This window comes from Rutilus rutilus, assembly GCF_951802725.1.
Source record: "Rutilus rutilus genome assembly, chromosome: 22".
In the NCBI taxonomy this organism is placed as follows: Eukaryota; Metazoa; Chordata; class Actinopteri; order Cypriniformes; family Leuciscidae; genus Rutilus; species Rutilus rutilus.
In genome coordinates this window covers 25778327-26022119 of record NC_140227.1, presented here as the reverse complement: position 1 = coordinate 26022119, position 243793 = coordinate 25778327, and the positions used below count along the sequence as shown (strand labels likewise).

The 243793-nt window shown below is 37.3% G+C and overlaps 9 protein-coding genes and 1 long non-coding RNA gene across 17 annotated transcripts in view; 8 read left to right on the top strand and 2 right to left on the bottom strand.

Moving 5' to 3' along the window:
* Nucleotides 1–2306: 2306 nt before the first annotated feature.
* Nucleotides 2307–36725, top strand: dnah1 (dynein, axonemal, heavy chain 1; the record flags this gene model as incomplete). The annotated part of the gene is made up of 76 exons (XM_084395836.1): nt 2307–2468; nt 3311–3383; nt 3471–3642; nt 4547–4691; nt 4865–4997; nt 5174–5332; nt 5647–5899; nt 6639–6793; nt 6904–7115; nt 7195–7493; nt 7840–7990; nt 8207–8397; nt 8538–8763; nt 8854–8973; nt 9538–9620; nt 9713–9854; nt 10052–10207; nt 10367–10565; nt 10877–11130; nt 12210–12422; nt 12551–12715; nt 12806–12927; nt 13132–13237; nt 13399–13578; nt 13958–14098; nt 14229–14392; nt 14977–15087; nt 15202–15496; nt 15950–16063; nt 16154–16303; nt 16420–16506; nt 16627–16813; nt 17055–17146; nt 17246–17400; nt 17476–17653; nt 17749–17943; nt 18447–18566; nt 18651–18809; nt 18989–19090; nt 19215–19355; nt 19446–19606; nt 19724–19881; nt 20524–20697; nt 21152–21330; nt 21421–21648; nt 21900–22096; nt 22766–22901; nt 23404–23612; nt 23836–24007; nt 24079–24270; nt 24358–24468; nt 24569–24754; nt 24856–25047; nt 25610–25777; nt 26046–26237; nt 26444–26575; nt 26843–26968; nt 27110–27229; nt 27678–27827; nt 28004–28164; nt 28267–28492; nt 28607–28802; nt 29275–29426; nt 29825–30021; nt 30125–30269; nt 30556–30714; nt 31580–31711; nt 31841–32011; nt 32536–32715; nt 33469–33645; nt 33818–33988; nt 34309–34439; nt 34919–35063; nt 35258–35464; nt 35714–35948; nt 36103–36725. 76 exons carry the CDS (start codon nt 2307–2309, stop codon nt 36222–36224), a joined length of 12552 nt encoding a protein of 4183 aa, XP_084251962.1. The 3' UTR covers nt 36225–36725.
* A 122-nt stretch (nt 36726–36847) lies between these two features.
* mapkapk3 (MAPK activated protein kinase 3) lies at nt 36848–61643 on the top strand. Its single transcript, XM_084394705.1, has 10 exons — nt 36848–37641; nt 52390–52529; nt 54052–54116; nt 55421–55500; nt 55635–55761; nt 55886–55961; nt 56082–56206; nt 56934–57019; nt 57101–57181; nt 60081–61643. Exons 1-10 carry the CDS (start codon nt 37360–37362, stop codon nt 60234–60236), a joined length of 1218 nt encoding a protein of 405 aa, XP_084250831.1. The 5' UTR covers nt 36848–37359; the 3' UTR covers nt 60237–61643.
* Nucleotides 61644–63549: 1906 nt separating this feature from the next.
* pfkfb4a (6-phosphofructo-2-kinase/fructose-2,6-biphosphatase 4a) lies at nt 63550–78084 on the top strand. Of its 3 annotated transcripts, none has more exons than XM_084394703.1 (14): nt 63550–63704; nt 67889–68005; nt 68104–68200; nt 68312–68378; nt 69224–69298; nt 69386–69442; nt 69533–69654; nt 69743–69950; nt 70354–70500; nt 70610–70714; nt 72322–72451; nt 72594–72656; nt 74007–74071; nt 75399–76484. In XM_084394703.1, exons 1-14 carry the CDS (start codon nt 63656–63658, stop codon nt 75456–75458), a joined length of 1362 nt encoding a protein of 453 aa, XP_084250829.1. In that variant the 5' UTR covers nt 63550–63655; the 3' UTR covers nt 75459–76484. The 3 variants fall into 3 exon arrangements, with proteins under 3 accessions (XP_084250829.1, XP_084250828.1, XP_084250827.1); XM_084394702.1 differs by lacking the exons at nt 63550–63704; nt 75399–76484 and adding exons at nt 66697–67017; nt 76572–78084; XM_084394701.1 differs by lacking the exon at nt 63550–63704 and adding an exon at nt 66697–67017 and having other exon boundaries at nt 75399–76485.
* A 6953-nt stretch (nt 78085–85037) lies between these two features.
* On the bottom strand, nt 85038–95505 carry zmat3 (zinc finger, matrin-type 3). Its single transcript, XM_084394994.1, has 6 exons — nt 95324–95505; nt 90733–91088; nt 90344–90490; nt 88760–88926; nt 87704–87798; nt 85038–86647 (listed from the first exon to the last, which is right to left on the bottom strand). Exons 1-6 carry the CDS (start codon nt 95439–95441, stop codon nt 86439–86441), a joined length of 1092 nt encoding a protein of 363 aa, XP_084251120.1. The 5' UTR covers nt 95442–95505; the 3' UTR covers nt 85038–86438.
* Nucleotides 95506–95790: 285 nt separating this feature from the next.
* Nucleotides 95791–118325, top strand: pik3ca (phosphatidylinositol-4,5-bisphosphate 3-kinase, catalytic subunit alpha). Of its 5 annotated transcripts, XM_084394695.1 has the most exons (22): nt 95791–95818; nt 96732–97044; nt 97900–98000; nt 99211–99626; nt 100046–100255; nt 102590–102840; nt 103297–103542; nt 103756–103841; nt 104874–104979; nt 105369–105521; nt 105738–105872; nt 107425–107549; nt 107641–107887; nt 107993–108096; nt 108223–108394; nt 111002–111108; nt 111700–111821; nt 111912–111990; nt 112265–112435; nt 112511–112628; nt 112706–112860; nt 113730–118325. In XM_084394695.1, exons 4-22 carry the CDS (start codon nt 99275–99277, stop codon nt 113998–114000), a joined length of 3210 nt encoding a protein of 1069 aa, XP_084250821.1. In that variant the 5' UTR covers nt 95791–95818; nt 96732–97044; nt 97900–98000; nt 99211–99274; the 3' UTR covers nt 114001–118325. The 5 variants fall into 5 exon arrangements, with proteins under 5 accessions (XP_084250821.1, XP_084250824.1, XP_084250823.1 ...); XM_084394698.1 differs by lacking the exon at nt 95791–95818 and having other exon boundaries at nt 96488–97002; nt 99256–99626; XM_084394697.1 differs by lacking the exon at nt 95791–95818 and having other exon boundaries at nt 96488–97044; nt 99256–99626.
* Nucleotides 118326–118665: 340 nt separating this feature from the next.
* Nucleotides 118666–153034, top strand: xxylt1 (xyloside xylosyltransferase 1). The gene is made up of 5 exons (XM_084394699.1): nt 118666–118857; nt 120100–120667; nt 127215–127362; nt 135935–136067; nt 149984–153034. The coding sequence occupies exons 2-5, from the start codon at nt 120182–120184 to the stop codon at nt 150378–150380; spliced, it is 1164 nt and encodes a 387-aa protein (XP_084250825.1). The 5' UTR covers nt 118666–118857; nt 120100–120181; the 3' UTR covers nt 150381–153034.
* Nucleotides 153035–192331: 39297 nt separating this feature from the next.
* LOC311281633 lies at nt 192332–228878 on the top strand. The gene is made up of 2 exons (XR_014625829.1): nt 192332–192640; nt 227920–228878. It is a non-coding gene; the product is annotated as an uncharacterized lncRNA (long non-coding RNA).
* A 215-nt stretch (nt 228879–229093) lies between these two features.
* Nucleotides 229094–230409, bottom strand: fam43a (family with sequence similarity 43 member A). The gene has a single exon (XM_084394700.1). The coding sequence runs from the start codon at nt 230208–230210 to the stop codon at nt 229167–229169; it is 1044 nt and encodes a 347-aa protein (XP_084250826.1). The 5' UTR covers nt 230211–230409; the 3' UTR covers nt 229094–229166.
* Nucleotides 230410–231342: 933 nt separating this feature from the next.
* lsg1 (large 60S subunit nuclear export GTPase 1) lies at nt 231343–237422 on the top strand. Its single transcript, XM_084395461.1, has 14 exons — nt 231343–231861; nt 232224–232350; nt 232537–232657; nt 232787–232873; nt 232957–233043; nt 233552–233612; nt 233693–233869; nt 234939–235289; nt 235384–235485; nt 235714–235857; nt 236340–236463; nt 236573–236652; nt 236751–236924; nt 237046–237422. Exons 1-14 carry the CDS (start codon nt 231760–231762, stop codon nt 237223–237225), a joined length of 1917 nt encoding a protein of 638 aa, XP_084251587.1. The 5' UTR covers nt 231343–231759; the 3' UTR covers nt 237226–237422.
* Nucleotides 237423–238035: 613 nt separating this feature from the next.
* The window catches only part of tmem44 (transmembrane protein 44), a 7863-nt gene continuing 2105 nt past the window's right edge, over nt 238036–243793 (top strand). For both annotated transcript variants that reach the window (XR_014625870.1, XM_084395462.1), the window contains exons 1-8: nt 238036–238324; nt 238398–238527; nt 240464–240554; nt 240659–240825; nt 241451–241537; nt 241767–241937; nt 242702–242935; nt 243033–243176. Coding sequence is in view for 1 of the 2 variants with exons in the window: in XM_084395462.1 (XP_084251588.1) it covers nt 238179–238324; nt 238398–238527; nt 240464–240554; nt 240659–240825; nt 241451–241537; nt 241767–241937; nt 242702–242935; nt 243033–243176 (1170 nt within the window). In the remaining variant the exon portion in view is untranslated. The remainder of the gene's footprint in view (nt 238325–238397; nt 238528–240463; nt 240555–240658; nt 240826–241450; nt 241538–241766; nt 241938–242701; nt 242936–243032; nt 243177–243793) is intronic.

Genomic DNA, 243793 nt, shown 5'->3' with positions numbered 1-243793 from the left:
GACAGCATGGTTATTGCACAGGTGTGCCTTAGGCTGGCCATAATAAAAGGCCACTCTAAAATGTGCAGTTTTACTGTTCAAAAAGTAAAAAAGGTTGTTGATTGTGGCCTGTGGAATGTTGGTCCACTCCTCTTCAATGGCTGTGCGAAGTTGCTGCATATTGGCAGGACCTGGGACACGCTGTCGTATACGCCGATATATATGCTTTTTTTACATTGTGAAATACAAAGCAAATAAATAGTTCACTTAAATCTGTTATGGCATATATAAAGAGTTCAAGGGAGTGTCCCTTATTTTCCTCTACTGAAATTGGCAACCCTTAAGGGTACGCTTGCTACACACAGCCTACGACGTAGCTACGGCGTGAGTTCGACGCAGAAGTATAATTTGGGCTTTACACTAACTTCCTCATTTGAGGTGAGTAAATTGAGCCGGCATTGGTAGCTTGTGACAAAGTATCACTTGTGTTGTTAATTGGCAAGTCTTTCCTCCGCTGCCATTAACTTTTTGACCTGTTGACTTAATGATCTGATTAATCTCCTTAATGATCTGTCAGTCTGTCATGTCCTTTTTAGTCCTTTTTACAATGATGGCAGTTAGATCCCCTGCAAAGTCAAAAGGCATCTGTGGCGCCTCATTTTGAATTTCACACATGCACTTGACCTCTGACCTTGCCCAACCCTGTCTTTGGGTTTACAACACACCTTCTGGGAATGACACATGAGTTCAGGCACATTAAGTCATTCATGCGCGCTACAGTGAGCATGCTCAGGATGATATGCAGGGCCAGCGGGGATGAAGGTGTGTGTTGCTTATGATCTCCGCTGGGAAATGGGGCAGGATTCGGTGACCTTTTGACCCAGGAGTGTGAGGATCCCTGTGGGTCATTCGGGATGTACAATTACACAGGATGAGATGAAAAGAGAACGGATGGGTTGGGATCACTCTGGGAAGCCCATTCCAGTGTATTAGATCATAATTACTGCCATTAACTGATGCAGTACAGAACTAGAAATGCCTTAAATGTCTGAGTTTCAACATAATTGCTAAAACTCTCATAAGAGACTGTCATTGGCTGAGACCATTGCAGTCATACTTCATTTATACTTACACAATATGTAATTTCATTATCGTGTTAAATAAGGAAATGCAGAGGGCTACTTATGAGCAATGTCAGATATAAAAAATAAAAACCTTTAAAACCTAAAAAAAGCATTTTTACCTGAGGGGCAGAAGTTTGCAAAAAAAAGAAAGAAAAAAAAGTGTTGGCAAATTTGTCCCAAGCCTTTGTTAATTTTTAATTTTCCTAATTTTTTAACTAAGCTAACATTTTAAATACCTAATATCTACACTTATCATTTCCAGTTGATTAATACATTGTCTCATTAAATCTTTTCTCTATAAAATCTTTTACACAAATATTAAACAATGTAAAAGAAATTACACATAAATCGGTACAGTGGGGGGAAATTACTATTCCTGAGTTAAAACTGCATTCTAAATGTTTTTGCCACATCTTTCTGCCGCAGAAATGGAGTAGCATGCTAGTATGCAGTTCTGAATGTGTCATACTGCGCACATTTGAACAGCATCTTCCCTCTAACCTTGGAAGCACTTTTTTCATTATTATATATATATATATTTTTTTTTTTTTGCACAGTTATTAGACCTTATACTAAAGCTTAACTTGATGAGAATATATATAATTTCTTTTCTTTTTAAAACTGCAGACTAGAGAACATTTGGCATGATAGCACTCAATGTTTGTTTTGCTCTCCACAGTAACAGTAACTGATTGTAAAGCGCTTAGCCATTTTTGTCTCGTGCACCGGAATCTACAACGGCCTAGCAACCGTTACAGCGTCGCTAATGACCACCGAGACGGCGGAAAATATACATGTAATTACTGAAACTTATTTATGTTACCTAAGGTTTGCAGTTTTATATCACTTTTAGTATATTTATAACTTTGTACTTATATTTTTACGCGATGCCTGTCAGCTGCTGTGATTTGAAGTGAGGTAAGTTAACTTAACAGTTAAATTAAAAACGGTGTTTTTAACGGATTTTTGTTTGAACTATGTAACGTTATTTAACTCGACCGTAATGTAACATACATGTAACAGTAATATATATATATATATATATACCTCTCGCTATTGTCATATTTTATGGAATAGTGCTAGCTAGGTACTTTGTAACAATGTTTGGTTAACGTTAAACATACTGTAATACATGAAACAATTCTGCTTTTTTCGTAAGTACGTTAATTTTTCTTTATTTTCTTACGGTTTGGTTAAGAGATTATGGACAAAAAACAGACGCAATGTGAAAACCATCCTTACGGATCTGGCATGTTTTGTCCTCACCCTCCAAACAAGTCTAGAGAGGGTCACAGGGGCAAACTGCCCCCTCTGAGGGGCATCTACTCTGATCTCTTAACTTCATCAGGCAAAAGACTGCAACAGGTAAAATATTCTTTCTATTCTTTTACTGCTTCTTTTTCTGGATTCCATTTGAATTATTTATTTTTTTAATAATAAAAAAATTGTTATTTTTCCTCATTTCCATTTCTGTTTTAGTTATTTATTTATTTAGTTAGTGTTCTGTGGTTTATGATTTATTACAAATGTATCATCAAAAGCTTTGGTAATGAAATGCATTCATAAAACCTAACATTAATGTCAAAAAAGTATAAAAGAAGTGTTGACCGATGTTGTATAGTTACACATTACATTTTCATGACTGAATTCCACTGACTATAGAGTGCAACAGTCAGTTCCTGGAAGGAAAAAACTATTTTTAAACCTTCTTTTTGAAGCTATGAGGTTGTTAATCGGTTGTATTTGCTTCTGCTTCTGCTGAAGCCGTTAGTCCGCATTATTTCAGCTTACTTAAAAAAAAAAATCGTATTCATAGTGAAAAACTACATTATCCATTATGCTGTACAGAAAATTACACCAGTCAGAGTAAAAAAAAAAGCAACAAGTGCCAAAATAGCTCTTTAGCTCCGCCTACTCCCATGAAGCACTGCAAATTATGTAATGGAGTCAATGTAGCTGGTTGGCTTGGTTCATGGCTTATAAATCTTTAACAAAGTCTTTATTTAAAACCCTACGGGTAAAAATCAATCGAAATCAGCACTGCTGAAAAAGGGGACGGGAACTGTTGAACTCTATTCTGTTTGCATTTTTCCGCATCACAGAAATCATGGGGTCCTACTCATTCATACACATACATGTAAACATAAACATATACCTACCTTGTTTTGTTAAATATGGTCACCAAAACTCATGCTGCTGTTTTTCAGACTTATACACAAGGTCCAGTGACCCAACAGAGTTTACTGTGCCGGGCGGGATACGAGTCCAACTCCCGCAAAAGTAAGAAATCAACTCATAATCAAGTCAAAACACAAATGCTAAAACTAACTTTACTCATTGTATTTTCTTTGTTTTTGACTGTAGCAGCTATGTTAAAAACACTTCCTGACCTGCACAATGTTCTGGAGAGCAACTGGCAAGAACCATCAACACAACTCCAGCACGAGACGGACTTTCACCCTAGAAGTTACGCTCCTAAAGTTCAGATAGCTTATACTTGCCTCCCAGGACATGTGCCCCGCAAGATCGAAATTGAGAGGTGAGCAGTTCAAACAAACATCACCGGTGGTTCTCAACTAATGGGTCAGAACCCAAAAATGAGCCGCAGGTCTGTTTTTGGTAGAAGATAACTAAATTAGATGCCAGCATGGACAGGATGCTTGACATGCTTTATCCTCTTAAAAACCATGAATAAAATGATGCAAGGTTAAGAAAAATAGTCACTTTCAAAAAGGGTAACCAAAGTGTGTTCTGCTGTAAATCATTGCTTGTTAAGATTTGTTATTATTCATTATAAACTACTGTTTTTTAAAAATAAATACTTTTATTCAGCAAGTATGTATTAAATTGATCAAAAGTGACAGTAAAGACATTTATAATGTTATAAAGATTTCATTTTTTTCAATTAAATGCTGTTTTTAACGTTCTATTTATCAAAGAATCCTGAAAACTGTATCATGGTTTCCACAAAAATATTAAGCAGCGCAACTGTTGCAACACTGATAATAATAAGAAATGTTTCTTGAGCATCATATTAGAATGATTTCTGAAGGATCATGTGACACTGAAGACTGGAGTAATGATGCTGAAAATTCAGCTTTGCATCAGGATTAAACTGAATTTTAAAATGCATTAAAACAATTCTTTAAAAATGTAATGATATTTAACAACATTACTGTTTTTACTGTATTTTTAATTAAATAAATGCAGCCTTGGTGTATTTTTTCAAAAACATTTTGAACAGTAGTATTTATTGTAGTATTATTAAGGATCTGTTTGCTTGGTTGATACTAAACAGTTAGAGTAGATGCTCATCCATTTGAAAAAGGCTCATGTACATTTTGTTATTTAATGTGTTTTGTATGTTTTCTTTTATATATATAAGGCATATTTCTAGATTGTAAATGTAGTATGTTGATGTTTGTGTCTGTTTTAATTCTCAGACGTAGGAGGGAGTATCAGAAGTTAGATATCAGTAAGCTTTTGACTGAACAAGGCATTGACTCCAACCAGCTGATGCCCAGATACCAGACGAGTGCGGAGACAGAAAACCCCTACCAGCCTGTTTCAAACTACCTGTCTCTGGAGGTCATGCATGTTGCTTGTATATTGATTTTATGAAGTATTCTTGAAGTGAATTTGAATGTTTGCTTTTTCCTTTATTTTAGTCTCCATGTAGATGATTTAGTTTAAATTCCAGTACCATTTCTGTTTAATTGGCTGCATACTTGTGTTTAGAATTTTTTTTAATGTAACACCAGATATTCGATAACGAGGAGTTTGACTGCCGTACTCCAGAGGAATGGCTGGCTTTTGGTTATGAGCAAGGCTCCATCGACCGCAAACCTGTTCCTGCCAAAGCCCTGCTGCCGACAAAAAACAGCATCCCACCTGGTACGGTGCTGTCTAAACCCTCTCATAATACCTGACATATTGTAGTCGAATGGATCCCATCATTTGTCTTGTTGTTCCTCCTGAAAATAAATTCATATTACAGCCCATCCATTGGGAGCCATATGGGAACATGTGGGGAAAATTAAATGTCTGTTCCTCATGTGTTTAATGTGTAGTGGATCCAAAGAGCCCGGCTTTGGAGTATTCTTGGCAGTTGGTTGGCGTACTACAATACAGCCAGGAGAAGAAACAGTACTTGGTGCATAAAGTGGACTGTAATGGATGGGTTCGAGATTCCATGGGAAAACCCATTTTGAATGGAGGACAGAGAAAAGGCATGTGCAAAAGCCATTCATAAAGCTTGCTTATTTTAAACACCTCATGAAACAGTTTAACGTGCACTTTTTTCCTATGCTGACATATTTCCTGTTGAAATAGGAAAGTTGTGATGTGACATATCACATATCACAGCTCATCCCAGAAGAGAAAGAAAGTAAAAATTAATAAACATTTAAATGCTGGCTAGAGGGACTTCAACTGAAAGCCACAAAAAGTTTTGGTTTCATGTTTAACTCTGTGATATAGTTAAACTTTCTTAAACCATTGTTTCTATTCCAAACTTCCTTTCCAAACTTCCTTTCTTTCCCAGGGGTTTTGTCACTGGAAGAAGGGCAGTATTGGGTTCCCAGGATCAGGCTGCTGTTTTGTGCGGAGGACCCATGTGTCTTTGCCCAGAGAGTCCAGTTTGCACTGAACTTGAGACAGAAGACAGAGGCCTTACTCTTGTACCATCTTTCCATTGACTGTATGCCTGTCTGGAGTGGCAACCCCACTCTCAATCTCACCAGTTTAGAACACATCAGAAAATATGCACTCTCCACACCAGGCCTCCATCTTAAACGGTGAGAAGAATGAAAATATCATTAAATAAATTCTGTTCTTTTGAACTTTCTATTTATCAAAGAATCCTGAAAAAAATGTACAGTTCACAATTTTTACAAAAATATATAGCAGCATGACTGTTTTCAAAATTGATAATAGTAAGAAATGTTTCTTAAGCAACAAATCAGCATATTAAAATCATTTCTGAAGGATCATGTGACACTGAAAACTGGAGTAATGGCTGCTGAAAATGGCTGCTGAAAAGACGGCTAAATAAATAAATTATATTTTAAAATATATCAATATTAGTGTTTTTACTGTATGTGTGATTAAATAAATGCAGCCTTTGTGAGCATTAGAGACTTCTTTCAAAAAATCTCAAACGTTTGAATGGTAGGTTATTTTGTTAAGATTTTTTCTTTTTGTACTAGAATAGTTATGGGTTTTGCTTTTGCATAAGATATGGATCTCTGTCACTGGTGTACAGTATTGTAAAAAATGCAAATGAGTTCCATTGTACCCAAGTATGATCATTAATAATAAAACATTAAGACTTTTGCTATAAAAAAACATCTGCACCTTCCATTAACACCAGACGTACAACATTCTATTTATCTGATTTCTATTTCTGAACGTTGTACAATGTACAGTTCCAGAACACACACCATATAATTACATAAACAGTTACTGATGTCTGCTGCACAGAATTGTCACAGATAGTATTAGTTTGTTTTTCTAAAAACACATTTGTCTATACAGTCTACAGGATTGTGAGGAGCGGCTGAAGACAGAGCTTCATCTGGAGTACAGTCGCACTATGAACCAGATAGTCTTTGATAAGGTGGTACAGGACAACCCAGAGTTTTCCTACGTCACACTTCCTCAAAAAGAACCTGAGAGTGTTCCTGAGAGAGGTAGAGAGATGGACATAAAAAAAAGAGACTACTTTCAGACTGTCCGAGATTTAATGTTGATTTATTATTGTTGATGCCAACCAACAACTTGCCGTCTCCCCTCCTCCTAGGCAGTGTGGCAGTCCCTGACTATCCTTTTGAAAAGAACCGTACAGATTTTGTCTTTAATTATCTGCTCACTAAGCCTGAAGTGATTGCTGTGCTGTCCAAAGTGAGAGAAGAGTGCAACAGGGTGGCAGAAATGAGCCTGTTCGATTTCAGCTTCAGAAAATCACTTCGCTTGGAGGAGTTTGAGTCGGCACAGTCTAAGAAACATGCACAGGTAAACAAACTGCCACCTGTACACACATACACATACAAATGTGCCTCTGTGTCATTAAACTCTTTTTTTCTTCCTACAGGTCCACTTGTTTCTACAAGAGTCATGGCTGGCGGCTTTATGTAATGGGATTTTGTCTAGTCTGCAAGATGAGAAACGTGGCTGGTACAATGTCACTATGTCCCGTTGGGATGTGTATCGTATGTCCAAACTGTGTCGCCTGATGGCGCTGATTCGCAGCATTCAGCAGGACTCACTCAGGTTTCTGGTGCAGGACTCCCTGGCCAGCTTTGCCAAATTACTGCTCGATGCTTGCCACAGTGCCCTACACTGCCCCAAAGATCTGACATGGGGCCCTGATCTCATAAACAGCCCATACAAGTATGTGATTTCTCATTATCCTGGTTACTACTTGTTAAATATGATTATATGATTATGTTTGATTTCTTTTGTGTAAATGGATTAAAATCAGTGGTTAAGGGAACTTAAGCCATAACTGTATTTCAATTTAGTTATATTTATATAATCTTTTTTTAAAATACAAAGAAAAACAAAAAAAACTGTAAAAAATAAAGAGGTACAGTACATATAATCTTAGATAGGAGGGACTATGAATACTATCTTACTATAAAAAGTTTGGGAAACACTGATCTAAATTAGATAATATGAGTGGCACTGTTTTGTAACTGTATATAACATATCCACAATCCAACATGATTTTATGCAGGCCAAAAAAGAAACCTCTCTTCTCATTGGATTTGGTGCTTGACCAGACTGGGGTTCATTACAGCACTCCTCTAGAGAGTTTTGAGACCTCCGTTATCAACCTGTTCGATAAAGGAATCCTGTCCACATACAACATTCCTCAAGTAGACAAGGTTCCCTATCTGATTTCTGACACATAAATAACTTTTATGAAGATCTTTCACTAAATAAATGAGCATAAATTAAACCATAAAGAGGTTGTGTTTATAAAAATTACTTTATTTTCTTGTTTTTTTCATTAAAAAAAGCCAAAATTATTTAGTAAAACATACTTGTTAAAATTATATATTTGAAACTTTTTTTCTGTTTTGTTCTTCCTATTCTCTCAGTTTGTAATGACGAACTTGTTCATTGTTGGAGATGTGTTGTGGTCAGTGGGCTTGTGGGAACCTGAAGTCAAGAATTTGAGGGAGAGCATCAGTGTGGCCCTGAAACAGGCCATCATACTTCTTAGAGCCTACGCCCGTGAATATGAACGCCACCTTGAGCTCTACAACTCTGATATCAATACTTTTCTAGAGTAAATCTCTAATATTTTTTGCTAGTTTCCTTCTATATACTGTTGATTGTAAAGAACATACATAGAGTATGATGTATAGTATACTGTAATACCCTACACACCAAGGATTGTTCTTCTGCTTATATTTTTGTGTCTTCAAGGTTGCACAGTCAGGAGAACCAGACCCCTCAGGAGGTGAAGCAGGAAGTTCTGGAGCACCTGAGGGAGATGAAACTTTTAGAACAGTCCATCCCCTCTACCATCATCATCGGACCCTTCACGGTCAGCGTGGAGGCCATTCGGCAAAACCTAGTAAAGAAACGGAAAGCCCTCGCCGATGCATTGCTGGACCGACTTGCCCTGAGATTACATCAACAGATGCAGGATGTGAGTCAGTGTTCATTAGGATTAGAAGCATTTTTAATCAAGTCTGAATAAAACACTATTAGCCTATATAAAATTGTGCGTGTGTTTCAGGCATGTAAGGAGTGTAAAGCCATCAGCAAAAAGCTGTTTGAGAAGCCCAGCTACATTGAAGATCTCATAGAGCAGAGAGAATGGATGAAACTAGTCCCTGAGCAACTCAAAGTGCATGAGGTACAGTCACTGTTTTAGCATTGCACAACATAACATGTATCCTACTAGATTGCCAGTAGTCAAAGTCTGAACCAAATTACATTATGCACGATAACTCAATTAAATGAGTTAATTGAAAAATAACTCAATTAAAAATAATCCCATACATTTATATTAAAGGATTCAAGCCATATCTAGAGACCAGAATATAACTGTGACTTGGAGGTGGGTCAATTGACTTTGGACAGTAATCAACCACCTAACAGCGAACTACACATAACTCCCTAGCAACACCTTAGCAACCACCCAGAACATCTAAGCAGTGACACAGATATGTGCTAAAAATCACCAAAAACATCTTTGCAATTGCATAGCAACAACCAGAAAATATACAATGTAGTTTATTTAGTTAATTGGAAAGGTCAGTGGAGAAGTGGCAGAAAACGGCTCCGCCAAGTGGCATATCAGAGCACATGTACTCCCCGTGGCCATGTTTGCCTTATTTAGATGTCATTGCATTGTTGTGGTTATTCCAGTATTCTGAAAGACTTTTCTTTGACTCCTCCTGCTAATGGCCTCCTGCAGGATCTTTTATCCAAAGCAATGTCTGAATGTGATCTAATGGATGAATTCTTCTACAGTCTCTCTGATGAGGATTTCAATGAGAGGTGAGTGTATCATTGCCTTGCCATTTAATGAAATATTGTTTTTAACCCAGTCCTTTGTGTAGCTGAGCTCCTAAATACTAAATGTTGCGTAGGTGGACAGCAATGGCATGGCCCTGTAAGATCCTGAACCAGATGGAAACAGTGAAAGCCCAACATTCTGAGGATGAAGAACGCTTCCATAAGATCCTGGTCATTGACCAAAACAACTTCCTGGAACGCTTGAGCTTCCTGAAGGTCAGACTCACTGATCATTATTAAATGCATTATCAGTTGGGACTCACTACCTGTTTGCTTCCTTAGCAAAATATGCTCATCTGTTATTGAATTAAATCACACCATAAAGTCCAAGGATGTGATGTTTTGTCATGAGAATTTATTGAATAAATGGTAACTCTGGGCATTGAAATTAAGTCACCTCTGTTAATATTCAGACGGTGGTGGCTGGATTTTCTGGATACACAAACCTTGGGAGAGCAGAAGAGGTGGCAAATGAGGTGCGAAGAGTGGACAAGCAGCTAAAAGAATGTCAGGAAATGGCACAGCTTTACAACAACCGTGAACGACTCTTTGACAAACCAGTCTCTGATGTAGGTTAACTCAAATTTACCCTTTTTAAACTACAAACTAATGATTCATTGTTGTATTATTTTATTTTGTAACATTAATTAGACCATACTTTTCCTATGTGATAAATTACATTTTTGAATCGAAAAATATTTTGTTTATATTTTATGGTTGTTGTCTAGTACACAGAGTTACAGAAGCTGAACCGAGAGTTTCAGCCATTTCATGACCTGTGGAAGACGACATCTGATTGGCTGCGTTGGCATGAAAGCTGGCTCAACGACCCGCTGTCAGCCATTAACCCTGAACAACTGGAGCGCAATGTCACTGATGCTTACAAGACTATGCATCAGTGTGTCAAACTGTTTAAAGACATTCCTGGTAAGTAGGAAGTAAGTTTGAGAGGATACAAACAAAGCTGAGCTGAGAGGATACAAATAAAAATGTTTATGTTTTAGCACAACTTTGTCATAACTGATGTCAAGAATTAGAAACATTTTTCTGTTTACAATAAGTAAAAACTAAATTCTCATAAATACAAAAGTTGATGGAAATTATTTTAGAATTGACGTCTAAATTACATTAGACTGAATTACATTACATGTCTAAAATGTAAATAGACATTTTCTATTTACACCCGTCTATTCGTATCATTTCGTTAAAAAAATCTTTTTATTCTTGACTCCATTCAGCCTGTCAAGAAGTGGCATCTGAAATACGGACTAAGATTGACCAGTTCCGTCCATTCATTCCTCTGATACGGGGCCTAAGGAATCCTGGCATGCGGAACCGCCACTGGGAACTTCTTTCTGAACGCATCAACATTAATATGAGGTCTAAAGCGAACCTTACCTTTTCCCTTTGTCTGGAGATGGGCCTGCAAAATCATGTGGAGGAAATCAGCTGTGTAGCTCAGGAGGCTGGAAAAGAATATGCTATTGAGCAAGTGAGTGTAATATTTGTGACTTGTTTTTCAGGTGTACTTAAAGGGTAAGTTTGCCAATTACTTAAAAGATAAGTTCAGGCACAGTAAACATGATGCTAAAATACATTTTGGGATAATTTGCTACGGCTCATTGTGCCCTGAGGCAGTGCTACACCACAAGGCCCTCTAAATCTAACAGTGGAGCTGCACTGCAGGTCCTACTAAACCCAGTGGTGGAGGTGCATCATGGTAGCCTGGTTCTACCAGACTCTCGTACATTTCATTTGTACAGAGAGTCTGGCCTCGCTCCATTGAGAAACGTTTACTTCCTTGAAGGCGGGTTCTCTGTTAAAGTTCAAAACTATTGGATCTGCCCAGAGTCACTCAGGATCTGCCATAACCAATCGCTAACGTGTGGTCGTCCGAATGATCAGAGGATTATGTTTAGAATAAGATGTCTGTCTTTTATAAAGTTTATAAAGCGACGAGAATACTTTTTGTGCAAAAAAAAAAAAAAAAAAAAACGACTTTATTCCACTATTCATTTCCTTCTCTCTGTTCCTCGAGTCTTGATAAAGCAGCGCGTCTGTGTGTTGTACGTCACACGTAGGCTCACTATTGGCCGACGCTAGTCATGTGTGTGATCACATCAACGTCATCGTTCTCAGCCACTCCCTCTATTCGCTGATTGGTCCTACAAAAAATTGATTTCTGGAAACCTAAGAATATACAGCAGTCCCAGACGTAGTACTGAAGGAAAATGAAATTGAGCGGAAGTACGTAGGAGGGCGGAGCCAGGCTAGCATCATGGGTCCTACTGCATTTCAAATCTTGGGGGGGGACTGGAACTAAATTCATATTTTATGATATACCTACAGTATATCTTTTCCAGCACTAAATTATTAAATTATTGTAAATTATAATAATAAAAAAATAGCTAATTAACAATAGTGGAATATATCACAGGGGCTTTTTCACATATATAACAGGGGCTTTCATCTTGGTTTTTTTTTTTTTTTCTGAACTGTATAACAACAATTCCATGGGCATATTATTTCATATTACAGTTTTTTTACTTTCATTTTATACATCTGCTTTAGGCTCTGAACAAGATGGAGGAGGAGTGGTCAACAGTGAGGTTTGAGGTTATTGCATATAAGGAGACGGGCACTTACATCTTGAGCAGTCCAGATGAAGCTTCTCAGCTCCTGGATGACCACATTGTCATGACCCAGAGCATGGCTTTCTCCCCGTTTAAAAAACCCTTTGAGGAGAGAATCAGCAAATGGGAAAGTAAATTGAAAATGACACAGGTAAGCCAATGTCATCTTGTAGGTATGATTTTGAAATATTTTTAGACTGCTTGTTTAGTTTGCATGTAGGTATTTTTGAAAAAACAACTAAATTAAGACTTTGTGTCACTGTGGCCATCTGCTGATAGGAAGTTTTAGAAGAGTGGCTTATCTGTCAGCGGTCGTGGCTGTACATGGAACCTATTTTCAGCTCTGATGACATCAACAGCCAACTTCCTGTGGAAGGGAAGAGGTATCAGACCATGGAGCGCACCTGGAGAAAGATCATGAAGGCTGCCCATGATAACAGTCTGGTGAGCAGAGTCAGACTATTTAATCATACTATAGTAGATTTGGCTGTGGTTCATTAAAGAATTGAAATGTGATTGTCTTTATGAATCTAGGTGATTGAGGTGTGTCCTGAACCAAGTCTATTGGCAAGTCTCAAGGACTGTAACATTTTACTGGAGCTTGTGCAGAAAGGACTGAGTGAATACCTGGAGACCAAACGAAGCGCCTTCCCTAGGTTAAAATGATCAGTTTTTATGGTTTTATTCATGAACAGTAGGGCAGGCCCAATTCATTATTAAACAATAATTTGGCATTTAACATTTCATATTTTAATATAGCATTTAATTTCTTAGCACTTTCAAGTTAAATTTATCTGTGCATGATCAGTATGATTGTATAAGGAATTATTTTAAAACTCTCTTCATTTTTCTGGGTTTAGATTTTATTTTTTATCAGATGATGAGTTACTGGAGATTCTATCTCAGACTAAAGATCCAACAGCAGTGCAGCCACATCTCCGCAAATGCTTTGAGAACATCGCTCGGGTGAGTTCTCTTTTACAGAAAACTGATCTGATTTAATATTTTCACCATTTTAGAAATTCAAATAATTAGCATTGCAGAAAATATCAACATAATTTTGGTTTATATAGTAATAATGATTTAATTAATGCCACAGATTATGAAATCTATTGTACTATATGCAGCTCCAGTTCCAGTCAGATCTGCAGATCACACACATGTACTCTGGTGAGGGAGAAGAAGTCCGTTTGTCCGTTCCTGTGTCTCCTTCTGGGAATGTGGAGCATTGGTTGCGGGAAGTGGAGAACTCCATGAAGGCCAGTGTAAGAGACAACATCAGTCGCTCACTGCAAGCCTATGTTGAGGTTAGTGTATGCTGTTTTCTTTGTTTTTTATCAATGGTACCCTTAATAGGTATAAATCACTATAAACTTTCAAATGCACTAGATTTTTTTTTGTCACAATCTAAATACTATTTGTATTATCATTGTAAGTCACATGGAGGGCCACTGCAGAGTGTAGCTCCAACCAGCTCCAAAACACCTGCCTAGAAGTTTCTAGTAATCCAAAAGACCTTGATTAGTTGGTTCAGGTATGTTTAATTGGGGTTGGAGCTAAACTCTGCAGGACAGTGGCCCTCCAGGAAGTGAGTTTGACACCCCTGCGTACTGTAGTAGTTAATGTTGTCAGTGGTGGTTGATTGTTCTGATATAAAGAGTCAAATCTCTTTGTTCGTCTCTGCAGCATCCTCGCACAGAGTGGGTGTTGTCCTGGCCCGGTCAGGTGGTTATAGCTGGTTGTCAAACATTTTGGACCCAAGAGGTGTCAGAGTCTCTGGAAAAGGGAGACCTGGCAGATCGGCTTTATCCACAGCTACAGACGCAGGTATAGATCGTTTCCATGAATGCAAACAATTAAATATTCCAGGTGAAGATTTCCCTGTACACTGCATATTTGTAGGTTCTAAAATGGAAACATTCCGATCCCAAAAAAAGTATTATATATTCACAAACAGTTGGGAGATTTGGTCCAGCTGGTGCGGGGTCGCCTGTCAATGATGCAGCGATCGATACTCTCGGCACTTATTGTGATTGAAGTGCATGCTAAAGATGTGGCAGCCAAGCTGGTTGAGGAGGAAGTATCCAGTGTCAATGACTTTGAGTGGATCAGCCAACTGAGGTTATACAATATATAATCCAGAAAATGGTAACACTTTACAATTAGGTTTCATTAGTTAACAACTTAACAACTAAGAATGAACAAGACTTCTACAGCATTTATTAATCTTAATATAATTTCAATATTTACTAATGCATTATTAAAATAAAAAGTTGTATTTGCTAACATTTGTTAATGCACTGTGTACTTGCATGTTCTAACTAACATTAACAAAGATGAATAAATACTGTAACAAATGTATTTCTCATTGTTAGTTCATGTTAGTTAATACATTAACTAATGTTAACAAATGAGACCTTATTGTAAAGTGTTACCCAGAAAATTATACATATAAATATATATATTCTTATTAATGTTGAAAATAGTTGTGCTGCTTAATATCTTTATGAAAACTGTGCTACATATCAGGATTCTTTGATGAATAGAAAATTCAGAAGAACAGCATGTATTTTATATAGAAATATTTTGTAACAATAAATTTCCTTACTGTTTCTTTTGATTAATTTAATGCATCCTAGCTGAAAAAAAGTATACATTTTTATAGGCATTGGAGTTTAGACGTGTTAGTGTTTGTGTGTTTGTAGATATTACTGGCGTGATGACCTGTACATCAGAGCAGTGAATGCTGAGTTCTTGTATGGTTATGAGTACCTTGGTAACTCAGGACGACTTGTTATCACGCCATTGACAGACAGGTGACATTTAGAAAATTTAACTTCATTTATACATACATATAGTTTTCAAAAGAAAGTCTTTTGAAGGATACTTTCTTTGTTAGAAATAAATTATATACACTGTCCACCACACAGGTGCTATCTAACCCTGACTGGTGCGCTTCACTTAAAGTTTGGAGGTGCCCCGGCGGGCCCTGCAGGGACTGGGAAGACGGAGACCACTAAAGACCTGGGCAAAGCTCTGGCCATCCAGACTGTAGTTTTTAACTGCTCTGATCAGCTGGACTTCATAGCCATGGGCAAGTTTCTCAAAGGTTTGGCTAGTTCAGGGGCCTGGGCCTGCTTTGATGAATTCAATCGAATAGACGTGGAGGTTTTATCAGTCGTGGCTCAACAGATCACAACCATTCAGAAAGCCCAGCAGCAAAGAGTGAGTAAAGTCACACACTTGAGCATACAGCTTAGATCTACTATGAAAACACTGTCATATATGCATGTTAGGGACAGAAGTCGTGTTTGTTGGAACACTCATACATAGTCCCGGTTTCACATACAAGGCTTAAGCATAGTCCCAGACTAAAATTCATGTTCAACTGAAAGTAACTTGCACAACTTTATCAGTGCCATTGTCTTATGCACACCAGTAATGTTCTTTTCTAAGGTACATTTACAAAAGCTACTTAAATGCCTTAATTGAACTAAGGCCTAATCCTGGCTTAATCTAAGCCCTTTCTGTGAAACTGGGCCATAGAGTTTAGTTTCTTTCTAGTAAATACATTTTTTTGCAAAAAAATATCCAGTAATCATGAAAGACTAGAAAAGACATGGACATTCATTGATCAAAAGGTCTGGAAAAACCTGGTATTGTTTTTCTTGAGTTCAGGTGAAGACATTTGTATTTGAGGGGATGGAAATCTCCCTTGTTCCATCCTGTGCTGTCTTCATCACCATGAACCCTGGCTATGCTGGTCGTACTGAACTACCTGATAATTTAAAGGTACAGAGCTTGCCAACAGCAATCTAAACCTTCAAATTAAAAGATACATTTCAATATATACAAAAAGACTGAACTGTGTGTGTTCCTCAGGCCCTCTTCCGTCCTGTGGCTATGATGATCCCTGATTATGCCATGATAGCAGAGATCTCTCTTTACTCATTCGGCTTCAGCGATGCCAAACTGTTGTCCAAAAAAATCACCAGCACCTTTAAACTGTCCTCAGAACAGCTCAGCTCACAGGTCTGACCTTTACGTCACGGTGTTTCTGTTTTACAGTAATTATTTTAGTACTATAACTTTTCGGTAAATCTAACAGAAAGAAAAAGAAATTCACTTTTTTGCGTATTGTTTATTAGGATCATTATGATTTTGGGATGAGAGCTGTGAAAACGGTGATCTCTGCAGCTGGAAACTTAAAGAGGGAAAATCCTGACATGAATGAGGTGTGTTTGCAATATTCCTTAAAAAATGGTTGAACCCTATTTTTCTGCCGCTTGATCCCTTATTGAAGCATCATAACTATAAAACTGTCTGTGGCTAAACTGATTGCATGATTTATGCAGGAGCTGATATGTCTGCGTGCCATCAGGGATGTCAATGTGCCAAAGTTTCTTCAGGATGACCTCAAGCTCTTCAATGGCATTGTGTCCGACCTCTTCCCCAAGATCCGTGAAGAGCCAATTGACTATGGTACCCTAGAGGAGTCCATAAGGAACGTCTGTGCAAACAAGTGCCTTAAAGATGTGAATGGTGAGAAGAAAATAAGAACAAACCATCTTTCCTTAGAAAAATTGCTTTATTACATTTATTTGGTATTATCATTAGCTTTAAACATTTTGAGGTCTTGCTCGAATGATACAATTGATATAATCTGCATATAATCTAATGATAAAATAAAAAAAATCTCATGCATTTTAAAATTAATTGTCAGTGCTTAATCCAAGTACAAAATCCTACTTTTGTCATGGTTCATGTTTTTCTTGTCCTACAGGCTATATAACCAAGTGTATTCAGTTATACGAGACCACTGTAGTCAGACACGGTCTAATGTTGGTAGGACCATCAGGCTCTGGGAAAACTAAAGTAAGCTTCGCTAATACATAAATGAACAAGCTGCAACAAAAATTCCTAATTCTAATTTTGGAATTCATTTTTCTTATATGCACTCTCACATACTTGTAGTGTTATGAAGTGCTGGGAGCAGCCATGACAGCTCTGAAAGGCCAGCCCTCAGTTAGTGGAGGAGTATATGAGGCTGTACAGACCTATATACTCAACCCAAAGTCCATCACTATGGGGCAGCTTTACGGAGAATTCGACCAGCTTACTCATGAGTGGTGAGTGCACTCTGGATTAATTGTATTAACAATACAGTACAGTTGTTAAAAGTAACACACAATATTTGATTACAGGACAGATGGTATACTGTCTTGTCTCATTCGGGATGGAGCTGCCTCCATGGACCCAGAGAAGAAGTGGTACATGTTTGATGGGCCTGTGGATGCTGTGTGGATCGAGAACATGAACACGGTTCTGGATGACAACAAGAAACTGTGTCTGAGTTCTGGAGAGATCATCAAACTCTCTGATGTATGAGAATTTCTGCTATTGGCCACTTTCTGACTCTCCATATTGTACCTCCTTTGTGTAACTATAATAATTTTCTGTTTTTTTTTGGCCCACAGGTGATGACAATGATGTTTGAGGTGCAGGATTTGGCAGTGGCATCTCCTGCCACGGTTTCTCGCTGTGGCATGGTGTATCTTGAGCCCAATATTCTAGGTCTGACTCCATTCACAGAGTGTTGGCTCCGTACTATCCCTGGCATGTTTCAGTCCTACACAGATCAACTCAACTCTCTCTTCGCAAGGTTTTTACAGGTGATTTGTCTTACAGTGGTTTTATTGAATGTTTTAAATTGAATTAAAATGTATTATACTCCTGTTTAACCTAAGCTAATTTGGGTGGGTTTCTCCCATCCCCATACAAAGTCACTTCTCTGTCTTTTACGGCCCTGACGAGAACGTCAGTCTCCTCAGCTGTGAACCTGGCAAATCCGCCGTTATAATAGCAGTCCGCCATGGAACAAGCTCTCCTGCTTTTAAAGGGAATGTGAGATGACGCTCTGATTGGTTTATTTCACGTTACGCCCAAACCACACCTATGAGTAATGTAGCTACTTCAGACCAACCCATTTTAGATTTGCGTCTAGAGATACGCCCACAAAGTTACTTGCGTTTCACGTTTGATACTTGCGTTTCAGATCATTAAAATAGGGCCCTGTGTCTGTTCATCAAATATCTTTTTAATGAAGTCAATATAATGTAAGGCATGTACTTAATTGTCTATCAGGATTTTGATGTGTTGTAATGTGTATCTACAGGACTCTATCAAATTTGTCAGAGAATCAGTGAAGGAGGTGATCACATCCATGGACAGCAATCTCACCTGCTCTCTGCTCAAACTGCTGGATTGTTTCTTTGAGCCCTTCATCCCACGAGAGGTCAGATAACTTTTTTGTATTATAGTGGTTAGACTTGTTAATTTATTCATGGTTAAACAGATTTTTTTGTGCGTGTGTGGTCAGGGTAAGAAGCCTCTTTCCCAGGAGAAACTGTCTCGGCTGCAGGAGCTGATTGAGCCTTGGTTTATCTTTGCACTCGTATGGAGTGTTGGAGCTACAGGAGATGCTGACAGCTGCCAACGCTTCAGTGCCTGGCTCAGGGGCAAGATGACTGTAGAAAAGGTCAATAGCAGCATAAGTGTATCATGAAGCTCAGTGCTACCAGCAATGATTTACATGCTGTAGATAATTAAACAGAAGTGCCAGAGAGTGTTTAAATCATAATTTTTTTATTGCTCTTATGTAAGTTTATTTATTCAGAGCGAAAAGCATTTTGCAAACCTCATTTGTTTGATTTTCAGGTCCAATTGTGTTTCCCTGAGGAGGGACTAGTGTACGATTACCATTTAGATGATGCAGGAATAAGTCATTTTGATGATGAGGAGGAGGGTAAAGAGAGGAAGGTGAGAGAATGTTTTTTGGAACGTTTAAATTAATTTTACAAACTTTTCTCTTTTTTTGCTTTAGGTTAATAAATCATTTTAAAATGAATAAACATGCATTCATCTGATTATTCAAATGCTTCAGATACAGTGGGTCAGTTGGATGAAATATGCCCAGAAAGTGGTCATCACTCCAGAAACTAGATACTCAGACATCATTGTGCCCACTGTCAACACTGTTCGCATGTCCTTCCTGATAGACATGCTGCTTTCTAATAAGAAGCCTGTAGGTACTTCTGAGTCTCATTTTAACATACAGTCAACTTAATGCCACACATATGTGCTGCTAAGCTTGTTTCCTTCTCTGATTTGTCAGGTCTTGTGCATTGGGCCCACTGGCACAGGAAAGACCCTGACCATATCAGACAAGCTCCTCAAGAACATGCCTGCTGAATACATAACTCACTTCCTTATGTTCTCTGCTCGCACCTCCTGCAACCAAACTCAAGACTATATTGACAGCAAACTCGACAGGAGGTTCTTCTTCTATCTCTTCCTCTCATCAGTCTGTTATCGAATTGAACTACACATTTTTTGTACATACAGTTAATCGTTTTGATCATTAAATTTAGAATTTATATATCTTACTTACAGGCGTAAGGGTGTGTTTGGGCCTCCTCTGGGAAAATATTTCATCTTCTTCATTGATGATTTGAACATGCCCATGCTGGAAACATATGGAGCCCAGCCTCCCATTGAACTGCTGCGCCAGTGGATGGATCACGGAGGCTGGTATGACAGGAAACAGATAGGTGTGTTTACTAAGAATGCAAATCTTCTATGCATTGCACGTTTACATACATTACTATTTGAAAGTTTGCAGTCAGTACAGAAATTTATATTTTTTATTCAGCATGGATACATTAAATTAATTAAAAGTGAAAGTAAAGAAATGTATAATGTTACAAGGATTTCTATTTAAAATAAGTGTTTTTTTTTTTTACTTTCTTCTAATCCTGGAAAAAGGGTAGCATGGTTTCACAAAAATATTAAGCTGCACAAATGTTTTCAACATTGATAATAAGAAAAAAAAGAAGAAAAAAAGTTTTCGAGCACTAAATCATCATATTAGAATGATTTCTGAAGGATCATGTGACACTAAAGACTGGAGTAATGATGCTGAAAATTCAGCTTTGCCATTACAGGAATAAATTACATTTTAAAATATATATATATATAAAAAAACCAGTTGTTTTAAATTGTAATATTTCACAGTACTGTATATTACTGTTTTCACTGTATTTTTGATCGAATAAATGCAACCCTGATGAGCATAAGAGTCTTCTTTCAATAACATTAAAAAGTCTTAAACATTGAACGGTAGTATACAAACATATGCACACATAACTCTATACAAACTCTGTTAAGTCTGATTTGTCTTCTGCGTTTACCAGGCACATTTAAAAACATTGTTGACATAAACTTTGCATGTGCCATGGGTCCCCCCGGCGGGGGCAGGAACCCCATCACTCAACGCTTCACACGCCACTTCAACTTCCTGTCATTCACTGAGATGGAGGACACCAGCAAGAGGAAGATCTTCTCCACCATCCTGGGGAACTGGATGGGTGAGTGACAGTCATAATGCGGGCATCTAGATATGTATGCGTTTAAATGTGGGTTTCAACAGGAAACACCTGTCAGAAGCTTTGGTAGCATTTTAAATGGATCTAAATGGATTCTGTTTTTTGTTTTTTTTTCAACTGATGAGAATATGAGTAAAAAAGACCCAGGCAGTAAGCTTGATAAAGGGATAGAGACAAAAAGATAGACAGAGAAAAGGAAGAGAAAGAAATGTCACCACTAAATGTCAAAATTCTTACTGACATTTACAAATATTTACATTTATGCAGATGCTCTTATCCAAAGCAACTTAAAAAAGAGGAACAAAAATACATTCAATAAAAAAATATAAGTTACTGTATTGTTTAATGTCAATTTTGAGCTTATATTGATGTGTATATGTCACACTTGCAAAAATAATTTTCTCACATGAGCTCATTTTGTGTCTATGATTTCTAGAGAAAATTCCAGAAATGAAACCGTTCAGTGAGTCACTAGTGGATGCTACCATCAGGGTATACTCCACTATTACCTCTGCTCTCCTACCTACACCTGCTAAATCTCACTATACGTTCAACCTGAGGGACCTCTCGAAAGTCTTCCAGGGCATCCTGATGGCAGAGGCTGGTAAAATAGAGGTACCATCATTGATAAACCTCAGTTTTTCAGATATTTCATGTTTTATATATTTAGATCTTCATAAAATTGTGTAATCTTTGTTTACACAGAATAAAATACAGCTATTGCAGCTTTGGTATCATGAGAGCTGCAGGGTGTTCCAGGATCGACTGGTCAGTGATGAGGACAGGAAGTGGTTCGACCAGCTCCTCCAAACTCACATACAGGAGTTTGGGTGCAAGATCGAAGAGGTGGTCCCATATCAGCCAGTCTTATATGGAGACTTCATGCTCCCCGGGTCTGTTAAAGTCTACCAGCTTATTGAAGATAAAGAAAAGGTAAATGTGGCGTCTATTGCCTTGCATTTATTCAGTTACATATTAATGGTGCTTGCTACAGAAATTAATGATGCCAGAAAAATTTATCAGACTTCAAACTTTTGCATGTGCAACCACCAGTCACATTTTCTTACCTATTTATTATTTTGCCATTTTGCTTGCTTTGATATTTTGACAAGCATTTTGCAAAAAATTATTTATTTAAAAACCACATGGCCCTTTGAAGTTTTGTTTCTTATCCCCTAATACAGCTGGTTCATGTGATGGAGGAGTACATGGATGATTATAACCAGACCAGCACCTCTAAGATGAAGCTGGTGCTGTTCATGGACGCCATACAGCATGTGTGTCGTATCAGCCGTATCCTGCGCCAGCCTATGGGGAACGCTTTGCTGTTAGGGGTTGGTGGCAGCGGACGCCAGTCCCTTACCAGGCTTGCCACACATATGTGAGAGCTGAACCGTTTATTGTGCTGAACCCTAAAAATATAATTAGCATTACTAATGAGAGTCAGTTGAATGAGACTTTATTTGATCAAAACCAGAAGTCATACTGGCCCACTGATTTAAAACTGTTTAAACGTTAACAATATTTTTGCCAAAGTGTCCCTTGTCATTAAGCTTTTTGCTTTGCCACCCATGTAGAACTGAAAAGAATTATGTCATGTCATGCCTGGAACACATATGCGAGCAACATTCAATATCAGTAAACTGTGACATATGTAATACAAATGCATGATTTTGAAACTGTATTTATACACAAAGAAACCATGTTATTGCTCGAATGTGTTTAAAGTGGCAACATATTTAAGTAGTCACTATATTCTCCACTGCCAGCCCAGATCTTAAACTTAAGTTAATATTTTTGATCGCTGACTTTGATCATACTTTTGACCACCCACAAATAAATGAATACAGTGAGACTATTATATCCCACCATCAGTGACAAGAGAAACTCACACTTCATTAAAGGTCCATAGAAACATATTGAACATTCATTCATTTATATGTCCATTTGGAAACGGGCCATAAGTGATCCACCAAATTAAAGAACTCATCTATGGCTTCATTGTTTACCTACATAGATTTTCTCACTGTGACTGTCCTTATATTGTCAGGGCTGCGTATGAGTGCTTCCAGATTGAACTCTCCAAGAACTATGGCCTCCTGGAGTGGAGAGAGGACATCAAGAGCATCATGCTAAAGGCTGGCCTGCAGAATGTGCAAATCACCTTCCTGTTTGTAGATACACAGGTGAGATCACAGATTATAAACATTTTCACATTATATTCGAGATTATACTGTTCAAAAGTTTGGTGTAAGTAAGACTTCATTATTTTTTTAAAGAAGACTCTTGTGCTCACTAAAGCTGTATTACAGCATTTCTGAGGGATCATGCGATACTGAAGACTAGAGTAATGACTAATGAATATTATATATGTTTTACAGGGCTTTCTTAAGATTAGTTGACCAGACAACCTACTAACTGATCAATTGTGAAAATATGTCATTTTGCACATCACTAATAGTAGTACAGTAGTAAAAGCAAGCATCAAGGAATGTATTGATACTCAGCATTAGATGAAACAGTGTAATGAAGTTCTCTGATTGTAGGCTAACGGACTTTCCAGTCTATCAATAAATGCTTCTAAAATATTTTTCTTCAAGTAAATCACCTTGTCACCATTGGCAAACACACATAACAACATGCTGTCAACTTTTTAACATTTTTTGTGTCTTCCCTTCTGGTTTTCAGATTAAGAGCGAATCTTTCCTGGAGGACGTAAATAACATCCTGAACTCAGGCGACGTGCCCAATCTTTACACTTCGGAAGAGCAGGAGCGCATCCTGATTACCATGAAACCTGTGGTTCTGGACATGGGACAGCAGCCCACCAAATCTAACCTCATGGCTGCCTACATCAAGAGAGTTCGCAGCAACATCCACACTGTTCTCTGCATGAGGTTTATCTTCATATCAATACTTCTATTGATATTTCAGTGCTACAAATACACTGTACAAAACTGTTGCATGCAAAATTCAGCTTAAGATTAGTGTAGATGTAGTGTATCTGGTGTGCATTTTTTGACTGTTGTTAGAAAGATTTCCCTGCACTGAGATACAGCTTGAAACACATACAGTTGGAAACTGTGGCTCAGGACCTCTGTTCTTTGCCTCCATCTACAGTCCAGTAGGGGAAGTGTTCCGGGCTCGCCTTAGGCAGTTCCCCTCACTGGTCAACTGCTGCACCATTGACTGGTTCAGTGCTTGGCCACAGGAGGCACTACAGTCTGTAGCAACATCTTTCCTAAATGAGCTTCCAGAACTGGAGGCCAGCCCTACGACCCTCCAAAGCCTGGTAAGGAAAAGTGTGTGATATGTGTGTGTAAATGTATACAGAGTGTAACAGAGTGCTGTCTCTCTGTACAGGCACTGATGTGTGTTGAGATCCATCAAATGGTGTCCAGGAAGTGTGAGCAGTACCTGGCTGAACTTTCCCGCTACAACTACGTCACTCCTAAGAGTTACCTGGAGCTCCTCAGCATATTCTCATCTCTGATTGGCCAGAAGAAGCAGGAGCTGCACAGTGCTCGTCAGCGAATGAAAACTGGCCTGGACAAAGTGATTTGGGAACATCAATTATTTTCTGCACTGTTCATTCTACTGTATATAATATACAAAGGTGTTTATTATTGTGTGCGTGTGTAGTTGTTGAGGACAGCAGAGGATGTGGCTAAGATGCAGGAAGAGTTGGAGATGATGAGGCCTCAGCTGGAGGAGGCAGCCAAGGACACTGTGGTCACTATGGAGAAAATAAAAGTGAATAAAATGATCGAAATTAAAAAATGTATGAATGCAAACATGGTGGAATAAAACTCAATCTTGAATTTTGTCACTTGGGGAATGTGTTTGAGTGTAGGAAGACACGGTGATAGCAGAGGAGACCCGTGTAGCGGTGCAGGCTGAGGAGGCTAAAGCCACTGAAAAGGCTTGTGTGGCTCAGGCCATTGCTGATGATGCTCAGAAAGATCTGAATGAAGCACTTCCTGCCATGGACGCCGCCCTCGCTAGCCTGAAGTCCCTGAAAAAGAATGATGTCGTTGAGGTGCAAACGTCACATTTTCTGTTAACATTTGTACATAATACAGCCAACGATTAGATCATGCCATCTCACAAGGAGAGGAATGTGTGTTTGTTGATATACAGGTGAGGGCTATGCAGAGACCTCCTCAAGGAGTAAAGCTGGTTATAGAAGCTGTCTGCATCCTGAAGGGTATCAAACCTAAGAAAGTTGCTGGAGAGAAGCTCGGAGAGAAGGTTGATGACTACTGGGATGCAGGAAAGGGCCTTCTGCAAGATCCAGGAAAGTTTCTGGATAGTCTGTTTAAGTATGACAAGGTAGGGTGAAGATTTTGTTTGCGAGTTCTATAAGCGTCTATACAGTCTGTTTACTACTTGCTATGTCACTATTTAGAGATGTTGATTTTTTGTTGTTGTTTTTGGTGGTATTTTAAAGTACATACAATACCGTTCAAAAGTTGGGGTCAGAGACAATTTATTCAGCAAGGAAGCATCAAATTGATAAAAAATTACAGTAAAGGCATTTATAGTGTTACAAAAGATTTCTATTTCAAATAAATGCTGGTCTTTTGAACTTTCTAAAAGAAAAATTAATTCCACAGAAATAATAAGCAGCACATTTTTAGGCATTGTTAGCATATCTAGGCATTGATATTAAAAAGAAAATTTTCATAATATAAAATGTTTAATTTCACAATATAATTGTTTAACTGTTTTTTTTTTTTATTTAAACAAAAGCAGCTTTGGTGAGAATAAGAGAATTCTTTCAAAAACATTTAAAAATCTTTCCGGCCCCAAACATTTGAATGGTAGTGTATTTGCTTTTTGCTTTTTTTTACCACAAAGTTAAAATATTTATGCTCTTGTCTTCTTCCCACAGGACAACATCCCAGACGCTGTGATCAAGCAAGTGCAGCCTTACATTGACAACCCAGAGTTTGAGACTGACTCAATCGCCAAGGTGTCTAAAGCCTGCACTTCTATCTGTCAGTGGGTGCGAGCGATGCATCTGTACCATTTTGTGGCCAGAGCTGTAGAGCCCAAACGGGTAGGAGCTTGATTCCTTTCTGCTAAATCCATTATTTAGCTTAGACCTCATGTGTATTTGTGTATTTGATTTTATATGCCTGTGTCTGTTCAGGACAATCTGTCTTTTTTGTATGTAAAAATACTTGTAGGGTCTTTCCGCCTAAAGCTGTTCATTTTTAATCTAATTCTTACAAATATGTTGTTGTGAACAGACCAAAACTAAGGCTTATTTTAATAATTATATTAATGTTTTAATATTTAATCTTTCTTTGTGTGTGTGTGAACAGCAAGCCTTGCAGGAAGCTCAGGAGGATCTGGATGTAACACAGCGCATTCTGGATGATGCTAAGGAGAAACTAACAGCTGTAGAAGAGGGCATTGCCACCCTGCAGGCTAAGTATCATGAATGCCTGAGCAAGAGAGATGAGCTAGACGCCAAATGCCAGCTGTGTGAGAACAGATTGATCCGTGCAGATAAGGTGAGTGGAGAAAAAACAACTTAATGTAATATTGGCCTGTCAAACTTACCTCTTTATCATACCAGTCTGGTTTGCAACAGTACATTTCTTCTGTTTTTATGTGTATGATATATGACTATTGAATATGTTTTGTCGATGTTCATTATAAATTGAGTTTATACTGAGCACATGGAGGTTCAGACACAAGAAGTTGTTGTGTGTGGCAGCTGATTGGTGGTCTGGCTGATGAGAAGGTGCGCTGGAGAGAGACAGTACAGCAACTGGAGTATATGGTGAATAATGTGGCAGGAGATGTGCTGCTTGCTGCAGGATACGTAGCTTACCTCGGACCCTTCACTGTGAGTGTGGGAGGGAAAATGCATGCTGGGTAGAATGATGTTTGAATGTCTTTCGTTAATTATGAGGGTTTTTGATTACAAAACATGTCCAGGTCAAATTTCACCCCAAAAATCAAACGAAATAAATAGGAAATTCTATTTTCTCTTCTGTATTGTATATTCTAGAGAGTCTTCTCATTACCATAATGCAGAAAAAAACTCATCTTCGACATCTTATCGTGAGATTCAGCCATAGAGAGTGGATGTAAATATGTATGATTTTTGCAGGGAGAGTATCGTTCAGCTATGGCTGAGGAGTGGCTTAGAGGTTTTAAAGAGCTGACAGTTCCTCACACAGAACAGCCCAACCTGATCAGCACACTAGGAGACAAAGTCAAGATCCGCTCCTGGCAGGTTAGAGACCAACACATATGTACAACAACTTTGTACTTATTGTACAACATTGTACATGTACTTAAGTGATGTGCATGGACATAAAAGATTATGTTTTATTTATTTATTTAGATATATGTGTGTGTGTGTAATTTTGTGTAGATTGCAGGCCTGCCCAAGGATAGTCTCTCTGTGGAGAATGGAGTAATTGCACAGTACTCTCAGCGCTGGCCTCTGTTCATTGATCCGCAGGGACAGGCCAACAAGTGGATTAAGAACATGGTAAGAATTATACAGAATTACACTAGAATATTTTTTTACCTTACATAACAAAACTAGCTAGCTGAATTGTGCACTGGCATTCAAGGGTTTTGAGTCAGTAAAAACAGTAATATTGTGAAATATAATTACAATTTAAAATAGGTGTTCTCTCTTTTAATGTTTTTTAAAATGTAACTTATTCCTCTGTTGGCAAAGCTGAATTGTCAACAGCCATTACTCCAGTCTTCAGTGTCAGGAAACTTGTAGTATTTTTTGATGAATAGAAAGTTCAAAAGAATCCCTTTTTTTATTTATAGAAATCTCATTATAAATGTCTTTACTCTCACTTTTGGTCAGTTTAATGCATTCTTGCTGAGTACAACTTTTAAATTGTAATGTATTTCATTTACCTCAATTTCACTTTTTTTCTGCCTTTTCTCATGGTCTTTGTTTTGTTCTGTTTCCGCAGGAGCGTGATAACAGATTGGATGTGATGAAGTTGAGTGACCGGGACTTCCTGCGTAGTTTAGAAAATGCTATCCGCTTTGGGAAGCCATGCTTGCTGGAGAATGTTGGGGAGGATCTAGACCCTGCACTGGACCCTGTGCTCCTACGACAGGTTCGCATCACTGTTTTGTGTGAATAAATCATAAAATAAAGCTCAAAAGCTGCTATAGCTAGGCTAGCATCTATTTTTAAAGTGTTCAATGGTCAATATTTAAAACAACCTTTTGTTTTAGTATTTCTTAGCTGCCTTCAGTGTAAAACTGATGTTCTTGTGTGTGTGCTCCTCAGACATATACCCATGAAGGCAACATAGTTCTAAAGCTCGGAGATGCTATCATTCACTATCATGACGACTTCAAGATGTACATTACCACTAAGCTGCCCAACCCACATTACTCACCCGAGATCTCTACTAAAGTCACTCTCATTAACTTCACCCTCTCACCCAGGTGCTGCTCTTACATTTCTTCAGACATAAACATAATGAAGGCTAGGTTGTGAGGTAGATCCTGAATTTCACATGTGCTGGGTTTCCATGTGTGTTAATGCAGTGGGCTAGAGGATCAGCTACTAGGGTGTCTCGTAGCTGAAGAGAGACCCGATCTGGAAGGGGCGAAGAACCAACTCATTGTGAGTAACGCACAAATGAAACAGGAATTAAAGGAGATAGAAGATCAGATCCTGTTCCGACTGAGCTCTTCAGAGGGAAACCCTGTCGATGACGAGGAACTGATAAGAGTGCTTGCGGCCTCCAAAGTCAAAGCCGAAGAAATTCAGGTATGTCTGAAAGAAATGCTTGTGTCTTTCTTGCTTGAAAGGCTAAATGTGCCTTCTGTTTAATTTAGCATCTACTGTAAAAGTATCTAATACCAAACAAGCGATGTTTTGTAGGCTAAAGTGACTGCAGCGGAGGCGACTGAGAGGGACATTGACGCCACACGTCTGGAATATGTTCCAGTGGCTGTCCGAGCCCAGATACTCTTCTTCTGCGTGTCAGATCTGTCAAACGTGGACCCCATGTACCAATACTCTCTGGAGTGGTTCCTGGGTATTTTCTTGGCTGGCATTGCCAACTCAGAGCGAGCAGGTTGAGAATATGCCCTCGTATTTTTAACACTACGCACTGAAGAAACTGCCAAATTTTCTTACAGTTTTTTTAAGCCAGTGGTTCTTGACCTTTTTGACTTCAGGGCCCCTCATTGTCCATGACAATATTCAAAGACTCCATAACTTTTCCAGTTGTTTGTAATTTACTGGATAAGGATCAAGTATAAGGATTTTTTAAATATATTTTCTTTATTTAGAATTTCTATCTGATAAAATATTTTTGCTTGGCATGACTTCAAAAAAAGTCATGTAAATGAATAAAATCTTATTGCTCCATGTTCGTTTTATTAATTTACATGACATTTCCAGGTCTAGTAATCACACTTTTAAAATTTGTTTATCTGATACATCCAGGTTTTCCATGACTTTGAGAACCCTGGTTTTTCTTGATTTAATAGAAGACATCACTTCTTTTATATATTAACTAACTGTCTTGGTTCCTCTCCCCACAGAGACAGTGAAGGAGCGTATTTTCAACATTAATGAGTTCTTCACCTTCAGCTTGTACAGTAACGTCTGTCGCAGTCTTTTTGAGAAACACAAGCTGATGTTTGCCTTCCTCCTGTGTGCCAGAATCCTGATGAATGACAGCAAGATTGATATGGTTAGCGAGATAAAAAAAAAAACAGGATTAAAAGGACTCTCTTCCTCTATCTTTTGTCTCTATCTCAACCTTTTTACTTTCCATCTGGCAAATATTTACGGAAAATGTTTATCAGAGATTATCAGAGACCACACAAGGACATTTAAAAAAAGTTCATTAAGTGGATTCTGTCTCCATTTTCTTTTGATCTTTATCACTCAAGCTGCTGTTAATAATGCTAATGTTTATTCCACTATAAATCCAGGAGCCTTGAACAGACAAATGAACAGTCAACATTGCGTTGTCATATCATTGGCAATGTTTGTAATTATGAAGAAATAATAACATAGTAAAGAGAGATCTTGGGGACTTAAATCTGGATGTGACCCATTTATATATAAATGTCCTTGTGTGTACAGGCTGAGTGGCGATACATGTTATCTGGGGGCCGGCCCCAGCAGGAGGCTCCTAATCCTGCTCCAAACTGGCTGTCCATGAGAGCCTGGCAGGACATATTGGCACTGAGCGCCCTGCCAACTTTTAGAAACCTGCCAGAGAGTTTCTCCAAACATGAATCAGCCTTCAAGAATATATTTGACAGCAGCCAGCCACACAGGTAGCCACAAACGCACATGCAAGCCCTATTAAAGGTATAAATGGTATCATTATTGTGCGTTTAGATTCTCAGTTTATACACATATGTGTTTGTATGTGAACAGGGAGACTCTTCCAGGTGAGTGGGACAGCGACTTAGACTCGTTTCAGAAGCTGCTGGTTCTTCGCTGTCTGAGAGCTGACCGGCTTACTCACGGCCTGCAGGACTTTGTGGCTTCACAGCTGGGTCAGCGTTTCATTGAACCCCAGGTACCCAAACATATACTCAATTTACACCACATTCATGTAATCATATAATAACATTAGTAATCTAATAGCATTTTGATATTGATGGAACGAAACAACACACTGTTTATGTAAGAACTTCACATTAGAATGTTAAATAAACAGAGGCTAAAGACACAATTTTAATTCACCCTTTAGCAGGTATTTGCATATTTTTGAGTCATACTAATAATGTGTTTCACTATGACTCATTGTTTTTGGTCATGATTTGTAATTTCTCTAATTTCACCATGTTTCTCTTGCCTCTCAGACATCAGACCTGTCTGCGGTGTTTAAAGAGTCGTCTCCCTCCACCGCTCTCATTTTTGTGCTTTCTCCTGGTACCGACCCCGCTGCTGACCTCTATAAGTTCGCAGAGGTCATGAAGTTTTCGAAGAAGATGAACGCCATCTCCCTTGGGCAAGGCCAGGTCAGAACATACATTAGAACTTCCAAAATAAAGAAATATATGCTCAAACTGCTATCATAATTGTAGCTTCTGACTAGTTGTCTCTAATATGTCCTACATGCCATTTCAGTCAGTTCAAAGTGTCCACCTTCATACCTTTGAGACCTTGAGCCTGACGAACACTAATAAAATAGACTTCCCATCCCAGTGCTAATTATGTTCCTATTTAAAGTTTCTGAAAGGCTGCAATGTTCTGTGCCACCGACTAAGAACTGTGACATACCTGACCTACTGGCTCACACCAACTAGCTAACATATATATTCACCATTACACTAATATCTTAACGATGTAAACATTAGGTTCATGTCTTTAGAGCAAAGAAAGTACTTGCCTAAATCACATGCCATATACCCTTTTAAGGGCTTTTATATTTATTTTCATGTTTATTATATCTTTTATTATATCAGCTAAACATGGACTAAAGGCCCGTTCACACCAAGGACGATAACTATAAAGATAACGATAAAGATATAGTTCTAAAAATCGCTGTCAATATTAAAGAATAGCATAGTTCACACCACAGCTATAACGATAACGGCACAGAGAAACTATATCGTTGGAATCACTTTCAGAGCGATTTCATCAAGTTGATGAACGATAAAAACATTGACAGCCAATCAGAATCCATCCTGCTGTAACAAGCGCAAGCCTTTTAAAGTGACAGACAAAGCACGCGCTTAGAATAAACAGAACGATATTGTCCACTGGTGTGGACGCTTATATAGTTATCTTTTTAGTTATCATTCCTGGTGTGAATGGGCCTTAAGGCTGTGTATATTTGAGTATAATGACTATATTAGGCTGAAAGTATTTGTTGTATGTCAGGGCCCCAGTGCTGAGACCTTGATGCACCATGCCATGGAGAAAGGAAAATGGGTCTTCTTTCAGAACTGCCACCTTGCTCCCAGCTGGATGCCATCTCTAGAGAGACTCATTGAGAACATCGATTGTGACAAAGTTTGACACACCTGACTAGCTATTTCAGTTTTTATAGACTGTTTATCGGAAAATCTATGAACTTTATATTTATCGCATTTTCAAAAGTAACAGTTTTTAAATATATTGAAAAACTTGTTTGTACTATAGGTCCACCGGGACTTCCGCCTTTGGCTCACTAGTCTGCCCAGCAACAAGTTCCCAGTGTCCATTCTGCAGAATGGCTCCAAGATGACCATAGAACCACCACGAGGCATTAAAGCCAATCTTCTGAAGACCTACGCCAGCCTCACTGATGATTTCATCACTTCATGCACTAAGGTTCATGTTGAAAAGATGTTTTCAGAAATACCCAACTTGAGAAAAATACATATTTAATTGTGAATATAGTAAATATATTATTGCAAATGTAACGTTCAAAAGTTTGGGATCGGGAAGATTTTTAAAATGTTTTTGAAAGAAGTCTCTTATGCTCAAAAAGACTATTTATTTGATCAAAATAAACAGTAAATGGAGTAATATTGTGAATTATTATTCTTTTTTAAATCTGAATTCTTTGATGAATAGAACATTAATAAGAACAGCATTAATTTAAAATAGAAATCTTTTGTAACAATATAAAAATCTTTTACAGTCACTTTTGATTAATGCATGCTTGCTGAATAAAATAAATAGTTTCTTAAAACAAAAGAAATCATACTGACCCAAAACTTTTGTACGGTAGTTTACAAAAGTATACATACGTGTAAATATATAATATGATATAGTTATTATTATTATTTATATTTTTATTAAATATATTTCTTGTTTACTCTGTCTCTGTCTGTCTTTCTTTATTTTGACAGACAGCCGAGTTAAAGGCTCTCCTCCTGTCTCTGTGCCTTTTCCATGGAAATGCCATTGAGCGCAGGAAATTCGGCCCACTAGGATTTAACATTCCATACGAGTTTACGGATGGGGACCTGAACATCTGCATTAGCCAGCTGAAAATGTTCCTGGATGAGTATCAGGACATCCCATACAAGGCAAAACCAGACGTTCTCATGCAACCCACCCACACACACATAATCATGTCTCTGCAGAGTATTTTCCTTCCTTTGCGTGCTTCCATAGCTGATTAGGCATATATTAGGTAACTAAAACATGCCATTTTAAAGGGATAGTTCGCCCAAAAATGATATTTAGCCCATGATTTACTCACCGTCAAGCCGTTCGAGATGCATATGTCAATCTTTTTTCAGACGAACACATTTTCAGTTATTTTAGAAAATGTCTTAGATCTTTCAGTGGTTATAGTGTGAAGCAATGGGGTCCAGCTCGTTGAAGTCCGAAAATGAGCATGCATCCTCCACAAAAGTAATCCATCCGGCTCCAGGGGGATAAACGAAGATAATCCGTGTGGTTTTGTCGTAAAAATATACATATTTAAAACTTTATAAACAAAAATAACTGGCTTCCGGTAGCGGTCGACGCGCGTTCACGGAGATGGATGCTGGCATATGACGTAGGACGTAGCGTAGGAAGCGTCGTGACATAGAACGAACGTAGAGTTTTGTTTTGCTCTGCTCTCTGGCTGCGCTGTCACGTTCGTTCTACGTCACGACGTAGCTTAGCTTGAGTAAATCATGGGCTAAATATCATTTTTGGGCGAACTATCCCTTTAAGAAGTTACAGAACATCTCAACATCTGTATTAGGTTATATTTTTATTATTTATAGACACTCTCACAAATCTTTCTGATCTGGTTTTCATTTTTCTCTTTCTCCCTCTCTGTTTAGGTTCTAAAGTATACTGCGGGGGAAATAAACTATGGGGGTCGTGTGACGGACAACTGGGATCGCCGTTGCATCCTAAACATCCTGGAGGATTTCTACTGCCCTGCTGTCCTGGGCCCTGAACACCTTTACTCTCCTTCTGGAGAATACAGACAAATCAGCACTGAGAATAATATCAAGGTCCAGAACTCAATTCTCTAATGTAATCCCAACCTCAAGTATTAGGAAAAAACAATAAAGCTGATCTCAGATCAGTGTAAAAGGAACTTCTCACTCCACAGGCTCACAATTCAGCACAGTCTTGTGTTCTGTTGTGTTTAAAGTTATGCAGTACATCAAATTTTTTGTGCAGGGTTATTTGACATACTTTCGTGGTCTACCAATAAATGACTCACCAGAGATCTTTGGCCTCCATGACAACGCCAACATCAGCTTTGCACAAAATGAGACATTTGCACTGCTGGGAACTTTAGTGAAGCTCCAGCCCAGAGTAGCAGCTAGCGGAGGCAAGTCTAGAGATGAGGTATGTGTCTATATGCATTTATGTAAATTATATATATACCAATTTTCTTTTCCAAAAATATGTACACCACCGTTCAAATGTTTGGGGTCATTAAAATTGTTTTGAAAAAAGTGATGTTCCTCCTAAGCATTTTAAAAAGCAATGCTTTTTCTTTTTGATAGTATCCATGTGTTTTCATATGCAAAGCAGTGTGGCGATTAACATAGCGACTACACTGTTAACACTGAAATTATGGATGCAACCTGTAATGTAAAATGATAACGTAAAATGCGTATGCTTTTTAGATTTAATGCACGCTCTTTTCTCATCTACACATTAAGATCATAGAGGAAATAGTGGAGGGGATTGTGGAGAAGATTCCTGATCTCATTAACGTGCAGGAGGTCATGAAGAAATACCCAGTGATGTATGAAGAATCTATGAACACTGTCCTTGTTCAGGAGGTTATAAGGTAATTTTTTTAAATGTGCATAATTAATGTATAAATGATATACAAAGACCTTTAAATATACACTACCATACAAAAGTTAAGTTAATACTTAGTTAATACTTTTATTCAATCCTGAAAAAATGTATCACAGTTTCCACAGAAATATTAAGCAGCAACTGTTTTCAACACTGATCATAATAAATGTTTCTTGACCAGTAAATCAGCATATTTGAACGATTTCTGAAGGATCATGTGACACTGAAGACTGGAGTAATGATTTGCAACACAGGATTAAATTACAATGTAAAATATATTCAGATAGAAAAAATCTGTTTTAAATTGTAATTATATAACTTTTTTTCCTGTATCTTTAATCAAATAAATGCAATTTTGGCGAGCATAAGAGACTTCTTTCCAAAACATTTTTAATCGTTTGTGTGTATTTAGAAAACAAGCAGATTACAATCCACTAAAAATGCACCTCTCTATCACTTTCACAGATATAATAAGTTGTTATCAGTGATTTCCCAGAGTCTCGGTGATCAGGTGAAGGCTTTGAAGGGTTTGGTGGTTATGTCTTCTGAACTGGAGCTGATGTCTAACAGTCTGTTCATCAACGCTGTTCCAGAAATATGGAAGGCCAAGGCAAGAATCTCCCGAATGTTAACCATGCAAGACATAATCAGAATTTGGGGAATGGCTATATAAAACTATGCAAATGCTCTTGTGCATGTAACTGAAATCAGAGTTTGCTCTATGATTATTTAGGCTTAGGGTTTAGACTTTTTTTTAAATGGGACACAGCTACCATAAAATTCTTCTTTTTATATATATTCCAGGCATATCCGTCTCTTAAGCCTTTGGCCTCCTGGGTGTCAGATCTGGTCCAGCGTATCAGCTTTTTGCAGAACTGGATCTCAGATGGCATTCCTGCTGTATTCTGGATCAGTGGGTTCTTCTTCCCCCAGGCCTTCCTCACAGGAACCCTGCAGAACTTTGCCCGTGGCTCTCTGGTCTCCATTGACACCATTGCATTTGACTTTAAGGTGCATAATCTGCTTTCAACAGCAAGGCTTTCTTGCATTAAACTCTGTGTAATTCAATTTGAAGCCTCAACTATGTTTCCATATTAAGCTCTCAAAGCAAGCTTGATATTTGATAGACCATTAAGAGAAGTACAATATACCTGAGAAGGTCAAACATGGGAATAGAACGTTCTCTTGCATATCTAAACAAGAACCATAAGTCTTAATCATTCTTTTTGTTTTATTACCTTTCGTCGAACCCTCTTTTAGGTTATGAAGGAAGCAGTAGCAGAGCTGACTGAGAGGCCCGACATGGGCTGCTTCATCAGCGGTCTGTTTCTGGAAGGGGCACGCTGGGATGCAGAGACAGGCCAGCTTGCTGAATCCCGTCCCAAAGAGCTCTACACAGAGATGGCTGTTATCTGGATGGTACCCGTTCCCAACCGCAAACCCCCTCTGTCTGGAATCTACGTGTGTCCTATCTACAAAACTCTTACTCGTGCTGGTGAGCAATTTGAATGGCATTTCTTTGTGAAACTTGCCACAATCTTTTGTTAATGTTTTATTACTCAACATGCTGTGGAGTCATTGTGATTTATATGAGAATTTGGTTTATGTTTTACCACAGAGATCTGAAAAGTTTTGTTTTTCCTCCTCAGGAACTCTCTCTACCACCGGGCACTCAACCAACTACGTGATATCAGTTGAGCTGCCCACAGATCGTACACAGGGGCACTGGATCAAACAGGGTGTGGCGTTGATCTGTGCACTTGACTACTAGACTCTCACTCACACACATTTTCATTTATACACACACAACAGCTTGGACAAACATGGGAAAAATACAGAAAAAATGCACTGAAATATTTTATATTCAAGATATCTCTGGAAATTAACATTTTAAATCAGTTATACATACAGTATATATGTATAACGTACTGTATATTAGTTATTAGTTAGTATATTTATATACTATCATAGTATTTATTAATATTTTAAATTAGCTTTTATTTTTATATTTTCCGTTTTTGTTTTAATTTTAGTTTGTTTCAGTAATTTAGTTTTTCTATGTTTCAGTTCCCGTTAGTTGACAGGGCAATTTTCTTTATTTTTTCTCTAATATTTGTTTTATTTCAGCTTTATTTGAATAAATGAAAAATAGTTTCAATAGTTTTAACCATAACAACACTAAACATTAGACAGTGACATAAATTAACACTGTTACGGTGTATATTTTGAATGAGGTGTTTGTATGAATTAAAATGGTGATTATTGCAGGCGTATTGTAGGTGTCTCAATCTGATTTCTAGAAATTGGAACATTTTCTCTGGTCGTCTCGATCAAAAATAAATGTGCGCGGCTCCTTTAAGAGACTATCGGTTAAGGAGCTCGCGCTTCCGCTACAGACACTGACCCCATGTGAGCACAGACACACACACACACAGAGCGGTTTTTACAGTCAATGACGGGAACTCCGCAGGACAAAAGACACTTTCTTTTTCATTTACACTATAACATTTTTTTTTAACTGGGACCTTTTCTACTCAACGTGAATATTACTTTTATAATTAGATATCACTGTTTTTGAATTCATTCTAATAACTGGACAAAATCTTATTTATACGGAAATTTTTATTATTTGTTAAACTATGTTCATCTTCAATTTGAAATGTTGAAATCGGCATTTTATTTATATGTAGCGTATCTGAATACAAGCGACTTATTTCTGGTAAATGTGCAGTAATTCTGTAACCACAAGTCATCGCAGGAATTCATCAGCAGTGTATTTTCGGAACAGCGTCACTCGCTGACAGTGGGACTCGCGCGGATAGTTTATCTGTGGATTTTAAAAGACCCTCTTCAGCCACGTTGAGCCTCTAATAGCTAGCCTATCTTAATTTCATCTGCACTGAAAGATGCTCCAGAATGGAAAGTCTGAAACACACAACGCGGACGCGTCCGAGCCCGAGCCGAAGCCCGAAGCGCAAAGCGAGAAGACAGAAGCGAGCGAGAACGCCGCGTCTCACCCAGACACCGACTCCACTCAGTTCCCCCTGCCTGTCTATCCCAAACTGGAAATCAAGCGCCATGCCGTGACTGATGACTACAAAGTCTCCAGTCAAGTGTTGGGTCTGGGTGTCAACGGCAAAGTAGTGGAGTGCTACAATAAGAAAACCGGACAAAAGTGCGCGCTGAAGGTAAATCACACACATGTTGTAATGGGGATCCAGATGTCTGGGTTTAATGGGGGAGTTGACTCAACTCAACTCAACTCAACTCGTATAATATGTTTTCGGTCAGCTAGCATAATAAACCTTGTTATGCAATAACGGTTAACAAATATGGACATTAACTTCTTTTTTCAATATTAAGATTATGGGTTAGACTAGCCTGTAGTTTATATGAATATAATAAAGTGATTTGAGGTAGAAGAAATGTTGGTTTTAACTTTATTTTGATGGTCCCTCTAACACATTCTGTTGTCTATAACGTTGCACCTACCTACTACATGTCTATTCACTCTCATTAGAGAGTGTTAGTAGAGTATTAGTAGACTGGCAGGGTTAGAATAAGTTGACATGTAGTTGTAAAGTTACTTACAGTCTGTAGAATGTCTGTTGGAGGACCAATAAAGAGTTAGCGGATATTAAGCAGACAGACTACTAATACTCTGAGAGTTTGTTGACATGTAGTTGCAAAGTTAGCCTACGTGTAGTCAACCGAATGTTCTGGGGACCATCAAAATAAAGTGTAACCCAAATATTTCTTAATGTAAAATCTTTACATTAATTCTTTAGCATTATGTCTTTGAAAAAAACGCAGTTTCAAATACAAGTTATATAATAGCCAAGAGAGTAAATAATTATGTATTCGCTTTATGCGGGTGCATGGGTCATATCACCATACCTCATGTAAAAAGGGTCACTGAGTTGGGGTTACTAACAGTGCTCTGGTTCTTAGAAACTGGAGGTCCACCAGTCATAGGGTTACCGACCGTATCTGACTTGGCTCTTTAAGGAGATGAGGTGTGACACACAGCATCCGGGCAGTGCAATGGAAATATGTCACCCACGTGGCATCACGGACATGGATTTACTGTCCAGTATAATCCAGCTGGATCGAGGAACTCAATATGTGCATAGAGTAGCCTACATCGAAGAAAATAGAGAGATAGTGTCATTTTTATTGATTAAGTTTGTTCTAGAAAGTCATAGGCCTATTGTTAGTCACATGTTAGTCATGCTTTTATATTAATTTTGAATTAGCCTATTTAAATAAATACTAATTAGAAATATAAATAATATTTGGGGGAAATTTACAGGAGGAACTTAAAAAAAAAATGTGAAGTGTACCAAAACTTTAGGTATTGATATGTCATCTCACACTTTTTTACTTTGGGAAAGCAGTTAAGGCAAGGCAAGGCTAGTTTATATAGCCTATGTAGCACAGTTCATGCATTATGGCAATTCAAAGTGCTTTACAGAAAGGAATTAAAATAATCACAAAATAAAACCAAGGAAAATTAAATTAGTTGAAATAACTTATAAACTTCCATGTCCCATTGTTGTTTTTCTGGCCGTCTGGTTTGGCAAGTCTGGACTGCACCTGTTCTTGTAGTGCTTTACAACTTCGTGGAAGATATCTAACTTGGTTTAAACAGCAACTGACCGGAAATAGATGTTCAGCGTCTCTCATAATGATTTGAAGTCAGGATTTGAATATGACACAGAGCCAATGTGATCACGGTGGCCAGAGACTCACCAGTTCTCACTTGCGCTCGATTGACATGCATCCCATCCCAAATATCTCTTGGGAATGATAGAACCATTGCTCGTTATTATGCTAATGACACTGGCAAATGTAAATAAGCTGCTTTTGATGCTTATTGTCCTGAGGGTTGTGTTGTAAGATAGTTGCTGTCCTAAATTAATCTCATTGTGCTGGGACACAATGAAAATCAAATTGACCTGATCTCGTGAGTCATTCAGGTGTAATTTATTGCCCAATATCCTCTCTGCTTTTTAATCACAGGGTAAACAGACATAGGGCAGAGCCGTCCATCTCGGCTGGCTTTTAATTAAGTTGCATGTTGACTGCTAAGTGTAATGAATGTGAGTGCATAGGTGCTGTTTAATCCACTCTGTTTAGCTGGACGGAAGCCATCCTTTAAATCTAATTCATTTAATTCACTCTTGATTTCCCATATTGGACTTGAACGGCTGCCAACCAAGAAAAGATATCTTACAGCCTGATCGAACTGTTTATTACACTGCCATCTCTATATTGCAACCTGCAAACCTGTACTAGCACATGTAGTCCAGTGGAAGTGGTGGTTCTTGGTCCCTGAGTTTTTGGTGTGCTCATTTAAAAACATCGAGGAAGCATTCCTACCTTATAAGGCCAACTTCTTCCCAGGACAGCCAAACAAAAACATTCACCTCTGTTCTTATGTAATTACATAACTTACAGTCAAATTAGGAATAATTGATGGATCGTTGAATTGTTGAAACTAAATATATACATAACTGGAACATGTATATATATATATATTGCTCGTGTATATATATTGGCCACACATGGTGGCCAATGCACTGGTTAATTTCGTGGTGGTAAAATGGCAAGGAAAGATTTGTGAGCCCTGTTCAATGGCCTTTCACCGTTCCCATTGTGCAGCCAGCTCCCGAATGCTCGACTGGTTCATATTACAGCCCTGGCACTGCCAACTCGCTGTTCAGTGTTTGAGTTCATCTTTCCACACAGATTCTACATTCAGGGTGTAACGGTAAAAGATGAGGAAGCAATTGCAAGTGTACTCATTTATTGAGAAGGCGGAACAATGAACAAATAACAGCTCGGACACAGGGTGGCAACGCAGGGACCCCGATGGTCAGACGATCCAGTGCAGACGGTGAAGTGGTGCGGTGAGTCTCCCAGGTGACGAATAATCCAGAATCCAAGGGAACACGAACAGAACAGGAACAAGGCAGGCACAACTCGACACGAAGACTGGGAACACAACCGGGAACCACATACAACGATCTGACAGGGGAAATGAGAAAGCGGTGAGTATTTATGGGGTGATGAGATGAGCTGCAGCTGGTGACGGGAGTGATGAGCTTAATTGTTGATGATCGCTGATCAGACGACCCGCCCACACAATCAATGCACAACACACACATGACAACAGAACACGAGACAAGAAGAAGACAATGGATTTATGAACCGTGACAGTACCCCCCTCCCTAGGAACGCCTCCTGGCGTTCCCAGGCTCCCTTACCTGTCGATTGTAATCATCGATAAGGGAGTGATCCAGAATGTCTCTAGCAGGTACCCAACTTCTCTCCTCCGGACCGTAACCTTCCCAGTCCACCAAGTACTGAAATCCGCGTCCCCTTCGCCTCGAGTCCAGAACACGATTAACCGAATAAGTAGTTTCCCCATCTACGAGTCGCGGCGGGGGGGGAACCGGGGCTGGCGGATTAATGCGTGCAAAAAAAACGGGCTTAATTTTAGACACATGAAAGACGGGATGAATCCTCCTGTACACTGGAGGAAGATTGAGGCGGACTGTCACCGGACTAATGATCTTAGTGACAGAGAACGGGCCAATGAATTTGGGTGCAAGTTTATTGGAAACGGAGCGGAGCGGAATGTCCTTAGTAGAAAGCCACACTTTGGAACCGACGACATATACGGGAGGCCTACGCCGGTGGCGATCGGCTTTGGCCTTGGTGCGTGCCCCCACTTGGAGTAGAGTCTCACGGGCTCTAGTCCAAGTGTGGTGACACCTCTGGACAAAGGCGTGGGCGGAGGGGACCGCGACTTCGGATTCCAGACTAGGAAAAATAGGTGGCTGGTACCCTACACTACACTCAAACGGTGATAGGCCCGTGGATGACACTGGCAACGTGTTGTGGGCGTACTCCACCATAGACAGTTGCTGACTCCAAGAGGAAGGATTCTTGGACACTAAACATCGCAACGTTCTTTCCAAATCTTGGTTGGCTCGTTCGGTCTGACCATTGCTCTGGGGATGGAACCCGGAGGACAGGCTGACAGTCGCCCCCAGAAGTCTACAAAACTCTCTCCAAAATTTGGACACAAATTGGGGTCCTCTGTCAGAAACCACGTCTGTCGGCAGGCCATGAAGCCGAAAGACGTGGTTAACGACAATCAACGCTGTCTCCTTGGCTGAGGGTAATTTGGGCAAGGGAATGAAATGGGCCGCCTTCGAGAACCGGTCCACCACGGTTAAAACTACCGTGTGACCCTGGGAGGGTGGGAGGGCGGTGATAAAATCTAGAGCGATATGGGACCAGGGTCTCGAAGGCACCGGCAGCGGTTGAAGTAACCCATCCGGGGGCCGATTGGAAGTCTTACCCATGGCGCAGACTGAACAAGCCAAAACAAAACTGTGAACGTCACGAGCCATACCAGGCCACCAGAATCGTTGCTTGACTAAAAATTGAGTACGATTAACTCCTGGATGGCAAGCCACATTGGAGCAATGACCCCACTGAATAACGCTGGACCGTAGACCCTCAGGCACAAATAAACGGTTCGGTGGACAACGAGTCGGAGGCGTTACCCCTTCTAAGGCCCTCTTGACCTTCGATTCGACCTCCCATGTGAGTGAAGAGATGAATAGATTCTCTGGTAAAATGCACTCGGGAGTAGACGGGCGTTCGGAACGGTCAAAAATGCGCGATAAAGAATCGGGTTTGATGTTCTTAGAACCCGGGCGGTACGAGAGAGTAAAATCAAAACGACCGAAAAAAAGAGCCCACCGAGCCTGCCTGGAGTTCAATCTTTTAGCAGTCCGAATGTATTCCAAATTCTTGTGATCGGTCCAGACGATAAAAGGTACCCCCGACCCTTCTAACCAGTGGCGCCACTCCTCCAATGCTAACTTGACTGCCAACAACTCCCTGTTGCCAATGTCATAATTACGTTCGGCAGGGGATAAACGATGTGACAAAAACGCGCAAGGATGCATCTTGTCGTCTGAAGGAGAACGCTGGGATAACACTGCACCTACCCCCACCTCTGACGCATCGACCTCCACCACGAACTGACGTGATGGATCAGGGGTTATCAGAATAGGGGCTGAAACAAAGCAACCCTTCAGTTTGGCAAACGCAGCCGAGGCTGCGTCTGACCACCTGAACGTAGTACTGGGGGAGGTCAAGGCGGTCAGAGGTGCGGCTAGTTGGCTGAAGTTGCGAATGAAACGCCGGTAAAAATTGGCGAACCCCAGAAACCTCAGTAGGGCCTTACGGGAATCTGGGTTTGGCCAATCCACCACAGCCTTAACCTTCTCAGGATCCATGCGCATTCCCTCAACCGAGATGATGTAACCTAAGAAAGGAACAGACTGTGCATGAAAAACGCATTTCTCCGCCTTGACAAAAAGCCCATTCTCTAGCAACCTCTGAAGCACTTGTCGGACGTGTTGCACATGTTCCTGGAGAGACGAAGAAAAAATCAATATGTCGTCCAGGTAGACATAAATGAACTGATCGACCATGTCTCGTAACACGTCATTGACAAGTGCCTGGAAGACCGCTGGGGAGTTGGAAAGGCCGAAAGGCATAACCAAGTATTCAAAGTGCCCCCTGGGGGTGTTAAAAGCGGTCTTCCACTCATCCCCCTCCCTGATGCGGACCAAATGATAAGCGTTTCGTAAATCCAATTTCGTAAAGATAGATGCTCCCTGCAACCTCTCGAAAGCTGAAGACATCAACGGTAAAGGATAAGTATTCTTTACCGTGATGTTGTTCAACCCCCGGTAGTCAATACAAGGTCGCAGCGACCCATCCTTCTTCCCCACAAAAAAGAATCCCGCCCCCGCTGGAGAAGAGGAAGGACGGATGAACCCCGTTGCTAGAGAATCAGAAATGTATTTCTCCATGGCCTCTCTCTCCGGAACAGAGAGTGAATATAACTTGCCCTTAGGCGGAGACGTACCTGGTAATAACTCTATAGCACAGTCATAGGGACGATGCGGAGGAAGCGAAGCAGCTCGAGACTTACTGAACACCTCCTTCAGGTCCAGGTACTCCGCGGGCACGTTAGATAACTCCACTGTCTCCTCCTGAAACACAGGGACAGAAACAGACGGACAGGCAGACACTAGACAAGACTTATGACAAAAGCTACTCCACGAAGACACAGACTGTGATGACCAGTCCACTTTGGGGTTATGACGGGTGAGCCAGGGATGACCAAGGACGACGGGTGCAAGGGGAGTGTCCATGATGTAAAAGGAGATGGTTTCGGTGTGGTTGCCTGATGTGATGAGGGTGATGTCTTCGGTGGCAAGTGAAATGGTGGGGAGTTCTTGACCGTTGAGTGCGTGTACTGCAATCTGATGAGTGAGGGATCTGAGAGGAATCTGAAACCTGAGTGCAAAAGTGTAGTCCATGAAATTACCTTCAGCCCCAGAGTCCAGAAGTGCTCGACAGTCGTGACGGTGAGAGGACCATCGGAGCCTTACCGGGAGGAAAGTAGATGTGGATGAGGTCTTCTCGGCAGAGATCCCACCCGACAGTAGCCTCATATTTACTGCCGGGCTGGGCCTTTTAACGGACAGTTGTAAGCAAAATGTCCCGCTCTTCCACAGTACATGCAAAGGCCCTGGGACCTCCGCCTCTCCTTCTCCTCCCGGGAAAGCCGGGCTCGACCCACCTGCATGGGCTCGTGATCTTCGACGGGGCTGACCGCGTCCCTCTCTCTGGAACGTTGTCCCTCGATCCCTCCTGGGACCCGCTGGAACTGAAGACGTCGATCAGCTCGAGAAAGACGACCATCCACTCTTATCGCCAGGGCAATGAGATCACTCAATCTGGCCGGGAGGTCCATGGCATAGATCTCTCGTTGGACGCGGTCAGCCAGCCCATGCAGGAACATGTCCCACTGCGCCTCCTCGTTCCATTGGCTCTCGGCTGCCAGAGTTCGAAACTCGATCGAAAAGTCAGATACCGATCGCTCTCCTTGCTGAAGGTCGGCTAGTACTCTGGCAGCCTCGCGTCCGGACACGGAGCGGTCGAACACCAGTTTCATTTCTTCGGAGAGCCTTTGGAACGAGGAACAGCATTCTTCCTGGTTCTCCCACACCGCCGTTCCCCAAAGCGCCGCTTTCCCAGTCAGAAGCGCCAGAACAAACGCGACCTTGGTTCGCTCGTCGCGGAAGGTATGGGGCTGCAGAGAAAAATGCATAGAACATCTGGTCAAAAAGGATCGGCAGTAACTGGGTTCACCTGCGTAAGCCTCCGGAACCGGCAGGCGGGGCTCTGACTGGGATGGGTCCGCTGGTGGTGGTGGGGGATTCGGCGGTGCGGGGGGCGCAGCGGGAACCTGTGGTTGTTGTAGCTGCTGGGTGAGCCCGGACACCTGCGTTACCAGAGCCTGAACCGCGCGAGCTGTCTCATGGAGATTCTTCTCCTGCGTGTCCATCCTCTTTATGCACTGATTCAGGAAATCCTCCATCGGATTGGGAGAACCACTCGCTGCTTCCATGCTTAGGGTCAGATCGTTCTGTAACGGTAAAAGATGAGGAAGCAATTGCAAGTGTACTCATTTATTGAGAAGGCGGAACAATGAACAAATAACAGCTCGGACACAGGGTGGCAACGCAGGGACCCCGATGGTCAGACGATCCAGTGCAGACGGTGAAGTGGTGCGGTGAGTCTCCCAGGTGACGAATAATCCAGAATCCAAGGGAACACGAACAGAACAGGAACAAGGCAGGCACAACTCGACACGAAGACTGGGAACACAACCGGGAACCACATACAACGATCTGACAGGGGAAATGAGAAAGCGGTGAGTATTTATGGGGTGATGAGATGAGCTGCAGCTGGTGACGGGAGTGATGAGCTTAATTGTTGATGATCGCTGATCAGACGACCCGCCCACACAATCAATGCACAACACACACATGACAACAGAACACGAGACAAGAAGAAGACAATGGATTTATGAACCGTGACACAGGGTCCAGCCATTGTTCAGAATTCAGCCTTTATTCAGTCCTGGCATATTTCATAGTGTGCCGCAAGGTTCATATGGAAGGCGCTTTATGTTTTATATGTAAGGGGGTGGAAATTTGTGGAAAAAAGGGAGAAACTGAGAAGGCAGAGTGTGACGAATTTGCAAGAGCTGCCAATGTGTTTGTAGAAGTTCATTATTTGGGAGGGTCAGTAGTGCCGGTCCTAGAGTTCTGGGGGCCCTAAGCAAAACTTTGTCCGGGGATCCCTGTCAGTGCGTTCATCAAATCCCCTCAATCCATTCTTTCAGAGCAGTTTCACTGTCAACCAACAACGAGTTGAAACGTTCAGTAATACAAGAAAAATATAAAATCAGTCGGACAATTAGATCATACGTTTTTTTTAATTTTTTTAATACAATTTAGCCTACTATTAATAATAGCCTATACAAAAATTGAATAAAGGGATCAAATGTAAAACAAATAAATTGGTTAAAGGTACAATATGCAAGAATTTTTAGCCTCTAGAGGGCGCTACATTCCAAACAACAACAACGGCGTAGCTTGATGACGATATGAAGGTGCGTGGAATGATGGGAACTGTCGTTTTAAACTCCACCGTAGATGTAAATCAGTCAGACGGGAATCGAAAAATCATGTTCGTGGATGAGGTTAAAGGGTTAGTTCACCCAAAAATGAAAATTCTGTCAGTAATTACTCACCCTCATGTTGTTCCAACCATGTAAGTCTTTCGTTCATCTTCGGAACACAAATTAAGATATTTTTGATGAAATCTGACAGAATTTTGACTCCTCCATAGGCTTCCAGTGTGACCGAAACTCACCGGCCCAGAATAGTTATTAAAACATCGTTAAAATAGTCCAAGTAACTACAGTGGCACTACATTAAGTTTATCATGCGACGAGAATACTTTTTGTGCGCAAAAACAAACAAAAATAACGACTTTATTCCACTTTTCATTTCCTTCTCTCTGGGCCTCGTAGTGTTTTTGCGCTGCGCGTCTGTGTTGCACGTCATCACGCAACACACACATGACCGGCGTCGGCCAATAGTGAGCCTACGTGGTGACGTGTAACACAGACGCGCTGCGCAAAAACACTACGCGAACCAACTAGAGGTCCAGAGAGAAGGAAATGAATAGTGGAATAAAGTCGTTATTTTTGTTTGTTTTTGCGCACAAAAAGTATTCTCGTCGCTTGATATACTTAAGATTGAGCCACTGGAGTCACTTGGACTATATTAACGATCTCTTTAATAACTTTTCTGGGCCAGCAAGTTTCGGTCACATAGAAGCCTATGGAGGAGTGAAACATGGCTCAGATTTCATCAAAAATATCTTAATTTGTGTTCCGAAGATGAACGAAGGTCTTACGCGGTTGGAACAACATGAGGGTGAGTAATTACTGACAGAATTTTAATTTTTGGGTGAACTAACCCTTTAAGTTTTATTTTTATAATGACATGCTTTTTGTGGCGAGGGGGGCGTGGTTCAGCACGGTCTGTAATGGGAGAGAGAAGAGACGAGCGTCCCGCAAGTAGGTCAAGTGCAAATGACGAACACCTGTGTCTTATTACTGTGATCCGCGTGGAGAGACCGCTTAAAGCCGCGCGCTGGAACGAGAGAGAGACTGGAGAGAAAATTGGACGCAGAGAAAGAAAACCGGTGGATCCGAGCTCTCATTTTTGAACTGTTTTGTGCCGTCACGGTTGCCACGGTGAATGCGCGTTGTGTGCGACTTTTGTTTGTTTTGTTTTATTTTAATAAAGTACGAGTCCCAGTCACGCCGACCCCTGTCTTCTTCCTTCCTGACTCTTGAACCTCATCACACTTTTATTTCATTAAAATGAATTAACCGCAAGAAAAGTAAGGTTTAATACTAAATTGGTTATCATAGATGTTACTGTATGTCGAATTCATTGTTGTGATAACGCTGCGCAGTTTTACGTGTTCTAAACAATTGTTGTAAAAGTACATTCGAACATACCCACATCATTTGCCAAAATACTGATTAATCTTTATGTATAACACATGCTATATTTATTTACATGGCCATAAACACCAGACGTGATAAACAATGTCAATAAACTAAACACAAACCTAAAGCAATAATACTTCCCTTACATAAACATAACTATTACCGAATGCTACATTTGGAAAATATAAAATTAAGCATGCTTTGTCGACAGAACCAGCTGCAATAATTGTGTTCCATAACGACTGCACGAAACAAGCTAACGTTTGTTGCTTGATAGACGCTACAACTACAACTTCCGCATTTGTCCAGGACTCCACGCAGTACGAGCGGAAACCGAGGGTAACGCGGATATGACGCAATTGACTGGCGACTCCCAGCTCCCCCCTGCTCTAATTTTCTCGCAATTTAAAAATAGTTGGAAACATTTGGGATATTGTAAGTAATCAACTTAACAAAATATATAACACTGGCCTTGAGATTATGGGATATTTTAATGCAAAATTCTTACATATTGTACCTTTAAATAAAACAACATTGCATAGTCTTAAATTAAATACACATTGATTCTTAGTAAAGTAACTAATGTTATTCAGTGAAGAGCAGTGAATGATTTTCTCATTTTCTTTTGCTATTTGATTAACATTAAATGACAGATGGAGCAGCGGGTTTATTAGGCTGCTGTCACTTTAAGACAGAATGCGCAGACCTAATACAGTGACAAGCATTCGATTACTTTCCCAGCTGTTTATACTCACTGAAAACATAATTGAATGCGTTTAAGTTAAAAAGTCCCCAAGATGGACATTTTGACAAATTTCTGAGTGTTTTTATCCGTTCAAGCACGGATGGTGACGGCGCCGCCGCTTTAAAGGAAAGGAACAGGAAGCGACATCATGTTTTCATATTCATTGAAAGCCAAGCATAAGCAAAATCTGGCCTATGAATTAAACTCGAACTCTGTCCCGATAGTTTTCAGTGATTTTTACTGCAGACGCAATAAACAGTGTAAGATAAGAATACACTGCTGTGTCATGCTGTGGTGTCTTTCACAAGGGTCTTATTTTAGACAGATCAAAGTGTCATGTTTCACGTGGTATCATAAAACGTGATTTGGACGAACATGGAAAGTAATATAAACACTCTGTTTGATAGTGTATAACATGGTTACGATTACGCTGACCTCAAATAAATCAAGTTGAGATGCTTCAAATGATAAAACAGACCAGAATGACAAAACCCCCACACTTGCAAATGTTTCTGAGGTGAAACTGAAATGTGGTTTCTAGTAGATGTAATTCCCCAGTCTGTTTTCAGTTGTGTAAGGTTTGTTTTAAGGAAACTGTGGTCACAGAAACCTTCTGGTTACATTCACTATTATAAATATTTTACACTAACTGTAAAAAATAAAATGAGCTTCATTTTAACAGCATCCATCCCATTCAATTGAATGACTCAATCAAACGAATGTTATTTACTAAACAGAAACCAGGACGAAGTCTATAGACGGTTAATTTTACTGCTGAGACTATTAAATCCTGAGGCAGTAGATTCAGGAAATTAAATGCAGTCATAAAGCTTAAACGGTCAATATATCCATCATGCATTCTGCTATCAATCTCTGCAGACGTACTGATGAACTGCCTATTGCACATACTGTATAAGTTCAGCAAACTGATTTCTTTCACGGTAAATATAATTTCGCATTATTATACCTTTGGTGCTGTTTGTGTGTCGGTCAAAAATGACTGACATTTTTTTATTTCAATTAAATGATTGTACTATATTTTAGTTTGATAATATTTTTTATTTAATATTTTGTATTTTTAGGGGATTTAATGGTACTACATTATATTTATGCTGTAGTTATAATCCATTTATTCACCTTTTGAGCATGGACCTGAAAAGGATATTTCCAACTTAAACGGTCATACATTTTTAATGCTTAAGTTTGGTCTCTTTTTAAAGACAACACTTGGCAGATTATTGAAAACTTGAAAAAAGTTATAATATTTTACATTTGTTAAGAAAAAATTCACAATTTTTATATGAAATATATATTTAGCAAAACACATTTTGCTCTAAAACTGTGAGAAAATCAAAGCCATAAATCCAAACAAGCTGTGTTCGAAATTTGAGGTTGATATCTAAAATGAGCTTTCAGTAAGAATTTGTTTGTGCACAGTACCAAACGTTTCCAATAAATGAAATTCGTCTCCCATTAATTTCCAATGTGGTCATTTTTGACCACGACCAATACAAGTGTGACTATTTTTTTTTCAGGATAATTTAACCTTTTCAAATCATGTCCATGATGTGTGTGTTCACACAGCAAGTGCCAAAACCTTTACCAAGTTTCGTACCATTCCGATGAAGTAAACAAAAAAAAAAAAAAAAAATGTCCAAACATCACCAGAGAGTTATACATATCATTACTGGCCTTAAAGGGGACCTATTATGCAAAATTAACTTTTATAAGGTGTTTGAACTCAGATGTGTGTCTACAGTGTGTGTAAACTACCAGCCTATAATGGCAAAAATCCACCAATACTTTTTTATAATCCCCATAAATCATAAAATCTCTCAAAATGTCCAGATTTCCCCCTACTCTTACGTAAGGCGTTGCTATGCAGGTCCTAGGGTGTATTGGGCTGTTACCAGGGCGTTGCTATGCAGGGTGTATTAGGCTGTTACCAGGGCGTTGCTATGCAGGTCCTAGGGTGTATTGGGCTGTTACCAGGGCGTTGCTATGCAGGTCCTAGGGTGTATTGGGCTGTTACCAGGGCGTTGCTATGCAGGTCCTGGTGTTCTAGGTGTTACTAAGGCATTGCTATGCATGTACTAGTGTGTTCTGGGTTGTTGAATATGCACTTGTAATAGGTGTGAGCAATAATAGAAATAGAAAATACCACTAAGTGTTCATTGTCTAGTGCTAACAAACGCGTAAACTTACAGTGCTCTCATTAGAATCCATTTTCCTTTAGAAATGAATACTTTTACAAAAAAATCGTATGCCGCGAAACCAGTGCAAATGTGATTTAATGCGTGTGTGTGTTATCTGATACCCTCATGGTTTTCTTCCAGCCACAGATTCTGTTCTGTGTTATTGTTGTAAAAGGAGTTTCCTGACTTCGTTTCCCCTCTGATTCTACAGCTACGGTTGTTGTTTTTTGTAGTTTTTTTATTTGTAGGTGGTTTCTTTATCTCTGTGAATCTGAACTATAAAGGTTACCCCAGTCAGTCATTTACAACACTGCCCTTGAAACTCCTACCCACGGGCATCTCTGTTAAATGACTCGGCTGCTGTTAGTCGGAAAGCAAACGCAACGCGCCTCTTTTTCACCCACACATATCTATACACACACTGAACTTTTAGTTTATCAACTGCAGAGACAGAGACAATGTGGGTGGGAGTCAAATCAAATTGAGTGCAGGTCACACTTCCGCAAGTGGTTCAAACAGCTTTTGGGCTTTAATTGATAGAAATTAATACCAGATCCCCATTTCTGTGAACTTTTTAAAATGAGTAAATGGATATAGCACATTTCTTTGCTAGTAATTGTGTTTCATATGGTGACATCTGCATTTTAAACTGGTTTTATTCAAAAATTGTTTTTTTATATGACAGAATGAACATGATGAAGTAATAAACAGATATTTTCAAGATATTTTAAAAATGTCTTCCTTTTTTTGTTTTTACAGTGAAAGTCAACGACTGAATTCCATTTATTTGGACAAAAAAAAAAAATTATATATATTTTTCTTCTAATATCTTCTTTTGTGTTCCACAGAAGAAAGGAAGTCCTACAGTTTCGAAATGATGACAAAATTTCCATTTTGGGGTGAACTCTCCCTTTAAGACGTCCTGTGTGATTATAAGCTATAGGCTGGTTGTTGTAAATAGCTGCTATGACAACAGTAATATACTACAGTCAGTATCAAAGACATCATGTTCTTTAAAAGTCACACAAAACGCTAAAGAAAGGCTCTTAACCAAGAGGTAACACTGGGAGTTACAGCAGCAGAAGCTTTAACGTCCCTAAAATACACTCTGATGGGATGCATGTGCAATGTCAAGGTCTCGCTCTGTTCCAGCGCACGCTGTGTGTGTGTGTGTGTGTGTGTGTGTGTGACATCCCTCTTAGGGAGAGAGAAAGGACGGACACACAGAAATATTTTCTATACTGACAGTGTGGTAAATTAATAGAAATGTTCTTTTCTTTTATATGAAACAAGCTATTGCATAACTGTTCTTCTTTAATGGACAGCAAGTGTCTGCAAAGCGGTGGACTTTTAATAAAGCGATGTTCCAGGCTGAAAACGATTTAAGCATCTGTGACATGCTGTCGATTACCACAGACGAAATATGCTGTCAACAAAGCAATAAATATTTTATAAATAATCTTAAAAATTTTATAGTAAAATACTACATTAAACAGTATTTATATGGTAAATATTATATTATTAGAATATTATTTAACATCTATTATTATTTTTAATGAATTAAAATATATATATTTAAGTAAATATTCAAAAGTGTGTTCATAAATATAGTAAAAATGTTAATATTGTATTGAAATTCTAAATAACTGTTTTCTAATTTAACATATATTAAAATTGAATTTATTCCCGTGATTACTCCAGTCTTCAGTGTCACATGATCCTTCAGAAATCATTCTAATATGCTGATTTGCTGCTCAAGAAGCATTTATTATTATTATTTTAAATGTTGAAAACAGTTGTGCTGCTTAATATATTTGTTTAGACGGTGATCCATTTTTTACAAATTTTTTGTAAATGTCTGTACTGTCACTTTTGACAGTTTTGTACATCTTTGCAGAATAAAATCATTAATTTCTTAAAAAAAAAAAATAGTACTGACCCAAAACTTTTGTACGGTTATACGTTTTTTTTATAAAATATAAAAGAGTGACAGTGTGCATCTTTTTTCTTGTTCCTTTAGATTCTATATGAGTGTCCCAAAGCCCAGAGAGAAGTGGAACTGCACTGGCGAGTATCCGGAGGGCCACATATAGTTCGGATCCTCACCATCTATGAAAACATGTATCGTGGGAAAAAATGTCTTCTCATAATTATGGAATGGTGAGTCCTGTCAACGGTCATTTTCCATCATGCTCGCCTGCCAGAAACAGTACAGTTCTTTTTATGCAGTCAGTCAAGGTCCTTGACTAGTGACATTTCATTTTTATAAAGACAAGACAATGAAATCTTGTGATCCTGAGTCACAGTCTTGCTCTGAATGAAGGTTTCAGTTCTCCCTTTCACTAGTAATGCCTCACTGGTTTTTCCATTTTATTCTCGTCAGTTTGGACTGTATTGTTTCAGACTTTATTAAAAACACTGTAAAATAAATCAACCCATAAAAACATTAAAGGGCTCATCCCTTTAAAATAAATCCAGTAGTCTTAATAGTAAAGCAGTCATGAATCATGATTGTTGCATGTGTGTTATTATGGAGTGTGTCATTCTAGAAAGCGTCTGATTAAACAAAGACAGACTTTAAATTCTAAGTGAATTCTGCTAGCTTTCCCCATAGACAACTTTAAAGGGGTGGTTGATTATGATTTCACTTTTCTAACTTTAGTTAGTGTGTAATGTTGCTGTTTGAGCGTAAACAACATCTGCAAAGTTACAACGCTCAAAGTTCAAAGCAAAGGGAGATATTTTCTTTTAAAGAAATTATTTTTTAAGGACTACAACAAACGGCTGGTATGGACTACACAAGCGTCCTCCCGGGTTAGTGACATCACAAACCCTAGAATTTACATAAACGATTTATAGATTATCAAGACAGAACATGCTAATCAATGACTAGAAGATAACTACACATAATCTATATAAATTCATCAGCTAACCATTCAGAAATGTGCTGTTGCTTCTACATGTTGTCACTTCTTCTTGAGTGCCTCCATCATTGTCTGACTCCAGTTTGAACATGAAATTTTCAGTGCATGTCTGTGTGGGGTAAAAGCACACAAGCTGTTGAAGCTCCGCCCCCTGTGGCGGGAGCAGCAGCTCATTTGCATTTAAAGGAACAGACACAAAAACGGTGCGTTTTTGCTCACCCTCAAAAATGGACAATTTTAACATGCTATATACAAATATCTGTAGGGTATTTTGAGCTAAAACTTCACATACACACTCTGGGGACATCAAAGACTTATTTTACATCTTGTGAAAAGGGTATTATACCACCCCTTTAAAGCTAACAGACATGGACTCAAAGCCACAAATGTTTGATTTGTATTCCATGCTGTGTTTAATCAAACGGTGGCTTTGAGTGCTGTATTAAGTGGCTGTGATGTGCTTTATCTGGGGTGACTGAGAGCGCGAGTGTAAGTGCATCACTCAGAGAAGAAGAGATAGAGAGAGAGAGAGACTGTCATGGTCCGAGAGACAAACGTTACATCCCTTAATTAGAGCTCATTTCCCCGCTCCCTCTTGCTTTTGGACATTTTGGCAATAATATGATTCACATCATTTCTATAAGTTGTTGTTGTTTTTTTCACATGCTCAGCTGGGAAAGGAACTCAGCTTATTGTGATTGTGAATTTGTGCATTAAGCTGTATAATTAGAAAGTGTGTGTGTGTGTGTGTGTGTCAGTATGGAGGGGGGAGAGCTCTTCAGCAGAATTCAGGCCAGAGGAGACCAGGCCTTCACTGAGCGAGGTGGGTTTATCTGACTCTTTGTTTTTATAGCGCACACTCATGCACGCACGCACACACATTTATATGCACAATGCCACACACACATGCTGGGTTTTTATATTTTATGGGGACATATTTATAGACATAAAGATTTTTATACTGTAAAAACTTTATATTCTATCCCCTAACCCTAAACCTACCCATCACAGAAAACTTCATATAGTGTGATTTATAAGCTGTTTTCCTCATGGGGACCAAAAACATGACTATTGGTATTTACCTTCTGATTCTCTTATAGTTTAACAAAAAAAAATGTTTTATCTATATTGTTTTATATTGATGTGAAACTATATTGCCAATTCCTTTATTTTACATTGTGAACCTTTTATAGTTGCTTTCGAATATTTTAATATTGACATTGTGTGAATTTGTATTCCATTATTTGTTTTTATGCTTGTGAAGCACTTTGAGTTGCATTGCATGTATGAAAAGTGCTATACAAATAATTTATTATTATTATTAATATCTTTATGGGGACATTTGGTCCTCATAATGTAGGGTTTACCAGGACCACACACACACACACACACACACACACACACACACACACACACATTCACACTCACAAGTCTGAACCATAATTTCTTTTGCCACCAATCTGAACATGGTAAAAATGTTTAAGGATATAGTTAGTTAGTTTGTTACTATGAATATGGAGAGGAAGTTAATATTCCATGTAATTTCTCTTTAGTTAAAAATAAAGAGGACAATCATTTCTTATATAATTTCCATTTAGTTGATTTTGTTAGTTATGGGTTACAATAAATATGGATAATTTCCTATACACTTTCCATTGGTTAGTTAGTTAGTTAGTTAAATATGAACTTAATTAGGGTTATAATTATGATGAGGTTAATTTCCAATATTAGTTATATTAGTTGGTTAGCTAGTTTGAATATGATTAACGCTATAATTATGATTATGATGAGATTAATTTACCATGTAATTTCCATTATTTGTTAGTTTGTGAGTTAACTATGAATAAGGCAATAAAGTAATTTTTCCATGTCATTTAAATGCATTCTAAATATGTATTATTAACGTAAATATTTAAATAAAATATAATACTTTCTGTTAGTTAGTAGGTTCCTTAGTGAACTATGAATATGATTATGGTTGTGATGAGGTTAATTCCCCATATAACTTCCATGGGTTAGTTATATATGTAGTTTATATTTTGAGGCAGGAAATGAATAGTGGAGATAGTTGAAGTTCCCCATTCTCTTACACTGTATAATTGACCTCTGACTGTACTGTTCCTGCAGAGGCCTCTGAGATCATGAGAGACATCGGCACAGCCATCCAGTATCTGCACAACATGAACATCGCACACAGAGACATCAAGGTAACAAATCAACTGTTTTCACCAACTATAAGAATAAGAGTAACATTATATTCAAGTTATATATTGAGCAAACTGGGATAGTGCATAAAGAATGAGTGTTCACAATATAATAAGCATCGTTCTGCCCTCCTCAGCCAGAGAACCTGCTCTACAATAGTAAAGAAGACGTTGGAGTTCTCAAATTAACAGATTTTGGCTTTGCTAAAGAGACTTCACTGCATAACCTGTTACAGACGCCCTGCTACACGCCGTATTACGTAGGTCAGTAAGATGAATGCCACTCTTATCATAAAAGGCACATTCTTCACCTCTCGCTAAACAGAGAAAGAGACAGAGGAAGAATAACACTTGGCCTGCTAAAGTAATTGTATGATCTCTTCTCTAGCCCCGGAGGTTTTAGGCCCTGAGAAATACGACAAATCATGTGATATGTGGTCTCTTGGTGTGATCATGTACATCCTGTAAGTATAATGATTCTGTTTGGGCGTTACCTTGAGTGTTAAATAAAGGCTGTGGTGTTCATTCTTTAGCTTCTATTAAACTAGCTGAAACTGTTTTGCTCCTCTTCATGTTACACAAAGGTTGTGTGGATTCCCACCGTTCTACTCCAACACAGGACAGGCCATTTCACCGGGAATGAAGCGGCGGATCCGCATGGGCCAGTACGAGTTTCCCAAACCAGAGTGGGCTGATGTGTCTGAGGAGGGTACGGTGCATTTTATGTGTATTTTCACCCAGTCAAACTTCATGTTGGCTGTTCACCACCAGAGGACAGTGTGGATTTTGTTTTGATTGTCATTTCAACAACTACGTGTAATCATTTGGACCTGTTTTATGTATCTATGATTATGTTTTCAGTGCAAAGCATAGCTTTTGCATATTTGTTCATTTGAATTAGTCTCCTTTTTTATGCTTTTTTACTATTATTATTTTTAAAGCATTAGAAATATAATATATTCATGCTATTTAAAAGAATATTAAATATGGATATAAAATTATAATAATAATAGTTAGATTTATTCTTAAATATATTAAAATATTTAATTTAATTTACAATGTACAGACACACACATATATAAATATATATATACAGTATATATTGTGTAACATAACTGTTTTTTTTTTTACTATATATATATTATTATTTGTATTATTTTATTCTATATTGTGTAGTAACACAACTGTTGTTTTTTTCCTCTATAATAATAATAATAATAATATATATATATACAGTATATATACACCAAATATATATATATATATATATATATTATTATTATTATTATTATTATTATATAGTAAAAAAAAAAAAAACTGTTGTGTTACTACACAGTATAGAATAAAATAATAAAATATTGAAAACACTGATCTAGATGATGGGGACCAGCCATGTTCTTCTTACTAATATATAATATTATAATATTCTCCTCCAGCCAAACAGTTGATTCACCAACTTTTGAAGACTGACCCCAGTGAAAGAATGACCATTGAACAATTCATGAACAACCCCTGGATCAATGTGAGTATTTCAGCTGATTGTATGTGTTTCCTTGGATATAATTTCACTGCATCTGTTCCAACACTGAGACGTTTCTTTCAGCAATCCATGGTGGTTCCCCAAACGCCGCTCCACACCACACGAGTGCTCACGGAAGACAGCGAGATGTGGGACGAGGTCAAGGTGAGCGCAGGATGCACTGGCCATTGAGAGAATTACAGTACCTGTTTAGAATAATATCAGATACCATTTCAGTATCTTTTGAATTCTATTTTCATTAACACTTTATTTTAAGGTGACGTAGTTACATGTTACTACATGTAGTAATAACAATAAATTATGTATCTAGTCAACTAACTGTAACTCTATAGTAAGTACATGTAGTTAATTAATATTACTCAGTAATTATTTGAGTAAGTACAATGTAACTACATCACCTTAAAATAAAGTGTCACCCAATTTTCGTATTTTTTTTATGTGATATCTCATACAAACTGAAGATTGGTAATAATCTGTGAGGGCATTATTATCTGTAATACCATCCTTATCCTCAAGGGGGAGCCACATAACAGAAATAAAGCAACTACAGTTCATTTGAATAACAGCCAAAGTGTTAGAAATATATACATGGAATTTAACATATACTTTATAAATATAGCCAAAGTGTTAGAAATATATACATGGAATTTAACATATACTTTATAAATATAGAATTAAATAATTATTTAATAAAAAAAATAATATATATATATACAGTACCAGTCAAAAGTTTGGAAACATTACTATTTTTAATGTTTTTGAAAGAAGTCTCTTATGCTCATCAAGCCTGCAGTTAAAAAAAACAAAAACAAAAAAAAACAGTAATATTATTAAATATTATTACAATTTAAAATAATGGTTCTCTTTTTTAATATACTTTAAAATGTAATTTATTTTTGTGATGCAAAGCTGAATTTTCATCAGCAAGTACTCCAGTCTTTGGTGTCTTATGATCCTTCAGAAATCATTCTAATATGCTGATTTATGATCAATGTTGGAAACAGTTGTGCTGCTTAATATTTTTTTTATAACCTGAGATACTTTTTTCAGGATTATTTGATGAATAAAAAGTTAAAAAGAACTGTATTTATTTAGAATAGAAATCTTTTGTAACAATATGCACTACCGTTCAAAAGTTTGGGAACAATAACTTTTTTTTTTTAAAGAAATTAGTACTTTAATTCAAGAAGGATGCGTTAAATTGATAAAAGGTGATGGTAACGATTTATATTGTTAGAAATGTTTTTATTTTGAATAAATGCTGTTTTTATGAATAAATGGTGTTAATGTTTTACTCATCAATGAATCCTGAAAAAGTATTCCAAAAAAATATATTAAACAGCACAACTGTTTCCATCATTGATAATAACTGAGTATCAAATTATCATATTAGAATGATTTCTGAAGGATCATAAGACACCAAAGACTGGAGTACTTGCTGATGAAAATTCAGCTTTGCATCACAAAAATAAATTACATTTTAAAATATATTAAAAAAGAGAACCATTATTTTAAATTGTAATAATATTTCATAATTTTACTGTTTTTTTTTTTTTTTTTTTTACTGCAGGCTTGATGAGCATAAGAGACTTCTTTCAAAAACATTAAAAATAGTAATGTTTCCAAACTTTTGACTGGTACTGTATATATATATATATATATATATATATATATATTTGATTAAGGTCCAATTCTCACTAAACTAAACACTAAACTATGACTTTTGCCTCAATAAACTCCACATTACTGCTTTTTAATAGTCGGTAAGGTAGTTACGTTTAGGTATTGGTTTGAATTAAGGGATGTAGCTTATGCTAATGCAGAATAAGGCATTAATATGTGCTTTATAAGCACTAATAAACAGCCAATATCCTATTAATATGCATGCTAATAAGCAACTAGTTAATAGTGAGAATTAGACCCTAAACTAAAGTGTTACCTTATACAGTGCTATGCATAAGTTTAGACACCCATGCTAAAGTTGACTAAAAAGAGGAATAAAAAATCATCTTTTGGAAATTGATCTTAATGCCTTAATTAAAAAATTTTGGAAAAATCCAACCTTTAAGGACACCAATTTTCTTTGTGAATGAATAATGTATCGTAAATAAATAAATGTTCTTCCTTAAAATACAGGGTGCATAAGTGTGTACACCCCTATGTTAAATTCCCATAGAGGCAGGCAGATTTTTATTTTTAAAGGCCAGTTACTTCATGGATCCAGGATACTATGCATCCTGATAAAGTTCCCATGGCCTTTGGAATTAAAATAGCCGCACATCATCACATAGCATTCACCATACCTAGAGATTGGCATGGGGTACTTTCCATAAGATCATCTCTCAATGCAAATCAAACCAGCTATTAGGCTAACTGAAATAAAACCATGCCAATCTCTAGGTATGGTGAAGGCTGTGTGATGATGTGGGGCTATTTTAATTCCAAAGGCCAAGGGAACTTTATCAGGATGCATATTATCCTGGATCCATGAAGTAACTGGCCTTTAAAAATAAAAATCTGCCTGCCTCTATGGGAATTTAACATAGGGGTGTCAAAACTTATGCACCCTGTATTTTAAGGAAGAACATTTATTTATTTACGATACATTATTCATTCACAAAGAAAATTGGTGTCCTTAAAGGTTGGCATTAAGGCATTAAGATCAATTTCCAAAAGATGATTTTTTTATTCATCTTTTTAGTCAACTTTAGCATGGGTGTCTAAACTTATGCATAGCACTGTATATAAAATGAAAGTAATATAATAAAATCAACAGGTTTGTGATTAATCAACAGTTAAAGGTGCAGTAAGCGATTTCTGAGAATCATTGTTGAACACTGTTGGTATTTGAAATCAACCCAAACAAACACACCCCTCCCTTCATTGTTCTGTCACTCCGCATGAACACACAATGTTTGCGCCACGATGCGGAAAACACGTTACAGCATTTCTCAGAAATTGCGTACTGCACCTTTAAGTTAAGTATGTTATACTATTTACATTTCTTTTCTAATTTTTCTTCTTTCTTTCTCTTGGTTTGTAGGAAGAGTTAACCAGTGCGTTGGCCACCATGCGTGTCGATTATGAGCAGGTGAAGATTAAAGACTTAGATGCCTCCAGTAACCCCTTGCTGAACAAGAGACGCAAGAAAGCGGCGACAGGGGAGAAGAGCGGAGGAAGCGGATGCAGTAGCCAATGAGGGACTGGAGATGGAGAATAGACGGATCAATGACACGAAGGAAAGTGCAGGATCAGAGTCAAGAACAAGAATGGAAACAGAGGGAGATAGATGGGCTCTCCAAAAGAAGAACAGAAGATGGATGGATTAATAGAAATAAAACGCAAGAAAAGCGGACAATTTCACTGATAATCAGGAATAATTGGAGGGAATGCACACGTACACAGAGGAAGTCCTTGTTTCCACCACCAGCAGTGAAGGCCCGAAAAAGCTGCTTCAGCTCTCTGTGTGTATGTGTGTGAGTGTTCATTAACTTTATATGTGTCTTTTTTGTGTACTGATCTATTACTTGATACGCACCTCTCGCACTGTGTATGTAATATATGTGTATTTAAGATGTGTCTCTATATGTGTCCTATCGTGCAGTTCACTCCAGAGACTTCATTTGTTGTTGATTTGGGCTTTCGTTATCGGCCCTTTTTATTGCAAATAAACATTTTCAATACTTTTTCTGAGGAACTGCATGTCCGTACTGGAAATATTTCTGAATATTCCTTGTGTTGCGAGATGTGGTACTTTTTGGTCTGGTGAGTCACTTCCTCAACCCAAACTATCCAACGTCTGCATAAGTAACTTAAACCCTGACCTCAGATCAGGCCCAAATAACAAATAATTTTTTTCTGCAGTCTCCATTCCTTAGTGGACCAGTCAGAGAGTTCATAATGTGAGAAAAGGTGACGCCCGAATACTTGATCGCTTACCAGAATTTGCATTAGCCAGACATATTTATCCATTCAGCTCATTATGATGAAATACTGGGATTTCCCACAGGTACTTGCGCTTGTGTCGATTCCCACTATAAAACTGAGTAGATTCTGAGAAGGTATGTTTTCCCGTTCTAACTTTGAAAAAAAAAATGTTTTATTGCAGAAAATGCATGACTTGAAAGCAGCCTGTACTAAATTCCCTGCCTTCTTTGTGGTCAGGCACTGCGGTTTATAAATAGCACGTATCACAGCGTTTTGGTGCAAAGCCAGCATTAGTCTGGCTGATAGTGGGCCGCTTTCTAGTGAACATATTTAGATGACCACTTAACATTGACCTTTTCCCTAGTTTCTGCCAGCGCTCCTGTAAAACAAATGCACACCATCTGATCTTTGAGGAACAAGTGCCTTTGAATCATCAGCATGCGTGAGCTAGCTACCACAATCACAATCATGAACAATTATTACAAATGTTTTTTGTTTTTTTTGCAACATACAGTGATCTCATTTACAATCTCAGTCCACACTCAAAATATATGAATCTTATTGCATTAGATAACAAAATATGCTTATTTTAAAGAAATATAGCATAAGCACATTTTTCAAGCACGACATTTCTCAAAATGAATTTGAAAAATGATAAAACAATAGATATACTGCTCAAAGTGATGACACACAGGTATTTAGACACTACCTGGTTGTCAAACTTAAGGGAAACTGACTTTATACCTGTGTAGATTTTGTATCATTGATATTATGTTATATTTAGAAATAGATTTTATTCAATTTTTCTGTTTTACTTTAATTTTAATTAAAGTTTTAGTAATTTTTATTATTTTTATGTATTATTTTTTGTTTGTTTTTGTACTCTTTAGTAGTTATTTAGTACTTATTTTAGTAGTTTTTAAAAAATAAAATGTACTATTATTTTATTGTACTTATATAATTATATTATATGTTTATAATAGTAAATATAATAAAACACACACACAATAATTACTTACAAATAACAAAATATAAAAAGCTAACTAAAACAAAGAGTTTTAAGGCACTTAAAGGATTAAAAAATAAATAAATAAATTAAATGCCAAAACATGGAACAATTTGAACAAATCTACATTTGCGTAAATAAAACTTTATATAAACGATATAAAATACAGTATATATAGATTATATATAAAATATAATCAAACTGTTATTACCCTAAAATTCAATCTCTTTGTTTTGATATTCAGATCAGTGTGTTTACATGAGAGGTACGTTCTTTCAGTTTACTGACTGTATCTCATTTCTATATTATAGAATTAACTGACTGTATTTGACACACAGAACAAAGCGAGGGTGTCTTTCTGAGGGTGCCTGTGCCGTGAGAGCCAGGAATGGGGGGTAAGGCTTGAGGCAGGGTCACTGATCACCATGGCCTTTATAAAGAATGTTCCGGACAGACGTGTAAAGGTCACGATCTGTTGTCACAAGTTGTGTATTTATTTTCAGCCTTCCCTACTGTCTTGTTTATATATGTTATACTCTTTTTTTCCATTTGTGACACTGTAAATATATTTTCAGACCGCCCACGTTTTTAACATTTTGTGCTATTGTAAAAATAGTACACTTTCTGATGGAAAGATCACAAGCTTATTGACGTGCGTGCTTGTGTGTGTGTGTTTGCTTGCATCAGATCACATTTACATCCTGGTCCGGGACCCTTCTTAATTTCATGCCCTGCTTTGTTCCAGTCTGAACGTAGCCATAAAACTTTTGCCTTTTTTAGTCAAGACAAACTCAAACCATTTCAACTTTGTTTATTTATTGATATTTACCATGTGAATAGTTGTTATCACCAAGCACAGACCTGTGTGACCTGTCTCCTGACTTGGCCTGTGTCCACAGCCCTATCTCTTTTAACTGTGGCGTCATGGTATGTGTTGGGACGTGACTGACATGTTCCAGCTGTACAGGCTAAAAATGTTTTTGAATGCAGAATCACTTCAGCGTCCAGCGGGTCAAGATGTTCCTAATATAGCCGAGACATTTCCTGAGAGACAGCGAGTGATTAAAACACCTCTCCTATATTAGTAGGCATATGTAGGCCTTGTTGAATTAGATTTTAATTGATTCTCCACAAGGGTTTAATTCCTTGTGATCTATCTCTATACATCTATCCATCCATCCTGTAATTCAAGATAAAATATATTTTCTTGAACATCTTGAATTGTATAAGATGTTTTGGTATATGTGCTATTAAATAGATAGATAGATAGATAGATAGATAGATAGATAGATAGATAGATAGATAGATAGATAGATAGATAGATAGATAGATAGATAGATAGATAGATAGATAAACAAAAAAACAAACAAAAAACCTGTCATAAAATTAAATTGTTTTTGGGCATGTTAAAAAATCCTATCCCTTATCTTTAAACGAAAACAAAGGATTGAATGCACACCCGTGTAACATATAAAACATTGCATAACACTGCGCAACAGTATCAACACAAACTTTCCCCTGATTCTTTCTAATGAAGGGTGGGTGTGTCCGCTCGCCTCTGCCTCGCAGCGATTGGCTGAGCCACCTGTCAATCAGTGGGCGTGTGCGCTCGTGTTTTCACATACTTCTCCTATACCTCAAGGCTCGAGCATCAAAATAAAGCACTAACACACAAAACGCGGACAATGAGGGGTGCCAGCCGGTCCAAAAACACGCAGATTCTGGATAAGAGGGGTAAGGAACATGAGATTATGGCTGTTCTCTGGCGGAAGCAGCTGGTATTGTGTACGCGACGAGGAAGAAGTAAACAAGACTCTGTCACGTAGGCGCGTGTGTGTTGTACTCAACAGTCCACGAGCTGTTTATTTGAGCATGCTTATATATATATGGCCTGTTAATAATATACTCACATAACCTATGGTTATACATTGCTGTAAACCATGCATGTGGTCTAAAAATAAACTGACGCTGTGTTCTGTGCAATGCATTGAATGAATGAAGATAAGCACATAGTGTTCAGGTGGGCTGCATGCATTGAAATGCATTGAGGTTTTATGTGCACTAAAGATCGATTTCATTTGGGCTGTGAAGCGTTTTGTGTAATTTCTCAGTAGTGTTTGTGTTGGACATGTCATTCATGCTGTGCAGGAGTGTGAATGAGTTGAGGTCAAATCATGGCCATATTATGCTAGATAACTGACATGGAGGTGTAAAAATAGAATACTATGACCTAGAGAGAAAACAAAAATCAGCAGGATTTTCGAATTAAGGTTATCAGCAAATGAGAAATATTATAACGAACACAGCTACTGTTGCATTTCTTCCAAGATTTGTTCAAATGACAAGAAAATTAGGAGCTTGGTATGCAGTAATGCATAGCAATTTGGGCTGGTAATTAAATGGTTTGTATCCAAACTAGTACACATAAAGCCAATGGAATCACAAATCAGAGTTTTTCATATGTTACCAGTAGGAGACAAGATACGCTGTTTTTGGTAGATGTGATTATGATATGATTTGAGAGATTATGATTTATTGTTTGCAGAATGACTTTAACATATTCCACACCCACTTTTCCTCGACCCACCTGGTCGAGTTTTCCCTGGAAATCTGAATGCTGATTTACTACCTGCAAAATATGATTCATAGTTTGACAATAGACTCTATTGTGTAATGAAATCTAGAATTGGGAGTGAAATGAATGTATGATTGTAGAGGTTTTGTGGTTTACTAGTTCCTTATCCAGAACAGCTTAGTTTCAGTTGAAGGATCTGTTGCAAGTCATGATTGTTTTTCCCCCCCATTTTTTAAGAAAATGTTGACGGTACCAGGAGAAAAGGCTGTTACTAATATGCATTTGTGTTGTTAAATATGAAACTGTCCTTTAACTTAAGCTGATCTGTTGATGTGTTTGCTGAAAAAAGATTGTGTAGCCTCATTGTTTCTCTACCTTAGATGATCTGTTAACACATTTCAGTGCCAAGACATTGTGCACTGATATAAATACATGATATTTCTCACAAATCACTGTTATTATCAAGCTATGCTCACAGCTGAAGTCAAATCCCCTACCCACAATCCATAGGGTGCGTAGCCAACATGTCTCTTTCTTGCCATCTAGTGGATCATTTGTGTGTAGTATCATGACTTTGACTTTACTTTAAATTCCAAAATGTAAGAAAAATAAGGTTCTGACTTTTTTTTTTTTTTGCCTTAAAATATATTTCATTGTAATTGGCTGCAGTTTTTGGAGGGCAGAGATTTGATGTTTTAGGTTTAAGATGAGTCTATGATCTTTCACACTGTTAATTTTGATGGTGAACTTTGACCTAATTTACATTATTTTGCGAATGTGTTTAATACAAGCATCATCTTTATACCCTAATGTCCCTGGGACAACAGGTTTTACGAGATAGTCCGATTTTACCAGTTGTGTTACTGGTCTACATCCATGTTACAACTTGCCAACACACTGCAAAGGCCATTGAAAATGTCCATGATCAGTGTAAACCAGTACTGTTTTTTTGTGTGTGTGCATTTAATTTAATTTAGGAATTTAAGTCTCAAACATGTATATACATTTTTTTTAATAGTTCCAAAATAACACTAAAACATTCAAATAATAAAAAAGTCTATTCAAATAATTCAAATGTGGTGCTCGAATTAGCAATTGAAGAAGCCTACTGTGTCATATTCAATATGCTAATTTCTAAGGCCTCAGATTATCAACATGATCAAAACTTTGCTTGAAAATCTGTTTTTACAATCTACTATGTCTTCTGTCATCAGATTGATAGTTTATCCTTTTTTTTTTAGCAAGTAAAATGCCTTTTAGTGTAATCCTGAAAACGTCCCTCTTCAGGCTGTGGTTTGCATGCCTTTTTATTGTGAAATCGTTAATTATTAGCAAACATTAAATATTAATAACAATATAAAAGTTATTTTTTACAAAATGAATGTTTACTGGACTGAAGCTACTTCCGTTTACATGAGTATTCATTCATCGTTTTTTGGAAAATCATGTTAAAATATATCAAAGATGATACAACAGGCTTTTAATCTCTAAATTTTTGGATTGCATTATGTTTTGCCCCCCACAATTAAAACTACAGTGCTTTGATCATAAAACTAAGCATTTAAATATCATCTTAGAAGACACAATATTGGGAGATATAGAGTGACAACTCATATTCAGTAAACTGATCCATTTAAAAGTATATATGTTCCTCTAACTATTATTTCATGTCAGGCTTTACAGGGTTAAAAATACCATTATAATCCATTTTTGGTTACTGGAGAATCCAAAATAATTGTATCTTAAAGCCCCTTTCACACAGCGCGTTGATCATTATTAACGTTACCCCTCTCATTGAAGTCAGTACCTGACTGCCTAATCCTAACCCCTCCCCCACAACTAATCCTAAACCTACCAATGCTAGGGGGGTAATTATTTGGCGGGGGTCGAAAGTGTTGTGCCGAATTTCGACATGTGTGAAAGCGGCTTTACAAACAAAGGGAAACGCTGCAGCAATGTCCAGTAACCACAAACCACAAACGACTGATGACTAGTCTATCCGCGACAGCGCTGTGAAAAGTAACAGATACCACGTGACCACGACGTCTGTTCAACAGAATGGACAGATTGAATAATCATTACACCGACCGACGAACTTTTATAACGGTTGAGTTTAAAATAGAATATAAAGCCAGTAAACCTAATATTTTGAGGAAACATTGTACCTGTCCTATGTTAAAAATGTACACCTGGCATTACGGTAAAGTGTCGTAGTTGCGCATCTCTTCGTGCCGTTACGGTGGGGCCGTTCTTTACCAGTCTCATGACATTCTTCCCCGCTGTCTTTAGTGCGCACTGACGCTAATGGACGCTCGTGTGTTGAGACGACGAATATAATGAGTGTACTAGAGAACAACACGGAGCAATGCGGTAATAGTCTAACCCGAGAGCTCACACAGAATCCTTTAAAGAAAATATGGGTGCCATCCTCCAAAAACGGCCTTCCAGAGAGACACATTAGTCAAAGAAAGGGTAAGTATGGATGAAAGGATGAGAGCCGGACACTGATGCTGGAGTCGGATGAGGGTTAAAGGGGCTTTCTGATGCAATACTTCAATGGTGATACAATTTAACAATGTCTGAAACAAATCTAGAGGCTTTTTGTGTGATTGCATTTTTTAAATTAAACATTAAATTCGATTTAAGAAGATTACATGTATTGAAATGAATGATTATGAGTTATTTAGGTTTGATTATGCAGATTGTTGCATAATATTCCGTAGTTGCGTACTAGTGAATGCATTTTCAAATAATAAAAATAATAGCCTAATAATAATAATTATATAAAAATGAAATTATTTCACATATGCTCAGCGTTCCCCCATGTTTTCTATGCCAGAGAAAGTCATGGAAATAAAAAAAAATCTTAAAAGTTATGGAAATCTCTATAATAAAGGTAAAACAAATGATCAGTTATGCTCTGCTCTAAAATATTGAAACGGCTAAATATTGCTCTTGTAAAAGAATTGTTTCACCTCTCAAAAGCTATACTAATATCAATATTGGTGTATTTCTTTAAATTCTAGATACTTTAAAATGTACAGACCAAGAACAATCATTTTCACACATTTTAGATTGCAGCAATTTGCAGGACTATGTGGACATCGATATGATATTATGCAATTTGATGTGGAGATACCAAAATGACTTATGCTCTACAATAACAACTCAGATTTTATTAATACAATAAAAAGGGCAGCTAAACTGCACATAGATTAAAAGATTTCTGTTCTTTACACCACTCGGTGTGATGATGGACAGTTCACCTGTAGTATATGTGGAGAATATTGTTGTCAAACATATCTCCTAAGTGTTTATGAGCTGCTTTTCTTTTTTCTTCCAGTATGCATGACCAACTGCCCCACACTTATAGTAACCGTGGGTCTACCGGCCAGAGGAAAGACCTACATCTCCAAGAAACTGACACGCTACCTCAACTGGATTGATGTTCCGACAAAAGGTACAACGGCTGTTTAAATGCTGGCCAAGCATTTTTTTGTTCCAGATGTGTTGAATATCATCAGTGGCTGATCCTGAAATTGTTTTTTACTTCCGCAGAGTTTAACGTTGGGCAGTACAGACGTGAATGTGTGAAGATATACAAATCCTTTGAGTTCTTCAGGCCAGATAATGAAGAGGGGCTTAAAATCAGGAAGTAAGACATATATTTTTTATCAATGATGGCCATTTAAAAGATGAAATAAAACCACAGGTTTAAAAATGCTAAGAGTATGTAGAAGCTCATGTGATTTCTTGTCTCTTTTAGGCAGTGTGCACTGGCAGCTCTCAATGACGTACGGCAGTTCCTCACAGATGAAGGCGGCCAGGTGGCGGTAAGGCAAACATTATTTGAACACATTGAATTTAACAGAGAATTTTATACAAATACTGTGCTCAAGTATAAGTTATCTAGGCTAATCCGTATACATTTGAACACGCATCTTTTTCTGTAAGTTTAGGCCTTCATCCACACTAAGATAACTATAACGTTAACTATATTAGCGTCCACACTAGCGATCAATATCGTTCTGTTTATTCTAAGTGTGCACTGCAGTTTTGTTGTATGTTACTTTAAATGCTCAAGCTATTTAAAGCAGGATGGATTCCGATTGGCTGTCAATGTTTGGAAAAAATCGTTCTGAAAGTGATTCCAATGATATAGTTGCTTTGTGCCATTATCGTTATACACTCTGCTATTCTTTTATATTTAGAACGATTTGTAGAACTATATCTTTTTTGTTATCGTTATCGCATGTGCTTGCTGTGTGCGGTTCACTTTCACAGTGTTGCTTAAGATACATGTTACTTTGTACTATCTTAATATTATATTCCTGCAAAGATGACAGAAAATTTGAGATGATGAAAACACCACTTTCACATGGCATGTATCCAGATTAATATGGACGTAGCCTAGTATATTAGGTGCGTCCTAATATTGTGCACTTATGCACTATTCTATTCCGTTTTGTAGTGTAAATAGACCTTATTCACTGCAGTTTAAACGCCTGGATGATTCACTTTATTAACCTAAAAAGTGTGGAATGTTGGACACTATAGTGCATCATTTGGGACACAACTATTGTCTCTCTTTAGCTCCAATTTAACCTCTGGCCATATTGATCTTCATTTCTTTGTTTTTGTTTTAAGCATTTACCCTTTTTTGCTTTACAATCTTCAGGTTTTTGATGCCACAAACACTACAAGAGAAAGGAGAGAGACAATCATCAGATTTGCAGAGCAGAATGGTTTCAAGGTGCTGGAAATGGGATAATTCATCTACGATGTTTATCTCATGTGTTTCTCACTTCAGCTGTTTTAAAACACTCTTTTCACATCACAGGTTTTCTTTGTAGAATCTGTGTGTGAAGACCCTGACGTTATTGCAGAGAACATTGTGGTAAGTCTCAGAAATGCAGAATGTTTTCAGTATCTTTAACTCACCTTGTTTTGACTGTTTTGGGTCTAAATTTGTGGTTTTGGTTTTCAGCAAGTGAAGTTGGGCAGCCCAGACTACACGCACTGTAACACAGAAGAGGCCGTAGCAGACTTTATGAAGAGGATAAAGTGTTATGAAAACTCATATCAGCCACTGGATGAGGAACTGGACCGGTAAATGCCATTTTGGTGCTGTTGAATTGAATCCAATCTATCTTGAATCCATGAATTTGACCTTTTTTGTTGTTGTTGGTGTGTTCAGGGACCTTTCGTTCATAAAGATCATCGATGTCGGAAGGCGGTACCTAGTAAACCGGGTTCAGGACCACATACAGAGCCGAATCGTTTACTACCTCATGAACATCCACATCACACCCCGCTCCATCTACTTGTGCCGGCATGGAGAGAGTGATCTGAATGTCAAAGGTCGTATCGGAGGAGATTCAGGCCTTTCGGCAAGGGGAAAGCAGGTAAACTTTAAAGGCCTATTTACATCGAGTCTTCTTTTTAGCTTTACTAACAAGCACAAAAATAGCTTGAGGCTTGACGGTCTTGAAATATGCTGATGTGGGAGCAGTGCATTCCATAACCTGGGTGGAGCGACTGAGAAAGCTCTCTCCCCCATTCATTTTAATCTACAAGGAGGCTCCTGAAGAGGAAGAGAATCAGCAGAACGAAGAGAATGAGAAGGCGTGTACAGGGTGACTAAGTCACAGATTTAAGAAGGGACTATTCCATGCCTAGCTTTGTATGTTAGTGTGAGAGTTTTAAAAACGACACGCGACTGAACAGGAAGCCAATGCAAACTGAAGTTTCTGTGCTTCTGTGTTAGTTAGCAATTAAAACCTGTTTTGTTTTTTCATTCCCTCTCAGTTTGCTGACGCTTTGGGCCAGTTTATCCAGTCGCAGAATATCAGTGATTTGAAGGTGTGGACGAGTCAGATGAAGAGGACCATACAGACGGCAGAAGCTGTGGGTGTACCATACGAACAGTGGAAAGCTCTCAATGAGATAGATGCTGTAAGTATCTTGTTTATGAATGTTAAACAAAATCTGCCCTTTTTTTCGGGATATTGTGTTAATGGGCTCCGTTCATTCTGTGTGTGTGTGTGTGTGTGTGTGTGTTTAGGGTGTTTGCGAGGAGCTCATGTATGAGGAGATCCAGCTGAAGTTTCCTCTGGAGTTTGCATTACGGGACCAGGACAAATATCGTTATCGCTATCCCAAAGGAGAGGTCAGTTTACATGAAATCAGTTTTCTTTTAATCAGTGCATTTGACGTATACATCATAGCGAGATGTATTTTAGCTTTCATATCTCATCATTCAGTGTTTGTATTGCTCTTTAATGTCCCTTTGGCGACAAAGAGCTTTTCCTCGCACTTTAGCACACTAAACACTCATCAAATAAATGTCGCTGGTTGCTAGGCTCTCTATTACTCATGGGCAAATCCTCCCAAATGGAGTAAACAAGTCTGTTTTTTAGGCTGTATTGAAGTTGTTCCCAAAGTCCCTAATTGACATTATTTTATGTGTTATTACTCTGACTGAGACACAATTACCCAGCGCCCACACATACACGCCTCCATTTGCTCCTGTCATCTGCCAGGTTGTGAGCGTGTGTGTTGTTCAGAGCAAGCAGTTCTCATTTAGATCAATATCTCAAACCTGTTTACTCAGAGAGTGTTAAAGCAGCACACTGTTCTCACTATATTAGATAAAGACTGGGTGCAAGGTCCTCGTCACATTTTTAAGTTTATGTGTGCTGTAAGGTTAAGGGTGTGTGGATTAGGACTGCACATCGTTTAATATCAATTGAGTTTGTAATATTTCAGTTGCGCATGTCAATTGTTCTATCATCTGACATCAATTGAAAAATGCGTAGATTAATAGAGAGATTAATCTTTGGATTCGATGAATCGTATATCAGATTGTTTAAATGAAAATCACATCCGATATTTAAGTAGTTAACATATATATTCATTACCCTTTTTTTTTATTAAAAAAAGATTCTCTCAATGCAGTTTTTTTCTTTCAAATGTTTAAGAATAATTTTTTTTAAATAATATAATCTTTAAAAAAAAAGTGTATATTTATATATATCAGTGTTATTTAGTGTTAAGTATTATTTATGTACTATAGTATTTAAACAATATTTTGAATTAGCTTTTATTTTTATTTTTATATTCTCAGTTTTCATCTTAATTTTAGTTTAGGATTTAATAATAATAATTTATACGAATATTAATAAGATTAATGTTTTAAGATTAGCGCTTTTGTCATTTTTATATTTCAGTTTAATTTTCATTTATTTTCTATTTCATTTTAGGTTTAGTAATTTTAGTACTTCAACTTATTGATTTATTGATTTATTTATTTTAAGTTTGTTACCAAGGAGTTATCATTTAAAGTTTTTAAGTGTTTCATCTAATATTTCTATTTTATTTTATTTTTATTCCATTTATTTCTATTTAATAATTATATATTATGTATAACTTTAAGTGTTTCATCTAATATTACTATTTTAATTCTAACAGTTTCTATTTTATAATTGTATATTATGTATATATATATATCATATATATTATCTATATATACTGTTTCACCATTTTTAATTGCCTTTTTTGTTCAGCTGTGTGACAAATGGACTTTTAAAAGTAGAAGTACTCCATATATAATATTTGAATTAATATGTTAATAACCTTAGTTGAGTATAGCATGTCACACCGCAAGACTTGAGGTTTCACGTCAACTACTGATTTTATCCAGCCATATGTGTTTACATGTGTGTGATCTTTACATCATAATCGGAACCATGTTCTAATCCAACTCTCTCCTCACAGTCCTATGAAGACTTGGTCCAGCGTCTGGAACCCGTGATCATGGAGTTAGAGCGGCAGGAAAACGTCCTGGTCATCTGTCATCAAGCCGTCATGAGATGTCTGCTGGCCTACTTTCTGGACAAGACTGCAGGTGATGACCACCATGACACCACTCATCAAGAGACAGATACACTTATCTCTTATTAAATCCCAGTTCACTTGTACAGAGTTGCACTGATGTGTAAAAAGTAATCTAAAGTCTACTTGTTTGCTGTGTTTTTCGTCTCCTGCAGAGGAACTTCCTTATCTGAAATGCCCTCTACACACAGTATTGAAGCTAACACCAGTGGCCTATGGTAAGACAGGAAATCTTTCTCAACTAGGGCTGGGTACCGAGTTCGATACTTTTTAGGTACCGACCGAATTGCCTCGATACTATCGAGTATCGAAAAATGACTTGTTGTTCGGTACCAGATTTCGATACCTAAGGGGTTAACTCGTCAACGTCAGTGCTCAAACAAATACATAAGAAATGCACAACGACACACCTAAAGTTGCTCACGCACATACACGCAAACTCTACACACACGAGACGCGCGGAACTCTCCGCGCACATACTCATGAGACGCAAGCACACACACACAAACTCGCGCACATACTCAATGAGACGCGAGCACACGCACAAACTCTCCGCGCACATACTCATATGAGACGCGAGCGCACACACACAAACTCTCCGCGCACATACTCATATGAGACGTGAGCACACACACACAATACCCTAAAGATGTGGAAAAGTCGATCAAAAGTGTGGCTACATTTCTCCAGGCTCGATGCCAACAGCGCGCGATGCAGTATTTGCGGTAAAATAATTGGTGCAAAGACCGATACCACGACAAATATGATGAAGCCCCTGACAGTGACATTTCTGCTATTATGTGCAACATAATAGCAGAAAGTTGCTCCGTCTTCAACTGGTAAATGAAGAGATACCTTGTTGATCACTCTGACAGTGTTTATATTGCAATAATGACCTACTGAATGTACACTGCCGTTCAAAAATTTGTTGGTTAAAGTGATCAAAAGTGACCTTAAAACATGTGTAATGTTACAAAAGATTTCGTTTCAAGTAAATGCTGTTCTTTTGAAATTTTTATTCCTCCAAGAATCATGAAAAAATTTATCATAGTTTCCAAAATATTAAGCAGCAAACTGTTTTCATATTTCTGAAGGATCATGTGACACTGAAGTAATGATTTTGAAAAATTCAGCTTTGACATCACAGGAATAAATTACATTTTGAAATATATTCAAATAAGATTTTAAATTGTAATACTATTTCACAATATTACAAGTTTTACTGTATTTTTGATCAAACAAATTCAGCTCTTTATAAAAAACATTTTGTTCCTTTGTGCTTTTTTTTTGTTCCTTTGTGCACTGGCTAAGGAGCATGGGTCAAATTGAAAAAATAAAACCAAAGTTTTTCTGAGGTAATGTGTTATGTAATCTTGTTAAAATGGATTTCATAAAATTGGTATCGAAAAAAGTATCGTTCAGGAACCGGTATCAAAATCAAGGTATCGGTATCGCTATCAGTATCGAACTTTTTTGAACGATACCCAGCCCTATTCTCAACTAACATGGACATTATTCTTTAAATAATGCTTTTAAAGTGTTGATTGTGAATAATCCTGTGTCTTCAGGCTGTAAGGTGGAGTCAGTCTGTTTGAAAGTCGAGGCTGTGAATACACACAGAGACAGACCCAAGGTAAGACTCATAAATGCAGTCACTTAGGTGGTTGAAAGCTTCCCCATCTGTTGTGGCTTAAGGGAACGTGTGCAGTCAGTCTGTAGTTATGCTTGAGAGATCTTCTGTGTAATAAAGTGATTAAGCTTTGTGGTCTCCTGGGCCTCAGCCGTTGCATGATAAATGTGGTCTTCGGCTCATTGTTGAATTTACCCAGGGTGAAAGTAACACATTATTAGGTTTGCTGTAGCATGCCGGTTTATGAAACGTATCACAATTTTTTATTTCACATCTTCTCTCTATTATGGAAGTTTGTTTCTGCCACAGAATAGAAAATAAAAAAGGTAATTCAGATTTTTTTTTTTCTTGCAATTCCGAGTTTAAATCTCACAAATCGAAGAAAAAAAGTCGGAATTGCAAAAATATAAACTCAAAATTCTGACTTTTTTCTCTCTCTCTCTCATAGTTGTGAGTTTATATCCCGCAATTCTGACTTTTTTTTCTCCGAATTGTGAGTTTATATCTTGCAATTCGGACTTTTTAACTCGCAAGTCTAACTTTTTTCCGCAATTATCTCACAATTCTGACTTTTTTCTCATAGTTGTGAGTTTATATCCCGCAATTCAGACTTTATAACTCGCAAGTCTAACTTTTTTTCGCAATTATCTCACAATTCTGACTTTTTTCTCATAGTTGCGAGTTTGTATCGCGCAATTATAACTTTTTTTCTCAAAATGTGCTAGTTTACATTCTGCAATACTGACCTTTTTTCTCAGAATTGTGAGATATAAACTGGCAATTGTGCCAAAATTTTTTTTTTTTTTTTTTTTTTTTTTCATGCAATTGTGATTTTTATATCTTGCAAATTGGACTTTATAACTCACAGTTCTCTCTTTTTTCAGCATTTATCCTGCAATTAAGACTTTTTTTTGTCAATTGCGACAATTTTTTTTAATTATAATTCTAATTTTTTTTTCCTATCTTGCAATTGTGAGTTTGTATCTTGCAATTCAGACTTTATAACTCCCATTTCTCACTTGTTTCACAATTCTGACTTCTTTCTCAGAACTGTGAGATATAAACTTTCAATTGCGAGGAAAAAAAGTCCAAATTGTGAGATAAAAAAGTTGCAATTACCTTTTTCATCTTTGTATTTCATGGCGGAGACGAGCTTCCACACTCTATCCGGCTGTTTTTTTCATATAAGCAAAAGCTCATTGTTTTGGTCTTGTTTTCCTCTTGATTTGTGTGTGGACTGATGCAGTTTGTTTACGGTTCTGTTACATCGTCGTCACGCACTCACCTCACCTATTAACGTGACGTCATTCCCTGTGTTTGCTTCAAACAGAACGTAGATGTGTCACGGCAGGCGGAAGAGGCTTTGTTAACAGTGCCAGATCATCAATGACAGTTCCTTGTTCCTCACACACCATTGTCCCATCCCCATTCCCATTTTTTAAAGGATTGTAGACATTCTAAAATGCATCTACTGCATTGCCTAAAAAACAGCTCAATAAATGCCTTTTGAATTACAACTCGGAAGCGATGAACTCTGAGATAATTGTGTACAGAATTAACTTGTTTTTTAAATGAATTAAATCAGTTTGTGTTCCTCTGTTCATTGATGTGTTAATACTAAGCTGCACTTTATCATAAATGCACACTGAAGTTTTTCAGTTCCTGCTGCACATGAATGTAACCGCTGCTATGAGGGAACACCAGTCACTCCAGTAGCATGTGAATTTATTTATTGTGCACGTAAATGAATGCATTTGTAAATTAGGTTGGATTTTACCTAGTTCATTATACATTACTGTCGTCTTAGTAATTATTCGTCACTTCATAATTTAGGAATGTGTATTGTGTATATAAGAATTGTGAAGTTTTGTAGCCGGCAGAGCCTTATTGTGCTCTTGGAAGAAAGACATTTTAGATCTTACGCACTAATTCATAGTCATTTTTTCAATTATTTGAAACACTAAGGAATGTCATGATGTGAAACTGTCCTCTTCTGGTTACTGAGGAGGAGGAAAAATCTCTACTGTAATGTCTATTTGGGATGCTAATAAAATGTATTTGAATAGTGAAATCCTGTCTCTCTTTACACTCACTCACAATTCTGTCTGTCATTAAAGAACACAGACGGAACAGCTTCTGACACATAATTGCAATACACTGCAAAATTTCTTCTAAATAATCTACCATAAAATGATAACATGAACATGGCAGATAACATATTACAGTGATAAAAGGCAACGATGTGGTTTGTGTCAGTGGACTTAGACCTGAAGTCAAACGGCAGAGTCTGGATGGAGATATTAAGCTGATCCTATCAAATGTTTCATACAGTTTTGTCCCATGACCCTTGACCCCTGTGATTACATGCTGAAACAATTATTTATATTGCTTTATTTTTTTAAGATTACCAGTACCAGTTAAGAAAAAAAGGTCTTCAGTTACATGTTTCAAGATAACAGGTAGATTTTGAATAATAGTCTGTCATTTTCTGTTCTTTTCCTAGAATGTTAATGTGCACCGCACTGCCGAGGACGCCCTCCAGACCGTCCCGCCACACCTCTGACCTACAACCACTCCGCCTTCTCACCGTTCACTACACCTGTGTCTCTGATCCAAGCCTGGGATTACCACTTAAAGGTCAACCCTGCCTTCAGATAGACTCCCGGTCAAGTTCTGGTCTGTCTCGTAAACCCGGAATCAGTTGATGTGTAAGAGATCTACTGGTTGTATGTAGTATGTGGTTTCTCACTCTATTTTTTGAAAGAGCCATTATCAGTTTACTCTCGGGAGCCCGGGAGATTTTGTTTGCACTTAAGGGATTTGGGAAATATGTTCCAGATGGATGTTGAATTAAATACTATGGTTCTTATATGTGTATATATATATATATATATACCTACAGATATGTCAATCATACCTATGGGATCTGCAGGTATGTTATTTTGCTGCTCCAATATTTGTGCTCTCATTTTGTCAAATCTAAAAGGTAATCTCTCTGTTATTTTGAGGGATGGATGACAAAAATGTTGTTTGTTTGTGTGTGTGTACATGCAAATCAAAGAAAAACACTCATTGTGTCAAAGAATTATATTTACTTCAACTCCCTCTAATGATAGAGCCTCTTTATCTTTATTTTTATATGCTTTAAGAGTTTAAAAATGAAACATTTCATCTGACATTTAAATCAGACACTGATTATTGATTCAAGTGCTAGTTATTTTAAATCAACACTGACAGTTGCTCAAGCAGGTATTTTTAAATCCTTTAAATGTTTGATTCAGAGTAATTTTGCAGAATATACTGACTTTCCAACAGTGATTTTAACTGCTTTTTTTTCTGAAAAATGTAAGTGCTTGTGAGAAACAACATAAGCTGTTTGTTACATTAACAAATTTGGGAACAAGATAAAAATCTCAGTATTTGTATTCGTAATGTTAAACATGTTCTGCAATGATTCATTAACATCAATTTCCATATAAGGATTAAAATATAGTACAATCCAGTCTGTTTGATGTTATCTGTAAATCCTTTTGTCCAGTAAAACATGTTTAGATCGAATGAAATGTTGCCTCAAAACATATCCAAAGAGTGCTGTGATAATTACTGTACTTTTGAAACAGATCTTGACTATATGAATGAGATTTTCTGGAGTACGACTGGTTGTATTATGATTATTTAGTGCCAGTATCGCACTAAAAATATAAAGATATGTTTTGATGTAATAGTGCATCAATAGTAAATTTTAATTAATTGAATGTATTAATACATACACATATATATAAAGATATGTTTTGATGTAATGGTGCATCAATAGTAAATTTGAATTAATTGAATGGACTGTCTGTGTATCCAAATAAATGTTGATTCGAGATATCAAAGAGACAAATATTGTATAGCTAGCAGCATCTTGGGTAAATAATCTATTTGATGTCAAATTACATGGATTTTTTTTGTTGAACAATCGGTGTTTGTGTGTGTTTGAATTGTATCTCCTCCTTGAATAAACATTTTGTGGTGATTTTATATGTCGAAATATTTTATTGTAACCTACTGATACAGTAAAAAGCAATTAGCCACTTAAGATCATGTGTTTGACTGATAAGGATTTTTTTTGTCTCATATATTCCACCTCAAAGGATAATAACAGCCCCTTTTTAGTCAAATTAATTTTACGATAACCAAAAAATATATCTCGCGTCCCTCGATGAAACCACGAAAAAACACCACTTGGTGTTTGACTTAAAATAGAAAACATGGAATGGATCTCGAGAGGAGTGATTGTAGAACGCTTTGAGCGGCGGAAGGGAATCTCTTTCGTTCCACTTTTACTCTTTACTCCAGACCGGGTTTTCATCTACTCGTTGATTGGTGGTAACCATAGACTGTAAACAAAAGTGGTGACAGGCTTGATGTTTTTTTGTTGAATTTTATTTATTGATTTATTTTTACAGTCTTTGGTGGTGACAGGCTTAATGCTTTTGGATTCTGGGAAGGAACTATTTTAGTTGGTGGGCAAGAAACATGTGAAATAACCGGCCCATTTAGCCTGAAACGTAAGTTACTCAATATTAATCACTTGTTTCAAGAACTTTTAGGAAATCAGTATCACACTCGCAATAGAGATGTAGAACTAAATATTAACAGGGCTGTTTTGTCCTTTGTCAACTAATTATTCTTACATTTTTCTAGTAATTATACTGGGAAACATCCCTACATTACGTACTTCACATACACACAAAGACGAAAAAAAGCACCTGAAAGACAGAAAGAATGCGTGCCGTTGATAATACCAAAGTAATGCTACTAGATGGCGCTATTGCCTCAGAATTTTGACTGTGATCAGTTGCTTGTGTGTGTGAAAAAACACTAGCATGGTGCCTTTTCTACAAAATGTCTGATTATGTTACTTGGCTGTTTTGAAGAGATGCTGTTGCACTTTTTTCTGTAAATCAATCTGGATTAGACATATTTTATTCAGAAGTGATGTTATAATGGTTTGCAAAACTCAAGACAAACGTTTCCATATTACATGACTAAACCAGTACACTAGCGATTTGCTTGGAGTGCCTTTACTTTTAAAGCAATCTGGATATTAGCAACATATTGAGCAATTGCAGACCAATCTCAAATCTTCCTTTCATAGGCAAGACCATTGAAAAGGTTGTCTTCAATCAGCTGAACAAATTCTTAATCTCAAATGGATACTTTGACAATTTTCAATCTGGTTTCCGACCGCATCACAGCACAGCTCATAAAGATAATAAACAATATTCGTTTAAATACTGATACAGGCGAAACATCAATTCTGGTACTACTCGTTCTCAGTGCTGCATTTGACACTGTCGATCATAACATACTTATTGATGGGCTGGAAAACTGGGTCGGGCTCTCTGGGATAGTCCTAAAATGGTTCAGGTCATACATAGATGGGAGAGGTTATTATGTGAGTATAGGAGACCATAAGTCTGAGTGGACATCCATGACATGCGGAGTCCCTCAAGGCTCAATTCTTGCGCCACTCCTGTTCAGCCTGTATATGCTCCCAATGAGCCAAATAATGAGAAAGAACCAGATCTCTTACCACAGCTATGCAGACGACACACAGATCTACTTAGCCCTATCCCCTAACGATTACAGCCCCATTGACTCCCTGTGCCAATGCATTGATGAAGTCAACAGTTGGATGTGCCAAAACTTTCTTCAGTTAAACAAAGACAAAACTGAAGTCATTGCGTTTGGAAACAAAGATGAAGTTCTCAAGGTGAGTGCATACCTTCACTCTAGGGGTCAAACAACTAAAAATCAAGTCAGGAATCTCGGTGTGACACTAGAGTCAGACCTTAGTTTCAGTAGTCATGTCAAAGCAATAACTAAATCAAGCATACTATCATCTCAAAATTAGATGCTTTGTTTCCAGACAAGACTTAGAGAAACTTGTGCATGCTTTCATCACCAGCAGGGTGGATTACTGTAATGGACTCCTCACGGGGGTTCCCAAAAAGACCATAAGACAGTTGCAGCTCATACAGAACGCTGAGCAGAACCAGAACATATGAACACATCACACCAGTCCTCAGGTCTTTACACTGGCTCCCAGTTAGATTTAGGATTGATTTTAAAGTATTATTACTGGTATATAAATCATTCAATGGCCTAGGACCTCAATACATTGCAGATATGCTCATTGAATATAAACCTAACAGATCACTCAGATCATTAGGATCATATCAGCTAGAAATACCAAGGGTTCACTCTAAGCATGGCGCGTCCGCTTTTAGCTATTATGCTGGAACCAGCATCCAGAAGAGATCAGATGTGCTCCTTGTGCATTACTCAACTATATGCAAAATAAGATACACCGGTGTTTTGCCAGGTGAGAAGTTTATTCTATGTATCATCTTTTTACTACTTTAATTCATTTTACTCTAATTCATTTTATAACTGTATCATTTATCTCTTTTAATTATTTTTATAACTGTTTTAATTTCCCTTGCTTTTATTTTTATTCCTTTATAAAGCACTTTGAATTGCCATAGTGTATGAAATGTGCTATATTTTGGTTCTGTGTTAAGTGGAAATATCTTCTTCTCTCACACATTCCTGTCATTGCTCGGTGACTCAGTTGTTGGTTAAGTTGTAGTATGACAGCATGATTTCTTATTAAGACTGATGTCATAAGTGACACTATTGGGCCTCATGCTGTGTTTGGGGAGTGTGTGAGGTTTAGTAAGGGAGTGCAAGGAAATGTTTAGAGAAAAAGAGTGTAGAGAATAAAATAAATAAAAATAATTAAAAAGTTTATGACAAAAAAAGTAATAAAAATATAGAAACAAATAAATAATAAAAAGTTTATTCAAATAAATAAATATTACATTAAAATAATATAAATCATTAAATATTACAATAAAACAAATAAACAATACATAGTACAGTAATATAGTAAGTAAAACCATTAATAATGAAATTTAATAATGTAGAAACGTAATATTTTCCTAATAATACTTTACACATGTTTAAAAAAAAATCTGCATTATAGCATTTGGATGCCACGGACCCCCAGTTATATATAATATACAGTCTGTGGCATCTAAAAGATGAATAATCCCTGGCTTATGTAGATATTAATTATGATCTTTTTAACATATACCACTTGAATATAGCCTTAATCAAGGTTAATGTGCGGTAACAAAGTCGTTTAAAGTTAAATGTGTATTTTTTTGTTTGTCAGAGTAAAGTAGAGTTAAAGTATGCTTAAATATTTTTATTTTGTTACATGCACGTTTGCTATTGGACACATATTTCAAAGCAAAATGGGCCTTTTTGCATACTTGTTGTGATATTCCTGTTCACTCTGTGCTGTTGGTGGAACACTGTCTTTGTAAAGGAAGGAGATGGGCGTTCTTCTTCCTGAAATCAATAACCATCTTCACAACTGTTTGTGTGTTTAGCTCCAAGCCGCGGACTGCACACATGACAGCAGACGGCTCACTTCCTCACGAGGCAGACTGTCAACAGAGCATGAGAGAACACACAGTTTCCAATTGGTAATGAAATCATGGGTCCAATAACAGACAGGATGAGGGAATTAAAGCTGATATAAGAAATCAAAACAAAAAAATACACTACTGTTCAAAAGCTTAGTGTCATTATAATTTGTAAATGTTTCTAAAGTCTCTTGTTCTCGGGGAACGTGATTTCACCAAATACAACATGTTCCTGGTCCTGGAACAACATTCCAATCAACCAATCAGATTTGAGGGATAGGTTTATAGTTAATGTCGTTTAGTCTTACAACAAGGGTTAGGGACTTCAACACCATTATTATTCACCTATCATTTCCCTCTGATTTTAGGGATAAGTTATGGGTAGGGTTAGGGTTAGGAATATGTTTTTGGACAGGAATGTTGTTCCGGGATCAAAAAGAGATGTCAATCCAGGAACATGTCTTACTTTATACTCACCCAGGCTCAAAAAGGAAAATAAAAACAGTGAAATATCATTACAATTTTACTATACTTTAAAATGTATTACTCCAGTCTTCAGTGTCACATGATCCACCAGAAAAAAATAATTTTAATATGCTGATTTGGTGCTCAAGAAATATTTCTGATTATTATCAATGTTAAAAACTTTGTTCTGTTTAATATTTTTGTGGAAACTGTGATAAAAAACAATTCAGGATTCTTTGATGATTATAAAGTTCAAAATAAGAGAAAATAGAAATCTTTCCTGCTATTATAAATGTCTAAATGTGTCACTTTTAACCAATAAAAAATAAATAAAAATAAATAAATTTCTGAAAAGAAAACCTTGATGAATTGTTATTTCTTAAGGAAAAAAATATTTAGCTAAAATCGTAATATTTGGAAAAAAATGTCTGCCAAATTGAAACTTTAAAACTATTTTAAAAAATCTAAATCGTATGAAAACAACATGAATACAATATTAAAACTTTGCATGCGTGTTTGCATAATTGAACGAACTAAGGCTGAATTTAATGTATAGTTATCTGTATATTAAGTTTGAATAGAAATAATTTGAATGTAAAACTCTTTAACTGTTGTGAAAGAACTGACAACAGTGATCCTGAAGAAAAACAAACACTTTCATTAGAATCAAAGCCCATGCAGCACATCTGTTAATCTCAGATGATGCCAGTGGAATTCCCAGCCTTACTGTTCCCTGTTCCAGCTGTCATTTCTCCCGCAGGGCCTGAGCCATGCAGTCCATAAAAAATAGGACACAAGTTTGTCAGTTGACTCGGCCCTGTACAATGCATCCCACTCATTTTGACAGCAATGCACAGACTTATGGGTGGGGTGAGCAAACAACAGAGTGCTTAAGAACGTTTGATGTTCACCAATTATTCATAAGGTGAGGTTTTATGGCTTTAGTTCTGCATAAACGAAATGCCACACTATCTTTATAAGTTGGGGGTGGGGTGGGAGATGCAAATCGCAATCCTGTATGCAAATAGATATAGTAAAGGAGACCAACTGTAATTAAAATGCAAATATTATCATGACATCATGATTCATGCTGAACATTCTAGCAATGCAAATCAATGGAAGATGCTTTAATCTTATTTTTTTTTTAAGTACAATGTTTACAAACATATATACAAAACATATTTTAATAATAGTAATTATTAATGCCATTATATTAATGCCAAGTATTGCACATTTATTTTCATTTTCGTTTTGATGCCATTTATCGGCACCGATATCAATATTAATACAGTGTTTTGGAATATCTAATATATAAAAAAGCCAGTTTCACGGACCGGCAAATTTCCACAAGAAAAAGAAGAACCCCCCCCCCCCCCCCCCCCCCCCCAGAGTATAAACAAACACACAAAGTATGCTGACAAATTACTGAAAGAAGTTTTTTTAATTAAATATTTTATTAATACATTATATTGCGTTCAAAATGAGAGTTCCAGGACTCATTACAATAAAGTTAAAATGTTCTTTTATCTGTACTGTACATTCAAGACATTGAACCACTGTTTAAAACACCTCGAGGGAAAAAAAGGAAAAGGTTAGATAAATATCATCACATCATCTGTATTGCACTCAGGCCGGTTATGGACATGAAAAGGCAACCATTATAAGAAGATGCCTTCAAAAGGCACTACAGCTAGATTTTATTTTGATGCTCCTCAAAATAAAATATGTCTGCTAGTCCTTTATTAAACATTACTCAATATAAACAGCAACAACAACAAAAAACGTGTAAATTTAAACAGAGGTATTAGAACAAATGGTGATTGGCTTGAAGGGACTGGGATTGGGATTCTCCATAGTGTCCCGGCTGGCGTCCTCTGGGAAGGTCTGTTTCCAGGGTCACAACTTCCTGACCGCAAAACACAAAACAGGATATGGCTTTCCTCTGGTGAATCTCCGGGAGAAAATACAATGACGGCCAGTAGAGAACACCAGCACAGTTGTACAGCTCTAGTGCTCATGTGGATAATGCAGGTTCTAGTCCGACTCGCAACATGTTCTGATCCCGTTCCCTCTCTCTAACCATTTCCTGTGGCCTCTCTGCTGTGTTTATCCACTGCAAGGCATTTGTACCATCAGATCATCAAATTGATGATCAGTGGTGCATATTATGGATTAATCTGCACTATGAACATGTTCAATTAGCATTTAACATGTTTAAAATGCAAAGTGATCTTATATCAGTATATACATAAGAAACAAATCACCACACTTACTGTATATAAAAAGAGCTCGACGTAAATGTTCAGTACTTGAATACGCAAAACATTTTCGGTATGCAGGACTGTAAGTTCCTCCTACTGGAAACATATTCAAAGCAGAACAACATGAAATGTTCAACATCACAGTTGAGTAGGCTTTATACTCCGAGGCACATTTAAGATGTCTTCACGGCTCCGCTGAGTCCATTAGTCCGACAAGCTCTCCCATAATTCCCCTGTGATGATTCCCACTGTAAACATTTGATTCGAATGAACGTAGATGTCAGCGTGATAATAGATAGCATGTGTCACAATAGTCTTTTCCGTTCCTTAGCAAGTGCAATTCAGTTCTGAAACGGTCCTTTTCTCGCAGTGCAGTCGTCCTCTTAATATGTACAAAGCAGCAATAATTTCATGCAGAACTAATACTAAATCAGAGAAGTATTACAATCGCAAACGTTTTGTGACAATGGACTGCAACACTGAAAAGTAATAGCTTATTTAAGGAGTTATTGAGTGCAACAAAACAGACAGCAAAGGTAAAACTGGGTCACTACTTCTGTTTATAATATTGTAAATGTCTTGGATAAAATATGTATAGCAATTTAAGTGATAAAATAGGGGACAGGGAATGTTTATGCATAAAACCATGCATCCGTGAACAAAACACATGAAGCATGTAAAATCAAAATTGACCATTCTTAATTTTTTTATGGAATATTGCAGTATTTAATATAAATGATTTATCTTTTTTTTTTTTTTATGTATGTTCCCTTGCAATATTTAATCTTGCAGCATCTCTTCACTTGTCTGATGACGTGTTTACTGGCGCGAGGGCGGGGCAACCTGTCACTCACATGAGATCGACCAATAGCAAACCACGACCATCCAATCAATTCCCAATGGACAAAATCCCCCCAAAAAATCTAGTTCGAGAAGCCGTTTCACTTGGATATACGTCGCAATAAGGAAGAAAAGATTAATCGCTACTTCCGTTTCATGGTGACTTTAATAGCTCCTACTTCTCCCAGGTTTTCAAAATTTTCAAATAGATTTTAGTTTATACTGATATAAAGCTATGGGGTTCAATGATTATTTTTCTCAGATAAGCTTTGGTAGGCCAACTTGAAAACAACCAAGTCAGAGGGTTGTGAGGTAGTGGCATGGGGGGGGCACAGACCTTATTAAAAATAGCCATGTTTTCCATTTCTCCCTTTAGTGTAGGGAGAGATTCCTTGGGGATAATCCAAGATGAAAATAAACAACAATCACCTAAATAATTTCAAACTGAAGCAAAGCTAGTTAACACCATCAGATATACACCCCCAAAAACAGACCAAATGATGTCTATCAGACTGAAAATCTCCCACTACATCTAGTAAACGTGTGCAAAGCCAGACGGGGGGGTAGATCTATTGTCATCGCTTTCACAGTACATTCAGCAGGCACGCCGGAGACCCGCACTGTGGATTCTCCTGGTAATGCAGTCTCTAAACTGAACGAGTGTGTTCTGTAGCTCCTGAAGAAACACAGTGAATCTACGGCTCAGAGTGAGTAGGATTGCCACTTCTGTTTGTTTAGGAAACTGATGGCTGCTAGATTTGACCCTTAATGAGGAATCAATTGCACGCAAAATTAGCACGCAAACGTTTTTTACATGTATTACCTCTCCAAAGCATGTTAGAGGTCATTTTAGTAATTAGAAGTAAATCAATTATAATAAAAAAATGATACCGACATATACACAAGTCCATATTAAAAGCATCTAATTCACAACACTGCAGTATACACTAATACTGTATTTGTGTACTTGCTCATAAGGTGATCTAGGATAAGAATTTACTACTTTCATGCGAATTAGAAATAATTACCAGCTGATCCTAGATCTGTGCTTATGAGCATTTCAAACTTTAGATATCCCTTATTAAAAAAAGCTTCCTCATATTTTCCATGCCACCAATTAATGGTCCTCTCAGTCTGGCACAAAAGAAACTTTTTCTTTGCAGTGTGTGCGAATTTAAGCTCATAAATTGCGTCTAGGATAACAAAGCATATATATGTATATATAAAAAAAGCCATATTCCATTTTAAAACAGCAGTGGCTACTTGAAGAATTGCGAGATTATTTCCTCAGGATCTGGGAATCACTGGATGGATGGCCTCTTAAGTGTATCCCAGATTCTCCATCTCACTACGGTAGCGTTGCTCGGACACTCGGCTTTTGTGCTGCTTGCTCTCCAGGTGAAGACGAAACTCGGCCTCCTCGCTGGCACCCGAGTTACACATTGAGCAGTAGAACTGCCCGCTGGGTGTGACGCACATCGCAAGGTCTCGTGGGATTCGCTGCCTCGGCCGTGGGTTGTAATAAGGGCCTGAAACAGCATAGGAAACATGTCAGGTCATGTAAATAAACGAAGCATCAAATAAATGGCTACATGAATAAGCATATCTTCAGTATAAAATGATGAAATACATGATCTGGAATGCAAAGCCAAACTCTGACTTTGGGGATTATGTGCAAATTTTCATGTTTATACTACCTTTCAAATTTTGGGGGTCAAAAACAATACCTTTATACAGCTGAAATGCATTAAATTGATCAAAAGTGACAGTAAAGACATTCAAATAAATGCTGTTCTTACTCTATTGCTATATGCTATTGATCAAAGAATCCTAAACAATGTATCACGGTTTCCACAAAAATATTAAGCTGCACAACTGTTTTAACATATTAGAATGATTTCTGAAAGATCACGTGACACTGAAGACTGGAGTAATGATGCTGAAAATTCAGTTTTGCCTTTACATTTAAAATATAAATATATAATAAAATAGAAAACACCATATTTAATGCATGCATGCTCAGCTGTGTGCCGTTCAGATTTGAACTGTGAATGCTTTTTAAATCCCTGAATTTGCATTAAATTTAAATCGAGGTAAACAGGATGCAAATTGTAGAATTTGAATTTAAGTAAGAAGAATTTAGGAAGTTTAAATCATATGCAAAAGCTAACTGCTTTAACCTGGCTAGTGGGGAAAATGAATGCTATGCCGTGTGTTTTTGTGCGTATGTGAGGACAGGACCACGGGGCAATGGGGGCATGTGTGTGATTGAGATCTGCCACAGTGTGGGTGACGTTCGTGAGCCCGGGTTGACGTGGGGTGGAGTATCGGCTTACATAGACCAAAGCGTTGGCATTCGGCCTGCATTTAGCGAGACTAGCGCATTGCGCTACATTAGCACAGGCTGGCAAACTAACACGCGCAGCTGCCAAGCGCTCTGCTGCCAAAGCTCTGATCGCAAATGGAGGTTTTGCACCACAGCTTGGACCACTGAGCAGAAAACCGAACCCACAGGACAGATCACATGATGACAAAAATCTGTCTCTCCTAAACTATTTGTTGAGGTAAATCTGTGTAGGCAGTACCTGGCATGGCAGTGTTGATATGAGCCCTGCGGTTCTTCATTAATCTGTACTCGTACCCTTCTTTCCGGGGCCGTCTCTGACTGTCGGACAAGTCTCTGGAAAAAATACAATGTAACAATATTGAAGGAATTCAAAATAACAATATTTACCTGCAAGATATTTACGTAAACATTTTAATACATGGAAAATGCTACACAAAGACTTTTTTGTGTGGATTAATCATAGTTTTGAATCAGTTCATTCAAAGGGACAGCAGCATTACTAACTCTAGTAGCATTTTTGCTACAGAAATCTAAATCAGAGACGATATTAAACACTCTCATATTAGCAAGTAACAAGTCAAGAGCGGATCGTGAAATTCAAATAATATTCATTTTAATGACACACTCAAATAAAAATAATATACAAATAAAAGTTATCATTTAAATCTATAAGATATCCAAGAATAAATTGTATATAATCAGCAAAATCACTTTAAGGTGAATATATCATGAGTTTTCACCTAGCCCTACTGGTACTATTGCTGCTTTTTTACTTGTATCACTAATTAAGCTCATTTGTTTTGTTTTGAATAACAGGATTCAAACCTAGCTTAACTAGTTCAGATAGAATAAGACGTTTGGAGTGCAACAGGATGTATCTTCCTGGGTTTGTTATCAGGACGGCCCAACTTTGGCCACAGTGGCATTTAAATGAGCGCCCCACTTATCAATGCAAAAACAGCCTTAAGATAAAAACATTTTCCTCCATGCAAAATATCCTACTAGTTGATGCATAATGTGTACATGGATTTTCTTTTCATCAAGACTCTTATGGGTGTATGAAGATATATATCCTAGATATATTTTAACTTATAAACCCCTCTCAATTGGAACAACAAAAGGGGCCATGATGACCCTGTCGTTTTGCATCTGACTCTCAGAGTCTAATCTTGCAGGGCAAACTGTATAACTGATGTCTAAATAAAAAAAATGTTCACACCTCCCACAAATATGGAAGGATTTTCCGTGTTTAAGGGTTGTTTTATCTTGGAGCGCGTGGGTGTGACAGACTCACGAGGACGTGGCGTTCTGCTGCGCTTCAGCCAGACGCAGTCTTTTGGCGTGGTTTTTGCCCTGATAGTGCGCCTGGGCCACAGCGGGGGAGCTGAAGGAAGCGTCACACAGCTTGCAGTAGTCGTTTTCCGTGGCCAGTATGACTCTGCTAGTGCCCTTAGAAAGTGGCTGCAGACGGGACAATGACAGTAGAGCTTTTAGAAAGAGTGGAGCGACGAAAGGTGTGCGTCCACAGGGACGTCTCTGATTACTATCACGATGGGCTTAGTGAATGGATGCTTGCAGAGTGACACCGCATGATCAAACCGCACTTAAAGATACTCCCAGATAGGGCTGGACGATAAAGCCCAAAAAAAAAAAGTCAGCTTTTTGATGATATTCAATAATCGTCGAAAAGTTTGGGATCAATACGCTTTTTTTAAAAAGAAATTAATAATTTTACAATTAAATTGATCAAAAGTGACAGTGAAGACATTTCTAATGTTACAAAAGGTTTCCATTTAAAATAAATGCTGTTCTTCTATTCATCAAGAATCCAAGTATCACGGTTTCCACAAAAATATTAAGCAGCACAACTGTTTTTTGAGCACCAAATCAGAATATTAGAATGATTTCGGAAGGATCATGTGACACTGAAGACTGGAGTAATGATGCTTTGCCATCATAGGAATAAATTACATTTTAAAATATATTCAAATAGAAAACAGTCATTTTAAATAGTAATACTTAACAGTATTTACTACTGTAATTACTGAATCAATTCATTAAAATGGACAGTTTGAATTTCATGAAAATTATTGAATTTACTAACTGGTGGTGTTAATGTCAGTGATGCGAACTCCAAAAAGTGGGCGGTACCTCCAAAAAGGGGAGGAGTCTCCACACGTAAACACTTTCGCTTCCTCCAAATTACATTTATAAAAGTTTGTAAATTAAACACCGTTTCTCGTTGAAAGATAAATTGATCTTACATTAAATTTAGACGTGTTGAAATTATAAAACATGCAATTTAAAACATATGCCTTTATAAATAAATACATATCTTACACAAATACACATCTTTGGGGGGCGACAGCTCTGTAAGAGGGGGGTACAAGTGCTTGTGGCGTTCGGATGGGGCAGAGGGGACCTCTCATCCCCCCAAGTTTGAAGCTCTGGGTCCCCACTCCCTCATCGAGATAAAAACAGGAATCTCCCGTGAGCCTTGACATGACTTTAGATTCGGTTGCGGGGCGGAATTTGTGCTGACTCACGCATGCATGCCATGTGTCTGTTTGTCAATGGGAGGAAGCCACACCCCATTTTGGAATTCTCACCCCCATTTAGAGATTTCCAGGCTGCTCCCAAATTTAGTCCAGCCCAGTCGCGCACTCCAAAAGTTTGCTAGAGTTTCGCCAGACAAGGAAGTGTCGCAAAGCTAGTCAATTGACACGCATTCACAAATGTTGCTTTGTTTTACATAGCTACCAATATCATTGCAAATAAATTGTAAAAAATGTATATATATCGTCCAGCCTTATTCCAAGACAACCTGGAAAAACACACTTGTTCTGACAAAAATGCACCAGTTAAGAGTCATAAGCACCTGGTTGGAAGTCACATTTGCAGAATCTGTGGGTGGAGTGGCTGAGGGTTGCTGGGAAACAGGCTCTACTACCTCTAGTATTCGAATGGGAGGTGGCTGCTGGCTACCAGCATAAAAATTGCGCAGCTTCTTACTGTGGTTTTTCCCCTGTCGACAAAATAAAGGACGGTTTACATGCTTCATAAACCAGTCATCAGGATCTCAAGAAAAACATCTCACTGAAAGAAAAACTGAAAGTAAAAATCAAGGCTAACCATCATTTAGGTGTTGTTAGATATTGTGCAAGCCAAAATCACTTTGTTGATATACACACAGAAAGAATGTGAATTCATTTACTATTCTCTTATCTTCTTTTCATACCTCGTGGGCCACAACATGAGTTAGATTACCTGATAATGTGCCTGAGCCTGTTGGGCAGAGTTGAGAGTGACGTTACAAAGCTTACAGTACAAAGGCTTGCAAAGCTCTTCCAGAGTGGCTTCCTGGTCAGCGGCCACCGCCTGACCATCTTCCTCAGGGGGCTTTGGACTGAGGACAGGAGGCGCTGGGATGGGGGGGTTGGGCGGCATCTGGAGGTGAGGGGACGGCTTTACGGCCAGAGGAGTGCAGTGCGGGAATTGCAAGGGGTCCGGCGACATCATCACAGGTGGAGGTCTGAGGTTCTGAGTCGGGGTCATGGCCTGGAAGGGCTGAGGTGGCTGCTGACACATCAAACTAAGAGGTGGCTTCAGAACCGGGTCTGGACCTGGAAAGCCAAAAGACAAAATGTAGGTGTCAAAATGAGTTCCAAAAGGGAACCTTGCCATAGAAGATCCATAGACAAACCATTTTGGGTTCCTTTCAGTGAACAGTTCTTAAAAGAACAATTTTTTTCTTAATTTGTGGTCACATTAGTGAAATTTCAGCTAAATGTGGGCAAAAAAAAGTCAATTTTCAATAGCATAGAGTTATGAAGCACTGTTCACACTAAAGCCACTTTCAAACCAAAACAGTTTTCTGTTGGTCAGCACAGTGAATTTGCTTGACCAACTTGTATGAGTGAAATCTGCACAGGAAACTTCCAGAACATCTTTAACCACTGCCCTCCATCTGTCAGTCTGCTATGAGCTAGAGATGGTGAGGAGGTGTGCTAGAGCCAAGCCCTACACTCTATTTTTTCTCATTAAATACTCATTTTCACTTAAAAAGATGTCACAATACTCAAGTAAAGTCAGTCGCAACTTCGTTATAACTTCATTATAAAGTTCACACGGACTTAATAATCTAAAGAACCTTTTGTGCAACGGAAACGTTCCATGCATTTTAAAGGTTCTACATGGAACCATAGATGCCCAAAAAAACTTTTTTTAGAGATCTTCCTAATATCTCAATTTGTTATCTTAGACAGTAGTGAGATTAAATGCAGAGAAAACAAATGCTTTTGTTTCCTGCTTCTAAGGAAACTGCTTCTTCTAAGAAAAAGACACGTACATTTCTTCTTTAATGTTTCAAAAGAGATCTGTGCTCATATTTGCCAAGTTTGCAATCAAAAGTCATATATTTCAACATGAACTCAAACATTTATCCATCAAATTCATTCAAAACCAAATCAGCAGAGCTATAATGCTCAAATTAATTTTGTAGCTCTATATTCTTTAATTGCAGATGCACCGATAATACAATTTGGACCGATACCATAACCGATAATTCTTTATATTTGAAAGCCGATAACCGATATATTTGCAGATAAATCGAAATCCAAATTTGTATATCATTTTTGAGAGTCTGATTACAAAACAAAAGTCTCACTATTAAAATCCATGTCCCAAACACACAATTATAATGATGTTCTTATTATAACTTTATGTAGCCGATATGACAGACTTGACTGTATTTTCCTTTTTTGAAATGATTCCAATCATATTTCAAGCAATTCAAAACCCTCATGGTGAACAGTGCGAATTTGAAGTGTCTCAGCTGAAGGAAATAATCTGTTATTTATCGGCTTTAATATATCTGCAAACTTTTGAAACATGAATGAACAAAAAATGAACATATATTGGCCGATTCCAATATGGTGGCCGACATATCGTACAATCTATAAATATATCCTTGAGGTGCAGTCACACTCAAACCAAGCAGCCAGCAAATTTGCGTGAGTAACTTGAACATGAGGGAAATCTGCATTAGGAAATGCTAAACTTCAGATTGTGCAGATTCCTATTGGAATGAAACATCTGGAACATTGGAATCCTAGGAGAAACATCTGATGAAACATTACATAACAAGTCTTCTGGGCTACATGTATGATACAACAGCGATGTAAAGGCCACATCTATTTTTTAGTGCAACAAAGGAGCCATTCTAATAATAGAGTTGATGTATATAAGTGCCATGTCTTGTGAATCACAGTAACTGTAGCAAGAGGGAATCTTTGCAGTATGGCTTCCAGTAGATGTGATGAAGGCTGACTCCTGCCTCCTGAACTCAGCAAGTGTTTGGCGCTTGGGCAGAACTGAGGCCGGCCGGGCGAGTGGGGGGTTGGACAGTCAGCTGTTTTGTGGCTGTGTGATATTTCCAGTGTATCAGTTCCGACGGGATCACGACAACAATGATTCAGCCGACCAAAATAGACATAGGAATGCACCAAATGGTTCTGTTTCCGGTTGCCTTATGGTGTATTCATTAGAAAGGCACTTCTTGGAACTCTTAAATACCACACTGTATATATCCTTAATTGGAACTGTTAACATTTTTATTTTCATTTTTTATTTTAACAAAAAATTTCTAAACAAGTTTCAAACAGCTAGTCCTGCCCCCAAAGTACTATCACAATTGGTTGAGTCAGATCGCTCAAACAACTGTTGTTATTTTTTTTCCCCAAGTGTGTTGTGCTATAAGGAACTTGGGATAAATCCTGTCCCTAAATGGCACATTTAAATCAAAACAGACAATTCTTCATTTTTTATGGAACATTACAGAACCTGTCACTCACATGTGATCGCAGCAATTAACGATTACGATCCAATCAGTTCAATGGTCCCAAAAATAAAGTAATATTATATATTTTTTATCATTTGAAAAGCCATTACACTTTAATTAGGGAAGAAAATATGACCATAATTTTCCGTCGCATGCCGACTTTAACTGTGATTGGTTGCTTTTCATGTTGGTCATGCAGATTTTCCTGTTAAAGAAGCAGTTCCTGGCAAGAATGAGTTGCAAGGCTTGCAACTTGCTACACTGACAGTCAAAAGTCTGGTTATGAAAGAATTACCAGTGAACAACCCATTTCTGCACAGCTTTTGCACACTTCCCCTTTAAAGGGATAGGTGAAAAAAATGAACAATGAAAATGTTGTCATCATTTACTCACCCTCATGTTGTTCCAAACCTGTATTAGTTTCGTTCTTCTTTTGAACACAAAAGAAGATATTTTAAAGAATGCTGCAGTTGACGATAGCCATCGACTTCCATAGTAGGAAAAGACTATGGAAGTCAATGGCTACCATCAACTGTCTGGTTATTGACATTCTTTAAAATATCTTACTTTGTGTTCAACAGAAAAAAAGAAACTAATACAGGTTTGGAACAACATAAGGGTGAGTAAATGATGACAACATGTTCATTTTTGGGTGAACAATCCCTTACAATTAGATCATCATTTACAATGTTAAAAAAATTAACAATGCCTTACTATTTCACATTCTTCTCCTTTTGACCTGAAAACAAACCTGATATCTTTTGGTCATCAGGGAACACAAGCCCAGAAATAGGACTAAGTAGAACCTACAGTCCCTATTCAAGGTCACGGACACATACCTGGTTTCTCCGTTCAAATTAAATCCACTGTTAATTTAGCAGCAATGCAAAGTTCAGTTGGAGCACGGGAACAAGCATCTGCTCTTTCATCAAGACTGGGATCAAATATTTTTAGATTTAGGGAGGATTGTTCTCATTGGGCATCTATAATGCAAGGTATGCAGGGCACATGAGAAGGTACAGCAGTACTATCACTTGATGCTGCAGGTTGTTTTACACCACACCGCTGCAAAACACTTCTAAGCTGTTTGTGCATTGTACAGTTGTTCTTTGACAGCATCAATTATTGAGAGCAGAATAAATGCATTACATGCATGGTTGCTCCTTGTGCTTACGGTACAGTTTTTCAGTGTTTTTTAAGATCATCACACATTTCATCCTTCTATTTTGGCGTATGGATTTGGATCAGAACTGTATGGTGTTTTACCATAAATAAGAGCCACACAGAACAGAGTGCAAGGAGTCTTCTTAAATAAAATCCACAGACGTAACCTTGTGTTTTGTGAAGACATGGACTGCAGAGAGTGACGTTATGGACTCTTAGTGGGACATTTAGAGCTGACCAGTGATGAGCCAAGAATCATAATTGATCTCTTGCATGACTCTCCATATCAGCACAGTCATTGGGTTCATATGTGAGCCAGATTTAAGTGTCTCAAGTATGTGGCAATAAACCTGCACCCATTCTGCACAAGTTCATGTATATAGGGAATAAATAAATAATTGGTCTACTCTGTGTGTAAAAGAATATAGCCTATTTAAAAAGCTTGCATACATGATTTATGTTACTTATCTAATGCAAACACATAACACCCATATACAGAGCTTAAGCAGCATCTCATCGTATAATGAATATAGAGTGGCATATAATACAAAAAGTGCACATGAAGAATTTCAGTGAGATGGTAAATATGTTAGTCATGTACATAGTGTTCCATTAACATTGGATATGCCATGATCATTTAGCAATGCAAATAGGGATGTCCATTCTCAATCTGTCAGTGGTTATGTTGACGTCAAAACCTTTCTTCTAACAAACCTTACTATTATTTTAAAATAATGAGCGATTCCTAATAAACTCCCATTTTAAACCATTGCAGTGCAAAGCAAATATGATGCAGAGCATCACTTATACCGCAATGCATTGAAACCCATTTTTCAAAACATGGTCTTTTCCTACCTGTCATCCGGGGGAAATAATGACTGCAATCTCCATAGTTTACAGGCTGAGAGCTGTAGATATTGCAATAGTCAGCACTTGAATAAAAAGCATCTCTGTTCTTTACATTCATCGCCATCTTCCCTGCATCCTTCCAAGCTCTCTCTGCTGCTCAACTTCTTCCAGCCAGACGTGAGCCACATGCTTCAAACGTCCATCAGAGGGGTGTTTTCAGTCACGCAAGTTGTCAAAAAAACCCTATAAATACGTAAAAACATTCTAAACATGAGATAGAGGGATGTTTAAATGATTCTATGTATACATTGGGGAATTGCATTCGTATACATAATTCTATTTTGGCGAAAATATTGTGGAATTTAAATTAACCTCTCCCTCACCAGAGTTGGCACAGTCCATTTCCTATCGATGCGAGAATCTGATTGACGATTCAGCACGCGCAATGAGAGAGGATGCGCGAGCCTGTTTCATGATAAACGGGTGTGTGAAGTACTTGAGGTAGTGTCCTTCAATACTATTATCTATTTGATTTAGGTGTATTTTTATATTTTACGCGAGTAGTTTTGAAACTGAATACATGCATTTTACTCAATTGCATTTCCAAGGCTATTTTTTTTTGCTTCTTAAAAATTGATTTAGACGTTGAAACTATACGTAAACTACGTTGAATTATTGTATTCAAAGCTGAAGACGCAGCTAATGTCATACAACTATAAATCATAAGTTTAACAATTTGCAATAATCAACAAAGGAAAGCACATTGAGAAAATTTAGATACAATTTAAAAATACTTCAGTTAATTGTGGAAACTTCTATTTAATTCAAGTATGTTTTAGCAATTGGCCTACTCTTACTTTTAACTGAGTTAATTATAGTAAAAATATTGATAAATATAAAATCAATAAACAAACTACATTTTTATTACAGACCTATACAAATACATTAGTAGGCTACGGGAAAAAAAAGCTAGAGAGAAAGACGATGAAGATAATTTATTGAGTTACTCGAGAATGTATGCAGTCCAATTTATTCATAATGTTCAACTTTCGTTTCTTCATTACTATTACCATTCAACACTCATTGTTTATGCAAATATGCGTCTCTGTGTGCAGTCTGTATAAAAGCACATTTTCGTGGTATATCTGCAGTTTTAAATGCATATATTTGCAGTGAATATTGCATCAGAATTCATATATAAGATGTCTAAGTGTCCTGACAAGATTAACAATTCACACTTAATTTCGCTCGCTTGGGTGTGTTTGTTGAACATATGGCTGTCTGTCCCATACTGTGGTGGGATCATCGATTGGAAAAAGAGTGCATTGGGTTTGTCATCCTCGCTCTCTCACTGTCTGTCCCTCCCTCCCTCTTACCTATCGGTATAGTCACTTTGGGGCTTATTTATTCACAGGATCCTCCCTTATTCCATCGTGACAGCTTTTCGGACGATTTTCATCCAATCCTTCGGATATTGGACAGCATGTATTTCGTCTTTCTATGTCGGCGATGAATGATTTGTGTGAAAACACTGCTCTCGATCCGCCGCCGCCGCTGCTGTGATGATGGAGAGGCGGTGCGTCTCAGAGCAAGGCGGATAGAGGCCCAGCAAAGCCCCGCGCTGGATTTACAACCGTGAACGAGCGACTGAACACCAACAGCAGATACCTCACAACAACTCTCCGGTACATAACGTTACCCATATTAGCTAAACACACAAATGTGAGGTATGTGTTTAAACCTCTATTGTTCAAATACCAACGCTAGTGCTCTTTTAAAAAGTCTTACGTATTGTTTCAGACTGGTAACCGTTAAAGCGTCGTTGGCGGGATATTACTGCATATTTTATCTGAAAGTTATCGGGTTAGCTATAGCGGGTTAGCCTAGCGGCTAGGTGGCTAAAGGAATCAATACCTTGTATTTTTGTAAAGAAATTGCTTATCCGCCTTTAATAACCTTTTGACACGCCGACTAAAAATCCTTTCAGTTGAGAGTATTTCAACTCTCTAACAATAATAAATGTCAATTTCTGCTTAATTAGTATGTTTTGCATAGGATTGCTACTTGGCTATCTGGCTAATTATGTCAGAGATCAGAGCCTCCAAAACATATTTCTACTTTAATATTATGTCTATTTTGTTTTTAATGTGCTTAAATGCGTGCTCATTATAAAATCCAGCTTGTTTACTTATACAAACTGTAGTATTAAACCGGTTTATGGTGAAATTAGTGCATGTTTCTGCTCAGTCATGATTCAGGTTTGTTTGTTTTAACCAGTCTGTGGTCAAAACCTAATTAACATTGGTATGACATTAAGTTATTGTTGTCTATAAACTTACGTCTCTATAAACAGTTCGTTTTAGCAAGTGGTTCTCTTGTCATTGTGGGTCAGTCTATTCATATGCAAGAATGATAACCCGGTTAATCTTCTTATCTTCCCATCTCTGTCACTTTAAACAATGCTGTGGAAGTTTGTTGTGCTTTGTACTGTTGGCATTGGTTTAGTTGTTTTGGGTAAACTGAGTGAGCTGGTCCACTTTCCGCTAGACACTGAATGTCTGTCCTCGTTGCTGTTGTTACAGTATAATTCAGTGGACCTGAAGTTATAAAGCAAGCAGATCAGATGAAGGTCTGAACAATGACGGACATTTACATTTACAAGTGGCACTAACATCAGACGGAGGTAAGCACAAATACCACCAGCTTATGTAAATATTGATTCATCTCTTGCTTTTTTTTTTTTTTTGCTTAGAAGAGATGACTAGCAATAAAAAGTGTGAAAGGGTGGAGTGGTTACAACCTTGAGCGTACCACGATTCCCAAAGCTCCGTGTTAAACATTTGCATGGTATTTTACATGAATTACCTGAAGAGGATGGTCAGGACAAAAGATCTGACGTGTTTATCTCACATGGCCTAGTTTTAAAATCCAATAATTTCAGATAAACACCTCGCATGTGTCTTAACATGGTGAAAGATGCTGTTTGTCAGATTAGTGAATCGCTTTCAGCAGCCTTACACCCAGGAGATGGATACAGTTTTCGTTTTGTTGGCTCATGTTAGCAGGGAAAAACAAGTCATCCACTTCAGTATGAAGTGCCAAATGTTTTTGGCGCTATGTTGAGTGGAAATATCTCTCTCTCACAGAGTGATACATTCCTGTCATTGCCCAGTGACTCAGATGTTGGGTTGTTCTGAACTTCTATAAGCATGTTTTTTTCATCAAGACTGATGTCAATGATGCATTAAATGAGTCTATTGGACTCATGGATTAGTATTAGTGTGTTTGTTAAGGTGGTGTGTGTCTTTTAGGTACAGCTCAAAAGTTCGGGAGCAGTACGATTTTTTTTTTTTTTTTATGTTTTGAAAGAAGTCTCTCATGCTCATCAAGGCTGCATTTATTTGATTAAAATATGCAGTAGAAACAATAATATTGAGAAAGATTATTACACTTTAAAATGTATTTTATTTTTAACCTTTATAATTATTTATAACTTAAGTTTATTTGAACTATTTTAATATAGTATGTTCCTGTGTTGGCAAAGCTGATTTCTCAGCATCATTAGTCCAGTCTTCAGTGTCAATAATAAGTCTTTTTTGAGATTATAAATGTCTATTATAATGATCATTTAGTGCATCTTACTGACCCCAAACTTTTGAACGGTACAGTAATATCAGTAGATAACACCTTACAGTATATAATGCTGTATCACAGACCAGGTTAATGAGAAGTGTTATAAAGGCGATGCTGATTTGTTCAGATAACAAGTCTTAAGGTGTAGTTTACAATACTGAACATTTTGTCTTGTCCGTTGATCGTTATTGTTATTGAAAACAGAGCATGATGTCAAACATGTCACCAAAACCCACTTTATTTTTCCTATTCCTTTTCAGGAGAAAAAGTGGTTGGTGATATTCTTTTTTTCTTCCCTACTGAAGATTGCGAGGACTACAAATCATGCCTCCAAGACCCTCGTCGGGAGAGCTATGGGGCATCCATTTGATGCCCCCCAGGATTCTGGTGGACTGTCTACTGCCCAATGGCATGATCCTGACTCTAGAGTGCCTCCGGGAGGCCACCCTCATCACAATCAAACATGAACTTTTTAAGGAGGCAAGGAAGTATCCCCTCCACCACCTGCTGCAAGAGGAGACGTCCTATATTTTTGTCAGCGTAACGCAAGAGGCAGAGCGTGAGGAGTTCTACGATGAGACGAGAAGACTTTGCGACCTTCGGCTATTCCAGCCCTTCCTAAAGGTCATTGAACCTGTAGGGAACAGAGAGGAAAAAATCCTCAACAGAGAAATCGGTAAGAGACGTCAGCTGATTTTTTTTAACCAAAAATGAATGTCAAGAGTATTCAATTAGACAGAATGTCCAAAATTCACATCCCTGTTTCTGAATAACGTACAGTACCATTCACAAGTTTATCAGTAAGATTTTTATTTATTTATTTTAAACTTTTATTCAGCAAGGACACATTAAATTGATCAAAAGTGACAGTAAAGGCATTTATAATGTTACAAAAGATTTCTATAAGCAAATAAACTTTGACTTATTCATCAAAGAATCCTGCAAAAAAAAGTTTTATGGTTTCCCACAAAAAATATGCAGCCTTAGAAATAAGCATAAGAGACTTATTTCAAAACCATAAAAAAAAATCATACTGATCCTAAACATTTGAACAGTAGTGTATTAAGATAGTGTTTTTTTTTTAATGTGTTTCAGGTTTTGCCATCGGCATGCCAGTGTGTGAGTTTGATCTAGTGAAGGATCCGGAGGTACAGGACTTCAGGAGAAATATACTAAATGTTTGCAAAGACTCAGTAGAGCTGCGGGATGCCAATGGGGCACACAGTCGAGCACTATACGTTTATCCTCCTAATGTGGAGTCTTCACCAGAGCTTCCAAAGCATATATATGGCAAATTAGACAAAGGTAGGCTTGTTCTTTTACAGGAATATTATGTGTTATTTTCATGGTTATGGACATTTTCTTCAGGAGATAAAAAAAATAAGTCTTTCTTGAGCTATCCGCTTAAGTCATAACGCAAGGAATGCTGCTTCCAGGTCCAAGCCTCTACTCGTTTCACTTGAGAATACTATCTCAACATCCATTCATGAGCAGTATTATTATTTAGGTTACACATTTAGGCTAAGCATTTAAAAACGTCTACAGTCTCCGTGCTCACAGCGTCCCAAACACAAATATGTTAAGGATTTAAAAAAGATGAGTCGCTGTCTGGCCATCTGGGATTTTGGTATGGAGATAAATGTTAGGATTATAAATTTCAGTAGTATCACATCACATCGTGAGTGTATACTAGCACCGTTTGTTGTTTTCTTGGGGCATCTGGTAGAGCGTTTGCACCCAGAAACTGTGAGGCGTGTGACGTCATACTTAAGCTGATGATGTTCTATAATAGTCCTTTCGAAATTAGACTACTTTTCGAGGAACTTCTGCTTATGAGTTATTAGCGTAATTTCTGTGGGCAGACTGAGTTTGCAGAACTCAACTGAAGAACACTGTTTTTTGGTTCTGTGTCCTTTCCTGTAATACTTGGTAGATATTAACTGAGTTTAGGTTTGTAGGTGGTCATGACATGAGTTGACAGATGAATAAGCATATACAATATTCACTATTTTCTTGTAGTGTTTTGTTAGTTTTAATAATGTCGTAAAGGAATAGTTTACTTAAAAATGAAAATTCTGTCATCATTTACTCACCCTCAAGTTGTTTCAAACATGTATGAATTTCTTTCTTCTGCTGAACACAAAGGAAGATATTTAGATTTTTAAGTGAACTATTCCTTTAAGTCATGACTTAAGTATGTGAGGGTCAAAAGTCAGAGATATTTTAATTTAAAGGTATAGCGGAGGATTTTCCCGAATTTTAGAAAAGAACCGCCCTCTCCACTTTTTGAAAAAATGCACATGCGCAACACTCTACCTGCTCCCGAGAGGGAACGCCTATGAAACGTGTGCATGAGAGAGCATGCACTGGCTAATCATAGCTTACATTAACTTTTACTAGCAGTGATAAATAGCATGCCAAATTTTACCTGTCAAGTAGAAACTTCGCGACTGAGGCATCAGTGGGAAGCCCAACCTGTGTTTTGAGCGCACGCCATCGTGTGAATCGTGTGCACGAGCACGTATGACGGCCTTACGTAAACATATCACCAGAATGATTGACACTTAGGAGGACCAATAGTCTTGATGATCCACCCGGAAAAAGAAAATCCTCCGCTATACCTTTAATGCCTAATGTAAATGGTTTGTAGTCTGTTTGTGTTCACTACTCACTACTCCTAATGTGTGTGCACTAACTTGGATGGGGTAAATGCAGAGGACAGATTGCTAGTTTGGGTTACCATTCTTGGCCTTCACATGTCACTTTAAACTTCAGTTATTTCGAACCGTTTGTTTAAATGAATCTGCTCAAAACATTGATTTAACAATTTGTTTGCATCATTCCTCAGATAATTTAAGGGTTTCCTAGTTTTCCATGCTTTAAAATGTCTTGGTAATAAATTATTTATCTATATTTTACAGTGAATTATTATATTGTGCATTAAAATAAAAACCATTAATTGTTATTTTTAATAATTTGAGAAAAATAAAATCAAATAGTCAAAATGACTGAAAACAGCTCTAATTTGACCACACTAGTGTCATCATGCTAGCACATTATTGAACATTTACTTTTTAAACTGTGATATTTGCATGTTTTAAACATTTATTGATGGCGCGGCCCAGCTGCCTGCTACGCTTTCATTGTGTTTTGCTGATACACACTGACGGTCTAGTCGACATTATTGGCTGTGGTAATTGACAACATGCCACAGATGCGTCACATTGATGAAAGGTTAAAAAAAAATAACATGGAATGTTTCTTTATGCCTTATAGCATGAAGCCAGTAGTAATCTTCATAGTACTGAGTCATTCCTGGAACTTTTGTATTTTCAGCAATGCTGTTTTCTCTCTTATTTGAATGAGCCTGTGTTGTAATGGTAGTAGTCATGAAGCATATGATGCTTGTTTTTATGCTTTTGCTCTCTGTTTCCTTATAGCCTGGAGGAATACATGCACAACAACTCCATTACATTCATTCCCTGACAGCTTAATTCGGCTACATTCAGTACATGAGTCTGTTTAACTCACAGTAGCCATGTGGGATTTATTGTTTGTTCTCACATGCTTAATGCCTGAAGGATTCAATTCAATAGTGCTGTTCCTGTTAACGCTCTGATCTTCTTCTATGTGTGCTAGGTCAAATCATTGTAGTTATCTGGGTGATCGTCTCTCCCAACAATGACAAGCAAAAGTACACGCTTAAGATCAATCACGACTGCGTACCTGAGCAGGTGATCGCCGAAGCCATCAGGAAGAAAACCAGGAGCATGCTGCTGTCAGCTGAGCAGCTAAAGATGTGCGTGCAGGAATATCAGGGCAAATACATCCTGAAAGTCTGTGGCTGTGACGAGTATCTTTTGGAAAAGTACCCCATCAGTCAGTACAAGGTATCTAGGACCTTTCAGTGTCACTAAAATACCACAAATATGCACAATTTCATACACATGTTCCTGAAAAACCGGTTATAGTTTATAATCTGTACGAATGCAGTCCTTATGTAATATTTTAGTTCACATGCTGCTTCGTTTTTTTTTCTGTACAGATTTATGCTTTTATTCTTGGCATTGATTAATGCGCTATCTGAAATTTGTAGTCATCTCAGATTTTTCAAGTTTATGGCACTGATCATGTGTTTGTTCAAGGCTTTCATTTTCCCAAAGCGAGCTCGTACACCAGAATGCAAATGAGTACTCTCTGTATCCTGCATTTTAAGTTTTATATCATCCCAAAAAAAGTCCTGGCAGAATTAGTGTTTATGACACTTAAAATAGCACACTCTGCACATTTTTGGATGACTTTATGTACGAAATCTCTCTCTATTTCTCTCCTTCTCTTTCTCTCAGTATGTACGGAGTTGCATTATGCTGGGTAGGTTGCCAAACCTCATGCTTATGTCCAAGGACAGCCTTTACTCTCAGCTGCCTATGGACAACTTCACCATGCCTTCCTACGCCCGCCGCATCTCCACTGCCACGCCTTACATGAACGGAGAGTCCTCCACCAAATCCCTCTGGACCATTAACAGCACTTTAAGGATACGTGTCCTCTGTGCCACATACGTTAATGTGAATATTCGGGACATTGACAAGGTACTTGGCTAAAATCTGTCTTTCTGGATTCTGAAAGTCATTTTATTACTAAACGCGTGGGGTGTGTTTAATAAGAAAGCAGAAGTTTTACATTGTTTGTGAAAGAACAGGAAGCTGTTTGTGTCTTTCTTTTTATAACTGCATGACCTTTCTGCAGGGCGTTTTCTTAATCCAAGAGGATGTTTGCTGATAGGTTGTTACCTTTTGTTTTAGATTTATGTACGAACAGGGATCTACCATGGTGGAGAACAGTTGTGTGATAATGTCAACACACAGCGTGTCCCATGTTCAAACCCGAGGTACTGCACATACACTGGTCCTATCTGATACTGTTACTGCAATTGATTCATTACTGAGTGAATGCATCTACAAAATATAATGAAAGTTCATTTCTGCCACAAAATGAAACGAAAAGGTAATTGTGAATTTATTTTATTCGATTTTTTTTATCCCGCAATTTTGACTTTATATCTTGCGTTTATATCTCACAATTTTGAGTTAACATCATGGAATTTTGTCTCTTTTTCCTCAAAATTGAAAGTTTATGTCTCCTAATTCGCAAAACGTTTTTATATCTCATAATTCTGACTTTGTTCTCTGAATTCTGAGTTGTTGTTTTTTTTAAACAGGAGCCTAATTTCATGGATGAAAGGGTCTGTGCATTCATATGAAATTCATATTTTGTTCATTAATTGTTTTGGTACATATCTTTTTGTATTAATATGAATGCATGAAATCCCATTAAATTAGCAATTTTGAGAAAAAAAAAGATAACTTAATCATGAGATATAAAATCAGAATTGAGAGAAATAAAGTTGTTTTATCGTTTTATTCCATGGCAGAAACGGTTTTCATACTTCTTTGGTTCACTCGTGTTTTTACTACATTACAAATTATGTAGATGTGCTATGTTGACTTTAAATGTCAAGGAGAAAAGGTATTTCATCTAGTGCAAGAGTCGGCAAACTTTCTGATGTTTAATTTTTCTTGTTAATAACTGTGATGTAAAAAAAGCCCACCCTGTCTCAAAATATCAAAATATTACCCTCATTTATACAAAGTTCACTGCAGAGTGTGTGAGTGGCATTGTACCACCCAGCTCAACCACTAGGCCAATGCTCTCAACGGGTAGCACAAGTAATTGGATTCACTTTAGTCTAGTAGGCCACATGATAATAATTAGTGACATTCATCTCTCTTGCCCCTCAACCTGCCAGTGATGGCCGGAGGTTGCCCGACCCCTGATATAATGCACATTTTTCCAAAAATGTTAGACATTTTAAAATAAAAAATAATACATATTAAACACTGATTGTGTGGTGATTCTCCAGGTGGAACGAGTGGCTGACTTATGACATGTACATTCCTGACATCCCCCGGGCGGCTCGTCTCTGTCTCTCCATCTGCTCTGTGAAAGGAAGGAAGGGGGCAAAGGAGGTGACTTGCCTTTTTGTAGTGCACAGTTATAACAGTGTTGTTATTGTAACCTAAAACTTTATGCAACTTATACAAAAATTGTAGTAAAGCTGAACTAAAGTATAAATATTAGATGAGAACTTATACTTAGAAATGTAAAATATTGCCTTGGCAAGTACTAAAATGACTAAAACATACTGAACTAAAAATAAACTAAAGTTAATTAGAAGAAATAATTAAAATGAAAAAGCACATAAAAATGACTTAAACTATTAATAATAATAATAATAAAAAAAGAACACTATTAACTTACCTCATCCTTGTGAGAACACTGTTCAGGTTATTTGCAGTGTTTTAGTGGGGATTGCTTCAGAGGTCTTTGAAATTAACCATTAAATGATCTGCTACAGGAGCACTGTCCACTGGCTTGGGGAAACGTCAACCTGTTCGACTACACACACACATTGGTCTCAGGAAAGATGGCACTGAATCTGTGGCCAGTACCACACGGCCTAGAAGACCTCCTCAACCCCATTGGGGTCACAGGCTCCAACCCTAACAAGGTTTCTTCTCCTGCATAGCATTGAGCCGTTTACACTTTAATAAGGTTTAATACGATTATGCGCTGTGTTGTCTAATCAGAGGTTGACATATCAAGAGCATATGCTCTAAAGCTGTTTATTAGGTATGCAGTTTTTTTTTTATGTGTATTGATCCTTAATACAAAATACGAATGTGTAACTGCATAGATGCTCAAAGTGTTTGTTTTTTTGCTCTAGGAAACCCCATGTCTAGAGTTGGAGTTTGACTATTTCAGCTCGCCCGTTAAGTATCCTGACATGGCCACAATTGAGGATCACGCTAACTGGATAATATCCAGGGAGATGGGATACAATTACTGCCAGTCTGGACAGGTGAGCTTACAGACACACATCCTACTTAATTAATTATAGTGACACACTTGCTGCTGCTATTAATACCCTTTACAAGCTTGAGGAGCATGAGAAACGCCTCTTGTCATTCTGTGTAGTCACCTCATGAGTGTCATTGTGTCCAATTATTAAAAAGTACAATGGTCATTCATTTGATTTTGTAATGGATCTCAGCAGTGACCGCACAGTTTTTCAGTAGCATGGGTCCTTGCATCCATTCTCTTTCTCAAAACATTGTTGAATCATCTATGATTCATCAAGGCTTTTTTTTTTTTTTTTTTTTAAATGTGACTTCTACAGAAGCAAACACAATTGTTTTACAACATCAGAGCCAGAGGTCATATTCGGTCTGTCTTGTAAAGATGATTGCTCTCAAACTTTCTAAACTGTGATTGAGGCTTATTCAAACTGCAAGTACACTTCCAGGTTGAGAGTTAAAATGTTTTTGAAAGAAGTCTCTTAAGGCGAGACACTACAGGTGAATAGGGTAAAATTTTTAGCTAGCAGATATCACCATGAAACTTTCCCAGTTGATTACCTACATTAAGATGAGAAAAAAATGTATTACAAGTTTTCTGTAATTTAATGTTTTAATATGCAAATTAGGCAATATCTAATTAAATATGTGCTAATTTGCATATATTTTAAAAAACGAAATCTGAGTATTGGATAAAGCCAGGTTAAAAATTATTTTTTCATTGTGTTCACATATTAGATGGGAAAAAAATTACAGAGGGATTTATGGATATCTACTTTTGTTATCCTGTAAATCAGAAAATACTGTCAATAGCCTTAATTTTTATTTTTGCCATGTTTTTTGGAATAAAATGTTATATAAATCAGGCTAGGAATAATATATTTACAAATCCCTCTGTAAATGTCTTCATAATATAACTAGGTACAAGACTGGAAAGTTTGGTGTATATAGGTGCGACTGAAGTGGAGATTTCGGACTTGGAGTATGAGAGAAAAGTCATTTTGAGAAAACGGGCTTTAAAGATTTATCATCAGCCAATGAGATTGCGCATTCAGCCCTTTTACTTTCACGATTGGTTGCTGATAAAAAGGAAATTACCATATTTGGATCCGACAGGATTGTACACAAGAGAGAGAGCTTCCTAACAGTGCTTCTGATGACAGGCTGCCGGCAGCGATCTCGGACCAGCATGTTGATTAAGAACGCCAACTTTTGTTGAATTTATGAAAAATCTACAGACGCAAACAGACAAAGTGTAATAAAATAAAGACCTAAATGTGTATTTCTGACTTTTTTTCACCACAAGTCTAAAAGAAGACATGTTATTGAAGACAAATATCCCAAAATCTCAAAATTGACCAGTAAAAAAAAAAACGATTTTTTTGCCTGCCGTGTCTCGCCTTAAGCTCACCAACTCTTTATTTGATCGAAAAATGTCTTCAAATATTAATTATAAATTAATTCGTATTTTTTTCTTTTTGCAATCCGTTCTCTGATTGATGTTTATTATTGCGATTATTAAATAATACTTTTTTTTTTTTTTTGTGCAACTTACAGAGCAGCAGACTGGCACGAGACCACGCAATGACAGATGCAGATATAGAGCAACTTCGTCAGCTGGGCAACAGGGACCCGCTTTCTGAGATCACTGAGCAGGAAAAAGACTTCTTATGGAGGCACAGGTAATCTACCGCCCCCATTAGCTCTAGTCACTTTAGTGTCCATCTGCAAAAAACGTTTCTGTATAACTGTGTTTGTGTTTTTTTTCTGTAGGCAGTATTGTGTAAATATACCAGAAATCCTGCCCAAGATTCTGTTAGCGGTGAAGTGGAATTCCAGAGATGAAGTTGCACAAATGTATTGCCTTCTTAAAGACTGGCCCGCAATAAAGCCGGAACAAGCCATGGAGTTGCTTGACTGTAACTATCCTGATCCAATGATCCGAGACTTCGCAGTTCGATGCCTTGAGAAGTATCTGACTGATGACAAACTCTCACAGTACCTCATTCAGTTGGTTCAGGTAAGACTGATATATTCAGTTATTATTTATTATAAACGCTCTCTCATTTTTACCTGTTGATTTTTATTTTTTTTTCCCCAATGTTTCACTTTTCATTTGTTTAAGGTTCTGAAGTACGAGCAGTACCTTGATAACCCACTGGTACGATTTCTGCTGAAAAAAGCTCTTACAAACCAGAGGATTGGGCACTTCTTCTTTTGGCATTTGAAGTAAGTCATTTCCTCTTTTTGTTCAGCTTTCTGTCAGGGTTTTACATACACTGGCTTAAATATCATGATGATGTTTTTGAAGTTCCAAATGAAGTTAAATTGTAACAAGATCTTGTGGGGTTGCAGGTCAGAGATGCACAATAAAACCGTGAGTCAGCGGTTTGGTCTGCTGCTGGAGTCGTACTGTCGGGCATGTGGCATGTACCTGAAGCACCTGAGCAGACAGGTGGAAGCCATGGAGAAGCTCATCAACCTTACAGACATTCTCAAACAGGAGAAGAAGGATGAAACTCAGAAGGTAAACTCAGCCTTTGACCTTCTCACCTAAAAGTAGGCATGTGAGGTTATATTAGAAGAGTCTTTACTTACACTGGAAGTGAAACCTTAGCTGTTAGATTAGATTTACGGAGGACACGTCATCTACTCCATGAGGTGATCCTCAATAGCATTCAGGCATTACTCTGAATTACCAAAACATCCCACTCAATAACTCGATAACTCGATAATGTTTAATTTGCCTACAACGTTTGTGGTCATGTAAACACGTTAAAGCGTTTTCCTATATCGCCATAAGGTCATAAACAGCTTAAAGGACAAGTTCGGTATTTTACACTTAAAGCCCTGCTTTCAGATCGTTTCTGTTGAAATAGAACAGTTGAGATTGAAATTTGGACACATGCTGCTGGCCCAAGAATTTTCAGTTTCTGTGGTAGCACCCCCCCACCTCCACAATGGTTGCATAGGTGCACTGGAACAATCCTTCCTAAAACGCATTAATCTTTCGTTTACAAAGACGTGAAACTCACCGAGTGGTCAGGGGTGTTCACTGATATGCTCACACAAAAATCGCTGCAAAAGATGCTTTCCAACAGGTGTTTTACCATTCGTTGTAAAACTGTGGACCTATTTTTCCAAACGCCTCACACCCGTACATTCTTCCGTTGAGAGCTTGAATAATAGACACAACAGCCCAGTTGGTGGCGATAATGCACCTTTGCCAATTGCAAGCAAACCACTGGCATTTCCCACTTACACTACCACTGGGAATGCGTTTCCCACTTACACTACCACTAAAAATGTTGGGGTCACTTACAGTTCTTAAAGAAATCAATACTTTTATTCAGCAAGAACATATTCAATTGATCAAACGTGACAATAAAGTAATGTTACAAAAGTAAAAAAAAAAATAAATAAATAAATACTGATAAAAAAAAAAAACTTTATATTCATCAAAGAATTCCCCCCCCCAAAAATTCATTAAAAAAAAGTTTCATGGTTTCCACAAAAATATTGTAACATCTGTTTTCAACATCTATTGAGGTAATGGCTGCTAAAATTCATTACAGGAATTAATTACTTTTTAACATATTATTTTTCAATGGTAACCACTGGCGTTTCATTGAATACACAGAAGAAGCAGAAGATCGCTGTTTGGATAGCGTAGCCTACGATACCGCGACTGCATAAGACTGCAGAAAGAATACAAACAACCCCATTTCCGTTTCCGACGGCGGAGTAATACCGTACCTCACAGCACATCCAATACAAGTCAATGGAGTTGGACAAAAACTACGATAAAACCTGTTGGAAAGCATCTTTTGTAGCGATTTTTGTGTGAGCACATCAGTGAACACCCCTGACCACTCGGTGAGTTTCACGTCTTTGTAAACGAAAGTTTAATGCGTTTTAGGAAGGATTGTTCCAGTGCACCTATGCAACCATTGTGGAGGTGGGGGGGGGGGTGCTACCACAGAAACCGAAAATTCTCGGGCCGGCAGCATGTGTCCAAATTTCAATCTTAACCGTTCTATTTCATCAGAAACGATCTGAAAACAGGGCTTTAAGTGTAAAATACCGAACTTTTCCTTTAAGAATAAACCGATTGACACAGATTTTTGCCCATTACTCCGATTCCTCCCGACATGTAAACACCTTAACCTGCGTTGTGTCGGCTTATTGAAGTGTGCATGTGTGACAAAAGTGTCCTTATACTGCAAATTTGAGTGCATCCAGCCACAGCGAGTGTTTTGTGGTTGGGAAGGAGAAATATATTGACCCAAGAAATATAAAAAATATGTTCTCATCTCGTGCAGCTAAAGGATAAATGGTACAGCTGTAGAAACTTCAAATACGAGAGGGGAATGAGTGACATTTTGAAATACTTTGGGGTTTTTAATGCTTTATTTAACATCACAACTCGGATAATAAACAGAGTGAAATACATGGATGCTTACGTTTTGAAGTCACCACTGGGCAAGAACCTGTTTTTTTTTATAGTCTTGTAAACTTGATTACTTGCATTGTCGGGTTATTGATTTGCATGTAAATCGGGTTATTTCAATAACCAGATTTTTGGTAGTTATCAGCGTATTGGTGTGCATGTAAACGTGCTCAGTGTTGTTAACGTAAAGAAGTTGAGCTTAAAGTTTATTGGTCAATTAAGTTGCTTTGCATTTGCTGATTTGAGAAGCTCCTCATTATGGGGGCCCAAATGTGATACTCAGAATTATTTGATAATTAAGAAATCAATAATAAATCAACTGATAAATCGAAAAAAACTATAAATCAAAAAAGCAACTAAGCATGTGAATAGATTAAAGAATCTGAAATAAATAAGCTAACTGAAAATAAAACATTAAAATTTTGAAATTATTCATATGGAAGTAATACAAATTTTTATAATTATTTTAATACGTGATGAAGTGCTTGATAAAAGATTTTTTTATTGCATTAAATTTGCATTAAATCTATCTATGCATTAAAATTATCGATTGCCCTTATCAATTTCCTGCTACACGGGGAGGTGTCATCTTCCATCAATCATTGGCCTGATGCCAAGCTCAGAATAATATTTTTATTGATTGACTGACTTTAATTTTAAAGTGTATTTATTTCTGTTTTTCAGGTGCAAATGAAGTTCCTGGTGGAGCAGATGAGGCGACCGGACTACATGGATGCCCTCCAAAATTTCACCTCTCCACTCAACCCCGCACACCAGCTGGGTAACCTACGGTGAGTACCACACTGTGCAGTATTTACAGCTGAGAGAATCTATTATCACTTAGCAGGGATGACACACAAGGCAGACGTAAAAGGACACAATTGTACAATAACATGAGCTTATGGGCTAATGCGTATCCCACTTACACGACCACTCAAAATGTTGTGGTCACTTACAGTTTTTTAAAGAAATCAATACTTTTATTCAGCAAGAACAAATTCAATTGATCAAACGTGACAATAAAGACATTCATAATGTTACAAAAGTCATTTTTTGTCAAAAGTAAAAACAAAAAATCATAAATACTGATTTTTATAATTTTTTTTACTTTCTATTCATCAAAGAATTCCCCCCAAAAATTCATTAAAACAAGTTTAATGGTTTCCACAAAAATATTGTAACATCTGTTTTCAACATCTATTGAGGTAATGGCTGCTAAAAATTCATCACAGGAATTAATTACTTTTTAACATATTATTTTCAATTGTAATAATATTTCACAACATTCCTGTTTTTACTGTATTTTTGATCAAATAAATGCAGACCTGATGTTTACCTAGTGTATGTTTGATTTGTCCCTTGTTTTTCTGTGCGCATGGCAGACTTGAAGACTGCAGAATCATGTCCTCGGCCAAGAGACCGCTCTGGCTGAACTGGGAAAATCCTGACATCATGTCCGAACTCCTGTTCCAAAACAATGAGATCATCTTTAAGAATGGGGATGGTCAGATCATATTTTATACTCTTTTATTATGAATGCCCTTATTTTTTATGGTAAGAATCAAAATTGACAATTTTTCTACATTTTCCTTAGACCTGAGACAAGACATGTTGACTCTTCAAATCATCAGGATAATGGAGAACATTTGGCAGAATCAGGGGCTGGATCTGAGGTATATGGGTGTAGTGGTTTAAGATTTTGTCTGGTGGTAACCAAAACATTGTAACCAAAAGGGTAATGCATTAACATCATCATTGTTTCTTTGAGTAAGGCACAGAACTGTCCCTGCATAAGTGTACTTTAACTCACACTAGTTAAAATCATCAGCCAAATAACTAGTTAATCAGGTATTGATGTTAAGTTGTCCCTAATTCTCTTGCAGCCTTGAGTGAAAGTATAATTTACTTTAAAAATATATATTTTTCTAAAAAAATTTTGTGTCTCAGAATGCTACCCTATGGCTGCTTGTCTATCGGAGATTGCGTGGGTCTCATAGAGGTGGTGAGAAGTTCACACACAATCATGCAGATTCAGTGTAAAGGAGGTCTGAAGGGGGCGCTGCAGTTTAACAGTTCAACGCTGCATCAGTGGCTAAAGGACAAAAACAAGGGCGAGATGTGAGTGGCAAAGTTTAATTACGTTTTTCAGTGGCCGGTTCAAATATCTAGTAACAAAATCATCTGTGTTTATAGGTACGACATGGCCATCGACTTGTTTACGCGATCCTGCGCTGGCTATTGTGTGGCCACTTTCATTTTGGGCATCGGTGACCGACACAACAGTAACATCATGGTGAAGGACGACGGGCAGGTGTGAAATTTAATGCCACTGAAACATTCAGTCGTTAACAATATCCTCATATTGACGTTCTGCGTGTGTTCCTGCAGCTGTTTCATATAGATTTTGGTCACTTTTTGGACCACAAGAAGAAGAAGTTTGGCTACAAGCGAGAGCGAGTTCCCTTCGTCTTAACTCAAGACTTCCTAATTGTGATCAGCAAAGGAGGAACCCAAGAGTGCACTAAAACCAGAGAGTTTGAGAGGTGCGTATGTTCATGTTGGAAGCATTGCTCATTGTTTTCCAGTGTGAATTTAACCGAAACAAATCCTTTGTTGTTTCGACATTAACATAGTTATTGGCAGACAGCTAACTATCCAAGACAATTAGCGATTGAGTTGAACAATAGAGGCTTTCAGAATGGGCCTCTCGGGCCTCCATCTCAGCAGCCTTTCCTCTTCCAACAATACTCTGACAGCCAGCCGGCTGCCAAGTTTCCTGCTTCTCCTCTGGACTTCCGCTTTCTAACAAATCTCTGCTTCAGTCGAGACTCAAAGGAGGCTTCAAAAAAAGCAGGATTTGCTCTCGATCAATGTGTCTCAGAGGAGTGGAGGTTCACGTCTGCTCTTGCTTGAGTACAACTAAACCAGTGATGAAATGGTCTCTGGTGGAAGGACAGGCTTTGAGTACACATACAAAAAAAAAGTTAGTTTTTTGATGAAAAGCACATGAAGGAAAAATTTTATGTTGTCTCTTTAAATTTGCTTTTGTCTTTAATATTAGCTTTGTCTATAGAGTGCTGTAGGAATGATGTATTTTTACAGGCCAACTCAGAAGTTGGCATCAAGCTGATTCCTTTGATATCCTGCTCGGCATGATGACGTTTAATGTCCCCGACAACCACTGTAGTCCCGTTAAGCCACTTGTTAGCAAATGCCATTTTCAAGACACCTACAAAAAAAATCATGAATGGGGTATTACTAAAGTATTTTATGTTGTAGGATAAAATGTGAAAATATTGTGAGCTTGTGTTAACCACAGGCATTCAACAACCCCCCCCCCCCCCCCCCCAGGTTTTAGGACTCTTTATAGATGCAACAGAGAAGCTGAATGTCTCACTGTCTCCCTCTGCAGGTTCCAGGAGATGTGTTACAAGGCTTACTTGGCCATCAGACAGCACGCCAACCTTTTCATAAACCTCTTCTCTATGATGCTGGGCTCAGGCATGCCCGAGCTGCAGTCCTTTGATGACATCGCTTACATCCGAAAGACCCTGGCGCTGGATAAAACCGAGCAGGAGGCCCTGGACTATTTCATGAAGCAGATGAATGACGCTCACCATGGTGGATGGACCACCAAGATGGACTGGATCTTCCACACAATCCGACACCATGCCCAAAACTGAGCCGATGCCCACTGGCAGAACTTAGGGCCGGATAACAGGCAGAAACGAGACCCTTTTTGTAGGACGCACTGCCTGCTTTATGCCATGGAGAATCATGGCACCCAAACCTCATGTACAAATGACCTTCAGAGCACTAAAACAACCTGAAAGGACATCTATTTTTTGTCCTCTTTTTGTTTATTTTTCTTTTTTTCCCAAATGAGGCGTCTCTTGCCCACCATTGTCCAGAGTGGTTTTACATTATAGCTGTAGTTTTGTCCCGCTGTTTTTTGTTTTTTTCTCTCCCCCTTGTGCTGCTCTTTTCCTGGAGAGTCAATTCTTATTATTATTATTATTATTATTAATATATATACTTTTTTTCTATGGAAAACAAACCTTTGAGAAAAAAAAAAAAAAACCTTCAGGAGCTTTTCTGGGGATGTTCATGTCTTCCTGTTTAAAACTACAAATGCCTTCTAATATGCACGGAACCTCTGAGAACACTCTAGAAAAACAGGGTATGAAACTCTCTGGTCTGCTACCCGGCCTTTCCGCTCAAAACCAACACTAACCCCCCACCCCCCCCGAAAGACAGCCGAGGCGTAGCAGTACAAATCTGATGGTGCTGATTTCCAAATTGCGCTCTTATCCTTTGAGTTCAGTTGGCCGCACTGGCTTTTACAATAGATGGATGATTTGTTCTCCTTTCTTCCTTATATGCACAGTGAGCTAAAATGATAGCCTGAATACCTTATTATGCACTGGACGTGAATATTTTTATTTCGTTTTTATTACGATCTCACATTTTGGCCTCACAGTAGCACTACATGAGTCTCATCCTCTTTAAACGGACTTTTCAGAGACATTGGTAAACACATGGTTTGTGTTCTCAAAATGCACGCAACGCACTTCACAATTACAGTTCAGATCCTCCATGGAAGCAAGCAATCATTTTTTGGAGGACGGTATGGTTTTTTTGGATGGCGACGTGAGCAAATCAATGCGGGTTAATTATTTCACTTGTTTAACAACGTTTACTCCAAATATTGAGTTTTGAAACATTTGAGCAATGTTTCTTTTCCATCAACAAGGCTTATCGGTCAATAACCATGTTTTTTAAAATGGCCAAATATTGTCAAACTAATCAGTCTGGCCGATATATATCGCTCTATTACTAATCAGGACTTGGTTTAATTTGAACTCACAGATCAGTGATGTTTTCCCAGTTCCAGTGTGCGAAACATCACAGGAATCCAGGTTATCGGCTCTCTGTGTTTTCTTGGCTGTCAGAGTAACGATTGTCCTACCAGATGCCCTGGCAGCGTGCAGATATGAAGCCTTAATACACTCACTTAGTATGAATGGATGTTTCTCTCCTCCATGTGCCCTTGCATGCCACAGGAAAGCAAACGCTTGTTGGTGCTTTGACGCTAAACAGTTGCGAAAGAACAAAACAGCTTTTTATCACCTTCGGTTGAGTCGCCGTATCTCTGGGTACGTTATTCCACTACACTAAAGCTGGCAAGTCCTTTTCTGTTAGCCTGACCATATATATTTTTTTTACAGGTTGTTGTTTGTACAAGAAGCAGTAAGAAAGATTGTGCTATGTAGTAACACATTATAGTGAAAGATTCTATGGACGAAATGGATGTTTTAGACGGTGAAATGGCTTTTAGATGCTTCAAGTGGATGACGCTGGTATACTATTGTTTACCGATAACACTACAGTACAGTGCATTATAACTACACATACATTTATATACATACATGCTCATATATGTGTATATATACGCACTCAGTTCCTCCTCGTCTCCTTTTTCTTTACTACGTACAGTGTACAGTGAATGTTTCATGGTGCAGGATGTCTCCGATGTGACAGTACAGGGCTAAACAATCTAGAGAGAAGGGGTAAATTTCAAATGGACTAACTAATGAGCGCCTCTTGAGTCAGGTTAAGTGCCTTGCACGGGGCCGTAATGGCAGTGTTACGTTTGAGCTGCTCCCTTCGCCTGTTGATTTACCAGCTTTCTGGATAACAACAACACTCTCGCTTTGCCGTCTTGAACCTCTGAGCTACGAGTCGAAATGTGAGATTACATGTTGGTTGCATCCAAACAAATAATCACACCGTTAAAAAACATTTACTCACCCTCACGTCGTTCCAAACCTGTATGGCTTACTTTCTTCTGCAGAACTCAAAAGGAGGATATTTTGTAGAACGTCCAAACAACATTGGACCCCATTGACTTTCATTGTATAGACAAAAGAAAAATGTTTTTTAATATATTTCGTATTATAAAGATATGGAATGATGTCAGGGTGAGTAAATGATGACAGACAGTGTTCTTTTTAGGGTGAACTATTCTTTTAATTCTTTCGACACAGGTCCACGTTTCCGCTTTCTATCCCTCCTCGGCTCTTGTCAGTTACTTCAAGCCCTTGTCATGATTCTGCATTACTTTAAAGCTGTGAAAATGTACAATTACAAATGAGGTGTAATCGTGCTATTTAAATGGATATATGGCTACTAGGCAGGAAACCCCTGAGTACAATTTTTTTTTTTTTTTTTTTTCTCTCACACAGTTGTATTTTCCTCAGTAGGAAAGTCAGTGATCATACTTGCATAACCACCTGAGATATGAATGATCAGATGAAGATCTGATCGCTCGATGTAGGAAAAACGGAAGGAAGTGACCTGGCGCATTTCCATGTTAAAGTCTTTGCAAAGCTGAAATTCAGCTGAAATACTGGGCAACATTTAACAATGCAAATTGTAATGAGACAGTTTGTTTTTTCTACTGTTTTTAAGTTTGAAAGGGTGTCCTGAGTACTTAATATTGTAGTATTCCACACTTATGCATTCATTTGCTATATGTTTTTTTTTTTGTAAATGTTGTTGTTACTCTTATATGCAGTAAACAAATGAACAGATATACACTTGGCGTCAGACTGATGTATGCAGGTGGTTCTTGCACTTTGTATTCCTCCGTTCTTTGTTCTTTCTCTCTTTGCCTTCGGTCCTGAGGGACGCTTTAGTCTCCCGCATGTGTTTTTAACCCTACCTGCTCATTTACTGCCTGAAACTGAGATCAGCAACATTAGAGCTTAGTTATGGTAAGCAGCCTTATGTTAGCTCTCTTAAAGCCATTTAATGCATGGTTCTATTCACTATGTGTGTTTTTTGTCTGTACAGGTTACAGATTTTCTTGGGCCGGACCCGCTAAAAAGCCCATTCACAAATGTCTAATGTGATCAGTATCTTTATAATTTACCAAATTTTGTTTCTTTCTTTTTTTTTCTTTTTTTTACGACTTGCTAACAAACTATTGAGATGCAGAAATTCTGGAGTCTTTTGTATGACAAATGAAAATAAGAAAAAAAAAAAAAGTTACATTACAAAATGTTTAATAAGTTTCAGTTGTTGTACTTGAAAATCATCGCTCAGAACCGTCTTTGTGTGTCGACAACAAAGCCGTCAATGTTGCGTAGCACTGAAGGTTTACTTGCATAGGCAATTTTATACCGATTGAATGTTGTAGTGGTTTGGTCTGGAGTCTTAGAAACTCTACACCAATAAAAAGAGAGGAAAATTACCATTTGAATTCAAAGGAAAATAAATGTAAATTAATGTGCTATTATGTGAAGTTTGTCAGATGGAGGATATTGAAAATTCTATATAATGGAAGTTCAAAACTCTTTTTTTTTTTTTTTTTTGTTAAATGCTTTGGTTACATTTTTCTCTCTCGGTATTGCTGTTGCATTTTACTTATTTACGTGTTGAATTATGATGTCATAAAGATATAATTTTCTTTACTATCATTATTATAAAATTATATATAGCGGGCCAAATACTTTCTTTACCTCCTTCCTTCCTTGCATGGGATTTCAAAAAAAAAAGAAAAAAAAAAGGAAAAAGTTAAAAGTGGAAAAATTTTGCCCTAGTATTTTGGATTATTTGTAGATGTAAGGGGGTTTTGGCCTGTGACTGCACTCAGTAGAAACCATCTATAAACTGCCATCAGTTACAAAGCTTCATCTTCATTTCTATTTGGTTTCATTGTGCACCTCAGTTCAAAAGTAGCTTTGTATCCAGTCTGTCTTCAATATTTTGAGTGTTATGTGACTATGTACAAATAAACGTATTTCAAGAATTTTCCTTACTGTTTTACTTAATATGTACGTGTTTGTGTATATGTATCTGAATGCCATTCATTTTCACAGTTTACACTGTCAGGGAACAGTTGCTAGACTAGAAAATTGAGACAAACCTTGTGTATATCACAAATGCTAGCCTTAAAGTAAAAAAAAGTTGATGGTGACAGTGAGTCAACCGGCCAGACGAGGTTTTAACATGATGAATGTCACACATTTGACTTGTTTGATTAGTAACTCACATTTTTATTAAACAAAACTATTTAAAAAAAGTTACATATTTAAAAAAATATTTGAAAAATGTCCATGTTTAAATTAGATAATTCCAATGTGGTCTCAGAATTTGATAACGATTTCATTTAAATAACAATGACAAATCTTTAAGTTATAGCACTGATATATAACTAATAAAAAAAAAAAAAGAAGGAATTTACACACAAAATAAAACGGATTTCTTTAAAAAAATTAAAAAGATGCTCGATCTCTCTACCATGTGATTGCGAGTCTTTTATTATGAATTGTTCAACTTCCGGTGCGGTGATGTAGGACGCGCAAGTGTTTAGATTAGAGCCGTTTAGATGTCTCGTGTCTGCACATTTCTTCTGCCATTGCAAATAGTTCTTTTTCCTTCAATGTTTAGTGACAGACTGCTCCACAGTTTGCTTTCAGCTGCAGTGAAGGACTCCTGATGTTAACGCGCGTTGCTGAATGAGTCATGTGACGGCGGTAAGTGACTTGTAAAATCATGTGCAGTAACTGTTGCTTACATGCCATCCTGCAGCAAGGTTCACGGATTAATCATGTATGGATTTGCATATTTAAAAGAACGTCTGCTGGTGACTTTCATTAGAGCTGACACCTTTGAAGGTTTCTTGTTTGAAATTGTCATTTGACCTGAGTGACTTAAAGGGACAGTTCACCCAAAAAAAGACAATTCTTCTGACATTATTTACTCACCACAATGTCGTTCTAACTGCGTATGACTCTTCATTGTAGCAAAAACCGTTAAATATTGAAGAGTATCTTCTGTCCATTTAATGAAAGTGAATGAAGAGCGGGGGTGTTCACCAAAAATGTCAAAAACACAATAAAATGATCATATAAATTGTCCATATGACTTCTAAAAGCATAATATTTTGCATTATATCAGTAAAATAATTTTCTCACTCTTTCATTCCAAACCTGTATGCATTTCTTTCTTCTGTGAAACACAAAATGATGACAAAATAATTTTAATTTAGGATAAAAAACGTCCATTTAAAAGAGTAGTGGAGTAGTAAAAGACATTTGTCATTTTAAACAATTTTCTTTCTACACTTGAACACAGTGAATGTTTGAATAACGACCTTCCTGCCCTATTCCATACTTTACTGTGAATGTGGACTGGGCTGTCAAGCTCAAAAAAAAAAAAAAAAAAACCGTTTTATAAAAATGGTCCATATGACAAATGACTTTATTTTAAGTCTTTATGAGATTTATGTGATGAACAGGCCTTAATTTAAGATCTTATTTAGTCATCCCCTTTTCTGTCGCTACAAAAACAAAGATAGTAACCTCAAGTCAAGTCGCCTATAATTATATAGCGCTTTATATAATACAGATAGTTTCAAAGCAGCTTTACAGTGAACACAGGAACATTATGCTTTTTGTTCAGTTCAGTGTTGATTCAGTTCTGTTGTAAAGATCAACAATTCTTAAATTAGTTCTATTCATCTATAGAGCAGTTCTTCCAAAAATGATGTCATCGTCCAGTTCAGTTCTCTTAAAACAGTGTCAGTACTGTCAGATCAATAATATAGCTGAATATTAAGTGTCCTCAACTCAGTGTGACAGAAGGAACCCAAAGTGACAGAATGGAGAAAAAACCTTGGGATAACCTTCGATCTCATTAGGTATAATGTCAAGTGTGCAAATGACATTTTCAGCTCAGCAAATGTCATTGATAAATTCCTTTTTCTTGCATTCAAGGCATGATCGGAGATTAGAAACGGCCAACAAGACGAGAAAGAAAGGGCATCCTGACCTATTTTGTGCATGTAGAAGTGGATCCATGGGTGTCCTGCGGGTCCTGTCGGTCACCATGGGAAGGATCAGCACTTTTAGGTCCTATCAGATCATGCTGCTTCTCGCCGCAGCCTTGGCAGTGGTGGCGTTCTACTACTTTGGCTCCGAAAAGCAGAACTTCTCCAGCACCACAAAGCGCATCAAGGAAACACAAGCGAGCCACAACGCCAACCGTGATGATGCTGATCTTTCCATAGACATCCGGTCCGGACGTCCAGAAAGCAGAACAGGAACTGGAGATGACCTGGAGGGAAAGCTGTCACGCTTTCACGCTCTCGTGATGTTCACCAAGGTTGACAAGAGCTTGAACCTCCAGCAGAAGTTTAAGGTGGTCATGCGCTCCATGGCCAAACATGGACGGTTCTTGGAGGATGAGATGCTGGTTCTCCACTACGTCTCCGATGCGGGCAGTCAGGAGCTGGGGGAGAAGATGCTTCCTGAACTTCTGGTGGATGCAACCTTCCGGTACGAGGTATGTCAGTGGACCTCCATGTTTTGCAATGTGTGCTGATGCAACGCTGATTCCCTTCTAGTTGATCTCATGTTTTGATGTCTTTAAAATATTTGCAGTCTGAATACATTTGAATAATAATAATTATTATTATTATTATTTGGAGTTGGAGTTCAGAAGATGATTATGTAAGGGTTAATGCCCGACGAGGTGTCCATTGTCAGGTATTAATGAGCGGAGGACGGTTGCCTCCGCCGAAGTCCATTAATACCTGACAATAGACACCTCGAAGGGCAATAACCCGCTTGGTCACTTGCCAAATAACACATTTTTAAAACATTAGTTTCTATTTTAATTAGTTTTACAATCGAAATCGAAAGTTTTTACAAACCATAACTTGGTTTCCCTGGTTACGCCTGACGGTTTATTTAGCAACCGGAGATATTTATAGTCTGCTCGATTTATAGTCCGTATAGATACTTTGCCTGTTGCTATGGTTACTCACAGCTGATGTAGCCAGCGCATTTATTAATTAATTTCGAACGGTAAACAGTGAGTTTCACCAGAACTCCTTTACTAGGTGTCCTCTATCACTTTTTAATGGACACCCTGCAGCCAATCAGAATCGAGTATTCACTCAGACCATGGTATAAAATATTTTATTACATGGCTTGGTTGAATTCTAATGTAGAATGCGGTCTGTTATTTCTTGATAACAGACCGCTGCGAAGTATAACACACCGTTGCCATGAAAAACAGAGCGTTGCTATGGACGCAGGATTCTAAACGTAGAGACGGAACGGACTATTTTCTATAGCGGAAGCAATACAGCCGTTTTTAAATCAATAAACAGGCATGTAATAAGCGGGATAATGTAGAGCGAGGTGGTTGTTATAGCGAATACAACCCCGATAGGCTGATCAGGACCCCAACGCGAAGCATTACATATGATATGTAATCATATAATATAAAACATACTGTATATATTTCATATAATATAAAAAAAATAATTATATGTTTATTAATGGACATGGTTTTGTTATTAAAGGGATTGGAAATTGTCTTAAAAGGGTCTTTTTTTAAACCTGCTACTTGCTTCTTTAGTTTTGCTATCACCCTAAAATGAAAACTAAGTCATAATTTACTAACTCTGGCGTATGTCCTTCTTTTATGGACCACAAAAGGAGAATAAAAAAAAAATGTCCCACTCACGTTCGTCCATATACTGGCAGTGAATAGCAACCAGCATCAAACTTTTTAAAAAAGATGCAAAAGTATCACAGAATGATCCCATGCAACACATGCCGTGTATTCCAAGTGGGTTTACGATTGGGTTTAGTGTCCTAAGTTATTGGAACCGTGACTTTAAAATACAGTATCCTGCCTGAAAAAGGGACGATTCTTTCTTTTTTTTTTGGTGCTGTTTGCAAGCACAGCAGGTGGCAGTGCAGGAAAGCTGAACTCCGACAGGACTAGAGGTCACACCGCAGACGTTTCCTTTACATCAGCTCACAGAATAACAACACGCAGCTCTCACACTGCAGTGCTCCCTCAGGACCGCTCAAACTGCCTGTTATCAAACACTTTCACACTGCATATCAGATTTTTCAGTTCATCAAAACAACTAGGCTCATTCTGTGGACACACTTCTTATCAAACCATTTAAGCTTAAATCAATAAAAATCGAGCAAGCTATGCGGATTCTTTTTAGTGTTTAAATAATGCAGACAAATAGTCACCCATTTGTTCAATAAATCACACTTTAGAAAATGAAGAATAAAGTTAGGCTTTCATTAGATGCGTGTTGGTCACATGGGGGCAGTGTTACTCTATCACAGTGGGTTTTTGTGATTCCTCTTTGAGCTTTAGGGTCTTTGGTCTGATCCTGTTGTTGAGGATTTGTCTGAAGAAGCATGAAGTAAACCTGGCCTAGTTCGGGCAGATTGGGTTGTCACTGGACTTTTAAGGTTAGGATATTTTCTTTATCTCAGTTGACTGATCATGTAAAGCCAGACAGTACAACTTTTCTGCTGTGAGAGAGCAGCGTTCCCTGCCTAGCAACAGTTGCCGGGCATTAGTGGAGGCTGATCCTCTATCTTGGACTGGCGGATAGACAGTGGCTCAGTTTAGCAGGGATGCTGTGAGACTGAGGTGCAGATTACCTTCCTTTAATCCAGACTCATTCAACACACACACACAATAAGATAATGAGTATTTGGCTTAATGCAACATCCGATAATCATCGTCACCCATCCCAACATGTGCTGCAACATTTTGATTAAAGCAGTTTTAGACACACACACACACACACACACACACACACACACACACACACACACACACATACATACACACACACACACACACACACACACACATGTCTGGTTCACTATCTTTGTGGGGACTCTCCATAGACGTAATGGTTTTTATACCGTACAAACTGTATATTCTGTCCCCTTACACTAACCCTACCCCTAAACCTACCCATCACAGGAAACATTCTGCATTTTTACTTTCTCAAAACAACTCATCCTGTGTGATTTATAAGCCTTTTGAAAAGTGGGGACCGCTGGCTGGTCCCCACAATGTAGGTGATCTCAGGTTTTACTATTCTTATGGGGACATTTGGTCCCCACAATGTAATATAAACAAGGACACACACACACACACACACACACACTCTAAACAAGAGCCTATTTCAGTGGATTATAAATTTGGATGATGATGATTATTATTTTTATTATTATTATTATTATTAATATAATGTATAATAAAGAATTAACTGTTTTAGTAGTAATGGTAGTAATAATATTTTGATGATGATTGTTGTTCTTATTGTAATTTGTATTAGTGCATGTTGTAGAAAACAATATACACTCACCGGCCACTTTATTAGGTACACCTGTTCAACTTCTCATAATGCAAATATATAATCAGCCAGTCACATGACAGCAACTCAATGCATTTAGGCATATAGACATGGTCAAGAAAACCTGCTAAAGTTCAAACGGAGCATCAGAATAGGGAAGGAAGGTGATTTAAGTGATTTTGAACTGGTCTAAGTATTTCAGAAACTGCTGGTCTACTGGGATTTTCTCTAGGGTTTGCATACAATGGTCTGAAAAAAAAAGAAACTATTTGATGAGCGTTAGTTTTGTGGGCGAACATGCCTTGTTGATGCCAGAGGTCAGAGGAAAATGGCCAGACTGGTTTGACTTTGAGCTGACAGAAAGACAACAGTAACTCAAATAACCACTCGTTACAACCGAGGTCTGCAGAAGATCATTTCTGAACGCACAACATGTCGAACCTTGAAGCAGACGAGCTACAGCAGCAGCAGAACACACCAGGTGACACTCCTGTCAGATTAGAACAGGAAACTGAGGCTACAATTCGCACACTCACCAAAATTGTGCTAACTGAGCTTTGTTTGAATGCCACAGCCTAGCAGAGTATTGTTGCTGACCATGTCCATCCCTTTATGACCACAGTGTACCCATCTTCTGATGGCTGCTTCCAGCAGAATAACACGCTGTGTAATAAAGCTTAAACCATCTTAAAATGGTTTCTTGAACATGACAATGAGTTCACTAATCTCAAATGGCCTCCAACCCCGTAGCAAGGTCTACTTAATAAAGTCTAATAAACTAAATGCAAATGAGAAATGTTGCCTTGGCAACTAGCTGAAATAAAATGTGTGTATATATATATATATATATATATATATATATATATAAGCAATTTGGTTTTTTAAAATGTATTTCAGTTAATGTTTTATTTAAAGCAACACATTTTATTTTATTTTTTTATATACTAATATGCATACAATTATTTTTATACTTATTTTTTATTAGTCAATTATTTTTAGAGTGTCATGTTGGCATGTGTTTTTTAGCGCAGGCTGTTTTGGGCTACAGGCTAAACTGAACCTGTCTCACTCTCAAAACGACGCAGTCAAAGACAGCGTGGAAAGTTCCACTATCACTGTGAGCTCACAGACTCCCACACAGTCTCATGATGAGATGAATCCAGGATGAACTCATCAGACATGTGTTCTCAGGGGGAGAAAGGTCATTGTGGTTTATTGAGCTCTTTGCGGAACTGAATGAAGTGTGTAATGCCCAGTACACATTGTACGATTTTGGTCAGTCCCAGACGAAAGATGATCAATCACGTCCATATTCTCCTCTTTCTCTTCCTTCTCTTTTTTTTTCAGCGTTTTATCCAAGCGATCCAAGTTTATTAGATCCATGTTGTACAGTGTGATTTGTAATGTTTTTAGGATTGCCGAAATCGTACAGTCTGTAGCAAGCATAAAAGGTTGATGGTTTGAAGAATAACCCGTATTGCAGTTTAACAGCATTGCCAGATAAAGGTAATTGATTGGTTTCATATTTTTTGGCTATTTACCCCATAGTATTATCATGGTATTCTCTTAAGTATATTGGACTACCAGAAATATGCCAATCACTTAGTTCATTATATCAAATTACCATGGTAATACCATTTTATACCATTAAACATGCTTTAGGTAGGGCGATCATGTTCTTGTTGTTGTGTTGTAAAGTTCATATGATTCCCTCACAGAACATTCAGATTGTCAGTAATACTTTTGCAAATATCCAGTCTCATATAATAAAGTACTAACTCACTTTATTAAAGAAAATCAGAAGCGCATAAACGACCGGCAGGCTCTGCTTCAAGTCCCCATTAACATTAACGCGTTCATAAGAATTTAATTTAATTATACCACCGTCATTTTTGCACAGCACTTCATGTTGCTAGTAATGGAGATTACACTGAGCTCTGTATGCAGAAACTCATTTGAATTCCTGGAAGAGATAGCTGGTCCCTGCAGTTACTTCATCTATAAAATAAAACTAGTGCTTACTGGTGTAGTTTCTGTTCCTAACTATTAGTTCTTTTCAAGTGAAGTGAGGAATTCAAATGAGTGTTCTGTTCTCTTTGAAGTTCCTATGAGCAAAATGTTTCGTTTTCTCTGTTAATTTCTAATTGCTTCTGCATTATTTAGCAGTTGCTTTAAAGCATTTTACTTATGAAAAATTCAGGGCAATATCACAAATAAACTGTGATGAAATATTGAATGGTTGCTCCCAACTTGATACTTTTAGAGCAGATTATTATTATTTAAAAAAAAAATTATGGTGTTTGACTTGTTTTGATGATGTACGCTCCAATTCACTGGGTTTCTATGCACACTATCTTTACATTTTACATTTTTACATTCAGCAGATATTTTTATCCACGGCAGCTTAGGTTTTCGATAGAATGTTTGTTGATGGAAGTCTCAAAAAGCCGCCTTTTTTTTTTTTTTTTTTTTTTTAAATAACTCTTAAAAATTAAAATGACAATTTATTGCTGTCATGGCTCAAGAACGAGATTGGTGCCCAAGAAACATTTCTTATTATTATTATTATCAATGCTGAAAACGGTTGTGTTTCTGTTTTTGTGCAACAGAGAACAGCATTTATTTGAAATAGAAATATTTTGTAGCATTATGAATGTATTTACTGTCATTGATCAATTTAATGTGTTCTTGCTCAATAAAAGTATACATTTCTTTAAAAACAACTACAAAAAAGAAAAAACATACTGACCCCAAACCTTTGAACGGAAGTTTGTTACAGTTCATGCATTCATTGGGAATCAAACCCACGACTTTGAAAGTGCAAAATTCACTTCACTTGGCATTTATATTCATTTGTAATCATTACATTTTCCTAGTCAATTTTCTAAAGAAGTGAGATAATTGTCTTCCCATTATCTTTGAATGGAGAATTTAAATTCTCTACTAATCTCCGTCCTGTGTAGCCGAGTTTGCAGGACACTCTTGGGCTATTGGAATTTACATATTTAGGGTGAAATGAGAAAAACGTCTCTGTGAATCAACCTTGTCGCTTCAACTTTCAATTGTACATTCGTCAGAATTTAGCATTTCCTGAGTCCAAAGATACAAGGTGAAGAAACTCTTGATTGTGTGAAGGCTTCCACGCTAATGAGACAACTTTAAAATGCTTGGTTTGTTACAAAAGCATTATCAACTGTGTTCCTTGAATCTTCTGAGCTTTATTAGTGCTTTTGTTTCGCCAGACTGAAGGTGGAATGCTAATCCAATGGCATGAACATATTATACCCCTGCAATCAAAACCTTAATGGGAAATCTGTGATTACTGAACACCCATCCCCCCCCCCTCCACCTCCATCGTCTTTGTGCAAGCTAGCGAGAGATACACATTATCTGATTGCATGAGTCGAGGCGACGCCAAAGACTTGCATTGCGGAGCAGGATTAGGGGACTGGTTGCACTGCAGACAAACACATGTATTGTGTGTTTTCAATGGAAGGAGCAGTAAAAGACGACTGTCAAGGCTCAGTGAGCCAAATGGTGAACACCTGAGAATGAAATCTCTGTGCCAAAAGATGGCAGAAATACAGCTCACTCCTGTCCACCCATGCAGAAATTTACCAAAAAAATGTAGTGTCAGTGTCACTAGGGTCACAAAAAAAGTCCTCATTTATCACATACATTGTCTGTTGTCTATTCCAGGTGGTGTTTCACAATGTAAAAGCCCTTACAGAGAAATTATTCCCCATCGTGGAAGCCATGCAGAAGCACTTCAGCGCAGGCTCCGGCGCGTACTACAGCGACGCCATCTTCTTCCTGTCGGTGGCCATGCATCGCATCATGCCTGCAGGTGAGAGACGTGACTCGCCATTGCCATTGTTTATAGGCACAGGAAAAGCAGTTGCAACTTTTATTTCGCTTTTTTTAATATTGTAATGTTGATGTCCATTAATAAACCGGGCATTGTATATTACAATATGGTTGGCTCTTTGACAAATTGCTTCTGTTCCTCTTGTGGAAGTTGTGGACAATAAAGGTAACTGAACTAAACTAAGGCCACATTTACACATAGCCGGGTATTTAGAGAAACGAATATTTCTCCCCCTCCGTTTTCAAAAATAACATCGTGCACACAACATCGTTTTCAAAAAAAGTTGTCGTTTACATCAACCCGCATAAATACGCCGTCGAGCAACATCATAATTATGCCAAACCTATGGGCGGCAGTGTAGGGAGAAGGGTAAAGCCATGCAAGCCAATCAGAATCCTCAAAATCGACAACAACGAATAGCACGAGCGACTTCCAGTTCCTTTCAAAACAACAGACATGGCGCGAGATTCGTTTGTGTGGACAGACAGCGAAGCAAATGCAAACAGGCCAAAAGCGTTTGCACAAAAGTAAAAATGAGTACCACCTTAACAGCATCCATGATCAAATAGTAGCCAAACAAACTCTAAACATAGGGCGCTCACATGACGTAAGCATTTTCTGGCGCATAATGTGACGTTTGAGAACCTAAAACCCCGTTTCTCCCAGTTGACACGGCAACACATAACCGGCGTTTTCAGAAATCCGAGTTTTTAGAAATAATTGTTTTCTTGGATAAAAACTGCGTTTTCGTGTAAATGACAGGCCAAAACGCAGGGAAATATCTGCGTTTTCCCATCGTGTAAACGGGGCCTAAACCTAAAGGTTACATTTTTGTAGTTTCTGCAACACTAGCATCTCCATATGAAATTGCAGGAATAATGACCGTTTCCAAACATGGAACCACATAAAGGCCATGAATTTCTACTTGTGTATTTTTTTTTTAATCTTGAGAGGGAAAAGGTTATTAAATAAAACATCCAAAAGCAATCGAAAATTATATTGTATTAATAATAACAATTGTTGTTGTTAATTTTTTGGTATAAATAAAATATCTAAAAACAATAAAAAATAGTCAAGTCAAGTATATTTGTATAGCGCTTTTCACAATACAGATTGTATCAAAGCAGCTTCACAGTATTAAATTAAAATAATACAACAAGGTTTGTTTCTAGTGGAATTTATTGATTGATAAAATCAAATTAAATATCAATAGTATCAATAATAATTATTATTCATCACCTTTAAGCAGTTCCTGTGACACTAAAATGATCAAATAAAATATAACAATAAAATATAGAAATAAAAAGTTATAAAAATAAACATTTTGTTTAGTATGTGTCTATCTATTTATGTCCATCCATCTGTCCATCCGTCCGTATTTTTTATGTATGTGGGTGCTTGTTTATATATGGCTTTTGTTGGCTTCCAGGACTGTCAGTTACAGAAAATAAATACTATAGTCATTATTTTTTGCGATTTTGCTTAGTGACGCTAATGTCACATAAATCACCTTTAACATTTTAAATGTATGTTTAGAAGTTGAATTCTGTTTGTTTTGTAAGTCGTAATTATTATAGTGATTGAATTAGGATTGACCCACTTTTTCACAACAATATTGTGACCCAACTTTTCCATTTGAAAAATGGCAGCTGCAGAACATTCGGTGTTCATGTAAACTTCCCCATCACACTTCCTGCTGCACGTTATCTAAAGGTCAGTACATTCGGCCATCCTGAAAGGACATTTGGACATGAGGCCGCTGATGGTGTCATATGTGCCGACTCGCTCACAGGTGTTGAACGGGCACATGGCACAGCGCTGGGCGGGGGGGTGTGATGGGCGGTCGATCGTCCTCTGTGACACTTCTGCCACACACTCTCTCTCAGCAAGGCATGCTGTCGGAGTCTACTGGATGTGCTGTAGTTTTGCTGTACCATAGCCTACTATAAATGTGAAAAGTACAATACACAAATAACATTTTAAGTTACTTCTGTTTCTGAACAAATAATGCAGCAATTTATGTTTTGTTTTAATTGTCAGAATCTATCGTACATGACGAATAAAAAAAATATCACAAACATGATGCTTAACTTACCTTATAATTTATAATTTAATGAATAAATAATAAAATAATTGTTTATATACATCCTTCAGTTTATTAATATGTAATGTAATTTTATTTCAAACGATTGAGTAAAATAAAATCTGTTGAATCCAAGGAGCTCTAAAAGAATTTTAGAATTGTTATCTGAAACTAAAGGCACTCCGCCCGCACTCCTGTCTTGACGGCTTTGTTGCTGTAGACCATTTTAAAATGTTAAATAGCTACACAAATTATATGTTTAGGTATTTGTTTCTGAAAAAAAATAGCACTAAGGGATTTGAGAGCATCGCCTTTTTATTTTTACACTTTTAGAATTTCTACGTGAGACAAACAATTTGCGGGTTGACAGAAAGTAGGTCATTTCACTTTGTTGTTCTCCCGCATGTCATTGAAATGGAAATTATCCTGGTGTGTAAAAAAAAAAAAAAAGTTGACCTAATTTGACAAAATAAGGCAACCTATCACATTCAACTTAAGTTAACTCAACTAATTTGCTTCAATTGAAGTCAACTTAATACTTTTGCTCATCTAATGAATAACAGGTAGTCTTTTGAACATCAAGACAACTAAAGATTGTTTAGCATTTAGCAATGCAGGGCTACAATACTTGTTCTTTCCTCTTCTTTCATTTCTGTTTGACGTTCAAATTTAACTACATGATATGAACATTCTTTGCCTCTTAAAACAAGATGCAAACGTTTAACCCTGATAGGCAAATAAATTGCATACAAAAGTTGCACACAAATGTCAAACATGGTGATGATCAACAAATGTCAATTCCATAAAAAATATTAACTCTGAGACAAATGACTGCTGAATTATAGTGACAATAACAGCTGCATCATAAATTTAGCCAGTAAATGCAAAGCAATGATCTTTTTTTTTTTTAATAATAGTTACCACATAACTTGTTCAAGCTGCAATGCATGCTGGGAACTAGCACAACATTTTTCAACATAAAATTGTTCAGATAAAAATTTGTAACGTTGGGACAGCATTTGGTCAAGTTTTGGACAAATACTTGAGAATATTAATAAGGTCAACAAAACAACTTTTGTTAGCAACATGTTTAGAGTATTGTTTAGTTCACTCAAGCTACTTTTCACATTTGTTAGAAGAACATTTTGTAAGTTGGATTTTTTTTTTTACAGTGTATGAAAATAGACTCGATAAATTGAATTCTTTTCTTTTTGTGAACTGTATAAGAACTGCACATTCAGAAAGTTAAGACACTTCTGTGCATTGATCCAATGACCCAAATTTACATTTGTTCCTCATTTTGCTGTAGACCAATATTTTTTTTTTTTTTGCATTTTGTACTTTTTCATTTCACTGGTAAGTGGTAATAGTTTAGACTTTACAAAAAAATGGTCAAGGCTGCATTTATTTGATTAAAAATACAGTAAGAACAGTCATTTAAAATAAGTTTTCTATTTGAATATATTTTAAAATATAATTTATTCCTGTGATGGCAAAGCTGAATTTTCAGCATCATTACTCCAGTCTTCAGTGTCACATGATCCTTCAGAAATCATTCTAATATGATGATTTTCTGCTCAATAAATGCTTCTTATTATTATCAATGTTAAAATTGCGTCAATTATCGCTTTAAAAGTGGTTTTTATTTCACTTTTGACCCTTGACTGACTGCTCAAACCCACCTCGAGGAATTCCGTCCTGATTACTCTGATTTCTCTTTACGTCCGGAGTAGGTCTGTCTGCTCGCGTGACCCGTCTCTCCCGCCAGGCTTATTCCGGTCATCGAGTCTACCAACAGGGCGGTCAATACCGGCCTGCTGAGAGGCCGAATAAGTGAGCCACGAGGAAGAGTCTGACACCATTAGTCTCATTTATACCATGATCCCTGAAAGACCACTGGCTGAGGAAATTTGAAAATCTGTGGGTCTAAAAGAGCAAGATTAGGTGCTCAGTAATGATTGTTTGTTTCTTCTTATGAAGTATTAATGGTGGGAAAAGAAGCACATGCCCAGTGATTTAAAAAAAAATAAACGCTTTAATGTTCTCTCATATTGCTGTGAGGGATTTGGCTGTTCATTAAAGGAACATTGTGCCTGGAGGTGGGCTGCTATATTAACTGCTTAGCCTAAGTGACAACAGGAGCTGTGAAAATAATTGGCCCTTGTTTCAAATGGCTTTAAATCTGTTTTTATTGTGAAGAAGTCCCATGTGTTCGGCAGCTCGTGAGGAAACAGAAAGCCCTTGTTTTAAGACTTTCAGCTTTTTCACTGCCTCAAGAGTGTTTTGTCAACAAAGTCTGCTTCTTTGAGTTTTTTTAGCAGTTGTTTTCATTGTGTCTGCTGGTAAATGGATAAGATAGAAAATCTAAAGGTAGATTTTCTACATATTTATACCTAATCATGTTGTTGCGTTCATTGATATTGGAGGTTTTAACACAGGTTGCTATAGCTGTGTACTAGCCAGACACATCCATCCATCCATCCATCCATCCATCCATCCATCCATCCATCCATCCATCCATCCATCCATCCATCCATCCATCCATCCATCCATCCATCCATCCATCCATCCATCCATCCATCCATCCATCCATCCATCCATCCATCCATCCATCCATCCATCCATCCATCCATCCATCCATCCATCCATCCATCCATCCATCCATCCATCCATCCATCCATCCATCCATCCATCCATCCATCCATCCATCCATCCATCCATCCATCCATCCATCCATCCATCCATCCATCCATCCATCCATCCATCCATCCATCCATCCATCCATCCATCCATCCATCCATCCATCCATCCATCCATCCATCCATCCATCCATCCATCCATCCATCCATCCATCCATCAGCTGAAGAGCATAAAACTAAGAGCACTTACATTGAATTCTCTCTTTTCATTTTTTCTTACTTTTTATGGTTGTGAAATGTCTGATTCTAAACTTCCTCTTAACTTATTTTTATATATTTTTATATACGATTATAGTATTTATTTGAATCAATTGTCATTTTTATATATATTTTTTATTTTTTTATTTATTAAAGTTTTTAATAATTATTTGTGCCATTTTTGTTTTGCTAATTTAATTGTAGATTCATTTCAGTTTTAGTTTAGTAAGAATTCTAGTACTTCAACTTATTTTACTTTAGTTAGCTGCCAAGGCAATATTTACAATTTTCATTAAAATTTTTCATCTAATATTTATATTTTATTCCAGCTTTATTTCAATTAACTAAAATAATTGTTTTATAGTTTTTAGTTGACAATAACACTGCATAAAAATCATGCGAGCGACAACATTTTGTAGTATTTGTCGCTTCGTCATGTTGCGTTTAGTTTGGAAACAGTGTTTGATTTATAATATATATAGTTGCAGACAACTACAATTTGCTACTTTTTTTGTCTCTTTTTTGTACTTTTTTACTTTGTCTTTTTTGTCTTGTTTGATGGAAAATAAAGGAGAGACAATTATTTTTTTTAAACAAATCAAATCAGAGTGATTTGTAAAACCACTTAAGATACTGTTTTATCAACATTTAAATCCAAAAGGCATTTGAACAACTAGTATATTTTAATATGCTTTTAAAGAACAAAGTAGACCTAAGACTTTAGATATCCCAGATATTTCTTATCAAAGGCAGTCACACTGTTTTGTGTAACTACTTTATAAAAGTCATATGCCATCTGATTCATCTTTACAGTAGAATTGAGTAACTATACTAAGGAATTTAAACATGCATGTATCTAGAAATTCGTCATTTTGAAACGTGCCTTAAAGGGATAGTTCACCCAAAAATTTAAATTCTGTAATCATTTACTCACCCTCAGGTTGTTCCAAACCTGTGTGAATTTCTTTGTTCTGTTGAACATAAAGGAAGATATTTTGAAGAGTGTCTGCATGACCTGCCACATGATTATGAAGAGGTTGTTCTAAGACAGAGGTCTCCTCTATAGGGCGTGATCTTTCACACCAGATATTAACTACAGCATTGCGATTTATCCTTTTGCCACTTGAGATATTTGTCTAGTGTTTTTGCTAATAGAGAATGGCTATAAGGCTGGGTTTTAATCTCATAATGTGGTTGACCTACATTAGCCTATATCATTTACTGTTGTTTTCACCAAGGAAAGCATCAAAGCCATAATCCACAGAGAACAGATGGAATTCCACCTGCTCCATACATTTAGTTGGGACCAATTAATAATTAAAGTAGATTACTCTCCCTGGGTATCGTTAACCACCTTAACATGGTTTTAAATTGTGAATGTGCAGTACATTTGCTGGGAGATTATATCTAAAAAGAAGGGGAAACCTAAACGATGCAGATATTTCCCAAGATGATGCTGCTAAAAGCTAGTACAAAAGTATTAGATCTGTGAAACAGAACACTTTTAATAATATTATTATTATTATCAGTGCTTTTAGTCGTTTTAGATGACCAGGCTGTTTTTGAGCATGTGCAAATGTGTGTTCCCTACTTCCCTTGGGTGAAAGGAGGCTGGGATTGTCCTAGATGAATCTCTGTGTGTATGTACTTAGCTAAGAAATTGTTTAAGGCACATGTTTCCAGCACCCAAGGCCATGATGGAGCCGGTGAACTCCACGTGGACCCGTTTCTTGAAAGTCTTCATCTCTTCAGGCCGCAGAGGCCCAATGAGATGAATTAGTGCAGTGGTTAATGCTTCAAAGGCGCATTTTAACCTGCTTGCTGACATGCCCTGGGGTGCACATCAAGCCTCTGTGGCTCTTCCTGCCCAAAGCGATCGTGCCTCTTTTGATCTGGTGTGCTGTGACGCATGGGTTTTATTTTTGGAGATTTGACGAAACTCTCTGGTAAAAATTATCCCTATTCAATTTGAGGCAACGTGAGGCACCAAACTGAATCACAAAATGCTAACCGTTTACAACTGCAATGCATTGTTATAGAAATTTTTGGCTGGTAACTATTTTTAATTTAATGGCAAATAAGCAATATCATGACTGATACTGTACATTTACACCGCCTGTTTTTGTTGTTCTCTTCTAAATCAAGTCACACAACCAGTAAAATGAAATCACATTTAACAATATAATGTACTGGCATCATTTGTTAACATTAATTAGTACATTAGCGATATACAGTAAAACTATAATATTTACAGCATTTATTCAACTTTATAGGCTGCATTTACTTGAAATACAGTAAAAACAGCAATATTGTGAAATATTTGTACATAACTGAAAATGTTATTTATTCCTGTGATGCAAAGCTGAATTTTCAGCATCATTCCTCCAGTCTCCAGTGTCACATGTTCCTTCAGAAATCATTCTGATATGATGATTTGATGCTCAAGAAACATTTCTTATTATCAATGCTGAAAACGGTTGCGCTGCTTAATATTTTTGTGGAAGTCATGATGCATTCTTGTTCAAAATCCTTTGATGAAGAGAAAGTTCAAAAGAACAGCATTTGCTCGAAATGGAAATCGTTTGTAACACTATAGATGTCTTTACTGTCACTTTTGATCAATTTGATGCATCCTTGTGGAAAAGAAGTATTAATAAAAAAAAATGTTTTACTGACCCCTAAACTTTTGAATGGTAGTCCAAGTAGAAAGAATATATTTTTCGACCGGAGTCTACCGTTAATATAACTACTGTAATCTGCTTCCAGATGCCTACTACAGCAGCTCATTAAACTGTGATGGGATGAAGTATTTTATATCAAATTATATCAAAGTTTTGTTTTGATCTCTGTAGACCAGGGGTCTCCAACCCTGCTCCTGTAGGGCTACCATCCTGCAGAGTTTAGCTCCAACCCTAATCAAACACACATGAACCAGCTGATCAAGGTGTTCATGGTATAACAGATCAGTGTGATGGAGCAGGGTTGGAGACCTCTACTGTAGACTATAGATGTGCTTCCTGATTCATGGAAATTCAGCAGTTGTCCTCCTTTTATCATTGCTCATGAAGTGTTTTGTTGTCAGCCTGTGTGTTTTGAAGGGAGCGCTGAGATCGTTGATATTGATTGGTCTAGTTTCCGGTGCTTGTTTGGAGAGACGTCGGTGTGAAATGCCTGACCGACTAAACAGCTCCGGCTGGCCGCTCTCTGCTCATTGTTCCAATTACAACAAGCATAGTTCGGGTCCCCTATGTTTTGCTTTCCGAATGTGTGTCTTTGTGTGTCCTGCCTCTGCTCCACAATGGTGCGTCCAGAATGTTGTCTTGAGGGCTTTGTTGTCCAGTGTGCTCACACGAAGACCCTGAGGCCATCCGACATGAGAATAGCCCTCTGGATGATCATGTCCCATCATTTGTTATTTTGTGTTTTCTGCGTTAGTACACACAAATTTTTTTTATTCAAAATCCTTTATTCACTGCATGTCTCGCTTCTCGAAACCTGTAGGATGAGGTTATTTAGGTGTTTGTTGATTTCAAACAGATTTGCTTTACGTTTCTCTTTCTTTTCTCCCTAGAACTGAAGCGCATTGTTCAGCTGGACCTGGACCTCAAATTCAGAAGCAACGTCAGAGACCTCTTCCAAGAGTTTAACCATTTCCCCTCTAAGGCCGTCATTGGAATTGCACGTGAAATGCAGCCAGTTTACAGGTATCTGACGCAGCTCTATTTACAGTCATTTGATTGGGTTCACTGTTCTCAAATTGATATGCTCCCTACTGATATATCTGGTGCATTCATATAAAAAAGTATGAAAAACGGGCTATGCAATATATATTGCCATATCAGCCATATATATATGGTACAATATCAGTTAAGATGTTTGTTTTAAAATGCATCCGTATTGCTTGAAATTGTATATGCTCATTTCCCCTATTTAGGCTGTATATTTAAACTTAATTTGCCATCATCGATATATTTTGTTTTAATGATAGTTTTATAATTTTATAGTTGTTAAATGTAAAGCAAATCTTCATACATGATAATGTTGGTTTTAGTGTTTTATTTTTAATTTATTTAGACAAAATAGAATTTTAATATCTGTGAAAATAATTCCAGTGTTATTTATTAATTTGTTTTTATTTTAATATTTTCAGCTTCATTTAAATTTGTATGTGCTTTTGTCATTTTTGTTAGTTAGCTTTTTTTCCCTAAAGCTTTTTTTCAAATTTAGTTTAAGTAATTTTAGTACTTCAACTTAAATTTTAACCTTGAATTTTAGTTGCCAAGGTTTTCATTGTAATATTTATATTTACTTTCAGCTTTATTTCAATATCAAAAACGAGTTTTAGTTAACAACAAGATGCATTCCTACTAAAAAGTACCATAATACCACCTTGTTTTGTATTTTACATGGTAATACCATGATAATTTGGAAGTGTACCATTGTAGTACAATGGTAAATATGATGGTGCATAATCAATCTCATGGTATTACCATCTGATACACTAGTACCCTCACTGTACCATGGTATCATCAGAGTACTATTTTGGCAATACTAGGCAAGTACTAATACTGTACATCAAACATTCAAAGGAAATAGAGGTGCAGTCTTATTTTGCATTTAAGTTTAGCAAAACTGTGACTTTGGCAGCTCTAGCACAGTCCTACTGTACAGTTTGATCAAAACAAACCCTGAAAGAGACTTTGGACAACCTGGTCTCCTGTTTCGCTTGCCAAAGAGAATGTCGAAATGGTCAATGCCGTTTGTCTTGTGGCCTGGCAAAGTCAAGCTGGACATGAAACTGGGACACATTTGGAACCGAAAAGAGGTGGAAGCCTTTTCACAGTGTTCTCCAAGAGCCATCATGTGACTAGAGCTTTCAGGAAACCGTTTCTAATAGCTCCAGTGTTTAGTCACCGAAACATGAGGAGGAAGCTCAGATTGGTGATAGGAATTCACAAAGGAGGCTGTTTTTTTTTCTTTTTTCTGGTTGCTTTCTACTTGTGTGTTTGTGTGGTTCTGTGTAGAGATGGAAAGTAGGGGCTTGTGGCCTTAAAAACCCACAGAAACCTTACAATGATGTTGTGTCTCTTTTGAAGCAGACTTCATAAATCTTTCAATCTCCTTATACAGGCGCAAATGTATTAAACAGCTTTAATTATTAGGATCTTTAACCTGAAAGGTGTCAAGACCCGCATGATTGAACATACAGGCATGTTTTATCAGATTAATGCTGATTCTGATTAATGAGCAGTTACCATAGCAGTTCACCGGATGACGTTAGATGGCGCTATAGTCACCAGCATGCCCTTGTTGAATGTGGTTTCCCTCTTCAGTTGTCCTACATTTCCATTAGATATGCCTCTCAGGGCCACAAGTCAAGCCTTTGTGTAAGAAAACAACAGCAAATTGTAGCAAGCACGTCTCTATGTTAAAGGAATAATTCACTAAAATTGAAAACCTTGCCATATTTTACTCACTCCATTGTCATTTTAGCTCTTTTTTTTTTTTTTTTCTCCTTCCTTGAAAGCATATTGACATAATTGGATTGTCATCCCAAAAAAAGCGATACAATAGCTTTGCATGAGAATAATTTCAGGGTGAGTCAAGATGATGGGGTGAACTGTTCCTTTAAGTAACAGAACTCCAAGTAAACTCCATTTAAACTCCACAGTTTTTACTGTATTTTTGATCAAATGAATTCAGACTTGGTGAGAATTAGAGACTTCTTTCAAAAATCGTACCGACCCCAAATTTTTGATAGTTGCCAGAATTTTGTATTTGACCGAACAGAATCAAGTATTTCAGAGAGCGGTATCAATTGAAGAGTGATATTGATACCCGGTGTTATAAATTCACTATTGTTTTTCCATTCCCCCATACAAGCATTTTGAAATCTAACATTTCATCATGTTTTGTCAATACATTTGTCTATTCATAATTTTGTAGAGGATCCTGAGAGTGAACTATACTTGATGTGGCAGTGATCAGGCTTTCAGCTGTGTGAGGAGCTAATATCATTTCTGGAAATGAGCCGCGCTGATGGAAAAATGTCCCCCATGAGTGTTCCTTCCTTCTCCACAACAGAGTGCAGGTTTTCCACAACAGTTCTCTGACTGCACACACAACTACTGTACGCAAACAATTGAGAAGAATGAAATATCCGTGGCACGTCAGCAGCCACCGCACTGGGGTTTGGTGATGACATCTAACACCTGTGCCAGAACAATGACCCCCATTGGCCGCTCTAATTCACCTTTGGTCTTTTCTAAGCCTTCTGCCCGGCTGGCACTGGTCTTGCGCTTTGTTAGCGGTGCTCCCTATGTTCGGGCGTCTCCTGGCACCGGTTCTTTCGGTGTTGTTGCATTACTCTTGCTGCAGCTGAGGCAGAAAGAACACACAGCAGGGCTGAAGATAGGCTTCTCTCCAGAGCGCTGTTTTTAGCTAGTGAAGAGTTATTTTAGCTAATGTGCTTTTTAGCTAATGAAGTGAGACTTCAGAAACAAATGATAGACCAGACTTTTTTTAGCATGGTGGGCGTAACTATTTTGGGGATCACTTCTGAAAGGCTTGCATTACATTTTCTTGCTCATTGGTTCAGTTGTTTTGCAGGTTGTCTCTTTGATTTTCACTTGACATGGGAGTAAGTTGGGCGTCATTTATCCAGAGCAACTTACAGCATGCCACGAACAGACAACACAAAGCATCAGGCTTTGCAAAACAATATATTTTCCTAATTAGTATTTTTGTCTTGATTTCCAGTTAAATATAAGCATACTTAAAGATACATTTATGTGAAGCGAAATATATTTAAGCTTTTTTTAAAATATAATTAATTAATTAATTAATAGAATATCTGGAATTCTTTTTTATTATTATTTTATAAAAAATAAATATATATTCATTGCTTATCGCTTAACTAATTTTGTGAAATTCATTTACCAGCATTTTTGCTTTCTTGTCCAGTAAAAACAAACGTTCTTAAAACAAGATGCATTTCTTTGAGAAGCAAAAGGTCATAAGATATTGAGAACTGGTTTTGGAAAATATATCTTGAATCGAGTTTGTTTCTTTTTTTAAAGCATACATTTCATAAAGGATTGTTAGATTTGTGCTTAAACTTAATTGAAAATATGTAGAATAAGAAAATATAATAATAATAATAATAATAATATATGATTAAATAAAATCATATCAATAATTTTAAATTATATAAAAATAACTTAACTAATAATATAATTATCATATAAATTATATCTCGTAAATTTATGAAATTAACCTTAATATCTTATTTTTCCTGTCAAATAAATGTCATTTTTTTAAGGGAGTGTATATATATATGTACACTCCCTTAAAAAAAATACATTTACTTGACAGGCAAAATAAGATATTAAGTTTTTTTTCTTTTTCTTTTTCTTTTTTTCCTGAAAAACAAGATTTTGTAAAAGAATAGTGCAAAAGCTTTTCTTAGTTTGAACATTTTGGTTGCTGCTTTCCCAGACCTTTAAAGCAATGAAACATACTTTGCAGTGCATTTGTACTCATTTTATGTACAGGATATTCAATTATAGATTTGAACATATTTGTGTTGCCTGTATGGAATGTATGAAGCAGCTGAGTGGGATGTGAAGAGGTGCCGGAGCTCAGGATCACTCGAGCCCTCATATCTCGGTTGTGAAGCCTCTCCCTTCCACCGGCCTCTGTTCCGACCGGACCAGGGCACAAAATGGAGCGTGGCAGCGTGCCAGGGGTCTGGAATCCTCGCTGAGCGCACGGCTCGGGATGAATGCAAACACCGAGCTGGGAGTTCTCTAATCGGATTCAGAGCTTCAATATGTCAACAATTACACACACTCTTTATATCCCTGTGGAACTTAAGCATAAATGATTATTTGTTTTTGAGCACTCCTGTTTATTTATTGCTTGGCTTGAAGAGTAATTTTCATCAGATCTGGATGGAGATTAGTTGTTCCGAGCAGAGAAATCTTTTGTAAACAATCCGTAAAGACTTTTGCAGGTTTTGATACTGCTGTCTTTTTTGGCTTCTTATGATTTGGTTCAAGCATCAGTGTGCAAATTTTTTTTTTTTGGTGCCGTCGATATGTGGGTTCTTTCGACCACGGAAGAGGTCTAGACATCTCTTTAATTAAAGGTGTGTGGTGGTTTTACAGCACATGCAGATTTCATGCTATGGCTGCTTATTAAATTGTGCCGTTTGCTCCTGAAAATCCCCATATCTGCTTGATTTAATTTTTGAATATTAAACTCCTGAGACTCAATAGACTGTAGAGGACTTCAAACAATCCTGTTCAGATATAAGTTACTGCACCATCATTGTCTATCTGTCTGTCGAAATGCTTTTTAATTAAATTTTCACTTAAATGTTAATCTTTAAAACATGAATCATGTATTTATATTGTTTTGATGCCTAAATTAAATTTGTAGCATGTTTTATGCAATTGTTTTGATTGAGGGAAACAAGATACATTTCTAGTTTCAACATTCTTCAAATATTCCCCTTTAAATGCAATAAGTATCCGCTGTATGCAGTGACACTTGGTTTTAGACCTTTAAAAATGGGTAAAATTCAACAATTTCAAAATGGGCCCATATTAAGATCCCCATATGGGATCGAACCATATAGGTCCTGAAAATGAAGATTACATTTCGAGTTACAGGTAACCAAACTTTGAAAAACCAATATGTATGGCATTCAGACAGGTATGTTCTGTGCAATTGTTTAAAAAAAAAAAAAAAAAAAAAAAAAACCGAGATACATTTCTAGTTTCAGTAAAAATATATACAGTGAGGGAAATAAGTATTTGAACACCCTGCTATTTTGCAAGTTCTCCCACTTAGAAATCATGGAGGGGTCTGAAATTGTCATCGTAGGTGCATGTCCACTGTGAGAGACATAATCAAAAAAAAAAAACAATCCAGAAATTACAATGTATGATTTTTTAAACTATTTATTTGTATGATACAGCTGCAAATAAGTATTTGAACACCTGAGAAAATCAATGTTAATATTTGGTACAGTAGCTTTTGTTTGCAATTACAGAGGTCAAACGTTTCCTGTAGTTTTTCACCAGGTTTGCACACACTGCAGGAGGGATTTTGGCCCACTCCTCCACACAGATCTTCTCTAGATCAGTCAGGTTTCTGGGCTGTCGCTGAGAAACACAGAGTTTGAGCTCCCTCCAAAGATTCTCTATTGGGTTTAGGTCTGGAGACTGGCTAGGCCACGCCAGAACCTTGATATGCTTCTTACAGAGCCACTCCTCGGTTATCCTGGCTGTGTGCTTCGGGTCATTGCCATGTTGGAAGACCCATCCTCGACTCATCTTCAATGCTCTAACTGAGGGAAGGAGGTTGTTCCCCAAAATCTCGCAATACATGGCCCCGGTCATCCTCTCCTTAATACAGTGCAGTCGCCCTGTCCCATGTGCAGAAAAACACCCCCAAAGCATGCTACCACCCCCATGCTTCACAGTAGGGATGGTGTTCTTGGGATGGTACTCATCATTCTTCTTCCTCCAAACACGTTTAGTGGAATTATGACCAAAAAGTTCTATTTCGGTCTCATCTGACCACATGACTTTCTCCCATGACTCCTCTGGATCATCCAAATGGTCATTGGCAAACTTAAGACGGGCCTTGACATGTGCTGGTTTAAGCAGGGGAACCTTCCGTGCCATGCATGATTTCAAACCATGAAGTCTTAGTGTATTACCAACAGTAACCTTGGAAACGGTGGTCCCAGCTCTTTTCAGGTCATTGACCAGCTCCTCCCATGTAGTTCTGGGCTGATTTCTCACCTTTCTTAGGATCATTGAGACCCCACGAGGTGACATCTTGCATGGAGCCCCAGTCCGAGGGAGATTGACAGTCATGTTTAGCTTCTTCCATTTTCTAATGATTGCTCCAACAGTGGACCTTTTTTCACCAAGCTGCTGGAGGTGTACAATTTTGTCTCTAGTGTCTTTTGGACAGCTCTTTGGTCTTGGCCATGTTAGTAGTTGGATTCTTACTGATTGTATGGGGTGGACAGGTGTCTTTATGCAGCTAACGACCTCAAACAGGTGCATCTAATTTAGGATAATAAATAGAGTGGAGGTGGACATTTTAAAGGCAGACTAACAGGTCTTTGAGGGTCAGAATTCTAGCTGATAGACAGGTGTTCAAATACTTATTTGCAGCTGTATCATACAAAAAAATAGTTAAAAAATCATATATTGTGATTTCTGGATTTTTTTATTTTTTTTTATTTTATGTCTCTCACAGTGGACATGCACCTACGATGACAATTTCAGACCCCTCCATGATTTCCAAGTGGGAGAACTTGCAAAATAGCAGGGTGTTCAAATACTTATTTTCCTCACTGTATACATTCATAACATTTAATATTTTGGCTTTCTTCAGATAAAAATAACAATCATAAATTTGAGACAGGGAAGTTACTTTTTTTTCTTCCTTTCTTTATTTTAATTGTGTAAAAGTGGTGGGCACATGTCCTGTCAGAAGGGTTTGTGATGTCCATTGTGTTCTGTCTAGTCTGACAGTGTTCTTTTTGGACTTGACGCCGTCACAGAAGCTTTTTTTTTTTTTTTTTTTTTGTGTTCTCTGTTCTTTTGCTGTGTGTCTGGAAGAAGCCCCTGGTGTTTTGTTGATGGGCACTTGTCTAGCATCTATCGTTGAAAGAGTGTTCTTGTGTCATTTTCTCTGCTGTGAGTTGTGAAGGGCCTGCCTGCTGTCCGCATTAATTACAGCAGCAGCGAGTCTTGTCTTCACACAACCATTTAAGGTGCTGTCAGTCTGTGTTACTTTACACGTTCAGTCAAACACACATAAACATCTCGGCTACATAGCCTATATTTACGTCTTCCCAACCACCTTGACCTAAAGATGTTTTTTTTCCAGCAAAGAATGGAAGCATCAGACTGAAGAATTTTGCAATGTTTGCTGGAGCTCAAAACAAATCTGCTCCAGCTGGACATTGTTTGTCATTAATCTCAGCATGTGCAGATTTGGCAGCCCGGTCAGACTTGTCCGTGTGCTCACGAGATAACTTGAATTCCTGCTTGTCTGATGAAGGGTTCCCTGAAATGTCTAAACAATATGTTTTGAATATGGTCACAATCATTATATTGCATTACTGCTGTTGTTGGACATTGTTAGTTGACAAAGTAAACTAGAGAGAGTGTAAAAAAAAAAAAAAAAAAAAGTGCATAGTTGTATAGTTGAAGAAACTTTGCATAGTTCATGCATAGAAACCTAAAGAACCCCTGTGGTGAAAATCAAGCTTTTAATGTTGTTTATATGTCTATGTTAGTGTTTTTAAAATGCTCTAAGTCAACACCATTGCATATTCATGAATCTGTGTATACTAAATGAGGCAAGGGTTTAGAGTTACATTCAAGCTATTTTAAGTCATGAAGACTTTTTTTTTTTCACAGAAAATTATTTTGGTGAGTTTTAAGGATTAATATTATTGACTAAATTTGCATGCTAATATGCATTAAACTGGGCTGGTGTTTTCATTGTTAGTTTGTGGTCTTTTTTCAAACCTACTGATCAGAAGCTTTATTTTTCCGGTATCAGTATTGTGATGACGTAAGGACATTCATTGAAGCTGTACCATTTGTTAAAATGTTATATCGTTCCAGTTTTTTCAGTTGTGATGCCAGGCTTTTTTCTTTCAGGACAGGAAGTGATTGCAGAAACAGTCAGGCCTTGTGGTAGTGCTGACAGGACTCCAGTCTATACAAACAGATTTCTATCAGGTCTCCCGTGTAACCAGAGGGCTTTGTCTAGCCTCAGGGTCTGCAAATTAAGACCCGCGTCCAGTCCGTAAACACTCCGGCTCCGGATCTTCGTCACCACATCTGTTCCCATCCTGCTCTCACTTACTGTATTTGGCATCACGTCATTACCGCCTCATGTGTTTTTTTTTTTTTCTCTTTTGCTCTCTCTCTGTTCTTTCTCTGCTCTGAGCTGGAAGGAAGTCACTCTTGCTTTCTGAACCAGTTGTCCCGACATAAACATTATGTCAGGACTTTTGTGTTTGGATTTGGACTGAGACGTTGCAGAGTAGCTGGTACTGTGCTGGTACATACGCTAGTGAACATTTCTAGTCAATTTCATAAAGAAAAACCGCAAGTGAGATTTGAAAGTAGAAAGTCTGAAATAGTATAAGGATTGTTCATGTTAACTAATGTAGTTGACAAATGAAACCTTATTGTAAAGTGTTACCGAAATGTCCTCTGACCACAGTTTAGAAATCTCTCATTTTTTTGTTTCATGCCTTGATTTAAATAGAATTTTATGCCAGAACTCATGCAGGTTTTCGCAAGGATTCATTTCCCCTGTTTTTCCTCCATCAGGCTCGAATCTTTCCTGTCTGTCTTGCTTCGCTCTCTTCCCCCAATCATTCTTTTCCTCCGTCCCAGTTAGTTCCTGACTTCTAGAGCAGAGCGTTGATGGATGGGGCTTCCCGTGGCCTCGTTCAGCGGCCGCCGTTGGCACTGAAATGCTCATCTTTGATGACGCATTAAAATTCAGCTGGCTTCTCAGAGTGCCGTGTTTAATATTTCACAAACTTGTTGCATAAGATCCCTATTCCTGATTCTGTTCACATACTCTTATCTTTACTTACCACACTGATTTTATAGTAATAGCATTTTTGATATTTTGTTGTTGTTGTTTTGTTGGTACTCTGATTTAGGGCTGCACAATATTGAAGAAAAATGCGATAACTCATTAAATAATGCGATACGATAATGCTTAAAGTGTGTAGAATAAACTTGAATTATCTTTTTAGCTTATCTTATACGTGTTTCAGATTCCTTTTTTGACAAGAAAACATCTGAAAGTGAACATCAGTGTTTTACTGTAGTGTTATTTTAATATCAGTGTAAACCACGTGGTTTAGGGGTTCAGGTAGGTCTACATTAGGTTTATTTACCAACTGAACGTGAATAATCAAATGTAAAAAAAAAAACACTGCTTAGTTTTCACTGTATGAATTAAATATATACTGATTCTTATTAAAGCTACAAAAGTTATTCAGCCAAGAGCAGTGAGTGATTTTTCTCTTTGTCTTTTGTTCGTGACCCAGATTATTGCATGCTGTTGCGATATGCATATCGCGATATATACATTTGCGATAATTTCAAAATATTGTGCAGCCCTGATTTCTTGAGATGTGCATTGTTATGAAAAGGATGAGTACGCATTGAACGTATTAAGTGTATGTCTTTTAAGGAATAGTTCATTATTGAATTTGAGTGCAGAATCACTGTCATGCTCATGGTGACACTGCTAGAATTCCTGCTACTTTTGCTATATCATAAATCACATTAGATCAGATAACAATATTCAGCTTTGAACTTTAGCCAAAGGCTTTGTCGAGATTAAAAGTACCACGCTGCATTTCAGTGGTCAGCAGGCGGTAAACTTTTCATCTTTGGTCCAGGTTCCCAGAGGGTATCCTCATCCCTTTGGTGCTATTGTTTGAATGTGTCTATGTCCATATATCCGTGTCACTACTAGTTCTTTTCCAAACCCCTAGTGAACTCGCTTATAATGCAACATCCTAATATTTACAGGCATTTGTTAGCAGCCTATTTGGGACATTCGACATGGGAAGTGTCTGCCACGTAACAGAGTTTGGCGTTAACATGTTGCTAAACTAACAATACAACAATCTAATAAGCATAGAATGAAAGTGTGTGTGTGTGTGTGTGTGTGTGTGTGTGTGTGTGTGTGTGTGTGTGTGTGTGTGTGTATGTAAAAGTGTGTGTATGTAAAAGTGTGTGTATGCATATACACACATTATATAATATTGATATTATATATATATATATATATACGGAACTAAAACTTAACGGATAATGTTCTGGCAGAAAATAACCAGTATCTTATTTGTTTTTCCTACAGATTTTCTTCTTACAGTGTTCATTAGGCATTATGAGAAAACTGTGAATGAGGAATGACAGCATTGTTTTTGTTTCTGAACTTGTTTTTTTTTTGGCACACAGAGATTTCTGTTCTTGTAAAACACAAAGAGCTCGGCACAGAATGTTCTTTCATTTTTTTGAGAGCCGCTGTTTGACATATTTCAAGTGGGGGTTTGGCTGCCTCTGCTTGAGACAAATGGCAGATCATTTCCAGTGGCAGGTGCAGTGCAAACGATTGAGAAAGAATGACAGAAAACTGAGTTATCTTCAACTTTTTTGGTGAATAAAGCTTCCTCCTCTTCTCTGTCACACCAGGTGCCTTAATCGGGTGGTAATTTTCATTTCTCTCCCATTTTTAAGTCTCCTCTGGTTTTTCACACAGGTTCTAATGTCCCAAAAAGCAAATACATTAGCATTTAATTTGTTTTTAATAAAGAAGAAAGCTCTTAAATACAACTAACTGCAGTTTACTGTTGTGTCAATTGAGTGGCTCTTGTACACACAAGCCACATGGTGTTTTTCGCTGCAGTAGCTTTCACAATATATTAATTTTCATAATCTTTAATCAATACTTTTTTTTTTTTGGAGTTCTGACATGAGAAATGGATTGTGTATAAGTGCATAATGCTGTCTTTTCCAAGAATGAAACCATTTGAAGGAAATGTTTATTTCATGTGTAAAAGCCCATTGGGCCTATTAGCCTGTAAGAGGCAGTGGAAATGATTACCTCGTTAGTGGTGTTTCTTAAGGCTGGCTTCACTGTTTGCTCGTACTTACAGGATTTGAACATTAAACATTCATTCATATCCACATCCACCCAGAACGTCCTAGCAAATGCCTAGCAATTTCTTTTTAAAACCTTGATTCAGTAAAACAGACTGAAGGTCATGAATATTTCCAATGCTTTTTGTATTGTGAAATGATTAGGAAAATGACATTTTAAACAATTTTGGAATATAATCTTATATATTTTTTGTCAATTATTTAAAGATTTTCCTTTAAGATATAATGTTATATAATATTATATAATATTATGTTAGATGAAATAATATAATTTGTATAAAAAATAATAAAATGTTCTTTTAAAAATATTATTATAGGCCTATTATATTATAGATTTTAATCTGTCATTAACCACATAATAATAATATAAATATATAATCTTTTTTTATAAATATTTATAAAGTACATTTATTATATTATATATTATATGTACGTTTAACAGCATTCTGTGGTGGAAATGACTGATGAAGATGGCTGTATTTTAACAATAAATTAGTTGTATTTTCCGATGCTAATTTCAGAGGTAGCATTTCATGTATCCTTAATACATTCTATTAAATAATATTTTCCCGCTTTTAGTTGAAAAAATAGCCACCATGGTTTGCTTTAGATCCAGTTTTTAATGGTGATGAATTCTTCTAGATTTGTGCTGCAGAGCACGTACATCCTCTCAGACAGACAAATAGGTCTTGCCACTCATAAAGAAGATAGTAAAACTAGACATGAAATGTGGAAGTGCCATCTGACATTCCACTGGAGTTTATGAAGGAGGCCGTTAAACAGCAGGGAAAAGTTGTTTGTGTTAAAATGTCGATGCTGAGCTGAAGAGATGACAGGAAGTTGACATTCTGCTTTCTCAACCCACAAGGTGACACCCGCTGTTTTCGCCTCTGACTTCACAAATTCCATTTAAAGACTTGATAATGCGGCTATAATTGGGATGTTTCTGAAGCTTCGCTCATTAGGGACGGCCCAGGCACGCACAGATCCTGACCCAGAGTGCTTTAGTCATGCCCTTAGATTTAGCGTGCAGCATTTTTTTTTTTTTTTTCTTGTCATAAATATTTAATTCTTTAAAAACTCACAGAAAGTGGTCAAAATATTCTGTATTTAAGTGCTGGAATTAAAGGAATAGAGATGCACAGAAGTGTCACTGTTTCCAGTGCTTGGACTGAGGATGCATTAATCTTTATCTAAGGAATAGGTCACCCCAAAAGGATAACTCTCAAATCTCATTTGGCTTTGTTATAACTTATTATTTGATTTAACTTTAAAGCATGCATTCATACATTTATATTTGTTTTTTATTTATAGAATAGCTTTAAAAAATACAAACAATGTATTAGTTTATATTATCATTAACGAAATTATCAGAATAATTGTTAGTTGCAGCTCTATACTTTTATGGTGCTTTTGTCCATATTGGTAGTGATGGGAGAAACAAAGCTTTTCGAAACTTTAAATCAATTAAACCAATTACTTTACAAAATAATTAGTTGTTTTGAAGCTATGGAAACGCAATACGCTGCTAAAAAACACGACTTTTTTAAAAACTTTAGATAGGTTGCCTTAATAGATTTTTTTTTTTTTTTTTTCTTCATGACTTTATTGTGTTATCCTTGACAAAGAAGTTTTGCTATTTTAATTGCTTACAAAATATCAATACAAGAAAAAGTTATACCGATTTGGAACAGCATCAGTAATGACCAAATTTTTCATTTGTTGGTCAATTTTTTTTGCTTTAAAGCGTATACTTTGTATCTTTACAACCAAATTCTTTTAATCGTGACTATGTTGGCTGCATTTTAAAAATAAAACATGCAGGGCAGGCCTTTAAACACTTGAACTTGTCTTAGAGGAACAGGAATCTCACAGAACTCTCCCAGCAGCATCAAAACTTCAGAATTGACCCTGAGTTAGTGTTCTTGTTCTTGTTTACCTGTGCTCCTGTTGACTCTAGCAAGCCTTCTCTGTGTAGTGCTCCCACTAAATTGGAGTCTCTGTGAGAAAGATAAAAGCTTTAAGTTTGTGTCATCCTGTCTGGTTCTGTTCTCCTGCTGTCAAATGAACTGTCCAGGAGCAGCAGCTTCAGAAATCTCTTTGTTGTTTCCTACCCAGCTTGGGCTTTTTAGAGCAAGAGAGACTCTATGAACTTCAGGAGAAGCTCTGAGGAATTCCCTGCAGGGGGCATTGACTTGATGGATCAAAGCTACTTTGAATAAGCATAGATTTAGCACTCCACAGTCTTCGGTGTGAGCAGTGCACGGTGTTGGACTTTCACCAGCCCTCATGCTTCATCACCGCAAATTCCCAGTTCAAAAAACTTTTAAAAAAACATGCTAGGATTTTCCACATGCCACAGCCCATAAGTTGAGTTCGCCTCAAGCTTATAGCCTTGGGTCAATCTCACATCAAAGTCTCAGATTTAATTTTTCACTTACCAACTTACCACTTACCATATTTTGAAGTTATAATGATTTAGCCATTCTATGCCGTTTTTAAGTACTTGTTTAGGCAGAACTGTGGGTTCTGGTTATCTTTTGTAGAGCAGCTCTCTGTTGTTTTAGACCTTGATGCTTGTTTTTACTTATCTATGATTTATGCATCCTACACCTGAAATATCGTTCTTCTGCTATTTTCGGTGCACCTTTTTTATCTTTTTTAGCTTCACTTTTCTTCAGTGATGTCTCTACTCCCTGAAACAGCACTACTTTCACCTAGTTCTTGAGATAAAAACAGCTTTATTTGCAAAAATACCTGTGCAGTGTCATAATTTTCCCCATTTTATGGGTTTGTTCACATCTGTAAACCTAGGTACGATACTAAAGCTATAATTCTTTTCTTTTAATCTTTTTTCGTCTGTCTTCTCTTGTGTGTTGTAGGCACACTTTCTGGCAGTACCGCAAAGAGAATCCCAAGTCCCATGTAGGCGACCCTCCACCAGACGGTCTGCCCGGCTTCAACAGCGGCGTAATGCTTCTGAACCTCGAAGCCATGCGTCGCTCGACCTTATATAACCAGCTTCTGGAGCCCGGGCGGATTGCCCAGCTGGCTGAGAAATACCACTTCCGAGGGCATCTGGGCGATCAGGATTTCTTCACCATGATCGGGATGGAGCACAGGGAACTGTTTTACCCACTTCCATGTGGCTGGAACCGACAGCTTTGCACTTGGTGGAGGGAACATGGGTACGGTGATGTCTTCCAGCTGTACTATCACTGCGATGGCCCGGTGCACATCTACCACGGCAATTGCAACACTCCTATACCTGACGATTGAGGGTTTTCGAATGCTAACTTTTTGATTAAACTCTGGGTTTGTTTGCACATCTTGAACAAACTTTAAATCAAGTGGACCGAGGCAGAAGTGACTCGTTGTTAGAGGTGCTAATAGGGTAGCATTCCCATGCCTACCACATTTACACTATATACTCCAGCCATTACCACATTATTCATTCATTTAACACGCTTGAGGCTGTTGATGCCTTTCCAAAAGTTGCTGAAAGAGATGGTTTAAATACTGGTTCTTTTTCTCCTTTTAAATGATTCAGTACAGCTTTGACTCACTCTCAGTAGTCTCCTCATGCAGGTGTCTCATCGAAATGCTCTTAGACAGCAGGTTGGGAAGGAGCCAATCAGAGCGCACTTTTCCTTACCTCAGTGCCTCTCTGTATTATTTACAGGTACAGGTGCACTCTTGCAGTCACATTAAGGTACCACTTATGTCCGTAAAGCACTTTAACTGTTTTTAACCTCTCTCTTAACTTTAATTCTGTGCGATACATTCCCATTTTATGCCACATACTCCACTCCATTTCTCGGTTTTTATGCAGCGATGATGAGAAAAGATGGGGAGAAAAGTGTGTTGACCCACTTTCCTGAGATTTTTGCGTGTGTGAGCGCTGACTTTGGAAATCTGTTTTCTCTGTGATGTGCAACTGTTCGCCTTAGAAACCCAAGATACACTGCCTGGCCAAAACAAATCACTGTTTGGATTTAAATAGGCAAATGTTTAAGAGTCTATGATTGGATCATTATTGCAGTTATTATTATGTTTCTAGCATGTTATATATTTGGAAAAGGTTTACAGAGTGCTTGACTCTTGCATTGCCAATACAAGATCTTGACCAAAAATCAATGCACCTCTTGATGGAAATGACATCACAACAACTCTTGATTTCCATAGATTTTTGGTCAAGAGCTTGTATTGGCAATGCAAGAGTCAAGAGTCTGTAAAGTTTCCTCCAGCACATACCAAAGACTTTCAATGAATTTAAGGTCTGGCCGTGGAGGTGCCAATTCATGTGTGAAAATGATTCTTCATGCTCCCTCCCAACCATTCTTTCACAGTTTGAGCCTGATGAACCTATCCTGGAATATGGCCATGATGTGTCTTCCTACATGATTGTTTAAGAACTGAAAAGCTACACACTCCATCAATAAGAACTGTTTCCAAACATATAACATGCTAGAAACATAATCACTGCAATAATGATCCAATCATAGACTCTTAAGCATTTGCCTATTTAAATCCAAACAGTGACTTTTTTTTTGGCCGGGCAGTGTAGCATCTAGAACATCTGATCGTTGGTCTCATCAGGAAAACATTTTTGCCGAGGTGCTCTAATCCGCCTGTGAAATGTGGAAGTGGGATTTGCTGGAGTATTCCAAAGGGAACAGCCTCTGCCCTGAGGGAGATATGCACTAGATTTCGAGGACAGAGCACTAGCTGTTGTGGTTGACTGGCATTTATTGAGCAATGTTGCTGTTGGCAAAGCTCTGCACAGAATTGTGTGAAATGCGCGTCATAATCTCCGTAAAGTCAAATCAACAGGCCGGAGAGAAAGAACTTAGAAATGACTCCTCACATGTGTTGCCAGGCAGCCATGAGATCCCACTTCAAGCTCTTCTGTGTTAATAATTGAATTTTGTGAAGTTAAGGACTGCGTGTTTTGGGATTTTCAGTTAATTTGTTTTTTGTTTTGGTGGGAGTGCAGTCATGTTTTGTCTAGCCATTTCTGTTATAGAGACCTACTTTTGCCTGATCAAGTTAAAAGCAAAATGTTTAACTTATTAACCTTTAATCTGCTGGTCTCAGCAAAGTTTCCAATCACATGAAGTATTCTGACCTTTTGTCCTTGTTTTATTTCTTATGCGTTACATTGGGTCTCATTCATGAAAGATGAGCAGAGCATATTTCTGTGTAAATCCTATTTTGTACATTATCATTAAAAGGTTTTGGGTCGGAAAGATTTTTTATGTTTTTGAAAGAAGTCTCTTATGATCACCAATGCCAAAAGCAGTAATATTGTAAAATAATATTACAATTTGATAAACTTTTTAATATCATTTAAAATGTAATTTATTCCTGTGATCATTACTCTAGTCTTCAGTGTTACATGATCCTTCAGAAACCATTCTAATATGCTGATTTGCAGCTAAATAATCATTTTTTCATCATAATTTGTTGAAAACAGCTGTGCTGCTTAATATCTTTTGTGGAAACCATATTTTTTTCATTCAGGATTATTTGATTAACAGAAAACGAACAAAAGAACAGCATTTATTTGAAATTCTCTTTTGTAACATTATAAATGTATTTACTGACACTTTTGATAAATTTAATGCATCCTTGCTGAATAAAAGTAGTAATTTCTTTCAACAAAAAAAATCTTAATGACCGCAAACTTTTGAACGGTAGGGTAAATAGGCAAAAAGGCTAGTCACAATTTGTTTTATGAACAATTTACACAAAATTGGTTTACATTTATCATATGCGTGTGTGTGTGTGTGTGTGTGTGTGTGTGTGTGTGTTTACCTTGTTTTTTGTGAACAAATCTTTTTCAAAGGAACCACTCAGGGAAGATTAATTGAGCAAAAAAAGTTCTTAGTATGAGGAAAATTTAATACAACTTCCACAAACCAGAATTATATATATATAAAAAAAAAATCTTAAAGGGGTCATATAATGCCATTTTTGTACAAGCTAATATGATTCTTTAGGGTCTAAATTAAAAGTTTGTAATATACTTTAATTAAAAATTCTCATTAGTATTGTAAGAAAACACTCATTTTACCTGGTCAAAAACAGCTCTGTTTTCAGCACGCCGTTTAAGTGCATGCGTCTTTAAATGATAATGAGCTTTGCTCACCCCGCCCCTCTGTTCTGTGCGTACACCGTTTTTAATAATAACACAATAACCATAACGCGTTGTTCATTATAAACGTGGGATTATGAATTATATTGAGAACGTTGTACATAGAAAACATGCCGTAATGTACCCTGAGTGTAAACCTTAGCCGCATTCATCCTGAAGCGTGCTAGCGATTTGCAAATATTAATATAAATATTAATATAAAGGTTAATAAAACGCTACACTCACTTCTTCTGGAGGTGCAGCAGGAACACGAATAGTTGGTACCGATCCTTTTTTCAGGAGCAGCGTCTTAGCAAAACCAGCTTTATACCGACCCTCGTTTGTAAAGCAGTCTTGGTGTGTGAAATGATTCACGCAAACATGAAAGCATTGACGTTGATCGTGGGGAATATTCCCTTCGAAAACAAACTCAGCCACTGCGTCTTCAGCTGTTCGGATTTAGGAACATCAAAATGACTGCTGTGTTCGTTATTACACCCAAGAACAGAACACCACAATCACAGACGCTATTCTGCTCATAGACAGTGCTCCAGCGTATGCGTATCAACAATGACGCGCGGGCTATGATTGACAGCTCGCTCACGAGCGAGGGCGGGTCTGTGTTGAAACGCTGCTGTCAATCAACAATCGTGGGAGGGGCGTCGATTTTGTGACGTCACAAAATCGAACGGCTTGATTTGAGATGGGGGAAAACATATAAGATTAAAAAAAAAAAAACACTGGATGGATTTTTATCATTTTATGATGGTTGTGTACAGGCACTGCCAACACACATTTCAGTACAATCAACTTGTAAAAGTGCATGTACCATTATATGACCCCTTTAATATAACCACCTGTTTGTCCTTTAATTTTGAGTATTGAATGTAAAACACTCACTTGTTGTGTTATGTATGTCATGGAAATTGCATATTGCTAATGAACAAAATTCTAGAAGTGAAGTAGCACCAAAATTTTAATATATCTAATATATCGTTCTCTTAATTCAAATGTATTGTTGGTCCGAATAAAATTTCCTGGTATTTCCTAAGTTTCTTGTACATTTTTCTTCCTTATGCATTAAAAATGAGCAGTGTTTTTGCATGTTGTAGTGTGGCTATATCAGTATGAATTTGAAGTGGAGCTCTCACAATCATTAGATAACTCTCCAGTTGAATACCCAAGGATGGGTTTCTGTAATTTCATCAAGCATCCTTATGTGTTGTGCGGAGGCCTGTGTCCTTTATCCCAGTTTCAACTTGTTCCAATTTTCACAACATTGTCTGAGCTGGCAGTGTTTTGCAGTATTGGTGTCCAGGAAAGCGGCGATGTGACCTAAATGCTGTCACCTAACAACACAAATGATCATCCTGTTCACCAGCTGCTTCTGAGAATCTTCTTTTGCCCTCCTGCTTTAAGTGCCCTCGTGTTGTTTATTGTAGACCTATATGTACATGTTTTATGTATAAAGCATCACAGAATGGCAGTCTAGAAGGATCTTAAGCAGTTTATATCAACTTCATTAAGATTAACAGCAAAATTAAGGGGTTATCTCCTGACCTGTCAGAGTACTTGTTTTCCGGTCATTTATGGGATGTTGAACTCATTTGCAATCTGAGGGCGGAGCGGTTTACACGACAAAACGATGCTGTTATCGACTTCGTGTAAACAAAAAAATGCGTATAATACATGCATATTACGTGTTTCTTTACAATGTGACATCACCAACTGGCCTGGCAACATCATAAAGCGTTTTTCTTAATATCCATTTTTCATATAATGTTGTGATTTCTACATTTGTTTTAATCTATTGATTTTAGACACATTGGCCATTAAATCGTTATCAGCTACTGTATAACATTTAACTAATTATCAGCTTATCTGTATTTGCTAGATTTTTATTATCAGTCCAACCCTCATTCAGCTTTTATTAAAATTTAATTACATCCATTCACTTTGGCGCTGCAAATCGCTGTCAGTGTGAAATCTCATTTTGAGGTTTGTTCAAATCCTTAACCCTTGCAAGTCATAGTGATTCTTGCTTTAGTTCACACATGCACACATTGCTGGTTATTAGTTGCCATAGAAGGGTCTGTTTCTTTTAGTCCTCAGGTATGCGTCTAATCGATCAACACAGATGCATCGTTGTCATTAAACTAAGCACTTTTGTCATACAATTAATTCCTACACTGATATGTTTGCACTGCAGTGTAAACACTTATCTTGATGGATAAGAGCATCGTAGCAAGGACTCTAATTTTGGGTCCGACTCGTGCAGCCTCTTAACTGCGCTCATCCCATTAAAATGTCATTAATTTACCCTAATTTCAAGCTCATTTACTGTCAGGGGCACATCACCGAGCCGTGTATCCACTCATCCGCTGCTCTGTGTAACTCGATAAGCTGAATCACGTCACATATGACTTTTCTAAAGCCTTTGAGGAGGGGATGAAGTGACCAGAGTCCTCCTTTTAGTCGGATTAAATGATGCTTTTTGTCCATCGTCTCCTCAGGCCCTCTGTTGTCAGAAAGGTGCTGGTTATTTGGGCTTTGCTCACAATCACAAAACTGCAGGTGAGGGCAGCACTGACCTACATTAATGTAGCACAATAACCTATTTTTCCACTCTTAAAATTCTATTCTGGTGCTTTTAGTTATATACCTAGGTTTATCGTCATGAAAGCACCAGGTGCATCCGTTGTTTGTTTGCCCTATAAATCTGAAAATAAGTTATATAAAATTTTGTCCAGATGCATTTTTATAAACTAAATGATTCATGAACAGAGTCAGGACATTTAATTCCAAAGACAATACATTCATTTCCATTCATTTTTTGACTTATCCAGTTGCTTATCCAACTTTATGCCCATTTTGTGCATATTTTAAATGTGCACCTTAGTTCACCCAAAAATTTATATTCTGTCATCATGTACTCACCCTCATGTCATTAAACATGTAACACTTGTAACGCATGTAACATAAAATATTTTTTTTGTCCATACAAGTCAATGGGGTCCAATGTTGACTTTCATTTTATGAACATAAACAGTTCAATTCTTCTTCTTCAGAAAGAAAGATTTGGAATGACTTGAAGGTGAGTGAACTATCCCTTGAAATGATCATAATCTAATTCTCCCACAGATAAATTGGTAGAACATGCGAATATTTGCGATATTCCATTAACTTCTGTTCTTTTATTTGATAGGGACATATTCAGACTGGTGCTGTGACTCACTGTGCTGAACATTGGGACCTTTGAAATTGAAATGTACCCAAATGAACATCATTTCACATCTTTTTTCCCCCCTCCTTAGAGCTCTGTGTGTTGTCAGAAGTGCTGTGGGGTAATAAGAATTCATCAGAACTCTTCTCTTTGAATCGCAGTGCTGCATCAAGGGGAGGTAAGAAAAGACACAATGCATCCCATTGAGAATTAGTTGACGAGTTTTTGAACTGAAAGTGAGAGCAAATGAATGTACAGTAGGCTAATATGTAAGGCAAGCATCAAAGATATTTTTCTAGTATTAATTTCTATGCATAACTCATCTTGCACAGTTTGTGCTGTGGACATGAGTGAGATATCAAATCGTGCCATTCTTCTTCTTTTCTCACTTTAGAAAATTGTACTCGGTAGACTAAAAAATTTATAGAAAATCTAGATTCACAATGATTGAATGTTCAGACTTGGGGCCAGAACATCGTCAAGACAAACGTGTGCTCTTTATACCATATTTAGGGATCACAATATCATTGACAACTTTAAAAATCATGGAAAATTTGTCCAGTTTTGTCTAGGGAAGTTTTGCAAAACACACAAACAAACAAAAAAAACAAGTTAAAATCTAGTTTATAATGGATTGATGCTTGCGAGTTGCGTCTCATGTATTTTAGTGTTTTGTAGTTTTAGTTGTTGTGTCTGTAGACATCGGGCGAACTCTCGGAGAATGCAGCGGCCCTTTTTCTTTTGGAAAGTCAGTTAGCCATGTGAAATGTAAGTGATGGATGTCATTGGATTTCTGCCAGATGGAATGAAAGCCCAGCATTGTGCCTGAAATTGAGTTTCAGAAATGTTGGTCCAGGATAATGAGGTTAAATTACCCAGGTGCGATATGCTTCCTTGAGCTTTATGCCCAGCCAATGATGGAAGTCCTGTTCTGTGCCATCTTTAGAGAAAGCCACAGATTTCTCACAGTTGTCAGTCATTCAAATATGATAGATATAATAGATACTGTTTAAGTCAACATGAAATGACTTCTGCAACCGATTTTAATAACATATTGTGACATAAGAAAAAAAAAGACAAATGTAGGGCGGGATATAATTTTATCCATCTGGAATTGATTGGGTTGTGAAAAGAGGGCATTACTACCAGAATGGTGTCAGGGTTATGTTTGTTTTTGATCTGTTTCCCTGTTTTGTTCGTGTCTGAGTTTCACATGTTCCTTTGTTCAGTTTCCCGCGTTTATTCAGTTTCCATGGTTACCGTCATTATTAGTTCATTGGTTTCAGCTGTGTGTCATTTATTAGCTTGTTTCAGTTTGTTATTTAAGCCTCACCCTTGCCTTCACTCTTTGTCCAGTCTCTGTTATGTTGAGATGTGTTTGCACTGCCTGTTTTCTTGCTTCTTGAGTCTTTTGGACACCAAAGTCAAAGTTCTTATTTCTATTTTAAATAAATGTTGTTCTTTTGAACTTTCTATTCATCAAAGAATCCTGGAAATCGAGATCAACTATTTTCAAAATTGATCAATAATAATAAGAAATGTCACTTGAGCACCAAATCAGCATATTAGAATAATTTCTGAAGAATCACTGAAGGCATTTCGGCTAAAATTTCAGCTTTGCCATCACAGGAATAAATTACATTTTAATATACATTAAAATAGAAAACAGTTTCATCAAATTATAATGATATTATTTCACAATATTACTGGTTTTACTCTATTTTTGATCACGTAAATCCAGCCTTGGTGAGCATAAAAGACTCATTAAACATAAAAAAAATCTTACCGACCCCAAATTTTGAACGGTATTTAAATAGGGTCATTTTGTCATCTGAGAAGAGTTATGAGTGTGTGTGTATGTGTATGTTATCAATAGCCTGCTGTTCTCACACATGTGCTTTTAGCTTGTTGAGTCACAGCACACCATAATGACTGAACGCTGCCATGTTGTTTGTAGGAGGAAATGGGAGCATGGTGAGAGAAGCATCACGTCTGTACTCTTATACCCTCACTGTGACCGTTTAGCATTTAAAGGGTATTTGAATGTACTTGATTTTGCCATATAAACGCAATATTTCAGGTACTGATATCTCCTCTTCACTGGCCTTTAAAGGTCAACAAATTAAGGTTTCATAATCTTTCAATCACTGAGCAATATGGCTGGAACACGGCCGTCTGAAAGCTTGATGTGATGTGAGAAAAAAAACGCAGCAATCTTCAAGTAATTATCCAATATTGCATTGCAGGCTTGAGTGAAGAGTGATAGCCATTTAAGATGAAATATTAATGAAATATTGATGTCTGCAATTGATCTTCTCTGGCAGTCGAAATATCATTTTCTGTTGTCTTTCTTTTAACAAAGTGCTCCTCAGCACAGTTTTCACCTTTTATGGGCGATTCTTTTCCTGATTTATGCCACATACATGATTGGTTTGAGTTATCAGTGTGATTTATCTTTTGATTTTCAAGTCTTAGAAAGTCTTTTTGAGCATATTACAGCTTATGTTTGTAAAGAAGACAAGCTAACAAGCTGAGAAGTTAACATTGATGGACACATGAAGCCTTACAGTACATGTGAAGTTTGACTTGTGTCAAGTCAAGTCATCTTCATTTATATAGCGCTTTTAACAATGTAGATTGTTTCAAAGCAGCTTTACAGAGATAAACGTATAATTTAAGGTAACAGAGATTGTTTTGGCTTTATAGCGGTTCTTTAATAAAGTTATTTTCCAGCTAAAGTTAGTTTTGATTGATTCGCTTCCGTCGCAACGATCATTTGTTATTAAATTAGGTGCCGCTAAGACGACACCATTCTCTCTACACAGACTTTAAACGCGAACCTGTGAGAAACGCTGATGGCGTTCACATGCGCATTAAGAATTGGTTCTATAGTTATGTGCGCAGGTTTGTAATTCCCTACAAACCAAGCCTAAACAAAGTACTGGTCTTTCCTTATAAATTTTGATACAGAATTTAATTTTATTTTGTCACTTCGGGGTAGGTACGCGAAACGAATTTTCCCGACAACGCTTTATCTGTAGAGTGGTAAAGGGATCCTCCATAGGGAGAGACTAGTTGGCACTTCAGCACTGCGTTGACATCGGGTCCAGGCGAAGGTCCTTCGTCAGATCTGGATACGGCCTGGATCCGGCAGGCTGCGGGAAAACCTCGGGATAAACAAAGACGCTAAAATTAGCGTAGATGCCATTCTTCTTATGATGTACTGTGACAGATTGAAACATGATATCCACTGTTTGAGAATTGATTCTGTCTATTTGGACAAAGTGGTCACTATATAAAATATATATACACTACCGTCCAAAAGTTTGGGGTCAGTTGGCCTAGATGTTTTTTTTGAAAGAAATTCATACTTTTATTCACTGATCAAGGTTTATATGTGAATAATGGCCTAAATTCTATCTGTTCATCTTATAAAGCGATCGAGTCTCTTCAGAAAATGTGGATTACACTTGATTCATAAGGATTAGTTTTACAATCTCTTTATGAACTTTGTGAAGAGTCAAAGTGGTAGTTGCGTAGCTGTCAATGGAGGGATATAAATCTCTCAGATTTCATTAATATCTTATTTTTGTTTTGAAAAGTCTTGACGTGGGTGAGCAACTGATTAATTTTATTTTCATATTTGGTGGAACTAACCCTTACACTTCAGTTTGCCTGTAAAACTATCAAACAAACTATTAAACCATCAAACTTTTTTTCTGATTGCTTCCCATTGATCTGCTGTAGGAGTCATTCATCTATGGCTAGAATTATATCTGCATTCACGCTCCTCTTTTTGTTCATGCACTTTAAAATGACTCACTGTAACAACATCGCTCACCCAGCTGTCTTGGCCGGTGCAAATTTGATTCCTTTATTGTGTGAAATTGCTGACAAGCGTTGTCAGGTGGAACAGTATTGAATTGATGCTCATTTCAGAATCTCTGCAGGTTCTCTGCGATGACTCATGGAGTTATAAGAAACTGTTGCATGTCGTGGAACATCAGAAATGTGTCACAAAATGTAGGTCAGTGTGACGGTCTGGGATAAAACCCTCTGGCTCCCTTGCGGCTCTCGCAGACATCCCTGTTGAGACGGGCATCGCAAATAAGACCCTCATCCGCAGACACATATTCTTTAATCTTCTTTTTCCTCCTTTCAGGTGGATTTTATAGAGATTCAGATGGATATGTTGCGTCTTCGCCTTAGTTGGTGTCTGTATTCATCAGTATCCAAAAGTAAAACCTTTTTTTGTCATTTGCTGTAAACTTATTGACTCTAAATGTAATCACTTCTCAACAGTTATATTAATAAACATTATAGATCTACATTCTGTTTATATAATACTTATATAATTGAATTCATTAATTATATTATAATTTATTTATTAATATATAAAATCATTTTATATAAATATTAGTATACATTATTATATTATATCATAATTTATATAATCAGTGCATTAAATATAATCTGTTTTTACATTACAATGCTCTAAAATAGAGTATAAATAGATTTTGTTTTGAAATTACCTTAATTAATTTTCATATACAATCACCAATCCAAATATTGGACACACCTAATTATATTTTACTGTAATTGCTTCTTCAAATTAGCCTCCCTTTGTCTAGAATGTAGCTTTTACTGTAATAAACATTACATGTAATAAGAATTTTACTGTATAGTGATTCATTTATAATGATAGTTATCATAAAGTTAAAAAATATTGTGTTAAAAGCATATTAAACGACAAGTTAAGGAATCGGATCAAGTTTATGGAAATGATACAGGCTTTTTTAGTAACTGCAGTATTATTATTCAGTGGCACAGACCTTCATGGCCCTCGCTGCTTTTATTTCCTTCACAGCAGGTCTTTTTCCCTCCATTCTGAAACCTCGGACCACACTCTCTCACTTTTATTCCTCTTTTTATATTCATCAGTTAAACCTCTGCAGTGAAACTTTCCAGGCCGCAGTCCCGGGAGAAAGTTTTTGTGTATTTGGGCAGGGAAGTGTGACCCTGTCACTTTCTTTACAAAGCCACTCTCTCCCCTTACACACGATCAAAAGCTGATCAAACCTCTGTTAGATGCAGTTTGTGAACGAATTCATTCCAGAAATGGCCAACGTGAGAACCACATTACATTAAACGCGAACAACAACAGTGTTGTGTAGTGATGCCGGTGAATTGAGTGTTTTATTCCGTGTACTCTATTTATCTCTGTAATTCATTTATATTCTCTGTCTTACACTTTGCTTCTCTTTCATTTCAGTTGTATTCCCACTCTGTCCTTTTTCTACCTTTCACAAACACACATTTAAAATCTCAATGGCAGGCTTTGTCACAGAATAAAAAGGAGTCCTGTTTTCATGTGAAAGCTTGTCTAGTTCTGACTGTGAGTTGACAGCAGGATGCTGGACTTTAGAAATATATGTTCTAGCGTTCAAAAGTTTGGGATCAGAATTTATTCCTTATAGGCCTATAATTAAAAAACCCACACATTCCTTCAGAAATCATGCTCATATACTGATTTGGTGCTCGAGGAACATTTCTTTTCATTGTTATCAATGTTGAAAAAACTGTTGTGCTGCTTGATATTTTTGTGGAAACAGTAATAAAAAATTCTGACACTCCTCTCAGTCAAAAGTGGCCGAACACGTCAAATGTAATTTCTTTGCCCAATAATATTTTTTTGTTCAATAATATTTTTTTATCTCATATTTTGAGAGAATTGTATGGTACTTATTATTTATGCAATAATTTTTATCCATTTGTCTCGACAATTTTTTACAATACAATTAATTAATCCATAAAAATGTTTTTCCCAATTAACCCCTTCATTGCTGTGTGCTGCATTCTGGCAGATCTGCTAAAATGTTTTTTTGTTTGTTTTGTTTTTTCATTATTTCTATGCCGGTTTTTGACCACTAGGAGTACAAGTGTGACTGTTTTTAGGACCATTTAACCTTTTCGAATCATGTCCAAATTTATTTCACTTAGCAAGTGCCACAACATACACCAAGTGTAATATTATTCTGATTAAGTAAAAAAATCAAAACGTGAATTTTTTTCAGTCAAAATTAACCAAAGAGTTACCCTGGTAATCCAGAGTTCTCGCGAGAGCACAAGTTGAATTTGCTCAGCGAGTTACTCTGGTGTCGAGTAATGATGCTCATTAAATATGCCCCTCGATCTGAGCTGCACCAATCACATCGGGTTATCTGATTTAGGCGGGCCAGAGGCGAGCTAAACAGATGATGACAGCGCTGTGACGTCGAAGTCATTAGTAAACATTGCAAGATGGCTATGGATGAATACCAGTTGTTTGAAACGGCTTTGGCCGCTACAATGAAGGAGTTAGACTTGGCTTTTTATCTAAAACAGGAACAGAAGACGAATCGAATCGTTCCTTTGCAAGAAGGATGTTTTTGCTGTTTTGCCGACCGGATACGGTAAGAGTATAATCTACCAGTTAGCTCCGCTGGTAGCTAAGCGTATGGGGTTTATTGTTGTGATTGGTCGTAGTGTTATCCAATTGCGTGCAGCGAGATTTTCAAATGCATGCTTGGTGCCGCCCCTCGAGCTGGCCGATTTTCATTAGTCGACGCCAGACCATTAATCTTTTAGATTTAGGTCTGGATTTCCAGGCTACCAAAGAGTAGCACAGTTAAAAAGAAAGTCAAAAGAATAACATTTATCTGAAATAGAACTAACACTTTTGGTCAATTTAATGCATCCTTGCTAAATAAAATTATTCATTTTTCAAAAATAAAATATCATACCTCAAATTTTCGAAAGGTAGTGCATAATTAATTTATAATATTATTTGTAAATGCAAAAATTATTATTATTATTATTATTTTTTTTTTTTTGCTTTAATGATATTTTTGCACAGATTTGCTGATTGTTAGTGCTATAAAAATCCTGCAGCTCTGATACAGTAAGTGCATCAGTCAGTGTATATCTCTCATGAGTGGCTCCAGCATCACACAGGTCGAGCTGCCACAATGATTACACCAGAAGCTTCTGTACAATGTCTCAGCACACGCTGTGACACACAGAGACTTGTTCAGGAATCTGATAGAACAAGACCGTCGTCTTCACCTTACAGAACGAAACCCCGTCTCACATTACACAGTGTGTCATTTTTGTTACTGTACACCACAACTATTAGTTATGATAAGTATGTAGCTTTCACAACAATTGCATGCAATAATTATTCATTGCATGCGAAACATCTCCAGCTATCACATCACGTGAGGGACCCGATTATTAGTCTTTATTGAACCTGCATGCGAGTCATGATTCATACCTGCCTTTCTGCAGATACAAAGAGAGACATTTTTAAAGCTAGAGTGCGTATGAATGCTTTTGTCATTGTTGATTGCAGATGGTGTTCCAGTTAGACTGAAGCGGTGCTGCATTTGTCTGCAGTGTGACTCATTAAGTTGGGTTCGTTTCGTGGGCGTTCTGGGTTATTGGTATTTTAGTAGTCCAGACTGTATTGATAAAACCCCCAAAACAAACAACTCCAAAACACAATTCCTATTGTTCCAGAAGAGATGGCACGTGCAAGCTTGTTTGTGTAAATCGCTCCAGCGTTCGTCTCTCAACAATAATCCTTTTTACGAATTGTAATGGGTTTCAAAGGCAAACATCCACAAGCACCCGCTTTCCAAGAAAATTCTGAGTATCCCGTAAAACAATGCCATCTGTTTACACCCTCAGACTGCCATAGTGCTGGTCTCTATTGTTGTGACCCTTGAGGAAATTTGCCCATCTAAACCAGACATCACAGTCCACTCCGAGAACAGGAAAACGTTGCCGCTGGATCTAAATCATGTGAAAATTGACAGGCCTGTGTTGGTGTTTGTGCCGTCAGCCTAGATTTCTTGGCATTATTCTGTCTGTCATCTCTCCTCAGACTGTGGCAGTGGTGTATTCGTCTGTCTTGTGAGCAGAACAATGAGTTGTCCATCTGCTTGGCAACCACGGATCTACAGACAGCCGGGAAAATGAGAGATTCAGTCTGTCTCGCTTATAAACAGGGTCACTTGAGAGAATGGATAATGGACTTTACATCTAGGTGGCCGTTTTCCCTTGAGGTGCTTTTGAGTTTTACTGATGCATGATGTTCCTGATGACACACATCTTCCTGAATAAAGAGATTGTAGATGTAACTCTAACGTGAGAGCCAGTATGTGGTGTCTGGGGAGTTTATTCTCTCATTCTCTCTCATAAGTTGAAGTGTCAGAGAGGAGTAGGTCCATTGAGGTCAGGTGACTGTCATTTGAAGCTGCGTTCCACATAGTCCAAGTCGGGTATTAGTCCGGACCAGCAACAAACCAACTTAACTTTTGCTGATTTTCTTTTTCTTTTCTTTTTTTGAGAATTGAATTAAGAATGCTTTTTACATTGAATTCAAATCAGGAATTGAATTGAATTTTGAATTCAGAATTGAATGTGATGAATTATTCAGAATTTCTGTCGATTTTTTTTTCTTCTCTTGAACACATTGGATTGGAAACGGTGCTTTATTCTCAAATGTTTCATGCAATATTAAAATTTTGCGCACAAGTTAAATTCGCAACTTTGAATGGAAACATACATTAATAATGTGTCAGTACTCTCAAAAGTAGAATTTTAAATAGAAAAGCCAAGTTTCTCAAAGCAAACTTGTTTGAAAGTTTTTAAATAAGTTTGAAAAGCCATGGATGGATGGATCCAAATTACAGCACTGGTTGAGCTCTGAATTTATTTATATTATTTCATATTATAAAAACAGAAAGATACATTTTATTGTTCGAGTATCCGCTCTGCAAGGTGTAGATATGCATTGTGTAAATCAGCATCTCCAAACTCTTTTGGATGGTTACTTGGTAGCACACTGATCAGTGACTGTTTCAGTAACACATTTTCATGTGTTTAAGTAGATGAGAAATAGCTCAATAGTTTCTCATGACCTCTCTCATTTCTTTCCTCCTCTCCTGAAGTCCCCAGGACTACTCACTCACTCACTCACTCACTCACTCTTGTGTTGTGCACTGACACATTTCTGAATCGATGACCTACATACAGTAAACTCACGTTGTGTTCTTAGAAGACCCCCTCCTCTGCAATCCTGCTTTCCTTTTACTCTGTCCAAGTGATTCTCTTGTTCCATTCCAACTCAGATCTGAGAAAATCAGGTGCTAGTGAACCGCAAAGGGAATTGTTTAATCATTCAGATTCCCTCGTGATTCCGTTAACGATTCTGTAAATACTTTTGAGGAGGCAGCAAATAATTAATCACAGCTATATTATATAGGCTACTATGTAGTCTAATATAATTAACTGACACATACCCATCCAGCTCCTACTGAGCAATTTTATACATTTCTTTTAATGACCCACTTTTTAGCGAGTCAGTAAAAAGTGAATCATTAAAAGAATTGGTTCATAATTAATTTGCCAGTCGATTCCTAATCCCAGTTGCTGAATCAGTTTGTTTTAGCTTAGTTAATTTGGCTATATTTATTTTATTTTATTCTGTCAGAGGGTAATGTGCAAATGTTGTACCTTTAGGGATACAAGCTACAGTACTGTGCAAAAGTCTTAGGCATGTTAATATCCCCCACCCCCCGTCCCCCCAAAAAAATGGTTTTAAGTCAGTTATTTCTATCTTTTGCTGTAGTGTGTCAGTAGGAAATATCAGTTTACATTTCCAAACATTCTTTTTGCCATTAATCGTAATAATCCAGTGAGATTTGTGTATGCACAAGGAGTCTGACAACAGCCGGTATGATCTGATCTCACCATCATCGAGTCCGTCTGTGATTACATGAAGAAACAGAAAAAACTGAGACAGACTAAATCCAGAAGAACTGCGGGAACGTCTCCGAGATGCTTGAAGAAACCTTCCTGCAAAGCTCCCTGAAAAACTATGCGCAAGTGTACCTGGACAAAAGCCGTTTTAAACGCAAAGGGTCGTTACACCATATATTGATTTGAATTAGTTAATAGAAGTTAAATCATAAATAAATACAATTTGTGATTTTATTTTTGAAAGCATTCTCACTTTACAGCATTTTAACACAAGTGCCAGTACTTTTCACAGTACTGTAGCTTTGCAGGAAGGTTTCTTCAAGCATCTTATAGACGTTCCCGCAGTTCTTCTGGATTTAGTCTGTCTCAGTTTTTTCTGTTTCTTCATGTAATCACAGACGGACTCGATGATGGTGAGATCAGATCATCCTGGCTGTTGTCAGACTCCTTGTGCATACACAAATCTCACTGGATTATTACAATTAATGGCAAAAAGAATGTTTGGAAATGTAAACTGATATTTCCTACTGACACACTACAGCAAAAGATAGAAATAACTGACTTAAAACCATATTTTGGGGGGGGACGGGGGGTGGGGGATATTAACATGCCTAAGACTTTTGCACAGTACTGTAGTTTCCATACTTTCCGTACAAATTTTGGAATATTGCATAAACCACTGGATGGAAATGCCAATATGTGCGTAAATTCTATGAGCTTAATTGAGATAAAATAAATGATCTGATAAGACATGCTCATGAACTACAATGGAAACGCATTTACCAAATAAATCCCTCGATGCGCAACGAAAAACTCACGTGACTTTGCCTCAACAAGTGGATGTGAATGGATAACTGGACTATCCAGTGGACCAGTTTCATTTCACAGCATATTCAATTTTGACAATGCCCGAGCCAATGTCTGTTCTCTTTTTATTTTATTTTGGTCTCTTGAACACATTAGATGGAAACGGTGCTTTATTCTCAAATGTTTAACTTTAGCATTTCTATCAGTGTATGCGGATTTATTTATTTTCCACTGCAAAAACGTGATCATTTTTGTTTATTACATAGGAGAAAACAGCTATTTGTTGCATGTTTTTGTTGTCTAATGGCCATGTGATGAGTCAGTTTACACGTGTGCCTGCTTGACACATGATTTCAGTCAAATAATAGCCTGAAGAGATAAATAGAAGCATCCTATTGTACAGACAAGCAATCTTGTCATCTGTACCAAACCCAAAGGTTACAAGTGTGAAGCATCAGCCATTGTCTCTGCGTGAGAAAAGTTTCCTGTAAAACTGTGTGCAGATGACTGTGGATACACATTAATCTGATTCTCTCAAATTTGGAGGGCAAGAAAAGCATAATCTTGTCAGTGATTCGTTTTTAGCTATTTGGCCTGAATTCTTGACTTTATTAATGTAAACTTTACTGCGTTGTCAATTAGCAGTGCTTAATAAGGCATTTTCACAACCCCTAACTCTAAATATAAAACTCTGATGGGTAGCTCCAGTAACGTGCGGTGAAATCTTGTCATGGGTAGGCTGTGACCTATCAATGTGGCATATATGTTTATATATTCATTCAGTTAATGTAGCAACCCAAGTTCATATCAGGCATCATCACATCGCTGCCTGCATACAGCAAAGTCAGTCATATGTGAGGCTAATGCACAATCAAATCTAATAATCAAATGGACACATCTATCTTATGACTTATACAACAAACAAATGTTTTGTGTGGGACACAGTAACGTTAAGAGAGGGAGGCGGCACGGTGTCAGCGAACCGACAAGCAGCCTCTAGTCACTATTGTAGTTTGTATTAATGCCATGGTTCAACAAATAATGTAAAGGTTAAATAATAATTCACTTAAACTTTATAAGAAGCAATTGCGACTTTATTTCACACAATTCTGACTTTATATCTTGCAATTCTGACTTTATAACATGCAATTGCGACTTTATTTCACGCAATTCTGGCTTTATATCTCGCAATTCTGACTTTATAACACGCAATTGCGACTTTATTTCACGCAATTCTGAGAAATAATGACAGAATTGCGAGATGTAAACTCGCAATTGTGAGATAAAAAGTCGCAATTATCTTTTAAAATGTTTTATTCTGTGGCGGAAACAAGCTTCCATACCTCCTGGCCTCTTCCTCCCATCCATCCTCCCTGACGCGTTATGGTAGGGCCGGCCCAGCTATCGGTAGGCGCCGGCGGTGCCGCGGTAGCCTACTCCTGAGAAAACGTTTTGGAAAAGACGGGCTATGGACCCAACCAACTCTATAGGAGGGGAGGGGAGAACTCCCTCAAATGGTACTATTACTAGATACAAACATGGAAAACAGTGATAGATGGGTCTCTAAACCTTTATGCTGAAGAGAAAATCCAACGCAACTTTGAGGGGACCAAGCCAAACATGATTGTTTATCTGCCCAGCTAGCAACACTGGACATCAACCACATAGGCTAATAACCTTTTTTTCATATACTGTCTACTTTCTATTACAGTTCTATCTAATAACATATTAAACTGTACTGTTAGACAGATTGCTAACTAATAAACACAGAGAATGCGAGCATTGTTTGCTCTGGCGTTCTCAGCGCCGCCAAAATAAAGGTCCGTCGCGCCGTCAAAATAAAAGTCACCGTGCCTGCGTCACTCCCTTACCCCTCCTACCAGTTCCTATGGCCACTTGGCCAGTGCGAACGCAAACAGCAAAACCGAGTTTAGGGGAGAGTAGTTCTTAGAACTGTTTAGAAGTGGACAGTTCCTAGAACTAAGTTCCTAGAACTACTTGGTCGGAAAGCGGCTATTTACTGACCCTGGTGTTGTTCTAATGCCGTATCCCTTTTTTCTTTTATGAACCATAAAAGGAGAATTAAAAAAAAAGTCCTGCTCATGCTTGTCCAATGGCAGTAAATAGAGACCAGCATCAAAAAATTAGCACAAGTATCACAGAATGATCCCATGCCGGATATTCCAAGAATGTGTCTTTTTAGTTGTAATCCATTTCATTTAAATGGCCATTCAATTGTCTGAGCAGTATGTGGGTGTAGAAGTTCGTGTCTATAGAAACTGAATTGCACAACTGAATAATTTAGCTCAGTGGTCTGAAGCCTTGGGAACACAATGTCTTGAGGTCGGTTTTATCAGGTAAGCTTGATTACAGCTGTAGATGCAATGAACCCAGATGCACAGAATCCACAGAAAATACAGACATGCCTTTGAAATGCTCATCGTACTTTAACAAAGCAAAGAGAGAATTGAAAGGAGCTTTTTAATGTAAAATAGGTTAGATGAATGAAGCGGTTTGTGGATAAAAGAGAGCTTCAGTAAAGCTTCAGTTTCACTCATTTAATAGTAATAAAAGCAGTCAGCTCTGACATCTAAGCACAGATATTGATCCAACAGCCAAAGGTGACCAGCAGGATCAGATACAAATAGTTCTTCCCCTTTCACAAACTATTCCTTCATTTCTTCACAGTAGAAAGATGAGAGACGAACATACCAACAGACCAACGTACACTATGTAACTATTTTTGTTCAATATGATAGTATTAAAGTATTATAAGTGCCAAAATATAGCATTTTTTTTACTCCGCAGGTGAGAAAGGTATTTTATTGAACAGATCAATTGCCATAAAGCATGATCTATTTTGAAGGCTCATTTCATTATGGTTGTTGTAGCGCTGTGCTGTATTCTTTTTTCAAGGAAGTATCGTGTCTTAATGGGTTGAGCTACAGTAACGTCTTCAGCTAATCAGCTTGAGATCCTTTCCATCTAAATCTCTTAAGCCCAGTAGTGTATGTTTTATGTGCAGTGGATAACCATATTCATCCGCACAGTCACGCAGAGCCGAAGCACAGCCAGAACAATGTTCTCCTGCTAAATGCATGCAGTTTTGATCCTTAACTGTTAGAGACCAAAAGTTACAAAGTGTACCTTACACTACTTAACTACTAACAATTTCCCCCAAAAATGATATACATGCATTTTGGAGGAAATGTAATTTTAGTTTTTTCTTGTTTCCATCACATCTCAAATGATCTATTGTGTTTGATAACATTATGTGGTGGAAAAGACACTTAAACATTATTGGAATTGGTTTTGCTAAGGTTAATTTAATGGTGTTTTGTATTCTAAATACAATAATACTATAATATTTCCAAACTTTCTGAATTATTTTTGAAAATATATATAAGACATATTTACAGCTTGACAAATGGCGCAAATATTTTGTACACAAGTGATGTTTTACTTGATTATTATCTTATATTTCCCAGATTTGAGGACTGGAAAGGCATTTTAAAAGTAGTAAAAGTTCACATGAAAACTTTTTACTTTTTTATTTTTTTATACTTTTAAAATTCCTCGGTCCTCAAATCTGGGAATATGTATGTTTTAAGCAGAATCAAACTCTGGCACAAACTGGAGCCCACAGTTGAAGAAACGCCTACTAAAAACCATAGCTAATGAAGAATATGTTTGCAATGCTTTATTTGTGATACATAAATTAGCTTTCATTCTTTTCAATCTTTTCACTGCCCTGCACGTGATATTTTTTTAGCTGTTTGTGTGTGTTGAATTGGATAGTAATGGGTTCCAAATAGGTGGGACAATGAACTTCTGCTGTCCTCATCCATGAAAATCAGTTCTAACTCAGTCTCTCTCTCTCATCACGGTTTCCATTAGGACACAAGCTGGGGCTCGACTGTCTCTGCATGGTTGTCCTTTAGGTTTCTAGGTTAGCTAGAACACACACTGTGTTTGTGAGTTGTCAGCTGTGTTTCTGTGTGTTTCTAATCATTGGAATGCTGGATCCATATTCCCTGCCTTCAGGCGAACCCATGGTCATGAAAAAAAACTGGGTCATGAGTTTGGTATCTCTCCATAAAACTCATCTTCATTGTAATTGAAATCTAAATGAACCCCATTTAAATGCACTTTCCTATATGATACAAATTGAAAAAATCATTAAATTAATGATTATCTTATAAGAAAATGTTGTGTTCAAGTTGGGCTAATGTACTGTATGTTACCATTCGAAAATTTAATTTACTTGATAAATATATAAAGTGAAATTGTTGAATGCTGTTTTTAAAAGCTCAAAAACATATGTTTACTTTTGGATTAATAATGCTTAATATTCAGCTTTGCATCACAGGAATAAATGACATTTTTAAATTGTAAAAATATTTCACAATATTACAGTTTTTTTTTATGAAATAAACGCAGTCTTGGTGAGCAAAAGAGACTTCTTTCAAAAACAACTGACTAGTTTTGGCTAGAATGAATCTATGGTTCATCGATCAGTACTTTTTACTTTTAATACTTCTGTACTTTTACTCAAGTAAAACTAAGAATGAGTACTTTTACTGGAGTGATATTTTAATAGGTTATTTATTGTGCTCAAGTACTTGATTTGTGTACTTGGTCCACCACTGTACACATGTGTGTAACTAAGAATATTAAGCGAATTTTGTCACTGGTAGTGTCTTGGAATCAGTTACTAACACTAATAAATCAAATAATCTGGTTTTGGAGGAGAGTATAGTCTGTTACCAAACCCCTGTTCTCCATTCCCCTGTCGATGTTAATTAGCACTCGAGCTCTGCAGAATGCCAGCTAATTTGAAGAGCTGGAGGGCCACTGCGCTGCACTTTAGACCTGTAATTTTCCTCTGTGTCACAGACGTTTCCTGGAACAGCTGCTCTGTACTGTACAGTGAAGGAGAAAACAGGGATCTCTGAGCTCAGAAATCAGTTCATTCAAGGCCATGGTGACATTCGATGCACTTTGTTCAAAGGGATGAACATTTAGTTTTTTGATCTGTACAGTATAGTTCTGCAGAGAGGGCTGAATAGAGAGTCTGTTCATTTATGATTTGCATGTCTTGTATTAAAAAACAAGGCGCTTTTCCTTTGCAAAACATTACGCATGGTGCAACATGCAGATCATCACATCATTCTTGATTGAATGACGAAAGGCTTTCCGTTATTATGTTCTGACAATTTATATAATGATTTCTGAGCTGTGAAAAACATGCTTTTTTTTCCCAGTGTAATATCCTGTGATCAAAATAAAACGGACTCTATTTTGACTTTTCTGAGGTTGTCAACAAACATCAGATATGGAAGCATTAAAGCACCAGTAAATTACCAGCAATTTCAGGGCGGACGGCCTGTTACAGCGGTGAACGTGATTTCACAAAGTTCCTCCTGGATCAGCATCTGGATCAACTGTTAGTGCAGTTTCCGCTTTCTTTGAAATCAATCTTTGCAGCCAATCAATTTATGTGTTTTCTCAGAAACACTCATGTTTTGTCCGTTTCATTTTAGTAGATTAAAAAACGCTGAATTATGGTTTTGAAGAATTGCTGACATCAGATGCAGCTCATTGAAAGTAGATGTGGCTCTGTTCTTCCTTCCACTATTCCACTAAGTAGAGAATTGCACTGACATTTTTCTAAAGCAAGTGCATGGCCCCTTATAATCAATCTCTCTCTAAAAGATGTGCATTGTCTGGACTTTATGGCAGTATCGGCAGTCTTTTATATTTGGGTATAGTACCAGGGGTGAATGACAACTAATAAAGTGGAATAAATGGGAAATGTATTGGAAGCAAATGGTCATAGAAGAAAGTCAATTGAGTCTGTCTGCTCAACCATGCTTGGTGACGGCCACTAGTTACCCAGGTCCCGCAGCACCTATAAGAGTCCCAAAATGGCCCCACAAAGCATGAATTCAGCTGTTATGCTTGTATTGAAGGTCTGTTATCATTGAGACTACTGATATCTTTAAGATAGAATTGAATTGGTATAGATAAAATACATTATTTGTTACTATGTGGCTTGTTAAATCTCTGAAGACATTCATGATTGCTTTGTATGGGGAACCAGGCCATTGAGTCAGTGAGAACGCAAGAACCAAATCAATCAGATTCATGGGCAAATCATTCAGACCAAAAATATCCAACTCAAAAGAAAGATTCATTTTCTATTTCTGTTATCTTATGCACATGTCAAGAAGAGCTAGGGTAGATGTCAAGATTATCACTGAATAATTTTTATTTTTTTGTATCATATGACTTCAGAAGGCTTGGGATATAGTGCTCGAGTGGTATGGATTATTTTTATGATGCTTTTATGGTGCTTTTAATTAAAAGATCCAAGTCTTCTGACGCCATGAGGAACTAGATTGAGTCAGGGAGAATTTATGGACGAATCATTCAGACTGGCTTTTTTCATGATGCTTTTGCATAGCTTGAAATCCTCATTCATTGCAATTGCATGGAAAAGAGCAAACTTTTTGGGTGAATTATTCCTTTAAATCACGCTCTTTCTGAAGATTCTCTTTTTGCAAAGCAGATGCACACATTATGACATCACTTCCCAAATTGCTTTCAGTAACTTGTGAATGAATGGCTTTATTTTTTTTATAATCAACCATTTTAACATTGGGTTTTTCCATTTAATCTTTTCCGTGTTCCATTCATTTTCTGCTTTGACAAAAATGTGTCATAGTGCTATTTGCCTGTCTGTCTCTTGTTTGATTTCTCAAGCTATTGATGACAAAAGACGCAATCAGAAGGATGGGAGACGCGGCACGTGTCCCGCGGTCCACCTGACATCCGTGTGGAAATGAGACACCTCCGCACGTGCCATGGTGTCAACGGTAGTCTTTCATTCTTTAACCTCAGCATTTTCAGTGGTTATATTGTTATATCTCAGTGGTAATATATCACTATTGTGCACAACCAACAAACCTGGACTGAAAACTTAAACTACCATTTTGATTTAATGGGCTCTTTAAATGGTGAAGGGATGTTCTTCCACTCCCATTCAAGAGTTGCACGGTGGACACGTCTATAAAAGGGTTTTGAGCCCTAGAGCAGACACGTGAAGTGGCCGTCGTCACATGTACAACGTCACGTGGATCGTGCTCAGAGATGTGAACATGGACAATAGATCCGGAGGATTTGAGTTTTAGCCTACTCTGTTCTGGAAATTGATTGCATATGGCTGTTTTTTTTTCCCTAGTGGTTCTCTATTGAGGCTAAAGCTGTTGTGTCATTATACATAATTAAAAATAAATCACGTAATTCATCTGATGTGGACTAAGGCAATAAATCTTTCATTGTTAAAGCATTTGTAAAGTCAGCATCACTCAGTATATAATATCTGGTTTTGTGTCTGAGAGTCATCAGTCCTGCATTGTGCACTGGGGAATTTGCAAGTCTGATTGTATAAAAAATATAAATTAAAAAATGTGCTTTACTTTAAGAGTTCTTGTCGGTTATTATTTATGCTATTTTGTACTGAATTGGATTGAATTGGATTACTTGAATGTGTTTTAAAACGTACCTCCAGTCTTCAGTGTCACATGATCCTTCAGAAATCATTCTAATATGATGATTTGCTGCTGCTGCTGCTGCTGCAAAAAAAAGTATTATCAATTTTGAAACCAGTGCTGCTTAATATTTTTGTGAAATTGTGATGCATTTTTTTCAGGATTTTTTCATGAATAAAGGTAAGTAATGAATGATAATTTCATGAATGAACGGTAATTATTTAAAATAAAATATTATAATAGTCTGTCACTTGTTGATCATTTTATTGCATCAATTGCTGAATAAAAGTAATAATTTCTTTAAAAAATAAAATAAAATAAAAAACGTACTGAGCCCAAACTTTTGAACGGTATAGTGTAAATTATTATATAATTTCTAATCTATAAATCAGCTTTACAGATCTTTGCCTAGGTTAAGTCGGCTATACAAAGACCGTTAGGCAGGTTCATGTCAGCATGAAGACTAGAGCCATTCACGAGTCAAAGTTGGCACACTATGGACCACCAACGCATTCTCATCCCAAGGCGTCATATACTGACGCTTTTGACATTTCGTCTACATCCAACGCACATGGCACCCTTTAGCGTCAATATGAGACGCCGATAGATATGGGCCAGAAGGCGCCTCCTAGCCGTCTAACCCTAACCCTACCCCAGACCTAAACCTACCCATAATCGAACAAAGCTATCTGCATCTCATATTGACACTAAAGGGTGCCATGTGTGTTGGATGTAGACGAAATGTCAAAAGCGTCAGTATATGACGCCCAAGGATGAGAACGGACCACAGGGCCAGATTTACTAAACAAGGCAAATTTGCGTGAGAGCGCAATCCCATATAAAGAGCGATGAGAGTGGAAAGTTAATTAAAGAACACACACTCAGCCGGACCATTTCCATAATGACCAACTCAATCTACCAAGAGCAGCGCAAATTAGCATCTGGTTTAAGACGTGCTTTTTTGGGGGCTGTAAATAATGGTGCAAATACCAGTAAATTGACTAGCGCAAACCTTAGTAAATCACCTTGCATGATTCATTTAAATACTCTCCTCCCATCAATTTTGTGTCTGAAAGGGAAACTACAAATGCATATGCATTTAGGTCAGCGGCAAAGATAACATTGTCCACGCCTTTTCAGCGCTCATTTTTCACTGCGTGTCTTTAGTAAATCCTGACAGTCGTTTTTTACCACCAAAAGAAGGTTTGCGCTGTAGCATGTATAAGGCTAGATCATAGACTGTAAAAAAAATGGGCTAGATGCGTAGAAGCCATGCGTCTGCCACCATTGGCCTCCATGTGTTTGCATCAGTGACTCAGGCAGAGTGGAGAGCGAAAGGGTGAACGTGTCGAGCATCATTCTCATGCCTTAATATACAGGGTGAGCTAAATATGCCACGGCAAAATATATAAATAACTTCTCGCTTGCGCAGCGGATGTTTTTAGCTTCCCAGCAAATGCAAAAGTAAGTTGATGAATGAATAAATTGGCCAGTCCAGCATGTACTCCACTTATGAGAGAAGCCATCTGCTGTCCAGAAGCTCATCAGGAGAGGGTTGTGGAGAGACACACTGGCTGGTTCTACAATACACTAATGAAGCTGGCTGGTGTTCTGTTCTCTCCTCATGGAGATTGAGTTGAGTGTGTGGTGACTATGACTGGCGGCAGCAGTAGTAGCATCTACACATCCTGTCATGAAACCCTGGGTATTCATCATGTTTTGTTTTTTTCCATCAAAGGAAGTAAAACACTTGCGTAACCCGTTTGATTCTCTTCGTGTTTCTCACCTATTGCCAAATCTTGTCAGTGTAAAGTGTAGATGAGAGTTTGCAAGTGCACATAGACAAAAAGACAAATAGACAAAAACTGCATCACTTAGTTCATAATTAAATGTTATCTATCTATCTATCTATCTATCTATCTATCTGTCTGTCTGTCTGTCTGTCTGTCTGTCTGTCTGTCTGTCTGTCTGTCTGTCTGTCTGTCTGTCTATCTGTCTGTCTGTCTGTCTGTCTGTCTATATATCTATCAGTCTGTTTGTCTGCCATTTTATCATTCTTTCTGTCCTTCTATCTTTCATTATTTGTATCTATCGTTCTAATCAGACTCTAATCGGTCTGTCTGTCTGTTGTTCCATCCATCCATCCATCCATCCATCCATCCATCCATCCATCCATCCATCCATCCATCCATCCATCCATCCATCCATCCATCCATCCATCCATCCATCCATCCATCCATCCATCCATCCATCCATCCATCCATCCATCCATCCATCCATCCATCCATCCATCCATCCATCCATCCATCCATCCATCCATCCATCCATCCATCCATCCATCCATCCATCCATCCATCCATCCATCCATCCATCCATCCATCCATCCATCCATCCATCCATCCATCCATCCATCCATCCATCCATCCATCCATCCATCCATCCATCCATCCATCCATCCATCCATCCATCCATCCATCCATCCATCCATCCATCCATCCATCCATCCATCATTGATTTGATGGTAAAAAAATAAAGTTTTGAATGTTTGTAAAATCCTGTGATATCGTGATTGTTAGGTGTTTCCTCTCAGTACCTGCTGAGTATTTGAGCTCTAACCTCTCAAGGATTTCACACCATGCTCTGTCATGCAGAATCGCATGCACCGTCCTTTGCCCTTCGAGGTCCATCTGGGCATGAGTGTGGATAAAATAAGGGTGGTTTTTCCTCTGAGAACAGTGCCGCTGCCTCTCTTGTTCTCAGTTGATTTGAAAAGAAAAGGCCTGAGCTCTCACTCTCTGAGAAAAAGGCTTATATAAAAAAGGATTAAATGAAATGTGTAATGTATATAATCTAATGGAAATCATTAGGTTTGACAATTTAAAACGAATTCCTACATGCAGTCCTGGGTTTATTGTACTGACGTCAGTGCAAATTACAGATTTTTTTGTCTTTTTGTCTCATTCTTTGTAAATTGTTTCATAGATTTGTGTTGACAGGTTTAATGTTTTTTTGTTTTTTTCCACTTTGCACTATCTGTAGTTTTGTAATGGTCTATTTGTATTCATCCTGGTGGAGCTGGCAACATTAGAACTGATTTAAAATGCATTAGGCCTGATGCCTGCATCGATGTTTCCATAGACAGTTGATTGCTCTGCAGAGGTCAGATCAATATAGTCCCAGGAACAGTCAAAGACTCACTGAACTGTGTGAGTGTATGTGCGTTTTTGTCGGCACTGAACTTTGGCTTCTTTAGAACTTTCCCAGCTGTAAAATACATGATGCTCTTATTGATGCTCTATTTAGATGAAACTCAATAGGACGAATAAGTGAGCGTGAGGCTGAATGACATAGAAAATTATACAGCGAGAAGTGCATTAATATTTAAATATTTTAAATGTGAATTAATATTTTCATAATACATCATTTCAGAGACACACTATGAATACATGAATTCGTTACGCACATCAATATGAGCTAATTTTACTTTTTTTTGCATATTCAGCCTCAAGGTCAGAGTCTTCCGTGTCTTATCCGTTGATATGAAGTGTGTGAAGCCTCCATAAGACCCTTTATGCAATAAGCTCCATAATATTCCATAACTCAAACCAGCCTCTTGAGCTATCCAGTGAGACAATTGTATTTGTAGGTTATCCGAGTGCAATAACCCCGTTATCATCCGGCTATGCGGTAGACTGCTGGAAGTCTTGAGCCCTTCTGGCTCCAGTGGTTGGAGAGTTTGGTTTGGCCCACTGCCATTGTTGCGATGCATATTGCAATAGCTATGTTTCCATCCAGCTATTTTAATGTGAAATTTGGGATATTGCATAAAAAACACTGTATGGAAATGCAAAAATGCGCACAATTCTAAAAATGTGCATAAGAAACATATGCGCTCAATTGAGGCAGATACATATTTCTTTCCGATAAGAAGACATGCGCATAAACTATGATGAAAACGCATTTACCAAATAAATTCCTTGATGCACAACAAACAAACTCACGTGACTTTGCCTCATCAGAAGATGTGATTGGATAACTGGGTTAATCAATTTAATTGCACAGCATCTCAAATGTTGGTTTGGTCTTTCTGAAATGCGTTCCCCAACACCAGGCATCCAGCCCTGAACGCAAGATAACATGACAACATTTATTGCGTTTCGTCTGCGAGCTCTGAGACGCAAGTCAATTCTTCTAAGTCAAGATATTCTTCAGATACTAATACAGGTTTAGAAAGACTTGATGAGAGAGAGCAAATAACGACAATGCAGTAGTCCAATAGGCCAGAGAGCGGAGTACATTAAGGTTTATGGCAATTGAATAATCAGTACACTGTACTTGCTAGTATTCCTACTCATGTGTTTTATTAATTCTTCAATGTTCTGGCTTTCTCAGGGGAAGCAGGAAATTGCTGCTCAAACAGATCAGATCCATCAGGCAGATTTGCCAGAATATTGAAACTGAAATTCCAGAAATCAGTTTGAACATTCTATTCCACAGCCAATAACCTTGATAGGCCTTATTGATTTTAAAAATATATAGTTTTTTAATATATCTCTGAAGTTAAAAAATGCTGTCATTCCAATTTAAATGCTGAACAGAATATTCTCTGATAACTGGTGTCATGGGAAATCATCTTTTTTTAGTGTCTGGTGTAGATAATTTCAGCATGTCCTGCTGGAGTCTTATCAAAAGGAATAAAATGTTCTTGATATTTTGGATTTAAAGAGCTTGATGAATGGATAGAACAGTAGAGCTTCTCTTTCAGTCCAAAAAGACCATCTATTGAAACAAGCCTAAAAAAACATATATATATATAAATTCTATTTACAAATATCGTGCATTTTAAACTACAGATTGTCCAAAAAAAAGTCCGTAAACTACACCAATTTAAATCTCAATATAAATTTTTTATATTGTGGTGTCATTTGTATTGCTGCGGGTGTTTTAATGTTTATCATTAATCATTAGCTTCAGGTATATAAAAAAATCTATTCCCAACCATGACGCCTTTAAGGTAAGAAAAAAAGTATATTTGTGTTAGTAATGGCATATTTGCTGAGAAAGGTCCAAGTCTTTGATATGTTATATCTATTTAACAATGCTTTAGGATTATGAACAATATTACCGCGGATCATCCCGTCAAAGTGTTTCTCATCATGTGAGGCCCAAATGTGTGAACTCTTACTTGCACCAACTAAAGGTTTCTTTTAGAAATATAAAATACAAAGGCAGAAAAAAAGTAGGTCAAGGAAATTGTGGACCTGATGTCATGACTGACAGGTTTGAGATGCCGACATACCTTTGTGTTTTATTTGAATGAGCATAAAGGAAGACCTTCAGAGTTAAAGAACCTCTTGAATGGCTCTGTATCCTCGGACAAAACGCCAAGCCTTTATCCTTAGTTGCTTTCGTTGTCCTGCTACAGAATATATAACAACAAGAGATACTGACAAAAATTCTGCAAGTAATCTTTACCTTGGGTTAATGTTCTTATGTGCATATTTACATGTTTAATCTAGTGGTGCAATACAGTATGTAAATTAGGCCTAATTTCACAGACAGGGTTTAGATTAAGCCAGGATTAGGCCTTAGTTTAATAGGACATCTAAATAGCTTTTATAAACGTGCCTTATAAAAAAATATTTCTGGTGTGCATCTTGAGACAAAACAATGGCACGGACATATTTTAAGATAAGTCAGTGCAAGTTGCTTTCTGTTAAAACAGCTCAAACATGCATTTGAGTCTGGGACTATAGGCTTAAGCCTTGTCTGTGAAACCGGGGGATTTTTTTGCAGTTACATCAGGAAAGCCATTCAATGGGATTAGCTCGTTAATTAGCTAGAAAACAAACAAACAAACAAGCTAGGCTATATATATGTATTGCATTACGTATTCCGTATATTTTTCCTAATCTGCTTTTCTTAAATCTGTAATGAAAACTAGTTTTTATAAGAGCCACCATTTAAATGTTTATATTTCGGCAACAAACTGGAATAGATAAGACATAAGTTGCTATAAAAACTGCCTCATGTGCAATATTGAAATTAATTAAATATTAAATCAACTTTTCTTTTTTCTCCAGTTTTTATGCCTAAAAAACGTACATTTTGGTTTCATCACTATTAATAACTTTTATTGGACAAGTACAGCATGTGTAAATAGGTGAAAAAAATACAGGGTGGGCCATTTATATGGATACACCGTAATAACATGGGAATGGTTGGTGATATTAAAGTCCTGTTTGTGGCACATTAGTATATGTGAGGGGGCAAACTCCTCAAGATGGGTGGTGACCATGGTGGCCATTTAGAAGTCGGCCATCTTGGATACAACTTTTGTTTTTTCAATAGGAAGAGGGCCATGTGACACATCAAACTTATTGGTAATGTCACAAGAAAAACAATGGTGTGCTTGGTTTCAACGTAACTTTATTCGTTCATGAGTTATTTAGAAGTTTCTGACCATTTATAAAATGTGTTCAGTGTGCTGCCCATTGTGTTGGATTGTCAATGCAACCCTGTTCTCCCACTCTTCACACACTGATAGCAACACCGCAGGAGAAATGCCAGCAGAGGCATCCAGTATCCGTAGTTTCAGGTGCTGCAGGTGCAGCTTGAGGAGCCCCCTCACATATACTAATGTGCCACAAACAGGACTTTAATATCACCAACCATTCCCATGTTATTACGGTGTATCCATATAAATGGCCCACCCTGTACTATGGAAGTCAATGGGGTCCATCAACTGTGTGGTTACCAACATTCTTCAAAATATATTCTTTTGTGTTCAGCAGAAGAAAGAAATTTCATACAGGTTTGAAACAACTTGAGGGTGAGTAAATGATGACAGAACTTTAATTTTTAAGTGACCTTAAAGTGTTATCCTCTGTGCCATGCGTGTCCCTCTGGGTGTGTTGAAGCTGAGCCGCAGTGTGTTCTGCACACAGTTGCAGTGGCTTAGGAGAGCAGCAAGATACCGAAGCCCACCAGGAGACGTGACGGTCATGCTGATCTGGTCTCGGGCGTGGTGATATATCCCTACCTACCGCCCACACTGACAGCCCTTTCCCAGAAGCCTCTCTCCACGCTGCCATTTAATATATCTGTGCCTCCCTGAAGCTCTTCAGACATGTTGGAAATTTATCACAGCCTCTGATATTTCTGAATTTGTCAGTTGTTTCTGCCTCCCCTTCAGTCTAAAAGCCCATAGTGCCTTATATTTCGGTTCCTTGCCACTGTTGCCTTTGGCTTGCTCAGTTGGGGATATTTTGGGGATATTTAATTTGATTTTATCAATCAATAAACAAACCTTGTTGTATTATTTTAATTTAATACTGTGAAGCTGCTTTGATACAATCTGTATTGTGAAAAGCGCTATACAAATATACTTGACTTGACTTGACTTGACTATATATACATTGCTGTATTATCAATTACACAATAGGTTGTTGTGACACTCTTTGGAAAGAGGTAACACTTCTGATAACACCTTATTTCAATGGTCCACTTTAGACATTCTACTATTAGTAACTCTGCACCGACATGTCAACTACCAGTCATGTGAGTATTAGTAGACTGTCTCACTGTAAACCCTATCGCTCAAAATAATTAATTGGTTTGAGTAGGACAAACTTAAATTAAACTAATTAGTTCAGTCAAATTAACTTCTATGAGTATTTAGCGCTTTCTTTTTCTTTCAAGTTCACAGAACTGATATATTTTAAGTAAACTGAACCGTTTCATTGTTTTGAGTTTTATGAAATTATTTATTTTAATTTAGACGAACTTACGATTTAGTTGTGATTAATGGTTTGTTATGCTAAAGAATTTCTGTTAATGTTGGTTACATCATGGTGACAAGTGGTGCATGTGGCGTGGTTTGAGAGCAAGTACGTTACAAGTTTTATATTGCTGCACTCATACAGCAAGAGCTATATCATGCTATTGTTAATATGTTAGCAAATTAGCAAGGAAGCATTTGTTGAACTAGGTTGTTATAGCAAAGTTTATGCTAAAGAAAATTTTCACATTGAGGCTACATGAAAATTTTAAGTTCAATGTATGAATTAGTGTATTCAAACATTTCAAGTTAAGAACAAGTAAAATGTATGAGTACGGCTTGCTTAAACTTTGAATTTCTTAACTTAAAAAATTGTGAGGCAACTGATTGCCTTACATTTTTTGAGTTTTGCCAACTTATTCGATGCTCCCACAACAGACACTGACTTTGCAACTACATGTCAACTTACCCGAACCCTATAACACCTAACCCTAATTTAACAGTCTAGAGTGAGTTGACATGTAGTTGACATGTTGCTTATAGTTAGTCGAATGTGTAAAGTTGACCACCAAAGTTAAGTGTAACCAGAATTTTGCCTTATTGTAGCTCGAATTAAGCATTGTTTCATAAGTGCTGCATATCTGAACATTGGATTGACTTTGAGAGTGTGCTGGTGAGAACAAATCACAGGTACAATACACATGCAGGAAGCTGGTATATGTAGGAGTGGAATTTTAATGAGCTTTGGTGCTACTGTGACTGACAGGATAACTCTACATGAGGGCATTGGGATGTGAACTAATACCGCTGTAATCTCTGCTCTGCCTCTTCACGAATGTAAAACAGTAACATCACAGCGTACGCAGTAAATGCAGAAAAGGCAGGTTTTCTTTACTCTTGATGGTGGATGGAAACCGGTGCGTCTGCTAGAATCAGGTGGACTGTTTCATGGCCTGTCAAACGCTGTCTCTCACTTCATCTTGCTCTCTTTTGCTCTTTCCTGACAGTGGGATTTCGCCCAAGGCTCAATTCACCAATCATGCAAAGTGGTCTAATCTCCAAACCAACTGGATTAACCAGATAAAAGGGATTAGGAGGCCTAAATTTAATCATTTTGGAGAAGAAAAACATCAATGGTAAACAAAAGTTGCATTATGGCTCTGTTCACACGACACACAAATCCGATTTGCACTGTTTGCACTGTCATTTTGCATGTGATGACAGTGTAGAAATTTTGGTAAAAAGGTATATTTTGCGCATGCATATACTGTGTCCAAAGCCACTGACTGATTCATACACTATTCATTACTTAGAGAACATCACATAGAATGTAAAATGTGCACGTATGCATATGCATATTTTTTATGATGTTACATAATGGTTGCATTGTTGTATTGAATGTAATTAGATTTTCTTTTAAATTACCTTGAACTTTGTTAGATGTGATTAATCGATTTGACAGCACATCGATTTAACAGCACTAATATATATATATATATATATATAAGTGCTGGCAAATAGATTAATCGTGACTAATCGCATTTAACATAAAAGTTTGTGTGTATATATATACAGTGAGGAAAATAAGTATTTGAACACCCTGCTATTTTGCAAGTTCTCCCACTTGGAAATCATGGAGGGGTCTGAAATTGTCATCGTATGTGCATGTCCACTGTGAGAGACATAATCTAAAAAAAAAAATCCAGAAATCACAATGTATGATTTTTTAACTATTTATTTGTATGATACAGCTGCAAATAAGTATTTGAACACCTGTCTATCAGCTAGAATTCTGACCCTCAAAGACCTGTTAGTCTGCCTTTAAAATGTCCACCTCCACTCTATTTATTATCCTAAATTAGATGCACCTGTTTGAGGTCGTTAGCTGCATAAAGACACCTGTCCACCCCATACAATCAGTAAGAATCCAACTACTAACATGGCCAAGACCAAAGAGCTGTCCAAAGACAAAATTGTACACCTCCACAAGGCTGGAAAGGGCTACGGGGAAATTGCCAAGCAGCTTGGTGAAAAAAGGTCCACTGTTGGAGCAATCATTAGAAAATGGAAGAAGCTAAACATGACTGTCAATCTCCCTCGGACTGGGGCTCCATGCAAGATCTCACCTCGTGGGGTCTCAATGATCCTAAGAAAGGTGAGAAATCAGCCCAGAACTACACGGGAGGAGCTGGTCAATGACCTGAAAAGAGCTGGGACCACCGTTTCCAAGGTTACTGTTGGTAATACACTAAGACGTCATGGTTTGAAATCATGCATGGCACGGAAGGTTCCCCTGCTTAAACCAGCACATGTCAAGGCCCGTCTTAAGTTTGCCGATGACCATTTGGATGATCCAGAGGAGTCATGGGAGAAAGTCATGTGGTCAGATGAGACCAAAATAGAACTTTTTGGTCATAATTCCACTAAACGTGTTTGGAGGAAGAAGAATGATGAGTGCCATCCCTACTGTGAAGCATGGGGGTGGTAGCATCATGCTTTGGGGGTGTTTTTCTGCAAATGGGACAGGGCGACTGCACTGTATTAAGGAGAGGATGACCGGGGCCATGTATTGTGAGATTTTGGGGAACAACCTCCTTCCCTCAGTTAGAGCATTGAAGATGGGTCGAGGCTGGGTCTTCCAACATGACAATGACCCGAAGCACACAGCCAGGATAACCAAGGAGTGGCTCTGTAAGAAGCATATCAAGGTTCTGGCGTGGCCTAGCCAGTCTCCAGACCTAAACCCAATAGAGAATCTTTGGAGGGAGCTCAAACTCTGTGTTTCTCAGCGACAGCTCAGAAACCTGACTGATGTAGAGAAGATCTGTGTGGAGGAGTGGGCCAAAATCCCTCCTGCAATGTGTGCAAACCTGGTGAAAAACTACAGGAAACGTTTGACCTCTGTAATTGCAAACAAAGGCTACTGTACCAAATATTAACATTGATTTTCTCATGTGTTCAAATACTTATTTGCAGCTGTATCATACAAATAAATAGTTAAAAAATCATACATTGTGATTTCTGGATTTTTATTTTAGATTATGTCTCTCACAGTGAACATGCACCTACGATGACAATTTCAGACCCCTCCATGATTTCTAAGTGGGAGAACTTGCAAAATAGCAGGGTGTTCAAGTACTTATTTTCCTCACTGTATATAAGTGCTGGCAAATAGATTAATCGTGACTAATCGCATTTAACATAAAAGTTTGTGTGTATATATATATATATAGTGCTGTCAAATCGATTAATATGATGATATATATATATATATATATATATATATATATATATATATATATATATATATACACACACAAACTTTTATGTTAAATGCGATTAGTCACGATTAATCTATTTGCCAGCACTTATATATATATATACACACAAACTTTTATGTTAAATGCGATTAGTCACGATTAATCTATTTGCCAGCACTTTTAGTGCTGTTAAATCGATGTGCTGTCAAATCGATTAATCACATCTAATCTAATATCTTAATATTAATAATAATAATAATTATAAATAATATATAATTAATATAAATAATTATATAATAATAAATAATTAGTAATAATAATCTAAGCATAAATATAATATAAGCATATATTAATTATGTTAGATGCGATTAATTGTAATTAATCGATTTGACAGCACTAATATGTCTATATATATATATATATATATATATATGTGTGTGTATATATATATATATATATATATATATATATATATATATACTGTATATATATATATATATATACATATACATATACACATTATACAAACTTTTATGTTAGATGCAATTAGTTGCAATTAATCGATTTGACAGCACTAATAATAAATATATAATAAAAGAATATGCAATAATTTGTGAAAAACCTTCAAAAATAAAAAGTGGATACATGGCTGCAATGAACAATTTTGGGGGGAAATGTGCTTAATTGTCATTAAAATAATGCCGCATAATAAAATTATTTATTAATCACTAAATTAATTTTAAAAGTAGGCTTTTTTTTCCCTCCATGCTAACTTTTGCTGTCAAATGTGACTTGGGAAATGTTTTTGTGAGACAGTCATCTTTGCTCTGTTTCTCTGGCTGAAGCTGTAAACCTGTCAGTGTACTTCACAGAGAATATGCCGTGCGTGTGGTCAGGTAAGAATGATAAAAATCGCTCAGCATTGAAATGTCACTGGAGCAGTTTACTGTCCCTCACTGTGGCGCTGTGGCTCAGCTGATGCGCTTCTATAAATAGGGCAGATGCTTTTCCGTGATCTTATAAACTCAGAGCTTAGAGCTGATAAATCCAACTCGCTGGGAAGAAAATGCTTTGGTCTGAAGCTTGATGGGATAAATGTACGGTACATATGCACCACCATCCTGTTCATCACGGTGTTGGTCTATCTACATATAGGCTACAGTACAGCTTACACAGATAGTCAAAACACTACTGAAACAGATGAATCAAGAGTGTGCTGGTTTGACCTCAGTTTTCCCTGTTGTGAACTTTTGTCCTGCATGCACACTCTCATTTTCCCTTCGGTTTAAGCCTCTGAGGTCACGTTAACTCTTGTAAGGAGCTCAGAAGACACACTGTGTAAACAATGCTGTCATTGGCCAAAAGACGTGAAGAACAAAGTCATAAACTATCCAGAGGTGTGGCTTGATGTCAGCACAGTTTACAACAAGTCTGAACACCTACCTGCCATCTTCACAAGTCAAAGTTACCATGCTGGCCTACCCTAGCTTGCTACAAGTGACCAATGAAGTTCAGTGAGGTTTCATTTTCTTTAAGGGCTAACATTTTTTATCTTTGCAGATTATATACGCAATTTAAAATGCTGATTCTCATTCTGAAAAAAAGTGTGTAAGCAGCAAATTATTCCTGTGATGCAAACCTGATTTTCAACATCATTATTCCACTCTTCAGTGACACACGATCCTTCAGAAATCATTCTAATATGCTGATCTGATGTTGAAAACATTGTTTTTCAGGGTTCTTTGATGAATAGGAAGTTCGAAAGAATAGCATTTTTAATAGAAAACTGTAATAATGTTATATACATAGTATATATTATGTGTATGTGTTATGAATTATAGTACTTTTTATACTATTAGCATTAAAAACAACAGGGTAAACATCATGCAGACTTCTAAGAACACTTTTGAATCTACCAGCGTCGTGTTGATGCTATTCACACATATTGAACAGATAGCTGGTGTGAGCACACGTTGTCACACAAAGACATTTTCTGTCTGAACTAAACCCTCTGAACATTTGCTAGTATAAATAAAGATCAACGCATGAAGACGTGCTACAGAATATTGTATAAAATAGCGGATACATATATTTTCAAAATACATTTTCCCTCAGTCTCAGCTCTGAATACGCAGCCTTTCATTCTCAGGCAGAATGGATTGTGTCATTGCTTTTGATAAGAGGCAATCAAGAGAAGAGTGAGAATAGCAGACAAACAAGAGGAACCACTTGAAAAAAGGCTTTCTATGAATACGGGCATTTCAAGTGGCTAAAAAAAGTAGATTTGGAAGCTGGAGGCTTGCTGTTTCTCACACTCAACAGTCATTACTCTGGCTGTTTGAATTATACAAAGAGAGTGTTGAGTCATGCATCATGTGAACTCGGCCTGTTTCTACTGAAAGCTGAGTAATCTCCACATTGCTCACTGACAAAACTTCTTTTTTAAACAATTATTTATACATATTTTATACAGATTGTTTAATGTATACTGTGTCATCAAGGGTTCACATGTGTGTGTGTTTTTTCTTTTTTTTTGATGATGACATTTTAAGCTCAATGCTCCAGGTCTGGCCCATCTTACCAGCTCTGCACTCTTCATTTCACAGGTCATTGCATCATCCAAAAGCCTGAAGGCCATTCTGATCATTTTTTTTTTTTACACTTACAAATGCGAGTATGCTTAGGCATACTTTTTGAATGTTCTGAATTCCTGATAAAGATGAGTCAAATAATAAGAACGTCATGTTTTAGATGTTCAAACCAACAGCTTTTGCTTGATTGCGCACAATTTGGACAAAGTGCGATTAAGTTCAGATGTAGCTTATTGAAGGACATTAATGAAAATGAGATTTTTTTGGGGGTGACTAATTGGGTTTCATATATATATATAAAATGTCTGATGTGCAAAAAACATGTCACAATATGTATCTGCCCTGATTCAAATAGCCCAGACTTGTGCAGTGTATTGTGTACTCATCAAATATTTATGAGGAAATGTCTTATGAATAGAGAGAAGACGGGAGCCAAGGAACATTCTTCACAGCCTGTTCTGTTTGGATTGACAAATAGGTCACAGTGTCAAGAGACAAATTCATTGAACATGTTATAAAACATGGCCTAACCTAAAATAAATGTATTACAGATTATTGATCATTCATTTAATATGTACTTTAAACCACAACAAAACAACAGATTCAGTTCCCACAGCTAGGTGTCACTGTTTTTGTTGTAGGCAAAGCCAGTGCTCTCTGAGATCTGTATCATACAGTTTGTTTAGTTATATTTGCAATGTGTTAACAAAAAATTATGCTTCACAAATCAAAAACGTGGATTAGATTTCTTAAGTGTCTTCTGATTAACACATTTTGTCAGCAATGCTGCATCTAATGACAGATGAGAGGGATCCATGGGAATGCATGGAACTGTGTGAAATCTTTCTTTTAATCTGTAAAGCCTCTTTGGCCTGGGAAAAGTTCCATTAACATACTTCCACATGACTGGAATGCTATTAAGTTTATTACAACTGTTTATGTTGATCTGTTGGTGATGCTCACTGGTTCAATAAAAGTTCAATAAAACAATGGAAATCAAGCAGTCTGAGGTCAACCATTTTAAGTTATAAATAAATTCTATATTAAATATAAATATATTGATGTTAAATATATTTATATTAAAATAATTCATAGTGTAAGTCATTTGGTCGCTTTACTATAACTGAGTAGCTAGAAGGTTTCTTCTTACACACTGTGTTTGCATGTATAAGCTTATAGTGAAAAATAATATTTCCCTTTCCTATTTGTTTTTTATTGCCCGTGTGTCTGCCAGTTGTATTACATGAGGCCAAGGGGAATTGCATTTTACCTGAAGATTCAATTTTGTATTTGAGTCACTCTAATGGATGGAAAGATACAAAAGGAAAAGCAGCTAACATGAGAAATCCCAGTGGAACTAGAAATAAAATATACACATTTTTATCAGTATAATCATATAACTGCAAGTTTTTTTAAATATATATTCTCATGTCAAATCAGAAAATCTGAATCAGCTAAAATCAGAAAATCATCCTGCTTTGTTTGCAAGTGTTCTAACACCCCAAGAGGAGACACACCTGAAAACAACACAACCATCGTCACAGCTTAGACAGGTCAGGGCAACTATCTCACAAGACTGGAGGAAATAAAGGCACAGACACAGAGCATAGCCTCATTTAGAGTGCTGAGTATGAGTTTTTTTTTGTGTGTGTGTGTGTGTGTGTGTGTGTGTGTGTGTGTGTGTGTGTGTGTGTGTGAAGTTGTCTGTTTTGTTTTCACACTCTCTCTCTCTCTCTTTCACATTCTCTTTTATACAGAATTAGTTAAAATTCTGCAGGTTTAAAGCAAGTAACATACCCTTGTGAGTAAATTGGATTGGCTTTGCTGAATCTACTATAATATGAAGAGCAAGTGTGCATTTTCAAGCCTGTTTATACAGATGTTTCAGCAACAAATTATGTGGTAAAAGGCAAAGTTGTGCTGTGATTGGTTCATCTCTATAGCTAAAGGCAGAGATCTGCTGTGATAGGCTGATCTCTATAGCGATAGACAGTGCTATGCTGTGATAGGCTGATCTCTACATAGACAGAGCTTTGCTGTCATAGGTTGATCTCTATAGCTAAAGGCAGAGATCTGCTGTGATAGGTTCATCTCTATAGCGATAGACAGAGCTTTGCTGTCATAGGTTGGTCTCTATAGCGATAGGCAGAGCTCTGCTCTGATAGGTTGACAGCTTTGGCATTAGTCCAACTGTGAACAAGTTCAACAGTGACAGACTGAGAGCACAGATTGATTATTGTACTCTATAGTTCAGAGATTCCTTGACAATCTATTGCACACCTCTTGTGCAACAATGTCCCAATCACAATGAGTGTGTATTTAGCTTACAATATTATCCCCACCACAGTGCTATTGTCCTCACCAGCAGATTCTTAAAGGGATAGTTCACTAAAAATTTAATATTCTGTCATCATTTACTTACCCTCATGTCGTTCCAAACCTGTATGACTTTTTTATTTTTCTGCGGAACACAAAATAACATATTTTGGGAAATGTCTGTTTTTTTTTTTACATACAATGGAAGTCAAAGGGCATGAAAACTGTTTGGTTCCCAACATTCTAAAATATCCTCTTTTCATATTTGGGTGAACTATCCATTTTATGCTTGTGGTTCATCAGACAGTCCTATTGCTTAAGGAACCTTGATATGAGACCGTGTTTCCATTTTTAGGTAGTGGCAGACCAGCATATTCGTGAGCAAACCTGTGGCTGTCTTGAGTAAGTAAAGTGGCCCCAGATGTCACCACTCATAACTGTACCATGCCATTTTTAGTAGACCCCCAAATGTTCATAAACTAAGCACCTCTTCTATTAGCCAATGCCCTTGAGTTGACAAAGAAACTCCCTGAGGGGTCTTACTAAGGTCAGGCATCGAGCTGTGCAAAGAGGAAACTCTTGCAGGATAACAGAGAGGTCAGAGGTGATCTACTAATTTAGATACTTTGCCTCAATGGCATTGGAGGAATTCCCATTAGCCCCTTGAAAAATGAAAGGATCAGATAACTAAGTTCCTTTTGCACACTTTACCGTTGTAATGAGCTTGTGCAAATATGCAGCTCAGTTGTACTCAAACAAAAAATGGCACAAAAATCTGGCATATAGTGACAAACAACTGATGGAATTGGCTCTCTGAATTAGCTTGAACAAGGTTTTTACAAACATACACAAAGAACACTTATTTTCAAAGCAATGCAATGAGCACTTCTTATATTCACTACAGTTCTCTTAGTAAATTCACACATTGAGGTTTAAAACTACCGTTCTCTAATCTTCATCTCAGCCTGTAATCCTCCAAATGGCTCTGTAGAGTTATCCCCCACTTGATCGTAGAAAATCTTATAACCCCTGGATGGTAGGGACCTTTTATTGTATTAGTCAAAATGAGACACACTGAGAACAATTTGACTGGTACTGTTCATTTTCCTGCCAATTATAACTGCACCGTTTGTACTTAAGGGGATAGTTCACCCAACAATAGAAATTCTGTCATCATTTACTAACCCTCATGTCATTCCAAACCAAAATGAGTTTCTTCATTCTTTCGTTCTTGAAAAATGTTTCAACTGTTGATACACTGCTATAAGTAAGACATGAAATGACCCCTTGCAGATCTATACAGGTGGAGTTGGGGAAGGTGGAAGTGCACTGCAAACTGCTATAGTGAATGCTAATTGGCCATTTAAATGTTGAGCAGCAAGCTCATTGGCTGTAGATGCAACATGAACCAATCAGCTTGTGCCAAGTAGTTAACACTGTGAATATCATCAGCTTGCGTTAAGGACCCATCAACCAGAGTTTCATGACAAAACTTGGCATTTGCCTTCTGCAATTAACATTGCACTCATAACTGGTAATATTTTGCTTTAAAATAGAGAATATGTGTTGAATAGAGAGATCGCGGTGTACAAACCATAGTGATGACGACGTGACATTAACAAGTGTTGCAGCCTCTTTTTATTAATAAATAAACAGCATTCACTGGACGGAGCCCTTCCAAGGATTTTCCACACAAAGCCTATTGTCTTCCTTCTGAAAACACACATCGGCCACCCTCCAAAAAAGGAAAAAAGTATACGCCTTAGCAAGCAAGTTCTGCTATTTATATCACATCTATCTTGTCTATCTCTCTCTCCTAAGCTCTGTAAGTCTGACTTCCTTGACAACCTACTCTTTGTTTTCAGTGGCACTCATTCAAGTTGAGAGTGTGAGGAGCTTACGTCCTGGAGGTTATCAGACATAGAGACGGCTGTTGCCCAACAAAGAAACTCCCCAGTTTGGAGGCGTACAGAGTTCCTGAGGAACAGGAGCCACATACTGTTGCGTTGCAGTCCTGCCAAGAGCATGTGGATGAGGTCGTCTTGGTATTGCTGTATCATCACAGCTAGGTAAAAGTCATCAGTGTTTTTCTCTCTCTTTTTTTAGCTTTAGAGTTGCATCGTGTACGAGCCAATGAGCTTAATGATTCTTTTGACAAAGAAGTAAGCATTAAAAATGCATGACCTGTAAATGCAAGCTAGGCATTCCCCATTCATGTCAATGTTAGTTGTTTTGAATGGTCCAAGACCCAATCTCGAAACTGATTCCACCAACTGGAACAACATTCCACATCAGTCTTGTTCACCATCATTTCCCTCTGATTTTAGGGATAAGTTATAGGGTTAGGGATAGGAATCAGCAAAATATGTTGACCCAGGAACGCATCTAACTCAGGAAGTGCGAGCCAATCACCTGTTCCAAAAAAGCCATGTGACTAATCATGTGACTAATGTATGACATGACAACGTCAACTGCTGATGACACCACAAGAACGTCAAACCCTTCATTAGCGGCTAAAACTTGGGCCTTGACAGTATTTTCATTTTTGGGTGAATATCCCTTTAAATGTGCTTTTCAATAAAATGGCTTTTAGGATTTTTGGAGCTTTTAGCAAGATCACTTCAAATATGACAACATATCCTTCTGTTTTCAGAACTGACTATCCATGAAATGACACTAAGAGGCGATGTTTGTGTTCGTCTTTAAGCTGCTCTAGTGTTGGCCATTAGCTCAATGCTCAATTCCCGGAGCTTTCTCTTGAATGTGTGGCAAGGATGTCATCAGAAGATCATCCTGCTTTGTTTGTCACTGGTCTAATATACACTAATAGGAAGCACACACTGACAACAACATAACCAAGTTAGAGCCGGCTTAGCTAGCCTTAACAGGTCAGGGATGGCTATTTCGTAAGACCGGGATAAATTTAAAAGGAACAGAGGCAAGGCGTAGCCTGATTTAACCGGTTTGCTAAGAGCATTTGCTTAATTTATTCCTTAATTTGTTTAAAAACTATACCTGCAATAGCAAAGCAAGCAACAGACCTTTGTGGTTAAACATGACTGGCTAAACTCCAATGTGGTGCTTTTTGAGTGTAATCCAGTCACTGGTCTACAATCCTCTAAAGACAGTTTCACGGTTTAAGTTTAAGGTGATTATTTTCCATGGTCTTCGGTCACTTCTGACCAAATTTTCTGTTTTGAATTTTTAAAAATCACAGCTTCATCGGAAGGTTATGATACTTGGTGACTTTTCTGGGATTAGGTATGTGAATACAAAAAAAAATTGAGGTCATGATCCGAGCATGCTAAGTGGCCGTAAAAAAAAATAGTCCCTTTCGTGGTCTTCGGTCAAAAATGACCGACCCATAGGAAATGAATGGGAAATTTACAAAAACGCAAAAATTCTCTGAACTTTTGACTGTACAATCTACAAATCGGCCACGATTCTAAAAAAAAGTACACCGCAGTAAAGGGGTGACACTCTACAACATCAAGAGTGCAAAAAATTCACACCTACCCACACACACACACATACAAACACACTTTTATACACATACACACCAATAAATTCAAACTACAAAAATCTGTTTTGAATTTTTAAAAATCACGGCTTCATCGGAATATTACGAAACTTGGTGACTTTTCTGCCATTAGGTATGTGAACATACAAAAAAATTGAGTTCATGATCCGAGCATGCTAAGTGGTCGTAAAAAAATTAGTCATGATTTTGGTCTTCGGTCAAAATTACCCCCATAGGAAATGAATGGGAAATTGACAAAAACACAAAAATTCTCTACAAATCAGCCACGATGCAGAAAAAAAGTGCTCAGCAATGAAGGGGTGAAGCTCTAAAACATCAAGAGTGAAAAACATAACATAATTAATAATTATAATTAATATATGTATATATAATTAATATAATAATTATTAAAATTATTAAAATAATAATTAATAAAGTGTTATAAACCTTGGCAAAAAGTATTATTTGAGAATTTCTAAAAAAAATACATTCAATCCACATCTTAAAAGTAAGTAATTTGGTCTAAAAACAACTAGAATTCACAAACATCTCCATTTAGAGCTATACAGGCATCTAGTGGTAAACCCATGCAATAACATGTTTTATTTAATTTTATGTTTAATAAATTGATTAATTTTTTTTTCTTTTTTTTTTTCTAAAAGCCTAGTCTCTATTTTACCCGAAAATACTGCATAGAATTTTTTATTTTTTTTTTATCAAAAAAAAAAAATTATCATTATTTTCAATGGCAAAAAATGGACTATAAATATTGCATAAATATTAATAAGTTCAATCAAATTGTCTCAAAATTCTAAATTAAAAAGAATAAATATTATAGAACAAAAATAAATTGCATTGGTTTTTACTGGGATGGAGGAAGTTTCATTTTTAGGTGTCCGGTCATTTATGACCGGGAAGGCCCCCAGTGTGACTGCTAAACGAAGACCATCAGAGGGTTAAACATTTTCTTTTATCCCTGATTAATATTTAGTTACTAAGCAAAAGTTGCTCTTTTTTTGGCTGTGCTAGTGATGCACTGAAAAAAATGGTGTAATTTTTTTTACAACACATTGAATTAACGATGCGATTTTGAAGTTGAAAATGATTGAATGAGTTACAGGAGTATGTTTTACAAGAAAATACTATCAGTCTTTTATTTAAAGCGCTTGCTGTTTCTTTGCAATTATTTGTGCCATTTTGCAATTTCTGAATGAAAATGACTTCCTAGCTTATTTTGGTTGTTTGGCATCATATCAGCATTGTATTTGAGCATGGTTGGGACGCTGTTTTGATCAACCCTGGGACTGGAAACTGTTTTATAATCCATTTTATAATCCATTTTAAAACTAACAGGGCGTAAAGCTAGCATTTCATGACTATTGACTGATTCTCGTGCAATGCATAATTTGCACCTTACTACTTCCCCCCAAGCTTGCTTTGACTAAGGAAGCTCTGTGAAAACACAGTGTGACATGCGAGAGTTCAATACAATTGTTGGTTATAAGCGCAGGAATGTGAGAAAATATTGTTTTGATTCCAACAGCTTTTTATTTAATGTAGATTCATAGTCAAAAACCGAGCTGTGGAATTGACACAAATGTGAATGACTGATGGAATTTGTCCTGAATTGGTCTGTAAAAGCATAAAAGGCTGGTTTTATGAGGAAGGAACACATAAAAGTGTTTTTTGTGCTTCCTGGCTTCATGCATCAAACATGTTCTCTTTTCACAAATCCATTAGGCCCTGTTTTTTTGTTGTTGTGCTATTACACGCTTTAATGTTGTTTTTACCACAGGCGATAGTTGTTTTTTTGTGAAAACCAAGAGCTCTGCACATTGCGTTACGTTCCTGACAGGACTCTTCCGGTTACTTGGATCTTCCATGCTGTCTATAAATAAACCCTTCTGTCTCACCCAGTGACTGTGGCTGGAGTTCAGCTTTATTTAAAGGTCCTTTAATGCTCCTGTGCTCTTTTTAGAAGTACTCTTTTGCAATTGCTCTTGTAAGGACAAAGCACCCGATTGCATTTTATTTGTACTGACACATGTGTGGTACATTGTAAACTTACAGGACTATTGTTATTAATGCATTAACTCTGAACTATTTATACAGCGGCTGAGTGCTTCATCCACAGATACTGTGCAAAAAGTTGAGGAAAGGAAGGGCTATTAATGCTCTAGTATGAAAAGAAACCCTGCTGAGTCTGTTTAATCTGAGACACAATCTTACAGAGCTTATAATTAAAAACCACATGAAATCTATTCAGACTATAATCGGATGTCTGTGTTTTTATCAGTTATAAACTAATGATGACGTCTGCCATTTTATGTACTGATTCAGACATCAGGATCTCTGTTTCTACTAAAAATAATCTAATATAAATAATGGTTCACCCAAAATGAAAGATTCTGTAATTAGATACTGACTAAAGCCATGTGTGGTTATTTAAAAAACTGAATATTTATTGAATATTTAGAATGATTTCTGAAGGATCATGTGACAGTGAAGACTGAAGTACCGATGCTAAAACTTTGGCTTTGCCATCGCAGGAATGGAATGTATTAAAATATATATTATTATAGAAAACAGTTATAATAATATTTCTCAATATTTGTATTTTATTAAATAAATGCAGGCTTGGTGAGCATAGAAACAATGAGAAATCTTACAGACCCCAAACTTTTGATGTGTAATAATCACAATATAATTAATATTTTATATATGTATCAATTAATATATATCAATGAATAATTTAAATAAATAGTACATAATTTATTTGATGTTTAATATTCTATTTTTATTCTATTTCATTATTTGTATATAATAGTTTTCAATTTAGTCTGTCTCTGGATCTGTCTCTTTAACATTTACTCATAGCCACTAAGAATTTTTCAATCACTGATGGCAAATTCCTCGTATTTTCTCCATTTCAAGCCTCTCGTATAGCTGCTTATCTTTAGTTTGCTGAGACGGCGTCACTGAAGTTGAGTTCTTCTTTTGAGGCTGCTGTTTAGCCTATTAATGACACACTCAACCTTGAGAAACTCTCCTGCCAGTACCAAGAGAGTGCTCTTCACAACACATGTGCTGTCAGGGTAATTCATACGTCCAAACCCATTACTTGTTTATATCTGTGCGCCAGGTTTAAAAAAAAAAATTCTCAGAGTCTGGTGCTGAGTCTGATGCAAGGCTAGTGCAAGAGACTTGCATTCTCATTATACCAGTAGACTCTTTTTATTGGCTGAGGTTTTGTCTGTCCTCTCAGTTGCTAGGCAGATGTAGTGTAATCTTTGTGTCTTGAGATCATGCATTTTTAAATGTTTTTTTTTTGTTTTGTTGTTGTTGCCTTTTTGTCATTATCATACACTGTTAAGGAAAGTCTGTAAAAATATGGCACAATGTACTATATGAATGTGAAGGAATTTTTGTTGTGTTTTAGGGTTAATGAAAATTTCTATAAAATGACTGCATAATGTCCTGGCAGAAAATTATTTTTTTATTTTTTACAGTATATATGTAATCGTGATCATGCTATATATAGCCTAATATATTATGATTATTATAAGAATATTTAAAATTATTATATATATATATATACCTATATGATATGACCTCTTAAAAAATCTTGTATTTTCAATGTTTTTGTTGTTTTCCGTGTAATTATCTTGTCATCATATATACATATATATATTTTTTTATATTTTTTTTTATAAATAATAATAATTATAATATTTAATATTATATAATTATATTTAATATATTTTATTATTTATAAGTTTTATATATATATATATATATATACACACACACGCACATATATATATATATATACATATGTATATGTATAATCTTTTTATATATATTACATATATAAATATAGAATTAATATTTAAATATATGTTATGTGTTCAAATAATAATGAGCTAAAAAGAAAATGAATCATAAAATCATACATAACTTCCAATTATTCCAATGATAAGTCTTTGGTCAGTCCAGCTACAAGCATCAACACAGGAATATAATGCTTTTGAATGTTCATTTCCTCCAAAAATATGGATATATGTGATTAATTCAATTAATTAATTAGCATATCATAATTAATTTGATTAAATTGTTGTACTTGATTAACAGCCCTATACAGTTTTCGTGGCAACCTGATGCTGGTGTGTGTGAATCAACACACTCTTTGTTCTCTGTTGTGTTCACGTGTTTTCATCAGAAGCGTTTTGAAGAAAGCACTAATAGCTTCCCACGCTGCACTGCTCTCAGAGCTCTCTCCCCGTGTGCCCGCTGGCATTCTGCTGAAAGAGAAAACAAGGACATGATATATCCCCTTATTACAGACCATCCATCTTTTTAATATGTAGGGTAACGACTTGTTCAATTATTCTGGACTTACTTAAGCTTATTTCTCTTGTATGTTAATGACACATTCAAATCAAGTGGGCTCTCAAAATAGACCTCGATTCTGAATTGCTGCCGGCTTTTGTTTTAGTTGACACAAAAGTCACATTTTATTTTGTGCAGTCTGCAGGGTCTTACAGGCAAATGTCCAGATTTTAAACCAAGGTTGTCCTTAATGTCCTAGAGAGAAATCACAATTAATCAAGATTACAGGTGGAAATTCAGGAGGGGCTTCTTTCCATCGCACCCCGGCCAAAGCAGCTCACCACGTTCATTCATCATGCCTTGTAGAAAAAACAATGATCTTTTTTACCTTGTGAAAGCGAATCCATGCAGTCCACAGTTATAATTGTAAGAACCAGAGTTTAAGTGCATGTTTTTGTCTTCCTTTTAAAAGGGACATTTGCATAGTCACAATAGCCTTGTGATTTGTCGTGTGATTTGCTAAGTCTCACAATGCAACATATGAAAAATTAATGACCCCGATCCAAAGATGCCGTCTTGATTTCAGATAATGTGACCATTGACCTTATATTAAAATGGATATTTAACGCACCGATATGAAGTAATTACGAGGTTAACTTGTAACTGTTGAGTCATTTTTCTGAGAAAGTGTTATGGATTTCTCATGTAGCTGTTGCTATGACTGGCCAATCGCTGAGCGGTGTTGAATCTAGTGCGATAGAGAGACATGCCTGCTCAGAAACGTTAATGTTTACTTTGAAATTTCCTCTTTAACCTACAAGTGTACTGAGTCTGACCACATATAGAAAACTTTCTGAGATTCAGAATCGCTCTAGATAAGGCTTTTAAGAATTACCCTAGCTGCTTTGAATTACCCAGATCTAAGCACATAAGTGAAAGTCGGTGTCCAGCAAACCTGTCTGTCCTAAGAGATTAGACTCCATGCTTTGCTGACCTCTGATCTGATTCATAGCACTAAGTTTAGATTCTGTTCCTCAGCTCAGGGAGACTTTTGGATCTTCAAAGGGTTCTTTTTCACCCGTCAGCCCTGAAAGTGTTCAGCATATACGTTCTATATGAGAAAAACTGAAACTCAAATGATACAAACACATACTGTATAAAAATAAGGCCTGTTTCACATTGGTAAATCAACAAATCAATAAATAACAAATAAATACAAATTTGATTAAAATAAATAAGGGAATAAATTAGTAAATAAATAAACTACAAAAAATAAAACAAACAAATTTAAATTTGACTAAAATAAGTGAATGAATTATTAAATTAATAAACAATAAAAGAGGTAGATAAATAAATAAAATAAATAAAAATTAGGTTTAGATAAATAAGTAGATATGAGTAAATAAATAAATAATTAAGACAAACAAATAATTAAAACAAAGAAATTATAAATACGGTACTATTACAGTAGTACTATGAGAAGAAAATAATATGTAAAAATAAATACTTTTCCAAATAATATTGTCAACAAAATGAAACTTTGAACCTGGCTTGTGAACCTTTACATCACAGACCAGAACAGCGTTTCTGAACAAAACTACAAATGTCTGTTGATAAATTGATGATAAAATGATGATAAATTACGAAAAAGTACAAATATGCGCTGCTTGTATACAATGTGAAACAGGACTAGTAAATATAGTATCATATTAAAATAATTAATATGAATAAATCATCATGAATTTATCACATGTACACATTTGTTTTATTTCCAGCTCCTGGGTTAGATTTTTCTTTTCTTTTATATTATTTATTTAAAAAAAAAAGAGTTTACATGACCAGTATAAATAATACAATGAGTAATTTAGTAATAATATTAAAGTAATAATAATAAATGAGTGAATAAATAAACAAACAATAAAATAAGTAGATAAATAAATAATTTAAATAAACAAATAAATACAAATTTGATTAAAATAAATAAGTGAATAAATTAGTACATAAATAAACTACAAAAAATAAAACAAACAAATAAAAATGGGATTAAAATAAGCGAATAAATTATTAAATAAACAATAAAAGAGGTAGATAAATAAATCAAATAAATAAAAATTATTTATAAATAAAAATTAGGATAAGATAAATAAGTAAATATGAGTAAATAAATAAATAAATAATTAAAACAAACAAAGAAATGAATAAATACGGTACTATTACAGTATACAGTACTATGAGAAGAAAAAAAATACGTAAAAAGAAACTAAATACTTTTCCAAATAATATTGTCAACAAAATGAAACTTTGAACCTGGCTTGTGAACCTTTACATCACAGACCAGAACAGCGTTTCTGTTAAGTAAAAAAACTGCAAAAAATGTCTGTTAATGATGATAAATAACGAAAAAGTAAAAATATGCACTGCTTCTATACAATGTGAAACAGGAATAGTTAATATAATATCATATTAAAATAATTCATATGAATAAATCACCTTGACTAGTTGGTTACACATAATGGGAAACTCTTTACAGTGTTTAGTGTGTTTTCTACCACCTCATCATTAATTCTCATTGCCCAGTACTAAATAAAAAAATGTCGCTTTTGTGCTTCAAAGAATTTATCATATGTACACATTTGTTTTATTTCCAGCTCCTGGGTTAGATTTTTCTTTTCTTTTGTGAAGAAAAATGTTTACATGACCAGCAAATGTTGATCATCTAGGTCCTAGGACAAACAGCACCAAGCGTTTGTTTTCCCTGCTGTATGAAAAATGAGATTTCAGAATACTCCATATACTGTCTGCCTCTTCTCAGGTCATTCTCTGCAAGCCTGTATCCTGCAGAGAAGTTTCTTAATAAAGTCTGGTTTGATGCGCCAGATAGCAGTTATCATCTGGTGTGATGATAATTCCGGTGTCAGAAATTTCAAAGCCGATTTATTTCATCCTTCAAAAACTTTCTTCCAACTAATAAAGTCTGCACAGTGATCCTCAAGCCTTGCTGGCTGCAGCTGATATATTAGAAGTCAACTTAAGCTCCTGGCATTAGATTTCTGAGAGTGAACTTTCATGACACGACCTACTTGTCCTTGAAGTTTGAAGGATTTTTTTCTTCATTTGTGAATTTTTAAAAAACATTCTATCTATCTATCTATCTATCTATCTATCTATCTATCTATCTATCTATCTATCTATCTATCTATCTATCTATCTATCTATCTATCTATCTATCTATCTATCTATCTATCTATCTATCTATCTATCTATCTGTCTGTCTATCTGTCTGTCTATCTGTCTATCCATCTATCTGTCTATCTATCTATCTATCTATCTATCTATCTATCTATCTATCTATCTATCTATCTATCTATCTATCTATCTATCTATCTATCTATCTATCTATCTGTCTGTCTGTCTGTCTGTCTATCTGTCTGTCTATCTGTCTATCCATCCAACCGTCCGTCCGGTTTGGTTTTCACTGTGTTCTGTTCCTGTTTTGGCTGCCTGAGTTTCTATTGTTTCCCTTGTGGTTAATTAGTTTCTGCACACCTGTTTCTGTTCACCTTAATTAAGTTCCCCATGTATTTAAGCCCTGAGTTTCTGTTCCTTTGTCCGGTATTGAGTTTTATGTGGTTGTTTATTATTCCTAGTGTTCTCCTACGTTCTCCCTGTGGATTTATTATTAAAGACTATTGCATCTCTCTCTCTCTCTCTCTCTCTCTCTCATATACATACATATATATGTATGTATGTATAAATCTGGTACTCAATTGGTTATACTCAGCTTTTACATTGGACAATATGATTTTATTATATTATTGGATTTTTTGTGTGTTTTGTTCATGGTTTTTGAGGATGAGGGCAAGTCACGAAACATATTCATGTTAGCATCCGTTTAATTTGCCTAACTTCTGCACTGTATGTGTAATATCCAAAATACGGTAGAGTTTGATGCGGAGAGCAAAAGATATGGGAAGTGTTTTCTCTTCCCCTTTTAAAGCTGCTTATTTTGCGGTCCTGACTGTGCATGATTATACAGATAGTTTACATTTTTTCCCCTGCTGATTTTCTCTGCTGAATACAGATGCCGCTCTTTTTTGCTTTGCGGCCCACCAGCTTAGAACCACTATTGTATAGTGTATGTGTGTTTAAAAATGAGAAAGCAATGCCTAGTTTAGTGAAACAGATTGTTTACTATTATCACCTGACTGAGTGATACATACACTCTAAGAAAAGTCTGTTAAAATAGGGGCAATGTACTTATGATACAATGTTAATATGAAGGAATTTTCTGTACTGATATTTTACAGGGCTTTTCCCTGTATTTTGAATTACGCCTTGCGTTGTCTTTTGTGTTATGGGTTAAAGGAAATGTCTGTAAACTTAACAGACCTGGCTGAAAATAACCAGTACCTAAATTGTATTGTGCAATGCTCTTCAATATTTTGAAGCTTATGTCACAACACTTGAGCTTATGTCACAGATTCCTCTTGAAATTTATGGCCACTGATAGTAATGTCCAAGATAACAAACCAGTTCCATCTTATCATGGGTGTATACTGAATTATTGTTTTATTTTTTTGAAGAGGTGAGTCAGGCTAGGTAACATCAGGCTAAGGTTAATGAAAACCTCACTGGAATTATTTAAGTGTTTAATTTCTGCACCAAAAATAATAATTGTTTTAAACAGGATTAGTCCTGTTAGATAATTGTTTAACAAACAGACTCATGCCATTGGTTTAGCTGATGTTGCAACACTATTTAAAATAAAGGTTCTTTATTGGCATTGATGGTTCCATGAAGAACATTTAACATCAATGGAACCTTTCCATTGGACAAAATGTTCTTTACAGTGGAAATTTAAGAACCGTTCACTGAAAGGTTTCTTGGTGGAACTCAAAATAGTTTTTCTACTGCATTGCTGTGAACCTTTATTTTTAAGAGTGCATATCAGTTTTGTTTGGATGCTCAAACAAATGGAACAATATTCGATGCCACAGAGCCTTATCATTTGGGACAGACAATGAAGGTTGGAGAAAGAACAAAGCCAAACTGCTGTAGATCATAAAACTCGTGCAGGGTTTTTATTTGCTACAGGGATGTTAATAAATCTAGAACTGCACAGAGCTCTGATGGCGCGCTAAATATGCACTGAGAGACACACAAACGCCACATTTCTGATGACATTTATCAATTGATAGCTGTGAATTATCACATGCTGAGATCAAAAGAGGACGCTGGGCCAGAACAGTCATTTAAACTCCCTCAGAAGCTATTTAGTTTCTTTTCATTCTCTCGTTTAAGATGACATGGCTTTTGATGAGGGGAACAGGCCTGGGAAACTGTAATTACGACACTAAAGGTCGGTGTGGTGCAGTGTCTATGAACAAATGTGGACTATCACTGGTCTGACACACCTGATAGTGGGTTATGGACTGTGAGCGTATCAGCCTGAATGGGCGAGTTACCCTGCTGTATCCGGGCGATTGTAGATTGCACTCGATGGAATGTGTGTGAAGGTGTGTCTGGACAGAAAGGTGTATTGTGACTCAGTAAAGGTGCTATAGAGGAAGAGCAGATAAATGTGCCTGTGCACATGTTAGCTGCCTTTCACTGTGTTTTAGACCTCAGTTGATCTGTATGTTCCAGAATTGCATTCTTGTTTTCGTAACCATTCTGCATTTTTTCGTCTGATTGAGAATTCCAGAAGAGAATGACATTCTTGCACGTGCTTACGGTTGGCTACTAATATACTGTTGCACAGTGTTCTGCCACACTTGTGGTGCTGCAACACTTCTACCGAATCTACAGTGCAGAACTTACGGCACAAAACTGGTTTATGCACAACAAACTTCTGTATTCTGTAAAACACGTTGCGTCGCTTCTGCTTCAGGACTTTCAACGCTATCTCACGACCAATTCGTACGAATTTGTACGAGTGATAAAAAAGTGGCTAATTCGTACGAATTCGTATGACCTCACTCGTACGAATTTGTACGATTTGTCTAAACCCACGTAATGGGTAGGTTTAGGGGCGGGATCAGGGGTAGGTCATTCGTATGAATTCATACGAATTGGCCAATTCGTAAAATATGTACGATTTAGCAAAAATCTTACTAATTCGTACGAGTGAGGGCGTATGAATTCGTACGAATTAGCCACCTCGTAGAATTCGTACGAATTGCCGTGAGATCAAGCTGGGTCTTTTTCATGTGCTTCATTAAAGTCCCCATGAAATCAAAATTGACCTTTTTTTGGCTTTTAGTATGAATATGTTATCTATAAGCTGTGCTCCAAAACAATGACAACATTCACATTTAGAAGATATAAGCATTCAAAACTTAAGGCCCATTCACACCAAGGACGATAACTATAAAGATAAAGATAACGATAAAGATATAGTTCTAAAAATTGTTGTCAATAGCATAGTTCACACCACAGCTATAATGATAACAGCACAGAGAAACTATATCGTTGGAATCACTTTGAGAATCATTTTATCCAGCTGATGGACGATTAAAACATTAACAGCCAATCAGAATCCATCCTGCTGTAACGAACTCAAGTATTTAAAGCGGCAGACAAGCACGCGCTTAGAATAAACTTAATATAGTTATCGTTCTTGGTGTGAACGGACCTTTACAGTCTCTCACTTCCGCCAATATGATCAATGATTTTGATGACATCACTCTGCACTTCAGCTTCTCATCAGATTTTCTGTCCAATCAAATGCTCTGGAATCTGAATTGTCCCGTCTCCTACATTATAAATAGACGCAGAAGCTGCGGCTAAAATCGGTAATTTGTTCACACATTTACTATTTTCTACTTTCTACATGGTGAATGGCACATAGTGCATTATATAGGGGATAGAGAACAATTCAGACAGTGTAAATATGTTTTCCATTGGGGCGAATGAAGTCTGGTTTGACATTAGTGTCACGTGAACCGCCTCAGCTCTGGTCCAGAGACACGAGAGCGGATCATATGTGTGAATTGGCTCAGACCAAACGTATCCGATCCATTTGAAATCTGCACAGATGCTATATTTTAAAGCGATATGGAGGAGATTCGAAGGAGAATCGGTTGGAGATTAGGAGGAAACTATGGCTTTACCGGGCTCAACGGCTCTGGCCGAGCTGTGATATAAACTAAATGCTATGGGCTATTTAAAAAAAGCTGTTCGATATGTTATACCCTGTCTTCCTGTTTCAGAGGAAATGATGTCAACACACTGAATAACGTAATGCGTGTTTCAAGGCCCTTCAGTGGGGTATATGAGCCGCTTCTTTTTGGTGAATCAAAAACATGTAGCGCAATAGTGTAGTCTGATTCTCTCACTAATTGATTTGAACTGAATAATGAGATGAAAAAATAGGCCTATTGTCTTCTATAGAGCTGCAGATGAAAATGTGCATTTAAAATATATTTTTTGTTTGTTTAGTGTAGGCTAGTTAAAGCCACACTGCGTAATTTTTTAAGTTGATTATTAGCAAAAAACACTTTGTTCTTTCAAAATTATATGTTCTCATTAATGTGTAATTACTTCTACCAACTAATCAAGCATTCTCGTAAGCGTAGAATCTGCCATTTAGAATATATACGAGCGAGTCGCTCGAATGGCGGAAGCCATGTTGTGCCTCCATCTTGAAAATACATTAGCCAAAGAGGGACATACCTGGAAATTTAAAGGGATACTCCACCGTTTTTTCATATTAAACTATGTTGTTCCCTTAAATAAGACGAGTTGATACATACCTCTCTCGTCTCAGTGCGTGCACTAAATCGCTCTGGCGCGCGATACCTTTACCGAAACATACCTTTTGATTTTTTGTTTATTTTATTTAATTGAATGATATGTCTCATTGTTATTCCTTAAAAGTTCTAAAAGAAATGTTAATGGGTCCCTTAAGCAACATCAATTATTAAGAGGGACTGGAATGTACTGTGCATAGTGATACTTGCTGTATCTATACTGCTAAGCATTTTTTCTTTTCTTTTTTAATACCAGCTATCCAATAAATAAGAATGGCGTTGTTGTTTGTTAGGTCTTAGCTTCTCAGTTAGCACTGCATGTTTACTGGACAATGGTACAGTAATCATTTGACACATTTGTCATTAGCGAAAGGTCTGCGGAGGAAATTGAATTTAAACAGCTTGTTGGAGCCAAACACAATAAGATTGAATTAGTCGCTATAATGTGCTGTCAGATATATGACAACAACCTGCAGGGAGCATTTAAAGCTCTCGGGAGACAAGGTGAGAGGGGCATTAAGCAGGAAAAACAACTAAACACGACTCATGGTGAGTCAAGCTGCCCGTGACCCCCACCAAAAACATGTCTATTCCAGATACATCTCTGTCCATGAGCGACACTTAGATGTCATTACACCCCGTCACGGAACATAATCAGTCACCTCCAGTCTGGCCCAGAATAGATTTTTAAATTGTCTTGTTGCACATGTGTTTTATTTTTAAACTAACTGTTGCCACCAGCTCTTATTTGTGCCTGTGATTTGATCGCTGGAAACGCTCAAAAGCGTAGACTGCATATTTTCTGTACTCAGTTAGAAACACGTTCACAATCAAGAAGAAAATGGACACATTATTCAAAAATGTGTTTGTCTATATTGTATTTGGAGGGCTGGAAGAGTAGGCTGCATCAGATTTGAGGGACTCACAAAAACAGGTTTCTCTTTGTTGCCCGTATTCTTTCAGGTTCCCAGCATCCTCTCAGCAGAGCTTTACATGCATTGTAGTCTGAAAGCGACAGCTGCATTTTAACATTGATCAGCATGTGTGTTTTTTGAATGATTTGGTTTGCAATTGGTTGAATTTTCACAACAGCATCTGAAATACTGGGTTATTTATAATCTCTTAGGGTAGTGCTGGGTTATTTTGACCTAGCTTGTTGGGTTTTATAACCATTTGCTGGGTTAGTCAACCTGAAATTGAAGGTTAAATAATAAAAACACTCTAAATTCTCTGTTAAGGCTATATAAGACAGGGACAGTTCTTATAAAAAAATATATATATATTTAATTATTTTAATTATACTCAAAAACATTTAGTAAACGTTTTAGGGGTGACAGAGGCAGCAAGAGCATTCACTGGGAATCGGTGGGAAGAAAACTGGTATTAGGCTGTTCCATTTAGCAAAGTTAGCTTTACCTTGTCTGTCAGACATTTTCAACCCGTGAAACGAATAGCGCGATCACAGCCGCGATGCTAACGCACTAGATCAATAGCGCTCCGATTGTTGTATAGTCAGTGGAGCGCGCGGCAACTTTGTTACATAATGACAGCGATGTGGCGTCGCGTCATTCGTTTGGAGGGAAGTGAAAATTCCATGATGGCATACAAGGCTAGCCTTCCAAGCAGACCTTAGCTGCGACGTTGCCTACATGTAAACAAAAAAAGTCAAATTTGAGACTACAGACGTTTCCCTATTTGTACAGAAATAATTTGATATGAAACCAATGTAATACAAACCTTATTTTCTGTCAGTACAGAGCACAAAATGACCGTTGACAAATTTATCCAGTTTTAACTAGTTTGGTAGCCAGCGGCCAGCTCGAGGGCGGCACCAAGCATGCATTTGAAAATCTCACTGCACGCAATTGGATAACACTACGACCAATCACAACAATAAACCCCATAGCCTACTCTTAGCTACCAGCGGAGCTAACTGGTAGATCATACTCTTACCATATCTGGTCGGCAAAACAGCAAAAACGTCCTTCTTGCAAAGGAACGATTCGAGCGGCGTCTTCTGTTCCTGTTTTAGATAAAAAGCCAAGTCTAACTCGTTCATTGTAGCGGCCAAAGCCGTTTCAAACAACTGGTGTTCATCCAAAGCCATCTTGCAGTGTTTACTAATGACTTCGACGTCACAGCGCTGTCGTCATCTGTTTAGCTCGCCTCTGGCCCGCCTAAATCAGATAACCCGATGTGATTGGTGCAGCTCAGATCGATGGGCATATTTAATGAGCATCATTACTCGACACCAGAGTAACTCGCTGAGCAAATTCAACTTGTGCTCTCGCGAGAACTCTGGATTACCAGGGTACAAGTTTGGCACAGACTACCCAACATTGGGTTACATTGGCCCAGTGCTGGGTAGGTGTGTGAAGGGGGTTCATCATTTGTTTTGACAGTTAAATTGACCCAGCAGCTAATTTCTTTTCATTCTTCCTCCGCTATGGGATATTCTACATTCAAAATAAGCAGTTTAATATTTATATAATAAGGTTAATAATTATACTGACCATTGTAATTGGTCACAATAAGGCTTGCAAGCTTTAGTCTATTCCCAAGGCCGACAGACGGATGGGCGGCGCCAACAATGACAGTGGGGTATTTCATGGCATCCTAATGAGGATGGATGCCCTCAGTGGTGCAGTAAGTGTAACTAAAGTTATTGTCTAATTTTGGTGCGTTGCCAAATGTTGTAAAATCCCCAGCTGTGTTGTGACATTGCACGTTTTTGCTTCTGTAATGGAAGCCAGGATGATGTACAACCTGTGTAAAAATAGGATGTCTGGGGTGTGCAGCATTAGGGACTGTTATTATAAAAGCTGAGGGATTTCTCAGATCTGACCCTATTTGGCCTTCATACTACACTAGAAATAGGTCATATCAGTGCAAAGTGCAGCCTTGAAGCCATGATTATATACTTCGATTTACAAGTTTAGATTGTGAAAAGGAAGGAAATGTAAGGAAGTTTGTTTCCGCCATGGAATGAAAAAAAAAAAAAAATTATGAGAGAAGAATTATGAGAGAATTTTGAGATGAAATGTCACAATTAGGCTACCTTTTTTATTTTTGTTTTTTATTCCGTTACAAGCTTTCATAAAAAAAGAAAAAAGGATTGAATCTTCTGGGCAAGATCTCTCTTACTCTCTAGAGTATTTTTTGGATGCACTCCACTGATTTCTCAAACTTGAAAGTGTGCTCTATTATCAGCTCCATGTGTTTATATAACCCCTCTCCCTAATGAGATCGTACAGTACCATATGTAGGTCATGGGCATCTGAACAAGATTTGAGGCGTTAATTAAACTATGTCCTGTGCCATGGCTTTAAATCCATTGAGAATGTGGTCATTAGCTGCTAAACAACTTGATGAGCTCTGATAAAATTAGGATGTGAGCTCAGATCAAGTGTATGTGGTGTAATTATGTCACAGTGATTGTGTGTGTGGTGTCAGGTGATGTTATTTGTCTGCTGTTTATTTTTGGTTATGTAACTACGGTAGAATATGACTTTAGGCCACACGCTCAGCCCCTATGCTGATAAAAATAACTAAAATACAATAGCCAGGCCCAGAGCGGTCTTGTTTTAGTAAGCGTCCGTGCGGTTGGGAGCACGGCCGGGATCTGGGACATAGGGTTGTTTTTAGCTGCAGATTTCAGGCCTTATTGCCGTCTAATTTCTTTACACCGCTGCCCTTGTAGAGAGGTAAATGACAAATGTGAAAAATCAAAACAAGTTTTCTTGGTATGACAGCAAAAAATTACCTTGCCAAAGCTGTTCTTACCCAGTTTTTTAAGTTGGAAGACCAGCTGGATGACCAGCTAAACACCTGATTAAACCAGATTAAAGCAACTATGACCAATTAAATAGTTTTTTTGCTCACACTTTATTTTGATTGTTATGTATGGAAGCTTGTTTCCGCCACTGAATAAAACATTTTAAAAGATAATTGCGACTTTTTATCTCACAATTGCGAGTTTACATCTCGCAATTCTGACTTTATTTCTCAGAATTGCGAGATATAAAGTCAGAATTGCGTGAAATAAAGTCAGAATTCTGAGATATAAAGTCAGAATTCTGAGATATAAAGTCAGAATTGCGAGATATAAAGTCAGAATTGCGAGATATAAAGTCGCAATTGCGTCTTATAAAGTCAGAATTCTGACTTTTTTTCTCGCAATTGCGACTTTATATCACGCAATTCTGACTTTATATATCAGAATTCTGACTTTTTTTCTCGCAATTGCGACTTTATATCACGCAATTCTGACTTTATATCTCAGAATTCTGACTTTATAACACATAATTGCGAGTTTATATCTCGCAATTCTGACATCTTTTCTCAGAATTGTGAGATATAAAGTCCAATTCTAAGGGGAAAAAAAAGACGGACTTTTTTTTTTTTTACCTTAGAATAGTTTATATCTCACAATTCTGACTTTATAACACGCAATTGCGACTTTATATCATGCAATTCTGACTTTATATCTCCCAATTGCGTGATATAAAGTCAGAATTCTGAGATATAAAGTCAGAATTGCGTGATATAAAGTCGCAATTGCGAGAAAAAAAGTCCGAATTCTGACTTTATAACACGCAATTGTGACTTTATTTCACGCAATTCTGACTTTATATCTCGCAATTCTGACTTTAAAACACGCAATTGCGACTTTATTTTACGCAATTCTGACTTTATATCTCGCAATTCTGAGAAATAAAGTCAGAATTGCGAGATGTAAACTCGCAATTGTGAGATAAAAAGTCGCAATTATCTTTTTTTTTTTTTTTTTTGTGGCGGAAACAAGCTTCCATAGATTGTCCCCTTTAGATATTCTGTTGACTATAAATAACGTTGCATCTACTTGTCAACTAACTCTCATTAGAGTATTAGTAGACTGGTAGTGTTAGTGTTAGGGTTAGGAGAATAAGTTGACATGTAGTTGTAAAGTTACTTATAGTCAGTAGAATGTCTGTTGTGGGTTAGCAGATAATACTCTAATGACTGGTAGTTGACATGTAGGTGCAACATTACTTATAATTAACAGAATGTCTTAAAGGGACCATCAAAATAAAGTGTTACCATTTTTTCTCCAGAATGGTAATAATAACAGCAAAATAACCCCAGCTATAGTTTGAAATAGCTAGTTTGAAATGGTCTCCCAGCCTAATCAGCCGAAAAGTCTGGTCTTAAACCAGCCAACATACCAGCCTGACCAGATTTAGCTTGTGTAAAATGGGTGTTTCAAAAGGGAATTGATATCAGCTGGTCATTTTCATGAAATAAAATTTTATTATTTATTATTATTATTATTATTATATTTTTTTTCCTGTGATGTAAATATGCTTCTGCATCAGCATCTAAAAGCACTGAGTAACAAACCACTTGTATTGCAGCATGATGGATGGATTATAATAGAAGATTACTTCTGCATCCTCATTTTTCATTTCTAGTTTTTCATTTCATGTGCTTTTGTTACATGTTATTGCATCAGGTACACATAAATACGCACTGCACAGAACACAAGCAATGTCATGCTCATAATGGAGCGCATTACAGGTTTTATTGTTGCCGCTGGCATTGTCATAAAGGAATAATCTCAAAAATTGTCTTTATTACTTTTATGTGTATTGTGCTTTATTCATTTGTTGGTTTGTGTTGTATGTGTTGTATTCAGGACCCAATCCTTTGTGTAAACCTTTGATATATGAAAAATGTGTGAATAATTTTCATTCATAACAAAATAATTTGCCCAATGGTACAGTTACCCCTTTATTTCCAATTTAACAGATGGGTTAAAGAATGTTCAACATCTGGATTCACCTCGGAGCAGTTTAAAGTGGTAAAACTAATGTGAGTGCGGAGAATACTTGCTAATGAATGACTCATTCTGTTAGCAGGTAAAATTTTTCTCATGTGATTCTCATTCATATGTGTAGAAACGTTGAGGCGAGTTATGCATTGAAGTTTGGGTCAAGGGATTGAGCAAAATATGCACAAAAATAATACTGATTGCCTTAGCAAACCTATTTGTTATTTTGAAACAATGTATACCATGTATGATAGCAGACAAGAAAGCACTCAAAATCTATTGAGGGAAATGCTTTTGTTTGTTTGTGTTTGTGTCTGCGTGCGTGAGTGTCTAGTGTGTGTCTTAGTTCAAATTCTGAGAGTTTGCATCTTGGATAATTTTGTAACCTTCCAATTCCTCGAAATTAAGCAATGATTGTCAGACAGGCGTTCCATAAAAACTTGAATGTGTAGTTCTCCTGTGCTATCACTTACCAGAAAATACCATGGTCTTTTGGACATTGTACTGTATTATTTTCCTGTTTATTGGGCACATTTTGTGAGCCAGTGAAGTTTGCTTAAGTGTTTCTGTAATATGCTGCTCTTAAGCCCATAATGGTTAAGTTACTCCATTGCTTGTGCAAAGGGTGTTGACAAAGCAGCTCAGGTCTGTCTCTGTTTCATTACTGCGGTGAATAGAAGTAGGTGCTTTATAGAAGTAAACACAGTCATGATGTACTCAGACAGGAGCTTAAGTGCAAGAACCTGTTACACAAACACTGCGAGCAGATGAAACGCAGCTTTGTAGCAGACAGATGTGAAAGATTTTATAGCGATTTTTTTTAGCGGTTACATCATCCAGTTATATGTTTTAAAGAGTGACTGCGACTGAGAACATGATCTTTTCTCTTCATATCCAAATAAAAGAGGTCAAGTGCGACTAGGACACGTGTTAAAACGATTTTTTGAGGTGATTTTTAAAAAATATTAACCCTAGATTGGAGAGATTAAATGGATAAAAACAGACTTTTTTAGGATGGGAATTGATACCTTGAGGGTTTTCACTAAAGGCCAGTTTCAGAATGGCCCAGTTTTGGTGGCTTCATCTTTCTTGTTTATGAGTGCCGTCGGGTTGATATGAATGTAATTTAATTTAGTCATGTGTAAATTAAATCAGCGTTCAAATGCATTCATGTGAACTGAGTTCATGAAATCTCATCTCAGTGTTTTGACTTTGCAGTGGTTTTCAAACTTCTTGCGGCCAAGGATCCCCAATTATTAATGCCAATCATTTGAGGAATACCCAAAATATGAAAATTATTATATAGTTTCATGTATAAATATCTGTTTATACTGTGTCAGAAAAATATTATATGTGATATTAATTCATTGTAGGGCTGCACGATTTGGGGAAAATGTCATATTGCGATAATTGAGGTCAAGATTGCGATTGTGATATAATAAACAAATGGTTTCATGAGTCAACTTGCTTGGTTCTCAAGGAAAATAAATGCACACACAGATTAGTGATAATCTGCCTAAAGAAAAAAGTTCTTTAGTCAAGAGCAGTGAGTGTTTTTCTCTGTTTCCTTTGTTCTTTGATTAACTTTAGCGACAGATATAATTAGTGGCTACTGTGTACTGTCCCTTTAAGACCAGTCGCTGCTGTCAGAGACGCGGCTCTCACACGCCTCATTCTCTCAGGAGTCACAACTCTTCACGTTCATCATAAGACTACTCTTATGTTATTAAGATACTCGACAAAAAGACATTTTGGCATAATTGTGTGTGTTATTGTTCGTTCAAGCTCAAAAGAGAACTGTATTCTGGCATGCTGTTTTGTGCGCACACACGATATTAACGCGAGTCTTTCTGTGTGTCACAGTCAGGACATTCACAGTTCATTCTGGCATACATGTTATATGTATAGGCTATGTTATAATAATGTGTTGTTCGTTCTACCGCGAAAGAGAACTTGATACTGGCGCGCGTCTATCTGTGGGTCGTGTGTATGTGTGTGTGTGTGTGTGTGTGTGTCAGGAGGACATTCACAGGCAGCGCGTTCTTTTTTTTTGTCTTATTGCGCATGAATGGGTTAAAAGAATTTGCATGAATAAGAGCGGGATCATGTAACACTAGCCAAAGGATGCCAAAAATGAACAGATGCTGCATTAATTGCGTTAACAGCGCTAATTTGTTTATTTAATATAAAATCGCAGCATTTTGCGTCATATAATCGCGTAGGCTTGACATCGCGATCGCGATACGATTAATCGTGCAGCACTAATTCATTGTTTCCAAAACAAAATATTTTCACTGTACTGAAGCCAAAGAAAATATTTACTTAAAAAAATATGTTATGTTATGTTATGTTATGTTATGTTATGTTATATTATATTATATTATATTATATTATATTATGTTATGTTATGTTATGTTATGTTATGTTATATTATATTATATATTGTGAAATGCTACAAAACTGTCTTGTCTCATTATATGTGTTTCAATTTGTTTTTCAAGGCCAGATGCAATTGCAGCTCTGAGAAACATCAGGAAAGTTGGTACACAAAGGCTTTGAAACTCCCTGCAACACATTTTCTGAGTTTGCTGAGTCAGCTTTATTATTACTGACCCTTATGATCTTGGCTTTGCTGAAGAAGATGGCAGATTTACAATTTGTTCTCCACAGAGATCTTTTCTGGTTTTTTTTTCTTCTCTCTATGTGTTTGTGTGAGTGAATCAAAATGCGGCCAAGTTGCTCTGAAGCACCATGTAATGTTACAGATGGCCGCTCAGCGAGGAGTCCTGGCATGTGACGTTAAGAAACATTGACAGACCTCATCTGGGTCTCACTGGTTTCTTCTAGTTTTACTCTCTCTAGTTGTGTTTGCTTTCTAAGCTTTTTAAACCAAAGCACTTTTTTGTATGCTACTTTCTAAAATCATCTCTTAAAGGTTGGGTAGCCAATACTCTTCATATCCTGATAGCAATCAATAATAGAAGTGGTGTAAATATTACACACAACAAAATTCGTTCACTTACATTCAGGTCTTTTTTTGTTTCGTGGAAATATACAACAAAAAGGTGAAAAAATCATGACAGAATTTTCAATTTTGGCTGGACTAATTCTTTAAAAACAGGAACTCTTAATGTATTACATAATTACAAAAAAGTCCAATTTGGGATTTAAGACCTCAAATACAAGTCATGCACCATTTCTCAGTGTCAAATCTAGCAACATATACATGTTTGTGAGATCATTTGAGGAACTGATCATATAGCAGGTGTTGAGGGATTTCTTTTCAGTGTGCAGCTGTCTCATGGTGTTTGAGTGTCTGTGAACTTTGTGTTTCAGTTACTATAAACGTTATTTTTGGAGGTTTAACTGTAGTTCTGCGAATACTGAAAGTGTGTATGACTCAAAATGTCTCACTTAGTGACATCATCAGCACTTCTCTCTTGGGACAGTAGTGTGAAAAGAAGACCTGTTCTCACAGGCCAAGCACAGACTACCAGTAGTGACTGCCAGGGACAGTTGAACCCAATTTGTTACAGTGGCTTCTCGTATTTAGTGGAGGCGTAACACTATATTGGTCCGCTGGGAGCTGGAACGGCTCTGTCTCCATGAAGACTGTCTTACATATTAACTAGTATTACATAAACTACATATCAAATGTTTGGAGTGTGTGTGGAAAAAGGTACTGGCTATTTTTTTGTTTGGAAACCAGCAGGACGTTTTAGTCAAGGCTTTACAGTCAGTCAGATTTAGTTCTTATTGTTTTGAAATGTTGGCAGATCTAGGGCATTTCCCACTTTAGCTTCCTTTGGCCATGAGGCCCTTGTATTCATCCAAAAACAATAACTCATTTTACCCTCTCTGAGTATTCTGTTACAGGAATTGCTTGTGTTTTCGCTCCAGGAGTTGCAGCTGGCATAAAGGTACATGCGAATTTCCACTGGCACTGACATTTACACCCAGTGCTCTATGTTTTGGCTTTCTTTTTGGGGAAGTTTATAGCCTTGAATACGAGCTCAAGGATTGTAAAACAGTTTCAAGTTCTTTATACTCACTAATCTGACTTAATGGGAGAGAAGTGTTTGGCTGAGGGAAGTCATGTGTGTATGGCTCTAGTGCAGGCAGTGCATGTGAGATGGGTGTGAAAACGTCAGTTATTCAGTTCCATGACACCAGAGACATTGAACCTGTCACGCTGGTAAAAGAAAATGTATTTGCAACATGTTGGGTGTGACTTTAAATTAAGAACATGTATGAATGTGAACAACACAAAGTAATAGAAATGAGTCATAACTGAAAATTAAATATGTATAAGGTGCATTCAAGCCCTACGGTGTGATTTGTCTTCTGAGTTGGTACAAAATAGCAGCATGGAAAACTACTTATGAAGCTAGATAGTAAAAAGCAGTGAAACATAAATCATCCTGTGCTATTTGTGCTACAGACATTAATGATGAATGTGTTTTTTTTAAGATGAGGTTTTAAGGTGTTTGATTCCAGGAGAGACCTGAGCCATGGAATATCATAGACTTGTAGAGTGTTCTGGCTGGGTGGCACCGAGAACAGCTTAGCGATCACCAGAATAACCTTGCAACCACTTGGCAACACCCTAGCAACCACTTAGAACACACTTATAATCACCAGAATATCCTTGCAACCACTTGGCAACACCATATAAACAACATAGAACACCCTAGCAATCACTACAATAACTTGCAACCACTTGGCAACGCCCTAGCAACCACTTAGAACATTCTAATAATTGCAACCACTTGACATCATCATAGAAAACAACTATAACACCCTTGCAACCACTTGGAAACTACCAAGAAACCACTCAGAACACCAGAATAATCACCAGAATACTCTTGCAACCACTTGGCAACGCCCTAGCAACCACTTAGAACACCAAAATAATCACCATAATACCCTTGCAACCATTTTGAAACATCATAGAAACCACCTAGAACACCCTAGCAATCACCAGAATACCCTTGCAACCACTTGCCCTAGCAATGCCCTAGCAACCAACTAGAACACCATTGAAACCACCTAAACAGCCTAGAATCTATTTAGATCACCCTACCAACCACTTGGCAACACCCTAGAAATTATTCAGCAGAGTCCTAGCAACCACCAGAACATTCTATCAACCAATTCCCAAAACCCTAGCAATCACCAGAATACCCTAGCGACCATGAACACCCTGGTAACCACCAAAACACCTTGTCAACCACCAAGGACATCCTAGCAATCACTTAGCAGCATCCTAGCAACTATTTAGCAGCACCCCAGCATCCATAAGAACACCTTATGAACCAAATAACAACACCATACCCTAGCAACCACCTAGATCACCCTAGCAACCACTTAGCAGCATCCTAGCAACCATCAAATACCCTAGCAACCACTTCTCAATGCCATAGCCATCACCAAAGCATCTGAAAATCAAAAAAAAAACTGCATAGCTTTATCACAAACGTGTACAAACATTATGGCATCTGAAATGACCTAATTAACAGTCCAGTTTGACCCAGCAGCAGCTCTCACCTGCCTTTCTCCCTGCCAAAGGAAAATCATTGTTTGCTAAATCACCTTCAAAGCCATTGTTTCACAAACATTCCTCCAATGCTCAAGTCATTCGTCAGATGGACTGAAGTTGTTTTTTGACTATCTGCTAGCTGTCGGGCTAATTTCCCCTCTGCTGTTGCTGGTCTTGATCTCGAGTCCCCAGAGCCCTCAAACCTCCACATCCACTTCCTGTTTACGCTCTGTGCAGTGGCCTGAGCTTTTCAGACCACCGGAGGTACAAAAGTACGGCTCGTAAGAAAAAGAGGAAGGAATACAGACCGTTATAGAGTTGCTGAAAGCTTACAGCTTGTAAAGAGAAATGTTGCAAGCCACGTGTTGGTGCAATTTTGAGGTGTTGAGTGATCTGAGAACATGTAGTTTCCTTTGGTACTTCTTCAGAGGAGAGAAACCAGTTTGAAGAGTGAACAATTAATGCCTTATTTGCATCTGCTCAAACGGCTATTTTGATTTTTATAGTCTTTTTTTTTACCTCATTAATAACCCTGAAGTAATGGAAAATGTATTCAGATGATTATCACCACCAAATAATCCCAGGCTGGGTGATCAGGTGATCTGCAGGGGTTTATTTTGCGATGATGTCTAGCTGACTGTATATCATCACTTGTTTCACAGCTACTAAATAAAAGGACATGAAATATTGATTTGAGTTGAAAAAATGTCATTATGTGAGAAGACACACCCACATTAACTGATACAAGGACTATAAACTGAGACAACATTAATGGTTCTATAAAAATAATATATGTAATATATATGTATAATATACACAACCATTCAAAAGTTTGGGGTGAGTACGATAAAAAAGAAAAGAAATGAATGCTTTTATGCAGCATGGATGCATGAAATTGTTCAAAAACGACAGTTAAGACTTTTCCATTGCTACATAAAACATTCTTTTGAACTATTTATTCTTCAAAGAATCCTGAAAAAATTATTAAAAAAATATTAATTTTATTTATAGCATCACAACTGTTCTCAACATGAATTACGTTGCTGCAATTAGTTATAACAACTTTAAATTTGTTGAGATAACTTAAATATCCAACTTAAATAAACTACACTAAAGTTAACTGAACTTAAAATTTGTCAAGCATGCACACTTGCTTTTTAAGTTGAAACAACACATTATTACTTATTCTAATGTTGCTTTTTTTTACAGTGAATAATAATAAATGTTTCTTGAGCAGCAAATCAGCATATTAGAATGATTTCTGAAGGATCACGTGACACTAAAGACTGTAAAACTGCATTTTAATATTTCACAATACTGTTTTTACTGTATTTTTTATCCAATGAATGCAGCCTTGGTGAGCATGAGAAACATTTTTTCAAAAAGCATTAACCCCAAACGTTTGAACAGTAGGTTACTTACCAAATAAACAACAACAACTACAACAAAATATCGCACTATATGTCACGATTTCTATGATCATAAAATAGAGATATGCATCGCAGAACATGGAATCTGGAATAGCTGCATGCCTTGGCGCCTACACTGTCCTCTATCACACCTGTTTATCTCCTTCATTTCCTGTACTTGTTCTGTGGTTCCTGTTTTGCATCAGTCCCTCTCCCAAAGCTTCCATACTCCCTTCAACTCCTCCTTCCTTTGTCTCACTCCATCCCTTATTCCCTAACTCTCATCTTAGCTATAAATCAGAACATTGTGCATCTGTCATTACAGGCCCGTGGGCTGTGTTCGAGCCAATGACCTAAGAAAGGCAGCACTGCGTGGATACTAACGAGTCTCAGTCAGCATGTGGAAACCAGCTTGGGGAACGACTCATCCCTTCCACTCCGTTCTCTGTTAGAGAGCAAGAAACAAATACTGAGAAACGGACGCCAGCTGTTCTCCCCGTCCCAAAGCATTTTTTCCTTGAAGTCGGCGCCCACAGCTGAAAGACCGGGCTCTATTTTTAGTCCGTGTTCTCTTGTTTACCGAACGCATGTTTAGCACGTTTGCGTTGAGGGTGTGCAGGGGAAGTGGGTGCTGTTGCTGCATCCTATTTCAAGCAAATCGCTGTCGGCTAAACAGTTAGACGGTCTTTTTTTAAATGAATGGACAGTGTTTTTAATGGATCTTTCCATGCTGACAGTCCAATACTTTCCCCGAGCTTCCCAGGAGGTTGCACACTGTGTCCCCATTAGCTAGGGACAGATTGTGGCTAATTGTTTGTTATTCAGGGTTAACACAATGACCAAACTCCTTCAGCGAATCATGTTGCCCAGCTGTGCCATCACTCAGCACTGCAAAAAAAAAAAAAATTTTTTTTAAATCCAGCTGTGTTAAGATTTTTCCACTCAGTCCTTTCCGTTATCAGAACATGTAACTTAGTAAGCATTTCAAAAGTTTGGGGTTAATAATATTACTTTTAATTAATCAAAATACAGTAAAATAGTCATATTGTGAAACACTATTTTAATATATTTTTTGAAATGTTTATTCCCATGATGGCAAAGCTGAATTCTCAGCATCATTACACCAGTCTTCAGTGTCACATGATCCTTCAGAAATCATTCTGATATGCCGATCTGCTCCTCAAGAAACATTTCTTATTATTATCAATGTTGAAAACAGTCAGAATCGCACCTGCAGGATATAATGCTCATTGTGCGTCTAGATTACATCAAGCATGATGCAACATTCTCAGAATGATAATCAGAGGGAGTCATGCGGACCCGAAATCATTACGCAACAGGTGATCGCAGGATCCACAGAGAAACGCAAAAATATTACTGGATTGATTCAGCTTTGCCATTATCATACATGATACATTTTTAAATATATTCAAATACAAAACAGTTCTGTTAAAGTGCTTGGTGAGCATTAATATATTATATATTATATTATATATACATTTAATTTGAATTCCATGGAAGATTACAAAAAGTCATTCGGGTTGTGATCAAACAGGCATAATCAAACTTCAGAGGAATGTACATTTGTAATTATAGCTCAGCAGGTGTAATGAGAATTCCTCCCGTCCAGCATGAGACTTCACAAGCACATGTCAGATGGAGACACTTTCTTTCTTTCTCCAGGACAGATGAAGACAAATCAAAGTCCGCTATCATGTCATGACCTTTCCGTTTACTGTACAGTTAAAAGCAACATACAGTTTGTCGTTGACGTGGACCAACACACAGATACCTGTCTAGTAACTAGTCACAAGTCATACCTGAAATATGACATAGCACTGATATCACGCTGGGTCCTGGCTGTGCTTCAAGACTGAGTTCACATGCAGCAGAGCTCACAGCCACACTGGAATTATATAAGGGGACAAACCGGTTGCAAACTGACTTGAGGCAGTCCGGATCAAAACTGTCATGCAGAACTAATTAGTTTGTTTATGTCAAGTTTGAGACATCAGTCAAGTTACAGCCAGACTGGTGGCTTTGTGCACTCTATATTCAAGCTATATACACATCTTGTGCTTTCATTGAGTAACCTTATGTAGGCAACAACTTGTGTGTTTGTCTGTGTCACAGATTATGCAGGTGACGAGGGCTACGTTTCTGAATGAACCACGTGGAGACAAAGACTGCACATCTTAAGTAAGATTCCAAATCAGGAAGGTTTAGCATTTAAATATATTATAAACAGACATTATAAATGTTATATTTATTGGTCAGAAAGGATGCTTTAAATTGATCAAGTGACAGTAAGAGATTTTGAGCTTTTGAACTTTTTATTTATCAGAGAAACCTGAAAAAAAAAACTGTACGGATTCAACAATTAATATAATAAGTAGCACAACTGTTTTCAACATTGATAATAATAAGAAATGTACGGAAGCGTATTGCATTCACTTGAGGAAAAATTATTTACTCTGTTTTTATGAATTAACGAGTTAATTATCTCAGAATTACGAGATAATTTTTCATGAATAAAAAGTTTTTGCTGTTTTTCTGAATTAATGACTTAATTATCTCAGAATTATGAGATCATTTTTCATAAAAAATATTTGTTCTGTTTTTCTGAATTAATAACTTAATTATCTCAGAATTATGAGATAATTTTTCATAAAAAATATTTGTTCTGTTTTTCTGAATTAATCACTTAATTATCTCAGAATTACGAGATAATTTTTCATGATTAAAAAGTTTTTGCTCTGTTTTTCTGAATTAATGACTTAATTATCTCAGAATTATGAGATCATTTTTCATAAAAAATATTTGTTCTGTTTTTCTGAATTAATGACTTAATTATCTCAGAATTACGAGATAATTTTTATGATTAAAAAGTTTTTGCTCTGTTTTTCTGAATTAATGACTTAATTATCTCAGAATTACGAGATCATTTTTCATAAAAAATATTTGTTCTGTTTTTCTGAATTTATGACTTAATTATCTCAGAATTATGAGATAATTTTTCATAAAAAATATTTGTTCTGTTTTTCTGAATTAATGACTTAATTATCTCAGAATTATGAGATAATTTTTCATAAAAAATATTTGTTCTGTTTTTCTGAATTAATGACTTAATTATCTCAGAATTATGAGATCATTTTTCATAAAAAATATTTGTTCTGTTTTTCTGAATTAATGACTCAATTATCTCATAATTCTGAGATAATTAACTCAATAATTCAGAAAAACAGAGCAAAAACTTTTATTCAATAAAAATTATCTCGTAATTCTGAGATAATTAACTCAATAATTCCGAAAAACAGCAAATACATTTTATTTCAAGAAAAATGTATCTCATAATTTTGAGATAATTAAGTCATTAATTCAGAAAAACAGAGCAAAAACTTTTTATTCATGAAAAATTGTCTCGTAATTCTGAGATAATTAACTCGTTAATTCATAAAAACAGAGTGGATTATTTTTCCTCAAGTGAATGCAATACGCTTCCGTAGAAATGTTTCTTAACCAGCATATATTAAAATGATATCTGAAGACTGGAGTAAAATTTTGCTTTGCCATCACAGGAATAAATGACATTCTACAATAAATTAAAACCAAAATCAGTTTAATTTGCAATAATATTTCACAATATTACAGTTTTTTTCTGTATTTTTTAATTAAATAAATGCAGCTTTGATGAGCATAAGAGACTTCAGTAGATATCCTCTGCTCAGTATAGGAATCGGTGAACACTGCATAGGGACCCTGTGAATCAAATCATGGCTTGTTTGTCTACAAGTTCACAGGAAATCTGAATGAAAGGAAACAGGAAGGAAGTGATGGCGATTTACTTTAAAACAGTCTCCCTCTGTCTCTCCACATCAGCAGTGACGGAAACTTGTCTGAACAATGCAGGAGGATTTAGTTGAGATGTTGCTTTCTTCGTCACCGAGCAAATAGCATTGATGTTACACTGAACGTACTTATAGTGTTTCCCAACTTTTTTGGTCTTATACATCAGTGCAACTAAAATGTTCCTGCAGCTAAATGTTTTTTTTTTTTTTTTTTCTTGAACTAAAAAAATAAAAATGACTTAATGAAATAGATTTTTATGAAACTGATTAAAAGCCCATGTTGGTACCACATAACCCCATAAATCACAATTTAAATAACAATAGGCCTAATAATACAGAAAACCTCCATGAATGCTGGAATGTGATATCTTACTATATATTTCACTTACGTGCATTCTTGTGAAACTAGAAGTTAGATCAAGAGTGCAAATTTAAGGGGTGTGCATTACTTCCCACTCTGTTTCGGAAAGAGTAACTGTTGATGACTGACATCGATGAGCTGCTCTCTCATCCTCCGATCATGCCATTTTTCAATATGAACACAGAGAAACGACAGAAAACAAAGTGAATCGCTCCATATTCAAGAGACTGCCAAGTCAAATTGTTCCTGGATCAACATCTTTTTTCTGTTGGTCCTGACTCCTGGAACATGATTCCTTTCTCCCAGCCCTAACAATAATCACTTAAAACCATGCAGATGGAAATGATTGGCTGATATTAATGCTGTTCAAGCTTCAAACCAAATCTCAGTTTGCTTTCAAATTCTCAGGGTTTTAGTCAACTATCTGTTGCGACATCCTCAAAACTATACCACAGAGGAAAGCCCCAAACTCCCAAACTGGTCTTTGATGGGTAGTGCAAAGATTTCCACCAGATCTTTCCATTGTCTTTGACCTGCGTTTACTTGGTTGGTACTCCTACAAACCACTAGCGCATCAAAGAGACGGAACTCCCCGATTAATGACACTTTCAGACGTCAAACAATCCAGTTAATGCCCAGCAACTTCACATTTCAGTTGATGTTCTCTTATATTTGCATGTGTATTAGCAAACGTACAAGCTGCTGTTGGTGTTTTTCCTGTTTATTTCACCATTTATAAATCTGCTTTGGCACGTTTAGTTTTGTGAAAAGCGCTGTATACTCAAAATGACCCTGTGTTTTGGTTTTGAAGTTATCTACTGATGTTTGTGTCTGTGTGTTCTGAGTATATATACAAGTGGTAAAAATAAAGTCATAACATTACATGTAGTCAAATAAACCATGACTGGCTGGTGTGATGCTGTCTGGACATGGTTTATTTTGGTGTGCTTGGCATTGAGCCTCTCTCTTCTCTCTTGACACTTATTTTTTAATTATTATTATATATGAAGGCAGCATGATATCCTGTTTGAAACCATTTTATTTTATTTTTATGATACCCTGTTGAGATATTTTACATTTTATTTTCATGAAACCCGGTTGAGATTTTTTTTTTTTTTTTTTTTTTTTTTTTTTTTTTTATATTGTATCTTCATGATTCCCTGTTTGGATTTTATTTTATTTTCATGATACTTTGTTGAGATATTTTTTATTTTATTTGATACCCGGTTGAGACGTTATTTCTTTCATTCATTCATTCATTCATTCATTCATTCATTCATTCATTCATTCATTCATTCATTCATTCATTCATTCATTCATTCATTCATTCATTCATTCATTCATTCATTCATTCATTCATTCATTCATTCATTCATTCATTTATTTATTTATTTATTTATTTATTTATTTAGTTAGTTAGTTAGTTAGTTAGTTAGTTAGTTAGTTAGTTAGTTAGTTAGTTAGTTAGTTAGTTAGTTAGTTAGTTAGTTAGTTTATTTGTTTGGTGTTTTATATTGTATCTTCATGATTCCCTGTTTGGATTATATTTTATTTTCATGATACTTTGTTGATATATATAAATATCTATCTATCTACCTATCTATCTATCTATCTATCTATCTATCTATCTATCTATCTATCTATCTATCTATCTATCTATCTATCTATCTATCTATCTATCTATCTATCTATCTATCTATCTATCTATCTATCTATCTATATATTTATTTATTTATTTATTTACTATTATTATTATTTATTTTTTATTTATTTTTTATAATATATTCCAATAATGCGCTTTCTTTAATTCAATTTGAACATGAGCCATTAAATCAAGTAGGCAATTTTCTATTAGAGACAAAGTTGACTTCAAGATTTTCCATGGGTGACAATTAACTTTTGACTCATCCAAAGACTGGTTAAACTTTCTATGTTTCAGTTCTGTTTACGTCTCTGCCGAATAAAAAATGTATTTTAAAAGTTAATTTTGCACACAAAAAACTTGCGACATTTATTTCAAACAGCTGTTAGATTACCTCTTCATAATTGGAGACAGAAATTATCCTTATCTTTCAATAATTTTGTAAATGTATCTGTGACCTACATCATTTGTGAAGCTGGCCTATTTCTGTTAATGCATCTGCTATTAACCGTACATTTAATAAGCTCCACAAAGGAAGCACCAGCACAGAAGCTGAAACACAGTTATACTGTAAAAAAAGTAAAATCAACTTTTTTATTTTATATTATTTGATTTTATTTCAGTTGCTAAGTGTTGTTGATGTTGGATAGAGAAACAATGTCTCATAATATGCTGTACTAGATATCATTCAAAACATCTCAAATGGCAAAGTGACCTTTGACATTTATTCTTTAAAGTAAGAGAGCTGCACTGCCGTGGGATAATTGTCATCCTGTTTTTGTTTCATTTTATAAGACTCGACACGCTTTATATCATATTTTCCTTAACTATCTAAAACAGCAGTTGCTTCTTGTCTTTTGGGCTGCACACGACGGAGCAGGTGCCATGTGTCCTACAGAGTAAAAACACACTCTGGCCGAGTGGAAATCAAATATGAGCCCTTGGAGAGGCACATTTCCATAAAATCTCCCAATCTAAGTGTGCAGATTGGAGCGTGTCTTGTGATTCTTCCTGTTTTCCTGTTATTATTCCATTTCCTGTCTGTAAGCAGAAGGATTAAAATAACCGTACTGAAATGTATTGCTCTCTGGGGGAACCGTTTGTGTAGAAAACATTAAGGAGAGGTGCACGCCCCATAGCGTTAACATTTCACGAGCTCTCTGAGACTGACTCTTGGAAATGTGGGCATGTCAGGAACATGATGTGAAAGATAAACTTTGTGACTGCATGTAATGATGACATTGACACCCGCACTTAAGAGCACCACGATAACAATTGTTTGCACTCTTGCCTACTTTCAAAATGACAGTATTGTTTGGAGCCCTCGTGGTGAACGTTCTGTCAAGATTGTGGGTGTAATATCTGTTATTTCTCATCAAATGTCAAAAGTTATGCTAAGTGTTGTCGTTAGGTAAAAACATCCTATTACTTTTCCTCCCATTTCACATTTCTCTTAAAAATATGCAAAGGCAGATGTTTATGTAATTTGATTTGATTTATTTTATATTTATTGACACTGAAATATAAAAGGAAATTTGAATAGTAGGCATTTACGCAAAATTGAAACGTAAATCTAAACGTCTAAATTTAGATAACCAAACAAACACCAATGTTTTGTTTTGTGTTTTGTTTTGTTTTGCTTTGCTTTGCTTTGCTTTGCTTTGCTTTGCTTTGCTTTGCTTTGCTTTGCTTTGCTTTGCTTTGCTTTGTTTTGCTTTGTTTTGTTTTGCTTTGCTTTGCTTTGCTTTGCTTTGCTTTATTTTGCTTTGGATTTTGTTGTTGTTGTTTGTTTTTCTTTTGTTTTGTTTACCAAACAAGTTGGTCCTTTTGATGTATTTGACTTTGATTTGGACTAATCCATGACAGATTGTCTGCTTTTTCAGAAATGGGATCAAAATAAAACAATGTGAGTCTATAATCTAAACAAACTCCATGGTTGCTATGATGACATTGCATATTTAGGGCTTGTGCTTGTGCACCAACGCAAACTGTGTTGCAAGACATAAGGGAACCCTGGGGGTTTGTGTGTGTGTGTGTGTGAGAGAGAGACTGTGGGTGAGTTGTTCTTTTTTTAGACGGGCGTAACAGGAGACTAACCTGTGAGGCCGCATTGGCTTTGAACAACAGCATGCATTATTTAAGTTCATATTGCTTTCCTTTGCTATGCCAAATCCTGTCTCAATAGAAAAACTACAGTTATGCAACACTACAAAAAAAATAATGAAGACGAGCACTTATTAAAAAGCACCTTCCTGCAGAAATCCCTTGCGGAGGCAGATATCAAGATTTTAACGTTCGCCTCTCGCTATTTATTTAGTTAATCAACACTGTGATGCACTGCAATAATGCGCTTTCTTTAATTCAATTTCACGCATGAGCCATTAAATCAATTAGGCGATTTTCTATTAGAGACAAAGTTGACTTCAAGATGGATTTTCCATGGGTGAGAATTAACTTTTGACTCTTCCAAAGACTGATTAATCTTTCTATGTTTTAGTTTTGTTTACATCTCAGGGTAAGTTCGTTTTGCACACACAAAGCTTAGCTACATGTATTTCAAACAGCTGTTAGATTACCTCTTCATAATTGGAGACAGAAATTATCCTTATCTTTCAATAATTTTGTAAATGTCTCTGTGACCTACATCATTTGTGAAGCTGGCCTATTTCTGTTAATGCATCTGCTATTAACCGTACATTTAATAAGCTCCATAAAGGAAGCACCAGCACAGAAGCTGAAACACAGTTTAACAGTTAGGTAATAAGTTGTTCCCTTATAGGCTACATTACATGCAGACTCATTTTAGCATATCCGTTTATTGTTCTGCTCTGTGCAGTGTTATATACTATATGCACATGGAAGCTTTTGATGGTGAATCCCATGGAGGTGGGAAACTGAGAGCAGAGGAACATGGGAACTTGTTTGATGCTTAGACTGCTGGAAAAGACTGCTGGATCTGAAATGTGACTGACCCATTTTTAGCATAAGCTTATATTATCATGTCTAATAAGGTTATTACTTTACCCCTGATTAAATTCAGTGGCAGGTCTAATAATTAGTTTAACTGCATTTTAAGATTCTGTTGATTCTGCCACTCAATTGTTAATTTCTCTGCCATTTTAACTTGTTTTCATTTGCAGATCTGAACGGAGGCCTCAGAACATGTACAGCGATGAAGAGCTGCTAGTTTGTAGGAAGTGACCTCTCTGCCAGCGTTATTAACACCCTCACCACAGGGAACATGCGGCTCCCCCTCAAGTGCAAACGTGCCAGCTATTGTGAGAGTCCAAAGTGAATGTAATATGGTGCCTGTATGCTTCTGAAAGCATAAATGTGACAGATGACGTTGCAGAAAATATTCAACGTCGACGTTCAATTGACTTATTTTATTGGTGTTCACAGAAACAAACCACATCGTTTAAAAAATAATGGATTTTGTTTACACATTATGCATTTGATATATACATCTCTGTACATCAGGAACATTGGCTCTTTTGCACAGCAAAGATAAAACATGTTTGTAAGAACATTTGAGAACAATATTATGCACATAAATAACATAATACTTGTCTGAAATCCACCACAGTGCAAAACAAACAAACAAAGGAACATCCTGAAAGGAAAGTAAGTTTTGTAACTCGTTGTTCAGCTAGTTTAGACACTTCTTTCGAAAGAAAGAAACAAGTATAGAAAGAAATAAAGATTGAGTTACATATTTCAGGACTGGTGTTTTCATTCAAACAAGAAAACATTTCCTTGAGGGAAACATGTTAGGTAAACAGATCTTTCCTAAAACCTCTTTCCCCATAGAGAGGTTAACAGAGACTTTAAGCGTCTTATTGCGCAGAGCAACTTCCATCCAGACCCCTAATGAGGGATTATTGTGCGAGTGTCTGTAAGTCCACAAACATATCCATGGCTTGTCTCAAAACCTAGTGAGCTGCCTACCTAGACAGCATTTTGGTGCACTTTGAGTTAGCTGATCTCAAAACCTCCACTGTAATAAAAGAAAGTGCATTACATTTGTCTTGGTTTCCATCTTGTCACAATAATTCTGCTATTTAAACTCAATTCTGTTAATCAGTAAAACCATTTAAAATGTTTTTTTTTTTTTTTTAAGTGCAGGTTGTAACTTTGGCACCACTTTGATTTTACTTAAGGCGGTAGTTAAGTGAACTTTTTTACACTTTTGGCCCAAACATGATGGCAGCTCACTAGGTTTTCACACACATCCCGTGAATAACAGCGCGCTTTCAAGTCAAATGGATGAAGTGGCACAGTCATGCACTCAAACGCTCTTCTTCATCATCATCATCATCATCATCACTATTACCATGTAACATCGCATGTCATTGCTGGGTACAAGATTGTCTTTATTCTAGAACGATCAGCCGACTTCTTGCATTTTCCTATCCACAAAGCCATTAGTCAGAGAAACGGTCTCTTGGTTGCTCTCTATGGAGGACTCGCTGCTCGTGCTCTCCCCGGACAGCAGGCGAGTCACTCTCAGATCGGCTTTTAGCGTCTGCACGTCGTTCCCTATACTCATGGAGCCCAAGTCATTGATGATCTGACACAGTTCTTGCTTGCCGTTAGACACGCAGTCGCTGTCGTTGTCCAGAATATCCTCGCACTCAAAGTGCATGGCTTTCTCCTCTTCCTCTTCCCCGATCAGGTCCTCCGTGATGGAGCCCAGCTTCGGTGCGCTCCTGCTGCGCTCCACCGGGGGTTTATAGTAACACTGTCCGTTAAGCAGCTTCCTCAAGGGCACCAAGGGAATCGTTTGCTCCCCGATCAACTGCTGCTGCTGGTGCCTGGCATCGTCCCTTCTTTTGAGTCTTTTAAACTCGGCCAGGGCTGTCGCTGAGGTCTGGTAGAGGAGCAGCGCCATGGCCTTCGCCTTCTCCGGCTTGGACACCAGCACGGCGTGGCAGCGCAGCATCACCGCCTTGTGCTTCATCTCGTGCCGGTAGATCCAGGCGAATATCTTGGGGAGCCGCGGGTCTGCGACACAGTAGGTGATCCTGTGCAATAAGTAGAGATGTCCGGGTCTCTTCGCCTTTTCGTCGACATGGACCATACGGATGCCCTGCGAGCTGATGGTCAACTTCATCTTGGTGCCGTTCTTCCCCATCTCGCTCTTGCCCCATATCTTACTGACGGCCACATCCGTGCATCCGTCCCCCTTGGACTGAATGGTGGTGGCATTCCCCAGATACAAGACCGTATACGTAGGGTCCTCGCTGGTGATCTTCGCCTTTTTCCTTTTGGATTTGAACATGCTCCCGACTCTGTTGAGTGCGCTTTCTGGGCAGGATTTGGCGAATGAGGTGAGCGCGGAGTAGTTGAGGCTCACGGCATAGCCCTTCTGCTTGGACTGCTGCTTGTCTTCCTCGATCAGCTCGAACTTGTTCTTCTTCCAAGGCAACATACTGGTCGTCTTGAGGACAGTGAAGATACTAAATCTACTGTAGTAATTCTATTACGCCTAAATGCTACCTGGAAACCGGCTTTAGTCATCTATCGACTTGCTTTAAGACATTTTCAAAGTTGCAGAGCACTTCATTGACCGGTTGGCGGTGGAGTATCGCGTCGGACGCTATAGTCGCCGCATAACTAAATAACACAATGTTCAGTACAAGCGTGAATCAGTGACTTATATACCGGAATGAACCAATTCAGATTCACAGAGGGGAGCGAGGACGATACCAAGACGGGGATTAAAGGGACAGGTCACCCAAAAATGAAAATGTGGTCATCATTTACTCACCCCCATGTTGTTCCAAACCTGTATGCGTTTCTTTCTTCTAGTAAACACAAAATTATATATTTTAAAGAATTGACAGGTGACGGCACCCCTTGACTTCCATAGTATTTTTTATTTTTTTTCGTCTATGGAAGTCAATGGAATCAACCCATCAACTGTCTGGTTACCAACATTCTTCAAAATATTTTCTTTTGTGTTCAACAGAAGAAATAAACTCATACAGGTTTGGAACAACAAGAGATAAGTTTATGATGACAACGTTTTTTTTTTCCGGCATCTCTTTAAATGTGCCTGGAATTAATATATTTATTAATTAGTTATTTATTTATGTAAAGTGTTTCATATCGACATACATACTTATGCGTATGTAAGACAGTAGGCTAAAGACTGGTTAGTTTGGTGACAATAACATGTTTGTCTTTGCTAATATAATCTTCTTTACTGATATTGATACCTACGTAAAACAAAACACAAACCCTTATTTGAATTTCTATAAGGTTAAAAGTGGCAAAAAATGAAGAATACAACCTGATATTATAAGTAACAACAACAACTATAATAATAATTATTATTATTACGACATATTCTGAAATAATGAAAATAATAAAGTTTAAGCATTCATCCTGTTATTATAGATTTAATAACAATGACAACAACAACAAAATGTAATTGTTAATTAAATATTACAATGATTAAATACACATAAGTATTATTATTAATGTTTAATTATTATTATTATTATTATTATTATTATTATTGCCCCTCTTTTATCTTACAGAGGCATAGAGCAGGAAGAATGGTTTGGGCGAATCTGAAACTTGTTCTTTGATTCCCTCTGCAGGTGACATGCTAACGATGCAGTTTGCAAACATCCGGAACTATTCAAAGCAATGCCTTTGGATTTCCTAGGGACATATTTTAGTGAGACACCTTAGCCCTAGAACAACCCAAAATATGTATCTTTTCGCTGTAATCTCAGTCAACCTTTAAAAAGTAAACATATGCACTCGACTAAGCTGAACAAACCTAAAAAGGGGATTTATTCTTGACGCCTTATTGCTCTAAAGAGGAGGTTCCTCTCATACACCAGTCCGTGTGACTTCCTTCCTTTGCCATAACAAACATACCACATGGGAGTTCTGTCTATTCGTATATCCACGAACAGCTCGCTGACACATTTATATCGCTGTTTAACCGTGTAAACGTATCTAATATGGGAAAGAAGAAGACTCACGGAGAAGGCTCGGGGTTAGGGAGAGCTTTAATTAAGGAGAGACTGACCGCAGGCCGTGGATACAGGAGAAATGACACATGGGTAAGAAAAAGTCACTGTCTGGTCATAAAATTGCTCTTTCACCTATAGCATTAGTCTAGTATTATTGTAAAGCTCTATTAATATAGAACATTTATAAAATAATTGGAGAAACCATGACTTATTATTTTGTCATTTTTTTATAAGGGGTCGACAAACGTGTGATATGAGTAACATAAGTGCAGAAACAAATATTTATGGATTTAAAAGGTTTTTCATCATAAACCAAAACACATAAACTACAAAATATCCTGTTGGAATAGATCATTTTTCTTTAGACAAGAGGTAAACAGATTCAGTAGATGTAAATTAAGCCAGTGTTGTTCAATAAATCTGATGTATTTTCATTGTTTTGTGTCTTTTAGCTCCACACCAGCGAGCTGAATGATGGATATGATTGGGGTCGACTAAACCTACAGTCTGTCACAGAGCAGAGCTCTCTGGATGACTTTCTTGCCACAGCTGAACTCGCTGGAACTGAATTTATTGCAGGTTGGTGGTAATGACATCTCTGGATTATTTAATAGTGATTATTTAAATTGTGGCTAATGAATCAGAAGTCTCGCACATTAAAATGATTCCTTCTGCTTTGCAAAATTAAGTGGATAATAGTATATAAATAATACTAAAATAACCCTGCTAGTAACAGATAAAAATGTATGTGTTATTGTTTTGCAGAGAAAATGAACATCAAATTTGTCCCAGCTGAAGCGAGGGCTGGCTTGCTTTCCGCTGAGGAGTCCAGGCGACTGAAGAAACTCCATGAGGACAACAAAGAGCTCTTGCGAATCCCCCGAAGGTATGTTGTTGTGGAATTAAATGTGATTTCTTTTTCTTTTTTAAACCTGTAATAAAGTTCCACTGATCTGCCATAGATACACAATTATGCAAAAGCAAATGTATTCAGGATTGTGTTCTGTCACCGCAGGCCTCCTTGGGACGAGAGCACAAGCTCCGAGGTTCTACAGCAAACCGAGAGGGACGGTTTCCTTAAATGGAGAAGAGAACTGGCTGGGTGAATGTTTGATACATTTTCGACTAGCAAATCAGATTCTCCAACAGGATAGTGTTTGTGAGCAAATGCACTCTCTGTTATAGGTTGGAAGAGGAACAGAAGTTGATTCTTACCCCTTTTGAGAGGAATCTCGATTTCTGGAGGCAACTCTGGAGAGTTATTGAGAGGAGGTGAGCTTTCGATTGCCTTTTTTCTACATTGGGTGTTTTATTTGTACTTTTTACTATCTAATCACACTGTGATATAAGCATGATGGTTTCTTAGGGGCCATTTACACTACAGCTGAAAACAGAAAACAACTTCTGGCCGTTCATTTACACGACAACATAGTTTTGGGGGCCTGAAAATGCAAACTTTTGAAAACGATACTGTCATTGTCTCCGTGTAAACTACAAAATCGTCAGTTTGTGAAACCGGTGACGTCATGCGCATGCGTATTACGTGTTCAGTCTATAGGTTTGTAGTGTTTCTTTACAATGTGACATCACCTACTACTGGCCTGGCAGCAGAATACAGCGTTTGTAGTCGTATTTGCAGATCCGTGTGAACGGGGATCGTTTTGACAATGGTGTCGTCTGTATGCGAAAAATGCAAAGGAAAACCGTTTCTGTTTTTAGTACATAGTTGTCGTGTAAACATACCTTAAGTTAGAATACTAATTTTTTGTTTAATCCTCAGTGATGTTGTGGTTCAAATCGTTGATGCCAGAAACCCGCTGCTTTTCCGGTGTCCAGATCTGGTAAGTAACAATTAGACATTGGCTCAAAACAAATACACTTGCTCTTCCTATTTTTGATTATACTTAATTTTCTCCATCAGGAAAAATATGTAAAAGAGGTCTCTATTCACAAAGTAAACATGCTTCTGCTGAACAAAGCTGACCTGCTCACTAGAGAACAGCGGAGAACTTGGGCCAGATACTTCCAGAAACAGGGGATCAGAGCGGTGTTCTGGTCTGCTTTAGCTGAGGCTCAACGACTCGAGGCAGAGGAGAAGGTAAGATATATAAAATTTATATAATATGTATATGTATGCATATGTATGTATATGTACTTTTATTTAGCAAGGATGCATTAAAGGTATAGCGGAGGATTTTCCCGAATTTTAGAAAAGAACCGCCCTCTCCACTTTTTGAAAAAATGCACATGCGCAACACTCTACCTGCTCCCGAGAGGGAACGCTTATTAAACGTGTGCACGAGAGAGCATGCACGAGCTAATCATAGCTTACATTACCTTTTACTAGCAGTGATTTTAAATGGATTTCTCCAAATAGCATGCCAAACTTTACCTGTCAAGTAGAAACTTCGCGACTGAGGCATCAGCGGGAAGCCCAACCTGTGTTTTGAGCGCACGCCATCGTGTGAATCGTGTGCACGAGCACGTACGACGGCCTTACGTAAACATATCACCAGAATGATTGACACTTAGGAGGACCAATAGTCTTGATGATCCACCCGGAAAAAGAAAATCCTCCGCTATACCTTTAAATGGATTGCAAATTACAGTTAGACATTTGTTACAAAGAATATCTCAAATAAATGATATTCTTTTGAACTTTTTAGAGATTAATCGATTGTATTCCTTATTTATAAGTTGCTTTGGATAAAAGCGTCTGATAAATGTAAAAGTTATATTCATAGAAATATTCTGGAAAAAAAAGTACTGAATTTTTCTTGATGAGCAAATCAGCATATTAGAATGATTTCTGAAGGATCATGTGACGTGAAGACTGGAGGAATAAATTACAGCTTAAAATGTATTAAAATAGAAAACAGTTGTTTTAAATTGTAATAATATTTAACAGTTTTACTGTTTATACTTATATTTGATAAATGCAGCCTTGTCAAGCTTGGTGACTCCTTTCAGAAACATTAAAAAAATCTTACCGACCCCAAACTTTTGCATGGTATTGTATATAATTTTTGAACTAGGCTAACCTGAATATTTGTGTTATGATGCACATGAATTGGTAAGTTTTGAAGCGACTCATTCTTGTCAGCAGCATTATTCTTTGAGAACTGAGTGTTTATTATTCTGTTTCTCCTCTATGCCTGGTGTTTAAGGGAGAAGAGCTGATGGACCAAGAGGATCCGAGTGATACAGAACAGGAAGAAGCCTCCAAAAATGCCACAGATCATCATGAGGAAAATAGCACTTCTTCAAATGAAGAGAAAGATGAGAGTGAGCAGGATGAAGAAGAGGAAGGTGAGGCAGCGAAAGTCTGTGTTGATGAGAAAGAGTGGCAGACATGCTCAGAGGAATCAGGAGACGAAGATCACGCTGAGGAGAACCCAGAATCCACAGCTGCTTTTTACAACTCAAGCCGTTTGTTACGTAAAAATGAGCTGCTGGAAATTTTTAAGTCTGTGCATTCTGGGCTGACATGCAAAGATGGACAAATCACAGTTGGATTGGTGAGTTGAAACAACAGTTCTATAATCTATCAAACATTTATGACACTGTCCATCAGAACTCATATTCATATTTTAACTCTAAATTCTCATTAAGGTGGGATATCCTAATGTTGGAAAAAGCTCCACCATCAACACCATCATGAGGAATAAGAAAGTCTCAGTTTCAGCAACACCTGGACACACGAAGCATTTTCAGGTGACTATTTCTAATTAAGGAACAATTCACAATGGAGTTACTGATATTTTCACACTTTCCATTACTCTTAGGAAACTCTTAACTACTTCCTTACAAGCTGTATACCAATAGCAGTCAACCAATCTGAATCGAGAATTTAGCAACTAGCAATGTATAAGCATGTTTACATGCAATAACAAGCTCACTTTGTTCTTGGGGTTTAATTGACTGTTGGTGTGTCTGTTTCAGACTCTGTTTGTTGATCCTGGTCTCTGCCTGTGTGATTGTCCTGGACTGGTCATGCCATCTTTTGTGTCCACCAAAGCCGAGATGATTTGCTGTGGGATCCTACCTATCGATCAGATAAGAGATCATGTTCCAGCCATCTCTTTGATATCCTTTTTAAACAGCAATGACCATAACAACTGCATCTTTTAAGTTGCATGAAACACATAAAAATGTGTTAAATGCATTACAAATGTATTATTTCTGGGTTAGTAAGTACCTTATGCTCACCAAGGCTGCATTTATTTGATGAAAAGTTCAGTAAGATTGTGAAATATTATTACAATTTCAAATAATGTATTTAATTAAATATAGCCATTAATTACTCCAGTCTTCAGTGTCACATGATCCTTCAGAAATCATTATAATATGCTGATTTGCTGCTCAAGATTTTTTTATTTATTATTATCAATGTGTAAAACAGCGGTGCTGTTTCATATTTTTGTGTAAACTGAGATACATTTCTTTTCAGGATTCTTTCATGAATCGAAAGATCAAAAGTACTGCATTTATTTGTAATAGAAATCTTTTGAAGCATCATAACATCTGACAAAGTTTGAACAGCAGGATGTTGCCCTTAACCTAAATACGTATGTCAGACTATCCCTCGAACTGTGCTGGAGGGGACCTACGGTATCAACATCATCAGACCGAGGGAAGACGAGGACCCTGATCGACTGCCTACCTATGAGGAGCTGCTAATGGCATATGGATGTCAGTTAACTTTGCATGATGCACACATTAAGGCATTTCACACCAATAGATTAACCTTTCTTTAAACTCTGCTACTACTGACCAATCATAATTTATTTTCTTCATGCAGATATGAGAGGCTTCATGACGGCACACGGCCAGCCAGACCAGTCAAGATCAGCCCGTTATATTTTGAAAGACTATGTCAGTGTAAGTGCCTCTACATTTGCCACTTCCAGCTCTGAATTTTATAGTTATGAACAATGCGAATGGGAGATGCTAATCTGATGTTTTCTGAATCTCTGCAGGGAAAACTCCTTTACTGCCACCCTCCACCCCACATTGACCCTAAAGACTTCCAGCCTCAGCACGCCAGGTTTGCCATGCAGACAGCAGATGCCGAACAGATCTCTAGCAATGCCAACAAACCATCAAAAGTCAAACGCATAGAGAACACAGTGGATAAAAGTTTCTTTCATCAAGTGAGATTTAACCCATGAATGGATTTGTTTTGTAATAATGTTCAGCTGGCAGTACATTACACAGCTACGAATTTTGAGGTCTAAATCACTCACTGTGCTCAAAATCTGTAATTTTTCATAGGAAAATGTGCGAGCGCTGACCAAGGGTGTGCAGATGGTGATGGGTTATAAGCCTGGAAGTGGTCCTGTTGGGCCTGCAAATGCAAACACAGAACAACAGGCTGGGAAGCCCTGGAAAAAACATGGTAACCGGAACAAGAAGGAGAAAGTGAGAAGACTCACCAAACATCTGGATGCGTGATCCCTGCTCTAATCTGTTTGCAAGCTCAACCTCAAAGATGTCAGGATTTCATACACTCTTTAATGCAAAGACTCTTTAATGATTTTTCAAATTTCACCCTACATTGAAGTGATTGATGAGTGCTGCTGGACATTTGGACATTCCTCTTTGTTTGAAATATCATCACTTATAATAATAAAGAAATTGTCACTATTTTATCAGTGTATGGGATGACAAGATTAATGGTCTCACAGACAAACGCTAATAAATGAAGCTCCTTGATAATGTAGTTAAAGTAGTTTTATTCTTACAAAAAAATGCTGATTTAATTTGAGTAGAATATATGGATGTCTAGCAAAGCTGACAATTATCATCTAAGTATTGTGACGGTTTCTCATTGTAATTTCATCATTGGGACTGCGGCTTCTCCGAAGTTATTTAAATATGAGGTATAAAATGTATCTTAATATATAAGGAAATGTGTATTTTTTGTTATATTTTGTTGTATACATGTTTTTCCATTCCTTTTAATCACACTTAGAATTATTTCCTGCAGTATCTTAATGACAGGAGGTCATACACTTGCATTACATTAACTTACAAACATTCTTTTAGGAAATGTTTTTGTGAGTCCTTATACTTCGACTTAAAAATTACAAATTGTGGGAGGTAAAATATAATCTTAACTTTGAACTATTTTAATGTAATATTAGGGATGTACATGTACGAGCCACTTCACAGGATAGGCTAGCATTCACTTTCCAACCGCAGCCAATCAGCTGGGTGAACGTTACGGTACGTAATTAATATGTATGAGCCAAGCATGTGGGCGTTACCAAAAAGATACAGGTGAATGACGGTCGTTCGGTAGTGCCATCCATGCAGCTGGCAGCTAATGATAGAAGTTAGAAACAAACATTTGGATTTTCTCGGAGTTTCTTTTCCCTCAATGGGTGACAGTATAAGTGAAACATATGGATAAAATCACATTCTTAGACATTGCCCACCGATGGAGCCCAGAGTTTGTTAAAGGTTGTCTTTCGACATATGAAGGACATATTTGCATCTCGGCTGCTCTTTACGTCTTGTCTGCTTTTATATTACTGGTTTCCTGTTCACTGTGAGTGTCATGTGATTAAAATAACCCGAAGTTTGTAAATGGATAAACTATTCATTTGTTTTTCCCCTCTCAGTCTTCTTTATCACAGATGTAAAACGCGAAGCAGGAGTATGGGCGACGAAGCACTCTTCGCCTTGTATTGTTTCGTGGGCAACTTGTGCAGCGCAGTGGGCGCTTTCCTTTCCAAACAGTTTGATTTTCAGGTGAGAAATTAGACACAAGTTCGCAGAACTGTTTTATCATTACCGTAGTATTGCAATTAAAGGGATAGCCTAGTCCACCCCAAAATGAAAATTCTATCATTAATTACTCACCCTCATGTCGTTTTCTAAACCTAAGACTTTAGTTCATCTTCGGAACACAAATGAAGATCTTTTTTGATTAAATCTGAGAGCTTTCTGTCCCTCCATTGACAGCTACGCAACTACCACTTTGACGCTTCAAAAAGTTCATAAAGAGATCGTAAAACTAATTCATATGAATGGAGCGGTTTAGTCCAAAATGTTCTGAACAGATTCGAAAGCTTTATAAGATGAACAGATTAAATTTAGACTTTTATTCACATATAAACATTCATCAGTTCTCACATCAGTTGTGGTAAATGGAAGCTCAAGCATGCTTGGTTGATGTGCGAGAACCAATGAGGATCATTCTCTGCTGCTTCCCAATTCGCCTACTTATACCATGCCCTAAAGTATGTACTGTTTTTGTGAAGAAAAAGTACATACTTTTGAGAGTGTAGTAGAAGAGCTTTGGGACATACTACTTCGTCATAATTGCATCTTTAACGGACTCTCTGTCGCTTGGTTCCTTGCATCCCGTCACTTTTTAAACTGAACCGTCAATAATTTTGTCACAGTTAAAATCCAACATATTCAATTTAATTTAATTTCCTATCGTTTCAGAGAGAAATATAGGAGCACGTTGATCTGCCAGTTGTGGGTCTTTCATGCGGAGAACTTCTCGTGTGTTTGCAATTTGCATAATGATGCATTTAAATGTTAATGACCAAACTTAGCTTTACAAAAGTTCACATTGCTGTTGCAGATGAAATATAATGTGGATAACACTGAATAAATATCTCTTTGTCAGGTTAGATACTGATAAGTAATCAGTCAAACCCGAGTCCTCGTCCAACACACAATGAGTTGTGGACAATAGTAGCTGTGTTGACCAGGTATCTTTGGAATACTCATTTCAACATACTACGATTTGGGACACATTCATTCTAATTTTGAATACTATTTAGGGCGGATACTATGCGAATTGGGACGCAGTACTCATGTCTTACGCAGCACGTTTGAGCTTCTGCAAGAGGTTTGTTCTCGCACATCAAGCAGTTTCGGTTGAGCTTCTGTTTATGTTCGCTGATCAAGGTTTATGTTAATAAATTAAATCTGTTATCATATAAATCATAAGTCTCTTCAGAACATTTGAACTAAACCGCTCAATTCATATGGATTAGTTTTATGATCTTTTTATGACCTTTTAAAAGCGTCAAAGTAGTAGTTGTGTAGACTGTCAATGGAGGGACAAAAAGATCTTCATTTGTGTTCTGAAGATGAATGAAAGAATTACAGGTTTGGAACGACATGAGGGTGTTTAACTAATAACAGGTTTTTCATTTTTGGGTGAACTATCCCTGCAAGAGCTTTGAATCAATGACGGTTGAAACGTGCCGACTGATGGTACCACCTACCGGCCGGAACAGGCGCTGTTCAACCGCAGATTCGGATTTGATGACACTGCTGTATGCGTGCAGCTTGTCACGTCAGACCAAAATGCTTTTTGGGGTATGAAACAGAGGAGTGTAGACATCATCAGAGTGAATTTGGATAACATTAAAGCAATTGTGTGTGAAATAGAGAGAGGTAACAGCTTTTGGGAACCTGTAATGCTGCCTTGTCAGACCCTGCTGTCACGTGATTCACGTCAGACCAAAGTGGTACAGAAGAGAGAAGTTTGAACATCACCAGAGTGAATTTGAACATTACAGACAGTTTGTCAATAAGAAGAATGATTAAACTATAAATGATTTGCCACAAAATTGACTATACTACAAGAAAGCAATGCTAGCATTCTACTTTTTCTTATAAACGGCCCTTTGAATAAGTCACATGTTCTGTGCATCTGTTGCAGATTTCTATGGCTTCATTTATGGCAATTTTGGATGTCGTTCATTTCCTGTCAATATCTTTCTCCATTTATTTATGGTATAAGTCAAAAATAGGTAAGGGTTAGATACAACCACACACACACACGTACACGTACACGTATCACTCATTGGTGTAATTGTGTTGTCACAATAAATGGTTTATCATTTGTGCTCTCAAGGAAAGAAAATGAGAATGATTTCCAGGAGGCGGCGGCAGAATCTTCTAGCTGTGTGTCTGCTGTTTGTAATGGGCGGCAGTGTTTACCTGGGTTTACCAGTCCATTCGAGTGCAAAATCTCCAACTCCATCTCCATCCATGAGGAGACTATTTGGCTTCTTCCTCAATGTAAGTAAAGTCATCCTCAAAAGAGACGAGTATATGGAGCCATACCATATGTAAACGTATGCCATATGGTTAGCAGCCATATCACCCTGTAGCCCAAGACTGGTTGCCCACTGAAGCTAAGCAGGGTTGAGCCTGGTCAGTACCTGGATTGGAGACCTCCTGGGAAAAACTAGGTTGCTGCTGGAAGAGGTGTTAGTGAGGCCTCACCCTGTGGTCTGTGTGGGTCCTAACGCCCCAGTATAGTGACGGGGACACTATGCTGTCAAAGAGCATCGTCCTTCGGATGAGACGTTAAACTGAGGTCCTGACTCTCTGTGGACATTAAAAATCCCAAATTTGCCCATTGGCCTCCTAATCATCTCCATATATACTCATTGGCTTCATAAATCTGTCTCCTCTCCACCAATAAGCTGGTGTATGGTGGGTGTTATGGCGCAACATGGCTGCCATCGCATCATCCAAGTGGATGCTGCACATTGGTGGTGGTTGAGGAGATTACCCTTCTATGTAAAGCGATTTGAGTGCATATAATAATGTAATTAATTATCGTTATATGCAAAATACTGACAAGTCTATTTTAAGCAAGAGTTACCACCTGGACTAAATATGTGTCTTTTGGGAACAGGACCATACTGAGAACCTTGGTTATGTGCTGGGTCTTCTGTCCTTCGCAATTAACTGGACCGCCAAGTTTCCCATTGTCCTGAAAGCTGTGAGTGGCATTTTTTTTTTGTTCTAAGTAATGATTTTAGCACATTATCATGCCTCTTGCTTGGCTTAATAAAATAGTTGTGCACTAATTTCATAATGTCAACAGAACATCAAAGGAAAGAATACAGTCGCAAACCACTGTTGCACGCAATGCACGTGAGCATCATACCAGAGTCCTCATGCACTTTGTGCACTAAACTGTGCCATTATGTCTTTTCTGTCTTTTTCAGAATAAAGGAGAGCAGAGTTCTGCTGTGCAAGTGTCCTCTAGAGTCCTGTCTTCTGTTGCTGGAGCGCTGTACGGCTCTGCCATTCTTCTCTATGACACAGAGCTAAGATCAGTTATCAGAGCAATGCCATGGATACTCTCTGCTATTAGCTGTGCGGTTCTGGATCTTTCTGTATCCTTTGACACATACTGTGAGTGAATGTAGGTCTGCATTATTGGAAAGTCTGCTTTGGTGCTTTTTTATGCCTTAAGTATTGGTGCCTGCAAAGGCAAGCATTAAAGTGCCCCCATTTTGCTTTTTCAGATATTACCTTTCATGTAGTGTGTAATATAGCTGTTTGTGAATGTAAAAGGTCTGAAAAAGTTAAAAAAGATTAAAGTGCACAACAAATGGACTTACTGTCTCCTAAAAGAAAGAACTGATTCTGAACTGCCTGAAACGAGTCGCCAGTAATTCCAGTCTTACTTCCTGCCTTGAACAACGTCTGTTTGACCCGCCCTTAAACACTGTGGTTGTAGTTGAGGCCTGGAAGACCTGGAAGTTTGGTTCAGGTTGTTGACATGTCGAGAAGACGCTGTTTTCTGCTCTGCAAAAACAAATCCACTGTGCATGCATTTCCAAACGATGAGGACTCGGGCTCGAATTGATACAGTAAAACCGACGCCATCGTTACTGTTCGTATTACTGTGTATACAAGTAAATCAGATCCTGAATTGAACTGTTTCAGACACTGTGAGAATGAAAAGAGGTGATGCTGCAAAGTATATTGAGAACATTTGTGTTTTTGTTGGGTTTTTTTTACCTTGGATGGATGTAATCCTGTTGTAGGAGACAAACTAGGGATATTCAAAGTAGCATAATAGTATTTGTGGAAATTCTAAACATGTGAAATTATGTACCTGTTCTCCATCCGCTCTTTAACTTTGATCTTTCAGATCGTGGTCACCATCTGTTTCAGATCCTGCCATAAACGCCGATCTGTCCGGTCTTTAGACTCGGATACTGAGTCTTTGCTCGGTGACTCTTCTGCCAAGGGTCAGCTGTGCAACAACAATGTTGAATGCTGCAGGAAGAAGCCTCTCAGCAAGAGGCTTTCAGCAAGAGGCAAGTCTCCTAAAGGGACTGATATGGGACTCTACATGGATGTCAACATACAGCCAATGAGGAAGGTTTGCACTAGTTTTGGTAAAGTCGTTATATGGTGTTTTGAATAGTGTATAAGGTATGTTAATGATTAACTACAAGTCATGCCTGGTGCCTCGCCAGGTTTGTTTAAAGGAGGTGACCATCTCACGGGACGGCTCATCAGAGAGTCTTCCTCTGAAGAGGACTGTCAGGGTGGTGCGGGTTGATGAACCGTGTTCATATGGCACCTCGACTGATTCATCCTCTCTCGGCTCTGAACTAGAGGTTAGAACCCCATTCTTTTTTCTATTCAGAGGGATCCATACCTCTACTGAACAGTGTGTAGTAGTTGAAGGCTGCAGTACTGCTCTCTGAGGGTAGATGGTAGCAGAGTTTTGCTGAAGGAAGGTGACTTGAAACAAATCACATGGAAAATATGAAAAGTAAAAAAACTGTTTGTTGAGTGTCTTGATAGTCTTTCAAAAGGATTTATCTACAGTCTTTATTGAACATAACGCTTGCACACTTTACAATCTAAATCACTCAATATAACATCTCAATTTAAATTGTACCTGCAACCATATTGCTGAAAATGTTGTTGTTGCATTCTAGTACTTTCTTGGCTCTTTAAGTCGCTTTTGAGAATGCCAAGTGATTGAGGATGTCATTTAATCTAAAACAAAGGCAAATCGCCCTGGACGAAAACAATTGAACTTTGTTTTATTCACTAAACAGGAAAAAGCTAAGCATGTGAACCTCCTCAGACACAGTGTGCGATAAAGGACAACCCAGAGTTCAGACCATGACATCTTTCTTGATGTCAAATGCTGTATTCCAGTAATAAATGTAAGATTTCCGACAGCTCTTACTGTAGGTTAAGCCTTTAATTTCTGAGCCAACAG

Bases quoted from the DNA above. Each gene is read 5' to 3' on its own strand.
- lsg1 (XM_084395461.1), top strand. From the start codon at position 231,760: ATGGGAAAGAAGAAGACTCACGGAGAAGGCTCGGGGTTAGGGAGAGCT. The intron at 235,486-235,713 runs GTGACTATTTCT...TGTCTGTTTCAG, and splicing joins GACACACGAAGCATTTTCAG to ACTCTGTTTGTTGATCCTGG. The intron at 235,858-236,339 runs ATATCCTTTTTA...TAACCTAAATAC, and splicing joins ATGTTCCAGCCATCTCTTTG to GTATGTCAGACTATCCCTCG.
- pik3ca (XM_084394695.1), top strand. From the start codon at position 99,275: ATGCCTCCAAGACCCTCGTCGGGAGAGCTATGGGGCATCCATTTGATG. The intron at 105,873-107,424 runs GTGAGCTTACAG...TGCAACTTACAG, and splicing joins ATTACTGCCAGTCTGGACAG to AGCAGCAGACTGGCACGAGA. The intron at 108,097-108,222 runs GTAAGTCATTTC...GTGGGGTTGCAG, and splicing joins TTCTTCTTTTGGCATTTGAA to GTCAGAGATGCACAATAAAA.
- zmat3 (XM_084394994.1), bottom strand. From the start codon at position 95,441: ATGGCGATGAATGTAAAGAACAGAGATGCTTTTTATTCAAGTGCTGAC. The intron at 91,089-95,323 runs GTAGGAAAAGAC...TTGGCTTTCCAG, and splicing joins TTATTTCCCCCGGATGACAG to GTCCAGACCCGGTTCTGAAG. The intron at 86,648-87,703 runs GTACTGCCTACA...ATGCTGTTTCAG, and splicing joins TATCAACACTGCCATGCCAG to GCCCTTATTACAACCCACGG.
- fam43a (XM_084394700.1), bottom strand. From the start codon at position 230,210: ATGTTGCCTTGGAAGAAGAACAAGTTCGAGCTGATCGAGGAAGACAAG.
- mapkapk3 (XM_084394705.1), top strand. From the start codon at position 37,360: ATGCTCCAGAATGGAAAGTCTGAAACACACAACGCGGACGCGTCCGAG. The intron at 52,530-54,051 runs GTGAGTCCTGTC...TGTGTGTGTCAG, and splicing joins CTTCTCATAATTATGGAATG to TATGGAGGGGGGAGAGCTCT. The intron at 57,020-57,100 runs GTGAGTATTTCA...CGTTTCTTTCAG, and splicing joins TGAACAACCCCTGGATCAAT to CAATCCATGGTGGTTCCCCA.
- pfkfb4a (XM_084394702.1), top strand. From the start codon at position 66,882: ATGAGTGTACTAGAGAACAACACGGAGCAATGCGGTAATAGTCTAACC. The intron at 69,655-69,742 runs GTAAATGCCATT...TGGTGTGTTCAG, and splicing joins CTGGATGAGGAACTGGACCG to GGACCTTTCGTTCATAAAGA. The intron at 72,452-72,593 runs GTGATGACCACC...CGTCTCCTGCAG, and splicing joins CTTTCTGGACAAGACTGCAG to AGGAACTTCCTTATCTGAAA.
- xxylt1 (XM_084394699.1), top strand. From the start codon at position 120,182: ATGGGTGTCCTGCGGGTCCTGTCGGTCACCATGGGAAGGATCAGCACT. The intron at 127,363-135,934 runs GTGAGAGACGTG...TTTTCTCCCTAG, and splicing joins GCATCGCATCATGCCTGCAG to AACTGAAGCGCATTGTTCAG. The intron at 136,068-149,983 runs GTATCTGACGCA...TGTGTGTTGTAG, and splicing joins GAAATGCAGCCAGTTTACAG to GCACACTTTCTGGCAGTACC.